The sequence below is a fragment of the Cavia porcellus genome, unplaced genomic scaffold (genome assembly GCF_034190915.1).
Source record: "Cavia porcellus strain 051 isolate PalLab524CR breed Dunkin Hartley unplaced genomic scaffold, mCavPor4.1 scaffold_1, whole genome shotgun sequence".
Lineage (NCBI taxonomy): Eukaryota > Metazoa > Chordata > Mammalia > Rodentia > Caviidae > Cavia > Cavia porcellus.
Window position 1 is genome coordinate 19138873 of NW_026947484.1, and position 288358 is coordinate 19427230.

Here is a 288358-nt window from a genome sequence, read left to right on the forward strand (position 1 = left end):
AATGTACAGCACTATCAGGATGCAGTGCCAAGCTGTTTTTGCTGTATGGGTCTCTTCTCTCCTGAGGTGCCAGCCTTCACCACAGTTTCTGCTGAGAGAATACAGCCCGAGCTGAGTGGCCAGTGAGGGGCCTTGCTGAGCAGTGACCTGTGAGCCAAGGAAAAGAGGAAGAAATCAATCTTGCTGAGGGTACAGAAAACTCTAGAGTTTTCTAGAAGTGGGCTTTTCTGTAAATGGAATATGTAAGAAGCAGTAGAGTTAAGAGTAATATGGAGATTTGTGGACAACTAGAAGACCAGATGGGCCATTTGCAAGGCTGCAGAGCATATAGAAGAAGAAGATCTGGGAGGAAGAAAGAGTTCAGCCTGGAGTGGAAGTTTAAGATGCCAAGTGATGGTGTTGATTGCCAGTTAGGTACATAATGTTGTCCACACTATGAACAGTGGGGCAGCCTGGACTAAAGATAGCACTCAGGGAATGAAAGGCACATGAGTGTTGGGTCCTGGGCAGCCTGAAGCATGGTCAGCAGATGCTCACTGGTTGGCTGCAAAGAATAGGAATAAAGTGTATACTTGCTCCAAAGGTATGGTTGCAATTATGTCAGACAGAAGGGCCATCCACAAAGAGATGTTCAAAATGGGCCCATTGAAGTAGAGACCATGCTGAAGGAGAGCCAAGAAGAAAAGGGCACTTAGGACTCATAAGTGATCTCAGCCCTCCTTGACTGACAAACGTAAGTGAACCTTACCTCCAACTTTCTTTTTGGTTCAATTCAGGACCCTCACATGAAGCTCTATCCCACTCAGCCCCTTGCTTTTAAATTCCAAAACTTGGCTTCACTTTGTTGCGCAGTCTGGGCTTAAAATTTAGCCTCCTCCATTAGCCTCCCAGGGTGCTGGGAATTTAGCCATGAGCCATCATGCGCAGGTACCTTGAACTATTTCTTATAAACACGTTAAAGGACATATGAATTTAAATTTAATCAATCAGAAATAGCCAAAAAAATTTGTAATAACCAGGAAATTTTCAGTGGGGTAGATCAAATAAGGCCACAAATAATTTCTTCATATTATTTTCACATGTAAGATGCATGTAAGCCTCTTTCTTATACTTCTCTAATGAAACCATCAGATCACTTGTAATTAAGAGCTGCCAGATTCATGTATCTCTTAGCTTAAATTTAATTTTTGTTATGCCTCAGTTTACCTCTTTAACAGTCCTTATACTCAAGTTGCCATACAAGAAAGGAGGATGGATGAATCATTACTCAGAGTGGCTCAATGTATGAGACATGGTCCACATACCCTGCCTCCTACGACTATGGTGGACAGACACACAAACTGCCAAGCAATCCTGTTTACTGAGAGCAGCTGCTTCTGTGAGGTTTCTTCCAGAATGCATGTGGAACATTTTAGTTGTAACATAGCTTGGAGGAAATTTACATAAACAAATTATGTTCTAAATTTATTTCACCTTTATACTATATTTTGAAAAATTGGTACCAAAATACAAAATTTTAAAATATACTTTTGGTAACTAATAGGCATGATGGTATACAAATCAAGGAGGAAGAATGTGGGCAAGTAAAGATGAGGTGTAGGGACAGAACCTTTCACAACACCAGACACTTACAGGTCTGCAAAAAAGTGGGGAGGACCCAGAAAGGAGACCAAGGAGGAACCACCACCAAACAGGAGAAAAATAGTGTGTGTTATCCAGAAGCCTAAGGAAGATGGGATCCTAAGGATGGGAGAGCAATCAGCTGTGTAAAATGATACAGAGTAGTTAAATAAAATGACTGAAAATCTGTGTGGAATTATAGGGGCAAAATCTGATGGAAATTCAAGTGGTGATAGAAGAAGATCATTAACACAGCCTCTCAAATGTGACAGCCTCTAGAGACACAGAGAGTACCGATTTCTGAGCTGTCCTGCTGATTTAGGCAGTCTATCAATAACGTTCTGTCTACTGCCTGCTGTCTGATCTTTGGTATCAGTGTATCCTAATAGTGGAAAGAACATGATTGTTAGAGTCTGAGAGCAGTGCTATTAACTAACGGACATTGTTGGCAAGATAGTTAGTCTTTGCTGACTTTGCATTTCTAAAATGAGATAACAATTGCTGTACACTAGCAAAAAGAGCTTTGTTATGTTTTTGTTATGCCTAAGTTATATGACCAAAGTACCTGTAAGGCCGCCATACTGTTCTGTCTGTGCTTTTTCTTTTGGGTGACCTAATTGATACATTAATCAATGCTCCCCTCTGTAAAGAATTGTAAATCCCTGGGAACCTGACCTAATTGATATGTTAACCATTGCTTCCCTCTACAAATAACAGATTTTATCTAAAATTGAGTGCTAAAATAAGTTGACAAAGGATTGTTAATTCTTGCTAGAGTTCTCTGTCCTCTGCTAAGGGAAACAAAGGTCTTCCTCATTCCTTAGCAGATTTCCTGATCCATGCCCATAACCCCTTACTTTGTAAACTGTGCTTTCTACAAAAGGCCTGGAAAGTTTTGAAGGAGACACACAGCTTTTGCAAACTCCAACTGCACTGTATCACTGGGCCCAGGATAAAATAAATCAGCGCTGCTTTTTTAAAAAAAAAAAATGTCTTGCCCCATTTTTGGACTCGAGGTTGGAGGGCTCTGGGGGGCTTGTTTGTGGATTACAAGAACAATAATATTACCTTTTATTGTTGACATAGGGAACAGAGATTATATAGGGTAGCTACTATGGTTAACCCAAATTCCTTGTCTTGGACCTGAATTGTAAACATCTGCTCAGTCATTGTTTTCTCTACCGCTGAATCCTTGTGTCTCATATTAGACTCCTCGAGGGAATTGTATTGGTCAGCTTCCTATTGCTGGGACAAAATACTTAATGTCTACAATTTAAAGAAGGACAGGCTTATTGTGGTTTAGGGTTTTAGAGGTTTAGTCCATGCTTAGCTAGCTCCAAGATCAAGACATGACAGTGGAAGAGCATTATAGAGGAAAGCTGCTTAACTCATGGCTGGGAAGCAAAGTGGGTTGGAAAGAAATCCTAGAAGAAAGTGCCAGGGACCAGATATTGTCCTCAAGGTCACATCCCTTCCTCCAACCAGGCTCTATCTCCTAAAAGACCAGTCAGTTATGAACTCATTAATGGATTGATCCATTGATGAGGTCATGCCCTTAAAACCCAATTATCTGTCCAAGAATGTCTTCATCCAATCTAGTTTATAATATTAACTGACACTGAAATATATTATAGCTTTGCTATTCTAATGAGAATGATAGTAATAATAGGTACACACTGATAGATCTGTGAAAGGAGGAAGAGGAGGAGGAAGGACTGGCTGGTGGTGGCTGAAAAGATAAGAAATACAAAATATAAGTAACCTTTATTTTGGGAATGTGGGGAGAGACACCCCCGACCCCCCAGGGCGTGGCATCTCCACCCCCGGGCTGGTGATCTCTCTCTTTCTAACACGTGGAGTAAGGCACATAAGTAGCCTCGGCCTGGGGTGGAACCCAAGGGGCATTAGGGATGCACAGGCCCATTGGTCTTAGTTTGGCGCCAGAGGTAATTTCTAAGCGGGGGGGGGGGGGGGGGGGGGGGGGGGGGATAGGAGCTCCCTGGCTTTACCGGCTACAGTATCCGGCCTGGGCCAGCAACCCTTTCACACACACACACACACACACACACACTCAGAGATTATATATATGTATCCCATGCCCCATGTTTCATGCCAGAGAAAGCCAGGCCACTGGTTGTCATGGACTTCTCTCCACGTCCTTGGAATAAAGGCTATTTTTACTTTATATTCTCTCTTTTATGGTGCCAAAAAACTCTTTCACCATTATTGTGTCTTTAAAAAAATATCTACCTTTAACATTTGGATAAATCAAGGTATGCTATCATAATGGGCCATGGAGTGTTTTGTTTGTGTGTTTTTTGATCATTATTCTGCTTTGGCCACATTTCACATTCTTCCTACTTGAGTGCAATTACTCTGCCATTCACTTGCATCAGATACTGCACATTCTACACTGCAGAGATGACTCTTCAAACTCCACTTCCCAGAATACATTGATTGCTGCCTTGTTTCCTGATAAGTGTGTACCGTGGGGTGCAGTGGTAGAAGATTACAGAACAGGAATTACCCTTTCCCAAGTGATTCTACTTCCTACTGGATATGGTTTTCATCTTTTGTCTTCTATCCTTGGAAGCAGTCTCTGCTGGATTTCTTGGACCAGGATTTTCACCCCAAAATGCATACTTCACTAGTTTAAATTAAAAAACATGGAGAGGCTTTCCTCTGATAACCTCATATCTACTTAAACGCAGAGACTCCTGGAAAACAAAACCTTTAGTCCCTTCTGTTTTCATGAATTAACTCATATCTAAGGAAAAGAAACTCAAGTATGTCACATACCTGGGCAAACTTTTGTCACATATTTTTATTTTATTCTATTTTTTTTTTTTTTTGAGACAGGGTCTCACTATATAGTTCAGGTTGGCCTTGAACTCATGGTAATTCTCCTACCTCAGCCTCTTGAGTCTGGGATTACAGCATGCATCAACATGCCCAACTCATTGTCTTCTATTTGAGACCATTTAATATCTCAAAGAGAATTCCTGTCTTTTCTGTAGACTCAACAGATTTTGTCCCAGACCATCATATGTTCCTCTATGCCCACTGAATTTCCTTAAAAATCATTTACCCTTCCCCTAAAAATTGTCTACATTTCCCATTCTCTCCCTTGAAGAAAAGGGATATACTGCTGAATCATATTTGGCTAGTGGGAGTTTAACTTTATAATTGCTTCCATGTGCAAAATAAATATGTGTCTTTTCTTCTATTTAACCTACCTATTGTCAGTTCATTCCAGTGAATTCCCAGAGAGTACAGGGAACCCCTTCACCTATGTAAATCATAATCATTTTTACTTTATGACTCTGTATGTACCATCCAAGATCATTTTTCCTTTTCACCTCATCTACATTTAGTAAAATCTCATTTATCTATATAGACTTAGCATTCTGGAGATTTTCTCTAAAAGAACATTTGGTATGTTGCCATTTTCATTCATTTCCTTTTGTTCTTAGTTATCTGTTGTAAACTGTGCTAAAACTTAATTGGTGCCAGAGTTTTATCCAGGATGCCCCCCAAGATTGAGGGTCCTCAGTCCCTTCTTTCTGCCTCATTCTTTTACAACCTAGCAGGAGAGGAACCGTTTTTGCTCTGCTGCAAGCCTCCTGCCATGAATCCAAAAGCAATGAGCCCCAACCTCCAAAGTGTGAGCCAAAATAAACTTTTCTTTTTTAAAACTAATTATCTTGCTTATTTTGTTACAGCAGTGGGACAAAGTGAATTTACCACAAGTTAATTTTTGAGCTCCATATAGTACATTAGTGGGAAAAATCACCTGAGATCCTTCATTTTTAATTTGAAAATTATGTTCTCATTGTATTACTGAAAATCTCTCAATATAAACATTTTAATTTCAATTGTTGTCCTTCAAGTATCTTTAAATTGGTTCTCCCAATAAATAGAATGTTCTGCAAAAATAAATTCCACATAGTGATTCCACTTATTGATTTTAATACTTTACATCCAGTGTAATGCAAAGGCCAATCAAAATAACATTTTGTCCCTTTTCACATTTGCTTCAAACAGAAATCTATTGGCTTGTTTTGTGACAGGTGCTGACTTTCTCTTTTGTTCCTTTTTCTCTAGTGTGAACCATTCACACTGTGTGAAAAGGCTAAGACCAACCATTTGGATTCTTTGTCTCAAAGGACTGAGCTGAGAAACCTAAACTGTACAGCCATGGCATTGAGATTCTGAAGCTAAGTGCTAACGTGCTTTGGTTTGTGTTTCAGAGAGAGGAGTATAGGTGAGTTCTGTTTAGGGCTGGGACAGAGGGGCTGGGCTTGCTGGGAGACAGATTACAAAAACCAGAGAAAGAGGTAAATTGAAAAAAGACTTTCTAAGTGAACATAGGTAAGTGTTTGTGGGAATAGGAACAACCCAGGACCAAGGAGACAAATCTGGGTGCCACAGGGGCCTGCTGGAGGAGGAGGTGCGTGAACCAAATCACAATTTGGAATTCAGACAAGGATCCCCTTGTGACTTAATAAAAGTTCTTTAAAAAATTATATTGTTTAGTAGGAAAGGAATAGAGTAGGACCACTGACGAATAGTAGAAAAACATGGGGGAAAATCACTCTTAGTTTCACCGTTACCATTTTGATGTCCCCTACCCTCACCCTTGGGCTTTTCCCTGGTATTTTAAAAAATGTAGTGTTAAACTGTTTTTCTTTTTTCTTTCTTTCCTTCTTTTTTTTTGATACCGGGGATCGATCTCGTGCTTGCCAAGCAGGCTAAATCCCTGACTCTAAACTGTTTGTAAATACAAATTTTAATTTAAGGCACGTTAACACGTTTCTTCATCTAAAGCTTCCGAGAGCAAGGCTTCTTAAAGATGTGAGCGGTAAAAAGTAGAATGTTCAATAGTGGCTGGGTCAGTGGTTTTACACTTGACCAAATGCAAACAAAAAATATTTTTCATGGAAATTTAAGTGTTTAAATTGAAGGTGCAACAAGTTTTTTGTTTTACTCTGGTGAGAAAATAACAAGAGAGCCGGTACCAGGGTGAAGAAGCCTGCCCCTGTGAAAATAACTTTCCAGCGACAAGAATCAGTATTTGCGCGGGCACAGTAAAACTCAGGGGCAGTCTCCCCGCCCCCTGGGCTCTGGCTCCGCCCCCTGGGCTCTGGCCCCGCCCCCAGCCGCCCCGCCCCGGACCAATCAGTTTCACTAGGGTTGGGGAACTGTGTTCTCGCGACACCGGTCCAACCGTTTTTCTTCCGTCCTCCATTGCTTTCTCCTAGCTATGGCGTCTGGGTTGGTGAGATTGCTCCAGCTGGGGCCTCGCTGCTTTCTGGCTTCGGCCGCCCCCACGCTTGTTCCGCCCGTTCGGGGAGTGAAAAAGGGATTCCGCGCCGCCTTCCGCTACCAGAAGGAGCTGGAGCGGAGACGCCTGCTTCGCTGCCCGCCGCCGCCCGTGCGCCGGTAGGAGCCCCGGCTGGAAGGGGGAGCGGCCAGGGGCGGTCGGGACGCTGGGCCTGGCGGGAGCCCGCCCTAGAGGCGTGGACGCGTGGCCTGAGGCGACGTCTGCCGCGGCGACGGTACCCGGGCTGCCTGTGACGTGTCAGAACTTCCCTTAGAGCTGAGAAAATTGTGAGAAATAGAGTCAGCTTTAGGGTATGGTTGTGGTCTGTTGTGTAATGACTGAAGATTGTTCGGGTGCGCATACGAGGGAAGAAATCACTCCACAGCGTTGTGAGCGAGGGAGGGAGACACTAGTGCACCGTCCGGAGTAAAAAAGTTTAGATTTTCTTTCCCTCGTTAATTTTTCTGCAGTCGAAAAAGAAACCTTTTTTAAGTTTTGTAACTCCCAAGTTTTTTATAATTCCCAAGTGTGAATATACCTTACATATATTCTTGTATCCTGTTTTTCCTCTTTAAAATTGTTCTTGACATAAGGCTTAGACAAAGATATAGATGCCCTTTAATTTTTTTATAGTACCATATACTGGGATTCGAGCTCCCTATTACCGCTGTACAATGAAGTAGTGAACATACTTGAGGTTTTCATTTTTAGAAACTTACAGTATAAAATTTTGATAACTAATAATGCCTTCCAAAGAAGAACATCCAATTAATGTATCTGCAAAACACTCTTAACACAGATCATGTTCTTTCTGTTGTAGGCAGAACACCATCTTGTTTTAATTCGCTTTTTCTTTTTTGCTTATTAGAAGGCTAGATGTTTTAAGCTTTTAAAGCTGGAACTTTATGGATTATAGTTTTATATATTGACTTTCAACTAGCTGTTTATGCTTTACTGCTTTTTAAGAGGGTTTTATTTTGGGTGTATCTTTAGGAAAAAATCTGCTTTTGTTCATTCTTGGAAATTATGATGGATTTTGGTAGTTAGGGGTTTCAAAACCAGGGGTTAATTATGCTAGGCAACTGCTTTACTGTGGGGCTTTATTTCCAGCCCATAATTGTGAACTTCTAATTTACTCATAACATTGATATACTGGATGTTCAATTGCTGATTTAAATGAATATTTCTAAAGTTTAAATTAGTAAAGTAGAATTTATACATAATGTACTGTTTATTATACTAATTTGTGAAATCATATGTTTTATACCAAGAAAGCGTAATTCAAGGGTTAAAGCAGAGATAATCTAAAAGAATAGGTTGATTTCTGAACAACTATTTTGTGGCAATTTTGTCAAATTGAGTCAAAGGGAAAGCTTATTCTACAATATATGTAGAATATAGCAAAGGACTGACAACGTGCATCTGAGTTTTTGAGGCTTTATATTTAGAATATTAGAACCTAGTAAAAAAGAAGCATATATATATTTTTTGAGACAGGGTCTTGTTATATAGTTGAGACTAACGTAAGCTCACTGTGTACCCCTGGCTGGGGAATTCACGCCTGTCCTCCTGCTTTAGCCTCCTGAACGTGTACACCACTGTCCTTAACTCAAGAAGTATGATCTTGTTTCATATGATTCATAAAATTATAGAACACTGAAAAATGTTTACATTATGGTAGCCGCCTCTTTACAATCTCTGTCTTTATGTTTTACAGTTCAGAGAAGCCCAACTGGGATTACCACGCTGAGATACAAGCTTTTGGACACCGGTTACAGGAAACCTTTTCCTTAGATCTCCTCAAAACTGCATTTGTTAACAACTGTTATATTAAAAGTGAAGAGGCAAAACGTCAGAAGCTTGGTATAGAGAAAGAAGCTGTTCTTCTGAATCTTAAAGACAATCAGGAACTATCTGAACAAGGAATTTCTTTTTCACAAATGTGCCTCACACAACTTCTTCAAGATGAGTACCCCGACTTGCCCACTGAGGGCGTCAGAAATCTAGTTAACTTTCTCACTGGGGAGGAAGTCGTGTGTCATGTGGCTAGAAATTTGGCTGTGGAGCAGTTGACACTGAGTGCCGAATTTCCAGTCCCTCCGCCTGTGTTGCAGCGGACATTTTTTGCAGTAATTGGAGCCTTGCTACAGAGCAGTGGACCTGAAAGAACTGCACTTTTCATCAGGGTGGGTAGAATATGATTAATGGCACATGCTTGGACATGCTTGACATGAATAGAGGGAGAAATTCCTTTTTCTAATTGCTTTGTTGGAAATGAATTTTTCTCCCAGTAAAAAATGACAAGAACCAAAACCTTTTTTTATAGTAGGACTGGAATTATTTTGGTTGTCTTTTATTGATGGCATCTTCAAAAGTAAATAATAAATTCTGGCTTGTAGTTCCAAAGGATAGCAAGTCATAGGTCATGTCATCTTCAGCTTTTTACATCTTCATGTCTAAAAATAATGCATGCCTGGAAGATAGTCCTGTGAATGAATAAGGTAGAGGACACTGCATAGGTTCATGCTTAAGTACCCTTAAGTGCTCTTTCAAGTGATAAAGTCTTAGATTTCTGAGTCCCTATGATGCACATTAGCTATCTGCTAGCCAGAAACTTACCTATTTAAAATTCTTAAATAATTAGTACCACTTGACTCTTACAGTCCTATCGAGTTTATTAACTGAGAAAAATTTTAAACTATGCAATGATCAGGTGTTCACTGTTGATTAGTAAGAGTCCGCACTATCACCTTAAGTGTTTGCTCTTTTTTTTTTTTTTTTAACTTTTTATCGGTACCAGGGATCGAACTCACGACCGCCTGCTTGCAAGGCAGGTGCTTATGCCACTGAGCTAAATCCCCAGCCCCTAATTACCTTAAGTGTTAACAGTCTTGATTTAGACGTTGGATGCCAGGTCTTTTAAACCAGCATCATTGATAATTTTGTTAGAAAATTACACTTTATCAACACTTCAGACTTTTCATAGGTAAGCTCTTTCTTCATCCTTCCCCAGCTAGGTCCTATAATGGGGTGATATTTTTATTAATGGAGCTGATATAGAGTTACAGTGCCTGGAAGACTGTAATGAAATTGACTTATTTTGTGAACTGAAGGATCTTTTCAAATTTCTTCTATCTCCATTCATCCATTGTGTATATATGTATAACTGATGTTTGTTCATGTGAATCAATTTCATTATATAAATTGCTGTGAAAATTAGAAGTATTATCAAATCAGTTTTAAAAGATAACATTCAGAAATTATGTAAGTGGCTTTTTTTTTCGGGGGGGGGGGTACCTGTGATTGAACTCATGACCTCACATTTGGTAGGCAGGCACTTATGCCATTGAGCTAAATCCCCAGCCCTACACCACTTTCAAAAAATTAACAGTATTGTTGTCCAGAGGCTCTGCATGTTTTTTGTTTTTTGTTTTTTTTCGGTACCGGGGATTGAACTCATGACTGCACTCTTGCAAGGCAGGCGCTTAGGCTGCTGAGCCAAATCCCCAACCGGCTCTGTATGTATTTACATGAGTTTCTGCCATGTATTACTGTTGATTCATTAATTCAACTCTTAAATTTTTTTCTTACTGATAGGAATATGATTATTATAAGGTAGTAGTTTACCTCTTGTATAATTCTGTTAGATCATACTGCCTAAAATCGTTTTCACAGGTCCAGTTTAACTATGATTTTTGTAATGAAATTGATATGGAAAAAACTATGCGAGCTGTGGGTATTGCTCAGTAGTAAAGGACTGGCCTAGGATGCAGAATACTAAATCAAGATTTGTCTAAATCAGGACTAACACTTAAGGTGATTGTGTGAACTCTTACTAATGAACAGTGAACATCTGTTCGTTGCATACGGTTTAAAACTTTTCTCAGTAAATAAACTCTGATAGGACTATCAGAGTCAAGTGGTACTAATTATTTAAGAATGTTGAATAGGTAAGTTTCTGGCCAGCACACAGAGGTGCGAGGTGACGGGGTGGCTATAGGAACAAAAAAATGTAAGCTGAGGATCATCATGCAAAATGCTTGATTTTAGAAGTGTTTTGGAGTTTTGATATTTTCAAATTTGGAATCTTTGCAAAGCTTTGCAAATTGAGGTTGCCTACTAAAATTTGAAATCTAAATTACTCTAGGGTCACAACCTTTTTGAGTATCGTAACAGTGCTCAAAATGTTGCATGTTTTGAATTGTTTTAGATTTTTTTTTTTTCCAAATTCTTGATCTTAAAAAATTGTTTTAGAGTTTTAGGTATTACATAGTATCTTTCATTTCCCATTAAATTTTCTGTTAAATATGTACTTTGAATTCAAGTCCTTAAATTCTTTGTGCTAGTTCAAATGTATTAAATACTATTTTATATGCAGGACTTCTTAATTACTCAACTGACTGGCAAAGAGCTTTTTGAGATGTGGGAGATAATAAATCCCATGGGACTGCTGGTAGAGGAACTGAAGAAGAGAAACATTTCACCTCCTGAACCTAGACTTACCAGGCAGTCTGGAAGCACCACAGCTTTGCCTTTGTATTTTGTTGGCTTATACTGGTAAGTAGAATTTAACCTTAAATTCACAACTTTGATTGGAAGCCTTAAAACTAGATTCTAGACGTTTCATAGTTCTTTTTTTTTTTTTTTTTCCTGAGGCAGAGTTCAGATGCTGCCTCCCCTGGGCTCCAGATCCTCTAGCCTCAGGGTTCTGAGTAGCTGGGGTATCAGGTTTGTTCTACCACGTCCAGATATTTTTTTTTTCCACATTTTTAAACATGACCTCTGATAGCATGAAGAGACTTCTAAAATCTTATCCCTATGATTGTGTGTTTATCACTTCTATTCCTTTTTGGTTATTTCTATGAAAGATAAGTGAGGTATGTTTTGCTTTTAGTAGTTTTTTTTAACTTTTTTTTTTTTTTTGCTTTTGGTAATTTTCATTAGACAACTATTTATTCTAGAATTTCATGGGATACATGTTAACCTAAAATTTTCTGTATATAAATAAAAGTTTTGACTCATGTATTATAGATTTAACTTTAGTCTATTCTAGTAAGCAACTTTAACTGCGTCTAGAAGTAAAAAAGGGATGGTCTTAGTTGTCCATCAAAATGTATAGATCAACCTGTGTTGAAAGCTTTTTCTTTTGTTAGTAAGAAACTGACCTGCCTCAAATTGATTTCAGGTGTTAAGATGAAAATGGGCTGGATGTGTAGTTCAGTGGTGGGGCACTTGCCTCGCAAGCACAGGGTCCTAGGTTTCACTCCCCTTAACACAAAATAAATAAATAAGCTAGGTATTGAATATTATCAATATTCACTTGAAAAATGAATATTGAATTGAATATCTAATATAACTAGATTAAGATTCAGGTAAATATTTTTGTACTCTGCATCACAGAAAACCTTATCCAGTATACACATTGGAAGACATGATAGGAAGTAGATGGTGTTGTAAAACTTTTATCTTCAATTTTAATTGAAGTGCAAGGCAAAAATGGTGATATGGTCTTTTTATCAAATTGGTAAACCTTAAACATATCCTTTGTCAGTACTTCATACACTGCCAATAGAAGGAAAAATGTATATTACTGTAAGAGATTTTGCCAGAATGCTACGAATCTTTAAAATTTTTTTTTTTTTGGTACCGGGGATCTAACTAACAACCACTTGCAAGACAGGTGCTTAATGCCCTGAGCTAAATCCCCAGCCCAGGAATCTTTAAAATTTTTATGCCCTTTAATTTGATACTTCTTTTTGATTGTCTTAAGATTACAGATAAAAATTTGCATACAATTTTTTTTTTCTGTTGCTGGAGATTGAACTCAGGTCTCGTGCATGCTAGACAAGCAAGCACTCTACCACTGTATCTCCCCAAAGTCTCATGGAGTCATAGGAGGGGCTTTTCAAAAGTGGCTGGATCTAGAGTGTGGCGCTAAATTGATTTATGGTGCAATGCTAGATTCAGAGTCCTAGGATTAAGCGTGTGAATGTTGTGTAGTCCGGATAAGATATAAAGGGCAGAAAGACGCTGTTAAAAACCCTTGTTACTTTAGTTGTGTTGTGGGCATCATGAACTGTTGCCTGTCTGCCAAGCCACCCTGCCTTGGAGCCTGCCGATTGTGGACTGAAACCTCTACAAACTGAGCCAGATAAACCTTTCACCCTTTAACTTTTATTTCTGCAGCAAGAGAAGAGTAGGACAACCACTTAGCTACATCCCCCAAGAGAGAGGCTCATTAAATTTTCAGGTTGTCCTCAAAGTTTATGATTCTTTCACCTCAGCCTCCTGAGTAGCTGGGATTACAAGCATGCACTTTCATGCCAGATGCCTTAGTTACTTTTCAGTCGTTTCTGAAACAAAACACCTACGAAAATTAGGGAAGGAAAGGTTTATTTCTTACAGTTCTGGGGGTTTCAGTCCATACTCAGTTGGCTCCAAGGCAGCATGGCTTGGTGGAGCAGCACCTCATGGCTGCTGCAGACAGTAAAAGCAAAACAGCAAGACACACCTTCTGCTCGACACTACATCATATGCTGGCTCTCACCCCTAGGAGGGTGTAGCACTCGCACCACCAGCCGGAGTGCTAGACAGTGAACCAGTCACAAATGCTAGATTTGCTCTAGTCCATAATTGCATGAGGCTTGCGGGCCCCTGACATAAACCATGGCACTAGGCTTGTTTATTTTTTTTTAACCTCTTTATACACCATATCTGGAAGTTTTTTTGATATGGTGGTTAGTAACTAGTTATGGAATTAATAAAATTACAAGCAGGTAAGGTGGTGCATGCCTAAATCCCAACATTTGGGAGGCTGAAGCAGGAGGATCGTTATGAGTTCAAAGCCAGCCTAGAATTATATAGCAAGTTCTTGTCTCAAAAAAAACATAAAGAAGAAAAAACAAACAAAAGGTATATGCACATGAGGAAATATAGTTCATTTACTACTAGTGACATTTTAAACAGATTTTTAATGACATTAAGAGTTTTGGGGGGAATAATCTTTCAACTAAAAAATTAGAATAATTTTTCTGTATAAAAACAGTGATTAACTTTGGGTAATAGTCTTTTTCTAGATTTTTAGGTGATAACTTTGAAAGATAACTGATTATAGAATAGCAACATCATTAGACTAAAAGCATGATGATTGATAACTTTTCTGGGATTGAAATTGAATTAGATGGTTTTCTCTGTTGCTCACTTTGCAAATGTGTGTATATAATATTATGAAATTTACTTCATATGATTAACCTGTTTCATTTTAACTTGCTCTCATAGCAAATGTTTCTTAGCAAATGTCTTCTGTGCTGAAGTATGATTTTTACTATTCCCTTCATGGTTTTTTTTTTTTCCTTCAATTTGGTTTTGGTCTTAACTTTCAAGTCACTTTTTATTGACTCCAGGCATTGCAGAGAAATGCTGCTTTTGTTCAGATGAAATTGTAGATCAGGAAGTTTTTAGGAATTAGTTAAATATAATTGAGAAGAAGCAAATTTAATGTTCATATCCATTGCTTCCTTGTAGGAACAGCACTTTTTAAAAGAAGATATTGGTCATAAGTAGTAATAATAGAAATATCAGGAAAACCAAGGAATTGGTTTTAGTTTTATCTATTTTCAGTAGAACTTGAATAGCTAATATATAGTGTTCACTGTACTTTCTCACTATTTCTTGGGAATAATTTAGAATACTTTATAAATACAGAAATATTTTTAAAAGCTGAGTTTTGAGGATCTGAAGTTCCTAATTAAAACACACTATGGTGCCCATATCTGTAATCCCAGCATTTGGGAGGTTGACACTAGAGAATTGTCATGAGTGTGAGACCAGCCTGGGCTACAAAGTAAGTTCCGAGTCAGCCTGAACTACATGATGAGACCTTATCTCAATAATATAAAACAAAACAGAAATCTGTGTTTCTTTAAATTGTTTCCTTATAAACTGTTTTGTTCTGTTTTGTTATGTTTAATCTACCCTCTTTAAGATAAAAAACAAGTGTGTAGGACTGATAACCATATTACTAAGTTCTTGTTGGATCGTTGAGTAGAACTGTTTGCAGTATCATTGTTTGAATATCACTTTGTATAATTTTGTAACTCGAGCAACTACTTCTAAGATGACAGTATGTAATTTATTGACTGGTGATTTACTGTTTATTTTTCTGAAATTCTGTATTTCTATGCTTTTTATCTATTTTTTTTCTTTAAATAAAAAAAAAAAAACTCAGAGCTTTAATTTTTAGTTTATATGCTGCCAAAACAGTCAGCCATAATTTTTTCATCAGAACCTTTATTATAAATTCAAAGAAATGCAAATAATTATAACTCGCAACCTTGTATTTGCCAGGCAGGTGCTTATCCTGCTGAGCTAAATCCCTGGCTTCAGGGACATTTTTTGATAGTTTTAGGCTTTTACAAAAAAAATCAATATTCCAGTTGTCTCATCAACAATTTAAAAATGTACCTGTAGTTATATGCATTTGCTTCAGCATTTTTGACTTGAAAAATACTTATGTATTGTTTATATTTCTCTTTATATTGTGTACTGTTTTCTAGAGTACCAGTACCCTGTCATTTAAGACCAGTGTTGTTTTTTCTTAGTGATAAAAAGTTGATTGCAGAAGGACCTGGAGAAACAGTGTTTGTTGCAGAGGAAGAGGCTGCTCGAGTGGCCCTTAGAAAGCTGTATGGGTTCACTGAGAACAGAAGGCCTTGGGACTATTCCAAGCCCAAGGAGGATTGGAGAGCAAAAACCATCAGCACTGCCAGCTGACCCAGCCAGACATGTGGCACCTGACCTGTGTGAGCAAAAGCAGAGGGACAAACGCCAGAGGTGTTCCCAGTTAAACAGTTTCAAAATGTAAATAAATGTCTTGTTCTTCATATTGTATTTCTAAAAATAAAGTTGTATTATGTCATAGGTTTTTGGTTTGATTCTTTTTTTTTTTCTTTTCTGTGTTTTTCTTCTTTTCTCTTTTTTTCCGTTTTTCCCTCTCCTTTCTCTTGTTTCCCTCCCCATTTGAACATTTTCTTCCTGTTTGACATTTCTTTTTACACATTTTGGTCCCAATTTATACTTTCAGATTCTTAACCAGAGAAATGATACAGTATTTGCACATGTATATCTGATTTATTTCACTTAAGAGTATATACTCAAGGTACATCTCTTTTCTAGAAATGTCTTGAGCATATCCTTTTTTATGGCCATTGTATAAAAAAATCTGTTTCTGTTCACCAGTTGATGGACGCTTGGGTCGTTTCCAAAATGTGGCTAATACACACTGTGCTGCTGTAAACATATGTGCACATATATTTCTGTGGTATGTTTTTCATTCTTTTGGGAAGATACCCAGAAGGGGAATACCTGGGTTGAATGGAACCTCCAGTCCTAGTTTTTTGAGGAACCGCCATACTTACTTCTACAAAAATTGCACCATTCTACACTCCCACCAGCAGAGAAGATGTGTTCCTTTTTTCCCCACATCCCTGCCAACATTTGTTACTGGTTGATTTCTTGATAATAGCCATTCTTTCTGGGGTGAGATAGAAACTCTTTGTTTTTTTAAATTTGCATCTCTTGAATAACTAGTGATGCTGAACATTTTTTCATATATTTGCCATTCATACTTCATCTGAGAATGTATTTATCTCATGCTATTTTTGGATTGGGTCTTTAAATTTGGGGAGTTTAATTTTGTTGTATGTTCTTGATGGTAATCCTTTGTCGAGAAACAGTTGGCAGTGTTTCCTACAGTGTGTGTTGTGTCTTTACTCCGTTAGTGGTTTCTCTTGCTGTGCAAAAGCTTTTTAACAAGATGAGATCCTTGTTATCAGTTCTTTGTGATCATTCCTGTGCAGTTGAGGTTTTATTCATTAAGTTTTTGCCTATATTAGTGTTTTCAGGAGTTTTACCTATTCTGGCTTCCTGCAGACTTAATGTTTCTGTTTTAATACTTAGATTTTTGATCCATTTTGACTTCAGTGCATGGTGAAAGATATGGGTCCAATTCTGATCTTCAGCATGTGCAAAGCCTAGCACCATTTATTAAAGAGGCTATTTTTCTTCCATTGAATGTGTTTTGACACCTTTGTCAAAGATAAAGTAGCTGAGTATGTCTGGAGTTGTTCCTGCATCTTCTAATCTGTTCCATTGATCTTCAGTCTGTTATTTTGCCAGTACCATGCTGTTTTTATCGTAGTAGTTTTGTAGTATAATTTTAAGTCTGGGATTATGATACACTCTACCTTGCCTTTTTTTTGTGTGTGCAGAGTTGCTTTTGCTAGGTTTCTTCTGGTTGCAAATGAATTTTAGGAGTGTTTTCTTTAATTCTATGTGATACGCTGTTGGGATTTTCATCAAAATTGTGTTAAATCTGTGTAACAGTTTTTGAAGTATGGCCATTTTTACTGTATTGATTCTCTACCCAAGAACAAGGGCTATCTTTCCATTTTCTGCTATCTTCTTCAGTCTCCTTTTTCAGAGTACTATAGTTTTCAATGTAGAGGACTTTTACTTCATTAGATTGATTCCTAGGATTTCATTTTTTGCTATTGTGAAGATGTTTTCTAAGTTCCTTTCACAGTGAATTTGTTTTTTATGTATTGGAAGGCTATGGATTTTTGAGTTTATATCCAGCTATGCTATTGAATTTAGTTATTAAAAATAGAGGTCTTTCAGTGGAGTTTTTGGAGTCTTCTATGTGGAGTATCATGTTGTCCATGAATAATGATATTTTAACTTCTTCCTTTGCTATCCATACTCCTTTTATGTATTTATTTTTCTTTTGTCTAGTTGCTCTGCTAAAGTTTCCAGAAGTATGTTGAATAAGAGTGGTGACAGTGGACTTACTTTTTCCTGATTTTAGAGTGAAAGCTTTCAGTTTTTGTTGACTTAGTATGATGTTGGTTATTGTTTTACCACAGATGACTTATCAGGTTGAGATTGTTATGTATTAAAAACTGGTGGTCCACAGTGATATATGTGCACCCGTGTTTATAGCAGCACAACTTGTAATAGTCAGATCTTGGAAACAACGTAAGTGTCCATTAACTGAGGAATGGATTAAAAAAGTTGTATTTTTATACAATGGAGTACTACTCACCTATAAAGAATGATCACATTGAGATATTTATAAATAAATGGATGCAGCTTGAGACTATACTCACAAGCAAAATGAATCAAACTCACATGTATAAATACTGAATAGTTTCCCTAGTGTAAGAAATGGTAAGAATACATAAAAGTAAGTGATAATCATGATTCCCCAATATATTGCTTTGAAGCCTTATAATGTTTTCATTCATTAGTTGGAATGGTTTTATTCTGGGTTGTTTGATTTTATTGTCTGTGATGGTATGAACAGCTATTTTGAAGAAAACAAGACATTAAATAGCGAGTGCTGATTTAGTATCTTGTTTTGAAGTCCTACCAAGCTTTTGTTCTTCTGTCTCCATTGGTTTTATCATGTTGTATCTTAATGGATTTTATTATATGTGATAGTATAAACAATTTTTTATGGACAAGGAGATACATAGTAACCATTGTTTGTTTTCTGTTAGTTGGTTTTGAATACCCTGTAATACTTTCATTCTCTTGAATGTTTTTATACTGTCTTGTTATGTTTGATACTATAGTGTATGAAGGTATACTCAAATATTTCAAGGAAAGAGACACTATGGTAGTTGCTGTTATGTCAGATTGTCTTGTGGTAAAACACTATGTTGCTTAAATTGTTCTGTTCTGAACAATGTCCTCTTTTAATCTTTTTTATTTGTTTTGTTTTGTTTTAGTACCAGGGATCAAACTCTCAACCACGTGCTTGCCAGGCAGGCACTTATGCCACTGAGCTAAATCCCCGGCCCCTCTTTTAATCTTAAAAAAAAAAAAAACAACTGGTGGTCAACTTAACGCCAGCTGAATTAAATCAGCAGGGCTCTGAGCATAGATGTTCCACCTGAGAAAAGTTGCCAGCATAAATAGAGATGTGGAGAAGAAGAAAGGTGTTAAGGTGTTAAGGCGTTGAGGCATTGTGGGTTCTACGTGATGCTGTTTGAGACCTTGGTTCTCCTGGAGAAGTTCTGGTCCTTACATTGAGCATTGCTTCCTGGCTCTAGAGGGGACGATGTGTGCTGCTTAATCTCCATAATGAACTCATGCTGGCTTCCTTGCAAGTACTCAACTGTGCTTATTTTCAGAGAAGCTTGGGGCCTCTGTGTCACTGAGGATGGCTGTGGTGCTTTTCAGGACAGCCCTAGTATTTGTTTTGAGTGTGACTTCTCGGCTCCAGTAAACCCTCAATTTACCAGCACAGTTCCTTCACTCTGCTGACATAGACTTCCTAACTTCCTTTGGGTAAGACCTTTGGGTCTTCCCAGCTCAGATCTGTAAAACAGACTGTCGTGAGTCCTTCTTGTGGGCTCTAGACCTCCAGTTGAACTCATGGGAGGCATTGTCATGAGCTCTGGGTCTTCATCTGGACTTGTGGGAGATGGCTGTGGGATTCAGGCCCTTGGCTAAATATTCTATGTCTTTAGTGTTGTGGATAGATTTTCTGCATTTTGTGTTAACTGGTTGACCACCATAAAATAATATAAACTCCATGTCCCTATTTTAATTGTTCTCACAGGCCCTGACTATAACAGAGATAAAGGCCATATGTTTCAATTTTCTTTTTTTTTTTTTAGCACCAGGGATTGAACTCATGACCTCGTGCTTGCCAGGCAGGCGCTTATGCCACTGAGCTAAATCCCTAGCCTTCAATTTTCAGAAAGGTTTTTATGAATGGGTGTTAGACTTTGTCCAAAGCTTTTTCTGCATCTGTTGAGGTGACCGCATGGTTTCGGTCCTTGACTTTATTACTATACTGTATTACATGTATTGTGTATGTTGACACATCTGTGCATCCCTGAGATGAATCCTACTTGGTCATAGTGTATATTCTTCTTGGTAACTTGCTGCATTCTGGTTTTTTTTTTTTTTTTTTTTGTATCTTATTGAGGATTTTTGCATCTGTGCTCATTTAGGGAGATTAGCCTGTAGTTTTCTTAGTTGGGTCCTCTGGTTTTGGTATCAGGGTAATGGTTGCTTCCAGGAGTGAATTTGGGAGTATTGCTTCTGTTTCCATTTCATTAGAGTTTGAGAAATAGTGCTTTAGGTCATCTCTAAATTTCCTGTAGTATTCAGCAGTGAATCCATCAGCACTTGGGCTTTTCTTTGTTGGTAGGTTTTTAATTACATCCTTGATTTCACTGATTGATATTGGTTTGTTTAGAACTTTTTATATCTTGATTTAACTTTGGTAATTCATATGTATCTAGGAATCTATTTCTGCATTTTCAGTCTTACTAGAATACAAATTCTCAAATGTAGGTATAGATGGTCTTTTGGATTTTTGTAGGGTCTGTGGTGATTTTACCCTTTTCATTCCTAATTGCATGGATTTGAGTCTTTTTTTCATAAGGTTTGCTAAGTATTTGTGGATTTTATTTAACCTTTCAAAGAACCAACTCTTTGATTCATTGATTCTTTGGATTCTTAGTCTCTATTGCATTAATTTCTGCTCTAATGTTTATAATTTCCTCCCTCATATGAGCTTTGGTCTTGGCCTCCTCTTTTTTCTAGAAGTTTGAGGCTTAACATTGTTATTTCAGCTTGCTCTGTTTCCCTGTTACGGATATTCACTGCTATGAATTTCCCTTGAAGGACTGCTTTCATTGTATTCCATAAGTTCCAGTGTGTTTTATGTCATTGTCTAATTGTAGAAACTGTCGAATTTCATCTGTGACCCTTGGTTGTTCAGGGGGATGTTGTTTAATTTCCATGTGTTTATGAAATGCTTGTGGTTTCTTTTGGCATTGATTTCCAGTTTCATTGAACTATGGTAAGGTAATATGCATGTGATAATTTCAGTTCTGTGCATTTACTTAAGTATATGCTATGAGCTAGTATATAGTCTGTTTTCAGAATGTCCTGTATGTAGCTGAGAAGAGTGTATATTCTGATGTGGGGGTGGAATACTCTGTAGCTATCTAATAAGTCCATTTGTTCAAAAGTTTGGTTCATTTTTAATATTTCATTGTTGAGTTTTTGTCTAGTTGATGTGTCTATTTGTAATAGTGGGGTATGTAACAATTGTGTTAGTGCTTATTTGATTTTTCATGTCTGTTACTATTTGTTTTATGTAGTTGGGTGCACCATTGTTTGGTGTATATATATTTATGATTATCATCTATTTTTATTGGATTTTTTCCCCTTTATAGGGATGTAGTGACCTTCTTTGTCTCTCTTAATCAGTCTTGGCTTGAAATCCACCATTTCTTCAAGTAGAAAAGCTACCTGTGCTTTTTCCTGCGTTCCTATTGCATTGAGTATTGTTTTCTATCCTTTGACTTTCAGTCTGAATTGTTTTTAAGTTAAAGTGTGTTTCTTGTATGCAATATATTGTTGGATCTTGCTTCTTGATGCATTCTGCCAGTCCATCTTTTGATTGGTGAATTGAAACTGTTAATATTGATGAGTATAACTGATTTACATTGAATTATCTTTGTCAAGTTATTTTCCTATTGTTGCCTCCCATTTCTCCCCCCTCTAAGTTGTTTGCCTTGCCTGGTGGATTCCTTCTGTTGGGGTTCATGAAGTTATAGTCCTTGTTAACACTTTTTAGAATGTCCTTCAGAACATTTTGGAGTGCTGCTTTGATGGTCATAAATTTTCTCAGGTATTCTTTGTCATGGAAGTATCTTATTTATCAGTTTTGAAAAATAGTTTTTTTGGGCACATAAATCTGGTTGGAGGTTTTTTTTCTTTAGAGTTTAAAATACTTCAACTCTTAAGTTTTCCTTGACTTGAGGGTTTGTGCTGACAAGTCAGCTGTGATTCTGATGCGCTTTCTTTAATAGGTTATTTATTTTGTCTAATAGTTTTTTTTATTTTAAAGAGGGTAAAATTAAACACAACAAAACAGTACATAAGAAAAAATAAAAATAAAAAAACAGTACATAAGAAACTAATGTAAGAGACATAAATTTCAAAGCAAGATAATCAGAGATCTTCACTATCATATGATAGTCTCTTGTTTTCTTCTGAATAGTTGCCCATATATAATTCACACAAAACAACATAGTATAGAACTGATCTGAACAGGATGAGGAAGGCATTTTGGGTCTTCAAGACCAGATAATAGGGACATCAACAATGGCTGTCATAGTGTCTCTCATTCTCTTCAAAATAGCTGTCCATATCTTCATGTATGTTGGAATTAAACAAAACAAAACAGGGTAAAATCACTCTAAACGAAACAATAGTATTGCTGGATTTCACATCATAATGCTGTGGAATCAGCACTGGATACCGTAGTGTCTCTTTTTCTTTCTTTCTTTGTTTTTTTTTTTTTTTTTTTTGTATTTTTCTTTTTTATCGGTACCGGGGATCGAACTCACGACTGTCTGCTTGCAAGGCAGGCCCTTATGCCGCTGAGCTAAATCCCCAGCCCCAGTGTCTCTTTTTTTTCAAAGCAGTTTATTTCATCATGCGTTATATAGTCAGTTCTATACATACACGAATCTCTACCTGTATTTCTATCCTTTCTGTATTAGAGGGAAAAACAAAGCATAGCAAGACAAAATGAGTTCCTATAAAAACATGAAACAAAAAAGTCATATACAACCACAGTACAAGGTGATATGATTACTGTGTTGTCTCTTATCTTGAATAGAATTGTCCATATCATCAGGCATAGTATAATTGTAGCAGTATATAACAATAAAAACGAAACATTGTAGACAGTATAAAACTTCAAAAGCAGGTAATAATCAAACCAGAGTGGGTATCCTAGTGAATCTTGTTGTCTTCAGAGTATTTGCCTATATTCTCAGACATACTATCAATCAACAGAATTGAATAAAATCTGTCAATACAAACAGCAATCTAACAAACCAGATTCAACTAAGATCAGTCATGATAAAATAGTGTAAGTTATACAGGGCTTCAGATTAAGTTAATTAATAATATGTCCTGCCATTTTTTGGATAGCTGTCTGTGCCCTCAACTCTAGTACAAGTAGACAAACTGAAACAGAATATAGTCCATCTAAACAGAGTGGTGTGAGCAATGTGGGTTTTAAATCCTGATACACTATTAACAGTATCTTCTGCCTTCTTTTTAAAGACTACTCCTCTCCCCTTTTACTCCCACAGGGTGATGCACATTTTGGGGCCCACCAACTCCCTCAGTTTTTAGATTGTGGGGGGCAACCTGCTATTTACCTGAGTGGTTCTGAACCTTCTCACTTCTGGACTTGATCTCGATTTGTATTCCTTTACCTACAAAAGCCTCAAGGTTTTCCTTCGTTATAGCTGAGTAGTTCTGTACTGTACATAAGTATCCTGAACCCTCTCTGCAGGTGCTGATCAAGGTGCCCCTGTTTCTCTCTGGTTCCCTGTCACATAGAGTATTGTTTTCTCATACTTGATTTTTGGTCCATAAACTATTTTTTAGGTTAATTATGTTTCCTATACAGAGCATCTTGGTGGGACCCTACCTCCTGATCTACTCTGCCTGGGTTTTTCTTTTTCTTTTTTTTTTTGTGTATCAAGGCCTTCTATATTAGAGATTATAGCCACCTTCTCTGCCTCATTTTTGCTATGCTATTTTTTCTGCCATTGGTTGTTAACTTTTTTTTCCTTCATTCTACTGTGCCCCATTCATTGAGGCCTCTTCCACTGTTCCTGAAACCCTGATATTTTTTTCTCTCTCTCTAGAATGTCCTTCAGTATTCTCTGTAGGGTTGGATTGCTGGTCACAAATTCCCCCAGTTCCTGTTCGTCATGGAAGCATCTTGTTTCTCCATTAATTTCTAGAGACAGTTTTGCAGAGTACATCAATCTGGGCTGGAGGTTATTTTCTTTCAGGGCTTGGAATACGTCGCTCCAAGCTCTTGATTTGATGGTCTGTGTGGAGAATCTGCCATGATTTTGATCGGTTTTCCTTTATAGGTGATTTGTTTCTTTTCTCTGACAGCTTTTAATATTCTGTTCTTATATTGAATTTCTAGGATCTTGATTATTATATGTTTGGGTGTAGCTCTGTTTTGGTTGTAGGTGACTAGAGTTCTGTTTGCCTCATATATCTGAATATCATTTTCTTATCCTATGCTTGGGAAGTTTTCATTAATTATTTCTGTGAATAGCCTTTGTATTTCCTTTGTTTTTACTCTTATTCATGTTTTTTATTCTTATGATCCTTTTTTAAGTTATGATCCTTTTGTCATCTTCTAGCCTTTGTAATGTTACTGCCTGTTTCCTTGTTATTTTTAGAGATCTTTCCTTTTTTTGATCACACATTGCAAATCTGTCTTCAAGGTTTGATAGTCTATCCTTAGTTTCTTTTTTTTTTTTTATCCTTAGTTTCTTTCAAGCAGTTTTGCCAGCTTTCAATGGAGTTTTCACTTTCTTGGTAATTTCTTTGAATATGCTTCAGGTATTCTAGGTTTTATTTATATTCTTCATCAAATATTTCTCTCCCTTTTTTGTATTCCTCCATTCTTCCATCTCTGTCTTCTTGAGAGGTGCTTAGCATTTCTTTTATTAATCTACTTATATGTTGCTTTACTTGAATTAATATTTCAGTTTTGATTGTTTACAAGGTCCTGAAGGTACCTCTTTATGTCTGCTGATGCTGTGTCTGATATTACATGTTTGCTGCCCTCAATCTCTTTTGTATTTACCTCTCCTGGATCAATATTCTCAGGGTTGGGGGCTGGGGGCTTGTTCTTATTTCTTTCTCTTGCTGTGTTTTTGGTTTCATCCATACAGATGTATAGTAGAGGCCCCAGCCTCTTTCCTTGTTGGTTATGATTCTTCTGAAGCATGCTGGCTAGGGATTTCTGCCCTCTCCAGTTTGCTGTTGGTCACTGAGGTGCAAGCAAGGGCAATGTGTGCTGGCCCCTCTCCTCTGGGCCAGTCAACCTGCTGGGGCTTTATTGCATTAGTGTGTGCTGGGCATATGGAATTGGTTTGGGATGACTTATTGGGTCCTGGCTAGGGGTATGACCCAGGCCACGCAAATGCTACCAGTCTGCTCTGGGAAGAGAGTAACTGACTGAAGTCATTGCTGTTCCTAGTTCAGGCCCATCCTGCCCCATTCCAACATGTCATCCAGCTGGTCGCCCCTTTCCTGTGGGAGAGTCTTGTTCCCAGCACTCACTGTGGGTCAATGCAGGTCCCTCACTGCCTCCTTTCTCCCTTGGGCTTGCCAGCCTCCCACTTCAGTGTGACCATGACCCCAGTGAGTCGCTGCGGTGCTAGTTCAGACAGCTCTGCTGAGTTGCGGCAGTGTGAGATCGGGTGGCTCCAGTGAGTCAAGGTGGTGCAAGTTTGGGCTGCTCTGGCGAGAGTGCCATGGCCACTAATCTTAGCTGCTCCAATGGTAGCCCTGGGACTGCGTGTTTGACCAGCTCTTTTCCCTTTAGTTTTTCCTGGGTTGAAAGGATCCAACTCCCTCTGTCCTGACCTCTGTAAGATGTTTTATTCTGGCATCTGAGTTGTCTCTCTCAGGGAGGCTCTGTATCCTGTTGCTTATCAATCTGACATCTTTTTCTCTAATAGCTTTTAAGACTCTTCTTGTGCTGAATTTCTGGAATCTTGCCTATGCTATGCTTGGCTGTAGAATTTTTTGATTATGGCTAATTGGAGTTCTGTATGCCTCACTTATTTGTATGTCAAATTCTTTTTCCTTGCCAGGGAAGCTTTCTGCCATGACATGTATAAACAGTTTTTATTCTTTTTTGAACAGCATTTCTTTATTTTTACTTTTATTTATTGGTATTAGGGGTCAAACTCATGACTGTGCACTTGCCAGGCAGGTGCTTGTGCCATTGAGCTAAATCCCCAACCCCAAACAGCATTTCTGTTATTCCTTGCGTTTTTATTGAATCTAGTTAACCTTGTGTTATTCTTTGCATCATTTAGCAGCTGCTGGATTGATGTCTCATGGACCCTTGTTTTCTTTAAGAAATCTTTATTTTACTGAGCACTAACCACAGCCTGTCTTCTGTGACTGAGATTCTGTTTACATTGGCTTATTCTGCTGTGGATACCAATGGAATTTTTATTCTCTTGGATATTTGCTTGAATCTGCCTTAAGGATTCCATTTCTTTCCAAGGTTGGGCATGTATAGTTTCCATCATTTTCTTAAGTTCCTCTTTTTAAAAAAAATCTGTATCTGCTGTAGAGTCACTAAGTATGGTTTTCATTATGGTCATCATCTCTGCAGTTTTCTGAGAGATAATTTCTGATTTGACTTTTTTGTAGAGCCTCATTCATTTGCTTTGTTGTTATCCCTTCAGAGAGGCCAGGCAGGGGGGCTTTTTGACTATCTCACCTCATTGCCCCCTAGGTTTGCCTTTGGTGAACTGGATGTCTGGGGTTGCATTTTGTTTAAGTGTCTTAGCATTTTCTTCTCATTCTCTCTCTGACTGAGTTGATACTTATAAATTCCCTAGGGTGAGTTGCTTTATTGCTAGTATTTAAAACCCTTAGGAAATGATTACTCAGAGGTGTCTTCCAGGTGTTGTAGCTGGTTTTTGAGTCTATTGTAAGGCTGTACCTCTGAATTTGTTGGGATGAGAAGTTGCTACCTGCTTGGCCCAGAGCCTGGTTCTTTAGCACTGGCCCACAGTAGTTTGTATGACCCTTAATCAGTCTCAGTTTTGGCATACCAGTTGGTTAGAATAATTATATCTCTTTGGCTAAAGTGTACAATCAGCAGTCGCGTCAGTACATAGCCCAGTATCATCAAACATAGCCCAGGAAATGACAACCTTAGGTAACCATTAATTGCCACCTTTAATTGTATGAACTAGATTTGTGGTTATATAACAAAATCTAAAACCAAAAAATTACATGCAGTAGATAAATCCTCAAGATGCCAATTTTACCCTTGGGGGAAAATTTAAAAAGAGTTAGAAATAAATAGAAGAATTGATTAGAAGCAAGGCTGGAGGACAAAAGGGATCTCTGGGGAGAACTCTAGGGAACTGGTGCAGTAGACAGGAGAGAAGGAAGAAATAAAAGAACCGAACAATAACCATGAAGCTAGAAACCACATCCACAGTCATATAAAAACAAGGTAGATCAATGAAGAAGAAAAACAAAATGAGAGACAGAAAAAAGTCCACGTCCAGGTTTGTCTCTGCTGTCACTGGTAGACTATGTGGAGACAGAGTCCATATCTGTGTTGATTTATCCCGGCAAGCCAGCAGTAGCTCTCTGGAGGGGTAGTGGATAATCTCAGTGAGATTACCTCTGCACCTTTATTTCTGAAGTTTAGGCTGCACTCTGGCTGTGAGACTGAGACCAGACACAGCCTGTGGCCACCAGTGTAACTTCTTCAGGTTAAACTCGGTTTTGAGCTGCTGGATGGACCTAGCAGTTATTCTGTGTTATGAGCTACTGGCCCCTCTGCAAGAAGGCCCCTGGTGAATCTCTCTGTGGGAGCACCAAGCCCTCAGCACTTACCCCGCCAGTGCAGTCCCTCACACCCACTGTTCACTGCTGCATTTCTCTGTGGAGGTGTCCACAGGCTTGAACTGCTTCTCCCATACAGTGAGTCCCAACTCAGGGTAAAGGCTCCGCCAGCTGCCTCTTTCTTTGTTGAAGTTCCTCTCTTTGTGGTCCCATGGGCGTCAGTTCTCACTTTAGGTTCTTGCTGGGCCTAGGAGACCCACTCCTCTCCTACTTTCCTCATGTCGCTGTATTTCAGTGTCTGGACAGCAGCTCTTAGAGGCTCTTTCCCTGGTGCTTACCACTCTGCCATCTTCATTTTGAATCTTTTTGTTTTGTAAAAAAAACCTTTTTAAACAGTTTTCTAAGAATTTTTTCTCCCTAATTAAGTCATTTTTATAGCTAAGGAGGCTGTATTCTCCTCTAGGTGTGAGGTGTCACAATTCAAGACAGCATAGCATATGTCTTATGGGAACTTTGCTGTAATACCAATGAAAAAGTTTTCCTTCTTTTCAGAGTCCCATTGCAGGGTAACTTGGTGTACCCGGAGTGATAGGAAGTTATAACTTTCATTCTCTATTATCTTAAAGGTGGTAATACTATAAATTGCTAAGTATACAAAGTACAGATCATAACTGACAGCTGCTTTACAGTAGGTCTCTAGAGTCAAGGCTTAAAGTTTTTTTGTACATATGCTTCTTAATTCCATTTCCAACATAAATGGCAGAAAAGTAGATTTTATGCTTTTAAGAAATTACCTCTTCTAAGAAAATGAAACTCAAAAGCAGCTTAAAATATTTGCTAATATAAAAAAAATTGCTAATGGAAAAATAATGTATTCATAAATTCAATTTAATACTCCATAATCATAATAACAGCTATTTTGTACTATGCACTGTTATAAGTATCAGAACACATTTAAGTCAGTAGTAGGCAATATTACTGTCTTTTAGTTCTTTAATCCTTTAGACTCAGCTCAGTAATCCTCCAGCTGCAAATTCTTTTTGATTTATTTCATTTTACATTTCTGGCGACAGTAAGTTTTTAGTTTAAGCTACTGGTAGTCATTCCCAGAGGTTAACAAGAAAAATGAGATTGGAATTGAGAATAAAAAAGAGAAAAAAATGTTAAGGCCAACTGTATTTTGTCATGAATTTTTAAACAAATCTTCCTCTGTCTTCCTGTTCCCCACCCCTTCAGTCTAAACGGGAAGCGGGCCACAGAGCTGGAAGCAGACGTGGGAAGAGGAGCTCCCGGGCGGGAGCCGTATCAGTCAGTATCCTGCATGAAAGAGACAGGCACAGGCAGATACGATGAGCTTATCAAAGGACTTGGAAGGGACCCGAAAAGGTAGCCAGTGCTGTCCAGGTTGCACAGGAGGGAGATGAACGGGCTGAGGCAGAAGCTGCCTGGCAGATGTGTGGGCTTTGGTAGAAGCAGCCAGCTCACAGCGACGGGGGAGTAAAACCCTGACCTCATCCTGCTGTTTCCTCAGCTCTTCCAGGGGCTCACGGCCAAAACTCATTTCAAGCCACAGAGCAAGCAGGGGAACTTAGATAGGCAGCCCCTAAAAGCTAGGAGCGGGACGGCCGGAAGGGAAGAGCAGAAGTGCATCTCAAGTAGCAGACCAGAGAAAGCCAACCTTTTAGTCAGCCTGCTGACCAGTGTGACAAGTTCCGTGCGAGCTGGCAGGAAGAGCTGGTCCCTGGTTCAGTCTTGTGTCATCCTTGTCCCCGTGAGTTCCCACGCCTAGGATGAAGTCATCAGTTTAACATTCTTTTTGAAGCTAGAAACTAACAACTCAGGTTCAAGCTGTGCCTGAGCCTCTCTGTTCCCAGACAGCTGGGGGTGTGGTGGAGTGGGGGACACGACAGCTGATCAAGCGTCCTGCCCACAGCCCTGTCATCCTCAACCCACCTAAACCACAAACTCTCCGAGGCTGCTTGGAAAGAGGAATTCAGGTCTGATGCAAGGGGACTGACAGCTGTGGCCAGTAAGGAGGGTTGTTAGTAGGGGAAAATGAGAGATGGATCTAATGGTAAGACTAAGTTCCTTCATTTTCTGAGCATTGATTACATCTCCAATAGTTGAACCTGCTAGTGAAAACACCACTCGTGTCTGTCATTGCAAGTAAGTGTAATAATCATTGGCACTGCAGGAAGATTACAGAATGAAAGTTTCTGGGAAGCAAAGGACAGTACTGCCCAACCATATGAATCCACTCTATGTGAAATGTCATATTCTACCTAGATAGGGTAGCATTTTTTTTTTTTTTTTTTTTTTGTCTTTGAGACAGGGTCTCTCTATGCAGTTCAGGCTGGCCTTGAGTTTACTTTGTAGCCCAGGCTGGTCTTGAACTCTCAATGATCCTCCTGCCTCAGCCTCCTGAGTGCTGGGATTACAGGCATGAGCCACCACGCCCGGCTGATAGCATTTTTTTTTTGCCTTAAAAAAAAAAGTCTAGAGAATTCAGTTGTAAACTCAACTATCCTCCTTTCTATGCCTCTCCTACCCCAAGCAGTGTGTGAAATGCAGCCCTCTGCTGTGGGCAGTTGTAGCCCTTAGCCTAGAAAATCAAAGGGGACCTCTGCTTACCTGAGGTTTTCAGCCTCTTCAATCTGGCTGCCTCTCGGTTTGCATATGATATAAAACACGCTTAATACTTGTAGCTACTTGCAACTAAACAAGCCCATATTTCTTATAAGACTGTGATTTTAAATCATAAATTTCTAAGTAAAATCTTTATTGAACTTATATTGGTTTTTTTCTTGTTTTTGAGATGTGGTCTCTATGTGTAGTTCAGGCTGGCCTTGAAACCAAAGAAATCCTCCTGCCTTGGCCTCCTGAATGCTGTAATTATAGTTGTGTACCACTATACTTTTTACTTTTTAAACTTTACTTTTTAAAAATATGCCCTAATATGTAATGGCCTGAAATGTAGAAAATTAACATACTTTGTAGTTCCATATAAAATAGCTAGAAACTTAAAAAATCAATTTCTGGTAAATCTTACTGAGTAACATTGAGTAAGCCTGAGATATGGCTGAGTGGAACCTGTTAATAAATGGGGTGTATCACCAAGCACCATTCACTGATCATCTGTTTTAAACTTAAATTTGTGTTCAAAGCATCTTTTTTTTTTTTTTTTGTCTTTTTCTTTTTTATGGGTACCGGGGATCGAACTCATGACTGCCTGCTTGCAAGGCGGGCGCTTATGCTGCTGAGCTAAACCCCCAACCCCCTAAGCATCTTTTAAGATTATATCACATGCATTACGGTTAACTCTGCCAAACTACAGTTTAGCCAGATGAAGCATAAAACACTTCAAAAATGTGAATGTAAACCACATTTTCAAAGTAAAGCTGATGATGGCACATGCCTCTAATCTCAGCACTTGGGAAGCTGAGGCAGGAGAATTGCTGCAAGTTCAAGGCCAGCCTGAACTACATACTGAGAACTTGTCTCAAAAAACTGAACCAAATCAAACAAAAAGCAGTTTTAACACATCTAAGTTTTAACCCCAATATATTTGGTCCAAGAATACAGCCTATGTCAAAAACAACCTTTTAAATGTTTGTAAAGAGTTATAATAATTTCTTGCACTGTTCCAATTATACAAATAAAAATATTTGCAAATACAACTATTATAGTTTACAAAAACTCACTGAAGTAGATTACAAATCTTTAGAGAATCTTTGGTAGTGAGTGAATTTATGTTTGTAATGATCTAGGAATTTTATTTGTAATTTGGTATCTAGAACCTTATCTTGGAACACTTATAAGCATGGTAACAGAGACCACAGTGTTTGAAATTTCCCAATTTGGGTTTCAATGTTTACTGTAGAATTTTTCCTCTCAAATATGACTGATGAACTGAACAGTAACACTCACTGACTATTTGGACCAAGGTTAGTCCTGCTATAGAGACAAGACTATCAGTTGGTTTTTGAGATAAAGGTTGAACTTGGATTAGCCCCAGAGGGAGCCAGTAATCATTTTTTCTGAAATTCTGACTTTTTCTCCACCTTTTCCAATTCCTCAGTTTCCTAAACCCATATAATAAGTGTAGCAAAAGTTCTGGTAGCCAAACTTTTAAACTTCTACAGACTCAATTACACAATTCACAGTGTCTCTTATTGTATGCATTATAAAATGAAAAAAAGATTTTATTCTGAAAGGATTTAACGTGTGTGACCATGAGAAAATGATCTTAAAATTACAATTCTCAATAAGAATTAAACAAGAGGCCATTTTTGTGTTCAGCCTTATATTCATTTTGGCCACAAGATGGTGTTCTAGTCTCATGGCACAATTCAGGCATCGTGAGAAAGGCTATTTTCTTTTTCTTTTTTAAAAAATTTTATTTAAAGAAAGACAAAACAAAGCAGAAAATGGGTAGAAATAATACATACTTTCAAAGAAAAAAATAAACAGTAATAAATCACTAGTTGATGTTTACATATTGTCTTATTACAAATAATTGTTCAAGATACAAAAGTGGAAATATAAATGGGAATTCAGAGAGACTGCAAATAGTTCTGTTCAATGATCTAATAAAAACTTAGTAATATGGTTATCAATCCTATACACTAAAACATACATGCATTTATGTATCTTCATTTATGTTGAGATTAAACAAACCAAAGCAGACTAAAATCACTCTGAACAAAGAATAATAGTATTGCTAGATTTCACATCATGACACTCCATGATCAGTACTAGGTACTGTACTGCCTTTTTTTCCTTCAAAGTATTTGTTCATTTCATCATGTGTCATCAGATCAGTTCTCGTAAACTATTTATAGGTTTTATGCAAGCATGAGTCTTAACATGTATTTCTATCCTTTCTATATTAGAGGGAGAAATAGAACAAAGCAGGACAGAACAAAACATATTCCTATAGACACATAAAACTAAAAAGACATATAAAACTGCTGTACAAGGAGTTCTACCATGGTTACTGTGTTGTCTCTTGTTATTTTCAATAGAATTGGCTATATCATCAGATATAGTATAATTGAATACCATACATAGTGTGGAACTACAAAAACAGCAATCAAACAGTATCATAGTGAATCACTGTCATTTTCAGTATGGTTGTCTATACTGTCAGACTTGATACTATCAATCTTAACAGTTTTGAATAAAATCTGTCAGTAACAAATAGCAATCAAACAAATCAGATTAACTAAGATCAGTCATGATATAACAGTATAAGTTATATAGAGTTCCAGATTAAATTAATAGGAAATTAAAGATGATTACTGTGCTATATCCTGATATTTTTGGGATAGCTGTCAGTACCCTCAGATCTAGTGCTCGTAACTGGGATGGAATAAGTTCTATCTAAGCAGAGTGGTGCGAGTAATATGGGTTTTAATTCCTGATACACTATTAGCAATATCTTCTGTTTTCTTTTTTAAGAATATTCCTCCCCTTTCACTCCCCCAGGGTGTACTGTGCATTTTTGGGTCTCCCCAACACCCTTGGTTTTATATTGGGGAGTCAACCTGTTATTTACCTAGGTATTTCTGAACCTTCTCACTCCTGGACTTGATCTCTCGTTGTATTTCTTTACCTCTTAAAGCCTATCTTTCCAACCTATCTATAAATACCGTCCAGTTGCCCCTATTTATCTCTGGTTCCCTGTCACACAGAGCAAATTTTCTCATATTTGATTTTTGGTCCATATACCCTTCTTCAGGTTAATTATATTTCATATAAAGAGCATCTCAGTGGACCCTACCTCTTGATCCACTCTGCCTGCGATTCTGCTTAGTATATCTAGGCCATCTATATTAGAAATTATATCCAACTTCTCTGCCTCATTTCTGTTGCACTCTTTTTCCATCATTAGTTGTCTGTTTGTCTTCTTCATTTCACTTTCTGCTCCATTCTTTGAGGCCTCTCTGCCAGTGTTCCTGAAATCCTGGTACTTTTCTCTGTCTTTAGAATGTCGTGTAGTATTCTCTGTACAATTGGATTGGTGGTTGCAAATTCCCCAGTTCTTCTTTATCTTGGAAGCATCTTGTTTCTCCATTAATTTCTAAAGACAGTTTTTCAGGGTACATCAATCTGGGCTGGAGGTTGTTTTCTTTCAGGGCTTGGAATATTTCACTCCAGGCTCTTCTTGACTTGATGGTTTGTGTCGAGAAGTCTGCCATTATTCTGATAGGCCAGGTGACCTGTTTCTTGTCTCTAACAGCTTTCAATATTCTGTTCTTATATTAAATTTCTGAGATCTTGATTATTATATGCCTGGGTGTAGCTCTGTTTTGGTTGTAGGTGGTTGGAGTTCTGTATGCTTCATACATCTGAGTATCTTTTCCTTTTTCTATGTTTGGGAAGTTTTCCTTAATTATTTCTGTGAATAACCTTTGTAGTTCCTTTGTTTGTACCCCAGCTTCTTCATTCACATCCTTTATTCTTAAGTTATAGATCCTCTTGTTGCCCTCTAGCCTTTGTATTATTACTGCTTGTTTCCTTGTTATTTCTAAGAAACTGTTCCTTTCATGATCCCACATTGTGAACCTGTCCTCCAGTTTGGATAATCTATCCTTAGTTTCTTTCAAGCAGTTTTGCCAGCTTCCAATGGCAAATAGAATATTGTCTAATTTTAATTTCCTGGTAATCTCTTTGAACCTGCTTCATGTATTCTATGTTTTCTTTATATTCTTCATCAAATGATTCTCCCCTGTTTTGTGTTCCTCCATTCTTCTGTTTTTTTCCTAAGAGGTGCTTAGCATTTCTTTTATTATTCTATTTATATCTTGCTTTACTTGGTTAAATACTTCACTTTTGAACTTGTCTATGAGGTCCCTAAGATATCACTTTATGTCCACTGGTGCTGTGTCTGATACTGCATGTTTGCCATCCTCAGTCTCCTTTGCATTTACCTATGCTGGATCAATGCTCTCAGGGTTGGGGGTTGGGGACCCTTTCTTGTTGCTTCCTCTTCTCATATTTTTTGTTCCTTTCATACAAGTATATATAGGAAGCCCAAGTTTCTTTCTTTGTTAGTTATAGTTCATCTGAAGTGCACTGACTAGGTGCTCCTGCCCACTGCAGTATACTATGGAGGTACAGACTGGGGCAGCCTATGCCATCCCCTCCAGGTCAGTCAACCTGCTGAGGGATTTACTGCATTAGGGTGCACTGCCAGGCATAGGGACTTGGTTTGGGATAAGCTATTGAGTCTCAGCCAGGGGCATGACCCAGGCCAAGCACACCAATCCCGCTTGATAAAAGAGCAACTGACTGAAGTCATCACTGCTCCCTTGTTCTCACCAGTCTGCCCAGTCCCAGAATGTCATCTGTTGGAGCCCTTTTTTCTGAGGATTGGTTTTATTCTATCATTCACTGCAGGTTGATGCAGGTTCCCCACCAGCTCAACTCTCCATTTGGCTCACTGACCCCCGACCTCAGTGTGAGTGTGTCTCCAGTGAGTCGAAGTGGTGGGCTTTCAGCAGCTCAGTAAGTCTTGGCTGTGTGAGTTCAAGTGCTACAGTGGGAGCACCGAGCCTTTAGCTGTTCCAATAGTAGCACCAAGACTGTATGTTTAATTGGTTTCTCTCAGCTTAGTTCATTCCTGGGTTGGGAGGATCCCTCTCCCTCTGTTTGGGACTCCCCAGACTGTATCATTTTTGGAATCTAAGTTGACTATCTCAGGGAGCCTCTGTAGCCTGCTGTTATCTATCTGCCATCTTTACCAGAACCTGTCAGAAAGGCTATTTTTTATTTACACAAAAAACTGGGTAGGGCACAAAATGACAGAGACATTTGACTTTTCCAGGCCTGTGCAGCATTTCCAGGAGTATGTCTGTAGAGGCAGTCCACCTTCCCTTCCCTCAGGATGCAGTCAGAACCTTGATGTAACAACAGTTCACTCTGATGCCAAGATGTGGGTGTTTGAGCCCCTTTTGTTCACTGAAGAGGTACAATGGCAGGGTGCTGAAAGTCAAAATTGGGAAGGCCATTTTCCCCCAGCCCTTTTACTACCATTCCTTACTCTTTTCCTTTTATGAAGACAAGGAATGCACCACACAGGCAGGGGCTCCTAGGGCCCACCGCGACACTGACCAAAGCTCAACCTTCCCTCTACTAATGCCTGCACAGGACATCTGCACTGCTGCACTCAGTTCCTGCCCTCTGCTCATCCCTCGATCCTGTGTCATTTGTCAGGATCCACAGCCATGGTCCTCTGGACCTAAATAATTTAGCTCTTGACTTTGGTTGGGCATCAGACCACCTGAAACCCATGGTCCTTGTCTTAGTTACTTTATGCTCGTTGCTGAGACAAAATACCTGAAGACCAAATTTGGGAAAGGAAAGGTTTATTTCTTACAGTTTTTGGAGGTTTCAGTCCACACTCACTTGGCTCCCAGGCTGGTGGGCATGGCTGGACTGCCTTTCATGGCGGCTGCAAACAGCAAAACAGGAACTGGCAAAGAGCAAGACACACCTTCTTCCTGCCATTACATCACATCCTGGCTCCACCCCTTTGTGGGGGAGAACTGCCACCATCAATCCAAGCACTATACAATGAACCATCACAAATGAACAATGCAAACTCATGAGGCCTGGGGGACACAGACATAAACCATGACATTCTACCCCTGGCCTCCAGGACTCATGTACATCCTTTATACAAAAGACATTTAGCCCACCTCCAAGAGTTGCCAAAGTCCTAACAGTTTCAGCATTGCTGAATAGTCCAAGTCTCAAGTCTTCTCCAAGATCTATGGCAAACTCTTAACTGTAATCCCCTGTACAAACGAAACAAGGTTAAACATTTCTGAAATGCAAAGGCACAAGATAAACATTACCATTCCAAAAGTTACAAACAGGGGAATATAAAGCATTGGAAACAAAGCAAATCCAACATCCAGCAGGACAAACATTAAGTCCTAGAGTTCCATGCTCAGCATCTGAAGCAATCTGGTTGCAAGCTCCAAAAAGCTTACATGATTCCACCTCCATGGCACTTCTGGTGATTTCAACTCCTGCAGCTTTTCTCTTAAATCTTCTCTGCTCACTTTTTGCAGCTTCCCTTGGATCATCCACGTTCCTGGCTTTTCCAAACTTCTGGGGTCTCCACTGCACCTTTGGCTTCACACTTACATCTTCACAAATTGCCCTCCCAGGGGCACACTGCTTGGCCTCCCAGGCCCTTTGCAATCGAGGTGGAAGCCGTCTTACCCTCAAAATTTGTGCATTTTCCTTGCACCTAAAATCAGCACCTTGTGAATGCTGCCAAGGTTTGCTGCTAGCTGAAGCAGTAGCCAGGCTTTTCTCTTTTGGCTGTAGGGGTCAGTTGCCCAGATCACAGGGCTCTGTTTGCCTGATTGTGAGAAAAAGCTTCTCTACATTGCCGCCATTCTGGAACCTCATGTGGCCTCTGTTGCCATTCTGGAACATGGTGCTCTGCAGCCTTCCCCTCTGAACAAATTCTTTCACCTTTGCTGTGAGGCTGCAAAGGGTGGGGACTGGCTTCCTGGGATGCCCTGGGCCCATCTTCCTTATCTCTCTGTTTCTCTTCAGGAATCAAAATCTCAACTCTGTCTTTACAATCCACAGCCTTCCTGGAATTTTCCTTCTGGCCAAACTCACAGTATTAGAAATTATCCTGCTGGGCTCTTTGCTCTTCGAAACATAAAGCTGGCTGAAAGTCCCCACCAATAGCCATGCCACAGCCTCAATGTTTGATTGCTTTTTAATTTCTTTTTCAAGATTAATCAGTCCATTGCCCTTTGTCTCAGTCTCAGGCAAAGTCTCTGGGCAGGAGCAAAATGCAGACAAACTTTCTGCCAAGCCATAACACACATCACATGGAGTCCAACACCCAATGCAGTCCTTCCCAGAAACCTCCCAAGCCTGGTCTTTACCATCTGGCTTTCTATCAGCCTTCTGGTCTCCTGAGCTCTGACCAGAATCTCCTCTACAGAACAGCCTAAGCTACTCCAGCTCTATACATCCAGGGGACATGTCCAAACCTTTCCAAACTCCACCCACAAGCCATTTTCAAAGCCTCTTGAAAAACATGGTCAGGTATAGTCACAGCAAACGACCCCACTCTGGGTACCAAATTTCTGTCTCAGTTACTTTATGCTCGTCGCTGAGACAAAATACCTGATGCCCAAGTTGAGAAAGGAAAGGTTTATTTTTTACAGTTTTTGGAGGTTTCAGTCCATACTCTCTTGGCTCCCAGGCAGGCGGGCATGGCTTGACCACCTTTCATGGCAGCTGCAAACAGCAAAACAGGAACTGACAAAGAGCAAGACACACCTTCTTCCTGCCATATCACATTCTGGCTCCACCCCTTTGTGGGTGGAGCACTGACACCATCAATCCAAGCACTATACAATGAACCATCACAAATACACAATGCAAACTCATGAGGCCTGGGGGACACAGACATAAACCATGACAGTTCTCTAGAATACTGACTATGGTTGCTTAATTCAGTCCCATTTTGCAAACTAAACAATTTTTTTGGCAGAAAATTCATGTAATGAAAAATCACAACCCAGGTGTGACAGTGTACACTGCAATCCCAGCACCTGGCTGAGATGAGAGGATCATGAGTTTGAGGCCAGTCTGGGTGCCATAGCAAGATCAGGACCAGCCCCAGCTACCTAGTAAAATCTTGTCTCAAAAGCAAACAATCACAAATGCTCTGGAGAAAGAAATGTTTATGTTGGTATTGTCTGTGCTTTCACTAATGCTCACTTATGTTCACTTATCTGACTACCTGACAGTGTTCACTGAAGACTAATGGTTTAAGATGAAAAAAATGTTTTACAAGAAAATTTTTCTGGTGGGGCTCAGTGCCTCAAGCACTTGCCTGGTAAGTGCAAGGTTGAGAGTTCAACCCTCAGTACAAAACAAAAACAACCTCCCCCCCAAAACAAACTAGCCACAAGAAGAAATTTTTTCTGGGGGGAGAGCAGTTGAGCAAAATGAAACACATTAACTTTTTCCCCTCTTATTGAGGAAGAATTCTGTTGTTTAGCTATTCACAGAATATTTCCCAGAGCTAGTGTACATTAAAGGTGTAAAATGTAATACGATAAAATTGCAAAATGCACTAACGAGCTTACTCTGATCATCTTGCTCCAGAAAAGTTTGGTCATATGTCACTGACAGCTAGAGAAGGGTGTTTTCCAAGTCAAGGGAGAGTTTTCCAGACCAGTGATGCTACCTCTACATAAGTTACTGATGTTATCATCTTCACATTGAAACAGCATATCAGTAGGGGCCAGAGGACATTTCTCAGGTAGACCCATAGTGACTGAGATAAATCTAGGGGAAAGGCAGCTGGCCATTGTGGGGAATCACTCAGACTGCTTCAAAGCTCAGGGGTGTCTAAGGGACAGTGGGTATAGTTATACAACCATGGCTCAGCACAGGTAAACATGCAAGCGCTGGTTATGGCACTATGTAAGAATGTACATATGAGATAACAACCTGTATAAAAGTCATACGGTAGTACCAAAAAAAGAGACAATGAAACAATAAAGATGTGGGCGACTCTTGTGCTCTGCTCTGCTCTACTCCTTGCTGCCTGCTGTTATTGCTGATGATTCGTACAGACGTGTTAAAATTGGGACCTCATATGAAAAAACCTTTTTTTGTCTTTTTCGTTTTTATCGGTACCAGGGATCGAACTCACGACTGCTTGCTTGCAAGGCAGGCACTTACGCCACTGAACTAAATCCCCAACCACTGAAAAACCTCTTTTGAGCTTCTGGAGCGAGCCAATAGTCCTCATCAGATTAATGACATTAGTGATGTTCATGAGACTCTGGACTGTCAGTCCCTAGGACTCAGTTCTCAACTTTGGAATAGTTTCCTTGTCTAGGAAGGTCAGGTCCAAAGGCCTGTGGTGCTTCTTTTATCTTACATGGCTGGGATTATAAATTTCAGATGGAAGAATTTAAGAGAGCTAGGAGATTAAAAATCTCATTTTCATTTTTTCCCTAATATTTTGCAAAATCTAAGTACATTGTTGAATGATGAAAAACAAGTTTTCATTTAGTACTTTCGGAGTTACTTCTATTTTTCTTTACGATTTGAGAAAGGGGATACGGCTTGGGAATCTCCAAAGGAATGGGACTGTGTAGTAGTCAGTGATGGTTTTCATCACAGTGGAGTCTGCACAGGCCAGGCACACAGTGTTTCAGCATCCACAGGAGTCCACACACACAGCTGCCAACACCCGGTGTGCCCAGGCCCACCTCTCCCAGCTGTCACCAATGGTCAGGCTAAGGAGGGGAGATTCACTACTCTATTGGCTCAGACCCCTGACTGTGAAGCTCATGTGTCACTCAGTTCTTCATTTACAGAAAAACTAAAAGTGACTGGTACAGAAGAACACTCCCTTGAATCTTTCTGCCAAGTTCTCATGATTGGGAATTTTTCCAGGTCACCTGTCATTATCCCTCTTTTAGAACAAAGACTCAAATGGCTATTGAGATAGAATCTGCAGCATATTTGGGTCAGTGCTGTTGTCTTTTCCCATGTGTTCCAGCCAGAACTGAAAGGACCCCCTCTCATTAAGTGTCAAAAGAGCAACTTCACTGGTGGTTGGCTCCATTTTTCTATAGGCCTACCATTTTGTTACTTTAGGAAAATTGCACCCTGTCTCCTACTCAAACTCAGTGTGGCATCTAATCTATACGATAAATTGTTTGCTCAAACACATCTGCAGAGCAAAATTGATCCATTATGGGCCTGTAATTTTTGTGGCAGTCTCCATCTTAAATTTATTTCAGTTTCCCTCAAGGAAAGAAATTTTCAGAAATTTAATATTTTCAAAGAAAAGATCTGCAAAAGTATATCAAAAGGTAAAAGTTGAATTGAAAGGAACTTTCCTGCTTCAGATCAGAGATTGTAAATAGGTTCCAAAGATCAGTGAGGATCAGAATCTGAGCAGTGACTGAAGAGGTCTGAGTAAAGAATTAGTTGGAATGATGAAGCAGAAACAGGAAGAAGATATATAGTGGGTAACCTTGATATTATGGTTTTTCTAAGTTCTATTTTTCGGAAGACAGTGTGTCACTATGTAGTTTAGGCTGGCTATGAACTTACTGTGCTGCTCATGCTGGTCTCAAGCTTGCAGTGATCCTCCTACCTCAGCCTCCTGAGTGATGCAATTACACTCATACGCCACCATACTGAGCTAAATTCTGTATATTGTTTAACATAGAAACCTTATTAATAATTAGAGGTACTCAGAAACAGGACAAAGTACATATAAATTTAATGTGCCAGCATATTGTTGGGGAGCACCCTATGTCACAATCTAGAGTTGCTCTGGCTGTATAAGAAAGGCAAACTTTGTCTTCTCTTGAATGAGCACTGCAGGAGCCAGGCAGGCATCATTCTACTTGCGGTCATTTGTCCATCTTCTCCAGAACTCACAGCCATTTAATCTTCCTTCCATATCTTATAAACACATTTGCAGTAATGGGATACAGTGGAGTGCCATGCCTGTTTCTCTGGTTCCCAGGATGAATGTACTTAGGGAAAGATGTACGTATGCCTGGATCTCCAAGCATTTGGAACAGGTAGGCACCTGTGACGGTTAATTTTAGGTGTTCACCTCACTGGAGCAAGGGTTGGATACTGAGATAGCGGGTAAAGCATTATTTGAGTATGCCTGTGGGTGCTTCCATTGTAATCAGCAGACCGAGTAAGGAAGATCTGCCCGTGCTCATTGTGAGCAGTCTGCCAGCGGAGGGGCAGAACAGAAACTCCAAAGGGGCTTTCACTATCTTCTGGAGCTGGGACGCTCTTCTTCTGGCGGAGGACACCAAAGCCGCGGGTTCTCCAACCTGTGAGCACAACTCCCTGATTCTCGGCCTTCAGACAGCTGTGCCACCAGCTCTCCAGTCTCCAGCTTGCAGATGGGCATTCAAGGGACTTCTTAGTTCCCAGGTTCATGAGAGCCAATTCCCAGAATAATCCTATCTCACATGTCTTTAACTGTCCTTCTGGTTCTGGTGATGGTTACGTTTGATTGGATAGAGAAATACTTAGGAAGTTAGTGAAGCACATTCTGGGTAGGTATGTCTGTAAGGGTGGTTCCAGAGATGATTGGCAGGTGAGACAGCCAATTAAGGGAGAGGCCCACCCAGAATGTGGGCCGCACTACCCTAATAGGCTGGGGCCGGATGCAATAAAAATGGGAAGAAACCTGAGAACCTTTGTTTTCTGCAGAGATAGATGAGAGCAGCTTTCCTTGTCCTTCCAACATGTTCTGCTTCACCACAGGCCCGGAAACAATAGACAGGTGACCATGGTCCAAAACCATGAGTCAAAACAAACCTTTCCTCCTTTTTCTCAGGTATTTTCACAGAAATAAAAGTCTGTAAGTTTTCTGTGAAGAACTCCGAACACTTGAATAAATAATGAATGGAACTTCTAGTTCTCACTGCTACTTTTAAAAAAGTCAAAATAATATTACTGAATGGGAGCAGAATACTTGAAAACCCAGCAAGACAGGCTCTACAAGACACCAGCAGCGATTTGCATGTTAGCTGGAATATATGTGGTTAGAGGAGAGCCATTTAAAATAGGGGTTTTTTTTTTGGCATTTATTCCTTATAAAGGAAGAGAGTTTTCTCTTTTTCTCACATTTGTCAATAGTTGTGAACAACATTCAGCCCACCTTACAAATAAGAATTAAAAATGGCAAATAGATGCAGTGTTGAATGTGTTTTAATGTATACATGAAGAGTGATAACTTCATTGGATTAAAAGAAAATATATTTTAACTTTGGATAAGAATGTTTTTCAACATTCTTATTTACACAGAGATTTTTAGGAAATTATTGGGAAAAAAACCTCCTAAAATCCAGGCAACTGGTGACATAATTGTGATGTTTGAATTCAGTTTGGAAAATTATCCCAAGGAACAATGCCAAGTGAAATTGTTTCACAAATCAAACACACCAGCCTATCAGCCTGTCACTCATGCCTCAGATTATCAGTATCTCAGTCTCCAGCAGGTTTTTTTTCCCACATTGCACAAAATCCTTCTTTGCTGAAAATACTCAGCTCTGTCTTAAGTGAACAGCAGTCGATAGATCTGGGATTACTGTAACAGTTAATCCTTTGATGTTATCTATAAACTGAGATGTGAGAAGCCAAGGAAAAGTGTCTTTGTGTCAGGTTTAGAGGAAGGAGAGAAAAAAGCGCAGTAGCTTTGAATGCGTTGCTGTTCGCCTACGTGCAAAGGGTTATTAGAAGAGGCTGAAGTATTCTGTAAAAGGCTGTTTCCTTTGTTTTATTTTCAAACAATTAAGAAATGGCTTTTTTCTGAACTACTCATAACACTTTATTTTTACTTTGTACAAAATACAAAAATGCAAATCCAAAGAGTACAGACCAGTAGTGACAGGCACACTGCACAACAGCAAACCTTGCCTAGCAAGACATTAGTTTTTAAAACTTTATTTTAGTGAGTACATGCGTTATATAAAATAACAACGGCAACAACAACAAAATCACACAAAGAGGCTGGACATTTTTGCTATTTTCACCCCCAAAATAATGCTTGCTGTCAAGACTTTGGATGAAGATGGGGGAAAGGAATTAAAAAGGCAAGTCATTTTTTTTACATAAAAGAGTAAAAGCTAAAATGTCCTTATTTATTGTCACACTGATTAAATTTCTTCTGAAAAAGCCACAAATATAAACAAAACAAAACAAAAATCCAGAACTGGACAGACAGCAAATATTCAAGAGGGATGTTAACCTATGTAACCGTTCAGTAGTTGAAAGAATCTTTTAAGACATTCTGAAGCCTTTTTAGTCATTTCTCAGTCCAGTGTCCACCCATCCTGTCCTTCTCTCCCAGAACAGAAAAGCTTGCATCATTAAGTCTGTTGCTAAGAATTAAGTTTTGAAAATGAAAGCAACATATAAAAATATTTAACAGAACTATGAAAGACGTAAGAAAAAGTTTTTTCTTCATAGCAAGAAGTCTTTGCATGGTTTCTTTTGTCTGCTATTCAGGGTTTGTTTATCTGCCCCATGAATAAGACAGCACCTGGAGAATGAAAAGGAAATAATGAATAATACTTAAAAATATGGTGAAAAAAATACTACTTTTAAGGGAAGACAAGAATCCATATTTAACTGATTTCTCGGTTGTGCTGTTGGATAAAACTTTCTACGAGGAGGAAAGTGGCCTTTCTTTTCTGTGTAATATGGTGGCCAGTAGTCATGTAGGGTGACTGAGTGCTCAAAATGTGAATACCTTATTTCAGCTAATTTAAAGTTAGTCCTTGAAGCATATTAATTAAGACATTAAAGATGTAATGAGATAAAAGGGTAAAGACCTACCTCCTAGTGTTGATTAAAGTAACAATAAACACTAAAACTGTTAGTGCCTACTCTGCACCACTATGAAGCCTACCTTTCCACAAAGATAATCTCCTATTTCATAACTGTACTAAAAGAACATAATTATCTTTATTCTACAGATGATGACATAGGCCAGAGTCAAGCTGAATTGTGTTGAGTAAACAATTCTCAGATCACACTGACAGAGTGAACATATAGAAGTTGAAGATATGTAGCTTCTTGGAAAAGTTTTAATTCATGTATTTGTAAAATACAGAACAACCGATAGATGTACACCTTCTGAATTTGAACATGCAGTGAACAACTGAAGAGGAGAATCACTTACCTGTAGGATTATGTCGGATAAGAAACAGAAAAGGCCTGTCCACTATAAACCAGGGAGGTGATGACCTTGCAATTAAAATTGCAGCTAGAGGAACACAAGGGAAATGTGTTATACACCCAGCATGGGGCCAGCAATGAGGACACACTTCATTCCTGTTCCACAATTGTCTCAATGGCCAACAGTGTACTAAAAACCTACCATGGGCCAGGTCCTCTACATTTACTACATCATTTAGCCAATAAAGCAACATCTCTAATAAACATACTTCTTACAGTTTTTATGAAGATTAAATGACACAAATGCAAATTCACTGCTACTTTAGCTGTTTCTTATTCATACCATGTGCTGTGCAGATGAAGGCCCTGGTAACCCTTTCTGTTTTGTTTTTCCGAGATAGGGAGCTACTGTGTAGCCCAAGCTGGCCTTGAACCTGTGATCATCCTTCCTCAGCCTCTTAAGTGCTGGGATTACAAGCAAGCACCACTGTGTCTGGTTTCCCCTGGTCCTTTTGATCTTTTATTTGTTGGTACATGTTTGTAGGATACAATGACTCCAGTCACTGTGAGAGGTGGTGTACGTACATGACACATCTTAATCACTTACTCATTACCCTTTCCCCCTCCCGCCATCTCTTGGACTCCTCCTATAGCCCGGGTCCTTTCCAGTCTTTCCAAGTCTGCAGACCAAGGCTGAGCTCAATTCTCAGTTGTTTTGTCCGTGCCTTTTCCTGTGGCATATCATGCAGATTTCCATCGCACCAGAAACTAGGCCACTCATGTGAGCCCACTGCATTGCACTGCTGCTCCGTAGCTCAGGTACAAATACTGACTCAGAAAGCAAATTCCCTTAGGCTCGTAGGGCTCTGACCCTCTTCCTCTGCCATGCTAACCAATGGTGGCTCCCATTTACTAAGCCTATGACAAGACCCTGAGGGAGTACAAGTATAAAACATGCCTGTGGAAGTCTCTCAGCCCTCTTCCTCACACCTAGGGCTCTGGCTTGATGTTAAATGAGGAATGCCTGTAGTTGCTCTGGGGCAAACCACCAAGGGTTATTAAAAATTCACAAAGAGTGAATAGCTAGCAGGTGGTATGAACTGTGTTTCTGCTCCTTGCCAAATTCATGCTTAACTTCCAATTCCCTAATATGAATGTATCTGAAGGATATTAAGAACAAATGAGGTCCTAAGAGTGAGATCCTAATCCAACAAAGATAATGTTCTTTCCAGAAGATGGAGAGACCCAGAGAGAGGAGGCCATGGGAACGTACAGCGAGAAGGCACCATCTGCAGGTCACAAGAGAAAGACCTTGGGAGAAGCCCAACCTGCCAGGCACATTGAGCTCTGGCCTCCAGAGCTTGAAAAAAAATAAATTCCTGTCGTTTAAGCTCTCATCCATGGCATCTATGGTAGCTTGCACCCATTAATATGGCAGGACTCCAGGCGCCATCCAGGGCTCCATACATTACTACTCTGCTGTTGCAGCCTTGAAATTCTTAGTACATTTTAAACGGGCTCTATATTTTTATTTTGTATGTGGCTCCCCAAGTTGTACAGCAGGTCCTGATGATTACTGTAGTTGGCAAAATTGGTCAATAACTTTGGCAAAGTTTAGATGTCACTTACAATCACTCAGGAAGGACTTGAAAATTCTAAGTTTCTCATTTTAAGTCTTCCTTTAATGCTATTTTAAAGAAATGGAGAATTCTTTTAATATAAGAGAGGAAATAAAGTGTCTACTACAAGTTAAAATAGGGTTTTTAATGACCAGAAGTATCCGACTCAGTGGTATCTAAGTTCTTCACTTTATGAACTGACAGATTTTGGCCAGGCCTTTTCACCCAGTTTCATGTGGATAATTATGGGGCAACTTGAGATTATTCTGCCTCTTCCTGCACTATATAAGCCACTGAGAAGAAAGCAGATGTAGCCGTTCTAATTTTCAAAGAAGCAGCAAAGTAGTCCTGCCACAGAGCGACAGATGCTCACTAATTCTTCCCTTTGTCCCAAAGAGATCTTATTGGCTCATTTCCTGTAAGTGCCTGCGTTATTTTATGTTTCAATTCAAACGTAGGTCTTTTCTGCAAATAAGAAGCCCAAATGTGCCTCATCCTCCTGAGAACAGGGCCTCAGCCAGGCTGAGTGAGTGTACAGGACCAAATGTTGTTTGTATGAATGAAGCTCTCTGAAACACAGCCACGGCCATTCACTTGAATTATCTATGGCTGCATGCAGGCTGTAATCAGAGACTTGAGAAGCTGTGATGGAAACATTATGACTGCAAAGCTGAAATGCAGACTGTGTGGCTCATTTCAGAAGCTTGCAGACTCTGTCCTGCAGGAGTTTCTCTCACTTATAGAAACAGAGTGGAAGTCAGAGCCCGGCTGGACACAGGGCCTCGTGGCTGTTTCCTAAGCCGCCATACACACCGCAGAGAGTCTGTTTCCCTGCCCTGTGACCCTTGCCACTTACTTGTTGCTGCAGAAGCTTTCGTTCCATCTTCGCTGACTTCGATTTTTGCTTTTTGAAAGATCTGAGAAACATGAAGGTTTTCTGACCCTGTTTGCAGAAAACAAAATGAGTTAATTTGTTTGAGGTATAGGCTGTCCATCTGGCTGGATGAGTAACCTTAAAGCCATGGCAAATCCTAGATCTTAAAAAGTGTCAGGAGGAGGGACCTCTGATGGTGCTGGAGATGAGGCTGTAGGCAGTTGTCACCTGCAGTGAATTCAATCTCTGATCCCTTCTAAGTAAACTGTCATACTCCCTACCAGGAAGGAGGCCTATACACCAAACATTGTAGTGCGTATAATTCAACTGTGAGCATTCAGAATTTTATTACAAAAATAAAATAGTGGATTTTTTGGTGTTTTTGAGATACGACCCACTATGTAGTTCAGGCTGGTCTTGAACTCATAGTGATCCTCCTGCCTTAGCCTCCTGAGTGATTGCTGGGGTTATAGGCATGCGCCACCACACCCAGGTAAAGAATATAAAGCTTAAAAGGAGTTTCAAGCTTTAAAAGAGGCCAAGTTTGCCAGAAGTAAGACATCAATATTATTCTGCAATTATAGAATATCAGGTCCAGAAAAGATTTCAAATAACATTTATACATGAGGAAATTGAGGCTGACTTAGAAAATCTGCCTCCAAGTGCCAGGGCTAGTCAGTGGCAGCATAGGTGCTGACTTTTCACAACTGCAGCCTCACACAGCACAGGACAGCCAGCAGCAGTAGAAGGGTGCTGAGTGAGAAGAGTTACACTCTTGGACAGGGCAGGACACAAGTGCAACAGTGCCTCAGGGACCATCCAGGGCCCTTCCTACCCTTTTCTGTGAAGCCTGAGCACCTAGCAATAGCCCCAGGGTCACTATTCAGCAGAAGGACACTTGAGGTTAACCTGAGCCTGTTGGGACAGAGGACTGGGTGCCAAGGACAAAGGGATCTTTGTGTTAGTTGGTTTTCAGCTCTCTGCATCACTGCCTGATTCTAACATGACGAGCCGTGACTGAGATGCACAGTTGTAGGGCATCTCACATTTGCAAGGTTCAAGAGAACACTGCAGGAGAACCTTGCACATTTGCAAGGTTCAAGAGAACACTGTAGGAGAGCCTGGTCCACCCTGTCCACAGCTCCCAGCTCCTGGCATTTAGGCTGCTGTGGTGAATGATTGGAGGAGTGGGGTGCAGATTCCAGCAGTGCTTCCCAATCTATGCTAGGCCAAAGGATCATGTTGAAATGAAGAACTGAGTCAGGGTCTGCGTCAGACTCAAGATCATGCCTCTGGGGAAGGGGACGCTTACAGTTTTGAGTACAGATGTCCCCCCAAGCCTCATGCAGTCACAGGGTTTTTTTGAAGGTAGCTGAATCTAGATAGAGTGTGTGGCTGATTCACAGAGCAATGCTACCATTAAGGGTGTGAGGATTATGGGTGGGTGACTGCTGGACCAGTCCACTGATCGGACTGGCACCACCTTAATTCCAGTAGGTTGGATACAATCTAAGGGACAGAAAGAACATTGTCTCCTTCTCTCTCTCTTGCCTTTGCTGTTGTCACTGTCGTGAACTGCTGCCTCTTTACCATGTGCCACCCTGCCTCCGAGCCAGTCAATTATAGACTGAAACCTCAAAAAACCTCCTTTAACTTTGACTGCGAGGTACTTTGTCTCAGCAATGAGAAAAGTAACAAATACAGTAACAGACTGATTTCTTACTGGTAAAGGGGACAGACACAAACTGGGGAGTACAGTTCATGTTAAAGCCATGGCTTTTCTTTGGAAACAGGTTGCTGGGTTCTAATTCAAAAGACAAAGAACTGACCGTTCAAACATAAAGTCTAGAAAAGGTGACCCAGAATGGCAAACAAAGGCTTCAGGATGCCAAGGGTGTCACCACTGCTTTGGCAAAGAAGAATTCTCATCAGACTTGTTTGAACTTTTGTTACTCCTGATTAATGGGCATTAACCCCAAAATACGTATCTGGCTACAACACATATTTATGTATAATGTTGCTTGGGGAAGCATTGGAGAGCTCAAAAACCTTAGTTTTGCTTCAAACTTAAAGAAAAAGTTTGCATTTGAAAAGTAAAGAGTGACTAATATCTAACGAAGAGCCGAACTTTTAGGTTAAAGAGGTGGTACAAGAAATACTTCTTTAACCGAGCAGTCTCCGAGCCTTAGCCTGAAAGCTGCACGTGAGTAGCAGGCGTGAGTGTAGAGACGTACGCTGATGTAAGTGAAGAAGGCCAGCAGCAACTTTGTGACACGTCAAGTTAAAAGTTGGACAGTGTGAGGGCAACACATTTCTAGTTCTCTTTCTTTTTCCTGGTACTGGGATTGGACTGAGGGTCTTGCACGTGTGAGGCAGGCGCTCCACCCCTGAACTACATCCCTACCCCTTTTCTGCTGTATTTTCAGACAGGGTCTTGGTAAGTTGCCCAGGCTGGCTTCCAACTTGCACTTCTCCTCACTTGGTCTCCTGAGTGGCTGGGAGTAGAGGCATGCAGCTCTACCATGTTTGGCTTCATTCTCCTCTTTTCTCTATAAACAAATCAGACCCTGTTTGTAACCTTTTCTTGAAGTATAAATTGTACATTGGACATACTTGTGATTTTTGCAAAATTGGCCTTTGATGGATCAAACATCTCCGTAATGCCGAGAACTTTAAGCGGCTCCTTCAGATCTGTTTGTGCCACAGCTGTGAACCTGCAAAAGCAGAAAAATGGAGGAGGAGCAGAGGGTGTCACAAAGCTATAAATGATAAAGCATGATAGAATAGAATCTTTTTAAGTACGATGCGAATGGTCTCAACTGTATCTTAATTAACTTTTAACCCTAAATTTAAACACCAGGTAAGTAGAGAGCAACTCCTCTCTCATTCAGCCGGCAAGGGAACATAACAGTACACACTGACAATCATCCACATGTGTGCAACAGGCTGCCTTCAACACCTCAGAAGATCTAGAAGATCTTCCTGTTACATCAATGCAAAGGTTCAGGGGAACATAGTTGCTGGTACCGTGGAATATCTATAGGTCCCCCATAGCCAACTGAAGAGCCACCTTTGTGTTTGCTGTAAAGACCACCATTCTTACTGGAATTGCAGCTGGTACAAAGAGAGGAGCTACCTTTCCGATGGCATATGTTGGGATTCTGAGAACATTTTTACTGTTAAAACAAGAACGAGCATTAGGCATAGGTGACCGGCTATTACATTTGGGTATAAAATTAGTTGCTTGTACATGTGTGGCCAATCTGGCCTTGAGACTATATATATATTAGTTATTAAGCCTGTCTGCAGATTGGATTTCACCCTGTGGCACAGCAGCAGGAGAAAGTGAGAAGATTCTCATCCCAGGAGGCCAATCATAATTTACCTGTTCTTTGTTCACTGAGGCCTCTACCATCACCATCACATCCATTTATATGAAGTACTGTTGACTTGAAGGCTTGTTTTGTTTAATAAAAACAACAAAAAATCTTTAATGCTCCAGACAGTATGGAATGGTAATGTCAGAAAGTTCATAGAAAGGGGATAGTATTTATTGCCTTCTCCACAAGTCTGGGCAAAACATTCTCCAACCTGTTAGAAATCAGCATTCACACAGAAGCTGGGATCATTTTTGTTATGGCTTCACTCATAACAGCTCCAATTCCATGCATATTTTACTTTTGGGTATAACAGAAAAACTGCTTAAACACAAGCAGAAGACCTGTGCCTGGGTGGTTCCAAAGCATCTACCTATCACCTAGCTTGGTCTCTGGCAACTTCTAACTGAAACTTAAATAATGAAAATGAAGCCCCTTATCAAAACACCTGGAGCTCCCTGATATAGGATGACGGCATACGTGTGCTCTTCAGGTTTTTGAGCAGAGTGAGATATGTTTTCATTTTTATGGGTACCAGGGATCGAACTCATGACTGCCTGCTTGAAGGCAGGCGCTTATGCCGCTGAGCTAAATCCCCAGCTCCGCAGAGTGAGATATGTTAAAAGCCATCACGGAAAGCTTGTGCTCATGGAGCGACGTGGATACCAGAGTTACCTTCTCTCCAACCTTCTTATCATTATTCTACCACACAAGAAACAGAGGAAATGCACAAAAACATTCAGAAAAGATCAGCTTTGTACTCCCACCATGTGTTTTCTGCAAATTAAAAGAAGCAGCTTCACGAGATGTGACATTTTACTTCGTGTTGCTAAGTATCCTGCATAACATCTACTGACAAACAACCCATGTTTCCTTCCCGGAAGGGTCACTTACTTGGGCAGGACCACCTGCACCCTCTTGGGCACCATGGTGTTCATCCAGCTGTCGATGGTCTTGGTGCTGATGTGGGGGATGAGCGCCGACAGTGGGGTAGAGCTCTCCGTCGGCAGGGCGATCAGCATGCTGATGCTTTCGCCATGGTAGGGCAGCTCGATGAAGTTGTACCACAGGTCACTGGGCGTGCTCGTGGACCCTAGGGAAATCACAGACAGGGTCAGCATACCCTGGGTGACTTCAGATGGAGCATGCGGGGCGGGGGGGGGGGGAGCTGCAGAGGGACACCAACAATTCAGCTGGGGGACCTTTCTATTCCCCCAACAGCTTCCTCACAAGGATAAAGATAAGGACAATGATGTCTTCCTCCCATGGCACAGAATGCTGTTCTTCCAGTCTAGACAGAATGCCTTTGGGCATCACGAAATTCACTTCAATTCTGTGGAACAGAATGCACCTAGATCATTAGACACTCACAATACAGTGCTTTGCAAGAAGCTGACCTTTATATAAATAAAAGAATGAATTCAAGCTGCCTTGCCATCATTTTTTCATTTAGCTCGTTAAAACACAAACTACGCTGCGCATTTTAAGTTCTACAATGTGGGGTTATTGAATATACATGTATAAATACTAAAATAATTACCATAGTGAAATAAATTAACATACCCATCAGCTTACAGTTACACTTTCTTTGGGTATTCTGTGACAAGAGCAGCTAAAATCTGTTTGTATAGCAGTAATCCTAAATACAGTAAAGTTTTGCTGCAATAATCCTTATTTTGGGTAAGCCTCTGTGTGTTCTGGAAGAGAAGGGAGGGCATGAGTAGCTCCCCTCGTTTTAGGGCGTACTCCAACCATGTGAACAGAATTCCAAGCACCCAGAAGGTAGGTGTGACCGGCCCTGTGTTCCAGGAAGGCCACGATTGGAGAAATTCGGTAACCAGCCGAAGGACCATGCATGGCTAAGAAGGGCAGAGCTGGAGAGGATTTCTCTTACTCCATCACTCTGACTCCTTGTTCGCGCACTCCAGGAAGCTGCATTAGAAGATTTTGTATTTTTACGTAAACTGGTGGATGATTTAAACCTTCATTTCTCAAAATGCCAGAGCACACGCTGACTGCAAGATGCTCCATACCCAGAGCAGGAAGTCTAGGAGGCAGGGATGCAAGAGGCTCTTGCAGATACTATCATCTATGCCAGGACCATAAAGACTGTGACGTACTCTGAAGCTGAGAAAATCATTTAATTCTTTTCATCTCCATGTTTCCCATGCTAAGCTGATCTTATGCTATGTAAAGGATTCAAAACACTTAGCAATGCCATCTGAAATCCCTGTGTTGGAAATGTAATCCCTAAATTCATCTGTTGGTGTTTGAGGGAGGCCTCTTGATGGCATTCATGGCTTTATAAGAGGAAGAAACCATTTGCAGACTGTGGAAGGAGAGAACCAGGCCTCACCCTGACTGAAAACCAGTGCCATGCGTGGGCAGCTGCTGGAGGGGGACAGCCAGACCTAAGCCTCTCTCCGTGAGTCAGTGCCATTTGCAGACTGTGGGGGGAGAGATCCAGGCCTCAACGGAAAGTGATCCCCACTTGGAAACTGTATCATTTCCATTGTTTTGTTGGGTTGGGTTTTATTCTTTTTTGTTTTGCTTGATTATGTCAAATCTGATGGCAGGAGCAGCTGTTTCAAAGATAGCAAGACATACTATACTATGGTAGCCATTTTGGATTTGTATTGGCTTGTTTTGAAGTCCTTTACTGCATTCATTACTTTGTTTTTATTGTTTCCACTTTATTCTGTTCTTGATTTTTTTACTATGTCTGAAGGGATCTGCAGCTATTTTGAAGACAACAAAAGGCATTGCGGTAACTATTGTTGATTACATAAGGTTTTGAAGTCCTGATTTCTTATTTGGATTGGTTTTGTTCTCCTTGGTTTTATCGTCTTTAAAATAAAAATACATAAACAAATAAATAAATAAATAATAGAGGAAGAGAGACCCCAGCAAGACTGCGTGCTCTGTCTGTCCATGTGTTGCCCTCTATCACATTTTTGTTTTGTTGAGACAGGCTAACACAATTCTGCAATCCTCCTGCCTCAGCCTCCTAAGTGTGGCGATTAAAGATGTGTGTGCCACTGTGCCCAGCCTCCACCACATTTTGATACAGCAAATCTGTCCTTCACCAGCTGCAAAGCAGATGTAACTTCCAGAACAATGAGCCAAATTAACTTCTATTTTTTTTTTGGTATTGGGGATCAAACTCATGACCTCATGCTTGTAAGGCAGGCACTTATGCCCCTGAGCTAAATGCTTGGCCCTTAACTTCTATTTTTTATAAATTATTTGGTCTTGGGGATTTTGTTTGAGCAACAGAAAACAAATGCAGAGAACAACTAAGCAGCACAACTCAGTACAGCTCGATTGGGGTGAGAGAAGCAGTCATGAACGGTGCCACCTACCGCTCAGCTTGCACTGAGGGACCTGGAAAAACCAACACCCCCACCTGAAACCTGGGGAGAGCCTGCCCCAAAGCCTGCCTATGAAGCCTTTCAATTAAGCATGGAATGAAAAGAGCTACAAAAATTAACCAGATATTTGGAAAACCAGCATGTCTAATTTACAGTGGATTCTAAAACGTCTTTAAGATGAGCTCTGTTGCTTTAGTAGAGTTACTAACCTTTGTCTCCTTGTCTGCAAAGGAGACATCAAGGCGTTAATAGTATGAACCTCACAGCATTGCTGTGCTGATTCAATGAGGGAAAATGCAGATGATGCTTAGCAGGGCCTGGCAGTGCTGGCAGCTGGTGAAGGACTGCCCTCTTTTCTTTTCTAACTATCCAGGACAGAGAAAGAGAAAGGGCAAAGCAAATTTCTTTCCTGAGTTTCTCTGGACTTCTCTTTTCACTGCTGATCACTGCATTTGAGGTGGGAAAGTTCCACAAGCCAGTTCCCCATGGGAGACACTGGAGGGAGACAGGAAGACAGAAGGACCGACAGAACTTCCTTTGTCTTTGTTATATAACAAATGCTTTTAGCCATAAAATATAAACTACTGGAGCTGGTAGGCTTTCCAATACTGCATGCTGACACTAGTTTCTCCTGTAGAATATGCCTGCAACTGATGCAGTTACTGGGTCCCTCCTGGTCCCAGGTGCTGCTCTGGCCTGCAGGACCAGCAGGACCTGTGTTGGCTCTTGTCTCAGGGCTACCCAAGAACCCAAGTTGGGATCCTTCATCTTTACTTCTAGGTAGTGCAACAAAAACGGTCCATGTGGAAGCTGAAAAATCAATGTGAAAGTGAGGGGAAAAAAATCACTTCCTAATGAACCTTTTAATCCTTGAAAAAAAAATACCATTAAGTCCCTGTGCTGGCAGAACTAATTTTTAGAAACTGTAAAATGTGGGAAGCAGTTAATAAATTATTGCTCCAGGGCATAGAATAAGGACCTAGAGGCGTTAGTTTTAGAAATGTTTATTCCTCTGTTAGGAAGGAAAGCCTGGAGGTTCTGAATAATGAAAACCTATGTGATGAGCGGTGCCACCCTCACACTAGTTAACCCATCTGAATATTAATACTAATACCTACAAACCAGTCTCAGCTGTCACCCACATCTGCTTGCTAAATGAACTTCCCTCATTTTATTTCTGCAAAGCAGCTGATGACTACTGTCGGCAGGATACGCCTGTCCACACCCACGCTTAGCTTTATTTGGTATCTTGAGGAGCCATGAGACAAGTTAACACTCTCTTTCTGTCCCTGGTCACCATAGTAGTGCATCCACAGCATCCTATACAGAGGACAAATGCTGATGTTAAGATCACAAGATCTAGAGTTCTAAGACCTGGATTCAGTCAGATCTGTCCAGCTCTGTTACTCTGGCAAGCTCAGTTAGCTCCAGGTCCCTGCTCAAGGGCTCAATCCTTTCAGGTAAACCACACTTGCTGCTCTGGAGCAGGAAAGGGTTCTAAGGAGGCTGAGATAGGGTACGGAGCCCTCCTGGCGCCACAGCCCTTTCCAGCATGGGGAAAGTGGACTATTTGTTCTTTCACAAGGACAGTTTCTTCATGGTATAAAATGTGGGTCAGGTTCCTTCACTCTGAGCAGGAGCAGAGAAGTCTTTTGTCTTACATGGTGATTGACCAAACTTGCAATGAATAATAACTGGTAAAGACTCAAACGTTAAAACTGTGGAGAACAGTCAGGAATTTTCTTTTTTTTTTTTTTTTATCATTACTGGGGATCAAACTCACAATCACGCTCTTGCAAGGCAGGCACTTATGCCAATGAGCTAAATCCCCAGCCCCAGAATCAGGAATTTTCTAAAGCCAGGCGTGCTGGAGCAGGCCTGTAATCCCAGCACTTGGGAGGCTGGAGCAGGAGGATTCTTGCAAATTTAAGACCAGCCTGGCTACAAAGTGAGCTCAAGGCCAACCTGAACTGCACAGCAAGACCCTGTCTCAAAAAAAGATCACACACACATACACACACACACACACACACACACACACACACACACACGAATTTTCTGGAAGGAGAACTTTTGCGGTGATCTGGTTTCCTTGGAAAGCCCTCTAAATAATACTGATTCCCGCAGTCCTACAAGGGAGGATGTAAGTAAACTCACTAAAATGTGAAGGACTCTTCTGACGCTGTAATATCAAAGAGAATCTTTTTACTATTTAGTATTAGGAAAGCCGTACAGATGACACACTCTCTAACGAGCTCCTACTACAAAGTATATTTACAGACTTCCTGAGCTCTGAAGAAACTGGTCAAACTACACTTTGGTGGAAACTGAAATACGTATTTTTAAAAAAATAACAAACAGATTTACAATACATAGTTGCCTACTAGAGTCCAAGGCAGCCAGACAGAGATGACCACAGGGGGCGCTATCGAGATGGGCAAGGTCACAAACACCTTCAGTCCAGGGAACCAGAACTTAGAGGACAGCTAAGCAGAGAAGTGACACAGGTAGATAGACAGTTATGAGTTGGAAACTCCGGAGAAAAATAAAAGCTGCAAGTAGAAGCCTGGTTATTCTGTGTGGTCTTTTTCAGAAGAAAGTCTCTATTGCCTACATCTGTAACCGTACAAACAAATATGTAACAACTTTGACTCAGTGGTTCCCATTCCAGTAAATTATATTTTGAAGTCTGAAACAATTATCTAAAATGTTTATGTAAGAATATTCATCACAGTATTGTTTATTATAGGAAAAAGGTAAAGAGGCATCCATAATATATTAGGGCAAGTTTATACCATGGGATACAATGGAATTCTGGAATAGCATGCAGCTGATAAATGATCTAGTATATTCTCATGAACAAAGTGTTCCATGGTATACTAGGCAACAAATAAAACAAGTTATGGAATAGAAATTCCATGTAATCTTAAAGCAAAAAAAGCTTCATAGACATATTTTACAGATCCACAGAAATGTTGCGTATGACATACTTAGCGTGTTACAGGAGTTTTTAATCCTAGGATATAGGATTATAAGATAATTTTTTTTCTGCTTTAAACACTGTAGTGGTTGAATTTTTGTTTGTCTGTTTGTTTTTGTGGTACTGGGTATTGAACTTACAGCCAAGTAAGCACTCTACCACTGAGCTATATCCTCAGCCCTATAGTGTTTGATTCTGCAGTGAGCATCAAACATCTACTAAAAAAATTCTAAAGCCTTTATTTTTTTCAATAGGAAAGTTTCTGTGCTTGAACTGCTTATAGTTTATGGGGCATAATTCAGAAGGGTTTTCTTCACCTTTATGTTGCACACTCTCTCTCTAACATTACCGAGTGGATCTTTGCACAGATCTCAATACCCGGGAATCAGAAGTGGGCACATCAAAGGCGAGGTCAACAACAGTCACCGCAACAGACAGTGAGGCTTGGTGGAAAGCCCGGGAAATGCCGGCAGGTGGCACTGCAGCCCTGGGGGCCATGTGAGATCCTCCTACCCTGCACCTCGGGACAGAGGCCGCGTTCCCATCCTGCTACTCAGCAAACTTGAGGGCAGACATAGGAAGGAAGGGAGGTGGGCAACGCCACCCTGTTTCCCCTCTGCCTGCAAGGGACCGCACTGCAGTGAGGAGCTCCGAATAGATCCTGGACCCCGGTCACTGGAGCAAGTGAGGGAAGGATGCGGAGAAAGGGTTTCGGCTACAAAGCAGTGGACACCTCACTCGCCTCAGGACGGCGCAGGGCAGAAGCCGAGATCCCCGAGCAAGGAGGTGCTGGGAAGTCAACTACTCAGCACTCTCCTGCCTCAGCCTTGTTACGGGCTGGTTCCCTACCAGCCAACCCCGAGGAAGCCTCAGGGCAGGGGAGCCCACAGAGGCAGCCTCGTGGGGCTCAGACAGGGCAAGAGGGGGCGCTGAAGAGAGGGCTAGAACCAGGAAGGCAGGGGGAAGATACCTGGCACCCACTCCCTGCTTCTGCCCAGTTTGAATTTCGATGAATCAGAATATTTTTCTGTGTCTGTCTCTCTGTCTTCTGTCTGTCTCTCTCAGAGGTCAGCTCTAAATTGGACAGCTACCCTGCCATGTACCTCTCTGGAAAAGTCCTATAAGAAAAGTCTTAATCTTCTATAGGGATGTTGAGGGAATCTTTGCATTTTAATCTTGAACTGCTAGCTTAATGTTTTTTTTCAACAATAGAAGCAAATGCACAGTGAGGCAGAACTTCTTTATTTTGTGTAGACCGAGCTAAACTAAAACAGATGGGCCAGCATGCCTACCACTGTGGCTCGAGACTACAGTAATGATCTCCTCAGCCTTGCGTTCAGGACAGAGAAGTCTGGCATGAGTGGAAACAGGAAAAGACTTTCAGGCAAAGGGAGGTGCTTATCCTGCCCTCTTAGTCTGGGAAAACACCCTTCTGTGGGACTTTTAAGTTATCACTATTACTATTTGTAGTACTGGGGCCTTTACACTAAAGGGGGACATTTACACTAAAGGCCAACCCTTTTTTAAGATTTCTATTTTGACACAGGGTCTTGCTATGTTCCCCCGGCCAGGCTCAAACTTGGATCCTCCTGTCTCAGCCTCCCAGGATGCTGGTATCACAGACATGCACCCACATGCGCAGGTAAGCACGTACTATATTTGTAAGAACATCTGTCGACTGCAAGGTTTGGCAAATTTTTACCCAGAAACTTGGCTGACAATGCATAAGCATGAGGGAAGCTGACTACTGACCGCCCTTTGTGAGTCACTCCTCCATTTCAACAGCGGGATCTGGCCACATGTGCTCTTTTTTGGAGAGTACCAGGGACCCCCACCTGCACAAAGATGAAAATCCTAACTTACAGAGGTGGGGATTTTCTTTTTTCTGACTGTAAAGGTGATATGATTTCAATTAGGTACAAAATTTATCTGAGATTAAAAAAAAAGATCTGAAATCCTACCTTTGTGAACAGCTTCCAAGGTGTCTTTCTATATACAGAAACTATTTTGTGTAATACTAATAAGTGTCTGCTGTTGTATAACTCGTTCTCTGAAGCCAACCCTGTATTGTATAATCTTTCTATTTATGTAAATATACATCCAATTATCACCTAGATGTATATTTCCATTGTGTAGTCATCCTGCAGTTTCTATGGGGGTCTGGCTCCACTATCCCCAAGGATACCAAACCCACATATGCTCAAGTCCCTTACATAAAATGATGAAATATTTGCATATAACCTACACACATCCTCCATGTACGGTACCTTAAATTATTTCTAGATTATCAATCATATGATGAAAATGTTGTAAATGCAATTTCCTTTTTTTTTTTTTTTTTTTAAATCTTTTTATCAGTACCAGGGATCGAACTTACAACCACCTGCTTGCAAGGCAGGTGCTTATGCCACTGAACTAAATCCCTAGCCCCTGTAAATACAATTTAAAAAAATTATTTTCTTTCTTTCTTTTTTTTTGACATCGGGGATTGAACTTATAACTTCATGCTTACCAGACAGGTACTGTGCCGCTGAGCTGCATCCCTGGTCCCCCCAAAATATTTTCAATTTCAATTGGTTGAATCCGAAGATAGGGAAACTGCAAATGTGCAAGGTTGACTCTGTTTGTGAATCTGGCTTCTATTTATTTGCTAGTATATGACTATAAATTCCCTGGAGCAGACTGCTGAGACAAATACTGAAAAATCCTAGAGACCACAGGTACCTGCCACCAGCCAGGCTCAAGGGGCACCCTCTGTCCCACTCCAGGGTCACACTGGGTGCTAGCAATCTTTCTAATGTTTGCTAATCTAATAAGTGAGAAATTTAATTTCTACTTTTATGTTTAATTTGGCAATGTAAGATTGTCAATGGTACATGAATAATATTTTCATATTTAAATGGCCATTTATACCATGAATCATCTCTTTTAAGTTTTCAACCAAAAAGGCCTGCACACGTTATGTTTTAATACATAACCTCTATGTATAATATAAAGAACATCTCCTTATCACCCCACCCTTTCCCCTACATTTTTATTTATTTATTATCTTTTTTTGAGACAGGGTCTTGCTATGCAGTTCAGGCTAGCCTTGAACTCACTTTGTAGCCCAGGCTGGTCTTGAACTTGCAATAATCTTCCTGCCTCAGCCTCTGGACTGCTGGGATTACAGGCCTGTGCCACCACGCTCGGCTCTCCTTACATTTTGACAAGATAGATCTGCCCTTCAGTGAAGTAAGCATTCAAGGTCCTTTCTAGCCCCTAGCACATTCTAGAACAGGCATGGCCTGGCAGGAACTTACCACAGCGGAACACAGACAGCTGAGCCAGCATGGGCACCTGGTAGGATTTCCCGTCGGCTGCCACAAACGTCCGCTTTTTGGTGTTCTCAGGTTGAAACCGCGATTTCCACAAACCCTTAAAGTACACTGCGTTGACGAGAACCAGCCTGGTGAGCACACCATCGATAAGATCTGGGGACAGCAGATGGTCAATCATGCCTGCGAAGCCAAAGCACAAACAAGGGAAGACCTCAGGACTGGTGGCCAAGTTGGGGACAAATGGCAGTGGTCAGGGAGGACGAAAAAGTAATGGCTTTTTAAAGGAACTTGTTAAAATACCCTTTTGTACTTTCTAATATTTTTCTTACTTTAAAAATTTTCAAAAAAAGTGGAAAACAAGTTAAAAATCAGACACCGGAAAAGACAGCAGAGATCTCCTTCTCAGGGTTACCGAACCTAGAATCGAGTCATTTACAACAGATTCCCTGTCCACTCTTTGTCTTAGGGAAGTTTACTCATCCGAATAAGCTATACCTAAATAATGATTATTGTCCCTGTTTTTACTGGTAACTACCAAATGACTGCTGCTTCCACGAGATAAACAGCTTTTGCTTAGCTTTGTTTTTAACCACTGGGTTGATTTAACTCCAATCAAAAATAAAACACTTCAGCCTATGTGATGTGATCAGGGTAAGTAGTTAATTTCACATGGGATTTCAGAGACACTGAGGATTAGCTTGGAATCTTGGATTATCACATACCTCACAACTACCTAGAGAAGAACTGAAATTGAACACTGACATCTCCATTTACGGCTCAGACCTCAAGCTAGGTCCTAATATTATACAAGTAAGAGGAAAAGGAGTCTGTAAAAGAACTCCTAGCTTGAAGGAAAATGCTCTTCTTGAGGTGTTGGGGATGGCCCATCTTACTGGAGTCAGGAATGAAGAAGCAAACAAAACTACACTTCACGATGCTCACAGACTCTTTCTAAAGGGCAGTGTGTGATTTGGGTTCTTTTTGATCTTTGAAGATCTGGTCGTGTGTGTTTATATACAAATCTATTATAATTAGTTCATTGAGCTTTTTAGCATACACATCTCAATGCATATACACATTTACATATATATAAAGCTTTGCATAATATTAACATCATAATACTTCAAATGTTGAGATTAAAAGTTAACAGCTGTCAAAGAAGTCAGAATGTTTAGTTCAGCAGAAAGCTTTAAGACCTCCTAAATGATGTTCATGAGAGTCCTGGTGCACAATGGGTAAACTTTAAATTGGCCACAGAAAACAAACACAGGTGGCCGTTTTCCTGATCCAGTGTGGTCAGACAGTAGGATCTCGGCTTGGTACTTCCACAAGGGGGCACCAATGCCACCCTAAATCGGGGCCGGGAAGAAAACTGTCAATGGTGTTGGAAGGGCCACTGTTCACAGCAGTTCCAGGCTGGCCTCTGCAGACCACCACCCTGGGGGTGGCAGTGGGAACCTGAAGCCCCTCCAACAGTGAGTTCCTTATTGTTGGTTCCCAGTAGTTAATGCTGCTGCTTCTCTTCCTTGGGAACACAACTCTGTCCACTTCCTGTAGGACACAGTCCAAGGGTGCCCTTGCTATCTACCTGTTAACCTCTCAGTTTTTCCTCACCCTAGCTGAGAAATGACTCTTTCTTTGCTTTCTCCAGAGCCCAAGGCTAAGCACCACCAAGACATTATCCCGGCCAACTTCAAGGTCTTTGTCTCTCGCTCAACCAGATGGAACAGCACCAGGGCAAGGGCTCTGCCTGTTGTTTCCTCTAGGACTAAGTTAAGCATACAGTTAGTGCTCAGTGTCTAAGGAGACAATTTCAGCCCTGTGTGCAGAGATAGAGAACGCCTCCAGTGCTGTTTTCAGGACAGATGTGTAATAAAGGAGTAGGGTGAAACAGGAAAAGAAAAGAAAAGCTAAAGAAGAAAAGATAAAATATGCACAGTTTAGAGGCACAGAGGCACATGGGCTGCCTGCCATGAGGCACCGCCACAGTGTACATCCGTCACCCCTCTGCCTGTCCGTATTGAATACCTGCACGGCTACCACACACCAGGAACATCTGTAAATAAGAAAACAGACTGGGCAGGGCCCAGACTGAGCCATGCATGAGACAGAGGTGGAGGCTGTCATCAATGAAAGGTGCAAAGCTGCAGTTTCAGCCAGCAGCTCAGAGCGGGAATGCTCCAGGCTGTGAGGACAAATGCCAGTGGGACTGGTTTAGGCAGCAAGGTCGGTCGGTCGGGGTGGAGAGATGCAGTCCTTGAGGAATGCAGTACTTGAATTATGAAAACAACTCAGTTTTTTCTTTCTTTTTAGTACTAGGGATTGAATTGGGGGGTGCTCTTCCACTGAGCTACACCCCAAGTCCTTTTTAAGACAGTCTTGCTACGGCCAGGTGGGCCTCCAACTTAAAATCCTCCTGCCTCAGCATCCCCAGTGGCTGGGATCCCAGGAGTACACCACTTATCTGAGCAAACTGACCCTTTCTGAACACTTCTCAAGTTCTAGGCCTCCTGCTACATGATTCACATGTATTGTTCACATCCTTGTCACACTTCTCATCTTGTCACGGTGATTTAATAGGTACTATCGTTCTTATATCTCTATTTTACAGACGATGCCGAGATACAGGAAGGTTAAGTAACTTGCTCAAGGTAAACAGCTAATAAGTGGCAGAATTGGGCTTCAAACTCAGACCCTCTGCTGCCACTGGTGATGGTGTGGCAATGAGCTGGCACTGCCATGGGAAAACATTCCAGGTGGCTGGATGTATGTGTCAGGAGGCAGGGTGGCAGGTGAGGGGACCAGGAGGCACCCACGTGGCTGGCACATAGGGAACAGGAGAAGCCGGAAGGTCACGCCAATTGCTAGTGGGCTGCCAGGGCCTGCAGGATTGGCTTCTTCTCTACAGGGATAGAAAGATCATCCCCATGGGGCTAGCTCGGCAATCTAGAGATGCAGACTTTTGGGTGGGTTTTCGGTTGAGTGGGCCGCAGCTGGAGATGCTACATGCCCTGCCATGTTCAAAATGGTCCCACACAGTGAAGAACTGCTCTGGTTCTTGCATAATTTTCAAATTTCCCACCAGCTATTCATGTTAGTCGGAAGCTTGCTTATAATTATCTCAGTCCAGAACTCCATTCTTTTTTCAAGTTTAAATACAAACTACACCTGAGTATGTTTTTCCAGACAGACTTTTCCCACATGCCGGATTTTCTAGGAATGTGACTGACCCGAAAATTGCAGAAGCCCATAATTTAATTTGTTGAGAAATTTATCAAGTTTTGCACCACTGCAGAAAAATCTGCATCAGCGATGGTAACACAGCTCATGGATGTGATGTCACCAGTATAATATATCTGCCTTAGCTGCTTTTATAGTCATCAGTGCAGTTATTTTAAGAATATTTCATTTTGTATTCCTGTGTAGTTGCATTTTATTTTGTATTCCTGTGTCACTATATCCACAGGTTTAGCTATTGAACTGTTAGTACAGTATCTGTTTTCTCTTGTGTTACACTTTGGCACTAAGTTACTGTTACACTTTGGACTAAAATCTGTATCAGTGCACAGGGTACAGGCTCAGAGAATTTCATTTTAGGATAGCAGAGACTACTAAAATTATTTCTTTAAAGGGTAGGACCGAGTCTGACGGGTGGAAAAGCACAGTGGGGCGGTCACCACCAGGTGGTACACTAACATGGTCTACACCTGGTCCTCCACAGAAGTAGAGGAGCAGTGTGACGACATCACAGTCAGAGCCAGAGTCTGAAGCACAAACTTAGTCCTGAGTGCATCCACTGCCAAGCCTCTTCCCATCTCACAGCCTGCAGCAGACAGCCAGGAACACACACACTGCTGTCCCTGACTCGTGGTGTGGTTTCAGGAAGGAAACTAGGTTGGACAGCAATGGATTTACCATAGCACTGGACTGCTCCCCGTGCCCTGAGCATTCTTATTCTCCCGGGGCTTCTCACGCCTTCGGGTGTGTCTGTAGGGGTGGGGGCTGCAGCTGGACTGCAGGCTAACAGAGCCTTCTCTGAGATTCTGACTCAGCATTCTCAACACCCAGGTCACGCTGATGCATGGGCACCCGGAGTGCTGGAAAGGCCGGCCTTCCCCCAAGGTTGGCCTTTGGCTTCTTCCTGTCCAATCTCTCTGCTCTTGTTCTTATGCCTCTGTCTGTCCCTTCTATGGAAACAGCCTCCCGAATCTGTACTGCCAGCTTTGGCTCTCCTCTGTCGTTCTAGACCTCAGCCCCTCCTGAGCTTTCCACTGATACATCTGTTTTACAAATCAGCACGTTTAAACTGCCGACGTTAGACATCTCCTCCTTTTAATGAGAAGAAGCACCTAAGCAAGCCATCATTACGCAGCGTGGAAAGTGCTATGATAGTGAGACTTGCAAGAGGTAATCACAGGCCAAATATAATGAATGAGGGGGCTCCCTCAGCTCAGCGGAGGCAAAGTCAAGAGGCTGGAAGGTGAAGAGACGCACCCTTCGGAAGGATGAGAAAGATGTTCCAGGCAACAGAAACAGCAAGGGCAACAGCAGGAAGGGATGAACAAGAAAACCTGCGAAGCAGAGAAGAGCCTGTGGGCCAGAACTCTGGAGATGTGACTCGGCGGGGAAAGAGTGAGCTGCAGAGACTGTGTCTGCCTCACCCCCTAACTGCGGGGAGAAGACACCCCAACGGCACCAACAGTGGGCCAGCAAGGAGGCAGCGGACTAGAGTCCTAGGGGTCTGCGGAGAAAGACAAGGAAGGAGAGCTCGCGTCTCTCAGCCTCACTCACACGCTCATTCACTAAACCCAAACTAACCCGAGAGGACTCACCCCTGGTTTCGTTTTTAACCCACATATTGATGGAGTCGCAGGCGGAGACGGGGTCCTCGAAGTTCACGTTCCGCACTTCGCACTGGAACACGTCTTTGTTCCTGGTCGCAAAGGGCACTTCCATTTTGAAGCCATTCTTCACAAACACGGCATTTGCCACTGTCACGATGTCCTTATTCTTCTTGGAGACGATGGCCTTGTTGATCTTCTTCAGCACTTTACCAACTCCTAAAGGAGAAATTGGACATCAGCCAGGTTTGCGTACAGATTCAGAAAAGTTTTCTAAAAAAATCATTTGTCTTATAGCAAACAAGAGCAGTGTAAGCAAGAGACACGTGTAGCAGGAGGCTGAGATTTCTGCTTTCCTTGGACAGTGGCCTCTTTCTATAGGAGAGGTAGGTATGGCTAAAATAAACGATAAAAGCGCCTACAAATCACTTGTGCTTCTGGATCAAAACGGGCATATTCAGGGTTATCCCAACACCTTCCCAGAGTACACCACATGCCCTTGGTAGCCAGGTCAGCAGGGATGCTGGGATGTGCCTCAGTTCTGCAGCCATACGGAATAAATCAAAGGGAACTTCTATGTCATTCTTTTTCTTGTCTAATAATCTTAAGCCTATTTCCTTTCTTGCCAAGGATTTAACAATGTGATTAGTTTTCTTTTTCTGTTTGAGAAAAAAATGAATAAAAGAAGCATTAGAAAGACTATTAAAAATTGTCATGTGCCACCAACCAGAACAATGTGATTTTTACTTGATATCCAGCTCAAAAGAGTAAAGAAATTAATTTTATGGCAATGTAAGCTTTATTTTATACAAGCCATTCATACATGCTCCATTTAGTTTTGCTGCACGAGAAAGAGAAGAGTAAGTCATAAGAATGAAATGTGTTTCTACAGAGAGCTGAATTACAGATCTTTCCTAATCGCTAGGGTTTTTTCAAAATGACACTGTCCTCAAACATTCTGCCCGAGTCACCTTGGCGGTTGTCTGAAGAGCCTACTTGTCACTCTGAACATGTGTCTTCCTCAGATCCCTTCCATAAGGGCAGGCAAAGGTCTTCTCATGTGCCACAAAGGTTTCCATGCAAAGGGGCCTTTGGGAGACCTGCATGACCGTGGTCTCACCATCCTGTGGGGCAGTCCAATGGCTAAAACACTCTAAGGTCCAAGGCCAGTACTGGGCCCTCTTAGCAGGGCCTCCCCCAGAGGCCCCAGTGTGTCCCATAGAGAAAAGGTCAGGGCAGATCTTCCTCCACCTTTCCCAACTGAGTGGCTTCCCTCCGCAGCAGGAGCTGGGTGGGCTCAGAGGCTGATCCCCTGTGGCAGCCTGTGAGACCAGCATGTCATAGATCTGAATGTTACTTATGCACACTCAAGTCACACTCTGCATGTGACTACTAATATTCTGGAGGAAGAAAGGGTGCGTGGTGGCCAAAGGCCAATATCACCGCATCTTCAGAAATAATGACTTAACATAAACGCGGCTCAGCACGGAAACAATAAACAAAAACCTAATTGCTATTTCAGAACTGTTCTGGTGAACAAAGCCTGGACTGCACTAGGGAAGCCACAGATTTTAGCAGCGATTCGCTATGAAGTTTCAACTCACCAGGCGTTTCTGAACTTCCAAGCAATGGGTAGAACATGATATTTCAAGAATGTGGCTCTTCCTCGCTTTCACTGCACACTTGCACAGAAGTTTCACACTGTGCCAACAGCACAGCGCAGTTAGGGGCGCTGCTGGCCACACAGTCAAAGTGGGTAAGAGCAGCAGGAAGCACTGCACAACACAGTCCCCGTCTCTGGCGCATCCTACTCTGCCAGCCAAAATCATCCGCTCATGCAGATTCTTACAAGAGGGGCAGGAAAACAGGCAGATCTCCTTTTCCATGAAAGGACTGAACTCTAGGTGTGAAAGGTGACTTGTCTGAGGTCACCATGCACACGGGTGGCAGAGAAGGGTTCAGAAGCCAGGGCTGCAGCCTGTGTGTTACACCCGGAAGTGTGCTGGCAGGACGTGACTCTGGTAAGAATGCCAGGGCTCGAGGGAAACGAGACACATGCTCCTGAAGTTAAACTGGTGATTAAAGATGAGCTTTTAATTCAGTAAAACTAAACCTTTCTCACTAGGCCCTAACTTAATAAAATGTTTTTCGCTGCTTATTTTAGATTTTTAACAAGTTTCAAAACAACACACAGTGCTGGCCCACGTGTTTTTTCCCCATGGGTGTGGTCAATGCCTCGGGTCACTGGCATTGGGCCTGGCATAATCCACAGGACTCATTCTGATTTCTCTCGTGCTTTAGTACATGCCTGTGTGAGATGGTATCACTCATGCAGATTCATGTGACACCTTGCACTGTCCCCTCCTCACATTTCACAAGAACACAGGCATAGTAGCTGTGTAGACCACAGGGGTGGGTGAGACTGAGTTTTCCTTTTAGAGATGAGGACTGCAACACTGAGGGACCCTACAGCTGACACAAAGCCCAAAGCTACAGAAGAGAGGCCAGAGTCCACTTCCTCTGACTTCTTCCCTTCAGAGGAGACAGACCCTAAGCCCAACTGACCAGCACTGCTCCGCCTGGGTGCCCTCTTCTGAGACTATGATCACCGAGCAATGAGCCTCCCCAGGCGGGACTCAGGCAGGGGCCTCCAGCACAGACAGCGCACGCACCATTCACACCATATCGCATCACCGTCGTGAGCTGCTTCTTTGTCCGGCCGTCAGCTCCCAGCTGCAGCATCCCCAGGACAGACGCAATCCCGTGAGGGGACACAATGATGTTGTCATGAGGCCGAGATTTGACGATCTGATTGAAAACCTGGATCCCGGTGTCGGAGCCTAGTTCTTCGAGAGACAGTGGGTTGAACTGGGAGCACAAGGAAGGCAAAGTCACTGTGGTCAGGAGGAAGAAGGGAAAGTGCCAATTCATGGTTCCTTCTGGCAAGGATGGCCTGAAAGAGCACATAAAACATATCTGCATTATACTTCAATAAACACAACAGGAGGACTGCTCTGTCTTCAGCTAGGTAGGGTGTGCTGTTTCAGTGTAATGAAATGCCATTCCAAGGCATGCAGGACAGCACAGTGTAAATTAAATCAGTCCCCACAGGCACAGGCAAAGGGGAGAGGCAGCAAACCTCACTCTGTTGAGTCTTCATTATGTACCAGGAACTATATTAAAAGCAAGATTTAATCCTATCTACCTTCTGTTCACTTAAACTAATATTTCAAAGGGCTTCATCTGAAGCCCCTGTTTTAAGGGTTAGGCACCCAACAATGATCAGATGAGCAACACCCTGCCCTCATGGAGTTTCTACTCTAAATGAGAGACAGAAAATAAACCAGCAATCAATCAATCAATTTCAGGGTAGGATGAAGGCCTTAATAATAAAGTGAGAGGAGGGCCAGGTGTAGTCAATACTGGGGTGGGTGGCCAGCAGGATCTGAATGAGGAAGCCAGGACACTTGGATGCAGGAGGGGTATGGCAGGCACAGGGACAGGAGGACAAAGATCCCAAAGAGGAACAAATGTGTCATGCCAGGCGCCAGCGTGGCTACAAAATGTGGGTTTATTTAATCCTCAGGGCCACAATAAACCCTGGAGGGTGTGAAACAAAAGTGAAGCCTCTGGGTTGCCAGGACCATCTTACAACCACATGGATTTGGTTTTTTTACCATAAGCCTGTAACTTTTTAAATTAAAGAACTTTTAATTAAAATAAATTTTAGCGACAACTTCAAGGCTATCGTGGTGCAGAACAATTGGCAAATCCATAAACTGTGAGGCGGGCATAGCTTCCACTGTTTTCAATTACAGTGATTTGTTTCCAACAGGCTTCATTTCTTGATTACCACTTGCGGGGCTTCCTTCAGCTATGACAGCCAAAGAGGTAAAAACTCAAATGTTTCTTATGAAAAAACTACTTTCATTACATGCGAACGTAACAGTGGCAGCTGGTTAAAACAAAAGCGGGATTTGTGGTGTTGCTAATTTGGTTCCGCCCCCAGAGACAGGCACAAGGCTCCTGTGGGCCAAGTTGTGCCCCTTGTCACTGGCTTTTGATGTGTAGGAGGCTGAGTGCATCTGCAGAGTGAAGTGGAGAGAGGGATATTAAGAGGTAGGTGGCCTGGGTGAGGGAAAACGGTGTCCATGAGGGGAAAACAGGGCACCAGACAGCACGGAGTGAACTCGGTCCGTGTCTCCCCACTTGCTGTCTGCATCCCAGAGTTTCCCATGCTAGGTCACGGTGCCTGTTCAGTGAACGCATGGGGATTCGACCCAGAGGCGCCTGAGCATGCAGTTCAGTTTGTCTTATTTGTCCTTGCCTCAAAGCAGTGTTTACTGAGTGTGGCCCAGAAAATGCTGTGTTTCGTCCTCAGCCTCCCTGCTAGCTTTGAGCGTGCTCTGAGGAAAGTGCCAGCAGTGGCCCCAGCCAGCACTGGTGGCACAAACAGAATTCCCTGCCGGCTTCTGGGCGCGCAGTGAGCCGCTGAGACCGTCATTCAAGCGGGTGGTGCAATTTTCTTCTATATTGTGCAACAAGCACCTTTTTAAAAATTTAGAACATTCGGTGTTTCTCCGGAGCGTAACTGTAAAATAATTATGTAAACTCAGCCTGTCTAAATTCAAAACATGCAAGTGACCTACATACGCTCTCACTTGAGCTCTGACTACGGCCAGTGTGGCCTATTTTGACTTTGGCACCCCTCTAATACCACGACAATCCCTGGAGTGTCCTGGAGCCCAGTGGATGCTGGAGAACTTCCAAAGACTACCAGGAGAGCTTTACCAACTCATCTAAAAATTAGGAGTGTGTACCCTCTTCCTCCTTCTTTCTTTCCTAAAGGCAGTAAACATCCTCTTTAAAATTTAATACGCCACAACATGATCATAAATATAAAACAATCTGTACAATCTTTATTGCAAATGGTCAGATTCAGTGACTGGTGCCAACAGCATCAATCTTAATTATTGACGCTTGCAGTATAGTTGATTTTGGCATCTACCTTCAGCATACCATAACCTAGCCTGCCCAAAGAAATCCTGATGGAATATTTAAATAAATACTCATGAGGAATAAAAGACAACCAATTTGTTTTGGCTGCAGTGGTTTAAAGTTGATTAAAATATCATATATCTGTATCTCTATAACTTGATAATTACATATCAAGTGTGCTTATGTAGTTACCTATCTAAATATCTAAACCTAAATATCTACATGTTTATATCATTGTAAAATAATCAAGTGACAAAGTCCAGTGACAATGAGAAATATAACAGCTCCAATGTCTTGAAGTCAGCAAGAACTGTGTTCCAAAAAAACAACTATCTTATTTAGCAGAATTTTGTTTGCTTGTGAATCTTTCTTAAAAGAAGAGTTTCATTATGATGTAGGAGAACTGGTCATGGGTATTTTTCTTGATTTCTTGGACTGGAAAAGTTTCTGAGGGATGTCTATGTACAGTCCTATAATAGTGTGTTGGGACAGTCTCAGGACTGTGCAGAATTTGGAAACAGAACTATTTTTGATTGATGTCCTGGGCATAAATTCTTCTTGGCCTCAATTTCCTGAGCCAAATGCTGATTTGTCTAAACTCATCTGGCTGGCATACAGGTCTAAGAATAAGATTCTACTTCTCTCCAAAGTTCAGCAGCCAGGAAAGTAGGTGCTGACCCATAAATTACTTGAGGCTGTACAAGTCCCAGTAATGAAACGTACTTGTGTCCAAATTGTGTCAGTCTTTTACATGAAATAACTTTGGAAGTTCTTGGCCCTCGAAATGCTTCAGCTCTAATACAAGCTGATTTCCATAATGGGAAGAACACAGAGACCTCCTTTCATTTTCACTTCGAAGAAAATTTAATTTTCGAGTTTCATGTAAAAGACAGAATAAACGTGTTGTTCCAATGTATTGTTTAGTACTGATAAGGAAGACCATCAATCTTTTCCAGTGTTTGCATCTCTTGAATGCTGGTTTTACAACATTAGAAGCAGCCTGTAGTCTAGGTCATCAATGAGGGAGATCAATGATGACCAAGCTACTGCCACAGACATATCCTTCCAATGTTGGGTTTCTCTTTCTCCCTGCACTTCTAGGTACTCTTATTCCAAGTGTTTTCTTTCTTTGGCACTGGGAATGTTCTGAAGTAACTGGCTATTGCTCTCAGTGTTAAACATGAGTTAGTGCTGTAAATAACGGGTGGGTTCCAAATGTATCTCTGCATGGATAAATGCACCACTGCCAACAGTGGGGGTGACAGGAGCACATGACAGGCCCCGCTGCTTCTACTGTCCCTTCCACAGGGACAATGCTGGAAGCCTCTGCAGAGTCTCAATGCCACACTTTCAACAGCTGGCTGCCTTTCTCCACCTGATTGTTCCAAACACCACTGTGGCCTAAAAGCCCTCCCCAGCTGGGCCCAGAGGGCAGTGGTTTGGTATTTTCTGTTGACAAGCTTTGATCTTTCCTCTGCTTCTCTTCCATCTTCCACCTCGCAGACTACCAGTGCTCCCAGGTCCCGCAGGCGCGGGGAAGCTTTCCTGATCATCACAGATAGGTTATTCTCCTTTCTCTGAACTCCTACAGATGCCTACCTGCACCTCTGACCTGAGCTGTTTTCAGTATTTGTCTTCTTCCCTCCCCGCTAGATGGGAAGCTCACACAGGGCAGGGCCATGGGGCTTCACAGCTGTGCCCACAGGTCTCATTCAGAGCTGTCCTGCTGCTAGTTTGGTTTGGAACACAGAGTTCTAAAAAGAATTTAAGCAACTAAAAGTCATGAGATGTTGCAAACAAGCCTCGATCTAGAGTGACTCTAAGGAAAAATGAAAAAGGAGGACATTCTGTTACCCCTGGATCCTAGCTCCCACGGCATACTTCCTGAAGCACAGCAGCATCCTTAGGGGCTGGACATGTCCTTTGCAACTGCCCCTGCCCCTTCTGCTCCTGCTACCACCACTAGGCTGGCTGCCACCACTTGCCTCCCATGGCTTGCAAGCCCTGGTGACCAGATTTGAATCAGGGCTAAAAAACTGAACAAAGGAGACAGGACAGCCTCATAAACTGTGAAGGCTATTCTCTAACAAATCTAGCATGTGGTATGCCAACAGCCGAGAGAGAAAAGCGACTGCAACATTCACCTGGTTCCCACTCTCACCCAGGTTGTAACCTGTTTTGTGGGGCACCAGGTGCATCCAATAAAAAGGGAAACACTTCCTACTCTTCGAAAAATATTTGATGAGGTCTAGTCTAGAAAATATATGTATATATTTTAGAACTTTGTATCATGAAAGATTCAAACACATGAAAAAATATTTTAAAAAACCCTCCAGTACTCAACACCTAGATAGAACAATGATCAACTTAGTTTATTTTATATTATTATTATTGCCTTTTTGAGACAGGGTCTCACTATGCAGTTCAGGCTGGCCCTGAGCTCGATTTGTAGCCCAGGCTAGTCTTAAACTCACAAAGATTCCCCTGCCTCCACCTCCTGAGTGCTGGGATTACAGGCATGAGTCACCATGCCAGCTTGGTTTATTTTATTTCTTCTCAAAGATGATTTTGAAGCAAAGTGTAGACATGTTATGATTAGCATTCAAAAATATTCAACATTTATTCTAAATCTAAGGATTTAAAATACAGAGCCACAACATGAGCTTTAACAAGAATAATAAAGTGGATTGAGCTCCTTAAAATGTGTTGAAAATTATGAGTTCAAAATGACACAAAAATTTCAAATGAATAGGTCCTCACTATGCTAAATATCCACTGTTCAAATTGCCCTGATTTTGTCTTCTAATGTTTTTATTTGTCAGGATTGAAATGAGCTCCACACATGGCAATTGATTGATTTGCTTGGTTTATTTGTTTTTTTTTAATCTTCCCATAATTGCTTTATTTTTAAGTTTTTCCTTGGAAAGCTTTTACTGAACAAAAAGTAGCATCTCTCCACCTGGCTTTTGATAATTACACTCCTGTGATACTGCCTAAGCAGTTCCTGTCTCCTGCGCTTCCTGTAAACTGGACTTCAGCTCTAGAACAAGGGTCTGCAAAACATGGCCTGAGGGCCAGACCTGACCGCATTCCTTGTTCTATTATAGCTGACTTCATGCTCGTGTGGAGGACACGGCAGACAGCAGCTTAGCCTCCCCGTCACAGAAGACCTATGGCCTGCAAAGTCAAAAACATTTAGCGTCTGGCCCTTTACAGGAAAAGTTTGCTGACCCCTACTACTCTAAAGGTTAATGAGATTCAAGCCAACTCCTCTGCTGGCAAGAATATTTTTTGTGTATGTGTTGTACAAGGTGCTGGAATCACAAGACAGTGGCTGACAGTCTCTCTTGCTGGGATGTTAGCAACTATTCAGGATTACTACTTGAATGTGTTTTTATTAGGGGTTGCTAAATGGTAGGTTGGAATTCAAACATTTCTTCTTCACTCATCAGTTGGAATATTTCTGTAAAAAGTAATTTTCCATAACTGTTTGTTTATTCTGAGGTTCTATTTGCATAGGAAAGAATGAATGCTTGATTCATTCTCTAAGTCTCAATTAAAAATGAGTTGATTGTCTAATCTCTTAGCTGACCAGAGATTTTTAATGATATTTTGAACTCGTATTTTTCAACACATTTTATTGAAGCTCAAAACAAGTGTGTTTGGGCTGATTCTTGAATCTTTTTATATGATCTTAGAGTCTTGTTGGCACCCTTGTTTCCTGGTTTGACAAAATGGTCATTTTGTAAATTTCCCGTCTCAGGTAGAACCAGTCTGGTTCTTCAGGAAGTCTTGGTTCCTTTGACTGGGAAAGACTATTTAGAGACTACAATCTGAACACACTCATCCACTAAACTCTAAATAAACCACAGAAGTACTGGGATATGGAAGCACCAAAATCTATGTAATGTTTTGGACTACATCCAAATACAGAAATTTGAAATTTTAAAGATAGTCTGCTTACACATGACCTGGCTTGCTGCCTGGGTCAGAGAGGCCAGAGACAAAATGAGGATTCAGCCAGCAGTCCAGGTGGGCCTAGGAAAATCAAAGTGTACCACCCTCCTGTGAAATCAGTGAGTCTCTTGAACCCAGGCCACCCTAAAAGTGGGTTGACCACAATGCAGGCACTTGGAATCAACAACTGACATGCAGTATAACAAGAAGAATCCCCCAGCTTCTCTCAGCCCCTCTCCTCAATGAAAGCTGACATCTTCCCAGGCACTGGGAAGGTGCTGATATCCTTTTGTTCTGTTTCCAGGATTCTGGTTCTTTGAACCTAAGGCTCCTTATGAATCTGCCTCTGACTAGTCATTTTTGCTAGATGGTGCTACAGTGTGTAGGACAAAACTGTGTATCAAGATTGTATTCGAAGGTTAACTCTCAGTAGTTTTTGTTCGTTCATTTGTTTGTTTTGTTTTGGACAGGGCTTCCCAAGAAATAAATGCACAGACCACCAAGAGATGCAGAGAGTAAAAAGGGGCAGAAAGACAATTAAAAAAATTTTTATACATGTGCCAACTCCCTATGATGAATGTAATCATTAAATACTGCTAGCATATACTAATAGAAATAAAAATTAAAGAATGAAATATATTTATATTTAATTTAGGTTACCAAACTAAGACTTTTAGGTGGTTTTAAATAGGACTGTACTGCCCAGCAGTCAATTCAAACATTTCTCATCAGATTCTGCCAACTGACAAAGGTCTAACTCTTAGGGATGTTTGGCATGAGGTATTCTAGAAACCATTCAAGAGCTGACCTGTGACTCCTTAAGGCCAAATTTGCAAAAGGCAGCACCTTTTAATGCACAAGTAATTGGAGGTAAGCCTCAAACATGGCCCTGGGAGGCCAAGACTTTCATCTGTAAACCCTGTAAACATTACTGAAATATCTCCTCCAAGAGCTGCCTTATTTCCCAAATACTACTCACTACATTTGCTTAAGATAACCAAGTCAGCCGAACAAGGGAACTAAAGTGTTCTTTGATAGCCCTGGGAAATGTATCGAGCACTGCCAAAGTGAGTCAGCATCTTTACAACTCACCCAAGAACAAACAGGAAATGCCAGAGGGACAGCGGGTAGTTGGTTTTAAAATGTGTTCTTTCAGGTTACTGGAGGAAGACAGAAGAGTTCTCTGAAGTTCTTCTTAGAACCTTATCTGACTTCAAAGAGTATGCATATACTCAAATATGATATTTTGGCCCAAACCAAAAAGGATCTAAAAATGCATGGGAATGAAATCTTAACCAATAAAATATATGGTAATAATGTCTGTAATGTTCTTTTATTAGTAAAATACACTACTAATAGATCCAAGGGCCTTTTATTCACATACTGTTCATTCTGGAATCTCTTTAGGGGGCAGCTAGAACAAAGGAAAGCTGTCTACTATTTAAAATATAAGATTATGAGATACCTATTTATTTTATTTTCTTTTCTTGGTCTTTTTTCCTTTTTACCGGTACCCTGGATCGAACTCACGACTGCTTGCTTGCAAGGCAGGCGCTTACACCGCTGAGCTAAACCCCCAGCCCCCCACCTATCTTATTTTCATCTAAGTTTCACAAAAAAACTTATTCAAGGTTCAAACTCTAGTTCTACCATGTACTACTCCAGGAGATCTAAGGCAAGTCACTCTTTGCCAAACTTTGCTTTCTCCTCTAACAATGTGGAAGCCATTTCCCGAGGATTGTAATAGTAATTAAGCACAAACAGAAAGGTAGTAACTACCATTATATCTGGATCAGCAGGTGCTCAATAAATGCTGGTTCCCTTCCCCTGCCTTCCCCAATGCTCAAGGCTTCAAATAGTTTCATTTTATTTCAAAAGCTCTTTAGAAAGCTTCAGGGATCAGGCTAAGAATATCAGCCAAACACCATATTCCTATCTCCCTAAAGTCTGTATCTTTACAGTTCCCTGAGACTATTTAAGTTATGGAAACAGAAAAACACAATGCTGGTACAGTATACTGCAATGTCACTATAAGGAGCGGTTTATAATGCTAGGGGAAGACGTACGTATGTCTCAAAAAAGCCATTAATGATTCTAGGATATGTTGGGCAGTGTCCTGACTTGGGACACTGTTTTATTTATGGTACAAAGTCCTACAGACTTTATTACTGATAAATCTTTATTAAGATTTAATGCTTCATATGGGTGATTTCCTTATTAACTATCTTTTGAAACAAAACATTACAGTAATATTCACTAGTGGTTCTCAGTCTTTAAAAACAAGGAAATATCCTTTTTGCATATAAAAACTATTACAGATATTGTGACTATTTTTAGTATTTCTGGAAATATGTGACAATCACAAATTCATAAACATTTTAATAAAATGCAAATTTTTGCTGGGCATGGTAGTGCATTCCTATAGTCCCAGCACGCTAAAAGGCTGAGGCAGAAGGATCATGAGTTTGAGGTAAGACTCGCCAAATTTTTGATTAAGTAAGACCCTGTCTCAAATTTAAAAGTATTTTAAAAGGTTAGGGGCATAGGTTATTGCAAAGACCTTGGGTTCACTCTCTAGTACCAGGGGAAAAAGATTCAGGGATCAGGTTAAGAATATTAGTCAACCTATATGAAAGATGGACACACTTTAAAGTCCTACTGTGAGCTTGTAAGTAAATCTATTCATGCCATACTCAAAGCTGCAAATGTACATGACTTCTCTGATTCCTGTGATAACAATGATGTTTATTCATGGATCAACACTTATGCTCCTAGATTCACGGATGCAAAGCCAACACTTCTCTAGATTGTTGCTGGAAAAAAAGTGAGTAGCAAATGTTGGAAGTGTAAATCTATGAAATTCTGAAAGGCAACCTTTGATGTGCAGAATTAATGTTACAAATTTGATCGATCAACTGTAAGGTAAATAGAAAATAGAAAATTCTGGGTACCAAAATGTTCAGTTATCTCTAGTAGCAAAGCCACTGAAAAATATTCTTTGCAGTAAGTAAGTGCATTAGCATGTTTAACTGGAACCTCAGCTTACTATGAGGCGGGTGATCTTTTATTAGCTCTGTGTACTTAACCTCTAACTTGTGTGTTCTTCATTGCTGCTAATGGCTTGCACCTGTTACCTTCAGAAAATCACTGGTGCAAGTGGGGAACCGTTTTCCTCAGTGCACACTTACACAGCTGAGAGTTGGCAAACACCATACCCAGCCAGGAGACCAACAGCAGATAGCCAAGGACTCCTGCTCTCAGTGCGACTGGCCATCTGGAGCTCTCCACGAGCTCTCAGCAGTACCGTGCCTGACACCATCTCTTACTTAGCTTCTTCCTTTTCCAACTTGCACTTTTCTCACTTCCTTATTGCTTCTGACCGGAAGCACTTCCATAATGAATCACTTGCACTCTGGCTCAGGGCCTGCTTCTAGGTGACCACTGGCTGTGCATGTGACATTCAGCAACGCGGGACAGTTAATGCAGCCACGAACACAGGGTCACTCCTCTCTGAAGAGCCATCGTTGAAGAAAACTTAAAGATATGGTATATATGCTGGATCTACTTTATTCAAGAAAATGATGGCAAAATCAACTATGTACACATGATATATATGCACAGAAAACAGACTTAAAAGATGGATATCAAGATATTATCTATACAATTATTTCTGAAGGCAACAGTTTATTATTCTGTATAATGTTCTATATTTTAAAAATTTCCACAATGGAAATTAACACACTTAACCAAGGATCCTACTTTTGTTGATCAAAACATAAGCAGACGGAACTTGGGACTCTGGGTCAGGTGAAAAGGTACACGGAAGGGCAGCAGAGAAAGCCACAGAACAAAGAACAGAAACTGAGGATCGCTGGAAAGTGTCCTAGCAAGATGATATTTACTGGAAGAGTTGACAAATAGTATAGCGAATCCTTTTGAAATACACTAAGATGAATGTTACACCCCATACCAAACTACAGACCTCTGTGTGTGTGTGTGTGCGCGCGTGCGTGCGTGCTTCCTTAGTACATGTCTGTAGTCCATGCCATTTACAATCATCCTAAGGAATGGCTACATGTATATAATGTAGCTTCTTTTAATCCCCTTCCCTCTCGCCCTCCTCTAACCCTCTTTCCCCATTTCTTTCTGGCTGATATTATTAATATGAGCTTTTGTTTATGGTGTATGTTTATGTCCCTTGAGGTTATCAGGTCCTGCACATGGCATATCTTTGTTTTCCTGCCTCCTCCTGCCTTGACCTTGTGTTTTTAGTAAATGGTGGCTCTATTTCAATGAACTTAAGTTTGCTATGTATGTCTCCAAATGTACATATTTGCTATTTAACAGCAGAGAATATGGTTTATTAATTTTTTATATTCATTGTATTTACACTATACTTAACATACAGTAAGGACTCTATATTTATAAATTGTAACTCAAGAAAATTATTCATCTTGTTTTAGATAGCAGCGACAATTGTTATTGCTTTTTGCTTTCCTCCAATTCTGATTTACTTAGGACTCATTAAAGATATTCTTCAGTACTCAAGAAAAACAGCCATCACTTAATGAATGCCTACTGCCAAGGTCTGAGTACTTGTGTGCTCTCCCAAAATTCATGACGTCCTACCCTTCAGGTGATATTAAAAGTTGGATCTTCGGGAGATGATCAGATGAGGGTGAAGCCTCACGAACTTATAGATGAGATGCTGGGAAATTAGACAGTCCCTTCCACCATGTGAAGAAATGTTCAGAAGGTACCCTTTCTGAGCCAGAAAGCAGGTTCTCATCAGACACTGACTCTGCCAGTGCCTTGATCGTGGATCCACAGGCTCTAGGACTGTGAAGAACAAATATGTTGCTTATAAGCTACTCAGTCTATTTTACCCTAGCAGCCTACATGGAATAAGACATCTAGTGTAAGCCAGATACTGTACCTGAAGCTTTATATTCAATGTCTAGTTAAACTCTCCACTCAAGAAGTCAGCACTGGTATTTTTGTGGAAGATGGAAACTGAGGTGCAGAAAAATTCAGTAACCTGGCCGGATTGTGCAGCTCAGACATGACGAAGGAATCTGTGGCTCTGCCACTGTGTCACACTGCTTGTGATGGAGCTCAAAGGCCAGCAAAGGAAAAGGTGGAGAAACACAGTCTTCGTCAACCTTTCCGTTCTGGGCTCCAGTCACCAAACACTTGGAGTAAACAAGTGACCACAGCGTTAGAAGGCATTGAATGGATCGTGTTTGTTGCTCTAATGCTGTGGTTTTCATCACGGGGTGGAAGTGACACTGCCCCACCCAGGGGGCATTGGGCAACGTCTGGAGACATTTTGGGTGATTAGACTTGGGTGGAAGGTGACATCTGGAGGCTCTGTGGAGGTCAGGGATGCTGTCACATGTAGAGTATAAACATCTTGCAGTATACAAGACAGATCCCACTGGTCACATGTCAGTATGTCACAGAGAAGAGCATGCATTCCCTCACACCCAGGTCACACAATCTAGTCATGCTTCCTCTCATTTAGAGCTAAGTTCTCAGTCTAAAGGCCTAGACTGTTGCTACCAATATACATGGTGGTTCTGCCTGGAATGTTCAACCAGTGGCTTCTGTATGTGGGAGAGGAAGGAATCCAACCAATTCCTTCCGTGACTCTGAGAGGCCTTGTGTGACCAGCAGTTAAAGCTGTGGCCTGCCAGATCACCTTACCAGGCTGGCCATTATGAGCTGAGAGGCAAGGAGGCAGGAGTCCTGCTCAGTGTGCTCTCCTTACAGGAAGCACTGGGACAGGTGTCAACACCAGGCTGAATCACTAGATATTTGTCACCCACTGCCTCCCTCCCTGGCCTCCTGATGCTGACCAGGGAGCCGAGGTTGCCAGGACCCTCATTCCTTCCCTCCAGCCTGTCTCCTGCTGGTTGCCTCAGTTTCCCCATCAGTTGCCTGTGTTTGCTAGAGTAGCTCTGTCTTCTTCAGTTTCAGAGAACAGAACTGCCATGCACAGAGAGCAAACCTTGAATGTTCACACATACCCTAAATTATCCTTCTGACCACTGTACTCATGCCCTGGGAAGTTTTCCAGCTGCCTGCTTAGCTTAGTGTAACTGAGCCTAACATCTACTTGCTGACTCAGTCAGCAAGTGAACTCCAAGTTAGGTCCTCCGGATTGCCCTGAGCCAAATCAGCCTAAAGAGGCCATCTGCGGGGTTATTTCAACGTCTAGCACCCTCTTTTTCTCAGAAGGAGAGGCAAGACAGTGGGAGACATCTCATCCCTGTGAGAGAACAGAGATGCCTTTTCTGCTTTGGCCTCCTTAACAGAGGATGTGGGCTGTAATCAGGCAGGAACTGGAAGGCTGGTGCATTCCTATTTCAGCCAGCTGGAGTGAAAAGCTAGGAAACCCGCATCCCAGTGTGTGGAGAGGGACTCAGTCTTAGAGGCTCACATTCAAAGTCAAACCCAACTGGTTGCTTAGCAGTTGGGTTGGCATTTCCAAGGCTGCCATGTAAAGAAGATATCTAAGTACAGAATACAGAAGTTATTTGTCCATTCGTTTGTCCCACAGAGGCCAGTGCAGTGTCCCAGCACTGTAAGGGGTATGAAGGAGGCAACGTGGGTGATGCGGCTTGGTGGTTACTCTCTTGGCTTTTTCTCCCCTGCTAATTAATGTGTAATAATTCCATATGTTAATGAGTTACACACAGTGTGCTATTTCAACACATGCATGTAATATGCACTGATCAACCTGAGGTGTTTAACATTTCCCCTCTCCAGAGTCTCATTCTAGAGCCTTGGTTCACCCTCTGGCTGAGTTCATCTCTCCCGTGCCATGTCTGATATTTTCTGGATTTTGCAACCAGGTAATCGTGGGGAGAAAAATGCTACGACAGCTACCAAGCAGAGCCCAAGGACGCTGCTAACCATCCTACTAGGCACTGCGCAGCCCCACAGCCAAGAACTGTATGCTTCAAAATATCAGTAATGCTGAGGATGAAAAAGCCTCATCTGGAGGGGAAACTGACATTAATCAAATCATCACATTAGTGAACTGATATTTGCACTCACTTTTACACATCACCACACTCTGAGAGCAAGCAGAAAAGGGAGGTGGGGCACACCCTGGTGGGGGCAGGGGGCAGCCAGCAGTTAGGGGAGGGCCCTGGGCAGGGAAGTGGTTAGGTAAGAGGGCTGGCAGGGGTACTCTGGGGATATTTTTCTTTTTATACCACATCATTGTTACGATTCATACCTAGATGTACCCTTCACGAACCAGGCTCAAGAGATCATAGGTGGCTTTTGGGTGGCAATGGGACTGAGGGCTGATTCATAACTCACAGCGAAGAGGTGGGATCTGTGTAAAGGTGGGTCACACTGTGCGTGTGAGCTGGGTGTATCTCCTTCCTGGCTCTTCCCTGGACACTCCACTTAGTGGCTGCAGGAAGGGAGCTGCTTTCCTCCGGGGCAGGCCCTTCCCCCATGCTGTTTTTGCCCTGGAGCTAGTTAACTATGACTTGAAATTTCAACAAACTGTGTGCCAAAATAAACCTGTTCTCTTTTAAATTGTGAGTATTGGGTATTTGTCTCATCCAGGAGAAGGGTGACTAAGACACCTACAGATCCTACAACCTTTGGAGGGAACAGCTGATCCTGTAGCTATAATCCCAACCACTCTCAGTGCAATATGTCCGAAGCTCAAACTGTAGAAAGTGGCAAGAACTGATCACACATTCCTGGCTCCACTGCCTTCTTTCCCAACCATCAATCACTGTGTTCCAAAATGCAGAAATCAAAATCCTACTTTTTAAAATTTAACATAAAAGCACGAGTGTCATAAAAAGAAAAACTGATTAAAAACTATGAAGTTGGATCCCACCAAAATTTAAAACTTGCACTGCAAAAAACCCCATAAAAATGATGAAAAGACTAGGAGAAAATATTTGTAAATCACATATCTGATAAAGAACCAGTAATGTTGCCAGGGATTTAGCTCAGTGGCATAAGCGCCTGCCTGGCAAGCATGAGGTCTTGAGTTCCATCCCTGGTACCTAAAAAAATAAACCAAAAGAACTAGTACTCTTACAGGCAGTTGAATTAGTTAGAAATATTATAGGCAGTCAGATGGGTGGGTCCTCAAAGCAGCCAGTGTAGAAGACCAGGTATTTTGTAACCTTGGAGGAGACAGACATCTCCTGCTATGGGCCAGACCTCAGACAAAATGGAAAACAAATACAGCCACGCCCCCACTGTAAGCATCAGGGACTGATATTCTAAGTAGGTATGCATCACCCTACCATTCCAACCGCTATAGGAAGAGCCACTGCTCTTTAAGCCTGTCCACTCTCTTGCTATATATATGGCTTGCTACATGACTCCCTTCCTCATTTGATCCCAAATTTAATCTATTTCACCTGAATAATTACACTCTATTCTTGATTGACCATAGTTCTATCCCACCTCATGCCCACTTGCCTTGAGAGTTCCCATTGTTTCTCATTTTGGACCCACCTCACCTTGTGGTTTTACTCTACAAAAGTCCCTAGAAAAGATAAGAGTCTTTGGCAACCCATTTGGGACCCCTTCTGTCTCTCTCAGACAGAAGCTTGCTTTCTCTCACTAAATATATTCTGCTCTTAACCTCTGTTGTTCCTCAAATTTATTCTTTGATTTTAGAGAGCACAAACTCATACAGTAGGCTGGGAGTTTCATTCCCCTATAACAGTATCTAGAAAATATAAGTAACTCTCGAGATCCAATTATTTAAAAACAACATGTAATCCAATTAGGAAATAAGCAAAAGACATGAGAAACATCCACTAAAGAGGACATACGAACCCGTGAAAGGTGCTAATATCAGTGGCCATTAAAGAAATGCAAGTTAAAACTGTAGTGAGACATTACCACTTGCCAATTAGGTGTGGCTAAAATAAAACCAGCAAAAATACCAACGGTTGGGGAGAACGCAGAGAAACTGAATTAACACAGAAATTGCTGGTGGGATCGCAAATTGGCTACTCTGGAAAAGTTTGGTAGTTTCTTACAAAATTAAACATGTACTTTAAACATGATCAGCAGCCCTGAACATTTACTGCAGAAAATGAAAACTCGTGTTCACACAAAAATCTACATGCCCATGTTCACCAATGCCCTATCTGTGACAGCCCCAAACCAGAAACAACCCCAGTGCGCTTCCAAACACGAATAAACAAACTGGGATACATTCACACCACAGACTCAAAGGAATGATCTATTGATAGGAGCAACAATTTGGAGTTGGGTGGATCTCAAGAGAATTATGCTGGGTAAAAAAGCCAATCCCAAAAGGTTATGTACCATGTGGTTTATTTCAAGAATGTTATGTAAATGTTGCATAATGATTTCAAAAGCAAAAGACAAAAACTAAAATTTTAGTTGGCAAACAAGTATCACTGTACCTTAAGACGAATATTTTTATCATTTGCTTTCTTTCTCAATGCCATATGCCCACTGAAACTACAGATTTTAAAAACGTATCAAATACTATGTTTTCCTGTAATTATACATTTTCATGGATGATTAGTTTGTGTTAGCATCAACTAAGTCTTTCAGCAATAAACGAGAACATCTAGAACACTGTATTTGGCTGCTACATGATCCTGAGAGAAACCACACGTGTTCACTACCGACTGGTTAATTAACTGCATGACAAAGGTTTCACTTTACTGGGCCTCAGTTCTTCCATCTGTAAAACAGTATAGTAATTGTCCCTACCTCAAAAGTTTTATGAGGATTAACAGAGATGATGAGTTCTTAGGTCAGTTTTCAAGGCCTCCATCAGAGCTGGCCTCCATCATTACCGTCCTTTCCGATAGTTGTCATGAAGGGCTGAGGTCCCCTCTTCGGCCTCCTCAGGTGCACACTAGAGCCCATTTTAACACTTATTTCAACTGCAAGACCCTAAACAATTATGATCCTCAAAAATAAAAAGGAATTTAAAGCTGGCTTTTTAATTTACTCCTGGTCTTTTTTCATCCCCACTCCCTTTTGCTGCAAGAAGGATTTGAGGGTCTTGCTTGTGACATTACCAGAGTTCCGCATCTCTTAGGGAAGGTGACCTGGGGCTGTCCTGTCTTCCCTGGGGCAGGGGTACAGCCCTACTGAGAGCCCTGGTGGTGAGGGGATGGTAACTAAAGGTCTCCAGTGGCCTTAGGAAATGGGCCCTGGGCTCTAGCTACTTTTCTTGTGCTTTTTCCAAGGCTGCCAAGCTCGTAAATAAGTGTTTTCCTACCAGCCTGAAATTGAAATAGGGTGAGATTAGACTGAAGTAATTTTTTGAAAAGTTTTAAGTGTGGTACAGACAGACAAGCCTTGTCTCAGTGGTCAAGAGATTCAAAGGTGGAAGTCTAGCTTTTAAGCCAACTTTCAGTAGTGCTTTGTTTGTTTAGATGGATGAAATAATCTGGAACACAAAATGCTTGATGATTGCCTGAACAGACCATTTAGAAAAAATGCTGAGCTACACTGGAAAACCTATTAGGGTGGTCACAGGAAAAAGAGGTGATCCAGGGGAAAGATCTTACATTTTTGCAAGCAGACCCTAAAACAGTGTTTCTGTTTTCAAAAACAGAGTAGAAGCATATATATTACCTTAGTAGTTTTCATAAGAACTCTGGGATGGGAGGAAAAAGCAAAAGTATTCTTTACCTGGAACGTTACTGTTCTCCAAGGTCCCACATTTCAGTAAGTGACATCACCAACCGTCCACCCAAGAATCTATTATAAAAGTCTGTGATGTATCCTTTTACTTAGTCCATTCAAACCATCAGCAAATGCCTTCATCCTGCCTCTTGGGTATACTTGGACAGTCTTATCCTTTTCCATCCTCTGTCTCCAGTCCAGCCCATCAACCTCTCTGGAAGAGCATGCCAGTCTTCTAACCCAACTCACAGGCCACACTAGGTTAGTGACATGTTGGCACAGAAAGCTGGTCACGATCCTGTGCACCTAGATCACAGTCAGACTCTCCAAGGGCTTGTCTATTCTCCTGCGAGGAAGCCTTCCCCTGCTAGGGCCAAGGCAGCACTGAGGTCCGGACTTGGCTTCTTTTTACAGATACACTGAGCCTGCCAGGCTTTTTCAGTGCAAGCATCCAGGCTTAAAATTGCCTGAATGGAATGTATCATTTTCCTTCTTTTTGCATCTGTGAGCCTGGTGGGGACATTGTCCTGTTCACCGAGGTACCTCAGCAACTAGCATGGTGGCATGGATGATTAGCTTATCACATAGAGCACTACAATATATTACAGATGCTATCCTGCACGCTTATAGTCTACAGCAAGTTTTCTTTTCTTTCTTTAAACAACCTCGGCATTGTTGGCCTGTTGGCCTGTTGGCTTGGATGACTTTACTTTAGGAGACTGTGTATTATGGACTGTTAGCCATATCTCTGCATTTATTCCTGAGTAAAGGTTGTAGCATCACCCACCAAGCTGTGACAACCACTGATAAATGTCCCTGGAAGACAGAGGAAGGACTGCCCCTGGTTGGGAACCACTGTCACGAGAAAGGTTAGAAATTGATGAATTAAAGTTAAGATTTTCATCTGCTCACAAAACGCCTAATTAACCTATACTTTGACTGACGAGAGTAATAATGAGTTTTAACACAGCATTAACCCATTTATAGGAACATATTTATGTTCAATAGGAACATTCATTTCAACTCTGTAGTAACGTTTATAAACAATCACGAAGAGATGGGTTGGTTCATCCTGAGAGACTCAACTTTTCTTTCTGCATCAGTATTTCAGGCGATAATAAGTGAAACGATATAAGGCGGGGGAGGGGTGTATGGAGCAGAGAGGAGTTGGATGAAGGCCTGGCTTCTGTACATGGGAGCTTTCTGGTGTGTTTGGCACATAAATAGAGCACTTTGGCTCCTAGCAGAAACTTTTCTACACTGGGGCAAAGCCCAGGAATAGAATGTGAGGGACCGAGTCTCGACAGACCTAACTCCCTGTCCAACTCTCTCTGACTAATATGCTCTGTTAAGCACACAGCCCCTCTTCAGGAATGCAAAAATGACTTCCTAGTTTCACCTGCCACATGGCAACAATATTTTCAATTATTGGCTAAACTATAACTACCCCACAAGTCATTTAAATAAATCTCACACGTATGAAATAGTCAATTGTGTTCTCAGAGCAATTCTCAGCTGTAAAAATAGAGCCATACTGAACACATTTTTTCCTGCGGTTAATTGAAAATACTGCACATATAATGCATGATTTAAAGCACCCAGAAGGAATTTCAATATGCATTCCCTATTTTAAATGTACAATCAAATGCTGTCTTAAAGTACTGCACACATTTACTGCTTCAATATTGCTTGCCTGTAGCTCCAGCCACTCCTAAATTTTAATACTGTGAATTGATGATTGGAGGTTTTTAATGCTCTAGGTGACTTTTTAGAACAATGGCTTTAATAGTACCATTTTCCTGAGAAAACAAATATTCCTAGACTTGATTGGTTTAGCCTTGTGTGGCCCAGGGAAAAATCTCTGAAATAGCAGTGAGATGCCTGCCAGGAGAAAGGCACCATAGATAAACTCATTCTTCACCACAGAGACAGAACGTGGTCTTGTAAGTGCCTGGAACTGCTTGGAGTTAAAAAGACCACCTCTGCCTCCTGAATGGCAGGGTCAAGATGATGGATCAAAGGGTGGTTGATAGCAGAGTTCATGTGAATGAAGGCATGCGGAAGTAACATGTTCAAGAAAAAAGTGGTCAGAACACAGTGATCCGGGAATAAAGGGCATTATAAAACTTATGATCACCTTCCATTTCTAGGGTTGCACAAAGGCTTCTCCTAGTGAACAGTTATTGAGGGCTTATGCCAGGAGGAAAGCAACAATGATAGCTATTTCAAAGATGAAAGGAAGGCAGAGACTACCCTTAAGAGCTTACAGATTGACAGTAGATAGAAGCCTTTAAAGACCACGAAATAGGTCAGAAGGTGAAGTAAGAGTAACAGTTTTAGACTGTTGCCTTTACATGCAGTAAAACAGACTTTGAGTGTTAGTGTCCCAAAACAGCAGATTAGTAAGAGAGGTGAGCACTTAAAGATGAGGTGAGCCATCCTTCCTCTACCAGAGACTGGAAACTAGTAAATAACTGTTTTAGTTACTTTCTCATTGCCTGGACAAAATACTTAACATACATCAGTCAAAGGGAAGGTTCACAGTTTGGAAAGGTTTTAGTTCATAATCAGCAGCTCCCAGGCAGGATGCTAAGGCAGACAGGAAGCAGTGACCAATAAAGACAGGGGAGATACACAGACCACGCCCACAGAGACTGCTCCTCCCACCAGACTTCAACGCCCAGCATCCCACCATCAGTGGCTGAGTCCAGTATCACACACTCATGATCTGCTCACCTCCCAAAAGCCCCGTCTATGACTTTGGGTAGACACCTAGATATAACTCAATAATAATCAAAGGGCAAAGACTGTAATCACTAGAACTTAAACTTAGAGAACACAATGTAAATAAAAGTACCAGCCACAATTTAGCTTTGTTCCTTAAAGATACAAATCTTTAACCTTGAACTTTTTGCTTTACTAAGAAACAGAATGAGAAATAATGAAAGAAGACAGAAACTAGCAATTTCAATAACCTGTCACCATGGACCATTTCCTTAGCTACAGTCAGTGCCAAAGACTTCAGAAGGCTTCTGGAGGCATCAGTGTGTTCAGCTGTGTCCTAGAAGAAATTCAAGTTTACCTCAACACAGCTGTGGAACACGACTTAGCCTAGGCTGTCTCACGTCTGCTTTGTGACTTGGTTTCCTCATCTATAAAATCAGTGATAACTCCCCTCCCCCTTTAGCTCAGACAGCTGCTGTGTGGATCAAGGAAGACACAGACACTGTGCTACAACGCTGCATAATCTGCCCAAGTTGCACAGTTGGAAAGAGGTGACAGAGCATGTGGATAGGTCTATAGTGAGTCTGGACAGCAAGTGCTTCTTGCAGCGAGCAACTCCTGCACCCTCCATCTAGTCCCTCTGGTCCCTTAGCATTCTCTCAGTAGGGTATAGGACTGGCAGTGCTGCCATTCCTGAGCTTTGGCCTCTCCTTTTACTGCCAGGATAAGTTTCTCTCTAAACCTGGGGCCAGCCCTCTACACTGAGCCAGCACCTCTCCTTTCAGTACAAATGCTTTATTTCTTTGGCTTCCAACTCCTATTTGCATGTGAGTAAGAGGCACTGCCGATAAGACAACCCCACCCTCCTTCTTTCCCACTGAGAAGAGCCTCATCACTGTCCCTGCAGGTCTGGGGCAGCCAGACCAAACAGACTTCATGACTAATCCGTGAAGTCACGTATGAGTTAGAAATAGCACTCTTTCCATTTCCACTGTCCAAGAAGCAATGCAATTGAGACTCTTCCCAGGCATCTCCAAGCTGCCATGCTTTCTGAGCTCCTAACCACTTTCCTAAGTACAGCATTTCCTTACCATCCCAGCTTCCTGTGACATAGTACTCTCTAAGGGTATGTGTGACCTGCCACCAAATAATGGACCCAAAGCCATAAGGAACTCTTCATGGTACTGCAGGACAATTGCTTTCAGAAGTAAAAACATGCTTGAGACAGCTAGGCTAACCCTGTGTTAAAGGATTAACAGACATACCAGAAAACTGGGAGTTAAAAAAAGGTGGACCAACCTTCAAAGCTATGAAATTAGCAGCACACACCTGGAGATGGGAGGACAGAAAGTCAGCTCAGCCTTCAAAGCCTATCTGGTCAGCAGAGATACTCAGAAGCCAGAGCCAAGAAAGACAAGATCGTTAAGATCAAACCCAGAGAGGTGGGGGAGTGATCTGCCCTATTCTAAAATCCAATTAGAAACTTTCCCTGATGATGGTGCATGTGCGCATGTGGTGTGTATGTATATAAAGCACACTCATAGAATAATCACTAAAGCATCCTTATGATTAGTTTTTCTTTATTAGCATAATAAAAATTCACACCTTAAGGCAGAGACTCAAGGTACTAATGAGATGTATCCCATGCAACTAAAGCTCCACCTCCACATGTGATGACCTTAAAGAGACCGGTTTCTGCAGTAGATGCCATGAAAGCCATACCCCTTCATCCTGGGAAGCCTGGAGTTCCTGTCTCCTACTGGTTTCCCCTTGGTGGGAAGCAGAAGAATCAAAGCCTTGTTTCTGTGCAAAGCTGCTCCTGAGTTTTCCAACAGAGAATGTAAGAATCCAAAGAGTAATAACATATTCATGACCTTTAGTTGATCACTGACTGTGCAACTCTTAAAAAGTGACCTCAGACCCAAGCGTGGTGGCTCATGCCTGTAATTCCAGCACTGAGGCAGGAGGATCATTGGGAGTTCGAGACCAGCCTGGGCTACAAAGTGAGCTCAAGGCCAGCCTGAACTGCATAGAGAGACCGTCTCAAAAAAAAAAAAAAAAAAAAAAAAAAAAGACCTTTAATAGTCTGTTCACTTGACATCAAGTTGCTAGCTCTGCAGCCAACCATTTCCTCAACTTCCCGACCTCAGAACTGGGGGCTCCCTCTCCTTGCCTCTGCAGCAGGTGGGAGAGACCAGAGTGCTGAACTTTTCCTAGGCCTGACCCATCAAGTGTCTCTGATGCCATCCTCCACAATTTTCTACTGCCAGAGCCACAAACCTGGCAATGGCCTGCTAAGCAGAGTGGAGCCAGATGTCAGAAGGCTGGCATGCACTGAATCACTGGGTTTTACAAAGACACACCCACTTCGGAGAATAACCTCCCACTGTGTTTGAGAAACAGTACATGTTTGGGATTATTTGTTACAGCAACCAGCATTACTCCAAAAAGTCTCACATTATGTCAATATTTGGCTATTGTGACATATACTCAATGTGTACTCAATGTCTTTGCTTCTTTTTAAAAACTGAAAACTTTTCCATCATGCAACCTCTATAATAAAGAGTAGTTAAGGACACGTCAGGCTAATGTGACTAATGGGCCTCCCCTGTCATTCTCCAGCAGTCACTGATGAGTTCTATCCATCTAGGCCTTCTGGTAAACCCTAAACAATGAACTTCTTGGGACCTCCAGACGATGAAAGGTTTTGTAAGATCCATGAGACAGCAATTCCCTTTTACTGAGGAACAATTTTGGGGACATTTTTCAATCTGTAGTCAGACACAGAGCCTTTAAGCTGGGTCAGATTTTCAGAAAAATGCCTACACTTCAGTGCCTTTTGATGGCCTGCAAGGCATTGTTCAGGTAACATTTCCACGCACAAGCCTGGCTCAGAAGATACCAGCCTCTGGGTAGCTTTGTGTATGCTGTGTCTTACAGTCACGTGTATCTAATCCAAGTAAAAGTCAAGCCAGTAACATTTCACACCTTACCGATGTTGCCCACTAAAACGTCCATCTTTCAGAGAATTCACTTCTCCTCCATGAAGGAGTTATCTGCTTCAAAGGAAAAAAACATGAGGACCGTGTTACCCATGAGGCCAATCACCAGCACAATGCTGACACTTTGCTTCATGCCTGCAGACTTCGAAACCTTTCATTGACAATCCTGACATTTAACATGTGAAGGGTTTGCACTGGCACCTCTGAGTCTCCTGGCCAGCCCCATAAAGTTAGGTACTGCTGCTCCACGTCCCAGAGGACCCTGAGGCCTGGAGACACTCCCACCGTGTCTACATAAGTGTCTTGGGCATGAGCTTCTCAGGCTGCTTGGAAGACGCAGAGAGCACATACCTGGCCCCCAGCCCCCATCCCCTAAGCCCCAGTGTAGGGCACAGAAGACTTCTCTGGTCCTCAAGGCCACAGCATGCTCTCCTGGAGACCCTTCACAGCCAACATGGAGGAAGAGGATTTCTAGGATGCCTCCTCCAGACACTCAATCCATGCTTACCACAGTTGACCTCCCAAATGCCTCCTGAGTCATTCATTCTGACAGCTCGTTACTGACCTACTACAAAACAAAGCAGCAGGATGGGCATGGTAGGATCATCTTGTCAGGTGGAGGAACATTTTACTACCATGCTGCACGAAGGGCAAACTAACTCTAAGAGAATGTCATTGTTGCTGTGAAATCCTCTACAGACAATGCACCAGGACATGCCCCCAACACATATTCAGTACGGTATATCACTGTTCTCAGCTATCTTGATTTGTTAAAGTATCATAGATGTGCCTTTCCTATTAAGTACAGAAGATCCTCAAAGGTTAATCTGGTTTGTAGATACTGCTGTGCTCCTCTAAGCACTCACGTGCTCAAAACCTTGCTCTGAAATTGAATGTCATGCAAGTGTATGAAATAGGGCTGCCTGCCACCTTCAACTCCTAGAGCTCCTGTGTGGGGCAGCTATCAAGAGCAAGGCTGTGGCATCACCAGTTCAGGAGACAAGGATTGGCTACATGGCTGGAAGGAAGCGTGTAACAGTTCCCAAGTGTGTGTGTGTAAGATTCAGGTTGATAATCAAGGGAGGGATAATCAAGTGACAGCATTCTAGTATCAAACCATACCCAGACTTGGCATACAGAGAGGTAACAGGTGACAGCGGTCACAGATATCAGTTCTCAATCTGCCACAGCCATCACCTTGCAAAGTGATTTTAGTTGATGAGTTGTCTATTTCCTTGCATTTGAAACAGGACACAAATGCGATTTTTCTCTCAGAGAGTAGAAGAACATCCTTATTTTCTCTATTTTCCAGCAGTGGAAATGGAGCACAGAGAGGAAAGTGGCCTAACGCAGCACAGTGACTAGGCGGGTTAAACCTAAGTTCACTGGATTCCCCACTTCATTCTCTGTCTCACATGTTCTCACCTTTATTCTGCAGGGACTTCTGCTTTGTTACTCAGTCAAGCTGTTTAGCCTCAGTCACTGAAAACAGCATTTTAGAATCAAAAACATCTGTTCAGGGGCACGCAGACCCAGAGTCTATAGCCTGTCACTGAGCCTCTGAACAGGTTGCTGTAAATTCTGAGTCTCAGTTTTCTCATTTATAAACTGGGTCTAACTTTGCCCTGAGGGGGCTTCTTAGAATTCCACCAGGTCATGCAAAAAAAAAACACCTAACAGCATTTGATACACTAATGAACCAGGTTTTCACTTTCTTTTCCCTTTGAAGCAGCTCTTTTGGCATCTCTGCTCCAGGTGCAAGAGAAGGAGCCCAGAAGGATCAGGGAGACTTGAGGGTTCCGACAGGTCAGACACATAACTAAAATGCAATGTAGAGAAGGCACAAAGGTGTAATTTTGCCACATACCTGCAAAAAAAATGCTCTTATCGTGCTTGAAGAAATTTTAGCCTGTGAGGTCGTGAGTTCGATCCCCCGTACAAAAAAAAAAAAAAAAGAAATTTTAGCCTGATAAGCGACATATATGCAAGAGAATACTATGTTTTCATACATTCAACTATGCTAAATTAATTCATATTAGTATAATCAGTACTATGATATTCATAATTTACCACCTCGCCGCACAAGAATAAGTTTATTATGAATACTTTGGCCAATCCTCCAAATTGCTATTTTAATCAACATATCATTAGAAATTAACATAGGTTTGGCAGATGATATGAGCCCTTTAGTAAATTAATTTCAAAGAGAAAAGCCACATATTTAGAATGAAAACTTTCTTTAAAATTAGACCATCACACAAAATCTCCCTGTTCTCTCTTGGCCCACTGACAGAGCCACAATTCAGGTGGGACATCTACTCTGAGCCCTGCCAAATGGATATTTGGCTGTAGAAGCCTAAAAAGAAATCCTATCAATGGTGGCAGAAAATACATGTGGGAATGTTTGCTAAGGTTTCTCCAACATTCTCAGAAGTTCTGTGAAGGGAATGACACCGTAATTAAATGACCAGGCATCTTAAGTACATTCAGCACATGTTTAAAATGGTTATTTTTGGATATCTGGACATCATCTGTCACAGCAGAATGACTTGTTCACAGACTGATAAACAAGGATGAAAAGAGAAGTCTCTGGATGCTACATTTGCAAAGGCCTATGTTTTACACCAAAGAGATGATTTTTCCTACTCCACAGACATTTATTCATTCTTCACAACTAACTAAACCAAGGGAAAGCACACCCCGCCTGCCTGGGCTCTTGCAATGTATCCCTCTGAAGATCTCCTGAGAACAGGGCTGCTCTTCTCCCACAGGCAAGTGTGGCAGTCAGAGAGAACGTCTTTCATGCATCGGCCAGGCGAGGACACAGAGAGCCCACAGCCTGCAGGAAGGACAGATGGCCATAGGTCTGGAAACAAAGTGTGCAAACACATCGCAAGCCACTCATTCACCAGGTCAAAGACACAAAGGAAACATGAATGCCAGAGACGTCAAATGTGCACCTGTCCTCCTGTCACAAATAGAACCTGGCACCATGGCCACCCGCATCTCAGAAGTCACCTCCATTTCTTCCACTGGGCTCAGCACCTAAAATAGACTCTCTACTTCATCCTCACAACACTGGAAGGGTGACTAACTCTATGCCCAACTCACAGATGAAGAAACTGGAGTTTGGAGAAGTTTAAAAACTAGGCTATCGTCTCATGACTGTAAGTGATCAAATATGGATAAAACCATAGCCTACTGGCCCCATGGGGAAGGCGGAGGAGGAGGTGGAAAAGAGAATTTCTGCTATTATTCAGAAATGACAAATTGCAACGTGAAGGCAATTATATACTGTAGGAAAAGAAAAGTTAAATCTCAGAGTTCAATTAGGTAACTTTTGTAAACTGTGCCACACTTGGTCTTTGGCTCTGTTGAGTTTTAGCCGGCCCAGCCTAAGTTGTTCCTTTGGACTCTGTAAATGCACTCTACCTTCTCAATCCAAAGGTCAGTACTAATTTTAGACTCCAGTCTCAGGGAAAAAAATAGAGTCTAAGGAATGAACCAGAGGGCCAAAAGACATAAAAACACTACTTCAGACAACATCAAGACACTGGCTTCTTTCCACCTCCTGGTTCGGCTGTGTGCGAGGGATATCGTGCGCACAGTGAGAAGACATCTTCTGGAAGGAGGAGTGTGGTTTGGCAGGAATTTCCTTCTGAGAAGGTATTAATATTGCTGGAACATAAATCTCTGAAACCCCTGGTTTCAGATCACAGTTCATACATTTACCAGTCTGGGGCTGAGCTCTGGCATCCACACACACACAGGGTCTATGGTTATGGACAAGTCAGGTTTTCTACACTCTTCTCTCCCCGCTGTGTAACACGGGATGTTAGCTAGCATCTATCCCAGAGGCAGGCTTGGGGTTCGAGACCACACAGAGCCTCCGTCAACTGAATGCTAATGGCAGTTAGGTAACTTGCCTGGCCTGCATATCCCCTTGAACAGGCTCCTCTCCTGATCACAGGGTTGAGCATGTGACGTGGCCTCAGCCAGTCAGAGCCCCCCATTTTCCTAACCATAGCCATTGGTGTGAGCAAAGGCAAAGGACCAGAACTGAGCCAATCAGAGTTCTTCTCCAGGATTTCTCCCCACCCCCAATAAAACTGCCAAGGAAGCCTCAGGAGGCCACAGGGAAGTAAGCCTAGAGATACCTGTAGTCATATCTCTGAGGGAAAAAAGACAATTAGCACAAAGAAGCAAAGTCAAACGACAAGGAGGGAGAGCAGAGAGCCACAGTCTCTGGTTCCAGTCAGCTTCAGAGCCAGAGCCACCCCTACTAGGCCTGGAGGCTGCAATACAAAGCAATCATCTCCTCTTGGATTGTCATTTTGCATGAGTTATTCTGATTTAGGTTCCTGTACTTGAAAGAAACGATAAAACAGCAGTTAACACTCAGATAGTCTAAACAGGTAGCGAATCCTTAACAAAAATACAGTAACTTCTTCTTACAGGGAGCAAATGTACAGTAAAAATACAAGAACTTCTTAAGTAGCTTCTTTGTTTTAATCGTGAAGAAAAAGATGAATTTTAGTAGAAGCAAACACTGCCATTATTCAGTCCTCTCCTGAAAGAAAGAAACATCTATTTTCATGTGCAGTCACCTTATTCATTTTGGAGTGGGATTTGTACTTGGCGTTAAGCCCTCTCACGTACCCATGTTCCCCTTTAAGATTTGGACCATAAAAACTTAGGATAAAAACAAGTGGTTATTTTTCCTATGACTATATTTGTTGGCATTATATGGAGGGGCAAATGTGGAAGGTGAGGAGAGAGGCACTGATGACATTTTTGGTATGTTCTCAGGAGAAATTCCCCAGGTGGCCAAAGTTGTCACTGCAGGGTGTGGACGGGGGAATCAAAACAAAGTTCAATTTGTTGAGATCTGTATGCAATACAAGAAATCCTTTCAGTTTTTTGATAGGGTTTTGTTTTTCACTCTAAAATCTTCTGTACATTATCTTTCTCCTACGAATTAACCGATAAAAATAGAAGGGCGCAGTGGATTCCAATTCTCAAATTATCTTCTGAAGCAAAGAGCAAAGTCTGAGGTCAAACATAAACCAAAGCCTGAAAGATCCTGATCTGATCTCAAATGAGCATGTCTGTTCCAAACTCTGGAGGAATTCGAGGATGAAATGGGGGACGTGTCTGTTACAATCTGCTAAGGACACTGCAAACAGGATTGCTTAGGTCTCAGTTCTTGTGGCTGTGCACAAAAGCAATCCCAGGAGGGGCCTGACTTCTCTGGACTGAACCTGCATCTGGACCTGCTGCTTACAGGGGAATAAAGGGAAGACTGACCGAGCCCAGGTAAACTCTGCATGTTGGTGGAAGGCAGCCTTTCTCTAAAGAGTAATAAAACCACACTCATCTTTCAAGGTTCTACCTAAAAATGTGCTTTAGTGCATTTGACTTTACTCAGTATCTGAGAGCATTTGTAAAAAACCCAATGTTTGATTTACAGATCATGTGTACAATCTCTTCATAAAGAAAGAGGATTTAGAAAGAAAAGTCCAGAACATTTATGGAGAATTGGTTTATAAAAAAGATTCAAGCGCAGGAGGCTCAATTTTTAAAAACAATTTTGTAAGCATCGCCAAGTGGGAATACAAACTAAATTTTCATGTTGGCCTTCAATGATATTTCTGCGTACTAATGCAGAATAATTTCATAGGCTTAACAAAGAGAGAGACAGACAGAGAGAGAGAGAGAGAGAGAGAGAGAGAGAGAGAGAGAGAGAACTTCATGGTACCTCAGCACAAAATAATACGTTTGAAAAAAATTCATCTAGACTTGATATTGTATTTATGAGAAAGCTGAAGCAGAAAGAAAACGCAAAAATGTTACAGATTTTTAAAAAAAGTTATAAGCTACCTTTAATAAGGTATTCACTTGAGATTGTTCTTCTCAATGATACCCACTACACAGTAAAGAAAAGAGTTCCAGATAGTCCACATAGAAAGTTGGGGGCATAGTCCAAACCCTCTCCCACCACAGAGCTTTTCTTACCAAGCTTACCAGCCCCAAGACTTCCAAGGCCAAAAGTGGTCACTCAGTGGTCATCAATCACTATTTTGCATGAAGGTTAATGGAAATAAAACAAAATGGGTTTTTCTACCTTGTACAAACCATGAAAAGCCCAGCCAGCAGACCTCGAGAAAGACAGAACCAAGCCAAAGAGGGTTCAGATGAGGATAATCTAAGAGGACACAGGCACAGAAAGCACTCCTATACTGCTGGTTTCTCAGTAATGTTCTGTTTCAAAAGATGGCTGATCGGAAAGTTAAAAGGCATGAACACAAATAATAAATTCAGAAGTGGCAGTTTAGGGGGAAGAAGTCCCCTTTAAGCCTAAAAAATAAGCATTTGTTCTATAAGGCACACGGTAGACATATGAAAAAATGTAAGGATGGCTGGTGTGGTTCAGACATCTGTGAACTGCCTTTGCTTGGTGCAAACAACACTTATGCACAGGTACAGCTTCACGGGGCTTGGAGGCTAGCAGGTAAAGCACGCGTGACAACACAGCAGCTGCTACCACAGAGCTATGCGCGGGGCAGGGGGTCCGTGGATGTGCACGGCACAGGCAGCCAGAGACAGGTGGGGTTAGTGACTGCCAGGAAGCACACTTTGGAACAGGTGATGTGAGACCTGAGTCTGGAAAAGCAGGCAACTGACCGTAGGTGGAATAAAAAACACAACAGGAGTACACGGACACACAAGAGTCTACAGGAAGCCCAGTGTGATGAAAATCATTTGAGGAAGGGAACAAGGTGGGGAGGGGGGAAGGGGTGAACAAAGCTGAGACTCTGTCAGGTCATCACAAATGCCCAGCAGCCTGGCGAGTCGCTGGGGCCCTGTGGAAAGGTCCCCAGCTTCATGGTGTTAAGAACTCGAGTTCTGAACTGAGACAGTTAGTTCAAAGGCAACTAAGTGATCTCAGCAGCACACTGGATAACTCTGGGCTCATGATGTTCCAATGGCTGAAGGGCTCTGGTGCAACTGGTGTCTCCACATTTAGTCTCCCCACTGTTGTCTGGGATAGGGGATTCACCCAGTTCCATCTCCTGGTAGTGGGAATTAGGAATAAACAAGGTCTGCAGAGGCCGTACTGTAAGTTCTAAAGCATTCTCAGAAACTCATATAAGACACTGTTTAAAGACAAGAGACCTCACTTTTGCAACCTGAGATACCTACTGTGACATGACACAGCTCCTTGGGGTTTATTCTTCACACTGAATTTTTATCAGAAGGGACAGAGCAGATTTAGCTTCCAGAGGGCTGGAGGAAAGTTACGCCAGCAGAAATGGAGAAAGGATACAAAACTCAGGGCAGGAAACTGCAGTAAGCCCCTGGGATTCTCAGCTGTCAGTGGCTGTCTCAGCCTAGGGTCACTGGCTTGGAACCAATGGGAGCTGGAAAGGTATTTTAGATGGTCCGCTGGGAACCAGAAAGCAACCAACCTCCAGCTCAGACAGCACTAGAAACACAGCAGCAGCACTCTCACGGGTGTTACCACCTGGGAATGTGAGCCTCATCTTCCAGGTCTTCTGACTTTTAAGACAAGCTATAAATTCAAGAGATACTTCCCGACATCTAAACACTAACTCAATTTTTGCATACTTTGTTCAGGCCAATGACACATATGCCAGCTGGAAGTGGCACTATTTTGCCACTTCCACACTGAAGCAAGGCAGGGCTGGGGAGATCAGAGCAGAGATTAATAGGCTCTCATAGCACAGAGAAGCAACAGGACTTTGTGACTTGCGGGGATACACAAGTCCAGCACCACTGTGTGGTTCTTGCTTGAACACTTCAGGGAATGGTGGGGGCACCATCAACAAACAAACAAAAACCATGAATGAGCAAAGAAAAAAAAAAAAAACAGGGACATTTTTGGCTAATGATGAAGTGGTTATGTGATGGTAAAAATGAAAACCAATTTTGGGTTTTTTTGTTTGGATAAGTCTACCGGAGTGCAGATAACTCGCTGGAACGCAGGAGAATGTTTTGCTGGATGCAAGCTGGGACTCACTTTAGCCTGGTGAGAGCCGAAGACTCTACAGAGAACAGAAAACGGGTGGAGGGAGCCCTGCAGGTAACAGAGATGCCAGAGAACAGAAAGAAAACTAGATGGCACAGAGGGGAGAAAAGCATCAGACAGGCATAAAAGCGCCTCACCAATGCCACAGAGAGCTCTCTGAGTACACAGGAAGCTGCCTGTTCAGAAAATTGTGGGGTCTTTTACTTTGCGGAGACTCTAGCCAGCCTGCAGGGGCTAAGAAGAAACGGGAGTTTGGGCAGAAGCCTGCAGAGACATGGTGTCAATAAGGGTCAAAATAAGGACACAGGAACCAGTCCAGGGCATTTTAAAATACCACTAAAAAGAGAAACTCCCAGATAGAGAGACTCAAGACAGAAGTACAATTCCTGAGCAAAAAGGGGTATTGAGATGCAAGACACTGAAGACATAAGCCACTGCCTTGAGAAGGACTCCTTTCTCATGTTCTTCAAGTTTGCAGTCCAACTTTATTTTTCTTCCATCATTCTACCCTATTCATTTTATAAAATCATGTTTTAGACAGTATTTATGCTTGCTTTCTCTCTTCTCCCACAAGAATACCCACTCCAAGACAACAAGAACATGCTATATTTACTATATACAGTGGCCTGGCAAAATACACAGAATCAGAAGCCAGGATCTACTGGATGACAGGGAAAATACGGAAAAGGTTGTAGGGAAGAGATAGGGCAGAACATGCAGCAAGTCTAGTGACCTCCATGTGCTCAGCAGAGTGGGCCAGCAGGCTACCTGCTGAGCCTTTCGGAAGGAAGACACTGAAAATCTCTCCCCTGAAGGAGGTGACATGGGAGCTTCAGTCCACCATTCAAAGGAAGGAGCCTATAGTCTGGAGACCCTAAGACACTGGAGTTTCTGACCTCAGCAAATGGGCATCTTCGGATGAGGACAGGACCCACATGTGGTTAGAGGCCTGAGCAAGGAGAGGGTGGAGGCCATTGGATTTGAGATAGTCAAGAGCATGAGACACTGAAGCATCACCCGCGTGGACTTGGGATAAAAGACTTTCTTCTTCCTCTTTGAAACAATATCCCCATACTGTGTGACAAGGACAGGGTGGAAGGTGTCACTATCCTGGGGGTGTGGCTCAGGACCCAGCTAGATTATCACCTCTCTAACTAGTGTTTTAACAACCTCATAACAACCATTAACTAAAAATTAATGTCTTTTGGAGACCAAAGAATGTTTGCCCTTTCTCTAAAATTGCAGTAATATGTGATGTTCCCAAGAGGTAGAGATTTTCTGCTTAGGTTCTTTTTTTTTAAGAATAAAAGATGGATGATATCTTCATGACCTTCAGTAACTGCCCTGCACTATACACTATTTTCAAACATTATTTTAATAAAGATTCAAAACTTGGGGATTGAAAAAACCTTCCTTTAAAGGTTAGCACCTACAGTTGAATGGCTGAAGATATTTCTTTTTTGCTTACTTTTTGCAAACACCTTAGACTGACTGCTTTAGATTCGGAGATAGCATTGAAAGTACTTCCAATTTTTAAGTGTGCTTGAGATGTACAAATTTGCAAATGCTGACATTTCTTCCAGCTATCCATGGTCAACTTCCCCTAACGGATCTCCAAAGGACAAAATTATCAGAAAAATTGTTCCCAGAACACAGAAGTAAACTGCTTCCTGGCTTGAAAGAGGAAGAGAGACCTTCACACACCTTATTATGTTGATGCTAAATGTAAGAACGCTCTCTCCAAAGTAGTTCCAGCAAGATACAGCCGCATTTGAGATTTCTCCAGAGACACACACCAAAGACTATGTTCGGTCATTAAAACACTAAAATCTCCCCCAGCATCTTCTGTAGCACCTGAAGGTGGAGTGCTGGCTTATGTAATAGACGCTTTCTCTCCCCGCTCAGCTTGTGGTGAGCAAATCAAACACTGTACCTAATTTCTCCCAGAATTTCGGAGTACTTTCTCCTTACCTGTAGTCACTAACCACAGCCACCGATGAAACTAGCACAGACCAGCTCGAGGTGGGCAAGCCGGCTGAAGAGGAAAACGTAAAGCTCTTCCCCAGCCCCCGGTTTGGTTCCTTCCACCCCGCCCAGGCAGAGGTAACAAGTCCAGAGTCGCTCTGCCGCTCGGCTCCCGGCGCGCACAGGCTGAGCCGGGGTAGGGGACGCCCGCGAGCGCGGATCTCCAGGTTCGCAGTCTCCGGCCGAGCGGGGGCTTCCAATGCCGCGCGGCCGCGCCTGGTCCGGCCGGGGTCCCCCAGGGCCTCCCCGCTCCGGACGTGGAGCGGGCTGGCCCCGGCTGCTGCAGCCTGCGGCGCGGGGAAAGTTCCTCCCCTGGCCGTCGGCGCCGGCCCGCTCGCCCCGCAGCCCCGGCCGGGTGCAAGCCGGAGCCCCGCGCGCCCCGGACCGCGCCGCCCGCACTCACCGCGCTCGCTCGCTCGCTCGGGTCCCCAGGTGGCTCCGCGGAGCGCGGCGCGGCCGGGCTGGTCTCTGCGGCCCCGGCAGCGACGGGAGGACGGCGGCGGCCGAGGAGCAGAGGCGGCCGCGGCGCCTGCAGACGACGCGCGACCCGTGCAGCCAGCAGCGCCAGCCGGGGCCGAGCGAGGGCTTTATCGTTGCCGCGCGCCGCCCCCGCCGCTTCCTGCGCCCGCGCCCCGCCCCGCCTTCCCGCCGCCGCCGCCTTTGTGTGCCCGCCGCGCCGCGCCGCGCCGCCGGCCGCGAGCCCGCCCCCTGGGGTCCCCGTCGTGGGGCCGCGCCTGCAAAGCGCGGGGCGCTCCGGGCCACCCCGAGGTGCGGCGCCGGCGGGGGCCGAGCTGCACGTGGGTCGCCCGCGAGCTGGGTGGGGAGTGGCGGGGGTCTGGGCTGCCTCCTGGAAGAGACGGGGCGCCCCGGAAAGAGAGCGTTCAGGCGATGAGGGTTGTGGTGCCAGGAGGAGGCGTTTTGCCAGGGACCCTGAACTCTACCTACTCTGCCTGAGGACTGAGCAGCAGCGGGGGCAGGGGATGGGGTCGCCTTAAGCAAATGGCAGACTAGTGCAGAACACTGGGTTCCTTCCTTGAGGGTGACAGGATGGGGACACACAGAGTCCTGGGAATCAAGCCCTTTTCCACCTACAGGGGCTGCACGGCCTGCGCAAGAGACCCTTGTAGACCCAGGGTGACAACAGATGACTGTCCCACTCTGGGCTCTGTCTTTAGTTCCCCCTTTGTCCCAAGTTAGGTGTGAGGGGACCCAACTTTAATATGAGACAATTTATGTCGGCTTTAACGCAAAACGCCCCATAACAAGCCTAGAGGCCCAGATGTGAGGAAGAAATGTGGTACTTGTCCATAGACACGGCCCTGGATTAAGGTGGCTTCTAATGATCAAAGCAACTGGGAAGTCTAGTCTGCGGTCACCTCTGGCAGTGGGTGACATTCTAGATAGTGGATGCTTGCCTATTTGGCAGAGGGGTTGCTTTTTAAAATGTACTATCCCCACCAGCCTGAGGGTATTCACAGCCCCCCTTAAGGAAACAAACCTTGAGGGGTTTGGTCCCTCAATAAAGAAACATAATTCCCCCCACCCCCAAGAAAAATTTCAGTCATGCCTGATGTTCATATTCAGCTTCTGGGCACTGTACGAATCATTTTTCCTTGCTGTTTTCTCTGGCTAGAAAGCTTTTCTCCCAAAATGGGCTCCTGCTTTGGGCCACAAGTCAGCCTATCTCTTCAGGAAAGCCTTCTTGACCAGTTGAGCTAAGGTTACTGTCTTGCTTTCTCATCACGATCTGATTTTGTAAAACATATATATATATATATATATATATATATATATTTTTTTTTTTTTTTTCCTCATTTGCTTCCTGCTCCTTCATTAAACTCTGTTCCCAGACAGCCGGGAAGAGCAGCCAGCCAGTTCAACACGGTTCCCACTCACCGTGCCCAGAGCCAGGCTACACATATAGCAGTTGCCCACGTTACTGACAAGGGATGAACAAATGTCAGATGTGGCGGTCAGATGGGATGATGCCAGAGCTGTGACTTGGTCCATCAGAAGGGGTGAGCTGGGGCTGTGGAAAATACAGATGAGGTGGGGAAAGGGAAGAAGGAGATTTCGGAAGCCCCAAGGTCAGACTGAGCTCTCTTCGCATGTTGGAGAAGCTAGTAGTAGCCTCTTCCAGATGGGAGGGCACAGCTTAAGAAACAGTTGGAGAGACAAACTCGCCTTGGGAGAGATCAGTGAAGCCAGCGTAGGAGAGTTTGCCAGATTGTCTGCACCTAGTTCTGTCTCAGTCTTGTTTCGAAGTTGGAATTTTGAAGCAAGCTGATGGTGCAGTTGTAGGAAATACTATACAGAGATCTCTTGACCAGTTTGCTGTCTTCCTTAATGGTGACATTTTGCAGAAACTTGCCCAGTATCACATTTGGATATTAGTGTTGATATATTGATTCATATCCCAAACATTTTCTTTGCAATCTACCACGTTAGTGAAATTACTCTGAAGTTAAAACAGCTTTTGAGAGAAATGCACAGATATTATTTTAAGAAATTTCAGTCTCTTGTAATGAACCCAGTGTTTTTTAGGGAAAAAAATAACATTATTGTTCCAATTAGAGTATAAATAGGGGTCAGACTCATCAATAGCCATTTTGGAAAGCTCTAGGACCTACCTCTTTTGTTTACATTTTCATGACTGTCACTTCCTTATTCCCCCCAGTACTGTCCAAGGAACATTTTGAAAGATATTGTACATGACCTGTCAGTTCTGAAATATGGGTGCAGTGTTAATGAGTGTGCTTAAGTAAGCCCGGCCCCTACGGATGCTTTCTCTCACCTTGGACATTGGATGGGACTGCGTATGAGCATCTCCCAAAGGAAAAGATTGAAGACAAAGCGCCAGTCTCCTGGTGAGATCTGCTGGGAATACCAACTACTCTCGTTACTGAGCGTGCATGGCTGGTGTCAGCTGGCTTCCTGATGCCAACAGAAGACGGAGAAATAAGCCAGGGTATACCTTCTATGACCTTCAAGACACTGGGCACTTAGACCCCCGTCATTAGAGGGCTGTGCTGAAGAAGACATGCTCCTACTTCAGTTGGTGGGAGCAGCACCTTCTCTTCCAGGGTTTGACACTCTTTGAATGTGATCTGCTTCCAGCTGACATTTCCCAACTTGGGTTTTGTTTGAGAAACCGAAATCACTTAACACTGCTACTAGCTCGTTGTTTCTGACCTCACTTTCACAGTGGAATTTCATTTTGTCCTTCAGTCCTGTGGCTTGCCTTAATCTGCAGATATAGCTTTACAATGTTTATTCCTTAAAAAAGATCCCAAAAAACAGTGACCTGGAGTTTAGCCAGCTGTAGCCAGACTCTGAGTTTGGCTTTGTGTCCGTAAGCCACAGTTGGGAGAAATGCAAGAAATGGCCAAATGGAATAAAACAAATGATCTATTTAGTCTTGTTTCCCCTCTTGGAAGGAGTCCAGTGTTGAGTGCCTTGGAATAAATGTAAATCCCCCCACCCCACCTCCACCACTCCCCGTGCACCCAAACAGTGTGACCTTGTATTTAAGTGAAAACTGTCCTTAGCTCCCAATGGGGCATGGATGTTTTGTCTGTAAAACTGATGGATTTTATGATAATAAGCTAGCGATAGCAGGTGTTTCCTATCTAACCTATATTATAAAAGAAATTGCTCAAGACAACTTATTACACAACATTTTACATGCTATTTCGTGAGACTGTTTCAACCAAGGGAAAGGAGACTGGTTATAACAGTTCACTTATACAATTACTTTCTGGGACTGTTGCACGATGGTTTTGTCATTGTGATCATTATTTTAGCTTATAAAAGACATTTGACTTTTTATTTCCCTTTCAAGTTGGCTTTTAAATAAATCCAATTTCCTCTTTCTGTAACTTCTGAAACTGATTAACCCAGAGCATCAATTTACTCTTTCCCTATTGTCTGCTTTTCACCAACAGCCTCAGAGACAATGTATTACTAAGTGATGCTTATGTTTGACCAAGGAGGCTAGAATGACCGGCTCCGAGAATCGCTGTGGTTCTGACCCCTTCAAACAGCAGCCCAACCACCATCTTTCTTTTGCCACAATAAGGATGCTGAGTCCCTTTTCTCTCTCTTCTCACCCCATCATTTCTTCTTGCCCTGCCCTTCTTCCTCCATCCTGTCTTTTATCTCAGGAGTTACCAGTAACTTCCGTTGACAACCCAAATAATGGTCCTCATGCTTTATTGCTGTTGGTCTTTTGGCAGCGTTAAATTATTGTGACTTGTCCGTTTTTAAGACTCCTCTGCCTAGACCCTTCACTTGCCTTTTTCTTTTCTTCATTGCATCTTCCTCCTCTCCAAGAGCTGTGCAGTCGATTGCCTTCAGCTCTCGCCTCTCTTCTCCACTCTCTTCCAGTGGAATGAACATGAATGTATTTGTGCCAGCCAACGTCTACCCTCCCTGTCTTTTTCTAGTGGGCCCACTTTTCCTGTTTAGTACATCATCTTGTCGGAAGGAGAATCAGAATAACCCCAACCCCTCTAGCTAAGGGGTGGGCATGGGACCAAGCTAACTGGATTCCTTCCCAGTGCTTTGAATCCTGAAGGACCAGAAAAGAGTGATCACAGCTAGCTCATCCCAGATCGTTGAGATGATGAGTTCTTCCCATCTGGATTTCAGCGTTGCTCTTGGCCCTGCGTTTCTGAGCACAGATCCACGGTGAACTGAGTTTCTGTGAGCCTCTTCTACTTAGCCACATTCAGTTTCTGTTGCTCACAATCACAGACTCCTAAGTGACACACACAAGATGCATGTGACTTTGCTTAACTTTGGTTGAATTCTAAAACTGTATCCATGGATGGCCTTGACCACTGTTCCATTTATCCCATCGAATACCTGGAAGATAGCTTCACTTAGCATCACACCACCACCTTCCACCTTGTAAGTCTAAAACCAAATTGATTATCTTCACCTTCCAAACCAGTTCTTCCTTCTGTGCTTTCTAAGTATTTTACAAGAGTGACTGCTCTCTCAGTCACCAGAAAGGAAGAAATGGATTCTCACTACTCATGTGTGAAATTAAATAGTGACAATTAGGTAGTTAATCCATGAAAAGGCTTTAGTGGAGTGTCTGACACATAGTAAGTGCTCAATAAAAATCACTGGAATGAAAACACTTCCTAGTTTTAGCCTGGTTTACTTTTTGTAGCACTCTATTGTTGTTTTCTCTGCTATGTGCTTAAAGATTTCACCAACCAGAATTTTACCACTTATATACATATTGTATTTCTCTACCAGTGTGACTTACCTCTTTTCATTCCGTATCCAGTCAGTCCCTGGGAGCTGTTACCATATTCTTAAGCAGTCCTTCTTATTCGTCTTGTCTCTACTTTTTCCACTGAGCTCAGACCCTTGTCACCTATGCTGTCACCTATGTCACACTGAAGTAGCACTTCCCTCTTCTCCCATCCAGATTCTACCTGCGACTGTCAGCTCAGCCTAAGTTCTGCTTCAGCCATGCAATTCTCTGGCCTTGAATAACTCCATGTTTGTTCCCCTAGTCACAATTCCTCAGCCAAGGCCATCTTCTAAAGAGGTCATAACACAGGTTCTGGAGTTAACTACCTGTGTTCAAATCCCAGTCTCATCACTATGTAAGTATTTTTAAAGTCATTTAATTTCTGAGCCTCAGTTTCCTTCTCTAGAAAACAAAAGATAACTATGAAATAGCCAACTTCTAGGGTTATGTGAGGATTAAGTAATCAATCCATGGCAAAGAAGTATACAGTAAAAACCACTGTAATGAAAGCTGTCCAAACCTAACATCAAACTTCCTTTCAGGCATCATCTTCCCATTATCTCTGGTATGTGCATAAGGCTTTACCAATCTGAATTAATCACAATATCCACAGTATCTTTTCTATCACTGTACCATTGTTCAAACTGTTCTCTCTGCCTTGAACACCTCTTTTTCTCTCCACCTGTATCAGTTACTGAGTGTGGTATCAGCCCAAATCTTAATAGTGTAAATATCAACTGTTTTATTTGTCCACAATTCCATGGGTTGGCAGGATAGGGTTCAGGGCAGCATTCATGTCTGATGCACCTGGAGCTATCTAACATCACGATGGCCTTGCTCACACGTCGACACTTGGGGGTGGCTGGACCTCTGTCTTTGTGCCAGTTTTTTCATCTTTATAGGCCTTCTCCACCTTGTGATACTTCATACTCAAATCCTTCTCTTCTACATGTTTGTTATTGTTGTTTTTGCTTTGTTTTTGGTACAGAGGATCGAACTCACGACCTTGTGCTTGCCAGCAAGGTGCCTACACCACAGAGCTAAATCCCTGGCGGTGTTTTTGTTTTTTTAAGTGGTACCCAGACTTTACATGCTGGCTCCAGGTTTCAGGGTGGTGAAAGCCAGAGCTGTAAGTTCTCTTAAGGACTTGTTTTGGAATTGGTACAGTATCATTTCTTCTGTCACTATTTGAAAGCAAGTTGTGGGGCTATCTGGGACTCAGGAGTAGAAGACCTTACCTCTTGCTGAGGATGTATTACATAGCTTGGGCTGCCATAGCAAGACACTAGCAACTGAGGGTCTTAAAGAACAGACATTTGTATTTTACAATCTGGAGGCGGGGAATCCAAGATCAAGGTTCCAGCAGGGACGACTTCTCTTGATGTTTCTTTTCCTGGCTTTCAAATGGCCACTTTCTCATGTTCTCACGTGGCCTTGCCTTTTTGAGAGAGGGATAGGGAGGGATGAGGAGGGGACATCAGGGGAGGAGAGGGCAGAGGAGAAATCGTGAGTATCATCTCTGTTGTCTGTTTCTCCTCTTGGAAGGGCAGCAATGCAGTTTGATTAGAGCCTCACCTTTAGACCTCGTGGACCTCAGTTATCTCTGTAAAGGCCCTGTCTTCAAATACAGCTATATTAGGGTATCAGGGCTTCAACATATAAATTTAGGGATGGGAGACTATTCCAGTTTATATCTATTTGTTCCTGAAAGCCTCATGCCACTCACAGATGGGGCTTTGGGGAGGTGATTGGATCACGGGGTGTGATACTCATCAGTGAATCAGTCCACTGGTAATTTTACAGCTAAATGTGATGTTGGGAGTGAAGCCTGGTCTACGGAGGTAGGACACTGGGGCCTGACTTGGAAGAGTCCATCTCCCGCCCTTGATCTCTCTCTGTTTCATGTCTGCCATGCCATGAGCTGCTTATCCTCTGCCAGGCCCCCTGGCCACGCTGCCCTGCCTTGAATCCAGCCAGCTATGGACTGAGGCTTCTAGAAGTGGAGCCAAAATGAACCTTTCTTTCTTTAAATTGTGGCTGTCAGGTAGTATGTCCCAGCAACAAAGAAAGTAACCAAGATACAGTTCAGTTCATAAAAGGAGTGGCAAAACCACATTTCACAGTGTACACAGGATGGGAACCAGCCCTTTTCTGCCACTAAAATCATTTCGATCCTTCACAGTTTTTCTCAGCCAATGTCAGTTTCTTCTCGCTCAACATTCCTGGAGCTCTGAGTGTAGGTTCCTTATTCATACAGTTGTATCCTGCCTTGGAGCCAAGCATTTGCTTTACGCTCTAATGGCAAGGAAATGAACCTTGTATATCTTTGTATTTTCACACAGTGTCCTGCAAGGAGAAAGCCATAATGAGTGTTTACTGAATGAATGCAACATGCAATTCATTTTACTATTCTCAGAGGTTACAGCCACTTGAAGACCAACCTATGTTTGATGAGGGGGTATTTTGTGTGCTTTTGTTCCTTAAATGTCCTAAGACCTCCATTTCTTCCAACTTTTAGAGCACTATACGAGGTAAAAGACTCAGAAGCCTGGACCCTGGGAACCAGAAGACCCAGCTTCCTGTCCCATTTCTCCTACTTCTTCATTGTGATCTTCAGGAAGTCAATTTTTTCTCCCCTCTGGGGCTCAGTTTTCTTATGTATAAAAGAAGAGTAAAGAATATGGTTTATAAAAAACATAGTAACTTAGGTGAGGTACATTGTAAACTCCCAAGAACTTCACAAATATCCTTACTATTCTTAATTCTGAAACAGAAGAGTTGCTTGATTTTGGTTCAGCTTGAATCTTTGCTGTTTTTGCCGTATACTGATTGCTGTGGTCTGAATGTTTTTGTACCCTTAAAAATTTACATGTTGCAATCTGGTCACCAGTGGATGGTGCTGGGAGGTGGAACCTTTAGGAAGTGATTTGGGTACGCCAGAAGTGGAATGAGGACCCTTATAAAAGAGCTGCAAGAGGGACCACTATTCCTTCTGCCGTGAGAAGATGACAGTCTATGAATAATCAGAAACTGGCTCTTACTGGATCTGCCAGTATCTTGATCTTGGACTTCCTAGCCTCCAGAACTGTGAGAAAGAAGTTTTGGTTGTTCACAATCTCCCTGGTCTAACATATTCTGTTTTAGCATCCAGACCAGCCCTCTAGTGCAGCTCCCACAGCCTCTGACATATTGTGGAATCAACACATGGTATTTAATATACTTTTCCCAATATCTATCAACAGATATGAGAGAAACACAAAGCAAAAACCACTGTCTTGACATTTCCAGTTGTATCCAGAACGAATGGATTTGTTCTCTTAGGTTCCTAACTTCAAGCCAGGTAGAAAAACTTCCTGAAAATGATGTTGGTTTGTCTCCAAATACTTAGACTCCTGTGTTATCTCATCTCAAACCAAAGAGCAAAGACTACCTAACTCCTAACATAGTTTCTGAGTTAAGAAAAATCATCATCATCATAGTGAGTTAATTTTTCAAATTCACAGACTGTTTAACCAGCTCTAGCTGGTTACAGGGTAAGAGCTGATATCACTGCACCTTGTGTTACTGCTGAATAGTTGATCTCACTCTTCCAGGCAACTAGAGTCTCTATTTGTGACCAAGGACCCTGTTTCTCATCTTCCTCATCTGCTTCCATTGTCACCTCTACTTGCACACCATTGTGAATTGAATGAGGAGGAGTACGCCACCACGTTTATGAAGCTCTGGAGAAAGACTAGTGCTTATTAAAGAATAGAAGCCAATTAAGTTGACCAGACATAGCTATGATAACCCTTGAGGTGATTATTCCATTAAGGGCCATGTAGAGGATATTTTTTCACCTCTCCATGGTGTGCTTTCTAGACATCTACCCTTAAACGTCTAGAGATAAGCAATGACACAGAAGGATCTGTAAGTATGAACTATCGACCAAAGCGATTAACACTTACATCCAGTGCTGCTATCATCTCACGTTGAACATATCTTCATAGACTCCTGGCATAAGAAAGGCACTCTGCAGACTGCCCAGCCCAGTGGATCTTAGGGTATCATCCAAAGATGGTCTTCAAGACACACTTTGAGACTCTTGGTAAAAATTCATCTCTAGATCTACTTACTTGGAAATCTTTGACTGTGAAATGTTTAATAAGCCTGTTAGGTATCATTTGGGGGATATCCAGTGTAAATACTGAAATGGTATTTGCTGCTGAAAATGAAGTCTGTATACCAGCAGAATGAGCAACACTGGAGCTTGTTTGTAGCAACAAATCTCAGGTCCTACTAGATCCACTTCATAAAGACCTACTTTTTAGTAAGTTGCCCTGTTGAGTCATAGAAATATTACAGTATAAAAAGACCAATCTAACTTGTTTACTGAATATACAAAATAGTCGGAGTCCAAGAACTAACTGACTTGGCTCAGATCCCAAAGGTAAACCAGAAGGTTGCATGGATAACAAAGTAAGACACTATGTTTAGAGCCAGAAAGGCTGGTGCTCAAGTCCAAGCTCTATTCTCTGCCAGCTTGAAATCTTAAGTAGTTCCTTGAAAATCTCTGACCATCGAATTAAAGGAGTAATCATACTGCCTGCTAGGCTTCTTGGGGAGTTAAATAAAAAAAACAATGTAAAACACCCAGAAAACTCTCAATCAACAGCTATTATGACCAGTATGCTAACTTCAATAACTTCAAATTCCTGACACTGTGTGGGGATTGAACTCATGACCTCACACTTACCAGGGAAGTGCTAGAATCAGTGAACTAAATCCCTGGCCCCTAATGTGTTGACTCTTTACAATCCTATGTTGCATGCAGGAAATGGGAGACAGGGTATAGATAAATCTGATCTTTTTGAGGCAATTTTATCTAATTTAGATTTCATGGTTTGAAAGAATGAGGACAAGGGAGGGGGCCTCTAGAGGACAGTAAACAGAACGTGGTTCAGCTGTGAGATTGCAGATTCCTGCTTTCCAGAGTCTCCCTTGCTTGGCTTTCTGGGGTGACCTGTAGAAGCAGCCAGATGCTGGGGGAGCAGCTGAGCGGGAGAGGCTTCTGCCCAGGCCTCCTCAGCCTTTGATGCTGATTCTTTTCCTCACTCTTGGGGCTTTGCTTCCTCTGGCCGCCACTGTTCTGCAGCTTTTCACTGCCTTCCCAGCAGCCTCCTGGAGAGCTCCTCTAGTGCTGGGCCTGCCTCCCACACACCACAAGTTCCCTGGCCTCTGCCTCATTCTAGAACCTGGCCCATTAAGGTGATGGTCAGTTTTTTCTTTTCAATTTTAAAGAGGATAAAATAGAATAAAACCAATCAAAACAAACCAGTGTAAGAGATATAGCACTTTAAAACATTACAAAGTCAACAATAGTTATCATAATGCCTCTTGATGTCTTCAAAATAACTGCAGATAACTTTGAACACAGTACAAATCGAACAGAACAGAACAGAATATAAATAATAAAAACAAAACTATGAATGTAATAAAGGACTTCAAAACAAGCCAATAGTAAATCCAAAGTTTCTACCATAATATACCTTGCTATCTTTGAAACAGCTGTTTCTGCCATCAGATTTGACATAATCAAATAAAACAAAAGAGAATAAAACCCAACCCAGCAAAATAATGGAAATGATGTAGGGCCTCAAAACAAGACCACAGGGAATCAACAATTGCTGCACCCCTCAGAAGGATATCCCCCTGGATGCCACGCTGTGTACCACTATCCTCTGAACCTAAGATCAGACCACTGGCACTAGACCTGCAATGATAGTGAAACACCAAAGCACTACAGGCATCCAATTGAATTTCACCTCCATAGCTATCATCACAGCCTGTGTTTCTCCAGATAAGCTGGTCGCTTATTGTGGGGTGGGGTGGGGTGGGGGAATTGGAAATGATTGGTACTTCTTTTTTGCCAGCCTGCACACCAGAAGGGGCTGGGGCCTAGCTGTCCGAGTCCAGTGATGGTGCACACATGGTGTTGGTTCCCAGACTGAGCTTGCAACCTGGTGTGGCCTTCTCTCTACCCCAGGTCCGTGAGGGGCTGACAGATCAGTTTTAACATTGGCTTCATTTCTGTTCAAATAATATTTGTATTTTAGTGCCATCTTCTCTTGTTTTAAGTCCTGAAGAGTGAGTCACCTGTCATTCTGTGGTGTAGATGGTTTTGAATGGCGTGACAACGGTATCCTTTCAGCATTCCTCAAACTCTGCAACAGATGACAGACAGCCCATGTCATCTTCCACTGAACAATCACTAAGTGCCCTCTCTCCTCCCCATCATTTGCTTTCTACCTCCATCTATCTCACTTTGCGAATCATTTGACATCACCAGCTTTAGAACAAAAACTTCAGAGTCAGACTTTCTAAGTTCAAACCCAAGCTCTGCCATTCACTCCCTCTGTAGTGCAGTCAAGCTGCTTCCCCGCCCTGTGCCTCAGTTAACTTACCTGTAAAATGTGGTTGAGAATAGAGCTTTTTGACCAGGATTTTGTGAAGTGTGCATGTATAAATTTATGTTCAATGTGTGAAAGGGCTCCTGGCAGAGAATAAGCAATGTGTGAGTCCCTGTCTTAGTCACTTTCTCATTGCTGGACACCATACCTGACACAACTTAGAGGAAGAGAACTTTATGTAGGCTCATAGTGACTGTCCACTGTTGGCTTGCTCCAAGGAAGGAAGGCATGGTGGAAGGAACCGGCAGAGAAAAGCTTCTCACGTCTTGGCTGCCAGGAAGCAGATAAAGTGGGGACAGAGTTGCTGAGAGGGAAGTACACCCCTCCAGGTTGCACTCACAGTGACCCACTTCTGACCAGACCCCACCTCTCCAGAGTAAGTGAGCATTAATGCCTCCACAATTCAGCCACCTTCCCCCCCAGGAAGCCCTGGGGGCTATTTTAGATTTAAACCACAACAGGTGTTGGTACTTTGAAGTAGGCCCCAAGTTGGGTGCTGTGAGTTTGGAGATGGACAACCCAACTCCTGTATTTGGTGATCTGAATAAAGGGAATAAAGAGATTAAAGGGAAGATCTAGGCAAGATGGTACCATGAAGCTGGGGTGGTACACAAAATATGTGCCTGAAGTCTTAAAATTCCTGGAGGGTGGGGCAGATTTGGCTTTAAGCTTGCAGGCAACCAGAGGTTAAGATAAGTTGTTTAGGAGAAATATGACTATTCTCGGCACTAAGTCTAAAAATTATCCCTTGTGGATCTTCAGGGAAGTGACAGTATGTTATATGGCAACATGCAGTAGATCAATTTTATGTTATCATATCGTGATAACATAATGGTTTTGTCAACTCACCTTTCCTGTGAGTTGATGGCGGGGTACCAAAGCACAAGGAGAAATTATATTGGAGGGGTAGAGGCAGGGTGGCCACACCACTGGTTTCAGGGACTTAGGCAACTCAGCTCTTCAATCTTGTTGACTAATCGATTGGTAGCTTTTAGAGCAGTGTCTCTCAATCCTTGTTTTTACTTCAGTTGCCCTTAGAAATAAACATTCTATTTTGAAATAATTTCAGGTTAACAGAAAAATTGCAAGGATGATTTAGAGAATACATTCAACATTTGTCACGATTTGGACATTAACTATGGAACTTTAAAAAAATGTTTTTTTTTTTTTTCTTTTGGTATGGGGATCAAACTCATGACCTTACATCTGCTAGGCAAGTGCTTATGCCACTGAGCTAAATCCCCAGCCCTAACTCTGGAAAGTTATCCCTAACTACAGACTTTCTGTGGATTTCACTATTTTCCCTCCTAATGTCCTCTTTCAAGTTCCTGGGTCCCTTCAAGGATGCCCCTGCATTTTGTCCTCCTGCCCTTGGCTCTGTGTATGTCAATGATGCTGAGGACCCAGCATCATTTGTAGAACACCTCTCAGTATGAATTTATCCGATGTTTGCTTGTGATTCAGTTGGAACTTGGGGAATTGGTGCAAAGGCTGACGAGGTGAGTCTCTCACCTCTTCTTAATCACATCACTTCGGGGCTACCTGACGTCACTATTACCCGACACTGGTGGTCCCCTGATCCTTTGGTTAAGGCAGTGTTTGCCACGTTTCCTGTTGGAGTGCCTGTTTCCTCCTTACTGGCCTCAGTTCTTCAGATGCATGTCACTAAGCCCAGCTCACACTTGTGGAAGCTAAGTTCCACTTTCTGGAGGTGGGAGTATGTACTTTTACGAAATGGAGTTTTTCTGAAGGAAAGGTTTGCCTCTTCTCTACTTAACTCAATGATGTATTTATATCAATACAGATTTATGTGCGTCCATTTTATATTTTGGGTTATAACACAGTACCATACCATTCATTCTGTTCTCCAAAATATTCAGCTTCACCACTGGGAGCTGTTCTCATGTTGCTTTAACATGTCCCATCTTCTGTCTTTTGCTGACTATATTGCTTTTTGGAACTAGAAGAGTTTCCAAACTCATATTGTATTTTCTATAGTCTATTCCCAAAGATGATTCCTTTAATTGAAGGAAAGTATTTAGAAATCAAGATCTGGACCATGTGGGTACATGTTTCTGCTGAGGCTTGGAACAGTTTTTGAATGTTAACTTATTGGTACACATGTTACTGGTATAAAATGAACCACTTGGTCGCTTTTTATCCTTGTCTCTGTTGTTCTGAAAATGTAACCTGATTTGCTGATGAGAAAAAGTTTTCATGTGATCCAGCATACACATCTTGGTGATATTTTATGCCTCCTGCCTCCTATTCATGGGAAAACATATTGTTTATGACACCCCCAAAATACAATCAACTCAATATGGCATTCCAGTGTCTATTAACATATAAAAATGTGTCGGGGTCGCTCCCGGCCGGCAGGAAAGACACACGACAAAGTCTGGCGGTGTGCAACCTTGCCTTTATTTGTCTCCGCGTGGGCCCCGCGAGGCCTCCACTCTGCCACCAGCCCTTTCTCGCCGGTGGACTTTCTCTATCTCTCTCTGTGCTTCCTGTCTCGTGGCGGGAGAGGCATTCACTTTTATAGGGTGACAGTGGCCAATCAGTTCAAAGCGCGCGATGCGGGCTGATTGGCTAACATCAGTTGTTGCTAGGCAGACTATCTTACAGAGCGGGTTGTTTAAGTCGCCAGCGCAATCAGGGGGCAGGAAGCAGGCGCCAACTTGACTCACTCGATGGGAGGGGCAATCTAGCTCAGGCTCCGCTCCCACCCACAGGCCCTACATCCGCCAAGTAAGGCGACCGGTGTCGGCGGCTCCCAACATCTCCCCCTATTTTATTTACTTTGAATGAATGTATGCATCGCAGCCCGCCCTGGATCGAGTGCAGAGGCTTATGCCCTGTGTTGAGGCCCACCGTAGGCCCTTGGCTTGGACCCTGGTCGGCCGCCCCCGGGTCTGCCAAGGCCTTGAGACCCTCATCCTTTTTCCAGGGCCAGGAGTGAACTGGACGGAACCTGGATGCACATAGGCATGCACTCATGCCCCTCCGTGCGATCCCCTCGGAGAGACATCTAGATCTGGGCAGATTCTAGTAATCCAGCGGTTTTCGTGCGCCATGGGGTAGGGCCTGGCTTAGGTCGAGTCATGCTGGGGAGGCACGCTCTTACCCGTCATTGACTCACCTACCCTGCTGTGTGGTGTCATTAGGGAAGGAATGCGGAAGACCCGCCACACCTAGACCCAGTCGTAGGCCAGTCGAGCGAGCCATGCGTAGGCCTGGGGGTCATTGTGCCCATCACGGGCTGCTGCCAGGGCCGCATGGGCAACCAGGTGTACTTGACGCCGGGCCGCCGCAAGGCGCCCATTAATAAATGATGTAACCCATCGGAGCAAGAATGGTCCTACAAGTAAGAACAGAAGCAAGGAGCACAGGGGACCTAACAATGGTAAAACATAGGGGAGCAAGCCATTCCAGGCTCCCCAAAAAGGGATTGTCCTGCAGTTTTTTTAGGGCTCATCTTGTTGTTGGGTCTGCGGTTGGCCTCTGGTGGAACAGGCCTGATCTTTAGTCGAGGGACTTGTCGTGTCAACCTCTCTGGGACCCCCAGTGGTTTTCGTCCCGGTTCCTGCGGAAAAACACAAACCGCGCCTCAGTTCCAGCTAACCACCGGATCCGGGCCCATCCATTGTCATGCCATAGATAACCGCGCCTTTGGAGGCAGGCCTTGGCTTACTCCCCCTTTTTATTTTTTATTTTTTTAATTTTTGGTCTTTTTCGTTTTTTTTTTTTTTTTTTTTTTTTTTTTTTTAGCAGTGTCGATGTCGCTCCCGGCCGGCAGGAAGGACACACGACAAAGTCTGGCAGTGGACAACCTTTTCTTTTATTTTCTCTCCGTACAGCCTGCCCTGGGATCGCTCCCAGCCGAAGCCTCCTCTGGTCCGCTCCCCGCGGCTCCTTCCGGGCTTCGCTCCGAAGCCTCTACCGGTCCGCTCTCCGCGGCTCTTTCCGGGCTTCTTCTTCTCCCCCAGGGGTGGCACCAGTATATATACGGATACAGTGTCCAATCATGTTAAAGTAAGCAAGGCAAGCTGATTGGCTAACATCATCAGTTGCCAGGCAGACTATATTGTTGAGCGGGTTGCTTACGCGGTAAGCAGGAAACTAACGTGCTCGATGGGAGGGGTAATCTACCTCAGGCTTTACTCTTTACTACAGGCCTCACGTCCGCCAAGTGAGGCGACCGGGCTCGGGGCTGCGGCTCCCAACATCTCCCCCTTTTTTATTTTTTATGAATGTGCGCATCGTAGCCCTTCCTGGACTGGGTGCAGAGGCTTATGCCCTATGCGTAGGCCCACCGTAGGTCCTTGGCTTAGACCCTGGTCGGCCGTCCCATGGTCTGCCAAGGCCCTGAGGCCCTCGTCCTTTTTCTAGGGCCAGGCACAAACTGGACGGAACCTGGATGCACACAAGCTTGCACTCATTTCCTCTCCGTAAAGAAATCCCCTCGGAGAGAAATTTAGACCTGGGCAGCATCTAACAGTCCAGCGGCTTACGTGCAGGATGGGGTAGGGCCTGTCTTAGGTTGAGTCGCACCGGGGAAGTACGCTCTTACCCGTCATTGACTCTCCTACCCAGCTATGTCATAATTTTTTTAGAGGAGGAGTGTGGGAAGCTCACCACCCCTAGACTCGGTCGTAGGCTAGGCGAGCGAGCCATGCATATGCCTGAGGATCTTTTTGTCCATTTTGGGCTACCGCTATTTCTATTCATCTTGTTGGTTGGTCTGTGATGGATCTCCGGTAGGGCAGGTCTGATCTTCAGTCAAGGGCTTTGTCGCCCGTGTCAGTCTCTCCGGTACCCACAGTGGTTCTCGTCCCGATTCCTGTGGGAAAACACAAACCGCGCCTCGGTTCCAGCTGACCACTGGATCCGGGCCCATCCATTGTCCTGTCAGGACATCTTTCCACTTCACCCACCCTTTATGGTTGGGGGAAGGGTTGCAGTGCTCCACGGCTGGGGAGCAATTATCATTATTTAAATTTAAAAAATTGTGTGTGAATAGTGCCATGGATAATCGTGCCTTTGGGGCCAGGCCTTGGCCTACTCCCCCTTTTTGTTTTTGTAAAATTTCTTTGAGGCTTCTATGAGCCCTCTCAATGATTCCTTGACCTTGGGGATTGTATGGGATACCATGTTTTAATTGAACCTCCATCATTTTGCAGAACTCATTGAAGGCTTTGCCTATATAGGCTGGTCCATTATCAGTTTTTAATATTTTTGGTTTGCCCCATGCGGCCCAAGCCGCCAGGCAATGATTGATCACATTAGACACTTTTTCACCTGTTTCTGCTGTTGCGAGTATGACGTGAGAACAGGTGTCTGTGGAAACATGAACATATTTAAGAGTCCCAAACTCCTGTATATGTGTGATGTCCATCTGCCAAACATCACCAGGGATCAAACCTCGAGGGTTTACTCCCATCGGTATGGCAGGTTTGTATGTGGCACAGGAGTCACATAGTCGCACGATATCTCGTGCATCTGCTCTGGAAACATGGAAATGGTTTGCTAGTGTCCTGGCATTGACATGAAACTTATCATGGAAGGCACGGGCTCACTCGATTGGTGTTAGTAAGGTAAAAATCCATAACGGGCGAGTGGCAGTATCAGCAGCCGCATTCCCCTGTGCCATGGGCCCCGGCAGGGATGTATGTGCTCTCATGTGGGTGGTGAAGACCTTATGGTGTCTGTTCTGAAGCAATGTCTGGATAGACAGGAACAGCCCAGCCACTGTGGAAGTGGATCTAATTAAACCGGCAGTCTCAAGCACTTGCATAGCATTGACCACATACCTAGAATCGGAGACAATGTTAATGGCTCCTGAGAACCGTTCAAGAATCATTTTAACGATCTGCAGTTCCACCACCTGAGGCTGATCAGGTTCAAATTGTATGGTAACCGGGGGCTTGCCTAGGATCACATAGGCGCCTATCCCCGTCTTGGAGCCATCTGTATATATTGTAGTTGCTGGGACTAATGGCTCAGAGGCAGTAACCTTTGGAAAAATTATAGGGTGCTGAGTGACAAATGACAAGATAGGGTCTTTAGGGTATTGATTGTTTATATCCCCATGGAAAACACATCTCAGAATGGCCCATGTATCTATGCAGGCAGCCAGGGTCTTGATCTGGCTGGCGGTATAGGGTACTCGGATGGCTTGTGGTCCTGAGCCAAAATGTTGGACAGCTCTATCATGCGCTTCAAGGGCCAATGAAGCGACTGCCTCCGGGTAATGCTCTATGACTTTTGCAGGTGAGACCTTAGGGTGTATCCACAGTAATGGTCCTTTCTGCCAAATCACCGCTGTGGGCTGTAGACTAGTCTGTAGCAAACAGACATCAAAGGGTCGCCCTGGTTCAATTCTGTGTAAGGTAGCCCCACCTAAGGCTTTTTCCACTCTCTGTAAGGCAGCTCTTGCCTCAGGAGTGAGCCTCCTGTGGGAGGCTATATCTGGGTCTCCCTTCAGAAGGTCGAACAGGGGTTTGAGATCTGAATTTGGTATATGTAAATATGGCCTAATCCAATTAATGTCTCCCAATAGCTTTTGCATGTCATTTAGGGTCCTAACGCCATCCGTCCTAATGGTGACCTTCTGTGGAGAGACTAGCATAGGGGAGATTTTCGCGCCTAAGTAGGTCACCATTTCTCCTCCCTGAATCTTGTCGGGGGCAACATGCAGATTAGCTTGTCTCAGGGCCTCGACCAACTGGCCGAGCATATTATTTAGCATGTCTGGGTCCCTGCCGCTGAGCAAAAGGTCGTCCATGTAATGCACACATCTTATCTTGGGAAAGGATTTCCGTAGGGGGGCCAGTAGGGAATCAAGGTAAATCTGACACATAGTGGGACTGTTGGCCATACCTTGGGGCAGCGTTATCCACTCGTATCTGAGATCAGGGCTTTCTTGGTTAATGGTGGGTAAAGTAAAGGCGAACCTATGAGTGTCCTCTGGATGCAGGGGGATTGAGAAGAAACAATCTCTAAGATCTATAACATAAACTGGCCAGGACTGAGGGATGGCTGAGAGAGCTGGCAGCCCCCTCTGGACCGCCCCCAGGGACTGCATCTGCGCGTTGACCGCCCTTAGATCATGGAGCAGCCTCCACTTGCCAGACTTTTTCTTAATTATAAAAATGGGGGTGTTCCATGGGGAGGTTGACGGCTTAATGTGTCCTAATCTAAGTTGTGTACTGACTATTTCTGACAAGGCTAATAGCTTCTCCTTAGGCAGGGGCCACTGAGGTACCCAAACCGGATCATTTGACCTCCAGGTGATTTTGATCGAAGTGGGTAGGAGAGCTTCTTCAGCGGCCCCTAAGAAAAACCCAGCCCTTGCCTACCTTTTTTGTTCTCTACTGGTATTGGGGATGTCCGACCCTGTAGGGCATTGCCCAAGCCTTTGCCGGGGGTATATCCCTGGTTCCTGAGTATATCCTTAGCCTGGGGGGAGCAGTTTGACGTAAGCGTGATATCCATCTGAGTGAGGATGTCCCTTTCCCATAGAGACACTGGCAACTGCAACACAAATGGTTGGAAATGGCCCTGATGACCCTCCTCATCGCACCAGAGCAGGGTTGAAGCACTAACCTGAGGAGCTGACACCATCCCCAGGCCCTGCAGCGTGTTATCTGCAGTGTTGGTGGGCCAGTTGGAGGGCCAATCCTTTCTAGAGATAATGGAACGGTCAGCTCCTGTGTCTAGGAGCCCTGTTATATTCTTGCCATTGACCTTAAGTGAGAGCATGGGCCTTTTATCAAGTATTATATGGAGTCCCTCGAAGACTTCCCCTGAGGAACCGAAACCTTGACTTTCTCTAATTTTCTGCTTTGAGGGGAATCTCTTGTGGAGACTGTGGAGCAGCAAGAGCTGCGCTATCTTGTCTCCTTTATTGATTACCATAGTACCCACAAGAGATTGAACCATAATTTTAATGTGTCCTGTGTAGTCTGAGTCTATGACCCCCGGGACTACTATGAGACCCCGAAGGGCCGTGGAGGATCTCCCGATCACCAGACCCACGGAATTTTCGGGTAACGGTCCCTTAAAGGTGGTTTCAACCACTTGAACACCCATGTCAGGCACTAATATAAGTCTGGAGGCGACACTGAGGTCCACACCTGCTGACCCAGGGGTGGCCCTTGTTGAAGGCTGCCATCCTGAGCTGTCCTGTCTCTGGGGCGGGGGCCCGCCTGTGAAGGGGGCCCCCTCTGGCCGTTTTTTGGCCCTCTAGCATCTCGTCCACAAATACGGTTGCCCTGAGCATCAAAGACCGACCTACACTCCTCAGCTTTGTGTGATCCCTTCTTGCATCACCCACAAACATATGGTTCTTCATTCCTAGGGCGAGGCCTAGCATCTGCATTGTTTGGGCAATGACGTTTAATGTGTCCTGGCTCCCCGCAGGCAAAACACCCTTTAGCCTTACATTCCCCTTCTAACCCGCGAGGTCCCCTCTGCTGTACAGCCGCGGCCAGGAGAGCAGCCACTCCCGAGTTGGAGAGCGGCCCCCCTATCTCTCTACATATCCTAATCCAGGCGTTGAGGTCCTTGTTTTTATGAGGAGCTATCGCTGCCTTGCACTCCTTTGTACATTGCTCAAAAATCAGCTGCCTTACCAGCGGTCGAGCCACTCCCGGATCAGAAAATATCTTATCGGCAGCATCTTGCATTCGGGCCACAAAGTCAACAAATGGCTCTGTGGTACCCTGAATTATTTTTGAAAGACACAAGGAGGCTGTTTCGGCACCACTTACCTGCTTCCAGGCGCGGAGCCCTATGGCGTTGATTTGTTCATAGACAGCGCCGGGGAACTGAGTCTGATCATCAGCGTGCCGACCTTCTCCCATAAGCATTTCCTTGTTCCACCCCCGGTTTCCCCGACTGGCGTTTCTCTCAGCCTGCTCTGCAGAGAACTCTGCGTACCAGGCTCGCCAATCCAGGTAACTACCCGAGGGCAGACACGCCTTTGCCAGCTGAATCCAGTCTGCGGGGGTGAGGGGCCCAGAAGACAGGTTCTCCAGCATGGCAATGGTGTAAGGCGCAGTCGGCCCAAAGGTTGTAACTGTATTTTTAAGTTTTCTAATCTGCTTTATCTCAAAAGGCTCCCATGCATTACGTCCCTGGCCCATAGCTACTTGTACAGGAAATATCCCGTAGGGGCCACTATCTATCCCAGGTGGCGGATGTACCTCATGAGACAAACGTCCCCCCTGCCAAAGCCGCCTGTAAAAATACCGACCCGCCGGCGGCGGAGCATAAGACGGCGGCCGTGATTGGGCGGAAAATGGGGGCCCGTGCATCACTTCCTGTTCTGGCGAAAGGGGAGGGAGCTCCCACGCGGCCGCCTCGTGGCGAGGGATCGCTTCCGGGAACAGCCCCCAAGGTGGGGCGGAAGGCTTCGCCTCCCTCTCGCGCCAGGGAGCGCTCAGGAGCTCTCTACTCCTCCGCAGACCAAGTTGAGCGGAGCGCAATTCACGGCGCAACGCTGGGAAAGAACCCTGCGACTCCTTATCGAGCGACTTAGGCTCCTGACAGCTGGTCTCTTTGGCCTCCTTGCCATTCAACTTTCCCTCGTCCTCGGAGTCAGACGACTCCGAGGCTAGAGCCCCGTCCTTCTCCTTAGCATCTTTGTTCCCCTTGACGGGCCCCTCTCGGGAGCTCCCCGACTGGGCCTGCTCAAATACCCTGCGTACTTTTGTAAGCTCTTGAGAGCTTTCTCCACAACCACCCTCGCTCTTAGTGTTGCTACCTAGCATGTTTCCCATCTTTTAATATGTTACTCACCGCGTGAGGCCCAAGGAATCCGCCACTTACGCGTGAGCCTGAGGGGAGTCTAAAAGCCCTGTAGGTGCGCGCCACCCAGAGCCCAGGCTTATCCCCAACTCACCTGTCTCGCAGCTCTGTACTGGAGCGTTGTCCGCTGTCACGTCTCGGGGTGATCAGTCCCCGTGCGGGCCTCCAAATGTCGATGTCGCTCCCGGCCGGCAGGAAGGACACACGACAAAGTCTGGCAGTGGACAACCTTTTCTTTTATTTTCCTTCTCCGTACAGCCTGCCCTGGGATCGCTCCCAGCCGAAGCCTCCTCTGGTCCGCTCCCCGCGGCTCCTTCCGGGCTTCGCTCCGAAGCCTCTACCGGTCCGCTCTCCGCGGCTCTTTCCGGGCTTCTTCTTCTCCCCCAGGGGTGGCACCAGTATATATACGGATACAGTGTCCAATCATGTTAAAGTAAGCAAGGCAAGCTGATTGGCTAACATCATCAGTTGCCAGGCAGACTATATTGTTGAGTGGGTTGCTTACGCGGTAAGCAGGAAACTAACGTGCTCGATGGGAGGGGTAATCTACCTCAGGCTTTACTCTTTACTACAGGCCTCACGTCCGCCAAGTGAGGCGACCGGGCTCGGGGCTGCGGCTCCCAACAAAAATGAATGTTCATAGAGTACATTAGGTACTCAAATAAAAATCTAGCAGTGTACCTGTGGTGGGTTTATGGTACCCTGAAACACTGTTTGCCAGCCAGTCTGTAGCAGATGTGGTCGTTCATCTGTAAATATCATTTATTTTTTTGTTAGGTGAATCTGGATTTTGTTCAGGCGTCTATTCTTCCATCTCTTACCACCTGTTTTAAGAGAAACTCCTATCATAGTTTTATTCTTTTTCCAGTGTTTGGTTTAGAGGTGGAAATGTGATGTACTTCTGGCCAGTGATTTGCAGGGGAGTCAGCTGGCAAGAAGATTTCCAGGAAGTTGTCTTGGTGACAGAAAAAGATTCAAAGAAAAAAAAAAAAAAGAAATCATTTCTTCCATTTGACACCTGAACAGCAACAGCTATCTTGAGAGACTCAGAGAAACTAAGGCAACATCCTGAGGATGGAAGAGGAGTATAGATGCAGAACTCAGGCTTTGAAGGAGTCTCTGAGCTGCTGAGTTAACCAGCCCAGGAGACTCCCTCCGTAAGGCCCCTTGTTGGGTAGGAGAATAAATCTTTCTTCTTGCCTGGGAAACATCCACTGCTGCCTTTTAGTTGCAGCCTAAAGCTTCATCACACATCCATTCATTTTAAAATGAATACTGAGAAAAGGCTGCAAAGGAGAGACATGGACCAAATAATCACATGCGCATGTAAGGGCAAATTCTGGTCATTAAGAAGAAGGGAAAATATTGGGGCCTTCGTGGGACTAACAGACACAAATTAGCCGGGAAGGGGTGTTATCAAGGTAAGACTTAGGGGACAAGGTGTGAACTCAGGTCCCAGAGCAAGTGGAAGGGGAGGAAGCGCTTTAGGAAGGGATATGGGATGTGCACAGCTCCTGGAGGGAGCAGAAGGAGGCTGTGGGAATAGGAGGGAGGAGGTGAAGGGAGGGAGTGAGCTTCAAACATTGAAGAGGCTGGCACTGTGCTGATGGTATTAGACCTTGGAGATCATAGAAAAGAGCTTCTTGTCTTCCAAGAAAGGAATACATAAAGGGCTCTACTCTGGGTCTACGTGGCTTATCCAAGTTCCTTCCAGGCATTTCAGGGCTCAGTCTTGCCATAGCATTGCTTCTCAAAGCAAAAGACTATCAAAATATGCAATTTAGAATAGCTCGTACTACGTGTGCCTCTCAGAGGGGGATCTTTGGCAGAGCATGTTAGAGTTCAACCAGCACCTACGCTTGTGCTTCTCTGCATTTCAAGCCTTCCTTGCTATTCGGCTGAGCTGTGGAACTGGGTTTTAGCGGCAGTGATATAAGCTATTTCTGAGTCTGGTCCTTAAAACATTCTGCATGATCTGTTGACTCTCAGTGACGTTGGAGGTCATCTTTCTCGGTGACATAGCTAAAAGATAAAAGAGGTCTGTTCACTGCAGTGGACTTTGTATAGCAATTAAAATCCTCTTTCTCCTTTTAAATTTTAATTTCCAATTAAGAATTGAAGCCATGGAGGGCTAGGCATGGTGGTAGTAATGCCAGGAATACCAGCACTTAGAGACTGAGGCAGGAGGATGGCTGTGAGTTTGAGCTACAAAGAGAGTTCAAAGCCAGCCTGAACTGCATAGTGAAACTCTGTCTCAAAAAGACAGAAAACAAAACAAAACAACAACAATAACAATAACAAAAAGCCCAGGGAGGAAGGGAGGGAGGGAAGGGGAGTGAAAAAGGAAGTAAAAAGATTAGAATGTGTTCTGTGCGTGCACCAGCTCCCCATATAAATGTAATCATTTTGCACTGCAAAAATGTACTAATAAAAAGCACAGAAGAGAATCCAAAGCAAACATTTTATTCTGATAATAATTAATTGCAACATTATTTTCCCAGCCATGAGATTCAATGGGACTAACTGATAATAAATGAATTTAGGTCAAGGTAAGAAATAAGCAGCACCCCCCTACACACGCATTCACCAGCCAACAAATAAGCCATGATTTTCCTTTCTATTCATCTACTACTGCCTGAAACTGGAAAGAAAAAAAAAACCATGGAAATAAAGTGCAGATAGCAGGTGCTATTTGAAACAGCTTGCTCACACTTTACAGAAGTGCAACTTTCAATTAAATTACGCTGCAAACTTACACTGCTCATGCTTCCCACACTACATAATGGCAGTGCTGTGGCAGGAGTTCCAAATTCCTGGAGAAACATCAACCAGATGAGCTCTTCAAATAGGGAGCTATCTTAGTCAAATCTTAGATTCCTTCTTCTGAGCAGATGTAATCAAAATTATGTTTTTGGTGAACTTAAACTTGTATATGTAAATATTTGCAGGCCCTTACATCTGGGAGATGAACCTTAAAGAGGAAGCCAGATGTGGATTTGAACTCACTATGTAGCTCAGGCTGGCCTCAAACTCATGATCCTCCTGCTCCAATCTCCTCATGGCTGGGGTTATAAGTGTCTGGCACCATACCTATCCTTTATATCTTTTTTTTTTGAGAATTAAATGATACACTTTAAAAGAGAATATAAACAAATCATCAAACTACTTTTCCATCATAGCCCCTGTTATATATAGATTCTATTTTTAAAACTGTCTTATATGTAAGTTTATTATTTAAATTATTTCATTTTTAAATCTGTGTCTTTTTGAGACAGGGTCTCACTATGCAGTTCAGGCTGGTCTTGGGCTCACTTTGTAGCCCAGTCTGGTCTCGAACTTTGCAGTGATCCTCTTGCCTCAGCCTCTTGAGCGCTGGGATTACAGGAGTGCACCACCACGCCTGGCATTTAATTTATTATTTTAAATAAATTTATATGATGGTGTGTGGTAATGAAATGCATGTATATGGTAAGCGATGATTAAATCAGGAAAGTTAATATTTCCATGTCCTTAAATGATTTTTGGAAATGTTTTGATTAACACACGATTACACATGTTGACATGGTACAGTTTGAATACTGTGCACCCCATGCACTGATCAAATCTGGGTGATTAACCTTCTCTTCTCATCACTGCTCTGAGCTCCTTGCCTCTAGTTCTTGGCAGGCTTTGTGGTAAGTTATGGTGAACTGCAGCCTCTCCCTTCCTCCTGCTCTGGGTTCCTGCTCACCAGTCTTGTCCTCTCTCCCCTCCCTCCCATCTTCCCAGCTTGTGGTGCTCACTATTTTATACCTCGATTGACTTTTTTTTTTTTGGTACTGGGGGTCGAACTCATGACCTTGTACTTGCCAGGCAGGTGCTTGTGCCACTGAGCTAAATTCCCAGACCTGACTTGTTTTTTAAACAACCACATATGAGGCAGACCATATGAATAAAATTCCCTTTCAAAACTCCCAAGTTTTGGGGGCTTATTTATTCATGCAGTGTAATGTGACTGAATTAGCTGTCTGAGTTGTGATAGCAAATTATCACAAACTGGGTTGCAACAGAAATTTGTTTTCTCTGCTCCGGAACTAAAGTCAAAACAGATCAAAGATCTAAATACTAATACAGAAACAGTAAATATACTGCAAGAAGAGACAGGTAGAAATCTTAAAGACATAGGTGTAGGCAGAGACTTCATGAACAAAACCCAGACCTCACGGGAAATACAACGAAGAATCAACAAATGAAAAGCTTTTGCAAAACAAAATATATAGCCAATCAAGTGAAAAGACAATTTACAGTGTGGGAGAAAATTATAGCCAGTTATCCCTCAGACAAAGGACTTGTATCTAGAACATATAAAAAATTGAAAAACTCAGGCACCCAAAATTCAGGGGCCCAATCCAAAAATGGCATCTGAGATGAATACACACTGCTCATATAAAGAAATACAAGTGGCAAGTAAATATATGAAAAGATGTTCAACATCATTCAAGAGATGTAAATTAATACATTAGTTAGATACTATCTCACTCTAGAAAGAATGGCTATCATCAGGAAAATAACCAATAATAAATGCTTGCAGGGTTGTGGGGATAAAGGGACTCTTTTCCACTGTTGGTAGGAGTGTAGACTGGTCCAATCACTGTGAAAATCAGTGTGGAGATTCTTTTAAAAAAAACTAAGATTAGAAGTTCCATTTGACCCAGCTATTCCCCTTCTGGGTTTCTTTCCAGTAGAATTAAAAGGATCATGCCAATATATGTGCACCCATGTTTATAGCAGCACAACTTGTAATGGATAATTCTTGGAAACAACCCAGATGCCCGTCAACTGAGTAACTGATAAAAAGTGTGTTTTTTTTTAATACAACGGAATACTACTCAGCCATACAAAGATAAACTTGAGACTTTTATAGGTAAATGTATGCAACTGTAGACCATACTTGTACGTGAAATAAACCAGACCTACATGTATAAATGTCATATTGTCTCATTGTGAGATTCTGAAAGAGTAAACAAGATCCAAGCTGAACAATAGGTACTGTGAATAGGGAAGAAACTCTTCAAAAGAGAAGAAAAACTGTGATGGGAAAAAGGTGAAAGGCAGGAATGGAAAAGGAAAAAATATATATAAACACAAGGCAGTTAAGGTAGTTATACAGCTGAAGTCTCTTAGTTCACTGAGGGGCAAGTTTTGTGTTACTAATTTTATGGACAGTGTTTTATGCCTACATCTTGTACTCTAAACAACTGTTGTGACTACAACAATATACAGATTATTGTTACTCTCCAGTAGTCTTATATTGTTATTGCTTACTTTTTTGTTTAAAATAAAAAACTAAAATAAAAAAAGACTTTTCTCTTCTCATATTTTGGCATTTGGAAATCAGAAATGGGTGTGAGGCTGGCCAGGCTCCTGCAGGAATGAATTCCTCCTCACCGCTACCCACTGTGTGGTGGTTGCAGGAATTCTGGGCGGGACTTGGCTGGTGCAAGGCACACTTTAGTGAGTGTTTTCCCAAGGGTTTCTCAGGGTGTCTCTGTGCCTTCTTACAAGGATGTCCCTTAGGGTCTACTCTACTCCAGCAGGACCTTGTCCTAAGTGTCCACAAAAACCTTGATTTTGAGTCAGGTCAGTCTGAGGCTCCAGGTGGGCATGCATTTTGAGGAAATACTATTCAACCCATTACAATGATCAACAAAGAATACAGTTACTAATGCACAGCTTGAGATCCTCTATCTCTCTCCTCCCTGGCTAGAGCACTTCTGGGGCTCTCACCGCATCATTTCTGCTCCTGTTTCTCTCCCCTTTGCCTGATTTTCAGCCTGCACCATCATGGTATGGTCACGATTTCACCTTCTCCTCCCAGCTCTCTGTGCACTATCTCTCCATGCATGGCTTGGGATTCAGGATCCCAGCAATCACAGACGGTAGGCCGGCAAAGCAGAATGTCCTCAGGGGGCTGGGCTGAAAGGTGGAAATTATGCAGCAGCAGCCAAGTATTTTAGTGGGGAAGTGAAAATGGAAGGCCAGAGCTCTCAAGTTGAGAGGCTATTGCAATCTAATTTGCATTTTAATTTGCCTTCTGGCTCACTGGCATGAGTCTGACTGTAGGGCCGGCCAGGGCATAGGTCAGGAAGGGAAAGCTCTGGTAGCACAACTGAAAACTACTCAGGGTGATAGTAACAGAGTGCCAGAGACACATTCCAGGGGTGACACTGATAGGACTTAGCGGGGCAGGCAGGGAGAGAGTCTGACTAAGCCTATGAGCCCCTGTGTTCAGGAAAATGCACACTCAAAAATTCTTACATGGGTTCGAAGGATCCTGACTGCAGACTTCAAGAACCAATCCTCAGTCCCAATGTTCACAGTCCTGGTTCTAGAGCAATCATTGCAAACCTCTGCAAAAACCACTCTCGATTCCAGCTTCTGACAGCTACTGGGTGGCATTTGGGCTTAGGTTATTCTTTGCAGGTGCTGCCTGAGTGGCTCAGCACCGCCCAATGTGACAAAAGCTGTACATTCTAACAGTTAGATGCCCAAAAGGATCAGTAAACCCTCTGCCTGGAGGTGGTCCAAGGGGGCAAACAGGAAGGCTTGCAGACCAGTATTTATCAAAAACAGTGAGCAGAGAAGACATGCTTGAAAAGTGGGAGCATTTAATAGATATTCAGGGAAACCTCAGGCAGGTGCAAGGGCAGGCAGGTCCCCACAGATGCTGAGAAGCAGGAGGGCATGCTAGAGGAGCGCGTGTGTCAGTCTTCGTGATCTGCGTTTGGGAGTATGCAGAGACAGGCAGGCCTCTGTACCTTGGTCACTGGGCTGCAGGTCAGTGCTGCTATCCTGCGTGAGCACTCTCTTCAGCCCATCTGGCACCACAGCGGGTCAGTCAGTGAACTGTCCTGCTTTTTGTCCTATGTGCTGATGACATATTCAAGCTTGGTCTTCAGATGTTTGGAAACTCCAAAACTCACAGATGGGTAAAGAGAGAAAATGAGCCAAATTCAGCTGGACTGGAGCCTCGGGGCAGATACAATTGGGGTGACCCTTTGGGGGAGCCTGCCTAAGGAAAGTAGCCAGATGTCTCAATTACAAGAGGGACAGGGCTTAATCTGATCTGGCAGCAAGAGCCAAGGGGCCCAGCGTGGTGACTGAGGTCTCTGATAGTCTTTCTAGCCAGCATCAATGGACAGCAGTGTTTCTGATCGAGGGAGAGTGCTCTTTGAATGAAACTGACAGTGCCTATTGGGCTGAGGGACAGAATTCAATTCAGTAGGGGGAGAAAGGGGCAGGGAAGGGTGGGGCATGCTTTTGGGGTTTGGGTCATCAGGAATCTGGATGGATTTACTGACTGGGCACAGGCAGTGGGATTGTGGCTCATGTCGGGAGTAGGCAGCAGGGCCCAGGGACCCTGGTGACTTTCTACTTCAGCTCAGGACAAGACGCAGAGCATGGACCTTGGCTTTGGTGGCTATTGCTCTGTGGCCGGGCCTCCCTTGCATTGGCTGCTCAGTTGTGCCTGAATGGCCCAGCAGGTAACATCCAGTCTCCTGCATTTACAGTGGGTTCCTGCTAAGACCTGGGACCAGGCCCATGTTCCTGCAGGCTTGACCGTATTCTGTACATCCTCTCCGGGGCCCTGGAGCCATACTACCCAGCCTGACTTCTGCTCTAGTGCTTTAAGTATAATTTTGAATAAACTTCTTTTTGTTTTGAGCCCTAGTTTCTCCATCTGTATCTAAGAAAACATAACTGTAAATCAAGGGTGGATAAGAGAGGTAAGATCATGAATGGAAAGCACTCGTCCTGATACTATTGTTACATTTTCTTATTAGCTGATTTGGTTGGGAGCTAGTCACGTAGCCAAAGCTGTCTCCTCGTCTTGCTCTCCCTGTTTTGTTTTTGTTTGTTTGTTTGATACTGGGGATCAAACTCATCACCTCATGCTTGCCAGGTAGGTTCTTATGCCACTGAGCTAAATCCCCAGCCTCTCCTTCCATTTTCTTGTTTGCTTCTTTTCAGTATTGGGAACTGCCCATGCTAGGCAGTTGCTTACCCCTGAGTGACATCCCTACCCATTTTTATTTTTTAACATTGGGTCAGATTCTTGCTAAATGTCCTGGGCTGAGCCCAAGCATGAAAACTTACTATCTCAGCCTCCCAACTAGTTGGGATTAGAGGTATGCAACACTGTGCCCAGGGCCTGCTTTCCTTTTTATTATTATTTCTGCTTACTTCCCACCAATGGGAAATAACAGTCTAACATTTCCGGGCTGAGATGCTGTAATGTATTCTAGGAATACCTGGCATCGGCATTTGCGCAGAAGAAATTTGGATGCATATCTTTAAAGTAGAGATGGGGATCAACTCTCAAATCAGCTGGGTGTGACTCTCTTTTATCATATCTGCACTGAGTGGAGAACAATAGATCCTTGCTTCTTCTGGGCTCACATTGAAATTAACACTTCCTGTCAGAAAACATTTTAAAGACTTAGTACACAGGATCGATGGGAGAGGTTGTTTAATCATTCTGCTTGATGGATGGTAAAATTAGGAACAGGACTAAGAACTATAGACATATGAGGATAGATTTATAGGAAGAGTAATGATATGGTATTCATCACTAATAACAGAACAAAATTAAATTAAATAATATGTGAGAAGAAAGAGTCACTTTAGGTACAGAAGTGAATACAAAATTGTCCAACTAAACCAACTTAGAAGATACAAAAACTGGGATTTAGGTACACCTGAATTTTCATGTAAGATATAGTATACAGTACCCATTCTAGGCCTGACTAGCTTATACAGCTTCCTAGGAAAATGATAATTGCTATGATATTTTTCCATATTATTGTCTATTCTTTGATTATGAGACCTGTTCTCTATCTTTCTAGTAAATTCCTTTTTGCTTAATTTAGTTACTTTTGACCTGTGTGTTAAAAACAAAAAATGCCCAAAGACATTTGGTTATGCTACCCCTTATGATGTTATCAAAGACTGCAAAATTGTTTCTTTTTAAAAAATTATCTTTTCTTGACTTAAGGCATTAAAAATGTTGATTATTGGTATGAAGACAGTCATAACAATTTGGAGGAGTTACCAGATGGTGACATGACATATAATTTCCTATTCCAATTATCTTGAGGTGTGTTTGTTTGCTAAATCTTGAAAATAGGCTTATTGTCATTATTCTATTATAGAACTACTTCTGTAAAACTGAGCTATATTGTGTTTTATGAGTGTGATGAAAGTAGTTTTCTGGGCAATGACTCAGGTATATACCTTAACTTCAAAATAATTTATGGGCAAAGTATCTGAAGTCAAACAAATATTCTCAGAAGGGAAATATTTCCTAAGTGGATGCAGCCAGTATGTAGATTTTATTACTGCTGTGTCAGAAACCAATGACTTACACACTGCTGTTGCTTACACATAAACCTTTCACAGATTATGATAAATGCTGCCTTGATATAGTAGGTACCACTCTCAACAAAACCCTTTATCAGGGGACTCTACTCAGTAGCCACATAGGTGGTAGAAAAATCTTTGACTTTTAAGGAAGATTGCAGATTAAATTATTGTGGCTAAGTAGGAGTCCAAAAGATTTCTGAATTTGTAATAGGAAACCTGTGAATCTTTTACACTTTGACTAGATAGTTTGTTAGATCGGAACAAAAGAAGGAGATAATGATACAGTAAGTCCTGGTATTCCTGTTAAGAGATGCTCTCTGAAATATCAACCTGTGCCAAAAGGAAACAAATTTATTCATGAGTAAGCACTTCCTATTCCCTCTCTGATTTTTGTCCTCTACTACTAATGGTTCAGTTAGCTACTGCTGTGCAACAGATCACTCCAAAAACAGCATCTTAACACAACAACATTATTTAGCTCATTGACCTGTGGATTGCCTGAGTGCTTCTGCTGCTCTTGGCTAGGTGTGTTCATGCATCTGTGGTAACTGAAGCTTAACAGGTAGCTCGTATTGCTATCGTTAAGTACAATCTCACATGTTTGGGTTGGTTGTCTATAGTTTAGTCCATAATGTTTTTGGCTGAGACAGCTAGACTCTTCTCATTTTTCAGTAATAAGTCTGAGTTTGTCCACATAACCATGTCAAGATTTTGAAGAAAAAAAGACAGGGAGAGGAAGAGGAAGAGGATGTAGTCAGTGACTTTTGAGATCTGAGTGCAGCATGGGGCACAGTTACTTCCAGCTTCTCTGGAGGAGCTGTGAGGTCACATTGATATAGAGAAGTAGAAAAAATTGGGGCCATATTCCATTAATGTAAAATTAATTTCCCACACTTATAAATGTTGCAGTCCTGCTCATCTTTTTTTGGGTGTGTGCATGTGTGTAACATCACGTGAGAAGAGCAGGTGGATGCCAGACTGGAGAGGAGACTACTGGAAAAGGTCAGAAAAGTAGAAAGTAGAGTGTAGATAAAGGGGATTTGTGTCTGGATGTCCCTTATTGGGGAAGACACAAATTCACAATAACTAATTCTGCATACTTCTCTAAAGGAATAAATGGGAGGCTTGGGATTACGGATCACCCTTTTTTTTTTTTAATTTAAAGAGAAAAAAAAGAAAGGAAATAAAATTTTTAAAAAAGCAGTAAAAGGGTACAAATAATACAGAATTTCAAGGAAAAAATACAGTAAGATATCACTAGTTAATAGGTTACATATTGTCATCTTTGAAATAGTTGTCCAAATTATAAAATTAAAGCATGTAAAGTGAACATTCATACAATGAGATTGCACACAGTGCCGATCAATGATCCAACAAAAGTTCAGTAATATGGATTTCCATCCTACACATTCAAACATACATGTAGTTATATCCCTGAGACCACCTTCCTTTCCTCTCTTTTTAATAACAATTACACTTTTTGGGTTTTTTTTACTCCCACAATTATTATTTTTTTGGAGAGAATAAAACCTAACATGGCTAAACAAAACAGAGTCGGTTAGAACAAAAGGATGGGCATAGTACATGATGTAAAAATAGAATATCAAGGGATCTAAAATGGTTACCACTGTGCCTCTTGCTATTTTTTAAAAAAGTTGCCTATATTGTCAGGTATAATAGAATTGATCAAAACAGTACAGGACAAGACCAATAAAACCTACACTGGAGACCTTACAGGATTTCAAAAGAAGATAACGGTCAAACCATAATGGGCATCTTAATGAATCTTATTGCCTTCAAAGTGGTTGCCTATACCCTCAAACTTGATACTATCAAACAAAATAGAATATAGTAAAATCTGACAGAACAAGATGGGGAGAGCAGTACTGGGGATCATATCAGGTTAATAGGAAAACAAAAAGTTACTATAATATATCCGCTATTTTTAAATTTAGTTTTCCCTTAATTGAAAAAAAATGTAAGAAAAAAATAGATTAATTTTAAAAAAAGGGTGGGATTGAGGTAAAAGAGGACATTGTTTTAGAACAACACAGATCAGAACCGAACAATTTAAGCATCATTGTGTTTCACCCCCAGATAATCTAACATAATAGTAGTCACCATAGTGCCTCCTTCCTTGAATTATTTGAGTATAACCTCATATACTACAACATCAAGCATATCAAGTCAGTCTGAAGCTATTCAAGAGAATGAAGAAATTACAGGGTATTTAGAACCAGTTAACAGAAAACGAACAATGGTTTCTATATTATCTCTTTGCCTATAAAAGATTTTGTTTATACTATCACATATAGTAAAATATAGTAAGATACCACATGTTAAAACCAGTGGAAACAGGCGTACAATAGCTTGATGTGACTTCAAAACAAGATGCTATTAAATCAGCACTAGCTTTTATGGTGTGTTGTTTTCTTCAGAATAGCTATTCATACTATCACCGATACTAAAATGGAACAACCCAGGTTAAAACCATTGCAATTAATGAGTGATAACATTATATGGATTAAAACCAGTATGATTAGGAATCATGATTACCATATACTTTTATGTATTCTTATCATTTCTTACACTAGGGAAACTATTCCATATTTATACATGTGAGTTTGATTTATTTCACTTATGAGTATGGTCTCTAGCTGTGCCCATTTATTTATAAATATCTCAATGTGATCATTCTTTATAGCTGAGTAGTACTCCATTGTATAAAAATACCACAACTTTTTTATCCATTCCTCAGTTGATGGACACTTAGGTTGTTTCCAAGATCTGGCTATTACAAATTGTGCTGCTATAAACATGGGTGCACATATATCACTGTGGTATGATGCTTTCAGTTCTTCTGGGAATATGCCTAGAAGTGGAATAACTGGGTCAAATGGGGCTTCCAGTTCCAGCTTTTTGAGAAATCTCCAGACTGACCTCCACAATGGTTGTACTAGTCTACACTCCCACTTAACAGTGTAGGAGAGTTCCTTTTTCCCCACAGCCTCTCCAGCATTTGTTGTTGGTTTTCTTGATCTTGGCCATTCTTTCTTTCTTTCTTTTTTTTTATTGGTACCGGGGATTGAACTCATGGCTGCCTGCTCGCAAGGCAGGCGCTTATGCCACTGAGCTAAATCCCCAGCCCCCCCCCCCATCTTGGCCATTCTTTCAGGAGTGAGATGAAATCTCAGTGTGGTTTTAATTTGCATTTCTCTAATGCCAGTGATGGTGAACATTTTTTCATGTATTTATTTGCTGTTTGAATTTTTTCATCTGAAAATTGTTTATTCATCTCAGATGCCCATTTTTGGATTGGGTCTTTGAATTTTGGGGGTCTGATTTTTTTAAATTCTTTATATATTTTAGACAGAAGTCCTTTGTCTGAGGGGCAGTTCACTAATATTTTTTCCCAGTTTGTGGGTTTTCTTTTCACTATGTTGGAGATTTCTTTTGATGTGCAGAAACTTTTTAATAAGAGGTGATCCCAGTTATTGACTCTGGGAAGTATTTCCCGTGCGGTTTCAGTCCTTTTCATGAATTCTTTTTTTTTTTTTTTTTTTTTTTTTTTGCCTCTTTCCTTTTTATCGTTACCAGGGATTGAACCCATGACTGCCTGCTTGCAAGGCAGGCGCTTATGCTGCTGAGCTAAATCCCAGCCCCCTGTTCATGAATTCTTTACCTACTCCTATGTCTTCAAAGTTTTTACCCAATTTGTCTTCCAATAGATTTAGTGTTTCTGTTTTAATATTAAGATCTTTGATCCATTTAGATTTTATTTTAGTACATGGTGATAGGCATGGGTCTAGTTTTAGTTTTCGGTGGTATTACTCTTTTGAGACATCCTATTAACTCTTGGGATGGGCCATCCTCACCCATCCACTAAGACTAAATTAAGACTACTAAAATGAAAAAGAACACTCCAGAGTAAGATCCTTCTTTGCATAAGATCATCTCCACCCTCTTGAGTCATCCCAGGATTACCCACTGCCTGCAGTGTCATCAACCTCTGAATCTTCTGCTGACCTGACTCTTCCACCAGCTCCTCCCATTATTAAACACTCCCATTGCATTGCATATCCCCATAAATAGTGGCTGGTTTGCAGTATCTGGGTTTTTGCCTTTCCTAAGGCACTGACCTCCCAGGCCTTCATCATGTATTACTAAATTTGTCTGTTTCTTATTTTACCCTTCACCGTACCCATCATTCAGGCAGTTGGGAATTTTGACCAGGTCGCCAGTATCCCCCAAAGGCCTCAAGCAGTCGGGGGGGGGGGGGCAGGTGGGATTTTCATACACAGCCAAATCTAGAGTTTGTGATTGATTCATGGTCCAATGCTGAGATTAAGGGTGCTACACCTGCCCTAGGGCAGGTAGCCTGTATACAATACAAGGGGCAGAAAGAGATTTGTCTCTCCCCTCTTTTTGCCCTTGTCCTTTAGCTGCCTTCCACTAGCAGTTTTTCAGAGACTGAATCTACAGTGTGTGATTGATTCCTAGTGCCCATGCTGGGATTAAGGGTGCTGAGAATAATAGTGAGTGATTGCTGGATCAGTCCACTGGTTGGATTGGTATTATCCTAATCCAGGCAGATTGAATACACTATAAGGGACAGAAACAGGCTCGTTTTTCTCCTCCTTTCTTGCTGTTTTTGCTATCTTCCTCTGCTCTGAATGGTTGCCCCTCTGCCACGTGCACCTTCTGTGGACCCAGCTGATAATGGACTGAAACCCTTACAAACTGTGAACTAAATAATCCTTTCCTCTTTTAACTTTAGGTGTTGAGTATTTTGTCTCAGCAATGAGAAAAGTAACCAAGGCGGGAGAGAATTATATATGCCGTCCATAAAAAAGAAAAATTCCTTCAGTGGAACAATATGGATTATCCTCTCAATTACTAATGTTAATTTTTGCCTTTTCCAGACTGTCATGTAGGTTGAATGCCAGAAAAAAAAAATTGGGGAATTTAGCAAATAAGAATATAAAACACAATAAAATTCCTGGAGGAACCCATTTCCAAAACCAATTTCCTCTCGTCCTTATTCCCTTTCTATACTGAAGTTGCATGGAAGCCTTTTGAGAAATGCAGACCAAAAAATGAAATTTCCTTAAAGATACTTTTTAAGCTATTGAGCCATGCATTTTTCAACACAACTTGTGAGATGGAGCTATGTGGGGGGTCTTACTTGGCTTCAACATTTGAATTTTTAAAGGAAGTCAGTTTTTAAAAATAAAACAACTCCCCCAAACTAGAGGAAAAGTAAAACACAGATTTGCAAGAGGTCAATCAATCTTATTTACATATTTAATACTACCTGGGTACCAGCACTCCCAGCACATCAAAATTGTGAGCAAATGTTGTACTGTTTGAAGACTTTGTTTTTCAAATATCCATGGAAATGTAAAGAAATAATATATTGACTAGATTTGAGATGCACGTTGCGGCCAGTCTGTTTGGGCATTTGACAGAGTGCTCCTCTGGGTCTGCACATTTGTTCACTCACTTCTCTCCCGATGGTGTCAGTGTCAGGAATCCTGAGTATCTGTGGAATGGAGGGAGGTGGCTGACAGCCACAGCTCAGGGCATGAAAACCCAGTCTGTATTCAGATCCCGAGCTTACTCTCCACCAACTGTGTGAACTCAAGCACATTTCCTACCTGACCCAACTTATTCTAATCTTTTTTTTTTTTTTGGTACCTGAGATAGAACTTACAACCTCACGCTTGCCAGCCATTAATTTTTTTTAACCAATGGGAATAATTCTTTTGTACAAGCCTGTAACAAGCATTTGAGATAATAATAATAAGTGTCTAGCAAATATTTTTAACTCTTCAAAAGAGGCATTAGGGTTATTCTTTATCGAGCTAGTGTCAAAATATTGCAGAATTCTCAACTTTGTTCACATGAGACCAGTCTCAGGAAGGCACCGAACTGTCAGGGACCTCCCATTTTCTTGCTGTTTAGAGGAGAGAACTAGTGGTATCATAATCAGCATAGATGTGACACTACCTGTACCACTGGGGCCATTGAGAAATGAATCAATTGTGAGATATGTTGTTTATTTTCCACATCTGTATTCCAAATTTTAAGTCACTTGTTATTTAGTTACGGAGGAAAGGCAACAGAAATAATTAAAATGCAGCAAGTACATATTCAAATGTTAAACATGGAATTTTAAGACCAGGAGATTTAAAGCAAAGTCAGTCAAAGCTGAAGTGGCTCTTGAAGGCTGGATTGGTTTTCAGCATGGTTGAAAGATGCCTGGAGGTAAATATAGATAAGGAAAGAAAGTAACAAGAGAGACAAAAGGAAGAAAGCTATTCAGAGATGGAAGAGGTAGCTGACAGAGGGCTTTGAAAGCCATCTTGAGGTCCTTATTGGGGCAGAAACCAAGGATTTCAGCAACAGTTGCTGAATAAGTGAGCAGTAACGTGGAAACTGGAGCTAGGAACGGTGCTGGTTAGCAGAGTGAGGCACATGGTGACAGAAGCCGACCACTGTGGTGTGATGGTAGAAAGTTACAAAGTTACAATGCTCTGGCTGTAGGTTATGAACCCCTCTTTGATGAGACTGACCCGGTATAATTCTGGCTCAACCACCTGCCTGGGGAAGATTCAGGAGGCAAAAGTTGTCCTGTTGGGTATTGGGAGCTTAGACTGTATTTCTTATGTCAACTTCTCAGAAATCAGGGTATTGCCTATTAGATGCTTCTAGGCAAGGCCTCATCCTTCTTGTATTTAAGAAATAGAAACGAAAACAGTATGCCTCTTCTGGAAGCTTGTACAATAGTTATAGTTTCCTTTATACCTGAACTCGGTAGTAAAAGGGAGGACAGTTTTCTCCTTATATTTGGGCAAGGGCCACATAGAAAAGTGGAATGTGGAATGGAATACCACGGGTCATCCCCTCAATAACTAATGTCCATTTTGCCCTTCCCAGTCTGTCAATTACAGGTAAACTGGCCCCCCACAGCATTGCCAGCAAAACTCAATGTCAAACAAGTCTTCTTACTCAAATGGAAGTGGGCTTGTCATGCTGTACTTTTCTGTACAGCATCACAGCATTCTAAATGGGGAGAACTTCAATGTTTTCTGTGACTTCTAAATAAGGGACACCATGGCTCCAAGCTGCCACTCAACATGGAACAGAGGGAGAAAATGACTGAGAAGTTTAAGCATCAGGCAAATTCTCTTTCTGTTTGAGATGTTTTCTTATGGAAAATATCTTTGTCTATAGAGGACACATGCCAAATCTCTAGTGGACACTTGAAACTGCAGAGAGTGCCAAACCCCTATAGATGCACATACATACCTATGCAAAAGCTGAATTTGTAAATTAGGCACAGAAAGAGTTAAGAACAATAGCACAATTAACATAGAAAGAAGTTTAACCATGTACTGTAATGACAGTATGTGATTGTGTATGTGATTGTGGTCTCACTTTCTCCTGAAAAAGTCAAGACAAATAACATTTGTGGATCATGGTGCCCAGGGGATAAGTGGCATTATGAAAAGTAAGACCATGCAAAGCAAAAGCACGGACAGTGGTTTCTCTGTCTTACTCTTGAAGGACAGTAATACTAACATTTCAATCACAGAAATGTAACAACAAGTTCTTGATTATATATCAACAGTGTAAAGCAGATTGTGAGCCATTCAAATTTATTTATTCAGCAAGTAGTTGTTAAAGGCTACCTTGTGCCAGGCTTTTTCCTAGACATGGAGAAAAACACTTCAGGAAATGACATGCATCCCTGCTCATATGAAGTTAACGTGAGAGAGGGGAAGATGGATCACGCCTATAAACAGTACTGTCAGATTGTCAAGGTGTGAGGCAGAAGAAGTGTGCTTGATGTGTTCCAGGTGCAACAAGAAGTCCAATCTGTGAGCAAGAGGAAGGCCAGAGGAGTGAGGCCTGGGTGAGGACCTGAAGCCGGGCCACAGAGAGCCTCGTGATCCATCTCAGTGAATTTGGATTTTCCTTGAGTCTTCTGGGAAGCCAGTGTGAGGCTTTGAAAAGTGTAAAGGTTCACTTATTTGGGGGAAGGCTGGGATGAAAATGTGCACCTAGGAATGTGCCAGAATGAAACCCGTTACTCTGAGTAACCACAGAACACTAATAAAAGTGTGAAAAAAAATAAAGGTGAGGGATGGAGCTAAAAACACTCTTGCAACACTCCTCATGCCAAAAATTAACTTATTCAACTGTTCAATGAATTCCATTCAGCATTTATTCTGCTGAAACAAATTAATGAATACCTATTTGGTTTACTGAGTATGCCAGTGTCTTGATTATTTTCCTACTTGTTGAGATACCTGACACCTAAAGTTAAAAGCGGAAATGTAGCTGGTGTGCAGTCCCAGAATGTGGGAGGAGCAAGCAGTAGGGTCTCTGGAGCTCAAGGCCAGCCTAGGCCACGCAGTGAGTCCAAGGTCAGCCTGTACTATATATCAAGATCCCTTCTCAAACAACAACAATAACAATAAATCAAAAAAAAAAAAAAAAAAAAGCAAAACAAACAAACAAATGAACAAACCAAAAAACAGAGGAAGAAATGTTTTGTTTTAGTTCACAGGTTGTGTAAGTCCAAGGCAGAGTGACATGGCAGAGAGACATCAGAGAGGAGAAAGAATTCATGGCAGGCAGAAGGCAACAAAGCAGCAGCAGTGAAGAAGTGGTAAGCATGACAGCAGTCCTTTCTGTGTCTTAAATTCCATCTATTTTATGTGCTCACATAGCATGTGATGTTATGTGGGTGGATCGCACTCACATTCAGGGTGGGCCTGTTACCCACACTTGGAACTATGCCAGACTCAGCATCACACACTGCATCCAGCCACGCAGAAGAGCCCCACCTGTGACTGCACGAGGCTTTGGCAGGACATCTAGACACAAGCTCTAGCAGTTGGCTTTATGTTTTGGTAACAAAAAATAACTAAGAGAATCAGCTGAAATCAACGTAAAGGAGGAAAGATATAGTTTGGTTCACGGTTTAGGAGGTTTCATTCTGTGGTTGTTTCTGGGGCTGTAGTGAGAAGTGCACTGTCTCAGAGAGGGCAAGGCAGAGCAGAGCTGCTCATCTCATGACAGCCAGGAGAGACAGAGAGAGAGGGAGCAGGGGGAGGACGAGAAGAAGTGAAGTCGGAGAAGAAAAATTAGAAGAAAAGGAAGAGGAAGGAGAAGAAGATGCAGAGAAGAAGGGAAAAGAGGAGGAGGAGAAGAAAGGGAAAAGGGAGGAAGAAAGAGAATGGTAGGGGCTGGGTCCCCAAGGCCACGCCTCCACGCAGCGCTCCCTTTAACCAAGCCCCATTTCCTTTTCCATCACCTCCCAACAATGCCACTGGATTACGATCCCATCCATGGATTAATTCAGTGATGAAGTCAGAGCCCTCATGATTCACCGTCTTTCCAAAGGGCCCTGCCTCTGCACATAGCCGGACTGAGGAACAAACCTTCAGTACCTGAACACCGCAGCACTGAGCTAGGACCGTGCTGGTCCCGCTCTTGCTTTCCAGATGCACACCCACCATCTGGAGCAAAGTGTGAAGTAACTATATAACTATTTGGGCCAGCACTAGTTGTTCAGTACAGAGGTGAGTGGCTAACGTGCGCTAGACAGTACACAGTGAGCTTTGGAAGAGGTTGTAGAACTTGCTCCAGGAAAGACAGGTGGGAAGGATTATCTTTTCCTTCTACTTCAAACATACAGATGTCATCCTTTAAAACATGAATGGAGATCTGAGGCACTGCAGCCTTTGCATGCAGTGTCCCCTCGGGACAGTGCCTACCCAGCATATCATGTCTACTAGTGTATCCAGGGCCAAATGGATTGAAGAATGAGAAGGAATGCCCCATGGAAGGGTCATCACTCTTTGAACAGAGTAGAAGTGTGCTTTCGCTGCCTCTGGGCCACTTTGTTCCTCTTCATCAGTTTCAAACTCCACTACTTCTCTTACAAGGACACTTGTCATTGGGTTAGGCAGTGAGCTAATCAGAGTCCCTTAATTATACCTGCAAGCTTCTTTTCTCCAAATAAGTTCACATTCACAGGTTCCAGGATTTGAAAACATACAAATCTTTGGGGGAATATTGTGAAACAGAAAACAGTTAAAGAATCAAGAGAAAAGTTTGTGAATAAAAGCAAAATGAGAAGACTCCTGGGATTGAACAATACGTGCAAAGGTGCCGCAGACTGCGCCTCCGTCTCTGTCCATATTCCCATTCTCATACTCATCAATGACTTCCTCCTGTTTGTGCCACTTAATTTCTGGCCAAGGGCTTTACTGGTGACTGGATCGCATTTTGTCCAAGACTAGAGAAGGAACACTGAAAATCTCAAGGCTTTGATACTGTGGAAAAAAGATGTCAACCACTAATGGGTAAGAATTGGGTTCTATCAAGCCTTTTAGTGGTTCTAGTGGGACTAAGCCATGATTGTCCATAGCAGTAAGTGTCTCATTAACTACCCAGAATCAACTTCTTCCTTTCTTCACCTCATGTTTCTTTCCTCCTGCAGGTACTTTGTGTAATCACCTCCCCGATAAACAACCTGCACTCAAATTCTTGGCTCAGAATGTGCCTTAGGGAGACCCAGCAGAAGATTCACTTGAATATATTGTTGGCATTTATTGAGTATTGTGCTAAGAACTTTATCAAATCTAATTTATTAATTAACAGTAGCCATTTGAGCCTCATATTATTATCCTCTTTTCACAGGCACTGAAACAGAAGCTCAGGGAATGGAAACATTTTGCTTAAGAATTCACAGATTAGTATTACACAGAAAACTGAGATTTTCATGAACTCTGTAGGACTCCAAAATCCATGCCCTTAAACTCTCTGTTTTAGCTTCTTCTCCCAGTAAGTCTCTTGTCTTAAGCTCTCCAGAAAATAGGCTCAGAGACAGAATGTTGTGTAGCAAGTAATTGTGGAGAATTGCCAGTATCAGTGTGCATGTGGGAGTGATGAAAGCGGAGTTGGCTAGAAAGAGAAATTGGATTGTGATGTACTTGGGAAAGTCTCATCCAATTCATAGGGAGCTCAGTGGTTGGAATAACCCTTTATAGGAGTCCAGTCTTGAGGAAAAACACCCTATTCATTATACTTTTCTAGTGCTAAACACTCATGGCGTAGATGTGCCTTTTTTTTTTTTTTTTTTGTCTTTTTTGTTTTTATCGGTACCAGGGATCGAACTCACGACTCCCTGCTTGCAAGGCAGGCGCTTATGCGGCTGAGCTAAATCCACAGGCCCCAGATGTGCCCTGTTAATGAGGAGAAAGCATGACCTTGTGTGAGGTGGCCCTACTCGATACAGGGAGATTGTTGGAGGGTAACTCAGCTGAGTCTTCAGCTAGAACATTCTCAGAAATTAGGTAAAAAGTCTTGAGAGAGAGTATCTGAGTGCCTCACCAAAACACACACTGTGGTTCACCCCTTGCACTGGTTGCGTGTGATTTTTTCTTGTGAGACAACTCTCAGAATTCTGGTACATCTCCTTCCCTGAGAAAACTTCTAAGAAAGAGGTTAGTGGGATGAATTTCAAACTTCATCACTGTAGCTGGCCTGAAGCCAGCAACTCACTCCCACTTCCAGATTTATTTCGCCCTCAGCTATCACTTTTGCTGGTTTAGATGTTTGACTTAATGATATCATCCAGACCTTCAACCCAAAGGGTTCTGAACCCTTATCAACATGCCCTTTTCCTGCTGTGGCTGCTGCATTTATCCATTTACTATCAAAACAGGGCAAGGGAGGACCAAGAGATACGGAGTTAGGTGACCTGCATGCCAAGCATATTATTCCTTCTCCCCACTGTGCAAACAGCAGCTTTGACTTCTCTCAATGATTAGAGTGCTCAAGTGCTTCTGCCAGGATGGAGATAAAGTGATTTGTTTGTCTTTTGGCAAAAGAAGCCTTAAGTGACTGGGTACAGCCTGGTAGCCAAAAGTTTACTGGCTTGCTTTGCCCCTTGGTGCAAGTGTTTTTATTCTGGGATCCAGGATCTTTAAGTTAATAGAAACTTAATGATCTAGGATCTTTAAGTTAATAGAAAACAGAGTTAAGGGGACCAAAAGTGCATCCCTGGGCATGACAGTGGGAGCTATGCTTGCTTCCAGATGTTTGGTCTACACTTTGGGGGCCCAATATCATATAATGGCAACTGACTTAGAATGTCAAATCTTGGGAGGGAGAACCTTTGCAGAGTACCACTGCCAAGCTGGCACCTTACTTGCATCTTCAAAAATCCAGCTTCAAAACCCAGCTTCAAAAATTCATCTCTGTCAGGCCAACAAATTCTAGATGGTGTGGTTAAGTAGTGGGACCAGTAGATCCTGTGATCATGTGACACTGTCACACTTTTTTTTTTTTTTTTGCTATCAAGCAGGTTGTTTGGTCCAAAATGTAGGACCCATGTCTGTGAATCTGATACTCTTTGGTGCTGCCAACTGAGGCTCTGCAGGAAAGAAAGGCAAAACCATACACTCCAAAGTATAGCTATATGTCTGTCAAAATCAATCATGGTCCTTGTCATGGTAGAACAAGTTCTATGTAGTCACTATGACACTCTGTAGTTAGCCTAGTCAAGGGATGATGTTATATGAGGACAATTACAACAAAGATTTCAACTGGTGTTACATGGGACTTGGCAACTAGAATGGTCCTTCAGGGTACTCTTGATTTAAGGAAGACCTGGACCTTTATATGTACCCCCCAACAATCTGGTCATTGGATGTTATTGCCCCCCCATAAGACATAAAACTGAGAGAGATAGTGATGACTTCTATCAGCTGACACAGGTTCCCAGAAGGCAGCTCAGCTAAGAGCTTTCAGCTCCCAAACATTCTAGCAGCTGGGAAAAGATCTTGGAGCATAGCATTTCCTAGGGCCCGTTTATCTTCAACGAGTATGATTCTACTTGCTATTTTTTCTCTTCCCTGGAGAAATGGATCAGCCCCAAATGTCCCCGCCCCCTACAGTCAGCAAATTACTGGTGGTTTTAGTAGGAACTATTTTGATGGTCATGAAGGAAGGAGGAATTCAGACAATTAAGAAGTTAACTCTGCAATAAGGAAATATAGATCTCTCTGGCAAAATACTTTCTGGAGAAGAAGAGGAATGATGTAGAATTTAAAGGGAGAATGAGATAAGACAATCTTTCTTCCCTAGTGAGTGCATTTCCAAAATAGGTGGCTGGGGTTATGAGGGAAATTCGGAAGAATTTTCTCTGTGTGAAGCTAATTAGTCCCCAGAGGAACTGCATCTACGGCTCCAGCTTCATTAGTACCATCCCCGCTGAACCAACTGGCCAGAAAGCAACCCAGCTTTGAGAAGCGTTAATGGCAAAATCTTAGGTTATCTGAGTGGCCAGGTTATAGTGTTTACTGAATCAGATAAGAAGGTGCTTCATGTCCATGCTCTATACAAAATGTTATGTCCTAGTGTGTGAAATCTGACATAAGACAGTGTGAATGGAGGGGTTGGCTGAAACTTGGAGAAAGTATTCCTATCTATGCCTAAAAGTCAATAAAAATTAATAGCACTGGCCTATTATAATGGGACATATTTGAAGAAGGCAAGTGGACTCAGATATAGTCAGGATGCTTCATATCTTTAAATCAGCAGGCTCAGTGTAATTTTAAAGGATCATTTTCATTTATACATCTGTTTTGTGTGTAAAACATGGGGAACTGAGCTCATTATGTTATAAACATAATGGGTGAGGGCAGGTGGAATTCTCATTAACTCAGGAACTATTTAAACAATTTCCTAAGTCCTATCTTTTATTATTATTAATTTTTTCCTCTGCTGGGAAGATCCATCCTCAATTAAATCAGGAAAGAGTCAAGATGCCTGAAGCAGAGCTAGCCACAGAAACCGACTTGCCTATAGCCTCTTTTTCTCTAGATAGATGGAAGATAGATGGGGCAGGGGGGGAGAAATTGTGAATGAGGGCCTTGTTCTAAGTAATGTATGAGGCTCTGTGGATACAGGAAGCATTGCATGGGCTGAGTGAGAAGGTGAACAGGTAAACGAAAGTCAGGCAGCAAGTTTATCCTTAAACACCCTAAGAACATCCCTTCCCAGAAGACCACAAGACTGGCCTCAGCCTCAACACACTGAAGGCGCTTTTGTATGCTGGAAGCTTCTGCTCCTCAGTCCTCTCCAAACTCATCCCATGACTCTCTTCTTCACCCTTTGGATCTTTGAGCCAAATGCTGCATCTGAACTGGACACTTCCTGTGATTGTCTCTCAATTCCTTGACTAATACTTGTAGGTATGTATTCTAATTCGTAGTTATTTATCTGGTCATTTGTTTCGCTCACTTGAATTCACCTTCCACAAGGGCAGGGACAAAGTCCTCACTGTTTTATAGTCAAATCGTAGTGCCTATTTCCTTGCTATTTATTCATTAAATTTATGTGACTTGAATAAATGAAGATTTGACTTTAAAGAGATCATAAGGCAAAGGCAACTCTTCATTTTAAAGCTGTGAAGTAAAATTTGATCCTTCATCTGCCATTCATTAGCTCTGTGACTGAGGAAGGTTTTTAAACTCTCTGGATCTCATCTGTAAAATGGGAAGTTTAGAAGAGGTTCATTATAAAGCCAGAGTTATGTGGCTACAACTGACCTTGCACATTCTGGAGTTTTGTGCGTGTGTTAGTCCACACCGTAGCTTTATACTGCAGGCTCCTCATTCTAATTGATTTATATACTTTATTTTTCATAGAGCAACTTGTTTTGATCCCAGGCATATCTATGGCCAAACCGAACAAGCCCTTATTGGAAAAATATGTTCATGTAATTAAATTCCCACCATTTCTAAAACCACTTTACAGAGAAAGTATGTTCTGTCAGTGTAGAAATCCCCAAAACAAATTAAATTAAGCATTAAGGTTTATTCAAAATAGTTATGAATGATTCAGGAAATTCAAAGCTGTTGTGGTCTGTTAAAAATATTTCTAATGCTTAAAGAAATGACAGTATTTTCCGAGGTATCAACTTGTTCTTTCCTGCTAAGAACAAAGATATTCGAAAGTTGAGAAATTCCCTTGACAGGCTTTCTGGTGAGGAAGAAAGCATCAAATTACCATTACATATATTTTCTAAGCTGAGGTAGGAAAGGAAACCGCAGAACAGTGGTCACCATGGCTTATGAGAATGCATGACCCAGACCCAAGCTGAGCTGTTGGTGAAAGGCTTAGATCTCTTTGTGCAGGTCAGTGCCATTTTCCTAGCTACCACAAGTAGCAGGAAATCCTTTCTGATTCTCTGGAAACCTGTGGTGTCAGCAAGTCTTTCCTGGTATTAAGATGTTGGCTGTTCATTTCATTACCCTTCAATTTCTAGTGATGACACCCAGAAAGAAACAAACAAGAAATGAGCTAACTTATTTAAGGCCCTGAATCTGTTTTTGTTAGTAGCATTAGTTATGTTTTCCTAAATAAGTTGGAATTAAACATTTAGTTGACATAACAAAAGGGAGGGGAAAAGGGATATAAGGGCAAGTAACAGGAGGAATATGAGCAAAATATATTATAAACACTGAAACCTCAAACAATGTGAAACTAGCATTGAGGGCTGGCCATGGGGGGTGAAAATGACCAAAGTAAATTGTGTGCATGTAAGAATCTGTCAAGATGAAACTCATTAATCTTCAAAAACAATAAAAAGAGTAATAAAGAAAGAATAAAGATGATAGCATAAAATTAAAATCAATATACACCTAGTTTCCAAAAACTGTCTACATTTTTTTTTTTTTTTTTGAGACAAAGTCTCTCTATGCAGTTCAGGCTGGCCTTGAGCTCACTTTGTAGCAGAGGCTGGTTTCGAACTCGCAACAATCCTCCTGCCTCAGCCTCCTGAGTGCTGGGATTATAGGCGTGAGCCATCACACCCGGTATACACTGTCTACATTTTTCATATACAAAAATTGGAAACCAATTTTTTGTTAAATAACCAGCAAACTAACTCTCGCAGTACTGAACTGCTGCTAAGGTGAAGTGGTAGGGACAGATTGGAAATAAATGTTGGGAAGGAACATTATGTACCTTTGCCCATTTTTCCAAACTTAAAGGCTATCCCATGTAGCCCGGTCTTCCTTAATCTCATGAATGAACTCATGGATAAAAATTTGAAACTCTGATTTGTATTAAAATTCAGAAAGCTCCAATAGCATACTGTTCTTGGTCATATACAGCACAGCATAGTAGTTTATCTGCTCTTCTTGAGTGTAATCTTTGCCAGGGTGGAGAGTGCAGGACACCCACTGCATGCACAGAGGATGGGTGCGTGAGGCAGCGCTCTGGCCCCTCTCCTCCCTCCAGCTTAGCATGTTCCCAGTTTCAGCCAAAAGAACTCTCTGTGTCTGGTAGGTTACACTGCCTGATTTTCGCGGCCTGGCTGAGGGTCAAGAAGTTCTAGGTTACTCCTTTCTTGTTGTGTATTTAATTCACTTATTTTTTGCTCTTTATAGAGTGCCAGGCATTATGCCTGTTGCTGGACAGGCCTTAGCAAATAAAACAGAGCCCTATGCAGCTCCCAAGGGGTTTATATCTAGGACGAATAGTAAGAAGCAAGTGCACAGGTAGTCACCGGGGGTTAGCTCTGAAAGGAAAGCAGATGGGGCTCTGTGCTGCAGAATAACTGAGGAGCGCTCTCTTGCAGACAGCACAAGGGAGCTTGTCTATAAAAGGCAGAGAACAGAAAACAGTGGGTCACCAGGTATCCACAGGACATGAAGGTTCAAGGCAGAGAGCCCTGTAGGTGTGAAAACCATGACACAGATTGTGAGAAAGTTACCATCTTGTATGTTCCCTTCTTGGGTGTCTGTATCAGTCTCTTTTCTTTAGAAAACTGTCCATATTGTTAGGATAATGGCCTTGTTTGCCCTGACTCTGGAATGAGCTCAGAATTCAAGACTGGTTAGTTGGAATAGCCAGACTATGGTGATTGGTTCAGTCAAGGTACATGATTCAAGCAAGGCTCATCGGAGTGCTTCCATGAGATTTAGTGTATACAAGCTGGAAAGTTTCTTTTTATTCTTCTGTGATTAGGAACTGTAAGGATGAAATGAGCTCAGGCCTATAAGTACTTGTAAATATTTTGCTCCTTGATAGCTAGAAAGCTTTGGACTAAAAACCAGCAGAAAGAGGGAAGGAGAAGGAAAAAAGGAGAGAGAGAGAGAGAGAGAGAGAGAGAGAGAGAGAGAGAGAGAGAGAGATCACAAACTGAGTTCCAGCTCTCTGTATACAGGAATGGGTACACATCTCATGCTTTCCAGTTAACATATTCCTTTTTTTTTCTGAAGTATTTCTTTAAATGGGTTCAGCTCTTGCAACCAATAGATCTGGATTAATTCAACTTCTGAAGCATTTGGGTTCTTTCATTTCCATCAAAACTTGGTAGAAAAATTAAATATACATTCAACAGGTGGTGGTCTTTCCATCTACCACCATACACTACCGGTTTCTAAGGAAGGACAATCAGGTAGTTTTCCTGGCATTGCTCCAATATATAGTAGAAGACTTGCAATTCTCAAGTATGGGTTATCACTCAGAAGAAAAGCTGAAGCACATGTTTGGATTACAGATAAGTACGAAAAGTGCTAACAATGAGTTGCTTGGTAGGAAGTTTTCATTGTATTATCACATCACCACCCAATTGGATAGTACTTTGTTCTCATTCATAACAGCAGCAATAACAATGACAAAAACTATTTTTCTTAGCATGAAAACCAAACAACAATGTCTGATTTTCTATTTCTTGGATTCCAAAAGAAGAGCCCTACTTTGGGAAGGTCAGTGGTTTGCATTTTTGACTTGTACAGACTGCTCCCGCTTCTTCCGGAAACAGTCAAAAGACAAACCACTGTTGAAAATATTGGATTGTTAGCGAGCCACCGAAACTAATCCTGAAGATGAGTCATTAGAATTAAACCCTAGGAGGTGAAGCCTCAGAAGAGGAGGAGATGGGCCTGTGACCTCCTTTTTTGTTCTTATTCACAGCAGTGAAAGAAAACCCCACCGCAGGAATAAATTGCAAACTTCAGGAATCCTAACTTCAGAACTACTCCGTGGAGGTTAGGGAACTGAATAATAAAGTCCTTTAGGTACTCTTAGTCTCTTAGATACCACTGTATAAGGGTTCTGTGATAATTCCATAAAAAATCTTAGCTCAGTGACGCAGCTACCATCAGATCTGAGCACTTAAAGATTTGTAATGTCATTTGTAGGAAAATACAATGTGTCTCTGGACGAATCATGACGGATTCACTTTGGGATCCTAGCTGTATTTTTGTAAAATTGGCCAGGAAACGCCTTGAATTACTTTATAAAGTAGTATCTTTTATTCTCCTTTCTTTTTTAGTAATTTAAGTAATAATAACCAAATAAAATATTATAAAGCTCTAGGACAAATAAGACGTTATTTGAGTTGGGAGAAAATTTCACCTGTTCCTTTTATCAGATAAAGCAAGAATGACTCATAGCTTTGAGATGTGCTTAAGGTCTCATGAAGCTCTCTAACTTGATTGGGGTAACCTAGTCCCTGGGATAAGGCTGAAATATTCAGTATTTGTCATAAATTCTGTCTACCAGCTGCATCAGCTTTTCTTAAAGTATGTGTCTTGGAATACTAGTAAACAGATGTTTTGTGCAAGAAGAATTTGCTAGACAAATGAATTTGGGAAATGTTACGTGCTATGCAGCTCTTAGGCATACTAAAGACCCAGCATCCTACGGAAAACAAAAACAAACAAACAAACAAACAAACAAACAAAAAACCAAATAAAAACTATTTACCTAAATTTGTCTGAATTTGTCAGTTCAGCAGGAAAACCTTACTCTGTGGCACACTTGCCTACGAAGGAGCCTCGGAAGATTCTGAAGGAGCTCTGAAGAGTTTCAGGGCAACATTTTGACCAACAATCAAAGTGCACCAGAGCAACTCATGGGAAGTCACTTTTCATTAGACCTTGCAAATTTTAGTAGGGTTTGACATGGTGAAGTTGGACCTGTAGAATTCATTAGCCAAATCCAAGTGGGAAAGGCATGGATGTCTGATAGCTCAGTGTTTGATTTGCCACATACACAAACTCCTGAGTAGAGTTATCACTTTTTTCTGTGTTTTATTAGGTCAGTTTAGCTTTAATTTAAAATACTAAACTAAAAAATTTTACTGAGGGAAAATTCCAGGAACATTATTACTGGTATTTTTTTATAGCACAATACCAAATTGCTTCCATTTAGGAAATACCAAAATCCCATAGCTCAGTGAAACTTGGTGTGTGACTCTCAGAGTCAAACCATCTGACAATGAATTCTCTGAGTAAGCTTGAAATATGAACCCATGAGTCAGGCTGACAAAGTCCTTTCTACCTAGGAGTGCCAAGCAGACAAGGAGTTATTAGTAATTAGCCAGTATTAGTGAACATTTTCTAGTGAAATTGTTAAGGTTCTTCAGAGATCACCAATTCAAATGACTTTAGGGCCCATGCATAAATGGATAAAAATACGACAGAGTAGCAGGGACCATTTTGAACCCCAACTTCTCTAAAAACTGCAATAAAAAAAACCCTTCCATTGTATTATTCATACAAATTTATCTGTGGATTGAATAAGTTCCATGGACTGACAGTGTTGAGCCCTTTCCTTGGTCTTGGAAGTAGAAGCAAGAGTTAAGTAGCAGTATCTAGAATGATTCTAAGAAATAGTGATATTCTACTCTCTAGGAGGATCAGAGAACAGAATAATAATAGACTTATCAGCATGATTTATGATTCATCGTGACAACCTATTTTACAAATGATGTGCAGATTTGCCAATTTGATGAAAGTAGTAGAAAAAGAAATCTATTTATCATCCAAACAAGGGTGATCATATACATGAAGGATTTTGTTTCCATTATTGTTGTTGTCCCAGAAGATGCCATTGCAGGTTAAGAGAAACATGCAGTGCTTCTGGGGCATCACTTGGAGCAGAGAAAGTAAAGAAGATTTTTTCTATTTCACTGTGTAAGTCCTATTAGACAGTTTGCCATGGCTCGCTTAGATCTGTAAAATTTTTTTGCCAAACCGAAGTGCTGCAATTTAAAACAAAAGAACAACAAAAAAAGGTTACTAAAAACTTACTGGAAGGTTGAAATATAGTAATCATATGGAAAATTAGAGGGAAATGGAATTATTTCATTTGCAAGAATAGCTAGAAAGCTGCTACAGAAAACAGACTGTAAGAAGAGACAAGGTTGTTTGTTATTGAAAGGTAATTTCCTTTCGGAAATGGTGTTAAATTAGGATAAATTCCCATCATCAGTAATGGTGAATGCGCATGTCTTCTAAACATAGAGCCATGATTCATGCATTCTCATTCAAGGTCATTCCTAAACTCATTCAAGGTCATCTAAGAATTTCAGAGCACAGGGAAAATAATTTGTGGGTTCCCTGCGGACCTCAAGACCACTTTCACAATGCACAAACCACAGCTATTGCATACCTATATTACCCTAAGAAGATGTGTTTCTTGAAGAAATAATATCACTAGTACTGACTGAGCCTTTGCTGTAATGAGCAAGGCATTTAGCTGGGTACTTTGTGTATTAATTCTTAGGCAGTTGTTATTTTACAGACAATAGGATTGAACCTCCAAGAAGATGAGTAGCTCGTCCAAGGTGATATGACAGCAGTAAGTGATCTAAAGTGTACATACTTTTTTAGAATATGGATATAAATCTATGGAAATGGAATGTCCGAGAAACAAATGGGTCCAGGGAAGGGATGACTGGAATGTATAGGAATTACTGGGTTGTGTTTGGGAAGATATGAACTGAGAAGAACATTGTGGAACAAAATAGGGCTTTGGAGAGAAGACAGAAAGTTTCAGATGACAAAGAGCTTAACACCATCCAGCCAATTTATGATTTAAAACCAAACAATGACTAACTGAGCTTTGGGTTACAAATGTGCACTAGATAAATAACATCCTCCAAAAGATGTACCTCCACCCTAACCCCTGGAACCTCAGAATGTGACCTTCTTTGGGATAAGGACTTTCACAGTTGTAACCAAGGCATGAGATCATCTGAGATCTGAGTGGGCCCCTAAATCCAATGAAGGTGTCATTATAAGGGACAGAAAAGAAAACAAAGCCACAGGGAAGGCACATGAAGATGAAGGCAGATAATGGAGTGATGAGTTCATAATCCAAGGAACACCAAGGATTGCCAAGGAGATGTCCTGTAGTGCCTGTAGAAGGAACTAACTGTGCTGACTCCAGAACTGTGAGAGAACCAGTTTCTGTGGTTTTAAGCCATCAAATTCATGGTAATATGTTACAGGAGCTCTAGTCAATTAATATTGAGTATCTGTCAAATTTATTTTGGTGGATATACTTCCCATAGCTCTCAGGTTTCTCTCAGGGGTCCACAATGTGTTTAGAGAGAAACAATTTGATAAAGGGAAATTGAACTGGATATTCTAGTTTGGGCACTAAAATTACATCCCTTAATGTGGCCTCTGAGGTGGTAGGTTTTATGTTCTTGCTGGGAAGTATTTAAATGTGTCCTTAAAAAAGCAGATCATTAATTTGAATTCATCATTTCCTTGTCTTGATTCTCTTTTAACACATGCTGTGACTTGACCTTAAGCAATTGATTCAATGTCAGTTTTTTGGGCAGTGAACCAAGACCCTGACACCAGCTGCTTTCTCTAGTCACTGGACAGAGAGGCTAAGTAGTCTAAATTTAAGAAGTGTGAGATGGATTTAGCCTGAAGAACAGGTTTCAGTGGTACTTCACAGGTCTTCTCTGCCAGAGTTGTTGCTGACTTGTCTTTTGGAGTTACAGAATTTGTGGTGTTCCCATGACAGTTAAGTTTAATTGTGTCAACTTGACTGGCTCAGGAGCCACCCCGTCCAGGGGATAAGTAAAGCACACTTCTGGGTATGTCTGCACGGGTCAGGGGATGTGATTTTGGGGTTTTTATCTGTCCCTTTTCTTGTTAGCATTGTTTCCCTTTTATGTTTCACTCCTGCATGAACTGAATATCTTTGCTCTGCTCTGCCCTCTCACCATGATGCTACTACCTATGAACCAGCCAACATGGACTGAATCCCCTGAAACCATGAGCCAAATTAAGCAGCTTCTCCTTTAGGTTGTAGGTGTCAGATATTGTGTCTCTGGAACAGGAAAGTTGACTAATGCAAGCCCCATAATGGGTTAATGATCCGGCATTAGAACACTCTGGCACAGCATCATGATGCAATGTCTCTGTGGACCCCATCAGCAAGCCTGCTATGGAAACCAACCCCCAGGGTCCTTAAAGGATGCTGTAAGGTATACCTTTAGTGTTGCCACAGATTCAATACACACATCTTGGGTCTGTAATGAGAACTGAGCCACATTTTTCCAGCAGGTGCAAGTACCTGGCCTGAACCGAACTAAGGGTTCATGAGGGCAAGAGGCATTTGCGTGCAATTCATCAAGATGAGTGGACATGAAAATGAAATGTGAACACCATATTAGAGGTCTTGGGCCATATACTGTCCAAAATCATCATTTGATTTCATGTTCCACTCTGTTCTCATGGGATTTAAATGAGGTATTAGCCTACAGCATTCCTCTTTTTAAAAGCATCTGCTGTTTTTGCCAGGGAACAGGAAAGATGTTATACTTTCAACTGGTGAAGCAAAAACACTGTTTTCCCTTTATTAATGAATGCTCTAAAATATTCCTATTTTCTCATTCATTCAAGTCTTTCAGAAACTGTTTATGGGTTGTGTCTTTCAGGTATTAGAGAGCAGTGATTAAATAACTTCTCCTCTGGAGTGGGTAGTATGCTGAACAGAAACTGTTAAAACACGAATGACTAAATGTGCACCCTCATAGACAGGCATAAGGGCTATGGAGAGAAACCACATAGGGTAGTGGGCAGAAGATGTTGGTTGGTGTACAAGTCAGCTTAAGCTGCTCTAACAAAGACCACAGAAAGCATGACTTAAAAAACAATGGAAATGTAATTTTTCTCACAGTTCTGGAAGCTGGATGTCCAGTCAGAATGCTGTCTGATTTGGTTCCAAGTTAGCACTTTCTTTTTAGTTTACAGATGACTGCTTTCTTGCTGTGTCCTCAAAATACATTCACAGTGAGGGGTTGGACTTTGACATATGCATTTTGGAGAAACACAATTTATTCCACTGTAGTGGGATGAAGCAGGTTGCTATTTTGGGAAGGATGGACAAGACAGCTTCTTTGATATTTGATCTGAGCGGTAAAAGAATTGAAGGGAGGAACTCTGTGGGAAAATGGAGAAATCTTTCAGGCAAGCATAAGAGCAAAGGCAAAATTGTTGAGATAAGGATGCACTTGGGGAATCTGCAAATCAACCAGACCAGTGGGTCTGGAACACAAGGAGTCAGGGACAGACAAGTGGCTGGACTCAGGAGAGGGTCTGGGGTTGAGAAAGTTACCTGATCTTCTGTAGATCATTGTAAGGTCTTGAGAGGAAGCTTGACATGCAAGACTTCATCTAAACTTAAGAGAATTCCCTGGCTTCTGTGCAAGGAGCAAGGGCAGAAGTGGAGGCTTGTCGTGATGTTCTTCTTCCTCCCTGTGCTAGTGAGTAGCAAAGGCTCAACAGCTCTTTCCCAGCCTGGACATATACATCTCTTCTCACATGAAGAGGTACAGCTGTTTGTTTTCCTATTAATCCAGACCATTCTTTTTTGTTTTTAATTTTATTTTGAATGTAGTAAAAATACAATAGAACAAGACAGAACAAAGCCAATTGAGACAATGCAGTGAAATTAATACAGAACTTCACAGCAGGATAGTGGGATAGTAGTAATCGGTATATCTTGTTATCTTCACAATAGTTTTACAGTCAATTAGGTATTGCAAAATCAAACCAAAACCAGAATATTATAAAATGAACTGAAAGAGAGTATTGAATAGAGCAAAACAAACATAATAACACAAAACAAAATAGGGAAAACAACCTTTGCCTTCAAACAGAAAATAGGAAGAAATCCCCCATGTTTGCTATATTTCATATGGTCATCCCCCCAAGAGATGCTGAGACATCTATCTCCAGTTGCTATGGGGAGGGGTTTTGATTCTTAGCCCAAATGCTGGTAGGCTCATGGGAGCTGCTGGTTCTCCTCCTGGCTCGTGCCAGGGGCGTTTACCAAGAAGGTGCGTGAAAAAGCTGCCTAAGTTCTACCATGGCCGGATCTCAGGAAATCAAGACTATTCTTATGATGAATCTAACCCATAATATTGACTTATGGCTTCCGTAACTAACTGTGGAGATGAGCACTGTCCTTCCAAGGGCACCTCGCAACCCTTGATCATCTATTGAGGCTTTGGCCTTATCATGGTTTATGTCTGTGGCCCCCCAGGCCTCATAAGTTTGCATTGTGCATTTGTGATTGGTTCATTGTCTAGTGCTTGGATTGATGGTGTCAGTGCTCCACCCACATAGGGGTGGAGCCAGGATGTAATGTAATGGCAGGAAGGCGTGTCTTGCTCTTTTGCTGGTTTCTGCCTTGCTGTTTGCAGCCACTATGAACTGTGGCCCAGCCATGCCCACCTGCCTTGGAGCAAACTAAGTATGGACTGAAACCTCCAAAAACTGTAAGAAATAAACCTTTCCTTTCTCAACTTTGGGCTTCAGGTATTTTGTCTCAGTGACGAGTAAAAAGTAACTAAGACAGGCCTCCAGTCTGGAAATGCAGCTCCCAGAAGAGGAGCAGGTTTGTGCACAGTCCAGACCCTTGGCACAGCAGAGGAGTGAAAGCAGCTGAAGCAAGGAATCTGGCTTCTTAAAACTCCTGTTTCTTCTTCTCCTCCTTTTCTTTTTTTGAAAATGAATATCTCACTTTTTAAAAAGAAATATAAATGACATTTAATAATCCTAGCTGAGAATCATGAACTTTCTATTTTATCATCTCACTCCTAGATACATGTTCCTAGAAGTTGCAATGACATAGTCAAAGCTGACTTTGCTTTGTCACTGATAGTATGCAAAATGAGGACATTTTTCTTTGTCTGGTTCATCCAATTGTGTAAAGCATCCTTGATTATGTTTGTTCAGAGTTGTAGACTGCAGCCTCTGGGAAAACCAAGGACCTCCATAAAAATTTTAATTAGTTATTTCATTTTAAAGAATGTCCAGACATGAACAGGGAATTATTAACCCAGTGTTGTATTGCTACTAAAAAACATCACATGAAAGTAGAAAATAATGGTTTTTGCGTTAAGGATGTCTAAGAGTCCCAGACTTAATTATGTGTTCATGTCAAACTGTCTCTTGCTCATTCTGAGGACTTCAGTGGCTGTCTCTTCTCCAGTCTTTAAGACAAGATTGATAAATCTGAACTCTCATTGATAAATGAGTGGTACCTTTTAGGTGGAAGATTGAGGATGGGTGGGGCTAATCTTTCCCATCTCCAGGCAAAATGCATACTCTAGGGAGCACTGGCTTTCTCTCTGTTTCTCAGAGAAGTCAGCCATCCTTCTACCCTCAGTCTTTGCATACACGGTTCCCTTTGCTTGTCTTAGGTTTCTAAAGGGCTTGTTGATTCTTGTCATTCTGGTGGGTGCTCAGATACTACTTCCAAGAGGCTGCCCTGGACCCTCAGATCTGACGTGGTTCCCCATCCCTGTGTATTTCGAAGTCCTATTTTATTTTCTTCATGATGCTTATGACTGTCTGAAATTATTGCATTATATATTTCAGGTCACCTGAGATCTTTTATAGTACACTATAAAAGGACAAATAGACTGTCACATACCCCTAGATACTCAAATAGCCATAAAAAAATCAGAGCCACACTACTCCCTTGGACCTAGCTAAATGGCTGCAGGTTGGCAGCTGCCCTCAGAACATAGAGGGAGGAGGTGGGGCTTCTTGGAAGAAAACAAAGAAGGGCTAAGAGAGATAAGGAGTCAGCTTTGTATATTGTTGGTGATTGCTTCCTCCATTCCTGCCATCACCCTGCTCTATCAAATGACCTTGTGTTTCCAAAGGAAGTTTTCCTAGAGTTCTGAGACTTTCTCTGAGAGGAAGCTATCTTTTGTTTGCTGAAGAGATAATTGATCAAACTGCAGAACAGACAGGTTTGCACTGTATTTCTTGGAAAGTGAAGTGGAGGATTAGGGTAAGAGCTTCCTGTGTCCCAGAGAGTCTGGGATCTCAGCTAACCCCAAGAATATTGTTTCCTGTTCAGTCAGAATAGTCTGAAAGTGAGAAGCTTAATGCCATAGATGAGGCTACAGGGGATGAGGATGACTTAGGGTGCCTGGGAGGAGTTTTTCCTTTGGCCTTTAGAGAATCTTGGTATTGCTTTTGCACAGGATAAGGAGCATAAAAGGGCAGGAGAGGTGCTGCACAGATCAAATGGAAAAGGAGGCATACCCAGATGGAGGGAGGTTAGAGAAGATTCATTGTCCCAAAACCCTAGCCCATGTTCCAGGTCTGGGGCCCACCATTGTCACCACTGATAGATGCTTTTCTAATGCAGATTTATAAAACCAGCTCAGATTAGAAAATGTGACAGTGACAGAAAGTTTCATCGTACTACCATCATCCAGAAGCTTGAGTTGCCTAATATAGAGTATTTGGAGACTTCCTGGAATGACTTCATGACCATTTCTTTTGAAGGAATTTTAGACATGACATGTGTCCAAGATTTTAACACATGTGTTTTTTAAGTGTGAAGAAATTATTTTAAACCGAATCATGATGCAAGAAAGAAGAGCATAAAGCGCATGAGGTAGAAGAGGATATCTCTAAAACAATAGTCTCCCAGGAACCCTCCAATGAAGATGCATTTCAAGAGGTCATGCACGTAAAGTTGAATGAATAAGAGGTAACCAAGAATCAGAGCAATAGGATATAAATGGTAATGACTGAGTTTAATGACTACTTGTGAAGCAAAGGTACCAAATTTATTGTCAGAGCCAGAAACATAAGCAATGTGACCTAGAACAGTGTTTGATCAAAGTAGTGGAACACAAACAGGTAAAAGAGGAACCAAAATTTCTCTCTTTTCATCTCCTTGCCATCTCCTTCCATTTCTAGAGTCAGTGGATGTCATACTGGGGCTAATGTAGAAAAAATTTTATTGAAAGAAAGTTTGATGTGGATTAGTGAGGATATCTATCATGTTCCTGGATCAATGTTAGTAGATATTTAATTCTTGCAAAGCTTTATAGAATCTATATTCTAATTAAAATACCCATAGATGTATGTTCCACAAAGCATGTATTTAAGAATGATTATGGGAGAATTCTTTAATGTTAAATACTGGAAATAATCTTGCACAAAGTATAAGTAAATTGCTGTAGAATAGTATATAGCAAACATCCCAACTGCATGTTTCAACATAGATGAATTTCTCAAATGTAATGTTGTATAAAATAAACCAGACATTAAATTGTATACATTGTGTAACACACTTTACATACGTTCAAAACTAGGCAGTGTGGACTTACAGTTTTAGGATGGTAGTTACTCTTGGGGAGTAATTATGGAAGGGCTCTTAGAGACCCTTGATTTAGCTTTCAGTTAAAGAAATTAATTTCTTAAAAGTTCAAATGTACATTTGTAATTTGTATGTGAATATTCTGTATGTATCCTATACTTCATTAAGATGTTTATACTATTTATAGGAAATGAGACATTTATTTTATTTTATTCAGAAGGTCAAATCTTCTGAAGCTTTTTTGGAAGGAGATAAAGTAAGTGCATGTATTATTCAGGGTATCTATCAATCAATCAATCTGTCTGGAAAGAAGATATTTATTATGAGGAATAGAGAATTGCTTATTGATTATGGAAGATGACAAGTCCCAAGATCTGCAGGTGGCAAACTGGAGAGATAGAAAAGCTGGTGGTGAAGATTCAGTCCAAGTTCAAAGTCATGAGAGCCAGGAAAGCCAGAACACTTGAGACTCAAGAAGAGGCAGTGTTTCTATTTAGTTTTGAAGCCAAGAAAAACCTGATTTCTAAGCTTGAAAGAGGTTGGACAGAAGCAGTTCCCTGCCACTGAGCTTTTTTTTTTTGTTATCCTATTCTGATCTTCAAACTGACTGGAGAAGGACCAGACACACTAGGTAGGCAATCTGCTTCATTCAGACATTAGTTTTATTGATAAATAGTCTCATAGGCATAAACAGAACAAATATTGGTGTATTTTATGACCCAGACAAGTTAACATATAAAAATAACTGGTATGAGCCTACCCTTTGTCAGCTTGGCACCCTTATTCATCTTCTTAAATCATACTTAATATCCAAATAATGACAACAGGACAATAATTCTGCCTAAAGTGATATAACTACCCTGCATATATTGCACATACACATATAAAACAATAAGGGGGAAATCCATGTGCCAGTTTGAATCTTTTCTGTAATGGTCACATACTCATATTACCCAAGCTAGATTCCTCTGTTTATAGCAAGCACCTTAGAAGCACCAGGTATTTACCTAGTGGAGTCACCTTAAACCTTCATTCCTGAAGGATCAGGGCCATTACTACTTGGACTGAATTGTTGTAGTTTGTTATTAACCTTAAAGACAAGGGGTGGTAATACTAACAAAACTTCCTAAGGAATTTCCTGCATTTCAAACATACTCTATTGTACTTCCACTGTGGAGGATTAGACGAGTAGAGTTTTTCCCTGGAAAGTTAACATTAGTGATTTCAACCAGTGTAGTTCCCTTCTTTGCCTACTTAAGTCAGAGGCATGGACAACTGGGCAGCAGTTTTTGCTTCCAGTTTAGTTGACGCATTGTATTGTCTCCTCCTAGAAATATTTTTTTCTCTGAAACCGAAACTTCTGGGTCAGCAGAACATAATGCAATGGTTTGAACTAGAATAGGAAACAGAAACAGGAAGCAGAAAGTTTGCTAGTGGAGGACTGGGGCAACAGTTGTGCTTCTCCAACTTGGATCTGTGCATGCCGAAAACTGGACAAATGGTCTGAGACTCTGAGCACATGCAGTCTTCTAGAGAATTTTGTCCCACGTCTGCATGGTATTCCCACCTAGTTTATACTGTTACTGAGTCTTTCACTATTCCATTCATACAGCTTCTTTAGGATGGTAGATAACCTGGAAAGACCAGCAAATTTAATGGACAGAAGCCCATTTTTATGTTGCATTTTTTGTGAAACAAGTTCTTTCCACAGAAGCAATAGTATGTGGGATATCATGACAGTAGATACGGGACTCTGTAAATTCACAGATACTGCTTTTGGCAGAAGCATTTTTTGCAATGAAGTAAACCCTTTCTCAGAGAAAAAGTCAGAATAATCAGTATCTCCAATGAGTCCACTGCACCAACCTGCCAGATAGCTGGCCAATCACCCTGAGGATTGGTGCCATATTGGACAATCATTGTTGGTCTCCGTTGCTGAGAGCTCAGGTTCTTAGCAGTGGCTAAGTCAGTTTCTGCAAGCGGAAGTCTATATTGTTGAAAGGTTCTTGCCCTAGTATAAATTACTATACCGTTATGGCGGTGGTCTAACATGGTGGAAGACCAAAGTGGAAACACCTACCACTTCCTGCTTCTTCCTCAGCCTTAGTTGCAGCTCCCCTTCCTGTTTACTTGGGAAGAAAATTCCAATCAGCTCCTCGAGCTTCATCAATGCGTGCCCTAAATGCCACCCCTGGTCAGAGTATATATATATATATATATATATATATATATATATATATCCCATGCCCCATGTTCCAGCTAGAGAAAACCAGGCCGCCAGTGGTCATGGACTTTTCTCCATGTCCTTGGAATAAAGGCTATTTTTACTTTATATTCTCTCTTTCATTGTGCTGAAAACTCTTTCAGTTGTTAATCATGAATAACTTCTATACCTGCACTGTGGCCACTTTGTTTATGTATCTACCTGGTAATAATGAAGTCATCTTGGGAAAGAAGCTGACTGGTATCCACACAATGGAATATCAGAGCTATCTAACTGCTAAAATTCTCTGCTGAGGCTACCCTTCCCTTTTATAAATCATTCAGAGATTTTTCTGCACATCTCTTCCAAAAGTGTTCTAATTATATTCCAACTTGTTGATCATCCAGACAAATCAATGACCACAATCCATGAATTAGTATATAATCATGTATCTGTCTATTTTTTTCTTCTAAGCAATGTGAACAACTCAGCTGCTACAGTGCTCCAAGTTCTGCCCACTGGGAGGATTTTCTTTCACTACTGCCCTTTAGAGATAACCCAGAAAGGAACTGTTCTTTGTGTGTCTTGTTGTTAAGGATGAAGGAAAAGGTATTTGCCCTATTATCAGCTGAATAACAGATACCAACTGATACGTTAATTTTCTCAGGCAATGAAACTGCTTCTGGTATAGGAGCTAGAATTAGAGTCATCATCTGGCTAAGAATTCATTGTCATTCTCCAAGATTTAGTTTTTTAATAGAAGAGTTGAATGGGGATGTACTGGGAACCACCATTCCTAGATCCTTCAGGCTCTTGATGGAGGCACTGTCTGGTACCACTCTTGCATGCAGTTCTGCTTTCAGTTTATCATTTTCATAGGAAGACACTTTTAAGGGTTTCGACTTGACCTTGATCAGGGGTTCTACAACATTCTGAGTGTGTCTGTCAGAATTATGTACTCTGAAGCTGGAAATAACCACTGAACAGACTTGAGGATCTATTAGGTCTATTGTGAAATGGAGCTGAGGTAAAACTCCAAGAACCACCTTACATCTCTAAGAACCTACTCTGACTGGTGAGCTACCGTGACATTTTGGGTGTCTTGTACTCAGTGTCATCTCAGTCACAAAAATTCTATTTATTTCCTTTCTCCCAATGCACCATTACATTGGAAAAGGCAGTATGTCCTTTCAGAGGAGGAGCATGAAATTACAGTAAGAGTATAAATTTTTGGCAGTGTATCAGGGTCTTTTCTCAAGTCTCAGCCTTCTCTTCATCAGGGAATTCTAAATTTGTCAAGTGGACCTGGTCTAGCAGTTTGTTGAGGGGCCACACTCTCAGATTTTTCTTGTTGCCCATATTAGTCTAATATTACATGGGGTTTTGAAGTGTAATATTACACGGCTTTTGAATCCCATAAGTTCCTTTCTCTACATAAACCAAGGCAGACCCAACACTTCTAGCTTGTTTCAGCCAATCAACCAACTCAACCATTGGAGCCCTTTGTAACTACCTAAAATGCAAAGTTAAACATAGAGGATCTTCTTAGTGAGCCCATATTAATCAATTTTGCTTGACCCAACTTTAGGTACCTTCTATTACCCTTAAAATCTCTTCCTAGACTGTTCCGGACCCCCCAGGCTTCTGGGTGCAGTGAAGTGGAGCAGTGGGTTAGAGGCCACTACAGCTGCCTCCCCATCCCCCCCGGCTACACTTGGAAGTCTGCTGAGCTCCTGACGGATGGGCGGGCCTACACTAACCCCCGAGCCCAGCCGCACCCAGCCATCTCCTGCAGAGGAGGAGCTGGGCGGATCCGGAGTCCCTGCAGAAGCCCGTTCCTTTGTCTGAAGGACTGAATACTTCTGCAAGCAGAGAGGCATCGCAGCTTCCTGAGGCACCTCAGCCTGTGGTGAGTGCCCAGCACAGTCTGCCCAAATCTCAGACTGTTCCGGACCCCCCAGGCTTCTGGGTGCAGAGAAGTGGAACAGTGGGTTAGAGGCCACTACAGCCCCCCCCCCCCCCCCCCCCCCCGGCTACACTTGGAAGTCTGCTGAGCTCCTGATGGATGGGCGGGCCTACACTAACCCTGGAGCCCAGCCGCACCTAGCCATCTCCTGCAGAGGAGGAGCTGGGTGGATCCGGAGTCCCTGCAGAAGCCCGTTCCTTTGTCTGAAGGACTGAATACTTCTGCAAGCAGAGAGGCATCGCAGCTTCCTGAGGCACCTCAGCCTGTGGTGAGTGCCCAGCACAGTCTGCCCAAATCTCAGACGGTTCCGGACCCCCCAGGCTTCTGGGTGCAGAGAAGTGGAACAGTGGGTTAGAGGCCACTACAGCTGCCTCCCCCCCCCCCCCCCCCCGGCTACACTTGGAAGTCTGCTGAGCTCCTGACGGATGGGCGGGCCTACACTAACCCTGGAGCCCAGCCGCACCTAGCCATCTCCTGCAGAGGAGGAGCTGGGCGGATCTGGAGTGCCTGCAGAAGTCCCTTCCTTTGCCTAGAGGTCTGTGGATATCTCTGCAAGCAGGGAGGGATCACAGGCTCCTGAGGCACTGTGGCCTGTGGAGAGCACCCTAACCCGGCTGCAATTGAAGAGCTGTGGATCTTCCAAGGGGCAGGTGGGCGCACAGTGTCCCTGAGGCCCAGCTTGTCTGAAACTGTGGAGTTCTGAGCAGGCAGAGGAGGGACACTGGTTCTGCAGGCCCAATGGCTTGGGGTAGTGCGGTGTCAGAGGCTCAGTAGCTCCAAGCATAGAAGGGGATTTTCAACAGATCCTGAGGAAGCTTTCAAATAACACTTGAAACACAGAAATATACAAAATGACAAAACGAAAGACCAAATTACAACCTCAAACCTCCAGCCCATCTCAGGAAACCCTAGGAGCAATGTATATAGAAGAAAATATATCCCATCCACCTCATATATCGGACATAATAGCTACTGAAGTTGACAAACAACTCCAGGAAGCTTTAAAGAAATTCAAACTCGAAATAATCTCCCAGATAAAAGAAGAAATGATAAAAGAAATGAAAGAGATTCTAAATATATCTAAAGAAAACACAGATAAAAAATTGGAGGAACTAAACAAAAAGATAGAATCCCTAGACGAGCAATATAAGAAACAAACAGAATACATAATGCAGATGCACAGAGATATACAGGAAATAAAAAACTCCACTGAAAGTTGTAAAAACCGCCTTAATGAAAGTGAAGATAGAATTTCAGACCTTGAAGACATGATCGCAGCTAGTGAACAGGAAAGGAAAGATCTTTTGAAAATAACAAGGAATCAGGAAACAACAATTCAACAACTGCAAGACGATGCAAAGAAGAATAACATAAGAATGATAGGGATTAATGAAAGAGAGGGAGACAACATAAAGGATGTCAAGCGGATATTTAGAGAAGTAATAGCTGAAAATTTCCCAAGCATGAGATCAGAAACTGACATCAAGATCAGTGAAGCATATAGAACTCCAAACACTCATAACCAAAATAAAACTACACCCAGACATATAATAATCACCATCCCAGAAATCCAACACAAGAATAGATTACTAAAAGCTGTCAGAGAGAAAAGACAGATCACTTATAAAGGAAAACCTATCAGAATCACAGCAGACTTCTCAGCACAAACGATAAAGTCAAGAAGAGCATGGAGTGAAATATTCCAGATCCTAAAGCAAAATGATTTCCAACCAAGACTGATATATCCTGCAAAACTATCATTCAAAATAGATGGTGCAATACGATACTTCCATGATAAAGAACAGCTGAAGAACTTCATGAACACCAAACCGACCCTGCAAAAAATATTGAAAGACAGTTTAGATACACAAAGGAAAAAACCACTAAGCAAAGCAAATAATTAAACAGAACAGAAAGATAAAGATGCAACAGCAGAGAGATAACATTCCTACAATTAACCAGCATTTAACAGTAATAACCATTAATGTAAATGGTCTCAATGCACCAATCAAAAGAAACAGACTAGCAGAATGGATCAAGAAACAAAATCCAACCATATGCTGTTTACAGGAAACCCATCTAACCCAGGATACTCACAGACTGAAAGTCAAAGGATGGAAAACAATTCTTCATGCAGCAGGAATCCAGAAAAAGGCAGGAGTAGCCATTCTGTTTGCAGACAACTTGAACTTTAAACCAACAATGACCATAAAGGACAAAGAAGGTCACTACATACTTGTAAGGGGAAAACTCCAAGAGGAAGAGATAACTATCTTAAATACATATGCACCAAACTCCAGAGCACCAAGTTATATAAAACAATTATTAACAGAAATGAAAACTCAAATTATCAGTAACACAATTGTAACAGGAGACCTTAATACGCCATTGACACCAAGGGACAGATCAACCAGACAGAAAATGAGCAAAGAAATAACAGAACTGAATCATACCTGTGAACAAATGGGTTTGATAGACATATACAGGATGTTCCACCCAACAACATCAGAATACACATTCTTCTCAGCAGTACATGGATCATTTTCTAAAATAGACCATATATTAGCTCACAGAACATATTTAAACAAGTGCAAAAGAGCTGAAATCATCCCTTGCATGTTATCGGATCATAGCGCTCTGAAATTAGAAATTAATGATAAAAGATACTGCAAAAATCCCACAAACACATGGAAACTGAATAACACACTCTTGAGTAATCAGTGGGTCACAGAGGAAATTAAAGAAGAAATCAAACAATACCTAAAAGAAAATGAAAATACAGATACAACTTACCGGAACCTGTGGGATGCAATGAAAGCCGTCCTGAGAGGAAAATTTATTGCACTGAGTTCCCACATCAGGAAAACAGAACGAATACAAATAAATAACTTGATGCTACACCTCAAACAGCTAGAAAAAGAAGAGCAAGTCAAGCCCAAAGCCAAAAGAAGAGAGGAAATTATAAAAATCAGAGCAGAAATCAATGCAATAGAGACTAAGAAAACAATCCAAAGGATCAACAAATCAAAGAGTTGGTTCTTTGAAAGAATAAATAAAATTGATAAGCCCCTAGCCAACCTTATTAAAAAAAGGGAAGAAAAAGCTCAAATTCATGCAATAAGAAATGAAAAAGGAGAAATCACTACAGACCCAATAGAAATACAGAAGATCATCAACACCTACTTCGAAAACCTCTACTCTCAAAAGTTTGATAACACAGAAGAAATAGACAGATTCTTAGAAGCATATGAAGTGCCAAAGCTAGATCAAGAGGATGTAAAACTGTTGAATAACCCAATCTCTGTTACTGAAATTGAAAATGTAATTAAGTCCTTACCCACCAAGAAGAGCCCAGGCCCAGATGGATTCACTGCAGAATTCTACAAGAAATACAAAGAAGACCTAATGCCGACACTCCTCAAACTGTTCAATGAAATTGAAAGGGAAGCAATCCTTCCTAAGTCGTTCCTGGAAGCAAATATTACTCTAGTACCAAAACCTGAGAAAGACCCAACTAAAAAAGAGAACTATAGACCGATCTCCCTAATGAACACAGATGCAAAAATCCTCAATAAAATATTGGCAAATAGGATCCAGCAAATCATCAAGAAGATTATACACCATGACCAAGTGGGATTCATCCCAGGAATGCAAGGATGGTTCAACATACGCAAATCAATAAATGTAATCCACCATATCAATAAAGCCAAAAATAAGAATCACATGATCATTTCTATAGATGCAGAAAAAGCCTTTGATAAGGTCCAACATTTATTCATGATAAAAACTCTACAGAAAATTGGAATAGATGGTCTTTACCTCAATATAATAAAGGCCATTTATGACAAACCAACAGCCAGCATCATTCTAAATGGCCAAAAATTGAAAGCCTTTACTTTAAAATCAGGCACAAGACAAGGATGTCCTTTATCACCACTCCTATTTAATATAGTACTGGAAGTACTAGCCAGAGCAATTAGGCAAGAAAGAGAAATAAAAGGGGTAAAGATAGGAAAAGAAGAAGTTAAGTTATCATTGTTTGCAGATGACATGATACTCTGCATAGAAGACCCCCTAAACTCCATTGAAATACTCTTAGATACAATAAATAAATTCAGTAATGTGGCTGGATACAAAATCAATACTCAGAAATCAATAGCATTCCTATACACGAACAACAAAATTACAGAGAGGGAAATAAGAGAAACTGGACTATTCACATTAGCAAGCAAAAAAATGAAATATTTAGGAATTACTCTTACGAAAGAAGTGAAAGACTTATACAGTGAAAACTATAATACACTGAAAAAGGAAATTGAAGATGATCTCAGAAAATGGAAAGACATCCCTTGCTCATGGATAGGAAGAACAAACATTGTGAAGATGGCCATTCTCCCAAAACTCTTATACAGATTCAATGCAATCCCAATAGAAATACCATCAACATACCTTATAGATCTAGAGAAATCACTCCTAAATTTCATCTGGAACCAGAAGAGACCTAGAATCGCAAAGGCAATTCTAAGCAGCAAAGGCAAAGCAGGAGGCATCACAATCCCTGACTTGAAATTATACTACAAAGCAACAGTAGTAAAATCAACATGGTATTGGAATCAAAACAGAGGCGAAGATCAATGGAATAGATTAGAAGATACAACCACAACTACAAACACACTCAACCACCTTATCTTTGATAAAGGAGCCAAGCAGGTTCACTGGAAGAACGACAGTCTCTTTAATAAATGGTGCTGGAAAAACTGGCTCTCCATTTGCCGAAAACTAAAGCTAGACCCATGTCTGTCACCATGTACTAAATTAAAATCTAAATGGGTCAAAGATCTGAATATTAAAACAGAAACACTAAATCTATTGGAAGACAAAGTGGGTAGAAACCTTGGAGACATAGGAGTAGGTAGAGAATTCATGAGCAGGACTCAAACCGCACGGGAAACACTTCCCAGAATCAATAACTGGGACCACATCTTATTAAAAAGTTTCTGCATGTCAAAAGAAATCTCCAGCATAGTGAAAAGAAAACCCACAAACTGGGAAAAGATTTTAGTGAACTCTCTCTCAGACAAGGGACTCTTGTCTAAAACATATAAAGAATTAAAAAAACTCAGACCTCCAAAATTCAAAGATCCAATCCAAAAATGGGCATCTGAGATGAATACGCAATTCTCAGATGAAGAAATGCAAATGGCAAATAAATATATGAAAACATGCTCATCATCATTGGTCATCAGAGAAATGCAAATTAAAACCACACTGAGATTCCATCTCACTCCTGAAAGAATGGCCAGGATCAAGAAAACCAACAACAACAAATGCTGGAGAGGATGTGGGGAAAAAGGAACTCTCTTGCACTGTTGGTGGGAGTGTAGACTGGTACAGCCTTTGTGGAGGTCTGTCTGGAGGTTTCTCAAAAAGTTGGGATTGGAAATCCCATTTATTCCAGCTATTCCACTTCTAGGCATATTCCCAGAAGAACTGAAAGCATCATACCACAGTGATTTATGTGCACCTATGTTTATAGCAGCACAATTTGTAATCGCCAGATCTTGGAAACAACCCAAGTGTCCATCAACTGAGGAATGGATAAAAAAGTTGTGGTATTTCTATACAATGGAATATTATTCAGCTATAAAGAAGGATCACATTGAGATATTTATCAATAAATGGGCGCAGCTTGAGACCATACTCATAAGTGAAATAAATCAATCTCGCATGTATGAATACCGAATAGTTTCCCTAATGTAAGTAATGATTCAAATATATGAAAATATGTGGCAATCATGATTCCCCATTATGTGGCCTTGAAGCCTTATAAAATTTTTACTTATTAATTAGAAAGGCTTTATTCCGGGCTTCTTGATATGGAAATATTTGAAGCTATAGTATACGAAGTTTTATCCAAATATCTCAAGGAAAAAGACAGACACTATGGTAACTATTATTCTTTAAAAAAATTATTTAGTTATTTCTTATGTTTATTTTAATTAAGGGAAAAATTTAAAAAATTAGGATATATAATAGTAACTCTTTTCGATTTCCTATTAACTTGTTTTGAATTCCTGTAATGCTCCCACGATCTTGTTTTGACTGATTAGACTCTGTTCCATTCTGTGGGATAGTATCAGGTCCGAGGGTATAGGCAACTACTTTGAAGGCAGTAAGATTCACTAAGATGCCCATTCTGGTTTGACTATTGTCTCCTTTGGAAGTCCTGTAATGTTTACAATGTCTAAGTTTTATTGGTCTTGTTCTCTACTGTTTTGTCCAACTTTATAATATCTAATGAGATAGACAAATCTTTTTAAGGAAACAAGAGACAACGTTGATAACTATTGTTAATAACTGTATACTCTGTTCTACATCATGTGCTAAGTCTATCCTTGGTTTTCACTGATAGCTTTGTTCTGCCATATTTGACTTTATTCTCCCCCCCCCAAAAAGTAATAAGAACTAAGGAGTAATAAAATCTAAAATGTGTAAATTTTGATGTAAAAAGAGAGGAAGGGGAAAAAAGAGCTCTAACGGATATAACAGCAAGTGTGTATAGGGATGTTGAATAGCTGACTATATTAATGTTTTTGGATCATTGAACACAGCTGTTTGTAGTCTCTCTGTTTGAATGTCTACTTTGTATTCTTTGATACTGTGATTTGAGCAACTATTTCCAAGATGATAATATGTAATCTAGTAACAGGTGATTTCTTACTGTTATGCTTTTTTTTGTAGTTCTGTATTATATGTAACCTTACACTGAAAAAAAAAATCTCTTCCTATACATGTTCCCTGGATTTCCTTTGTATAGATTAGAAAACTCAAATAGTTGCTGTTGAATGTAGCATACTTCCTCTTGGACCACAGTTTTTACCTTGTCTTTACGGACCTGTTGGGACTTGCAACTTAGAAACAAAGAGAGGTAGTGGAGAGGATCCTGAAGAGAATCAGCATTGCCTGTGAGACAGCTGCTTTGGGAAAGACTAGTATGATTTCCTTAGGCCGGGCAGGGTTGATTTCTTTGGGGCGGGGGAGAAGCCACTAGCACTGGCAAAGGAGACTCTCTCAAGTTTAGCGGTTCCTTGTGCCCACCTATATCAGTCTTTCCCACACATCCCCATTCCGGCTTTCAGGATTCCATTCCTTCTGTCACAATACCCTCATTTACCTGGTAGGTGCACAGTAAGGCTGGAAATTCAACTGTGTTGCAATTTACCCAGTCCTGAGACTCTGCATTTATAGATACTATGATCCTGTGACTACAAGAGGTAAGAGTCTTCTTCAGGGTACACAAAAGTGCTTGGATAATTTATGAGGCATTTGACCTACAAATTCAAATCTCTCAGTTCATCTTTTATCTCTTTTTTCACTGACATTAAGGGTGGCCAACCATTACTACAATGTATTCATTAATTTGTACAAAATTCTCTATTACATGCATTGTCCCAGATCCTTGGTTCTTATAAGGGGTTGATTAGGACTCTCTCTAATGGTGGCATTTTGCATATCTCTACAGCCAAATCACATCATGCACCATCACTGCTCTCTTAACTAATAAAAACAGAGTAGTTAGAGTCTTTGAATATAATCGGATTAGATACCGAACTCCAGAAACCTTGGAAGAAATTCAAAAAATTCATCCTTAAAATTTGATTTTTCAAGAACCATTCTTAGTACAACAATCTGTATAATGTTCTCCAGACAACCAGAACTAATAGGAATTTATATACCTATATATAAGGAATTGACAATTATGGAAGCCAAGAAGTCCTAAGATCTGAAGCTGGCAAGCTGGAGCTCTAGGAGAGCTGAAATGGTTTTAGTTTGAAGCCACAGACTTGAGACTGAAGATGTAATGGTTTACTTTGAGTCCAAAGGCAATAAAAAACAATGCCCTCACTCATAGGCAGGTAACGAGTGGTTACTTGCTTTTACTCAATCTCTTTGTCCTATACATCAACCATCATTGATGCAAAGGGCAGATTTGAACATGGCTCCAGAATTGCTGGCCCTGGTGGCTAGTACACACCTTCATCTTCCCCTTGGCATGGATAGAACCCAAGAATATGAGGGGAATCATGGGAGCATGTTTATAGATATGTTTACTGTTAAGCTGACTTTGAGTTAATGAAAAGAAAGATTATCTTGGGTAGATTGAACTAATCAGAGGATGTTTAAAGGAAGACAAGTAGTGAAAGCACTGTGTTCCTATTGGTCTAGTGATCAGCATGTGATAAGCTGCTGTAGGGACACAACGGTGAATGCTAATGGCCTCAGAACTGAAAGAGGTCCTGCCTGTCAGCTAACAAGGAAGTGGGCAAAGTGCACCACAAGGAAATGAGCTCTGTAAAAGCTCCACTCTCCCCTTGAACCCTTTTAGTCCTAACCCACAGAAATTGTTTATTTACTGTGTTAATTTTACTGTGTTATTTTTAGCCATTAAATTTATGGTGAGTTAAGAAACTTATGGTAAGTATAGAAAATACAGTAATAACTGTTTACAAATTTTTGAAAAGATTAAAAGGAAACAGATGGTGTTAGAAAAATTCACTCTAAAATCATAAGACAAGTGTCTTTTTTGCATCAAAACATAATGCAAAAAAGCCTCCAGAAAAGCATGTGTATTCCTATAACCTATGAATATGTGAATATGTACACATTTCATCTAATATGAAGAAATGGTTTTCAACATTGTTGAGAAAATTTGTTAAAATATCTGGGTGTAAAATTTAATTTATAATCTCACCTTACAACTATAATAAAGGTCAAAGGAAATCTAAAAATATTTATTAAAACCTGGAGATGGAAAGATTTACAAATGTGAAAAACATGGCAATATATACTATGAGCCTTACTAAAGTTAAGTTTTCTAGGTCTAGAAATTCTGTTTCTAGGAAATGGTCTCAGAAAAATCAGGATGAGACATGGTTTTTACTTTATCATCATTTAGAGTTCCAAAAATATCTAACAACAGAGAAATGCTTAAATTATGACATAGTAATATAACAGAGTTACATAGTCTTTGTAAAGAAGAATCTAAGTACATTATGAAAAATATTTTAAATGAAAACATTTACTGCAAATAAAAGGCTTTTACTAATGGTTGTTAGTATTTTGTTGAATATCTTTTTAGACTTTCCTTAACTAAAAAGCAATAATGCCTTATGTCATGCTTTATAACTTTTATTTTTACTTGATGTCTAAATTTTATATTTTCATGAAAATGAATGAGATCCTAAAATGTGAATTCTCTTTGTTTATGTGTTTTCTTTAATCATTCCCATATTATCTGTTTTATTCATGTTTTATTTTGCTCTAACAATCAATGTTGTGACAATCACTCTGATAATTAGTACATATCTTTAAAAGTTCTTCTTGGAAATTGTTTTTCTTAGTGGTGCTGATAATCAAATCCAAGATCTCACTCATGCTGGGTAATACTTTACCATTAGCTATACGTTCAGTCCCTAGGGATATTTTAAAATTATAAAACATACAAATGTCACCATTTAAAATTGATATGAAATAATAAACATGAGAGAGTAAGGAATGACTTCTGAATGACAGAAAATTTAATAAGAAAATTACTTGAGTTTTTAATTTCCACATTTATGAAAATAACATTTTCAAAGAAATGAATTTCTGTAGTTAGAAAATCAAATTACTCAGAAAAGTCTTTCAGAAAAACAACTCTTTTAAAATGAGTGAGGTTTATTTATTGCCTAATTTAGGATGAAAGAACAGCAATCCATCTTTGTTTTGGAAATCATAATGTTATAATGTGAAGATCATTTTGGGGGAGATTCCACCTCCATAATAAAGACTTTAGTTTTCTTGAATCTTCCATCCAATTCTTTTTTACTTTTTAATTTTTTGATTAGTGTATGTTTGCAGTACATAGTGACTGCATTCCTGGTGGGGAGTTGGTCCGTGTAGACAGCACATCTTATTTCTTTTATCATACTCCTCTCTTACCCTTCTCTCCATTCCCTTTGTAAAAGATTTTCTCCCTATTTCCTACTATCTTTCGCTTTTCTCCTTATACTTTGGGTGTCTCATGTAAAAGAAAGCCATGATTATTTAAGCTTGAGTGTCTGATTTATTTCCCTTAATATGGTCTCCATTTGCATCCATTTTCCTATAAATGACGGTCGCTTATCCTTCTTTTTGGCAGAGTAGTACTTCATTATATATAAACACCACATTTTAAAGTCCATTCATCTGTTCGTGGACATATAGGCTGATTCCAAGATTTAGCTATTAGGAATTGTGTTGCTATAAACATGGGCATGCTCTTGCTGCAAAAGTGAATGACTGTCTACTGGGTAACTGCTCCTGGAGCTAAGACTGGTTTAATTATCCTCACTATAGACTTCAATTGCTCCCCTATTCCATGATTTAGCTCTAAAATGCAGCCTGACCCTCTGTTATACTGGAACTCCTAAACTCAAGCTTCCCTGATGTTCTTCAAGGCAAGTCATCTCCCTTCACATATGCTCACCTATCTCAACGCAATGCTGACCCCAAATTCACCTGGTTTATCCACAACTCCTTCATTTGCTTTTCATTTTGTAAGTAATCTACTGAAATTTTTTTTAATTTTAAAGATAATAAAATCCAACAAAACAAAACAGGACAAAGCCAATCAAAACAATGCAGCAAAACAGATACAGAACTTCAAAGCAGGATACCAGGAAAACAACAGCTACCATAGTATATCTTATTATCTTCACAATAGTTGTCCATTCCATCAAGTATAGCAAAATCAAATCAAAACAGAATATCAAATAAAGCAAAACTATTAATAAGAGCAAAGCAAAACAGTGAGAACAATATTAGCCTTCAAAGACAAGGTAGAAGGAAATCTCTCGTATTTGCTATACTGTCATCCTCCCAAAAGATACTCAGACCACCTGCCTCTGGCCTGCAAAATCAACCAAACAACACAAGCATTTAGCAGTGTTTTTTGCCTTAATTGCTACCAACTCAGCCTGTTCTCCGAACCAGCCGGTTGCCCATGGTGGTGGTGGTGAGGATACGGAATCTGAGTCTCAGCCCGCATGCTGGTAGGCTCACAGGAAGCCCTGTCTGACTTTTCTCTCCCTGGAACCTGTGCAGCTTGCGTGGCTTACCAGAAAGGCTGGCTAGATGATTTTTGGTGCTGAAATTTAAATGCACTGGTGACCTACTTTTCTCTTCTGTGTTGTGAGTTCATACTTATTATTATTCCCTTGTTAAAAAAAAAGTGATGGAGGCATAAAAGGAAGAGGGGAAACATGAATATGTCTAATATGTTGTCTTAAACTCGAAGTTACCTACTTATTTTAAATGTGCTTAACCATTGATTCTAGTCTGTGCAACTTGTGTACTTAGCAAGTTGATGTCACTGAACTTTTCTCCATCTATAATTTGGGTGCAATAAAACATGCTCTGTCTACTGAGACAAGATCAAAGGAAATTACCATATTCATTTAAAAGGGCTTTACAAATCATAAAAGCTATGCACAAGTAAGATTTATTTTCCCTCAGCCTTCTCCCCTTTGATATGTTGGTTTATCTCGCCCTGCAACTCAAAGGAGGTTACTCAAAGAATATAGATTCATTGTTTTCTAAGTCCATTTTATACAAAAAAAAAAACATAGATTTTTTAATGGCCAAGCAATTTTATTCAAAATGAAGCTACTTTTGAGTTATCACAGTGGTCCACAATATCATGAGTCTTAAGCAAAGTATTATAATAGGCAGGAGCCAGCCAGCATGTTTTTCCCCAATAAGAAAACCTATTAGCTGATAAAAAGAGAAAAATGTACTTGTGAAGCTGCTAATCAATATGCTAATTGAAAAATTAGTTCTTTGTTGTCAGATTCATCATCTTCTGAAGAAGGAAATGTGGGATTGCTTAAGCAGCCTGCCTTCTGCCATTCTTCTGAGACCTGTCTCTGATACCTTTCTTTAAGGCAAATTTTGAATGATCAATATAACTGAGTTTTTATTCTCTGCCATTTGCTGCTGTGACTCAGTGCGGCTCACTTTTTGGTGATTAATAACTGGCTAAGGCAACTTGCCTGTGGGCTTGCACAGGATTTCCTGTCCAGTCATCAAGCCATTAATCTGGAAATATCAGCAATGGGGCATTAATCATTAATGCTAAGACTCAGTGCTGTTACCAGGCAAGGGATGAGAAGGCGTGCAGAACGTGTCCACTGCTAGAAAACAGAGTCCAGCACCTATTTCTAGGCTCCCAAATTATGCTACTTAAAAATCATTTATCAACCATAGCCTGCTTTAAAAATAAAAGCAAATCAACAACCATTATTTGGCATGTGTGTCGGTTGTAAAGAAGGGGAAACAGGATTTTAGAGAGCTCATAATGGTTATAGATCACACACCTGAGGGCTAGTGGTTATATCTGTAACCTAATGTCCTTCCTCTCCAGAAGATCATGAGTTTTGTTTTTTAATGCTTTTTGATGGATTTTTAAAAACTACTAACAATTACCATAAGATTTTCCTAATTATACATTCAATTGTTTGTATTAATAGAATAGAAAAATCAAATACAAAGAAATTATGGAGATTCACATTCAGACTTATGTATTTACTCCAATAAAGTTGTAGACATCTCCTAGCATACTAATGTGCCTTAAAATTATTCGATTATAGAATTATTTAAGGTGTTCATTAGTTAGAGGCTTAGCTATCTTCTCATTCTTGAGAGACAATATCTGACACTCGCAATTTAAATGAAGAAAGATTTTATCTTGGCTCTCAGTGTGCAGAGGTTTCAGTCCATAGACAGCTGGCTCCCAGGCAGGTCAGCATGGCAGAGGGACGTGGCATGAGAGGAGTGCTCATGGACGGCAGACAGGAAGCAGAGAGAGCAATCAAGGAAGGAGGGAGGGAGATCCCTCCATGCCACGTCTCCAGCGACCAATCTCCTCTGATCAGGCTGCACCTCCCCATGTCACAGTACGTGGCCCAGTAGAGCTATAGACTCATCAGTGTATTAATCTGCCCATGAGTATCAGGCTCCCATGATCCAATCACTTCCCAATATCCTCATTCATGGCCTAAGAAGCCATAACAGCCACCCAAAACTCAGTTGCTTAATGCATTCATCTATTGTCACTTACAGAGCTGTGGGCTGATTCTGATTCCCGTGACTGAGTAGTTCTGCGTTCAGCTTGATTTGGCTGATCTTGGCTGGCTCACATGTGTGTTTTGCACTCAGCTCTCAGGCAGTTCTGGATGGTTTCACTCATATGTTTGAAAGCTGGCTGGCTAAAAACTAGGGTGGTAGGGGACCATATGTGTTGATAATCTAGCTTGCATTACACAGTGGCAGCAAACTAGGGGAGAAGTGGCAACAGACAGCCCTCTTGAAGTACAGGTTCAGAAATGGGCTAGTGTTACCTCTGTAATACAGTGTTGGTCAGAACAAGAGTAGGTTGGGCTTAAGGGTAAGAAAATAGACTTCACATGCTGACAAGAAGCACAGCAATCACACATTTGTAAATCCTGTGGATATAGGAAAACAGAAAATCATCTCTCTTTTCAAAAAATGCACTTCAAGGCATATATTTAGGAATACAGATTCCTAGGTTCTGACCTTAGCAAAATGGCAGCCATCTTCAACCAAAGAGAGTGTACTTCTGAGGAACCAAATCTTCACTTTGGTCCTGTCAGCCACCAGAATGGTGAAGAGTCCACGTTTATTATTGAACCTACCCAGTTTGTTGCATTCAGTTACAACAGCCCAAGCAGATTGAGCCACCCAAACCAAAAACTCATAAAAATTAGAAAATGCCTTAGGTTTTGCCCTTTTATCTTCTGGTTCCTCAGAAGCACACTCTCTTTGGTTGAAGATGGCTGCCATTTTGCTGTGTCTTCATGTGCAGAGAGGAAGTTCCAGGTCTCCTCCTCTACCTAAAAGGGCACCAATCCTGTCATGAAGACTACTTTCATGATCTGCAGAACTTCCAAAGGTCTCGCCTTCTAATACCATCACCTTGTGGGTTAAAGCTTCGACACATGCATTCGAGGTAGGGGTGGGAGTCAAACATTCAGCCTGTAACATACCTTGTATTTCTGAAGATACCAATTGCACCTCTGCTGAAAAATGATTCGTTTAAATCATAAAGTCCTGGAAAATAAGCAGGAAATACTTTCCAAGGAGAGGAGGGACCTGAGAGTGTCTGGGGAAGAACATGGGAACTTGGGTGTTCACTGTTCCCAGAAAGGCCTTTTGTGGACCTCAGGAGGAGACAGCAGTCCTCTAGTTGTGGGGGGCTTTTGGGCCAGGGCCCATGGGCATCTGAGGGTGTGACTGGCTAGGGCTCAGGGAAAATTCCAGAGCCCAGAGGCAGCACCTTGGGGACACCACGATGTCTTGAGCCTGGGCTTTATTGCACAAACGGTAACAAAACCCACAGAAAACAACAGAAACATCACCCCTAAAGTGGGAATATTCAGAAATGAAATAAATAGCATGTAAGTAGTTTATTTTATTAAAAACAAAAAGGAATAATATTAGCCTTTAGGTCTTATTAGTAAAGGAGCCAGCAGAAGAAAAGATATGGCACAGGAAGCAAGAAGGATTCCACGATCCTCGGGGAACTGCTGCTTGGGGGAAATCCAAATTTGGATCACGCCAAGGCCATGTAAGATGATCTGGGAGTCACTGCTCTGAAGTGGCTGCCAGGGACCCAAGGAGAGAAGCAAGGCTCTGACACAAACCTGAGACTTTGGACTTAATGTGTTCTTTCGGCCAGAGCACAGGTCATGTCCACGAGGCCAGACAGAGAGGTTTAGCAGTCCCTAGGCTTCCTGACAGCCACATTATCCATCTTTTCTCACAGCCTTTGCTGTCACCTCCTCATGGAAGAAGCAGTGGCTCATGTTCACCAAATGGCTGCCAATATCTGCAGTCTAGATTTTCTTTTTATTTGTATATAAATATATACATATATCTCCTTTTATACTTATACACATATATATCATTATATGCTTATACAGTGTATCAATAATATAAAATTTGTTATCTATAGTATAATACATGTAGTGAAAAAAGCTTATAAGGCTGGAATGGAACCATCTCATCACCAGAAAATTGGAATGCTCTACACAGGGGGTCTTAGACTAACCTTAAAGGCCAAGTAGATTAGAAGGCAGGCGTTAGCTTCTGACAACAACTGTCATTGGTTTCCTTTGGATCTCTGCACTTACTTGTTATGTTTGCTCAGTTTGCTTTTTATAATTTATAATTTATGGAGACTGATAGGAAATTGTTTGTTAAGTAATTTGAGGGTTAAAAGAATTCATACACGAAAAGCAATCAATACTTATCGGCTATTACTCTTTGCTTAAAAATATTTTTGAAAATGGTCAGAGCAGCTTGTGGCTAATTTAAGTACTTTCAGAGACAGGCAGGTCAGGTCCGTGCATGAAGTCAGGTACAGGTCAACTCCGCAAGACTGACAAGGTTCCTGTGAGTTGGAGGGCGCTGGAACATAGCCCCTTCTTGTCTGTATTGCCAGGTCTTCTATATCAAAATAAGTTGAATATCAAGATTTTTAAATGAAACTTTTCATTTTTTGAAAAGCTGAAAGTGTCTTGCAAATTTTAAACAACTCTGCGCAGGCCCAAGAGCATGTCTCTGCCCTAAAGCAGAAGTAGCTTGATGAGCACTGAGTGGTGCCAGAGTAGCAGGAGACGTGTTTGGAATGTGTGGGTGGAGAAGCCCGGACAGGCCCCACTGCCAGGGAAGGGTATGAGTGTTGTTCAGCATAAAAACCAAGCCTGGAGATTTAGCTCTGCAGCTCAAGCGCTTGCCAGGTAAGTGTGAGGTCGGGAGTTCGATCCATGATACCAAAATTACAAAACAAAGCCCAATGCAAATGTCTCTTCCATGTTTTCTGGAGAAGCAGTTGTGCTGATTGCTTAGCTGGTCATCAGGTACATAGCCCTTCACTGTCACCACACACCGAAATTGAACCCTGAAGGACTGCAGTTGTTTTCTCTCCTTTTTAAACTTGATTTTCACCAGGCTTCCTTATCCATGACTCCCTTCTTCTAGCTGGAACTTGGCTCAGCACATTCCTGCCTGCTATTGCTCTGCCCACAGTCTTATTTGGGAACCTGAGTTGGATTTGAAGAGAAAAATGGACGTACGCGTGGCCCCACAGAACCTCCCTACCAAGGAATGAACAGGTAGATAGAAATCAGATGTTGCAGAACTGATTCCAGTCCACCTTTATGTGCAGCCAATACTTCCATAAAACTCTTACTGGAGTCCTGACCTTGCATTCAGGTAAATTTCCCAAAGCATGGCCTTTGTCCCAGCACTTACATCTGACACTGAGTTAATTTTTGAGATTTTGCAGATGGGCAGGATGGTGCAGAAAAATTATCTAAGTAAGACCTATTGTATGTTAAATGTATATAATAAAAAGATCTACATTGGAGAATTCAGTATATTGTTTCCTGGCCAGGGCCAGCTTTTGTTAGCTACATGAATCTATTCAAGTTATTACTATAGCTTACAGTGAAATGAATCAATATTAAAACCACAGAGGTTCCCCACAGCTAGTCAAAGACTTATCTAATTACCTCAAACTTACTCTCTCCAATTTCTTGATTTGTTCTTGAAACTACTTGTATTTGCTTGTTCTAAAAAAACATTATGTGGTCTCCTTCTGGGACATATATCTTGAAAGGTTCAGTCTGTTGTGTCTTTCTGCTCTCTGCCAGGGACTCTTCCACTCCCACCACAGAAGCCTGCCCTGGGCCTCTGGACTTCACTGAAACAGGAAGTAGCCATAAGGAAAATCAACAAAGAAGTAACTTGATGCGAGGCTGCTGGACTGTGGAGGTCCAGAGGGAAGAACGCCATCCTGGTCCAATCAGATCATCCTTCTGTGGATAGTGAACGAGCAATTCACCAGCAAAGAGCCTGAGGATGCTTGTTCTCAGGGATAAGACGGTTAAACCGCTGGGAAGGTAGTAGGTACTCAGTCTATTGGAGTGAAGTAAGCCATAATTTTTTAGGGGAGAGTGTTTCATCTGTGCATCATTCATCCATTAAAATTGCTTGAATGGCAATGAATAGCTGTCAATAACCTGTGCACTGTCGAGGACACATCTGACTTCACCTTAAAAAAGAATTTAAGTTTACTTTTGCAGTACAATATAAAGTCAAATTTCTAATTAGGAATTAAATAACAGATAGTGAATTTTGATTCCTTAGCCTCCCCAGAATCTTCTTCTTTTGATCTTTTCAAATATCAGAGAATTTTTCTTTTAGCTCCAAACTTCTTTGAGATTTCCCTCATTATTATGCTTAAAACTATAACCTACCATTCTCCTCACCAACCTCTCACCCCCTTTACCTGGTCCTACATTTATTTCATCACACTTAGCACTTTCTGACATAGTGTATTGTTATTTCTTTTCTGTAGTCTCTCTTTCTGTGTCTCTCTCCCTCTCCTCTCTTTCTTTTTCTCTCTCAACCCCCAAAAATGTCAATTCCAAAAGCACAGAAGTTCTTGTCTGTTCAGTTTATCACTGAAATAGTTCCTGTGCATAAGATAGTGCCTGGAACATAGGAGGAGCCCAATAAAGATTTGAAATCTGACAACTCATGACTGAAACTGTCTCCAAAATCTCTTCCTGCCTTCTCAACTCCAATATTCTGGATAGATTCTATAGTTTTGGTGGGTTCTCATGTTGAGCCACTCATACTTTGCTCATAGGGCCTCTGGGGAAGGAGAGACTGCTGTTTTCCCCTGTTCCGGGCTACAGGAAGTAGCTCCAGGTCGATGTGCTGTGAGTTTCAATGCAAGGTTTTTTCTTTGCTCTCAGCTGGTCAGAGGCCCCGTGCACCACTACCTGGGAAAACTTCCTGGCTCTTCTTGGCCTATTCAGTGACGAACATGGGAAACCCAGAGTGAAATAGACTTACTTAGAATAAGTCTAAATAAATAAAATTAACTTTGAGAAGTGACTTTCTAATCTCTAATCATTTTAGCATTCTTTTAAGATAAGTCATATGTTGCCCATGTACAGCTGGGGAAAGTGAAGCCTGGGGAGCGACTTGTTCCAAAATTTTCTCACCCTCACACAGTTGGTCAGTGGAAGGGATAAACAAGTGGCATTAGGAGAATCTGGAAATATATTCCTTCCAGTCACAAAATCTGGAAATATATTCCTTCCAGTGATGACTGGAAAATACCAGTCACAAAATTGCACTGTGGCTCTCAGCTGTTCCTGGGACTTTCACTTTTTTCTTTCAAACCTCATTTAGCTGAAGTACTGGGGGCTGAGTTCACCTCAGGGACACTTGAGAGCCTAAGTCAAGGAGAAGTATACATTCTAGCTTCTGAGAGGCACTGGATCTGTCTGGAAAGTGAAGTATGAATTTCCAGGTTCGAGAAGTTCGAGAGATCAGATATTTGGACAAATGCATGGGGCAGTTGCCTGCAGCTTTGCTAGCAGTGATGGCCTGGAGTAAAAGTCAGCAGACAGAAGCTCCTTCATGCTTTTCCTTGATGGAAGACAATCCTCTCTCCTACAAGGAGCCGTTATGGATCTGTCCCTGACATTACTTTAGAGGCTTAAAGGAAAATGAAAGTTAATTAGGAAGTTCCCCACACAGTGAGTTAGAAAAATGAAAGAGAAAATGACTTAATGAGATCAGGGCAACAATAACACCATTTTTATCACTAGAGATATAAACAAATGGTTCCCAAGTTTCTCTTGAAGGAGACTCTTCACTCACAGTGCTCCCAGCTTGACTCCTAGGACTGAGACCCATTCTCTGTGGAAACTCCTCCCTCATCCCTCAGGGGTCTAACAGCAACAAATAACTCTCAGGCTTGAAGCAAACTCTCCTTGGGATGGAAAAACAAACTTCCATTTATACAGAGTCCAAAGGTTCAGGGTTCCTCTCACCGTTTTTAGGGTAGGATATTGCTTTTAATAATTATGCCTGGCTTCTAACCAAACTAAAGAATTCACTACGGACTTATCTATGGCCAGAACTATCTTCCCATGATTCCAAGTCTCTTCTTTCATCTCCACTTCCTCTCCTTTTTCCCAGTGTTTCCTTTATTTTTAATTTGGCCTTAGCCTTTTGGCCCTTACTTCTAAGGACTGGTTTATCTCTTACTGACATCCAACTGACTGTCCTTTGGTAACAGGTGGTCCTTTAGGGTGATCCACTGAAACAGGTTCCTTCCTCTAAGGCAGTGGGAAGAGAGGGTGCAACATCAGTTCTGTTGGGCAGATTCAGCACCATTCAGAAGTTCTAGGACTGGTAACATGCAAGGATGAGGCACTTCTCAGAACACCAGTGCTTGTGCTATTCACTGACTAAATCCTCCAATACAAATCTTTGATCTTCTGACAAACATGCTTTGTAACTCCTTTTGTCAGGGAAGGATTCTCATCCTATTTAGAATTCTTCCTCCTTTCTTCATTTCTGTTCATGTTTTAGATTTCAGCCCAGTTATCACTTTCTCAAAAACGCTTCTCCAAAGATTGGATTACGATATATTGACAAATTCCAATACAGAGGGTCTCAAAATATGCATGATTCTTAATTCAGTATGGAGAGAGGCTGGTTTCTATATTAGCTGTTTGCACAAACTGCTTAGTATTGCAATTTACTTTATTAAAAATGATATAGTAAATAAAGGAAAAGATGTGTTATGTACATGTCCACACAAGAAATATAAACATATTGTACTACAAACATGTACTCAAAAGAATGGAAGATCAAGAGGTGGATGGGAGAGAGGGAAGAGAAAGGAGATGAAAAAAGGAATTAAGGTGATTATGTACAAGTTCCAATTTGCCAAAGGAAGGTAAATATTGTGTACTGTAATCATATACTAATAAACGGATACAGCAAGATAAAATAAACTATAATGCTGTGCAGTTATAGAATTCTGTTTTCTTTAATAGTAATTAACATAGTAAATGCTTCTTAAATACATAACATTTAGTTATTGGATGTCTTCACTAGGTGATAAATTGCATGCTTGTTTTGCTTATCTTTACATGCTCATTACAGGAGCTCAGTAAATAATTGCATAATAAATTTTGAGTAATGCTATAGTTTGTTTCCCCCACATATTGTATGTTAGAAACTTAATTCCCAATACAAAAGTGGTAAAAGGTGCAATTTTGAGAGATGACTGGGCCACAAAGGTGCTGCTCTCACTGGTGCATGATGCAAATTATAAAAGAGCTTGAGGTATGAGTTTGACATCTTGCCTGCTTTTCAGCTCTTTTATCATTCTTCCTGCTGCCATGGATATTGCAGCATGAAGTCCTGTAAAAGATGTGGATCCTGTATTTCCTGAGCTCTAGAACTGTAAGAAATAAATTTCTTTTCTTTATAAATTACCCACTCTTTGGAATTCTAGTATAGCAACACAAAATGGTGAGGACAACTAACAGCGTGATTCAGTAGATGTTTACATATTTAGTGTGATAGTAACATAGACCTTGACACTCACTTAATGCAAATTAAGTTGTATCCGGGCAGAATAAAGGAAAATCTTCTGGAAGTGACACTTGATCTGAGCTCTAGATTGTGATCCCCCCCCACCCCGACAACACACAGGTGTGGGAGACTGTGGTGACATTTCAAGTCGGACAATGTGGCAATGCAGATCTTGGCAGTGGGAGAGAATACCATTTATCTGTTTGATGAAGACAAAGAACTCAGCATGTTTGAGAAATAGGGTGAAAAACTCTGAGATCAGACAGGTAGATAGAGGGTATATTATGAAGGCCTTTGAGGCAATCTTAGTGACTTTTCTCATTGCTAAGACAAAGTACATAACATTCAGAGTTATAGGGGGAAAGGTTTATATAGCTCACAGTTTGTGGAGGTTTCAGTCCATGATCAGTGGGCTCCAAGGCAGGGTGGTGTGGCAGAGGGACAACAGTTTGTGCTGGTGGAAGACAGCAAAAGCAACAAGAGAGAAAGAGAGAAAGCAGGGTCTCTCCCTCCCTTACACTGTAAGCAGGCACTCACACTTCCAATACTAGCACCAGACAATGAATCAGTCACAAACTTTAGATTTGGCTGCCTCCAAAAAGCTTGCCCTCTCCCATGATGGCATGAAGCTTTGAGATGTCCAGATTCAAACCTGCCCCTGCCTCTCAGAGACTCACACTCATCCCTTCATGTAAAAGGAATTTAGTCTATCTCTAAAAATTGCCAAAGATCTAACAGTTTCAGCACTGCTGAAAAATCCAAGTCACAAGTCTCCTATGAGAAGTAAGGCAAACTCTTAGCTGTGAGGCCCTGCACAAATAAAAATAAACACTTTCAACATTCAATGGCACAAGATAAATATTTCCATTCTACAAGTTATAAACGGGGGATATAAAGGATTGAGACCAAAGCAAACTCCAGCGGGGGCAAACATTAAGTCCTGTAATTCCCCATCAGCATATTCAACAAACTGAGGCACACTGTGAGCTGAAAAAGTGCTTTGTAGCTCCCATGGCTTCTCTCTTTGGCTGTCGTTGTTAACCTCCCTTCAGGTTTCCTTAAATGATCCATGTTCCTGGCTTTTCCAAACTCCTGGGGTCTGCACTACTCCTTTTCTCCACACTCACAGATTCACATGATGCATTCTCAGAGGCATATTGCCTGGCCTCCCAGGCCTTCTAAAAATGGCATGCGAGTCTTTCTAACCCCACAACTCTTGCATCCTGCATCTGCCTAAAATCAGCACAATGTGGATGATGCCAAGGTCTGCTGCCAGCTGACATAGTAGCCAGGCTTTTGTCTCTCTTGGCTGTAAAGTTCAAGTGCCTGGAGCACTCTGAATCCAATTATGAGGAACAAATTTTTTATGTTGCTGCCATTCTGTAATATGGTTGGTTCTCAGTGGCTTTCTTCTCAAAGCAAAGTCTTTCATTTCTGCAATTCAGAGGCTGCAAATGGTGCAGTCTTGCTGCTTCTTGTGATGCACTCAGCCTTTTTTATTCTCCCATTCTTTCTCAGCAATTAAGATATTGTCTGCTCTATCTTTGCAGTCCACCATTTTATTGGATTGGAGCTTCATTTCAGGTCAAATGCACAATGGTTTTTAAATCATTTTTCTGGAGTTTTTTGCTCTTGATTCTCAACATAAATCTGGCTAAAATTTTCCAACAATAGCCAGGCTACCACTCAACATTTGACTGCCTTGAAATTTTTTTCTGCAGCTTTATTAGTCTGCTGTCTTTAATCTCAGCCTCAGGCAAAGTCTCTAGACATGAGTAAAATGCAAACACCTTTTGCTGAATCATAACATACCTCATCTGGAGTGCAATAGCCAATGATGCCTTTCTGCCCAGCAGAAACCTCCTGAGCTTGGTCTTTGCCAGTAGGATTTCTATAAGCCTTCTAGTCTTCTGAGTTCTGATCAGAATCTCCCAAACAGAGCAGCCTCAGGTGTTCCCGGTCTACTTATTCAGTCAGTGTCTCTGAATTTTTCCAAACTCTTCCTACAAGCCATTCTCAAAGGCCCTTGAGCTGCATGGTCAGGTAAAATAGTAATAACCCCATTTCTGGTACCAAATTCTGTCTTAGTTACTTTTCATGTTTCTGAGACAAGATATCTGACACACAAAGCTATGGGGGAAATGTTTATTTGACTCACAGTTTGTGGAGGTTTTAGTCCATAATCAGCTGGCTCCAGGGTGGGGTGGCATGACAGAGGGACAAAAGTTCACTGTGAGGGGAGACTACAAAAGCAACAAGAGTAAAAGAGGAGAAATAAGCTTCTCTTTCTCCCTTATATTGTATGCAGGCTACCCACCCTCCTGCAATGTGGCACTCACACCACTAATCCCAATGCTAAACAATGAACCAGTCAAAAACTCTAGATTCAGCCACCTCTGAAAAGCCCACCATCCCATGACTGCATGAGGTTTAGAGAGGACATCCAGACTCAAACCATAACAGAGGCAATGGAGAAATTCTGAGATATTTTACATAGGGTAGAAGTATGTGTAAATGTGCCCCATGATATGTTGGTAGGTCTTTATTTGCATCCCAAGTTACTGAAGGAAGTTCTATGTGATAATCAAGTTTCTTTTACTGTAACAAAATAACTGAAATAATCAAGTTATATTTTGGCTCAGTTTTGGAGGGTTCAGTTCATGATTGCCTCGGTTTTGTGTTTTGGGCTGTGGCAGTGCAGGGCATTATTGTTCCTTGTGGTTGGGAATCAAAGAGAGGAAAAAGAGAATCTCACAATCTCTTTAAGGGTATATCCCTAATGATTTAAAGAACTTCCAATAGGCCCACCTTTGAAATAGCACCTCCCACTAGACAATCCTGCTGACCAACCTTGTAACACATAGGTCTTTGGGAATCATTTGGGAGCCAAACTATAGCAGTCAGAAAATTTTAGATACTTGTTGGACCTAGAAACAAGTTAGCAGGACAAGTGGAAGTCCCAGAAAAGATAGAACTTCTGCCTTTAGCAGTCTGCAAAGATAAGGAATAATTCTGGCACATATTTATTTTCAGGTTTCAGAAATTAAACTTTCACTTTCTAGAAAACACTCTCAATTTCTAGAAAAAAAATTTCCAAGAGTGTCCTGAGTTTTTGAATGGCATACTGGATGGTGCATTAGAAAATTAGCCATTAGTGTATTAGAAAGTTAGCCATTTGTATTCTTTTTCTCTTTAGAGTGACACTTAATGACTATGGTGCATTTCAACAGAACTGGCCACTTTTTAAATTTTTACCATGATGCTCACTGTTTTAAGAAATTGCACACAAAAGGAATTATATGCAACTGATGCATGACAGAAAGGAAATACATTGTATTTAACTATGGAACTAATTTATTCATTGATTATCTTGATCAATTAGGATCCCCTTGATGTTTCTCCTTCTGGGTTCTTGCTTGCCTCTCATGCTTTTGAAGCTGTTCTTCCCCTTCCATGTGCTAGCTGTTAATTTAACACCGCCAAGCTGCCTGTTTTCTCACTGCTTAGGATTATCTTAAATCTCTCCTCTTCTGAGCAGCAACTACTGCCCAAGAACCCTAACTCTGTCTTGGCTCATCAGTCTCCCCAGTTTCTCCTTAGTTCCCAGGCCAATGATTCCAACCATGAAAATTCTTGCTGTAAACTCAAAAATAATCCTTAATGTTCTCAGACACCTTGGCAGCCTCATTTGGAGCGCCTCTCAGGAGCAAAGCTAAGGAATGCACTCCTGTTGCCTTAGTAGCATGTCAGCTCTTTACCTGGGACTCCCCACACCAGCTCACAACACATGGCCAGTATGAGGGGAGATTGTGTGACAAATGACCTTTCAGTTTTTTTCAAATCAATTTCTCTCCAAATTGTATCCATTATCCATGTGAGCTTTATTCCTCATCAATCATAACAACTTTGCCTCAGGAATAAAATGTATTTAAAATAATAAGACCTGGGTTCAACTCTCAACTATAATATAAGCTATCTAGACACAAGGGGAACTTCTTTTCTGGATTTTTCTTATTGTTATGGATTAAAAACTGATGGACAATTTAACACCAGCTGGATTACACAAGCATGGTGCTGAGTGTAGATGTCCTGCCTGAGGAAAGTTGCCAGCATAAGTAAAGACGTGGAAAAGGAGAAGCTGTGTGTTGATGCACTGAGGCATTGTGGATTCTCCTACATGTTGCTATTTGAACCATTAGGTTCTCCTGGAGAAACTCTGGTCCTCACATCGAGCATTGTTTCCTGGCTCCAAAGAGGAAGATATGTGCCACTTGGTCTCCAGGATGAACTCGTCATGCTGGCTTCCTGGCATGTACCCGACTGTGCTTGTCATCAGAGGAGCTCAGGGTCTCTGTGTCGCTGAGAATGGCTGTGGTGCTTTTCAGGACAGCCCTGGTCTTTGTTGTGAGTGTGACTTCCTGGCTCCAGTGTAGAACCCTCACCCTACCAGCATAGCTCATTCACCCTGCTGGCATAGACTTTCTGGCTTCTACCGCTGACCTTTGGGCCTTCCCAAAGGTCCATAAAAGAGACTGGTGTGAATCCTTCTGGTGAACTCTAGACCTCCAGCTGGACTCGTAGGAGGCATTGTCATGAGCTCTGGGTCTTCATCTGGACTCAGGTGGAACACTGCTGTGGAATTCAGGCCCTTGGCTAAATATTCTGTATCTTTAGTGCTGCAGATAGATTTCCTGCATTTTCTTGTGTTAACTCTGGGTGACCATCATAAAACAATATTATAAACTACATGTCCTGATTTCAATTGTTCTCCTCATAATCCCTGACTACAACAGTCCTCATCCATAAGAATGGTTTTCTGATACCAACCAGCCGTGTTGACTATGAAAATCAAATTATATTTTTTACATGCCTTACAAACTATAGAATGCTAGGATAATATAAAGGGTATTATTAATTGTGGTAGTTAAACCTCAAATCAGCTGATCTTCTTCCATAGGACAGTTCTTTCTATGCCCAGTCATTTATGACTTGCTTAGCTTGGATAGAATACTTTTAGGCCTCTTATGCATGTCTCTGTTTATTCCAAAGAGTCTTTTAAATTCATATATTCTCCCTCTAGTATTTCATCTAGATATTCTGATGAATTTGCATATGTATATCTTTAAGCCAGTAAAAGGAAAGTGATAGCTATGTTATATTGTGTGAAATACTTTTGTAAAAACTATAAAATTATGTATAATGTGATAAATTCATAAACATTATGACTTTGTAGGAGGAGATATGCTCTGGTACTCTGTGCAATAGTCAAAAGGCCCTCCTTGTCCTCCTACTTGTTCTGTGATCTGGGCCAGTGTTTCCAAAGGTGTATTGTTGGAAATGGTGTTTGAAATCAAAGTGTAGGAAACCCTGGGTTAAGCGAGGTTAAATAAGCTCCTTTACCATAAGGTTAATATGCCCAGGAAATATTTATGCGTGGGTTTTTAAACTTATTAGATCAAGAAGACTTCCACATGAAGCTGGTGACTGATATTTTATGGGATGCATCTTAGAAAAGCTTGCCTGTAGCAAAATATGGGAAATGGGATAATAATAGTTGGTCCTAAGGTGTTTAGGGGATTAATGAAGCTATGTGTAAAATTTTGGGCAAGGTCCACTGGGTACGGAAGACTTAGGTGGCTCCCTGAGTGATGTGTAGCAGGGATGCTCAGGGAATGTCGTGGCACTGTCAAGTGGAGTGTGCAGTTCAGAGTGAACTGTAAGTAGGATTTTCCCTGCCTCTCCACAGAGGCAGTCACCAGCTCTTCTTATGACCCAGTAACCTAGCAACACTTCCTTCTTGCTCCCTCTGATCATATTGAGTTCCTGAATCCAACCAAGGAAGCTTGAAAGACAAAACCAGCAGGGAATTCAAGAAAGAACACAGATGAAACTTACATGGTGGCCTCAGCCACACTAGTTAAGTTGAACACCAAAATTCCTTTTAGTGAAACAGAGAAATAAAAATCAACAGAAAATCCACTATCTAATCTTTATAGTTTCTTACATATGAGGATAGTTTTTTAAAGTAGAATTTATTTTCATTAGGGCTATGGGCTCAATCGTTCTTGATCTTCATCAATGACTTTTACCTTTTCTGTAAATCCTGAGCTAAAGGACCTCTAATGCCTGCTCATAAGTGGGTATCTGGTGCGAGTGAATTTGGCTTGATCAACTCAAGTAAAATTCTGGTACCCACAGGGACAAGAACAAGTTAGCAGAGCCCCTGACATCAGTCACAGGAGTTAGATTCTTGATGGTGTATAGTAGATGCTCAATGCATTTTCTCATTGGCTCCACATTCACTGATTCCATGATGTGCCCGGAAGATCTGCTGCCCGGCAGGGCATGTGATACGTGCTGATAACTCAAGGGGCACCTAATGGACAAGAATACAATGTCCAGGAGCCTATACTCCAATGAGAGAAACATTTGTATTTTGGACCTGGAAAGAAAGGTAGAAGGGAAATTTTTATCCTAGCCAGCTAGCATATAATTGTATTCTCTTCAAGTCATAGCAGTCATACAGTGCTGACCATTGTAGGATTTTCAGGTAGCCCTATGCCAGTGGATAGCAATCTTGTGTTGGGTTACCAAGGAAGGAATCTGGAAAGGTGAGTTCTTCTAGAACCCTCTGCTCTCTCTCTCTCAGGTAGTTGGTAGTTTTGTCCATTTGTGGCCTGGGTACTGTAAAAGGTCACATTTAAGTTTCGGTCTCTGGATCAGGGATCTTTTTTGCTCTAGAAGGCGAGGCCCTCGTTTCTTGACTCTGGGTGGAAGCTTGGGCCAGGTCTATCAGTGATTGGTTGGCACCTGGGAAGTGGGCCAGTGGGACTACAAGTCAGAGTCCCATTGAAGGATGCTCCTCTTATGTACTTCCCACCCACAGATGTTAAGTACAAGAGGACGTTTGAACTGAGATGGCTCTAAAAAATCCATAGACGGCCGCTGTGTGAATGAATAGCTCAATTTCCCATTCTGTGCTAAGGCCCGTCCTTTGTTGGCAAGTTATCCTGATTGCACTAGAAACGGATTCAAATTTTTCATCAGCTATAATTCTGGTTTGGAAAAGGGCTCTTGAAAATGGATGAAAAGTAATGCTGCCAACAATCATCTAAAGGTTGAATACTACAGAAAAACTGTTTTCATTTTCCTGTATGGGAGGACAAGGAAATGCAAGAGGAAAAAAAAAGCGGAATAAAATGAATGGCTGTAATAAAAAGTACCGAGACAAATGGTGGACTTTCTCCATATACTTGACCTTCTTAAGATTCAATGACAAGCACAGAGACATTCAGTGAGATTGTGAAATAAGAAGCCTTAACTATGGACCAAAATAAGAGATGGTCCACAGGGATGCATCATAGACTTTTTTGCTTATCCTATTCTAATACTATTTTTAGGAAAATATAAAATATCCTTTTCTGTGAAAATGGCTTTGAAGTCTTTTTGTCTAGTTTTGATGACTTTTCTAAGGTTTTTTCATTCACAAGGTCAGCACTGGGAATTCTGGTGATTCAGTCTGCTGCCGGAGAGTTCATAACTTAGAATGGAAAGCGAAACATGACTTTAAAGCAAGGCAGAATGTAAAACAGGAAAGAAGGATTATATTGTAAGAGAGAGAAATCAATTTTGGTTTCACACTTCTGTTCTTCACCTATGCAGTGCTTAAGAACAAATTAGACCTGCAAGTTAAGCTTTCAACTTGGTTCACGAGTGCTTCCACTTAGGTGGAATATTTACCCTCTTTAAGCCTCAGCTTCCCTTATGTAAAGTAAGGATAACAATGATGATGATGGCATCTCCTTCTAATGTTGAAAACTGAATACAACAGTAACTATTAGGTGCCTAGCAGAAAGGGTGACACACAGTAAATGCTAAATAAAATGAATTATGGCTCCTATACATATTGTTCTTCCTCTTTCCTTTCTGAGTTGTTGGCATCTCTGTTCTGGTTATGAAGTTCAGACCTCAGGAATTTCCTCTCTTCCCTCTCTTTTGCTCTCTACAGTCAGCCACCAAGTTGCGTTGTGTGTGGGTTGTACTTCACTGTATCCTCTAGTGCATTTCCCCTTTGCTACTGGAAATTTGACTCTCGTTAACATTAGCTATAATACTTACTTATCTAAAGTAACAGTTAAATGAGGTGGGTATTAATTTTTTTATGTTCTCTCATAGAAAGAAAAGTATGTTAGTTCCGGCTGTTATACCGCAGTACCATGCCTTGGTCAGATTGTACGTAGGTTATGACAGTGGTCCTATAAGAAGATAATAGAACTGAAAATGTTTATCACCTGGTATTTTTACTGTGTCTTTTCTCTGTTTAAATACATTTTGATAGACAAATATTTGCCATTATGTTACAGTTGCCTACAATACCAAGCACAGTAACATGGTCTTTAGGTTTGTAGCCTAGGAGCATTAGACTATACCACAGAGCTTGTGTGTGTAGCTGGCTGTACCCCATAGCCTTGTACAAATGCGCTCTGTGAAGTTTGTACAGTGACTTCTCCTCAAAACACACATCCCAGGATTTATACCTGCTAGTAAGCAATGCATGAGTGGTATACACTGGATGTCCTATAAATAATAGAAATGTGTCCCTCATACCTCCAGAGACTGGGAGTCTGAGATCAGGCAGTGAGGATGGCCAGGGCTCTTATCCAAAACACAGCACAGTGAATTCTTTTTGTACCCTCATGAAGCAGATAGTTGAGAAAGGAGCTAGCTCTTTGGCTGCTTATAAGGGCACTAATCTCATCCACAAGGGCTGCACCCTCATGACCTAATTACTTTCAAAAGTCTTCACCTCCAAATAATATCACATCGAGGGTTAGGATTTTATCACTACTGCCCTCGTGCTCCAGTGAAAGTGGGCAGTATCCTTGGTCATCTGGTAAGCTGTTCTCTCGCTTCTGGATTGACTTGTCCAAAATCCTTTCTGAGAATTAGGCAGATCTGTGTCTGTCCCAGGAGACACAGACAGAATAGAACACATTGTTTGAAAGTGCAGGCACCTCAGCTTGCTTTTCTGAGCTCAAATTCTGGTCCACCACTTGCTGGCTGCCTGAGCTTACAAAACAACCTGTCCTCAGTTTTGTCAATGTTAAACTAGTGATAGTGATATTAATACTACCCAGAAGGTTATTATAAAAATTCAAAAAGTAAATGTATAAACTTCCAAGAAAAATTCTTGGTAAATAGTAAGCATTTGATGTGAGTCTGTGTTAGAATAAAACAAAAATCAGTATTTTATGTTTCTTGCCTGCTTGTTGGCATAGTATACAAACTTGGACAGAAGTAGACACTTAAAATAGATTGTTTGCTATAATAGCATCAACAGCCTTCTGAATAAACTAAGAATATTATACAACTGACAATGAGGGAATCTTAGACTATCAATAGAAAAAATTATAGTTGTAATCAGTAAAGTCATTTAAAATAATATTGTGTCACTTTCCAGGCTAGCTTAGTGCCTGATCTTTCAGATAATGATTTTTTAAAACAGTAAATAAGCATGGTATTAATTAGTCAGAGATTATGAGGCTTAATTTTTTTCAGCTCTGGTTTAGAGGAAGTGAAATCTATCCTCATGCTTTGTGTTGGAGCTGCTAAGCAAGCAATTCCACCTGGAATAGGGGAATGATGACAGTAAGGAGAGATTTTCTAGGAGATCCCAGGTCGATCTGACCATATCTCATGCTCTTCTGGAACAACTGATTCTCTCTTCCATCCCTAAGTAGCCAAGTAATTTCCCAACAAGTTGGGTCAGCTGGCCTTTTATCCAAGAGCAGTCACAGATGAACTGCAGCAGCCCTTGCAACCTTGTATGGACACAGAATCTAGATCCACCCCAGACTAAATAAGAACCAGCACTTCTAAATTTCTATTGCATTAGTGCATGGTTGCAGTACTTGAAGTTTACATCTATCTCAGGGAATAGGTACATGTACACAACTCATTCTGATTCTTTTTTATTCCCTTTTCCATACCCTCTCACCTTCCTCTCTCCTTCTCTGGATTCCCTTTTCTGTTTCCATTATTATTGCTATTATTATTAGTTCATGCTTATGATATATAACATTTACATGCAATGTGGGCATTTGGCGCATGTGAACGACACATTTTAAATATTTTTACATTCTCTTCTCCTCCTCTCCCCTCCCCTCCCATCCCTTCCCCTCCTCTCTCTTCCTTTCCTCTCCTCTCCTCTCCTCTCTCCTCTCCTCTCCTCTCTCCTCTCCTCTCCCCTCCCCTCCCCTCCTGTCCCCTCCCCTCCTCTCCCTTGCTCTCCTCTCCTCTCCCCTCCTCTGGCCTCCTCTCCTCTCCTCTACCCTCCACTCCCCTCCCCTCCTCTCTCTTCCTTTCCTCTCCTCTCCTCTCCTCTCCTCTCCTCTCCTCTCCTCTCCCCTCTCCTCTCCTCTCCTCTCCTCTCCTCTCCTCTCCCCTCCCCTCCCCTCCCCTCCTGTCCCCTCCCCTCCTCTCCCTTGCTCTCCTCTCCTCTTCCCTCCCCTCCCCTCCTCTCCTCTCCTCTACCCTCCACTCCCCTCCCCTCCTCTCTCTTCCTTTCCTCTCCTCTCCTTTCCCCTCCCCTCCCCTCCCTTCCCCTCCCCTCCCCTCCCCTCCTCTCCTCTCCTCTCCTCTCCTCTCCTCTCCTCTCCTCTCCCTTTATTGTCAGTCTCTTGGACCCCTTCCCATTTGCAAAACATCCATCTACTGTTTCCTTCTACTAATGCTTTATTTTGCTCTTTTAAAATTTTTATTTTATTTTTTAAAATTTTATTTAAAGAAAGACTAAGCAAAACAGAAAATAGGTAAAAATAATACATATATTCAGATAAAATGTAAACAGTAAGAAATCACTAGTTGATGTTTACATATTGTCCTATTACAAATAATTGTTCAAGGTACAAAAATGGAACATGTATAATGGGAATTCAAACAGTGAAACTGCAAACAGTTCTGTTCAACTGTCCAACAAAAACTTAGTAACATCGTTGTCAATTCTATGCACTTAAACATACATGCAGTTATCCATATCTTCATTTATGTTTAGATTAAACAAACTAAAGCAGGTTAAAATCACTCTGAACAAAGAATAATAGTATTGCTGGATTTCATATCATGATACTCCGTGATCATCACTGGGTACTGTAGTGTCTTTTTTTTAAAATTTAATTTAAAGAAAGACTAAAAAAACCAGAAAATGAGTAGAAATAATACATAATTTCAAAGAAAAAATAAGCAGTAAGAAATCACTACTTGATGATTACAGATTGTCTTCTTACAAATAGTTATTCAAGATACTAAAGTGGAGCTTATAAAGTGGGGATTCAAACAGTGACATTGCAATCAGTTCTGTTCAACTATCCAACAAAAACTTAGAAATATAGTTATCAATCCTATACACTTAAACATACATGCAGTTAGCCATATCTTCAATTATGTTGAGATTGAATAAACCCAAGCAGGCTAATATCACTCTGAACAAAGAATAATACTATTGCTGGGTTTCACATTATGACACTCCAGGATCAGCACTGGGTACTTTAGTGTCTCTTTTTCTTCAAAGTATCTGTTCATTTCATCATGTGTCATAAGATCAGTTCTCATAAACTGTTTATAGATTATACACATGCATGAGTCTTAACATGTATTTCTATCCTTTCTGTATTAGAGGGAGAAACAAAACAAAGCAAGGCAAAACAAAACATATTCCTATAAACACATGAAACAAAATAAACAAAAGACCATTGTACAAATCGTTCTACCATAGTTCCTGTGTTGTCTCTTGTTATCTCCAATAGAACTGGATATATCATCAGACATGGTATAATTGAATATATCAATACATAACAGTATTAATACATACATGAGTCTTAACATGTATTTCTATCCTTTCTATATTAGAGGGAGAAACAAAACAAAGCAAGACAAAACAAACATATTCCTATAAACACTTGAAACAAAAAAAAAAACATATAAGACCATTGTACAAAGGGTTCTACCTTGGTTCCTGTGTTGTCTCTTGTTATCTCCAATAGAATTGGCTATATCATCAGACATGGTATAATTGAATATGTCAGTACATAACAGTATTAATAAAAACACAACTTTGTATATAGTATAGAACTTCAAAAACTGGCAGTTATCAAACCAGAACGTGTACCGTAGAGTCTTGTCATCTTCAGTGTAGTTGCCTATGCTCTCAGTCTTGTTACTATCAATCATATCAGTTTTGAATAAAATCTTCTCTGCCTCATTTCTGTTATACTCTTGTTTGCCATCAGTTGTCTGTTTGTCTTCTTCATTCTGTTTTCTGCTCCATTCGTTGAGGTCTCTCTGCCACTATTCCTGGAATCCTAATACTTTTCTCTCTCTCTAGAATGCCCTGCAGTATTCTCTTTAGAGCTGGATTGGTGGTTTGAATTTCCCAAGTTCCTCTTTATCTTGGAAGCATCTTGTTTCTCCACTAATTTATAGAGACAGTTTATCAGAGTATATCAATCTGGGCTGCAGGTTATTTTCCTTCAGGGTTTGGAATATTTCACTCCAGCCTCTTCTTGACGTGATGGTTTGTGTTGAGAAGTCTGCTGTTATTCTGATGGGCCTTCCTTTATAGGTTATCTGTTTCTTGAGCTTTAAATAATCTCTTATATTGAATTTCTGGGATCTTGATTATTATATGCCTAGGTGTAGCTCTGTTTTGGTTGTAGGTGGCTGGAGTTCCTTATGCCTCATCTATCAGAATATCATTTCCTTTTCTTATGTTTGGCAAGTTTTCTTTAATTATTTCTATGAAAAGCCTTTGTAGTTCCTTTGTACTCCAGCTTCTTCATTCACATTCTTTATTCTCAAGTTGTAGATCCTCTTGTCATCTTCTAGCCTTTGTATTGTTACTGCTTGTTGCCTTGCTATTTTTAAAAAGTTTTTCCTTTCATAATCCCACATTGAAAAACTGTCTTCCAGTTTGGATAATCTATCGTTATTTTCTTTCAAGCTGATTTCATGTAATCCTTTAGATGATGTGTTGCATTTTGTCAATATCTCATTAAAGATTTCACTTGTTAAGGAGATTGACCTGTATTTTTTATAGTTGAGTCTTTAGTTTTGGGATCAGAATGATAATAGTTTCCAGAGATGAGTTTGGAAGCACTCCTTGCCTTTCAATTTTATTGGGGAGTTTGAAGAATATTTGTGATATAACACTTTAAAATATACTGCAGAAAACTGCAATGAGTCCATCAGGTCCTAGACTTTTTTTTTCAGTTGCAGGTTTTCTTTTATTACTGCTTCAATTTTATTGAATTGTTTACATTTTATGTTGTCTTGGTTTAGTTTTGCTAATTTGTTCTGCATCTAGGAATCTATTCATTTCTTCAAGATTTTCCAATTTGTTGGAATACAGAGTTCCTTGTAGTCTCTTTTGGATTTTGATGGTATTCATTATGATTTCACCTTTTTTGTTTTCAATCACATTGACGTGAACCTTTTCTTGTGTACTTTTGGTAAATTTGGTTAAGGGTCTATATATTTTGTTTTTTCTTTTAAAGAACCAGCTCTTTGATTAGTTGATTGTATTGTTATTTTAGCCTCAATTTCACTAATTTGCACTCCATTTTTTGTACTTTTTTTCTTAATTTCTGTATTTCTATTTGGGCTTTGCTTGTTACTTTTTTTTAGTTTTACAAGGTTTCTTATTAGGTTATTTGAATATGCTTTATTTTTCTAATGTGAACATGATTGTAATGAACTTCCTTCCTAGCACTGCTTTTATTGTGTCTTATATATGCTAATGTATTGCAGTAGTATTGTTTGCTTTTAGAAATTGGTTAATTTCTTTTTTGATTTCTTCAGTGAACTAGAGTTATCAGGAGTGTTTTATTAATTTTCTGGGTGTTTCTTAAGTTTTCTGTAATGTCTTCTGTGATTGCTTTTTGGTTTCATTGCACAGTAGTCTGATAGTAAACATAGGATGGTTTGGATTCTTTTATATTTATTTAAGCCAGCTTGTGGAACAGTATGTGATCTGTTTTAGAGAAAGTTCTGTGTGATGTGTACTCTGTTCTAGTAGACTAGCATGCTCTGCAGTTGCCTATTAAACCCAGGGTGTGGCTCAGCTCTGATATATCTTTGTTGACTTTTTTTTTCAATTGACCTATCTGCTTGTGAAAGTGGAATATTGGGGTCAGTTATGATTGTGTTAATATTTATTTGAACTTTTATGCTCAGCAGTAATTTTTTATGAAGTTAGGTGCTCTAGCATTTGATGAAAATATATGTTTACAAATGTTATCTCTTTTTGTTAGCTTATTCACTTAACTAGTATATGGTGATCTTCTTTGTCTCTTTATATGAGTTTTAGCTTGAAGTTTACACTGTTTTAAAATTGCTACTCCTAGAAGAGAAAAGTAAGCGCCTCCTGAGAATTGACCATGCTGGGACTAGGAGGACCCAACAAGAAGCCAATCAGCCAGCCTTTCTGGCAAGCCCTGTGGCTTCCAGGAAGAGAAAAGTCAGTGTATCCCGTGAGCCTATCAGCCTGCAGGCTGAGAATTAACTTGTACCACATGTGACCCACTGGTTCGGAGGACAGTTGATAGTAACTAAGGTACATAAAGCAAGTAAATTCTTGTGTTGTTTGGTTGATTATGCAGGCCTGGGGTCACTGGTCTGAGCATCTCTTGGGAGGGTGACAGTTATACAGTATGGAAATATGGGGGATTTCTTTCTATCTTGTCTTTGAAATCCAATATTGTTCTCACTGTTTTGGTTTGTTCTGATTGTCTTGCTTTATTCAATTCTGTTTTGACTGGTTGTAGAGTGTTCTGTTTTTGGTTCAATTTTGCTAAACCAGATGGAATGGACAACCATTGTGAAGATAACAAGATATACTATGGTAGCTTTGTGGTTTTCCTAGTATCATACTTTGAAGTTCTGTACCAATTTTGTTGCATTGTTTTGATTGGGTTTGTTCTGTTTTCTTCTGTTGAATTTTACTATCTTTAAAATAAAAATAAAATAAAGTTGCTATTTCTGCTTGTTTTTGAAGTCCTGGCATATGAAATATTTTCTATTCTTTGATTTTTTAGTCTGTGATTATATTTTTTTGGTTTAAATGAGTATTTTGAATGCAATAGACTGTTGGATTTTTTGAATCCAGTCTTCCATTTTTTGTCTTTTAATTAAAGACATGAGGCCATTAATACTGAGTTATACTGAGAGGTATTCTTTCTCTGGTGTTCTTTCTCTGTGATGATTTCTCTTTCTTTCTCTCTCAATCTCAATTTCTGTCTCTCTTCCTTCCCTCTTATCTATTTGCTTTTCTTGATGTGTTCATTCCTTCAGGGTTTTTTGTTGGCTTCCTTGTTCCTGTCTAGAATATTCTCGAGCATTTTCTGAAGTGATGTTTCAATATTCATAAATCACTTGAATTTCAATTTTGCATAGAATGTTTTAATTTCTGTTATTTTGGAAGAAGGTTTTGCTGGAATCTTAATCTGGGTTGGAAATTGTTTGCTTTTAGGGCTTGAAGCACTTAATCCTAATTTCCTCTAACCTTTAAAGTTTCTGTTGAGAAATCTGCTGTAATTCTAATAGATTTACCTTTATATATGATTTGATTTTTGGATTTTCTCTGACAACTTTTAAAATTCTGGGGTTTTAAAAAATTATAATGTGTTATGGAACTTTTTTTCATCTTGTTGATAAGCCTTGCTTATGTTTATATTGAATTATTTATTCATACTTGATAAATTTTTTATTATGATTTCTGTAAACTTATTTTTCCATGTATGCTATCTTTTAGTTTCATTTGCAATCTAATCAACATTAGGTTGGTCTTCTTAGTGTTATCTAATCACCATTGGATGATTTTTCTTTTTATTTTTAAGGCTTTTCTGAATAATTCACACAATTTACCATTTATTCCTAGATTCCAAAAACCTTGACTTCACATTGGTCATTTCTGCAATTTATGAGTTCTATACAATTTTTATACCTGGGATTTCTGTCTGAAACTTTTCTATGGATTCTATATCTTTGGCAAAGTTATCATTCATGTTTGAACAATTTTGGTAGCTCTTCTAATTTTTTGCTTATTTCCCACAAAAGCACATTGGTCATTTTATGTGATAATTCCATAAACTTCTGAGTCATATGCTCTTTGGACATTTTAAGTTTTTTAAAAATCATCTTTAGTCAATTCATAAAGCTCCTGTACCTGGCGTTTGCTTTCCTTTCCATCATGCTCTGTGGATCTGCCTTAGGAGAGTTAGGAGATTTTGGAGTCTTTTATAAATGTACCTCTCCCACCATTTTTCTTCTTCTTTTGTGTTCAGGGTTGAGGTTAAGTAGGTGAGGATTGCTTATAATTGTTAGGAAGATCTTTTTAGGAAGACACTGCCTTCCACTGATGTATTTGCAGCTTTATTTATCCAGAGGTAAAATTTACCTATTTAGCCATTTAATTTAAGTGATTTGGACTCTGTCTCTGGGTTTTGAGGAAGCAATTACTTCTGGTCGTAACAGCAGCAAGAGTTCCAACCATACATTGCTTATATGTGACAGACCTTTCACTTACAATTTCACCCTTTATCAATAACCCTTGCAGCCTGTATTCAACTGTTCTTAGCAGTTATTCTGCAATGCAGAAGGAGAAGTGCATGGAAGAGATGGTAGGATGGTGAAAGAGGAGTATAAATCAGTGGGGGAGAGGTAGACGAGGAATAATAATAGGTGAAAACATGGAGTCAGATTCTGCTGAAGGTCTTTAAGTTAGATTAAAGAGCATGAGGGGGTAAAGAAGATAATTATGGGGGCAGCAATGGGATATAGGAGAACAGAAGTGTATTTAGGGATCCAGGAAAACTACAAGGTTGTCGTGTACCTGTAAAGTAGAAAAGAGGCAAGGAAAGACAGGCGCTAGGTAAGATAAGGAAGAGCAAAAGGAATATCACGGTGAGGGAGGATGGATGATTAACACATGAGAAGAGAAGGAGTGACTGAGAAACAGCAATATGGCAAACTAAAAATGAGAGGAGGAATTTTAAAAGTGGCAGAAAGGAGTAAAAAAATAAGAAAATAGTATTGCTAAATCAAAGCAGCTAAATCAAAGCAGAAACAACTCAAAACCAAAAAAGAAACCTCAAAAATAAAAGAAATATTTGGCAGGAACTCAGATCAAATACTCAAACAAGGGAGTGCACATGTGTTCACATGTGAGTGCTGGGACGAGAACCTGAGTGTTGATACAATTCCCTCCTAGCCTCGAATGTGGTCTGACTGCAGGCAGCTGCACCATAGTCATCTCTTCTTTCCTTACATTCAAAATCCAAAACAACCAGATTCAAATTCTCCCTTCCTTCTCACAGACAGACCCCGTTCCCTCACCCCATCCATGACAGTGAAGTCTGTGGGAAGGTTCACTCCAAGGTGGGTGTCCACACAGTGGAATACACTTGTACTCCAGTGGAGGTCCAGACCCTCAGGTGATTAGTGTGCACATCCAAATTTGTAAGACAATGGTCTAGAACTTGCAGGGATAAGAAGGGCAGAAGTAATATTTCAGTTACATATTCTCAGCATTGGAGTCATGGGAGAAGACTGGAGCTCTAATTCATAAAATGAATCATAAGGAGGGACGTTCACAAGAAGGGGAAAGAAGACAAAACAAGATGGGAGATACTAGACCTTTTTTGAGGATAAAGCTATCATTTAAAAGCAACTCACTGTGAAGAATTTCCTTTTTGTTCAAAACATGTAGTTTATTACAAATCACATCATTGGCCAGATTGGAAAGGACACCCCACATCTCCCTTTAGATTTATTTCCAGAAGTTGTATGACTAGGAACTAGAATCAGGCTGCCATACTAACCTGGTGAACGTGGTCACGAACATGTGACGTCCAGCTGCAAAGCCTGCAGAATGAGTGGGGTAGCTTGGATGGGGCTCTTATACATAAAATATTGTCCATTCAAGGATTCCAAGTCATTGTAGTAAAGACTTATTTGAGTCTCTCAGGACTAGACATTACAAGGTTTAAGCAATGTTATGCCCTTTTATAAAATACATAAAGTTTAGCTAACAGGGAGAGTAATGATAAAACTTTCTTCTAATGCAATGATGTTAGACTGCTTGGAGACTAAAGGCTTGGTTTTGCTTAAGGTTGCAGGTATGTAGCAGATAAAATACAGGGCACTCAGCTAAATTTGATTTTCAGCTAGATCATGAATAATTTTTCAGTATATAAGTATGTCCCATCTGATATCTAGGATCTGTAGTTTATCTGGTAATCTTAGTTTCACTCTCAGAAGGTGAGAGATTTACCTAGCATCTTCAGTGAGATCCTGAGAAAAGTGTATCACTTCCATACCTTCCCTGAGGATTCTCATCTCAGGCAAGAGGTTTGTATAACTTAGGTTTTTGAACCACCTTAGAAATCTTTAACCTTGTTTTTCACAAGGATTAAATGACTAGCCTCGGGCAAAGGGTTGTTTATTTTAGGATCTACTTTCCCTACTGCGAATCATCTTGAATAATATAACCTCTCCTCAAGGTACTAAATTTGATGTAAAAACTATTCTTATAAGCACTCCAAAAGTAATAAGAGGGAAGATGAAAAGAAAAACCAAATATGAGAAATAATACAACTAGATATTGACTATGGAGATAGATAACCTTATTTACCTCAAACGTGATTCATGGTTGTTATAGTGATTGAGCAGGTAGACTTCTGATGAATTAAACCTATGAAATACGATTGGGATTTGTTAATGATTGTTGACTGTTTAACACTATTATATTCATTAAGTTAATCCAAATGTATCATTGACAGTGTACAAAAGTAATACAGATATTTATAATTAAAAAATGCAGCTGAACCATAAAATCTAAGCTGTGCAAAATTAAGTACTGCCCACCTGTGAAGTACATAAAAGAGAAAAAATTGTAGCTAAAAGTCACTCCCAAAATCCCAGGAAGTAATTTGCTGAAATAGTTCTTAAATATACAAATCATTTCAATAGAAGGAAAATAATAGGAATTGTATATTAAAATTCCAACACAGCTGAGTAAGTGATGACAAAACATTCAAAATTAAGTAACATCTGGAGAAGAACAAAGATGCAAAAACAAAAATATAGTCAGGATTTTAAAAATGAAAAGAAAACTGTTTTACTGGATCAGATGAAAACTCTGTAAATTAAGGAATCTTATTTTCTTGTATCACTTGTCCGTTATATGTGTAAATGAAGGGAAAATATAACAATCTTTTCCACTTTAAAACAAGCAAATCATTGTTAAAATTCTATAGTAGGAGAGGAAGGACTCTGTTTTTCTCTAAGTATCTTTCTAATATTTGCAGCTGAACTTTGTGAATACCGGAAACAGTATCAGCCCACTCATCTTCATAAATATTTGTACGTTTTTGTGTGTGATCATTGTACTCCCATCAAGGTTTATTTGTGTACTCTAATGACACTAACTTGGGGTACTATGGATGCCAGTGAACTTAATGACTAGAACCAAAGCCAAAGCCAAAGCTCATCATTCAGTAGAGCCACTCTAGGAACCACTGGCTATGTAGAAGCCACTCCACAAGTGATCTCCAACTCCACTGCATACTCCTCACATGGTTTCTGGACGTGCTCAGTATAGAATCCCCCCAGACTGGCAGTGAGGTGCTGCTGCTAGCTCTTAATCTCGTGGCTACACAAGAATGATAGCAACTGTGGGGTAAAAGACAGGGTCAATGAAGATGCTCTATAGTTCAGATAAAAATAATAACATTCAACACAGTGAGTCACATCGGAACCTAGAAACCACAATGTTTTTGAGATTTTATTTCTCTGAATTTGAATATTTTAAAATCCTAACAAACTTTTCTAAGGGAAGCTAAGCCATGGCAATGCATTTTCATTTTAAGAATCTACTCCTGAGGTTTTAAGGGTTAAATTCAAGGAGTTACTGCTTGGCTTCTTAATTGCCTTGAAAGATGGCTCTGCTGTGGAAGTAAATTTAGGCTGAGTGTATGAGAAAGACCCAGGGTCAAGGCTCTTAATAATTGCTTTGTAGGAGACACTCGTAGGTGAACTGGGGAAAACATCAAAACCTGTACAATTTCACATAGAAATAAAAGAAAATAAGTCTAGTTCTTGACTCTACTGATGGTAAACAATTCTCAAATGCACACCCCACTGAAAAACAACTTTGAAAACTTTCATCAAAACTCTTATGCTCAGCATACCGCTAAAGTAGAACATATTATCCTTTGAAAGACACTTGTTGGCAAGAGTCACTTAAAAACTGGGGTTTAGACAAAATGAGCAAAATAAAAACAGATAATAGGAAGTAGAGATATCTTTTTCAAGTGGGAAAGGAAGCAAGAGATGCAGTGGAGAGGGAAGAAGGAAAAGGGGATATGGCAAGGGGAACTGAGAGAAAGAAATGAGATAGAGCTCTTACAAATAGGAAGGCGACCAGGGGTCAGGGGGAGCAGAGAGGGCTGGGAAGGGTAGGGACAGAGAAAAAAGGATGAAGAGGTGCTATGTATATGTACCAAACCCTCATGATAAATGTAATGACTATGTACTCAAAACATGTATGAAAAAAATTAGGGGTGTGGGGGTGTTAGAACACTCGGAATACTTTCTATTTAGACAACTTTGATTCCTGATCATCACCAATTAAAAATAAACAAGATGAAACTTCAAAACCTATCTACAAGTGCTATTAAAATGTGATAGTGAATGTAGCACTTCATAAGACAATGTTTTGGTTTTCTCTCCATTTATTTGCTCTGGCAGTGATACCAACTCTTATTCAAAATTATAATGCTGGTGGAAAACAATCTATTATCTACTAAATAATGCAATAGGGCACAAAAGAAAACAAGAGTGGATTTGAGCATGGCTGTATCTAGCTTCTCCAACTGAGCTGTAGAAAGGAAAACAATCCAGCTGAGTCCAAAAATATTTTGATAAAAGTACCTTGCTATCAACATTGCTATGTTGGATATGGGTGCATGAGGGGCCACTTGCATATTTTGATGGTAGAAAAATATGGAGAGCAAGTGGGCTATGAGGGAAAAGACCCCATTCAATCAACCAGCATTATGTAAAATAATTTCAAATCAAAGAGAAACAAACATATTTACACATAGGCATGTCGCTTTGAAGGTCTTGCAAGACAGAACATGGTTTTTAAAAAGTAATTTAGCAAATGAAAATTACATGAAGTGCCAGATGAGCTTGTATAGTGTAGATTTCTCTTTAATTCATTCCCTTCAGCATAGCACAAAACCAAGCAAAGCTCCCAGGATTCCCAGTGAGGTTCATTAGACCTGATTTCTTTTCAAAAGTTATCAGACTTGAGTTAGGCCTTTCACCATTAACTTTACACAGTCCATATGACTTCTTTGAAATTACAAAATACATTCTTTCTCCACATTAAAGAAACTTTTAATGAGGTCCCTCCTGTTCCAGGCACTCTGCATGGCTAAGTACTAGTGGGTGTTTCTTTGTTTGGGACAGAAATCACAGTGTAGAGAAATCCTCCCTTGAATTTTAATAATTTTCTTCTTTTAATCACCAGCTTTCTTCTTTTATTATCAGCTGTGTGTTGGCTAAATGTGTTGTCAGAAATTTTACACCTCAGACAAACATTCTCTCCATCACTACCCCAGCCACCTCAAGCATGCATAGCATTGCAACCTGATGCAAATTTAGGACATAAAGGAAGCCTTTTGTGTGTATGTGTATGTGTGTGTGTCTGTGTGTGTGTGTGTGTGTGTGTGTGTGTGTGTGTACACAGTCCACAGTCCACAGTACACACACACAGCCTGATAAGCACTGGTAGCAGCCCTGCTGGCCAGCAAGAAAGCTGCCTCTGCCCTCCACACTTCTCACCTGGAAGCAACCAAATGCGACACAGGCTAAGATAATAATAACTGAAGTAAGGAAGCAACTTGACATTCGTGTAGTTTGACTCAGTGTGCAAACCTGGGGCCAGTAGTCTGAGCAACTATTTAGAGGACAACAATGTATAATACAGTAACAATTGTGGATTTTCTACTGTCCTATCACTGTTTTATTTTATTGTTCTGTTTTATTACCTTAAAAATTAAAAAAATTAGTTATAAGCAACAGACAGGAAAGCCCAAACCTCTGCACAGGGCACATTCTGTGGGAAAATTTGCCTTGCATGCAACTGCTTGACAGTTTTTTGTATCTGAACCAAGCTTGCTTTTATTGGTGTGTGTAGCTGGGAGGACTTCCCATTGGGAATGAATCACATCCTGCTTTGGTAACATGATAGGATGCTTGAAAGACCACACAACCCATTGTTGAATTTGGCCAGAAATTCATTCTTCTTCATTGGCATTTGTTCTTTCATTTGGTCTTTGGGAGGTTAGTAGCATCTGCGTAAGAGTTTAAAGATGAATGTTTGTGGTCAGAAGGGAGTTGACATCTCCATAAAGGGTGGGATATGATTCAAGAGGGCCAGAGCGAGCCAGAGGAGAGGAAAGGAGCACGGACACGAGCAGAATGACTTGGAGTGAAGAGTACAGAAGAAGTAACTGAGGTGCAAGTGAGAGGGGTCCTCCTTCAGCAGGAGAGAGTTCTGAATCAAAATAGAGTCAGAACTTAACTATATCTTTAGACTTAAAAATAATCATCAGATTCACTCAAGACTGTTCTGGGCTGATGCATTTACTTCCCAAATCAGCACTGAAGTAACTATATTGGAGCAAGCGATGGCAGCTTCTGCATTTTATCCAGATAGAGAGCAGCAGGGATCTGATGGGACCAGCATGGTCAAATTGAATCCCAGAGTGCTTCTGGGAGGTAAGTGGAGATGATGCCCAGCAAAACAGCCTCATGTCTCCAGGGTCAGTGTCCCAAGCAGGCTGGAGAAGGGGCTTGTGGTTCCAGCTCTCGGAACTATAGCCGTAGAAGACCTGTTGATGACACCCTGGGTGTACAGAGCAAGCTAAGGGACCCTAAGTCCAGGCATTCACTCCCAGAAACTCCAATCATATAGTAAAATGAATCATACAGTTCTGAAGTTTACCAAGGTATCATTTTAAAAAACCCCAATAAATGGAATGTAAAACCCAGAACCACACCAGCAGAAGTATCCAAAATGAGAGAGGCAGCATAGGGCAGCAGCTGAAGAGTTTGGGCTTTGGAGCCAACGTGATTGGGGACGGATGCCCAGATTTCCACACCCTAACTGTGACCCTTGCACCCCTCACTGGTCCTCCTGCCCTGCCTCCCCCCCCCCCGCCCGTCTCTTCCTTGGTAAAATGGAGATGGTAATAGCGACTCATGGGGTAGGGTTAAAAAGGGTTCATCTGTGAAAAGAACTTAGCATTGATCCTGAGGTTGAGTTATGATCTAGTGGGCAAATATTTTGTTGTTGCTGCATGGAAAAACAGCTTTCAAATATGGGAATATTATGATTTATCTCATAAAAAGGATGAAATAATTGGCTAGATATTTGAGAATAAGTATTTGATCCCTTCTTTGTTCTCTCTCCTAAAATAAAGCCCACTCACATTAAGAAGCAAAAGTGTAGAACACGTAAGTTAGTATTTAAATAATATTGGGATAGGGCGAGAGATTTAGCTCAGTGGACTAAGCGCCTGCCTGGCAAGCGTGAGTTCATGAGTTCAATCCCTGGTACCAAAACAAGAAAAAAAAAAAAGAATATTGGGATAGAGAGATTTTTATTGTTTTGAGAGAGGGTCTTGTTTTGTAATTCAGGCTGGCCCCAGACAGGTGGTAACCCTCCTGTCTCAGCATCCCCGGTGCTGGCATTATAGGCATGTATACCACACCCGGCAGTGAGAGAGTCTTTTTAAGGATAATATCAGAGGGAGAAACTTGGAAGGGAAAGGAAAATAGATGAACTGGTTTGTATAAAAAAATGGAAAACTTCCAGGCTTCAAACAAAATGAAGAGAGTAAAACAAAAATGAATTTACTCAAGGCAAATTTAGAAAGTAAATGACAATTTAAGAACATATTACAATATTTACACGAGACCAAAGATAATATACTCAAAGTATAAAGAGAACAGTAAATGTTTTAGAAATAAATAATAAAATTTTATATCTCAATAAACAAAAACATAACACCTCTGCCAGAAAAATAGGAATATGACAGTAGAAGAGGTAATTCATAAGAAAATTTATAAGTAGACAGAAATATAAAAGATTAATCTGTTGAGCAAACAAAGGAATACAATTTTGAAATGAGTTAATTTTTTTACTTTCCACTTGGCACTGGTTTTTTAATGATTCTTGCCAGCGTTGGGGAGGGTGTAGGAAAACAGGTTATTTCTCATGCTGTTACCAAAAGTGTAAGTTGGCTCATCCGCTCCGTGGGACAAATTTGTGGCACATATCTAACGTGAATAACTTTTGACTTAATTTTTATACTTTTAAGATTCAATTTTAAAGTGTTCTTGGATACTAAAAGAAAATTTAAGTATAGTAATTCATTGCAGCATCAAAAACCGTATCACTAATAGCATCAAAAATAGGATTACTTTAATATCAGTTACGATGATAAATCTTTGTATAAGAACTCTAGCTGTAGTAGACTGAGGGCATGGATATTGCGCTCTGAAATATACTTCCCGCTTAAGGAGATTTTGCTAAATACAAGTACAGCTGTCCCTCCTTCTCTGCAGATAATACCTTTCACAGTCCCTGGCAGGTGACTGAAATGACAGCACAACACCTCATGTATATCACATTTTTCTATATAAATTATGTCCATCTTTCCTGTAAAGGAAATGCTGTAAGGTATTCATTGCCATATCCAGATTGCAAGCATCACTACTTGCCTTCAGGGCTATTACTAAGGCTTATCTTATTATCGATATTAATTATTATTAGTTATTACTTTGCTGACATTTGAACCTACAATTTAGTACATAAAAACCACATACTTTATCCATGAGCCACATCTACAGTCCACCATCATGAAGGATTATTTGAACCCATATACTGGGATACTGTGACAACTGATGTCATAAGCAAGACACCTAGGCAGGTAGTATACATATAAAGTACGACTTTGATGGACAAAGGGGTGGGTCACATTTCAAGAACAGGGTCAGGTGGCACAAGATTCTGTCATGCTACTCAAACAATGCACAATTTAATACTTATGATTCATTTATTTCTAAGATTTTCCCATTGGATATTTTTAGACCATGGTCAACGATAGGTAATAGTGTGGACAGCAAAACTATGGACAACAGGGCACTATGATATAGAGGAAAATAATATATAATGACATAAAGAGATGATCCAGCTACATAAAGGGAAGAGAGTGTGTGTACAAAACAAATTAATAAATAATATGTACAGTTTGGTCCCATTATTAGGAAAGTATAAATGTATGCTTAGACACAGTATTAATCTTATCTCCCTCAGTAAAATTGAATTATTTTTATTTGCTTCTTTTCACCTAGCCAAATTTAATTTTCCCCTAAGAAGGATGTGGTACTTTGTAAAGAGAAAAGAAAATAGTTACGATCATTTAAGAATATAATTGTATTCTCTTGCACTAGTTAACTTGACTTCTATTTTATATTTTCCTCATGAATTAATATGCACTTACTCTTTTACTCTTTAAAAATTAGATGTGGGAAGTGAGATGTTTTAAAGAACCATACTCATTAATTTCTGAACCAGAAAAAAGTTTGATGTCTATAAGCATGAATGTTGATTTTCAAGACAGTCATTCTCCAAATAAATAAATGAATAAATAAATAAAATTACAGTGTTAGATTAGATAGTGTCATTCTGAGTGATTTTTTTAAAAAATTCCCTTAATGTTGGTGGTTGTTTTGGTAACAGAAAAGACAGCATCCCATTATAGTTAAGTAGAAACATCCACAGTCCTGGATTTTTCTCCCGAACTATGAGATCTGAGCAGAAACACCAACCTCCGCCCTGTCCTGCCCCCAGCTCTGGTCTTTGGCCCCTTGCTGCTGCCTGGGGAGTCCAGTCTCTTCTTGCCTGTGGCCCTGAGATTCTGCACTTGCTCAGGGCCTCTGAGGCCTTGGTTCTTTCCTGTAGAGTGCATTGCAGCTCACACTTTAAAAACCAATCTGCTTTCCTCCTCCCACCTCGACTCTTACCCAGAGGTGCTTCTCAGAGGCAATTTGCTCTTATTCCACTCTCAATGGTAGTGAATAGACTTTTTTATTTTGCTTTCTGTCAAAATAGTTTTCTAAAAATCTTTTCTTAGATTTTTACAGCCTTGACAAGTATAAACAACCCATCCAAATTATGCCCCTTTACATGCCTCTCTTCAGCCCTCTGAAGACAGATTCCATCGATCTTGAAAGCCTTACTTATAGTCCTTAAAACTATTAAGGATATTCAAAATCTCAAGGTCCCCAATGGATACATTTACTTCTTAGGTTAGCCTTGTCTCAGGCTGCCCTTGCCACACCCACTGTTCAGTGGACAAGAAGGTTTGCTTGTTTTCCCACTTGTTAGGCCTTCTCACTAGCCTCAGAACTTGGAGAATAGGTCCCTCCCTCTGGCTTCCCCTGACCTAGTGTCCGCCATGCCCCCATCTTTCCCTCCTCTTGTCCTATCAAGCATAACTTCCTGTATCCCATCCTCCCTAGGCATTGACTTGTGGATCATGATTTCTGAAGCAGAAGGTTTTGTGTATATCAAATCACATAAAGATTTTCATAAGTCAAATGTGGTCTCTGCATTTGTGCTCCCATCCCCAGATTCATATGTTGAAAGACTAACCCACGGCAGTGATGTTATCAGGTGTGAAGGCCTTTGGGGAGAGGTGTAGATGGGTGGAGCCTTCATCAATAGGATTAGTGCTCTTATAAAAGAGATTCTAGATGGCTGCCTTGTCTCTTCCACATGTGAGGGCAGGACTAGGAGGCATCAGCTATGAACCAGAGGTTGGCCCTCACCAAACATTAAATCTGACTGTGCTTAGAACTTGGGCTTCACAGTCTCTACTCCTGTGAGAAATAAATTTCAATTCATAAGCCTTCCAGTTTATGATCCAGTCATGTGCTGCTTGATGATGGGAATATACTCTAAAAGCATGTTATTAGGCCATTTTATCATTGTGTGGACACCACAGAGTATAGTTACACAAATTTAAAATAGCTGTGACATCACTAGGTAGTATCTCTTATGGAGCCACCATCATACCTCCAGTCCATTATTGATCAAAACATCATTGTGTGGTCCATGACTGTATTTTGCTATAGCCTGAATACATTAACACATCTATTCATGAAGATTCTAATTCACAGGAAAAGAAAATGCCAGACACAAAGCAGCCAATGATTCTCATACTTCTGTGCACATCAAAATAACTTGGGGAGTTTTAGAAAATACACCTGTCCACGCAGCACCTACATCTCTTTGTAGGTTTGATAAATGTGGGCAGGATCAGCACCTCTCTTGTTCAGCATCTGCAATGCAACAGCAGGGTGATATTGCATGGAGTACCACTCTGTGGAATGAGCAGGTCCACAGGGGCTGCCATTTACATAGTTCATTGATTGTATAGCATGATGGTCTTGAAAAATAGGTAACTAATAAACATTAAGTAACATTAAGTAAGGGTTGGGGAAGAAAACCTCAATGAAGTGGACTAGTATTTCTCAGAACTGAAAAAAGCTTTGGAGATTGAAAACAGGCTAAAGTTAGAGAAACCCTTTGAGGTAAACTGATCGGTATCCCTTGAAGGTGCTCAGGTCCTAATTCCTAGAACCTGGGGCTGTATTACCTAACATAGCAAAATAATTGCAGATGATATTACAAACCTTAGTACAGGAAGATGATCCCTACATTATGGGGGTGGAACAAATGCAATCATGTAAGTCTGTGTACATTACAGAGGGGCAAGAGGATCAGTGTTGGAGAAAGAGAAGGACGACAAAAGTAGCGATCATCGGGATTCGATTGCTGGAAGGGAACCATGGACTAAAGGGTGCAGATGGCTTCTAGAAGCTGGAAATGATAGCAAACAGATTCACAATGGGAGCTTCCAGGAGAAATGACATCCTATCAACACCTCAATTTCGGTCCAGTGAGATGCATTACAGACTTTTGAACCACATAACTTTAAGATAATTACTTTGTGTCATGTGAGCCATGAAGTTGTGTAGTTTGTTACAGCAGTGACAGGAAGCTAATACAGTCCTCCAGGAATAATTCATGGGAGCTAATTTCTGAAAAAGGGAAGCATTATTTTATTATTACCAACAATTACACATTTAGCAATTAAAAACAAATTGAGTCATTATCCCACCATTCAGTAGGTTAGGCACTCAGTAGGTCTTACTATTGTAGATTCTTTGCTTTGGGGTATATAAAGCTGAAATCAAGTTCCTGGCCAGAGTGAGCTTTTATGTTGAGGCTCCGGGAAGGAATCACTTTCAAGTTCACTCAAACTGAATGGAGCCATGCTTGATTCCTTTGGGTGGTAGAATGAGCCAGAGGCTAAGTTGCCCACAATCCTTGCTTAGGACTGCCTTCATCTGCAAACCAGCAAAGGTGGATCCAATCCTTGCTGAGTTTCCTATTTCTGGCATCCTTCTCTGTGACCTGCTGGAAAAAGCTCTGCTTTTAAGTGGTTCATGTGCCTTAACAATACCTGTTGGAACATGGATGTTTATTACTCTCCATCACAGGCTTTACCTATGCTCAAAGGGAAAGAAAGGAGTAATACAAAAACAAGGGCCCTTGGATTCATTCATAAATTTGTCTGCCATTTGGAGCTTTAAAGATAGTCTCAGTCTGTGTGAAAAGAGCTGTCCTCTTAGCCCAGATGGAAGGCCACCTCTGAGAGCGAGCTGAGGGCCCCAAGCCTCCCTTGTCCAGATAGAGCCTGATTCTTCATTCTTTGTGATGAGCAGATGAAGGGACTCTTTGGGTTATGGTTTAGGGGAAGGGAATGAAAGGGTGAAGAAAAAAAGAAAGATAAAAATGATTCACTGATATTAGTTATTAGGAGTTTCCCTTTTGTATATTCTTAATTTTTAGATGATGCGATTTCCTTAATATTTACCGAGTCTTGCAGAAATGTCTGCAACATACAATTGGGGTTTAAGTAAAATCCTCCCTACCCCCTTGCTTTTCTGCCCTCTTCCATTTCCTTATGCTCAGACGAAAAGGATATAGGTTTTGGCCTGTACCAAATACAATCAGAATTCCACTGTGAGATCAGATTTCTACTCAGAGCAAAGTGTTACAAAGAAAACAGGAAGGACATGTGAAGTCTTTCCTAAGTGAGTCTTTTATTTTATTTAAACTGTGAATTCTTATTAAACCAGTCTGATTCATTTTCAGGGTTTTCTTTTTTTAAATTGTTGAACTTTAAAAATTCCATCCATTTTCATTTGACTCAGAAGTCCTCCGAGAGCCCTCTATTTTCCAGTAATTCTCCCTTAAGTAATTCTTATTCTATTTCTAATCTGTAAGGTTTGCAGTAGACAGAGATCACAGAACACTCTTCACCTCTCATTTTACCCTGCAGCTCCGCCACCCACCCCCAGCCTTTGCAAGAATTCAGTCCTATTTTTGTCATATCTGCTTCTTGCCAAAGAACGATTCTCTGGTCCCATCACTGAGGCTCTTGGGAGGATCTGCTGCATAGTTCTCTGAGCTCCACAGCTACTTCTGCATTCTTCCCTTCCTGCTATTTTCTGCCACATCTTGAATCTCACAAGTTTCATGAAGTTATTCAACTTGGAATACCTTGTTTCTGAAATATTTTTCATTCTCCAGGCTGGAGGGTTTTGATTCCATCTTAAAATCAAATTGATAGATAATTGAATCTTGAATATGCTCTGCCTCCCTCTCACCTTCTCTCATCTTTTCAGCTATGACTTTGGGTGGCTTGTGGCATCAATAGCATTTGCACAATACAAGGACTGTCCATGAAAAATTTATGTCTGTATACATGAAAAACTGTTATGTATTTAATTCCCATGTAGGAACATGTAATGAAAACTCCGTAGTGTTCCCGGAGATTTTTCATGCCCCATTTGAGGTAGGAAGAAGATCGTGTTCTTTGGTTCTCCCTCATGCCCTTTGTCCTAAGAGAACAAAGGAAACCTATTTGTCATTTCATTATGAATTGCCACTGGACCCAATTTCTCCACAATGAAGCATTCTGGAAAAGTGTAAAGGCTTACTGTTTTCCACGCTAGATCTAAGCACTCCCAGATAGAAAGGCAGAGCATGGAGAGGACAGATCGCAAAATCTGGTCAAGTAGTTGGGCTCCAGCCAGCGGCAAGCAGAAAGGAAGTAGGGGTGCACAATGTCAAGATGCATCTCCCTCTGTTCCCTTGCATTTTTATTCTTGGCCTCTGTCCATCCTTAAAACCTGCCAAGTCCCTTTCACTTTTCCTCTGACTTTTGTGGTTGTTACCAATGCTCTGCACCACAACGCTCGTTTCCTCCTCAGCATTTGGTTGGGACCCTGACATCACCTCTCTGCAGCACCTTCTTGCCTTTGCTGGGGACAGCATTCTTCTGGTCCTCTCCTCCTAGCAGTTTGCTTCCTACTCATAATGGCACATAATGGGACAAAACGTGTGTGCTCATCGCCTTCCTTCTGTGAGAACACCAGGGGTACAGGCTCTAGGTGCTTATATCCCCAGCTCCTGCAACAGTGCCTGGGTCATGGCAGGAACTCACTGAGTACTTGTTAACGGGTTACTCATGGCCCATCCAGCAGTTAACACACATGAGCTAGTGTCTTAGAGTCTCCTCAGGTCTTTGTTGGTTTTTCTAGAAGAGCAGTATGGAAGAAGGCAGGAAGCTTGTTCTGTTAGTTATTTAATGCAGGATGGAAAATTACTTCCCAACATAATAGTTTACAGCAACACATTTATCTCCGTTTTTGTGGCCAGGATTTCAGAATGGGCTTAGCTAAATTGTTCTTGCTCTGTCTCTCCTAAGTTTGCAGTCAGGTTGTTGGCCAGAGCTGCAGCCTCCTAGTAGAGTTGGAGGATTTGGTTCTAAGAGGGCTTGTTTACCTGCCCCTCAGCAAGAGGGTTTAGTTCTTCCATAAACCTTCCCTCAGGGCAGGATCCTAACAACACTGCAACTGGCTTCTTCCTGTGCCTGTGACAGATAGGCAGATAGCACAAATTCTCTGATGACTTAGCCTTGAATGTGGCATAGCGTTACATCTGCCATATTCTATAGCCACGCAGACTAACCCTGTATAATATATGAGGTGATTACATAAAAGTGTGGATTGTCTACCTCACCTCTCCCCATTCCGACATTACCCAGATATTTTTTTTCCTTTTTGCTTGCAGAACTGACTTACTGTTACCAGTTAAGTTGCAGGAAGCCAGGGCAAGAGAAGACTGGGAATTTAAACATAGACAGTGGGGATGAGCAGTGGAATGAACCAGTCTGCAGGATGTGGAGGAAACTCCAGCTGGGCAGGCAAAACAAAGCAACCAGAGAAAGAAATTATAGATGGCAGAGCTGTGGAAAATTGCCGACAAGGATGGAGGAGGCTGTGTAACGCACAACAGTACACCAAAATAGGTGGATGGAGTGCAGAAATGGGGCCTCAAAATACCCTCCAAAATGTAAGGCGGAAAGACAGTAAAACACAGTATCCAAATCCAGACGTGGGGTATCAAAACAGGAGAGAATTTTTATCAAGATGTTTTATTATTGCTTCTTTATTATTCCTTTGGTCTCAGCTCTTCTGTTACCCTCAAAAACAATTTCAACTGCTCATTTCCATTTCCTGAGTCCTTGGCTCTTACTTTAGTGAGAAAGCTGAAGTCAGTGTACTTTCGTTACTTTCCATGGCTAAGTTAAGCATTAAAAATCTTCTGATACTAAGCAAAAGCAGTGAAACCTTCCCTCACATGCTAAAAGTGCTAGGAAGAGCTCAGTGTCACCTCTGCCTCAGGTCTCCATACTCCACGCAGAAGTTCAAACCCAGCCAGATGCAGCAGTGGATGCCTGTAATCCCAGCCCTAGGGAGGCTGAGGCAGGAACAGGGCATGTTCAAGTCCAGCTTGTACTAGGAGACCCTGTCTTAAAAATTCGGAGGAAGAAGAGGAAGAGGAGGAGGAGGTGGAGGAGGAGCAGGAGTCAGTTCACCCAAATCCAGCATTTCTTTTTCTGTATATCCTATGTGAAACTAGGTTCATTTCTCACCATTCCGATACTAATCGCATCTTTATTTTAGCCTCTAAAAACAGTGTCCGGTCATAGGAGCGCTCCAGGACATCAACAGATACACTCTGGTCTCACCCACTTTTAGGAGTACTCTAGGCCTGGCATTCCTGGCTTCCTCCACCCTATTTTTCTTCCTATAACTGCTCTTTCAAAATCCTTTAAATGCTGCCTTTGAAGCACAGTTCTGTTCACACCGTCAGTCCCCTCTGAATGCTCCAACCAGCTCACTTGATTTTAAATTCCCCTTAAACTGAGCATGACCTGTAATTCCTGCCCATCAGGAGGCCGAGGCAGGAGGACTGAAAGTTTGAGGCCAGCCTGGGCAATGTAACAAGAGTTTAAAGAAAAGGCCATTAAAAAGGGGACATAGCTCATACTATAAAAAGGGGACATGGCAGAGTTGCCTATCATGCAGCTGTCCCTGGATTCAATCCCTGGTACAATATCACAGAAAATAAAATTCAATTTAAAAAATAGAATGTGCCTTACACATCTGCAGTGGCCGCTTCTCAAACCAGAACTAGTGCTGGGGCCTCAGACCTTGTATCCAGTTGTTTATCTGACTTCGCCAGCGCCTCCCCAAACATCCTCATTGTCCTTAATGTAACACCCACCTTCGTGCTAAAGCCACTTACGTGGATTTGCCATCTCATCGAGTGACAGTACCATGCACTCGGGCCACATGCTAGACGGCCAGGTGCCATGATGGTGCCAGCCTTCCCTCTTCCTGCCTCTGGCACAAAGCAAACCCCTGCTGGTTTGACTTTGATATACAGTGGTCCTTTCTCTCCATCTCCATTACCCTTCCTTGGTTCAGGCTATCGCTATTTCTGTCTCGATTAACAGTGTTCTGCCTGTTTTTCAATTTCTTTTCTTTGTTTTCTAAGCCTGTATTTTTTTTTTTTTTGGTGCCAGAAATCAAATTCATGACCTTATATTTGCCAGGAAGGTGCTGTGCCGTTGAGCTATATCCACAGCCAAGTCTGTCTGTCTGTCTGTCTTTCTTTCTTTCTTTCTTTCTTTCTTTCTCTTTCTTTCTTTCTTTCTTTCTCTTTGTTTTTTCTTCTTTCTTTCTTTCTCTCTCTTTCTTTGTTTTTTTTTCTTTCTTTCTCTTTCTTTGTTTTTCTTTCTTTCTTTCTTTCTTTCTTTCTTTCTTTCTTTCTTTCTTTCTTTCTTTCTTTGTGGTATTGGCATCAAACTCACAACCTTGTGCAAGCCATGCAGGTGCTAGTGCTGCTGAGCTAAATCCCCAGCCCATTTAGGTCTTTATTTCTCTTAAAAACTGTTTTCTTAGTAAATACTTGTCATACATAACCATTGCATTCATCATGAGGACGTCATACATACACGCGACACACCTTAATTCCTTTCCCTTCCGCTTCCTCTCTGCTACCTTACAACTTTTGGTCCCCTTCCCATTTGAAAACTATCCATATAAATGTTTTCTAGTATCTGTCATTTATTTTACTTTTTAAAATATTTATTATTTGAATTTCTCATGTAAGACAAACCATACAATATTTAAGCTTCTATGTCTGCTTTCTTCCACTTAACATCATTACCTCGCTATGCATTCATTTTCCTACAAATAACTCAAATATACCCTTTTTATGGCAGAGTAGTGTTCTATTGTACATGAATACCATATTTCCTGCCTTAATTAGTTCATGCTTGCAATGTATAGTAACTACATTCATTGTGGGGAGTTCACACATGTACATGACACATCTTAATCCTTTTTCATCCCTTTCCTTTCCCTCCCCTTCTTATCTCTTCCCTCCATCCCTGTCTTTATTTTTTTAATATTAGTTTTTGGTTCACAGCAAAATTGGGAGAAGGTACAAATTCCTCATAAACTCTCTCCTCCAACATGTGGACATCCTCTTTATCCTCACAGCACCCCCTTGAGAAAGGCACACTTGCAATAACTGCTAACATCATCGTCATCATCATCATCGTCATCATTCAAAGTCTACAGGGTACCCTGGGATTCGTTGTTGGTGTTCATCCTGTGGATACGAAGGAGTGTCTAATGGCAAGTATCCGTCATGCAGTATGCACCACATGGAGCTTCACTATCCTGAAAGTCCCCAGGGCTCTATTTATCTTCCCTCCCCTGGAAGCCACTGAGCTTTCTATTGTCTCAGTTGGACCTTTTCCAGAATGTCAGATAGTCATACTTGGACTCCCCATTTTGTTATTTTCTGTTTTTGTTTTGCTTTGCTTTTGTTGTTTTCTTTCTTTCTTTCTTTCTTTCTTGTTTGCTTGCTTGCTTGCTTGCTTGCTTGCTTGCTTGCTTTCCTCTGCTTTGACTGCACTGTAGGTAAAATCCCCTTGTGGGTGCCACTGTTTTCAGTGTCACCTTGTATATAAAATGACATTGCTGACCCTTCTTCATTGGGGACATGTTTCCACTTTGTCTCACTGATCCTTAAAGATCATCTCAGGCTTACTCTTCCTAGACAACTTCCCTGATCATCCCCATCCGCGTTGACCACTCGGGCGCCCTCCCCAAACCCCTCCGAACCACGCATGCACTCGGACATTGCCTTTGCCCTTGACTCCCCAGGGTCTCTGAGCTCCTTAAGGGCAACACAGGACCTTGTGTCACTGTGCCTTGTCACCTTTCTACTTCCTTGGCACATCAAAGCCCTGCTTAACACTTTTGTTGACTAATGGGACTAACGGCCTGAGAGGATTTCCCCACTCACTGCAGCAGCAGAATGGACACTGTCCTTTGCCATGTCCCAGGGAAGTCACCAAAAGCAAGTGTTTTCAGGGGCTCCCTCTCAGGTCAGCCCCTGGGTTTGCACAGGACATCTTCACCCTGTAGGTGCTCATCATAACAGTTTTAAGGAGGAAGCGGCTCCCAGCAGTGTTTTCTGGGAGCTGCATCGTGAGGAAGAGCCATACATGGAAAGCAGGAGGGCTGAGGACAGCCTACTGTAGTCTGGAAGGGAAGATATTTCACACAGCCTTTTGTGGTAAAACAAAAGTGTGGCCAAGTGACTGAGTTCCGTTCAGCTGGACTTTAGTGGAAACAGCGTTAAAGTTTATGTAAAGTACCCTTAAGTGCAGCATCTTCCCTTTTCATTTTTTCTGCTGGAAAGAATGCAGATATGTTGACTGGAACTGGAGCAGCCATCTTGGGCAATGAGTCAACTATGAATTTAGGATACTCTGGGAAAAAGGAAAAAAAAAAAAAAAAAACAACCCAGAAGAATCAGCGTAAATGAACCACATTGCTCCATAGTGGCCTTAGGCCACATATTTTAGACTTTGATGAAAGAGAAATTTCTCTTTTGTTTAAGGTATATATTACTGATAATCCCTTTAATCAGATCAACAATTAGCAACAGTCAGCATCAAAGAATAGATTTTTCAAGAAGGTAATGGCAGGCAGGAGACAGGTTTGATTAGGACTTTGGGATTCAGAGTCCTTTGATGCTTAGTGTCTGCAGAACAGGGATAACAGGACTGTGAGGAGGGATGAGGAAAAATTCGGTGTGTTTCCCAGCTTGGCTTTGGGCTCCTGGAGGGATGATGTGCACTGAAAAACCACCTTGGTGCTGCCTTTGACGTGACTTTGGTTCATAGGTTGCCCGAGCCTTGATGTCAGGACTTGTCTGGAAGGCATAAGCCATGGCCAACTCTAGGATAGCCTGGGCCCATGACTGATGGCAGTCACCAAGTGAATGCTACTGATGAAACTGGGTGATTCTCATGGTCACAAATGGCCATGTGGTCTGACCCTACTCAGTCTGACACCATGTGTTTAGCATGAGCCAACCGGAAGTCTTTCCACTCAGCTTCCCCAACCATCTCTAAAAGCTAACGGGGAGACAAAAGAAAAGGTGGAAAAGTGACAATTTCTTGCTGAAAAAAACAAAGAAAGAGCCAGGCCTCTCCTCCCACTTGGCTTCTCCTTCAATTTCTTCCCTCTTCCTCTTCCATCTTATTTCTTTGGTCATTTGTAGGGATTTTTAGTAGTTTCCAATCTGAGTGCTTAGGGGAATTTTTAAAGCATAGATTCTATGTTCCAGGTTTGGGAGATTTCTAATTTTGGTAGTTTTGGTGATTGTATCTGCACCTCAAGCTGAAGAGAAAACAGGATTGGGGTAGGAAATGCCTTCAGAACTTTCCTTCAGAGTGTAGGCAAATCCTTGTGACACAAAATGAAACAAAACACTGTGTAAAACCAGTGAACCAGGTGGAGAGAAACATTGCCCACTATTTAGTGACCCTGAATTTCTAATTATCTTAGCAGACGGAGAAACCCACAAGAAACCATGCATTTCTTAAAATGCTCCCGGGTTTGATTTTCTTTGGATAGCAGGGAAGTGATTCTGCTGACTTAGACAAACACAAAAGCAGGTGAAGTTCAGCATAGTCTTCCTTTGTCCCTGTTTCCTCTAACAGGTGCTTAGAACTCCTACTCAGTTCCACAGATACTCAAAGCTGCCTCCTGTGCCCTTGCCCAACCTTGTGCTTTAAGGAAATAAATCTTCCTTTCCTTTCCACCTTCACTGCCCCAGCCTCCTCTCAAATCCAAATACCTCTGAGCCAAGAGAGCAGTCACTTGCAAAGCAAGCTGATTAGTGGATGTGCTTGGAGGTCCTGGCAGCCCCAGAATTCCCTGGAGAGTGCTCCACTTCCTTAGCTTTCCTCAGTCTGTTCCCTTATAGGATTTATTGTCAGTCTAAGTGAGGACCCAGAAGCTACAGAACTCAATACTTCCCTTGAGAGGAATCAAGGATTGATGAAATAACTAAGAAACAGGAAGGCTGGTATTTTTGAAGTTTGGCTAGTAGTGACCTAAGATGAACGTGTAGACTAGAAGGAAAAGACAGTTTTTCAGTGTAACCCTGAAAAAAGTCCATCATGTATTTTTTGAATAAAGAAATCACAGATTATGCTCTATTCAAGCAAAATGACTGTTACCTGGTATTGCACAGGTGTGCGATGACACTGCCCTCTGATGACTTCCATTCAGAGGGAATGGAGCAATTCTTACTGTCGTGAGATTGGTCATTCACTGGCAAACTCCGTTTGCTTTATGGATAGATACAATGATTTGGGAATAGTAGAATCTTTGATTTAGGATCAAAAATTGTTAGACTCTGAAAGGAATTTTTAGAGTCTATTTTTCTGTGGCCAATAGCAGAATTTGTTTACCATCTCCAAGTACCACTGACAGCTCATAATATAAAGAGATATACTGATTTGCATGTGTGAGGATCAGAGAGAGAAAGAATTTAAACTTGGAACAATGAGGGTGGAGGATCCTGGGTGTTCTCCAGAGCCTTCTTCTTGTGCTCTTGGGTAATCAGTAAAATTGAATTTATTTTTCATGGTCAAGAACCCTATTAGTATTCCCAAGAAGAGTTACTCAGAGCTCCATTTATGGAAAATGTCATCAGATCTCAAGGGACCGGTTGTTTCCAATAACTATTCTTTGTTGATGATATAACACATGAGATGAAAACCAGACTTGCAGGATGATGGGTTATACTGGTGACATGGTGACCAAGACAAAATGCTCAGAATACCCGCCCTGCTGTTGGAAAGAAATTACAGAACCCACAAGCTAACACCCATGGTTGGGTATGACCTCTTTGTGAGTAACAGACAATTGTAAGACGCCCTTTCAGTTTTTGCTCCACTGGTCTGTCCAATCCCCCTCAATCCCTAACCTTTTTTTTACTTTGCTTTTGTGACTTAGACCACATGTGACAGTTTGAAGTCTCTCTGGCAACTCACTCTCGCTGTGACTCACTTTGACTGCCAACATATACTTGCTGTGAAGATTACTCATTAAATGGTTGGTCCTGCCATGCAGGTTTTTACTTTTAATCTAAACATTCCAATAAATCACAAAGTATTATCTTCCCCAATACCCACACTGAGATCAAGCCTATGTATTTTATAATAAAACTGTTATTTTAGGAGAATACTGAACATGAGCCCAAAACATCAATCTTACAAAGTTGAAGTTTAACCTCTTGGCTATATGTTTAACCTCTTGTTCTGTTCTTGGAACATCTTGGTGCTGACCAAGCCTAAGTTTTGAAAAGAGGCTCCAGGAGGTTATCACCAGGTCAGGCTACAGGCTGCAGGGTGACAGGCATTGTGGTGCCCTGGATGCACGCATGGCAACGCTGTTGTGAAAACAAGTTGGAGCAAGAGACTGCTTTCTTCATGTGTCACTTTTTATCAGATGGCTTAGTAGTTAACCTTTTCCCCTTTGTCTCAAGACCTAGCCTCCTCAGATCATGTATGCCTGTAGCTCTCCTTCTTCTACTATAATGAGTAGGTGTGAAGAGGAGCCCTGAAGCCCTTCTGGATTCCTCTAACATGGCAACTCCCACTCTCTCTCTAGTTCTCGCAGCCTCTCCACCACTCTCTGCTGGAGGCCACTTGGACAAATCTCCCCATCGGTCATCACTGAGCAGTTAGGAACAGCTCAGGTCCTCCTTTGTCTTTATGACTCTCTCCCACATGGGTAATGTGCATCTTATCTCTCCTTCCTCAAAGCAAAACCTTCCTCTGGAACTCAAGGTTGATCATCAGGACAATTCCCTCACTCTTTACCGTATCTCAATCCTGGATTCACTCCAGGGGCACTGCCTTCCCTGCATTTCTCTCAAATAGAGGCTGGAATGTTCTATTTCCCACAAACTTCATGGGATAACTCAAGGGCCCAAGGGTCGGGAATGCCCTTTGCTCCTTACTGCTGCTCTCTGAAACTGTCCTTCGGCCCTTTCCTCCCTTTTCCCCACAGTTGTGAAGCTGCTTCCATCAGACTAATCCAGCCGCTAGTGCTTCATATTGCCATCCCCCAGAAACCTCTGGGTCACTCGCTTCTGACCCTAAAACATTCAGCCCCTAGCTCAGCGTCATCTTCTCTTAGTGCCACAGTCATTACAACCCTTGAGAATCCATTCTCCATTTAGATGGCCTTTCTACCTCCCCACCTCTGAGGGTTGATCTCCTTTCCTCAATGACCATGCGCTTATCCTCCGAGGCATTCTTGGACCTCATCTGCATATGTCACAGCCTTTACCTTACCAGAGTCACTTGCTGTGGTCTCTCAACCATGTTAAGTAACTTCTTGTAGGACACATTCTCCCTGGTTTCAAGCTTATGCCCTCTAGCGTCTCCGCTTCAGTGGTTCTTCACTTCTATTGGGACTGCATAGTCCTATTACTGCTAGAACAAACCAGTGGCCTAAAACAGCATCAATATGTTATTTTACACTTCCAGAGGACAGAAGTCTAAAACTAGTTTCACTATGCCAAAGTCAAGCCAGGAGCAGAACTGCTTCCTCCCAGAGGCTCTGAAGGAAAATCCATTTTTAACTTACAGTGATCATTTGAATCCCATGGTTTGTAGCTCCTGCTTTCAATTTCAAAGTGCGTTACTTTGTCATCATCTGTTTTCTCTTCTGCCTTTAACCCTCCTGGATCCCTTATAAAGAGGATTAGGATTGTATCAGGTCTTCCCCAATAATCCAGGATAATCCCCTAACAGTAAGAGGTTGAATAACATCTGCAAAGCCCTTTTTGTTATAGAAAGTAACATCCACAGGGATTATTGCAAGAACCTTTTGGGATTCACTGTCCAACCAATAATGACAACTAAAATGCAGTAGCCTTACCACGTTTTGCTCATTTGCTTACACAGACATTGCAACCAATCCCTCCTATACACACTGGACTCCCTTGTGCCCCACCCCACTCTTTCTGTTGTGTTTATCTGAAAATGCTCAGCTTGACTCAGTGCAATTTCTTTGACTTGTAAAGGCCTGCACCGGAAAATGTAGCTAGAGAAAACTGGTCTCTGCTGACAGCTTCATTTTAAGTTCTGTACTACTAACTCCATAGAGCCCAAGGAAGCCCATCATATTCCCTAATCTTTCCACTTACCCGGGATTATTCTCCTCTCATCCTTCTCATTCTGGGCTGATGTTCTTTTTCTTTTTACTCAAAGACAGAAGCTCTCGCTAGGCAGTAACAAACTGACCTTTCTCTGTGCACAGCAAGGCCACCTGGCCTTCCTTTCTCTAAGACTGAGTGAAAGTGACTTCCTTGATGCAGAAGACCAGCCCTGACCCTCTTCCTGCTCCTCAGTTGCATCCTCTCTCTCCAGGACAGAGCATGAGCAATTGCTTTCCCCTCTGACATGCTTCTGAAGCATTCTCATCAGTAAAAAACGTTATTAAAAACTCAAACAGTGCCCCTGCATCACCACATTTTTATTCCCATCTTAGCAAAACCCCTTGGAAGTTTGTTTACATTGGCTTTCTCCCTTCACTGCTAAGACGCATGGTGCAGATTTTAAAATGGCTTGTGTTCATTGCCAATTGCAGTGTGACAAATTAAGTTTAGTAGCTCTAAATGATCTCACAGTCTTTTTAGGTCAGAAATTCAGGCACAGCATGGCTAAATTCTCAACCAAGAGCATGTAGTTCCTTCTAAGCTTGAGATTCCTTTCCAAGTTCATTGGCGGTTGGAAGAATTCAGTTCCTGTGGTTATAGAACTGAGGTCCCCTTTTCTTCTGGCTCGTGGCTTGAGGACCTCTCTCAGCTCATTGCAGTTGACTTTAGCTCCTTCTATGTAGCATCAGCAGCAGTTCTTTCTCTCACACAGGTGTTTGCACGAGCTCCGCCCACCATCTCTGTCTCTATCTTATATTTTTCTTTGTTTACCTCTATTTGACAATAGCGTTTTGTGTGACTATATACTCCACCATCTCTAATGTCCCTAGATATTAATTTTTTTGAGGATAGTTATTTGTTTTATTCATTTGATATTTTGCTAGTAACTTTAGAAAGCAAGTATGCAATAAATATTGTCAATATAAGTAAATTGCATTCTTATCTCTGCCTTTTATAATCGATGTGCTAAATTAAAGCACAGTTTGTAAAAGCCAGACATTGTACTAGACATTGGTTTAAATTTTCACATGGTGGTAACAAAAATACTAGATAGAATCTGATAAGGCAAAGATTATTTATATCATGAGCCATTTAATGGTAATAATCTGCATTTACATTCTGTTATCAAAAATCTCCAATAAACCATAGAATAGGTATGTGAGTCATTTTTTTTATCACTGGGATAAAATACTCATCACTCACGCCTTAAAGGAGAACAGGTTTGTCTTGGCTCATGGCTTTTGAAAGATTCATTCCATGGTCAGCTGACTCCAAGACATGCTAGCGGGGCTGGGTGAAGGACAACTGTCCCACTCTTGGTAGCCAGGAAGCAGAGGCAGAAGGGAGGAGCCAAGGGCAAAGTCACACCCTTCCAGGTCATGCCCCTAATGACCATCCTTCCCAAAGCCCCTCCTCGTAACAGCAGATTCAATGACTAAATTCATCAGTGCATTTACTGACCAGTACAACACCCCATGGCTCAATCACCTTTCAAACACATGAGACTTTGGGGGACATTTTAGATCTAAACCATACCAGTATGGTTTTTCCTGACTTAGGACTACTTCTGTTACAGCCTTTGAACCAAGATTACTCATGGCACAAAATTATTTTCAATCTGGTACTTAATAACAGAAGTTACAGCAATTATCAAACTAGTTGTTCCACAGAGCAGCAGGTTCCCTGTGGAAAACACATTTCTACTTATCAAAAAATGACATTCTGCTGAGGACTGTGAACATCATGTCCCAAATATCAACTCTCCTCCTGAAGACAATTTGGAGGAAGCCTTTCTTTTCATGTTGACAACCTCAGGGTTTGAATTACTCATCAAAAGATTGATCACGATTTGGCAAATGTAAACGACTCAGAGCCTGCTATCGTGAATTCTAACCACTCATTCTATAATTTGAGACCTCTTAGATTCACATTTGTGCCTTGGCAGTAAATTTATGATCTACATAAACAAGAAGCTCATTTTCTTGCAATTTAAATATGGCCTTCATGCCAAAGATTATAGCATCAATTTTTGAAAGGCACTTCGGAACCAAATTAAATCTTTAAAATTCTTGATTCAAACTTGATGAAGTTGCCAAAAGAGTCTTGCCTTTTAAAAGTTCTGCAATAAATAATCTAAAATGTTACACACCTTCTGACTTATAAATCTTACTTCTAGAACTTCATCCTGAGAAAATAGTCCTGTCCATGAAATTTAATGACCTCAGTTTTAATATTAAGATCATGCACACTTGTGTAAACTTCTTTGTATCAGTTTTCACTTGTAAAACAGGAGTTAACATTATATACCTTTCAGATTTTTGTGAGTTCTAAGATATTAAAAATATAGTTCCTGTAAGCAGGGCTGGTCTGTAAGAAGTACATTGGAATAATAGCTGTGGAGGATCCCAGACCTCTAAAAGCATGCATTATGACATTAAAAATTTGGAATAAATTAAATATTCAGCAATAAGGGATTCTGAAATAAATTTTGGTAAATCCATACAATGAAACTTTTTGCAGTCATATAAAAAGTCATTGCAAAAGAGTTTATAGTGACCTAGAAAAATATTCATGGTGACGTGTTACCTGAAATTCTGCTTCTAAGAATGAAAATAGATATTCAGGCAAAAAACTTATACATAAACATTCATAACTGTGTCCAAACAACTCAGACACCCATCAGTTGCTGAATGGGTAAGTAAAATGTGGCATAGCTTCAGGTGAATGTCACTCAGCACTCAGTTACAAAAAAATAAGAAACTGATAGATGTTACAACATGGATGGACCCTGAAAATATGATGCTCTGTAAGTGACAGAACTTAGGCACAAAAATCACAAAATTATGACCCCTTTTGTATAAAACAGCTAGACTAGGTACATACACAGTGACAGGAAGGACATGAATGTTTTCTTTAAGCTCGATGAAGTGAAGAATGGGGAGGGACTGTGAGGAAAGAGTTGTAGTACTCAGGAGAGGTGACAGCTACACCACAGTGAATGTGTTTAATGCCACCAAACTGTAAATTTTGCATATAAGATATTACCTGAAAAACTTGCAAAAGTACATTAACAATAAAATATGTTCCAAGTCCATCTGAAAACATGTACAAAAATGGGAATTTACACACCAAAGTATTAATGATTGTGATTTTTGGGATATTAACAGTGTTTTTACAATTACCTGTGCTTTCATAGTTTTTACAGTAAATATATATTAAAAGTTATAATAAGAGAAGTTTGAGTGGTCAAGTAGACATAAATGTTGAATAAATATGAAACAGGAAAACAGACCTGAGACTAACTTGCACTGTGTGCTCACACACTAAAAGTATTGAGCATTAATTGATATTTGTATCTTGTGTGCTCACAGCTCCAAAATGTGCTTTGCAGCATAGTGGCTGCTACTTTGTACTCTAGAACTCATAAGGAAGCAAATCCCATACTTAACATTTAATTTGCAAATCAGTATAGGAAAGCACATATCCAGACAGTAAGTAGGAGTAATTGTACCTAAGTCATGGCATCATAGGATAACCTCATCACTCACCATTCCTATATGCAACTATGAATGCCCCATTTTTAAAAAATCTTATTTCTTCCCCCACAGGAAGGCATAATATTAGTCAGAGGAGCTCAAAGTAAGATATTTGATTAGTCTACTTTGCCTTTGTCTCAATAACCCCATGAGGAAAATCTCAGTATTCTTACTTTATACACAGTGAAATTTGAACTCAGAGTCAATCACATCCCTGGGTTCAGGGTGTTAGGAATGACAGTCCTGCAGAATTCAGCTATGATCCAGAAACCTCAAGCTCATGCTGTACTCGCAGCAGTTAACCCTTGCTGTGTCACTTTATGGATGAAAACACAGAAGTTTAGAGAAATAACCAGCCTGGAGTGAAGTCAGAGTGCATGATAAACTCAGGATTTAATATCAAATTTCTCAATCTGGATTTCTACAAATCTCAGTTGCTTCCAAAATCCATTCTCAATGTTATCAATGTCATAAACTCTGTGTCCTTCAAAAAGAGCACCAACACTGGCAGTGGTGGCACATGCCTAAAACCTCTACCCTCCTCCAATACTCTGGAAGGCCAAGCTGGAGGATCACAAGTTCAAGCCCAGTCTGAGGAGCTTAGCAACCTAACGAAACCCTGTGTCAAAATAAAAACTTAAAAAAGAGCTGGATAAATGGCTCAGTGCAAAGCCTCTGAGTTTAATCTTTTATACCAAAGAGAGGGGTAAAAAGGCACCAAAAAGACCACAGTACAATGTACCTTGAAAGAATTAGTAGGAAGATTATGGGTACTTTAGAACAAATAGATTTCATATGCTGAGAGAATAAAGGTTCAACTAAAAATAGCATTCTGCCATCAAGTTGTAAAATGCTCTAAGTTCAAACAGATGCAGACACTTTATCTTAGACGGTTGTGATGATGGGAATAACACTGCAGTGTGATGAACATTCCAATTTGAGGTGCAGTGCAAAATGAATGAGACCTCTTAAAGATGGAATGAGACAAAACTTGATATGAAGCTTGCAGGCAGAGCCACCTGCCAGCCGGGTGCACCACGCTGGGGCTTTGTTTGGTTGACACAATCTCTTTGTGAGCAGATTTTGATATTCCAGCCACATCCCAGCTGCCTCTATAGATACTCTGGAGGTGAAGCATCTTCAGTCCATGTTCGCTGCCTCCTTTGAAGGAGTGGGTTCAGTGCAGAGGTTTTCAGCCCACAGAAAAAGTAGAAGTCATTCTCTTTCCTTCGTGATGACTTTAGCACTGTCAATTATTCACCTGGATATATCTCCCCGGGGTCTATTTTATTCTCCCTCATACTTTTGAATACTTTCCAACCAGCCAACCCTTGGAGTTTCGTTGCCCCATTGCAAGCCTTGCATATATTATTATAAGCACGTCTCTTTCCTAACATGCTGGCCCCATGGCTCCTTCCTTAAATACCTGCTCTGCTCTTCTTCAGTAAATCCCATTGCATTCAAGCACAGCGACCTGAACCCCTGATTCCCCTGTGTCACATTCTCTGATGCCTGAGCTTCCTATTCTTAGCTGCCTGTGTATTTCCAGCCCTTCTCCTCTGTCTCCTGTCATCTGCCACAGACCCCAGTCTTTCCCTCTGTTGTGTCCACTTGCTTTGTGATGTTTGCCTGCGTGCTCACGAGTGGTGCCGCAGTCATCCTGGGACCTCATGTGGCTTCCAATACTTTTCTCAGTCCTGCCCAAGCAAAGGCTGGGAGTGAGGGGATCACTTAGAGGGGGTTCACTGGGATGATGGGGAGGGAGTGAGGGGTTCACTGGGATGATGAAGCCTGAGCTGATGTGGGAAAAGGAAAACTGCCCATTCATTCAATCATTCAGTCACACCTCCCTGCATTTTCTGAGGAATCATGCACATCAGATCCCGTGCTGGGGAATCCGTGTGCGTCTGGTTCTGTGTTTTTATACATGTGTATCCAGGGGTCACAGCAACAGGGGTTATCAAACATCCCCTTTAGTATATCCATTTTATTTTCTCTCTCTTTTTTCTTTTTTGAGAGAGGGTCTCTCTATATAATTCAGGTTGGCCTTGGGCTCACTTTGTAGCCCAGATTGGTCTTGAATTTGCAATGATCCTCCTGCCTCAGCCTCCTGAATGCTGGAATTATAGGAGTGCACCACCACACCCAGCTGTATTACATTTTCATGGCACCCCCCTAGACCCAAAGGAATAATCAAGGAGCTCTGTTTTGTTTCTTCGTTTGAATTTAAACAACTTAATAAGTACATGTTTTTTTTAGTAAGTACATATTATGAATGAGCAAACAACCATTAGAAAAATGGGTACACATTATTGGGGGAGAGAAAAGTATTTTTCCTTCATTTCTAAATAGCCACAATTACGAATGGGATATATATTCCTGTCAGGCATTGCAGAGATTTGCAAAATTTAGACTCAACCCAAGCCTTCAGCTTTTTTTTTTTCTTTTGTCTTTTTGAGACAGAGTCTCTCTATGCAGTTCAGGCTGGCCTTGAGCTCACTTTGTTGCCCAGACTGATCTCGAATTCGCAATAATCCTGCTGCCTCAGCCTCCTGAGTGCTGTGATTACAGATGTGAGCCACCATGCCCGGCTCCCTCAGGTTTTGATTGGATGCTCTGACTCTGCAGGGGGCCATAGTAAACCCAATTTGTAAATCTTTTATGTATCATATGTATATAGCATATATTACATATAAATATATGTATAGCATTACATTATATTAAATCTGTTCCTTTGGGGAACCCTAGCTGACACAGTACTCAGGTAACTATCATCATCAGACAAGAAATAGAACCACCTCAGAGCTTCTCTTGGGCTCTCTGAGTGAGTTCCGAAGCCCTGGTTCCTCATTCCACTGCATTGCTTTAATCACTGTGTTGATCTCTGTAGAGAAGTTTCCCTGATTCGTGAGCTTCATATAATGAATCTGTACAGCTTGTGCACCTTTGTGTCTCACCTTATTCTCAGTAGACTGACTGCAAGGTTCACCTATATTGTTCTATGTATCAGGAATGTGTCCTTAATTCTTTCTGAATTTAATTGTGCTTCACTGTATGAATATGTTACGTGTCTTTCAGGTTTCTCAAATGGGAAAAAGAATCCTTTTAATTTTCTTCATAGATGCATGCTTCCTGAAGCAATATATTATTTAGATACTTTGTAGACTTTAGAAAACTGTATGCTATTTTATAAGAATTAAATGTTACAGCTTTCTTTCTTCAATATCATGTTTCTGAGTTTTCTATGTTCAAGACAACTACTGCTTATTAAATTTGGTGCTGAGTATTCTTCCATTTATGAGAAAGTCACAATTTTTTATTCATTTTCCTATTGATAAACAAATTCTTTTGTGTCCTAAGTATGCCAAGGCTTTTCTTTCATCAGACACTTTTAACTTTGCAAAGAAATAAGAATAATTCACCATAATTTTTCCTCCAAGATATTAATTACAAAGGAAAAATAGTGACTTTGTGTCTCAGTCACTTTATCTCTGAGCCACAATGCCTGACACCCACAAACTAAAGGAGAGATTTATTTTGGCTCACAGTTTTTAGACGATGCAATCTCTAGCTTGCTGGTTTCAAGGTGGGAAGGGCATGATGGATGGATCTGGTGGAGGAAAGACACTTACCTCATGGTCATCAGGAAGCAGATAGTGAAGAGAGGCACCAGGGAGGCTGATAGCCTTCCATATGTTGCCCTCAGTGACCTGTTATTTCCCCCCAGAACCTGGATCCTAAGGTACATTCAGCTCTGAACTCTTTGGGGAATGATATGGCTTGTGTCTGGATGTCTCTCAAAGCCTCATGTGGTCATGGAGGTGTGGTCATTTTGGAGGTGGCTGAATCTAGAGTTTGTGATTGATTCATGGTCCAGTGCTGGGATTAGGGTGTGATTGCTACATCCACTCTGGGGCAGGTATCCTGCATATATTATAGAAGGAGATTTGTCTCCTTTTTTCCTCTTGTTGCTTTGCTGTCTTCTACCACCATGAACTGTTGCCTCTCTGGTATTCCTCCCTGCCTTAGAGCCAGGTGACTATGGACTGAAACCTCCACAAACTATGAGTTAGGTAAACCTTTCTTCCCTTAACTTTGAGTGTCAGGTATTTTGTCTTAGCAAGAGAAAAGTAACTAACACAGGGAATTAATTCACTGATGGACACAGCACCTCCATTTTCCCATCACCTTACAAAACCCAAATTCTGAACACACAGCCTTTAGGGAGACATTCTAGATCTAGCCCATAAAACTTTGTAATGAATAAGCCGAGAAACAGACTACAACTGCTAGAGATTAACATTCCCGGTAATAAAAAAGATTGGCATTGTGTATCCCTTAACATGAGAAAAATGCTATTTCTGTGGTATATTTACCAGAAATGGCTAACTTTAATTATGAGACAACACCCAACAAATTGAAATTGAGCAAGGTCCTTTGAAATATTTGGGCAGCACTTTTCACCAGAGACAAAAGAGAACTCAGTCCACAGAGTAATGAATCTTGAAGTAGAGAAATGATGTCAGTGGAGAACTGTGAACATTTGAATAAAATTTGCATATTCATTAACTGTTTTCTACTAACGTTGATCTCTTGGCTTCTAATATGTCTATGCCATATGTTAACATTACAGGAAGTTAAATGGGGATATATGGGAATTCTCTTGCTATTTTTGTAACTTTTGGCTAAATCTAAAATTATTTCAAGATACAAAGTTAAAAATAAGCAAAAGCAAATCAGTGCCATTACTATAACTCAGAATTCCCTTTTGGTTTTTAATTTGATTGTTATTTATTTTTCATTCCCATAAATGTGTTTGGCTATTTTTTAAAAGGCATCTATTGACTTCTTGGATTGACTTTATCTGTTATTATGGTTTTATTTATTATTTATTTTTAATTGACACAAAATAATTGTGCATTGTCATAGTTATTAAACCATGTGTTTTCCTTTAAATAATTTTCTAAAACAAAAAAACCCTGTGATCTCACTGGAGGTTATTTTAGGGTAAGTCTATAAACTTAAGGCAATTTTGGTGTCATTGTTATATAGTGTATTCAGAGTGAATGGTATTGTTTCAGAGAGGAGCTCTGGTTTAAGGGCTAATGGTAACAGTTTCCAATAAATGACACTGACTTTCCAATAGACAAAACCAAATCTAAGAAATCTCACCTAAGACTTCTCTTTCTCTTTCTCTTTTCTTTTGACACGGTCTCACTCTGATATAGTTCAAGGTGATCTTGAATACACTATGTATCCTAGATTGGCCTCCAACTCACAGCGACCTTTCTGCCCCATCCTTCTAGGAGCACAGCTGTGCACTACCGTGCCTGGCTCATGACCTTTCTACAAAAGCAGAAATGCACACTGCCAAGTGAGGAACTTGCCATCTGTGATGAGTTCCAGTGTGGACCCCAAGAAAGCCTGATCCTGTAGCCCTGAGATAATAGCTGGAGAACAACTGAAAGATCTTTCAGCTACAAAAGAAAGGTAGGTGTTGGCAAATAAAATGAACTCTGAAACTGAGAGATATATGCCTTTAAAATTCTATTGGTATTTTATCTAAAGAACAATCTTGCCTTTAGGCTTTACAAAATTATCAAACTCATCTCCCAAGGCTTATTGAAAGAAAATGGAGAAGAGCTATTCCCTGTCTCCTAAGTCACAGGCCCTCACTGGCCTAAGGGCATTTCTGTGATTAGGCTCATTCATTCCTGATAAAGGGACTGGGTAACTGTTGTCACTGTCTACCTTGTTTTATTGATGAAGTGGATGATTAACTCAAAGGTCCACAGCCAGTGTTCACATTACCAAGTATGACACTAGGTCTCAGCCCTCCAGAACTTGTGTTCTTGGCACACACTTGTGCTCCAGGATCACTGGCTGCCACAGTCTGTATGTGGTTGATGGGTGGAAGCATTGGAGGCTCAGTAAGACCATGTTCGGGAATTTGGCCTCCGGAATCCTTGTTTCAGGGTTACCATGGAATCTTGACTTGTGTTAAAAAAAATTTTGTTTGCAACTCACTGCAGGACTGAAAAGGGATATAAATTCCAGTTATTAAGTCCCAAGTTCTAGACATTTGGTTGGGATCTTTCACAGATATTCCATTACTTAATCACAATATTACCACGTGGGATTCAGAAAAAAATCCCCAGTGGGTGAGAAAACATGCTCAGAGAGGTATTCAAGGCCAATGATTTTGAGATGGGATCTAACCCAGGCTTTCAGCTTCTCAGGCCCCGGCCCTTTCCAAGTCTATCTGGGTCGAGGCCATTAAAGTAACAATCTTACATCACTTATTTAACCCTTTAACAAATGTTGAAACATTTACAAAGCTGAATAACTGGGACTCTTTAGCCTGCTAGAGAGCATACTCTAATTATTTTAAAACTCTGTATTTACATAGTGAGCTCACAAGGATCTGGTTAGGTCCAGGTTCAGCAAACGAATAGAGGGGCACCAAGACCTATTGTACACTCCTATGAGTTTGTGGATGCTTTCTGAAAAGATTCTGATTTCCTACTTCCTGCTAAGATTGCATAGAAATATGCAGAAGTTTAGTATTTACTTTAAAATTACTATAACTACAACCAACAATAACTTTACAGACAAACTCTGAAGTTTGAAAAACCTGGAAAGTGCTTCCTGTTAAATCCTGACTGAACAGGGAAGAAGGGAAGAAGCCGTGTTGTACAGCTTACCCTTATCTTTTGCCACAGGTAATTGGACAACAGTGGATGTGTGACTCAGGCCGGCTAATGGGAGCTTCTTCCTCAGGAATTTATAGTCAATTTTAGAGAGACTGATTCTCCCTGGTGCTGAACCTACAATGAATAGACTCTGGAGCTTGGGCAGGGAGCAGACAGGCCCAGAAGCCACTCTGTAGCAGAATAAAGCAGATGTGCTTTGTCTATCTGTCAAGTTCAGTCAGGAAGCAGAAAACAAACTAGCTAATTTAACAGATTTTCTAATGGGAGTTGGTTAAAAGTGTTGTGGGGCTGTAGAGACCAAAGAGAACACTGAGATTATACAGAGGTACTAACTTCAGGGAGGAGCAGACATTCCTAGGCCTAGGGAAACACAGGAAGAAGTTAGGAAGAGGGTGATGCAGAGCTGAGCCCCAGACCTGTGGAGAGTAGGTACTGTACAGTTGGAGTTGGTGCCTCTCGAACTCACAGAAAATCTCCTGAGGCTGAGCGCCAGGGAGAAGTGTGAGCCGGCTGAGGCTGCACTGCTGAAGGGTCACCATGAGGTGGGTTGTGGATATGCAATTCGAAGCTCTGAACGTAACCCTGGGAAACCTGGAACACAGGTACACTGGGCCTAGCTGCTGTGGCTGTGGCTGCTGAGGAGACATGTGTTGCTAGGTGATGTGGGCAGTAACAGCAAGCCATCCGGGGTCCTTTCTTCCTCTTTCAGGCTTTTAGACTCTTCCTAGCATTCATTCCCTTTAGAAGGGAGGTCACAGAACCAGTCAGAAAGACAGAAATGTGATTTGTAAAGACCCAGCTCCTGCATCACAAAGAATTGATAAAGCTGAGTGTGGGACTCAGAGATAAAAGCTTAATAGCCAGGACACTGACAGGAATGGCCTTGAGAATCCAGTGCCCATCAGGCCTCTGTCCTGTGATTTCTCCACAGCAGAATTATTGACATTTGGAGTCAGATAATTCTTTGGCGTGGGGTTGCCTGTCACCTTTTAGGAGGTTAAGCAGCATCCCTGGTCCCTAATGACTGGATGCCAACAGCAACTCCCAAGCTGACTGTCACAGATATCTCTACACATTGCAGAATATTCCTTGGGGGACAAAATCTTCTCCAGTTGAGAACCACTGAGCTAAGTGCTTGCTTTGTGCTGTGCTTGTCTCTATTATTTTAATAATCCCCCTTTTCCCACTTAAACTATTTCAATTTAACTCCTATTACCTGCAACCCAGGGAGTCTTACACGTTGTCCTATCATTTGTTGAGATCTTTAATATGTCTCAGGTCCTGTGCTAAGCATTTACAGGCATCATCTACTTTAATGCTCTCAACAATCCTGTGAGGCAGGAACATGTATTTTGTCCTCACTCGACAGAAAAGGAAACTCAGGTTCTGTGAGGCAAGTTACTGCCAGGCATTTAGTAAAGCAGGTGCTTTACCTCGTGAAGCCGCACTGTCATATATTCCCACTCATCAGTGTCACAGGCCTCCGTCACCTTGTCCTGAATCCTTTATAGTACATTGAGCCACAAGATATTGCCATGTTTGTACATCAAGAAAGTCAGATGTCAGTGGCCCCATTTAATGTAAGTAAATGTGTCCCATCCTTTGTTAGGAAGGCCACCATCCAATAATCATGCCCGTTGTTCATGGTGGTGTCTTGTGCTCTTCTTCATGAGCTCTTCCTGGACTGCTTCAATTTATGAAGATATATTGATTTGCTAGAGCTTCCATAAAAATGTATTCCTGACGATGTAACTCAAACAAGAGAAATGTGCTTTTTCAAATGTTTGGAGGTCAGGAGCCTCAGAGCAAGGTGCCAGCAAGGTTGCTTTCTGCAATCTCTCTCTTTGGCTTGTAGCTAACTGATTCTCCTTGTATTGCCACATGTCTTCCAATTTTGCACCTCTGTGTCTTAATCTCCCATCTAATAAGGATATCGATTATATCAAGCTTTGATTTGACCTAACCACCTCCTTAAAGTTCCCATCTCTAGATATAACCACATATTTGAGGTTGGGGGGTTAAGGACTTCAGCCTGTGAATTTGGGGGTGAACACAGTTCTGCCTATAACAGTAAATTTCACCCTCCCAGAAGCAACAAGTGCTTGCTGTTTGTGAGATTCACTTGACCCTCAATCATATTTGTTTAATTTGACTCTCGAACTGTTTTGTTTTACATAAATGTGTATAAATCTTGTCCCTTCAGGAAGTCCCTATGTTACTAAGAGCACTTTCTCCCTCAGACCTGGCTCTGTGATAGGCACCCATCAATAGCATTTTTATATAGTTATCATTAATAAAATACCAAAATAAAATAGGAACATTAATTCTAAAAATTCTGAAATTTCTTCCATCTTTAAGTTTCCACAACTCGCTGCTCTTTAAAACCACTTTTTATGCAGTTAAAACACTCTGAGCTCTCTTGGAAACCTTTATTATTACCTTAATTTTCTTCGTGATGAGCCAGCACCAGTGCTATCAAGAACCGAGTTTTAAAAACACTCAAAACTGATTTGCCCTGTGGGAGCCCCTTAAGATTTTCAGCTCTAACTGCTGATCAAGTAAACACAGGCTCCAAGGCTAAGAGAAAGAAAAATATTAAGACCAAAAAAGCATATGTAAAAGTCTGTGAGCTTCAACCCACAGGCTAGCTAAAAATAGAACTCCATTACGACCTCTTCCTCCGCCAAGCCAGAGAGGCCAGAGAGGGGCTGATGGGTATCACGGCTTGCAAATGAAGCACTAGTTTATGGAATAAATGTAAATATATTCATTCTAGGGAGTTCTTTTCAGATCCACACTGGTTTTTGGCTCTGGTCCACAGTGTTTATGACATAGAAAAATTTAGAGCTCTGACTATGGCAGTCATTGTTTCTTCTAGAACATGCAGAAATGTCTAATTTATAACATTTTTATTTGACTGGAGAATATGGTGAACAGGCTCCAAATCATTTCCCTGAAGAATGACTACTGTGCATGATTTATCAATCATAGCTTTGCATCTGTTCATTTGCCTTCCCTCAGCAAATATTTATTGTATGCCTACTTTACGGTGGTGGTTTAACTTTACCACTCTGCACTGTAGTCAGTCTGTGTTGCGGTTTGGGTCAGTAAGATCTAGGGAGACAGTAGAAATGTCAGTTAAAAGTGGAGCCTGGGGGTCACCAGGCTTCTACACTTGCTGGCTCTAATAGACATGAAAAACCCAATATGCAATAACACAATTGTAATGGGGAATTTAGTACCCTATTAGCAAGAAGAGATAGATCAACTAGACAAAAAGTCAGCAAAGAAATAACAGAACTTGTGAACAAATGAACTTACTGGATATTTACAGGGTGTTCTACCCAACCACGTCACAATACACATTCTTTTCAGTTGCACATGGGACATTCTCTAAAATGAACCATATATTAGCCCATAGAACATGCTTAAGTAAATGCAAAGGGGTTGAAATTATCTCATGCATATTATCTGACCATAGTACATTGAAATTGGAAATTAATGGGAAAAGAAACTGCAAAACCTACATAAACACATAGAAATTAAATAACACCCCCCTGAACAACCAGTGAGTCATAGATGAAGTTAAAAAAGAAATTAAACAATCTCTATAAGTCAATGAAAAAGCAGATACAACATACCAGAACCTGGGAGATGCAGCAAAACCAGTCCTAACGCTGCACCTCAGGCTTCTAGAGAAAGAAGAGCAAGTCAACACCAAAGCTTAGAGAAGGGAGGAAATTATAAACATCAGAGCAGAAATTAATGCAACTAAGACTAAGAAAAACAATACAAAGAATTAAGAAATTGAAGAGGTGTTTCTTTGAAAGAATAAGCAAAATCTATAAATCCCCAGTCAACCTTATCAAGAAAAGGAAAGACTCAAATCCATGCAATGAGGAATAAAAAGGGTGAAATTACTATACATCGTATTGAAATACAGAAGATCATCAACTTCTACTTTGGAAATCTTTACTCACATAGGCTGTAAAACATAAAACAAATGGGCAAAGTTCTAGAAATGAATGAATTACCAAAACTGAATCAACAAGGTATAAAAATTTTGAATAACCCAATAACAGTTACTAAAATTGAAAATGTAATTAAAAGCTTATCAACAAAGAAAATCTCAGGTCTTCATGGATTCATGGCTGAATTCTACAAGAAATTTAGAGAAGATTTAATGCCAGTACTCTTCAAACTCTAATGGAATTCAAAGGGAAACAATTTTCCCTAACTCATTCCTCAAGGCAAGCATTATTCTGAAACCAAAATCAGAGAAAGGCCCAACCAAAAAGAACTGTAGATCAGTCTCCCTAATGAACCTGGATGCAAAAATTCTCAGTGAAATACTAGTAAACAGACCTCACAAATCATCAAGAAGATGATATACCATGACAAAGTGGGATTCATCTCAGGAATTCAGGATGGTTCAACATACACAAATCAATAAATGTAATATACCACATCAACAGAACCAAAGACAAAAGCCACATAATTATCTCAATAGCCTCAAAAAAAAAAAAAAAAGGAAATACTTAGGACTCAATCTAACAAGGATGTAAAACTATATACTGAAAACTATAATTTAAAAAGTAGATTGAAGAGGATATCAGAAAATGGAAAGATATTCCTTGCACAGGATGAACCAACATTGTGAAAATGGCCATAATTTCAAGCTATTATACAGATTCAATGCAATCCTCAACAAAATACCTTTAGTGTATTTTTCAAATCTAAAGAAAATATTCCTAAAATTCATTTGGAAGCAGAAGAAAACTAGACTAGCAAAGTCAATCCTGAGCAAAAAATGTATCAAAGGCAAGGCAGAATGCATCAAATTCCTGACTTGATATTATACTACAAAGCTACTGCAATAAAGTCAGCATCTTACTGGCAAGAAAACAATTACAGACACAACTACAAAGACACTCAGCCACCTTATCTTTGACAAAGGGCAAAACGTATTCACTGGAGAAAAGATAGCCTGTTTAACAAATTGTGCTGGAAAAATTGACTTTCCACATGCCAAAGACTAAAACTAGACTCATGTCTATCATCATGCACTATATTAAAGGCAAAATAGATCAAAGATCTAAATATTAAAATAGAAAATACCAACTCTAACAAAAGACAAGGTAGAAATCTTGAAGACATAGGGGTAGGCAAAGAGTTTATGAACAAAATGCACAGGAAGTACTTCAAAGAATCAACAACTGGAATCCCATCTTATTAAAAAGTTTTTACACTTCAAAGGAAATCATCGACAAAGTGAAAAGGAAACTCATAGAATAGAATTTTAGCCAATGTCCCTCAGACAAAGGACATAAAGAACATTAAAAGAACTGAAAAATATCAGGCTCTTCAAATTCAAAGACCTAAATCCAAAAATGGGCATTTGAGATGGACACACACTTCTCAGATGAAGAAATACAAATGGCAATAAATACCTAAAGAAATGTTCACCATCACTGGTCATTGAAGAAATGCAAATTAAAACAATGTTAAGATTCCATCTCCAGAAACAATGGCTGCCATCAAGAAATCAACCAATAACAAACATTGGTGGGGCTGAGGGGAAAAAGGAACACTTCTCCATGTTGGTGGGAGTGTAGATTGGTACAACCACTGTGGAAATCAGTGTGGAGATTCCTCAAAAAACTAAGATTGGATATCCCATTTAATCCAGCTATTCCCTTTCTGGATATCTTCCAAGAAGAACTGAAAATGTCATGCTACAGTGATATGTGCATGTTGGGAGCCGCAGCCCCGAGCCCGGTCGCCTTACTTGGCGGACGTGCGGCCTGTAGTAAAGAGCAAAGCCTGAGGTAGATTACCCCTCCCATCGAGTACGCCAGTTTCCTGCTTACCGCGTAAGCAACCCGCTCAACAATATAGTCTGCCTGGCAACTGATGATGTTAGCCAATCAGCTTGCCTTGCTTACTTTAACATGATTGGACACTGTACCCGTATATATACTGGTGCCACCCCTGGGAGGAAGTAGAAGCCAGGTAGAAGCCCGGAAGTAGAAGCCCAGAAGGAGCCGCGGAGAGCGGACCGATAGAGGCTTCGGGGCAGACTGAAGCACAAGAGGAGCCGCGGAGAGCGGACCAAAGGAGGCTTCAGCTGGGAGAACCCAGGGCAGGCTGTACGGAGAAGAAGAATAAAAAGAAAAGGTTGTCCACTCCCAGACTTTGTCGTGTGTCCTTCCGCCGGCCAGAAGCGACCGCGACATTTGGTGGCCCGCCCGGGGACTGATCACCCCCGAGACGTAGTGGACAACGCTCCAGTACAGAGCTGCGAGACAGGTGAGTTGGGGATAAGCCTGGGCTCTGGGTGGCGCGCACCTACAGGGCTTTTAGACTCCCCTCAGGCTCACGCGTAAGTGGCAGATTCCTTGGGCCTCACGCGGTGAGTAACATATTAAAAAATGGGAAACATGCTAGGTAGCGGCACTAAGAGCGAGGGTGGTTGTGGAGAAAGCTCTCAAGAGCTTACAAAAGTACGCAGGGTATCTGAGCAGGCCCAGTCAGGGAGCTCCCGAGAGGTGTCCGTCAAGGGGAACAAGGATGCTAAGGAGAAGGACGGGGCTCTAGCCTCGGAGTTGTCTGACTCCGAGGACGAGGGAAAGTTGAATGGCAGGGAGGCCAAAGAGACTAGCTGTCAGGAGCCTAAGTCGCTCCATAAGGAGTCGGGTCTGCGGAAGAGTAGAGAGCTCCTGAGTGCGCTCCGGCGCGAGAGGGAGGCAAAGCCTTCCGCCCCACCTCGGGGGCCGTTCCCGGAGGCGATTCCTCGCCACGAGGCGGCCGCCTGGGAGCCCCCCCCCCTTTCGCCAGAACAGGAAGTGATGCACGGGCCCCCATTCTCCGCCCAATCACGGCCGCCGTTTTATGCTCCGCCGCCGGCGGATCGGTATTTTCACAGGTGGCTTTGGCAGGGGAGACGCTTGTTTCATGAGGTACATCCACCACCTGGGATGGATAGTGACCCCTATGGGATATTTCCTGTACAAGTGGCTATAGGCCAGGGACGCAATGTACGGGAGCCTTTTGAGATAAAGCAGATTAGAGAACTTAAAAATGCAGTTACAACCTTTGGGCCGACTGCGCCTTACACCATTGCCATGCTGGAGAATCTGTCTTCTGGGCCCCTCACCCCCGCGGACTGGATTCAGCTAGCAAAGGCGTGTCTGCCCTCGGGTATTTACCTGGATTGGCGAGCCTGGTATGCAGAGTCCTCTGCAGAGCAGGCTGAGAGAAACGCCAATCGGGGAGACCGGGGGTGGAACAAGAGAATGCTTGTGGGAGAGGGTCGGCGCGCTGATGGTCAGACTCGGTTCCCCGGCGCTCTCTGGCGGGGAGGAGATAGAGAGCCATCCGCTCCGCCCTGGAGCTCTTTTCTAAAAGCGGCTCCCCGCCGAGAGGCCGCCACAGGAAACCCTCCCTTCCCTCAGCCGGCACAGGAAGTGACGCCCCGTTTCACTCTGTCGCGACCGCAGTCTTATGACGTCGCGCCGCTGGGCAGACGGTATTTTCATGGGCGGCTACTCTGCCGAGCAGGCTGAGAAAAACGCCGGTCGAGGAAAAAGGGGCTGGGGATTTAGCTCAGCGGCTTAAGCGCCTGCCTTGCAAGTGTGCAGTTGTTAGTTCGATCCCTGGTACCAATAAAAAAAAAAAAAAAAAAAAAAAAAAAAAAAAAAACGAAAAAGATAAAAATAAAAAATAAAAAATAAAAAACAAAAAGGGGGAGTAAACCCTCGAGGTTTGATCCCTGGTGATGTTTGGCAGATGGACATCACACATATACAGGAGTTTGGGACTCTTAAATATGTTCATGTTTCCACAGACACCTGTTCTCGCGTCATATTTGCAACAGCAGAAACAGGTGAAAAAGTGTCTAATGTGATCAATCATTGCCTGGCAGCTTGGGCCGCATGGGGCAAACCAAAAATATTAAAAACTGATAATGGACCAGCCTATATAGGCAAAGCTTTCAATGAGTTCTGCAAAATGATGGAGGTTCAATTAAAACATGGTATCCCATACAATCCCCAAGGTCAAGGAATCATTGAGAGGGCTCATAGAAGCCTCAAAGAAATTTTACAAAAACAAAAAGGGGGAGTAGGCCAAGGCCTGGCCCCAAAGGCACGATTATCCATGGCACTATTCACACACAATTTTTTAAATTTAAATAATGATAATTGCTCCCCAGCTGTGGAGCACTGCAACCCTTCCCCCAACCATAAAGGGTGGGTGAAGTGGAAAGATGTCCTGACAGGACAATGGATGGGCCCGGATCCAGTGGTCAGCTGGAACCGAGGCGCGGTTTGTGTTTTCCCACAGGAATCGGGACGAAAACCACTGTGGATACCGGAGAGACTGACACGGGCAACAAAGCCCTCGACTGAAGATCAGACCTGCCCTACCGGAGATCCATCACAGACCAACCAACAAGATGAATAGAAATAGCGGTAGCCCGAAATGGACAAAAAGATCCTCAGGCATATGCATGGCTTGCTCGATTGGCCCACGACCGAGTCTAGATATGGCGGGCATCCTTCATTCTCCTCCATAAGGTGACAATACACAGCAGGGTAGATGAGTCAATGACGGGTAAGAGCGTGCCTCCCCAGCACGACTCGACCTAAGCCAGGCCCTACCCCATCCTGCACGTAAGCCGCTGGACTGTTAGATGCTGCCCAGGTCTAAATTTCTCTCCAAGGGGATTTCTTTACGGAGAGGAAATGAGTGCAAGCTTGTGTGCATCCAGGTTCCGTCCAGTTTGTGCCTGGCCCTAGAAAAAGGACGAGGGCCTCAGGGCCTTGGCAGACCATGGGACGGCCGACCAGGGTCTAAGCCAAGGACCTACGGTGGGCCTACGCATAGGGCATAAGCCTCTGCACCCAGTCCAGGAAGGGCTACGATGCGCACATTCATAAAAAATAAAATAGGGGGAGATGTTGGGAGCCGCAGCCCCGAGCCCGGTCGCCTTACTTGGCGGACGTGCGGCCTGTAGTAAAGAGCAAAGCCTGAGGTAGATTACCCCTCCCATCGAGTACGCCAGTTTCCTGCTTACCGCGTAAGCAACCCGCTCAACAATATAGTCTGCCTGGCAACTGATGATGTTAGCCAATCAGCTTGCCTTGCTTACTTTAACATGATTGGACACTGTACCCGTATATATACTGGTGCCACCCCTGGGAGGAAGTAGAAGCCAGGTAGAAGCCCGGAAGTAGAAGCCCAGAAGGAGCCGCGGAGAGCGGACCGATAGAGGCTTCGGGGCAGACTGAAGCACAAGAGGAGCCGCGGAGAGCGGACCAAAGGAGGCTTCAGCTGGGAGAACCCAGGGCAGGCTGTACGGAGAAGAAGAATAAAAAGAAAAGGTTGTCCACTCCCAGACTTTGTCGTGTGTCCTTCCGCCGGCCAGAAGCGACCGCGACATGTGCACACATGTTTATAGCGGCACAATTTGTAACAGCTAAATCTTGGAAACAACTCACATGCCTGTCAGCCAAGGAATGGATAAAAAAGATGTGGCATTTTTATATAAATAGAGTATTACTCAGCTATAAAAAGGGTAATCTTGAGGTTTTTGTAGGTAAATTGATGCAATTTAAGACACACTCATAAGTGAAATAAATCAAACTCATGTGTGTAAAGATCATATTGTCTCCCTAGTGTAAAAAAAGACTGAAACAGTAATAAGTTCCAAAATGTACCATAGATATTGTGAAAATGAAAGAGAAACAGTGCTCAAAGTGAAAGCTCAACAGGAATAGGGGAAAGGAAAAAAGAAAGATGAAAAAATATTATATGTATCTCTATCTCTATCTCTATCTCTATACCTATATCTATATATACAAGATAGATAACTACACTACTTGATAAGTTCATCAAAAAGAACAGTTTGTGTTTTTATTGTTTGATCACTTTTTTATGCCTAAATCTTATAACCTGAGCTACTTTTAAGGTAACAATATGCAATATGTCAACTAGTGTCATTTTCCTTTTTTTGAAATTCTGTGTCCTTTTAATCATTTTTTGTTTTGCATTCAAAATAAAAAAGGAAGAAATAAAAACAAAAGATCCCATGGCTCAGGAGAAGGAATAAGGGCACTTGTAGCAGTTATCATTACTAAATGTCCTTAAGAATAGAGACTACTACTTTTCATCTATCGTGTGTGGTCCAGAGACTGACACAGAATGTGTGTTCAGAATTATACTCTATTAATGAGTCACTGAAATAGATGCTAGGATTATATAGATAAAAATGCATTTTCCTTGTTCTTTAGGACCTGAGTCTTATGGAGGGATGAACCAACCTGTATACATACAGACCTGGAGTCTGTATGTATACATGCATACACACACACACACACACACACACACACACACACACACACACACGGGCACAGACCACACAAGTGACTCCAATGTGGTTAAGGACCAGCAGAGGTGCAATGAAAGCTCAGAGGTAGGAGACCACAGATTTTATCTCAAAGCATTAGAGATAATGTTGGTGCTGTCCTATGGCAGGGCATTTCCAGTAGAAGGAAGAGTGTATGCAGACAAGAAAGAGCTGGAACACCAGGGCAGGCATGAGGCATGACTGGGGTTCAGGCAGTTCCAAACCCAGCTTATATTTTGCTCACTGTGACTATGGAGACTTGTAAAGGTTGCAAATTCCCCAGAAGGCAATATGCCCAGAGGGTTCTTCAGAGCAAATTCTCAACTGGTTAGGGTTGAAAGCCTTCTTGAAATGCACTGATGTTTCAAGCAGTCTGCTAAGGCATGAGACTTTCTCCACAAATGTCTTTCAAAGCATGAAAGAGAAAGAGCCAGGACCCTGAATAGCTGGATGTAGCGTGTGGCTCTATAGTTTGTGTGGCTCTGAGATTTTTACCAAGTGACTTTCTCCCCCAGCCTTTGGAAAGAGTAACAAGTCATCTACAACCTGCAGACACACAGCGAAGTACAAGAGTTGCCTGAAATTTCATTTGGTGGCTCACAGTGGCTCTGAACAGCCATTGGAAGAGGCGCAGAGGGATGGAACTGTGTTGTTTTCTGGAGAAATTGCCTTGCTGTTAATTCAAATAGAATGATCCCATAGGCCCTAAGGCAGAAATCACAGAATGAATTAGAAGGGCTGAAGGAAGCCAGAGGGATCCATGAATTAATATTTATTAGACACTGACTTTGTACCAGGCATTGCTAGGGAGGGAAATACAGATCTGCCAGCCACAGTGACTGCTCATAAGAAAATCACAGCTGTCCTGTGAGGCGAGCACATGGGAATAAGAAACATGAGATGTATTTGTGCAGAAGACTTTGCAAAAGGAACATTCTAGTTTGCTGGCCTCGGAGAGGCACTGAGGGGGAGCCATGCAGAGGCTGGCACGAGCCAGGGTTGGAAGCTTCTTGTAGATGAGAAATGAAGAGAGAAGCGGAGAAGATGGTTTACAATCGGCTGCTAAATTATATCTTAGTGGGAATTTAGCTCCCAGGTAGGACAGTAATCTGATAAAATACTAGTGATTCATCACAGTAAACATATTTCTGTGTATTATTGCTTTTCCTTTCTTTACCACCCCTACCCCCATACATGCTGTTGTGTAAAATTGTTTTCTGGTGTTCAGTAGCATCTTGCCATCAAGTAGCACTGTTGGGTTTAAAAAAAGAATGTGATCCCTGCCTTCTGCCCAGAACTCTGGAAATCTGAATTCAGGTCTTGGTTCTGGTTGGGAGACAGTAGTGGAGCACAACAGAAATTCCAACAGCTATTGTGAGAAGTTGTTCAGGAAGGCCGAATGTGAGTGATTTAGGATCACAACTGGGCAAAGAGCGTTGTGGAGAATTTCTCTCAAGTGAGTGTGCAGTCCTCACCAAGCCCTGCCATAAATTATTTTTCCCTCCTTTTCTCCTTCTGGGTGGCTAGATATGCTGTCAGGTATTCTAGATTCAAATTCTATCTCTGCTCCTGTTCAATTTTGTGACTTTAGGCAAGCTGTCCTGAGGTCTTTTTCTGTCTAAAGGGAACAGTAATCAAGTCTGTACCTTAGCCTTGCAAAACTAAGGAAATAAGAATCAAAAACACATCTAAAAGCACCCAGAAAGTGCTAAAAGATACAGTAAATACTAGTCATTATCATTTGTCCGGTCAGCACACTCCCTTTCCCCTGTCCCCTTTCTACACACAGACTCTGTTTTCCTAGAGGGGCTGGGTGAGAAGAGGTGGGACCACTGTGAATTACTGTGCATCAGCCCCTGACCTGTGCTCAGTCCATGACTCAAGGCTGGATATGTGATACACATGATACCTCATCCTCCCTTGGATTCTCCTGCTGCAGTTGTGTTTTCCCTTCAGATCTTGGACTGTTATAACCTTGGGGTGGACAATGGCCACATCTCTGTCACCCAGGGAAGACCTAACTGATTGCAGAGGGTGAAGCTTTGCAGAACACACAGAATAAATGCTATGCGTGGGTGCAGTGCTGATATCTCCCTCATGTCTTCAGTTCTGTGCATTTGAGGTCCTATCCCTATTGTTCTGCAATAAACTTGCTTTCTAGAGTAAGCCCCCAAGTCCTGCCTGAGCCAAGGGGAGAGAGAAGGGACCCCAGGGAGACTGGAGATGCTGCTAAACATCCTGGCTTTGTTTGTAAGAAAGTTGAAAGGTCAATCCAAGTGAAGGAGGAGCAGAGCAAGGAGGAGTTTAGGTTGATATCTAATATTCCATTATGCTTTTTAGGGCGACAGAACACATTTTTAATTCTAGAACTGGACTTTCTATCCTGGAAATCTTTATTGCCACGTGGCCTTTTGATTCCTTGTTCTGAGAATTCAGGTTGGTTAATTTCATAATGCATTTCTGCTAAGAAATTTTGTAGAGAGCAATTGTTTCATGTTCCTATACAGTTCCAGTTAAATACTGATTCAACTCATGCTGTATGTCAAATACATTATGCAAAAGTAAAGCACAATATTAACAGAATAATTATTAAAAAACTTAAACTCTAGCTATATATTACAGATATGTTTTTAGGAATTACTAAGGATGTGATTAAATTGATGTTTATTGTTTACTTAGCTGCATATACTTTTTTAAAAAAAACTAAAAAAATGCATCTGTAAAAGAAGTAAGACTTGTTTTTAAGACTTTAACTTCTATTCTTTGCAGGCCTCCTTAAGTCCAGAACCTTCTGACCACATTAAAGACAAATGACCTCAGTCCACAGGAGGCCTAATTAACAATACCAAGTTATTAGTAAGGGAAAATCCCTAAGGACACATACTCAGAAGGGTGTGATATAACATCAGAATGACACCAACCACAGGCTTCAGGGAGGGGAGTACAGGAGCTAGATTAATCATCCTTTAAGCACATGGTCCACAGAATGAGGCAAGATGAAACAGACAAGATTGTGGCAGTTTGAAGTCTGAAGAGGGTATGGGAGACTATTTCCAAAATGTAACTTTCAAGATAAAAATGAGCTGTCATTGTGATATAACTGAAACCACAATGAAGAAGAAGAAGGAAGAGGAGGAGGAGGAAAGGAGGCGGAAGAGAAAGAAGAGAAGGAGGAGGAGGACTTATGTGTTGGCATTCTTTCTTAAAGATGCTGTTATAGATTAAAAACTGGTGGTTAACTTTATGCCAACAGGAAATAAATCACCATGGTTCTGAGCATAGATGTTCCACCTGAGGAAAGTTGCCAGGAAATAGAGTCGTGGAAAAGAAGGGAGGAGTTAAGGCATTCAGGCATTGTGGATTCTCCTATGTGTTACTGTCTGAGCTGCTGGTTCTCCTGGAGGAGCTCTGGCTTGATGTAAAGACCAGAGCTCCTCCAGGAGAACCAACGGCTCAAACAGCAATACGTAGGGGAACCCATAATGCCTTCGCTTCCTGGCTCTGGAGGGGAAGACGTGCGCCACTTTATCTCCAGAATGAACTCGTCATGCTGCTTCCTGGCATGTACTCGACTGCTTATCGTCGGAGGAGCTCAGGGCCTCTGTGTTGCTGAGGATGGCTGTGGTGCTTTTCAGGACAGCCCTGGGCTTTGTTGTGAGTGTGACTTCTCGACTCCAGCAAAGAACCCTCAACCTATCAGCACAGCTCCTTCAGCCTGCTGGCATAGACTTTCTAGCTTCCACCACTGATCTTTGGGCCTTCCCAGCACAGATCTGTAAAAGAAACTGGCATGAGTCTTGCTTGTGGGCCCTAGACCTCCAGTTGGACTCATGGGAGGCATTGTCATGAGCTTTGGGTCTTCATCTGGACTCATGTGGGACATTGCTGTGGAATTTAGGCACTTGGTTGAGTACTCTATGTCTTTGGTGTTATGGATAGATTTCCCGCACTTTCTTGTGTTAACTCTGGGTGACCATCATAAAATAATATTATAAACTCCATGTCCTGTTTTTAATTGTTCTTCTCACAACCCCTGACTATAACAGATGGGGACAGTTGCATTTCTTTGAGACTAAACTAAACAACTCTTAGACTACAATGATTTCATCCAGGCAAGGACGTAGCCATGTGAGATGGTTTAATCTTTTAATGACTAATTTTCCAGTTCTACAAGTAAAAATAAAGACAAATTATTGAGCAGATAGGCAGATCTGAATAAAGTCAAACCAAGCCTTTTTTCCCCCTCCTGCTTCTTTTTGAGAGGAAAGCAAGCGTCCCTCATTACTGTGACAAGTATTCCCTCCTGAATGTTGAAACAAAGAGAAGGGAAGTGGAACAGAAGAAAGAATTCTTGAGCAGCCCACAGACTCCCTAGAGCAATGAATTAGCCTTGGGTGGCCCTAATTTCATCTTTGAGGTCTTAGTATATCAGACTGTCCCATAGACTCCTCAGGGCTCTATCCGGGTTGCTGGGAATGAAACGTTTCTGGAGCATGAAACTTTTGCTAATAGAAGGTATCCATGACAATGTCTCAAGTTCCTTCTTTGACTTTTGCCAGGAATAGCCAAGTACTGTCTTATCTCTTAATTCATTTACATTTTATTTAAGAAAATTCTAATCACATTCTAGAAATCCAACATGATGCTGGACCCTCCATACAAATCACTGAATTACACCTAAGTCACAGGATAGAGTCTGTATCTTGGGTGCTATCAGGGAAAGCAGAGAGATCCTTCAGAGAAGAATGTGTGGGAATGGTGTATGGCAGTGGTAGGAGACAAAAGGCAACTTGGTGTGGGGTTTGGGAGCTGGAGTGGAAAAGTTTTGAGAGAGGAAAGGAGATCTTGGAGGGAACTGCTCTGATAGGACACAAAATTTGAGATGATTTTAAGGAAAGCTTGCTATGTGTATTGAGTGGAGCTTCCTTGGTGTCCCTTTCGCTGTGTTAGTACCAAGAGTGACCGTGGATGATGGATTGTACAGGGCACACTTTGGTTTCTTCCTTTCATGATCTATTGCAGGGAGTAAGTGAATTACAACAGTCCTCATTAGTCATGTCCCGAAATACAGTTGCATAATGTTGGGATGGTCACCAAGAAAAGGATGAATCCTACAACCCATGAAGACTTTATGTAAAACATGTGATTCAGGCCAACGAGACCAGAAGAAACTCAAACTTGCCTAGTTTTACTCCAAGTCATCTTTGTGAGTGCATTATCAATGTCTTGCCAGAAAACAAGTGTAACTTCTGGCTAAGAGGTGGCTTTGAAATGACAGACCCTGCTTTATGGTTCAAAGAAAAGAATCATGTCTTGGACAGAAGTGTGAGAAGGTAAAGAAAATTTGCACAGAAAAGAAAGAAAGCCAACACAGATGAGAGATTAAAGGAAATTACAATGAAAGGCTAAATCTATACTTGTAATAATTGTTACCAGTGCAAGGGCTGTGGCTCTGAATTGTTTATTTCTTTTTTGTGGTGCCAAGGATAGACTGCTGATTTTGTTTAAGTTCATTTCCTTGAAAGTTATGACTATCTCTGTTGAGGCTTAAAGTGTGTTTTGACCTTATCTTTTATTCAGGCCATACATTTTTAATCTCTAAGCATATCAAACAGTGGGGAAAATGAAAGACAAATACTGTTTTGATCTCCTCATTTTTAAACTTAACAAAATTATCTTATTACAGTGAAACCAGCACAGGATTATAATGAGAGTTTAAGTGTGAGATTTTAATAATTTCATACTCACAGTAGATGGGATTCCAATGACATTAATAATACAAAACACATTGCATAAATTACATTTCAGTCCACGGGATACATAAACAAGCATGCTGTGTTAAACAATTCAGGCTGGTATGACAAAATACCCCAGACTGGGTGGTTTTTAAACAACAAAAAAGTATTCTTATATTTGTGAAGGCCAGACGTCTAAGATCAAGATGCTGTCCTATTGGATGCCTGGTAATGGTCATTTCCTTCTCTTTCTGACACCCTATGTGGTTCAAAGGGTAAAGCAGCTCTCTGGGGGCCCCTTTCAGAGGGGCTGTATCCCCTGACCTAATCATCTCCCTGCTTCTCCTTATGATTCAGTTTCAACACATGAAATTGGGGAACACAGCAGTCAGTCTGTGGGTCATACCTTGTACTGCAAAGGTCCAAGGTCCCTCAGTGGTTTAGGAGAGATGAACAGGCCATCAAGTCCTAAGTAAGAGCTGTTCTCCATCCCCAGTGAGCAAGCAGACTTCAGCCTTTGGAGTCAAGTTGCATGAAACGAAGGAGGTTTTCATGAAAACACAATGAACCACCTGGGTTTACAGAGTGAGCCAGATTGTTAATTTCATTGATAACACAGTACCTGCCACTGCATTCAGGTCTCAAAAGCAGGTGTGCAGATAGCATGTAAATTGCTGAGATGCTCATTTCTGGACAGCATCCCCAGGGATTCTACTTCAGCAAATCTTCAACAGGAGATACAAAATAAAACAACTCCCATATTTCATCTCACTTCAGAACAAATGGCTACCATTAAGAAATCAATCAATAACAAACGCTGGAGCTGTTGTGGAGAAAAAGGATCGCTTCTCCACTGTTGGTGGGAGTGCACACTCATGCAAACACTGTAGAAAACAGTATAAAGATTCCTCAGAAAACTAAAACCAGGGGTTCCATTTGACCCAGTTATTCCCCTTATTGATATCTCCCTGAAACAATTAAAAACATCATACCATGGTGATATATGCATACCTATTTTATAACAGCACAGTTTGTAATAGCTAAATCTTGGAAACAACCCAAATTGGGTTTTGTCATGGTGTATGTTGGTGGCTCCCAGGCCTCATGCATTTGCATTGTGCGTTTGTGACTGGTTCATTGTCTAGTGCTTGGATTGGGGGTGTGAATGCTACACTGGCCTAGGGGTGGAGCCAAGATATAATGTAATGGCAGGAAGAAGGCTTGTCTTGCTCTTTGCTGGTTCCTGCTTGCTGTTTGCAGCCGCCATGAACTGTGGCCCAGCCATGCCTGCCTGCCTTGGAGCCAACTGAGTGTGGACTGAAACCTCCAAAAACTGTAAGAAATAAATCTTTCCCTTCCCAACTTGGGCTTCAGGTATTTTGTCTCAGCAACAAGTACAAAGTAACTAAGACAGGCTTTTTTACATAAACTTTTTTTATTTAAAAAAAAGATTAAGATAAAAGAGGACATAACAACACAGGTCATAACAGAACAATTTAAACAACATAGTGTTTCACCACAAGACAACCCCATGTAACAGTAGCTACCATAGTGTCTCTTTCCTTAAAATATTTGAGTATACCTTCATATACTATAGTATCAAACATAAGAAGACAGTGTAAAACCATTCAAGAGAATGAAAGTATTACAGGGTATTCAGAACCAAGTAACAGAAAACAAACAATGATTACTATATTATCTCCCTGTCTATAAAAATTTTGTTTATACTATCACATATAATAAAATCCAATAAGATACAGCATGATAAAACTGATGGGGACAAAAAAAACAAAAGCTTGGTGGGACTTCAAAACAAGATGATATTAAATCATAACTAGCTATTATAATGTCTTGTTTTCTTCAAAATAGCTGTTCATACCATCAGAGACAACAAAATCAAATAACCCAGAATAAAACCATTCCAACCAATTAATGAAAACATTATAAGGCTTCAAAGCAATATAATGGGGAGTCAAGATTACTGCATACTTTTATGTATTCTTACCATTTCTTACACTAGGGAAACTATTCGGTATTTATACATGTGAGTTTGGTTTATTTCCCGTATGAGTATGGTCTGAAGCTGCGTCCATTTATTTATAAGTATCTCAATGTGATCATTCTTTATATCTGAGGAGTAATCCATTGTATAAAAATACCACATCTTTTTTGTCCATTCCTCAGTTTATGGACATTTAGGTTGTTTCCTAGATCTGGCAATTACAAATTGTGCTGCTATAAACATGGGTGCACATATATCACTGTGGTATGATGTTTTCAGGTCTTCTGGGAATATGCCTAGAAGTGGAATAGCTGAAACAAATGGGACTTCCAATCCCAGTTTTCTGAGAAATCTCCAGACTGACCTTCACAATGGTTGCACCAGTCTACACTCTTACCAACAGTGCAGGAGAGTTCCTTTTTCCCCACAGCCTCTCCAGCATTTGTAGTTGGTGGTTTTCTTGATCCTGGCCATTCTTTCAGGAGTGAGATGGAATCTCAGTGTGGTTTTAATTTGCATTTCTCTAATGAGTAATGATGATGAACATTTTTTCATATATTTATTTGCCATTTGTATTTCCTTATCTGAGAATTGTGTATTCATCTCAGATGCCCATTTTTGGACTGAATACTTGAATTTTGGGGATTTGATTTTTTAAATACTTTATATGTTTTAGACAGAAGTCCTTTGCTCACTAAGATTGTTTCCCAGTTTGTAGGTTTTCTTTTCACTATGCTGGAGATTTCTTTTGATGTGCAGAAACTTTTAATAAGGCGTGATTCCAGTTATTGATTCTGGGAAGTATTTCCCATGAGGTTTGATTCCTGTTCATGAATTTTTTACCTACCCCTTTGTCTTCAAGTTTTTTACCCAGCAAACTGGATTTTTAAAAAAATGTACAGTGAAATATTAGCTGTAAAGAAAGATAAACGTAAGACATTTCTAGGTAAATGGATGCGCCTTGAGACCATACCCTTAAGTGAAATAAATTGGACTACATGTGTAAACATTACATTATCTGGTAGGAGAAACAAAGTCTACATAAATATCAAAATGTGTAATACACATTGTAAAATAGGAAGAAAATGTTCATACGGAAAGGGGAACTTAGGGGAGAGAGAAGGAAAAAAGAGAAAAGAAGGTGAAAAATAGAAACAAAGATTTTTGTAAATAAAGAGAGGAAGAGGTGTTGAAGGGAGGGGAGGGGAATGATGAAATTTGTATGTAGGCACAAATTCCATATGATGAACGTGATCATTATGTATTTCTAAAATTACCAATAAACTTAACTAATTAAAAAGAAAGAATCCAGCTCCTCCGTTACAAGGTGAGGCTGGGTTGTGAGATTGCAGGAGAGACATTTGATTCTTTTCTAAGGGCCATACAATGGTGCTAATGTTCAGAAAATGGATGTGAAATGGGTGATCTTGTGAAGACATCCATTTCCCATTCCAACGTAATGATTCACCTTCCACATACTTGTCCCCAAGAGGACAGTGTGGGAGGAAGAGGCAGGAGCGGATTCACACATAGCACTCCTCTCTCAACATTGTGTCGGCACCCTGAAGTATCTCTGGGGGCTCCAGAGTATACCTGATAGTGTGATTTTCCAAAATATGTTTCTCCCCACTTCTCTTTCTAGTGCTAAGTGGGTTCCAAAAGGCCTCCTCTCTGTAATACTCCTCCTAAAAATCTCTGCTCCTTGATGATCTGCCCAACCCACTCCTCAGTCATTTTCCTGTCTGCCCTGAGAACAGAGTGCAACCTTGCTTCAAAGCATCAAATTGCCTGCCTCTAATGTGTCATTTTCCCTCATTTTAGAGCTGGATTCCATGCTTCACTACCTCCTCAGGTCGTCGCTTGCATACAACATACCAGTGCTGCTGTCTTTCAGAATTATGCTGAACAGCATCCCCTCAACATCAAAGGGGTGCTCACAACTTCCCTGTGACACTCAACATTTGCTGAGCAGGAGCTTAATATTCAATTTGGGCTCATTAAGCTGAATGAAGGGAACAAAGTCAGTGGTGAGGTGGCATTGAGCTTCTAAGGGAAGACCATTCATTATTTAAAAACTCTCTGCCATCGAAAAGGACTGTGGGATTTTAGAGCTTCTTATGAAATAGAAGGCATTAAATCCCCATGGCAGTCTGGTCCAGCACTGTGGTTCTTATAATCACTTTCTATGAAAATGAGTTGAAGAAACTCATCTTTACTATGAAAATAAGTTTCTGAAGCTGCCGAGTTTCTACTGCTACTTTGGAGATGGCAGAGTGTTGGTGACCTGACCCAAGGAGCCCTAGAAGCCAGTGACCAAATCAAATCTAAAGTCCTTGAATTCCTAGGACCTGCACACAGATTCATGTCACCTTCTCACTTTTAAAAAAATCACACACCCCAGTATTGTGTGTGTGTGTGTGGGGGTCTCTGAACTATAAAACTAGGTTCATTATAATTCAGTGTTTAAAACACTGCTCATGTCACCTCCGAGAAAAGCTCAGCAGAGTTACAAATGGAAAGAGGTTTTTAGCACAGCAAGTTATTGGTAGCCTATCTCCAAATCAATAGGATATGACAAATAAGCAACCAGCCTCAAATCTAGACAGATAAAAGGATAAAAGGAGAGTGAGAGGGAAAAAGAGAGGAGAGAGAAAGAGAGAGACAGAGAGAGAGAGATTAAGAGAAGACTGGTTTCAAAATATTGCTATTCATCTAGAAATTGGACAGAAATGGAGAAAAAAAATCCAAGCTCAGTAAGGCATTTAAGAACTCTGCTACTGGATTTATTAACAATCAGGTCTTCCTAATCTTGGATTTATTTTGACATTAAAAAACTCAGGGTTTTAAAAGAGCTGCATAGGTGTATTTCACACACAATCTCCATCTTTTTGGTTCAAGACTCCTGAGTTAAAATTCTGGCCCTGCCATGAGGGCTGTGCAAACTGAGCAAGTTCTTGCACTTTAGCTCCCTTTTGCAGAGCCCATGGGGCAGTGAGGAAAGACTGCTTCACAGAAAAAGGGCTGTGAATGTGGTTCCCACTGAGGGGATTTTACACTGAGGCTTGAAGGAGAGGATTTGCCCAAGGTGATGGGGGAGCTGAGGAAGGATTAGAGGAATATGAGGGGAAACCAGGCCGTGAGTGACACCAGTACTGAGACATGGCCTCAGGAACGGAACCCCTGAGCCTGACTTCTGGGTCCAGTTAAGGAAAAAAGCTTTTATTTTTTTCCTGGAAACCATGTTCAGGAGGGTAGCAAAACTTTCATAGCAAAATGAGCTCAAAGTCCTGCTTGAAGGAGACATATAAATAGAGAAAAGTCCATAAGTTATTAGGAACAACATTAATTTAAATTGAGCCAAATTTTTTTTAAAGTTTACTGTTTGAGGATTTTTTTGTTGTCATCGTTGTTGGTCTGTTTTGTAGCTTCATGGAGAAAGATACAAAATGCAATCCAGATGCTCTTCTTCCCAGCATGAGGGTATGAACCTGACCTTTCCCTGTACCCAAGAGCAGAGAAGACAGTGGCCTTGATTAACTGCAGATCAAGAAGCCTTCAAAATTAGTTGCATAAAGGGTAAAAGAATAAGTTAGGATCCTCAGGGTTACATGCTTTCCCAGGATCAGCTGCTTTTGGATTTATTATCAAAGGTTTTGTGCAGAGAATGGCTTTAGCTATGATAGGGTTCTGTGTGTCTGTCTCTGCAATGGTGATATCCAGAGTACAGAAGAGACCTGCCATTGGCATGTGCAAGAGACACTTTTATCACTCACTGTCTTATAGCAAAGGGTTCACCTACAGATTATACCAAGGTGAACAAGAGACGTGGTTCCACCCATGTGGCCTCCTCTCTGAGATAAGGAAGAAAGCTCAAAGACACTCTGCCTTTTACAAGGAGCTCTGCCTGCCATGCAGTGGGCCACATGGTGTGGACTAAGCTGGTAGCTGCAGAAATGGAGAGAAGTGAATGGGTTGGTGAATGTTTAGTAGTCAAATAAACAGGACTTGGTGGCTGCTTGTATATGGGTGGGTGGAGGAGCTACAGTGTGAACTTTGTGGCAGCATCTGGGTGGTGCCCAGATCTCAGAGTAGCCATCAAGTTGATGGGGAATGCCACTTCTTGAAATGAGAGCTGCTGTGGAGGGAGCACGTTTCTGAGAAGACAGGATCAGTTTGGAAAATGAGGGGCAGGGTGTACCCATGAGGGAGGCCATAGGATTTAGAGAAGGCAGTTCCATATAGGAATTAGAACTTGCTAGAGAGATCAGAATTTGACATAAATGAGAGAGATGCAGGCATGGAAGTGGATGCGTAAGGACACCGCAAAGCGTGGAACAAGTCAAGAAGGAATATTGAGGAGTGGTCAGGAAAGCAGCATAAAGAGCAGAAGATTGGGACGACATTTCTGTCAAGAAGATACAATATTTAAGAATTTACATTCCACAGGGGTAGCAAATATACCACCTGCACCCAGAAAACTACCATAAACACAGAGGACTCATTTGCTGAGCAAATGAAGAGAATGTCAACAGCTCAAAGTGAGGAAAGGTCGATTTTTCATTGGGATCATTCACTCTGAACTGACATGGAGAACGGTTAGGTTACATGGTGATTACTATAGTCAGTGTTTACAGGGGGAATCGATTTAAAACAGGACACATAGTCATAGAATTATTTTATAACATTTACCCAAAGAGTTAAATTCATACTAAAGACCTAACGAATCCAGCTGAGGGCTGGGATCCCATGGCAATGTCCTGTATGAGTCCAGTTGAAGACTTAGAACTCATAGTAATGTCCTCCACTAGTCCAACTGGAAGCCTAGAGCCCGTGACAATGTCTCGTGCAAGTCTGTATTAAGGATCTGCACTGCGAAGGCCCTAAGCTCAGTGGTGGAAGCCAGAAAGTCTGTGCCAGTGAGCTAAAGGCTCTGTGCTTGCAGGCTGAGGGATCTGCACTGGAGCCAAGAAGTGATGTTCATTGTAAGGACCAGCGCTGCCCCAAAGAGAACTGCAGCCATCCTCAGCAGTAGTGAGGTCCCGAGCTACTCTAAAGATGAGAACAACTGAGTTCATATCAGGAAACCCAATGTGACAAGTTTTTCCAGGAAGAATCAACAGCACACCATTTTCCCCTTTAGTTTTCTTTTTATGCCATTGGTAACAATCCTCAGGTAGGCTTCCACACCCAGCACGATGCTGATTCAGTTCAGTTGGGTGTTATATGCTGACCATTAGTAATTTACCACAGCAATTATATCAACCAGGCTCTGAGCAGATATGAAAAGAATGGGAGGTGAGCATGGCGAAGACCAGAGTGTGTGGCCATCACTGGTTAAGAATGCACTGGAATGAGAATCAGGCTTGCATCTTCTTTGAAGCTTGTCTCTTCCTTTGCTTTTGTAGCTGGGAAACTTTTGAGCCTGCTTGAATGATGTAAGATGAGGTCACCAGAGAAAGAGGAACGAAGAGAGAATGGAGAGACCATGGCAGTGGTTCTGAGAAGAGTAGGGATAGGGGTGAAAGAAGAGTGGGGGCGTCTCACAGAGCGGTGAGCAGGCCCCTCACAGATTGACGAGGAGGAAGTGGTGTGGATGATGATGCTTCTTGGTCATGTTTGGGGAAAGATCATCCACTAAGACTGTCCTTAACTTCGCAAGTTAAGAAAGGACAATGCAATAAGAAACTGTTTTTGGAAAGCAGCAAGTGAGAAGTGGGAAATCATGAGATTGGTGCATGGTATTGAAGGCACAGTGATCATCAGTTCATTGGAATACTCGTGTGTTAAGCTAGGTTGACCTTCTCCGGGAGTTACGTTTTCTGGCACCAGTACAGAGAATAAAGATAAGAGATGGGGTTTCAGGTACACACCTGTAATCTTACCACTTGGGAGGCTGAGGCAGGAGAATCACAAGTTTGAGGCCAGCCTGAGCTATATAGTGAGCTGAAGGTCAATCTGAGCTACACAGCAAGAACCTGTCTAAAAAAATGGGTTTCACTGGATGACAGAAGATGTTGCTGAGTAGCAGAAGCTTAATGCTGACCCCCTTTGTGGATATTTATGCAAGTTCTTTGGGGACTTTGTTACTAGACCCCTCTAACTGCCACTCTTTCAGGTCAGGCTTAACTGGGGGTTGGTGTTTGTGGTTCACTCCATACTAAGTCCCAGGGAGTCTATCAGACCAGTGACTCTGGTCCTTCTCTTTATTTCCAGGGCTCATATTTAACCCACAAGACACTTACTGGTAATTGAGTTTGCTCTAACACGCTGATGCTATCACAATGCCATTGAACAGGGGTGTTCTTCTTTCCTAAAAGCAGCTACTTTCCCAATTACCAGAAATATGCTTCAAGTTCTCAGAGCAGCATTCTAGACATGCCCCCACCAAACTCAAAGTGAATAGGGTAATGCTCTGCCTTGTTGTCTACAGTGGGGAACAACTAGTTGCTCCTTCCAAAAATCCTCTCTGGCAACCTTCTCTTTTCCCTTCAGTTCTTCTTTGGAGGACCCAGGGGACCTTGAGAACCTGCAGCCAGTGAGGGGTCCTACAGAGTCTGTCTCACAGTCTTTCAGCCTCTCTTATGACTAGATGCCTCCCTGGAAGAGATCAGTGCTCTCTGTGCAGTGATGGATCTTGAAATCTAATAAGAATAAAGAGAGCAGTGAAGGTTGGCAGAGAGAACTAGATGGAGAAAGAGAGGAGTGGTGGCCAAAGATTTAGCAGTTGCACTAAGCTCAAAGAATGGCCCTAGGGGGAGAATCAAATAGGCAATGGGAAATGAGAAGAGATTGCAGTTTGGGCCCAGCGTCAGTGTCTGGGGTACCTGCTGCTAACGGGATCTGGATTTGACCTTGAGATCCAGTGGCTGGGATAGGGTTGTGGATGAGGACAAGTGCATTGGGTGGCTCCTCTAAGAGGATGTTGGAGGAAAATCAAACAGTAGAGACCCTCAAAAGGGAAGAGCAGTGACAGGGCGATTGATGGATGATGCAATAGGAAAAGGGAAGAGTGCCTAAGACAGACGATTTTCATCTCAAAGGAATGAGGGATTGAACTCGAAGAGCTGGGTAAGCAAACAGTGAAAGTGTCCTTTGCAGGTATGGACAATTTCCATCTTCCCTGCCTGGACTTGTGACACCTGCAGCTGGAAATGATCATTGGTTTGAGGCAGTGGCATTGGAAGCTGGGTCCTCAGAGAACAGCTGGGTTTCACTTACAGGCCAGGAGTGAGAGGAATGCTTGGGGAAGGGTTTGGAGTCAGAGGTTGGCTCCTCTGCATGTTGGCCCAGGCAGGGGTGTCTGGGATGGAGAAGAGGAGCCAGAAAGGAATGAAAGATAGGAAAGGCACAGGAAGAACCAGAGTTCTACAAGGTTCTTCATGGCCAGAAGTTGTTGCCCATCATCAAAGTGAGGGGCTCGGTTTACTCATTGTCAGGTAAACTAGTTGCTCCACTGGGTCATGTGGGAGACAATGTCAACCACAGTTTGTTAACCACAGATACATGCTGTAACAGCTAACTTGAAGACGGTTTACAGGGGGCCACATGGTCATCCTCCTGCCTTGTATTCAGCACTAAACTTGCCAGTCATCAGATTCTGCCTGTCTCAGGGCTTTTGCATAAACTGTCTGACTGGGATCTACACCCTTCACTTATTAGCCACTATTTGGCTTTTCTAAAGTCTTAGCTCAACTTTCTTTTCCTCCAAGTTCACTCACCTGACCTTCTCGTCTGGGTCAAATCCTCTGTTTCTAAGTAAGCATCCAGTACGTAACACTTATTAGAGTTACTGCTATCTGTTTATGGCGTTGATCAGCATTTCCTCCCTCCCCCTGGGCTTTTTGGACAAACTGCCTTCCTTTGTGCACAGCATTGTCTGGCATTTAGTCTGGTTCTGGTGAACACTCGCCTAAGGGATGAGCAGAGTGGTCTTCACGGGTGTTGAGGACTGGCGCCTGGTAGGCTGAGGCCCTGTACAGGCTCAGTTGCTAAGTGGCATCATTTCAGGCTCCCAGCACGGGGAGTGGGCCGGCCGGCAGGGCTGGGAGCTGGGCGCCACAAACTCCAGTGTCTCTTGAACCACATTTTTTATAAAAGGGTCTGTCTGAGACTATTTTAGTAGTTGACTTTTGTGGTTTGGCTGTGGTTCAGTAGTTTGCCTTGAAAGACAGGCGCCCTGGACTGCGTCCCTAAGAAGAAGCCATCTCATCCCCCTTGGATAAGAGCACATTGTCCATGTACAAGGGGCCTCAGAGCTCTGCTTCTTGGGGGAAAGCCCGGGAGAAGCCACAGCTGCAGATTCTGCTTCTAGGGGAGTCAAAGGTCAAAAGGTCAAGGGTCTCTTGCAGACAGATGCCCCAGTCAATGAAATCCAGCCATAGAATGCCCCTCATCCCACTCCACTTCTTAGGCCCTAAACCCAACTTCCTGTCTAGGCTGTTGGGAGGCTTTTTCAGGGGTTTGGCTATAGCATGAATCATGGCATAAATGGGTGTGAGCTGTGAAGGGAACCTAAAGAAGGGCTTTCCTAGCTTGTGACCAGCAGACTCTGTGCTACTTTCCCTCTGTGCTCTTCCATTTCCAAAGGACCGATTGTCTTGGAGAAAGAGAAAACTGGGAGTAGTGTGTTCCTCTATGCAGAATATAAGTTCACTTGGAGTGAGCTTGTCATTTCCAGGCTTCTGTATTAACTGTGTGCACACAGATGATACCAGCAAATGCCACACATACACCTTCCTTTACTGAGACACCTTCAGCTCTTCAATCCAAACAACTTGGTTCAAAGATGGAACAAAATGATGATGAGGAAGGAGTTTACCCATTAGTAGAAAGGCGAGCTATTGCTGGTGTGAATTATCACCTGGCCAGCAGGACCTCTATCAAGGGAACAGCACCACTGAGGAGCAAATGTGGCATAAATGCAGACAGATGTTGCCTCCAGGAAAGGTTGCTTTCTCTGTAAGAGCGAGGATTCTGGCTTGAGCAGCTCCTCTGGCCACCGAAAAGCCATCATCACAGATCCTGACATGAATGCTGGCCTTCAGTTGGCTGTCTGGGACATGGTCTGTAGAAGGGCTGTAGGTCAAATGAATTAATTATGAGAGACTGGGGAGATGATGTAAAAATACAATGAGCTACCTTTTTGCAGTACTCTCCATTTACTCAAAGAGATGTTTCATTCGTTTCTTGTTCAATAGTAACTCACTGATACCAGGCAGTGGGGTTACAAGTCAGGCAGGCCTTCCCACTCCACATCTGCTCTTTCTGAACATTTCATAGACATTTAAGGGTTATTCACATTTTTAATGACTTTGAGGATAAAATTAACAACTGTTCTAATGTATCCTGAGATCAGTTGGGATTAATGAGAAAAAAGTGTAATGATGAGAAAAAAGATGAAATCCTGGAGGACCGCCTTACTTTTCAGACCTCAGTTTTCTTGTCTGTAAAGTACGGCAGTTGCTTATGTGTTACATATAATCTGTTATGTTTTGTAGCCATAAATGAAATCAAGGTTTTCTAAAAGGTCTGATTGGTCATTGTTCCCATGTTCACTGTCTGTGATTAATTCTAAAACTCAGTGTCTTAAAAACTACCATTTTACTGCCTCTCATAGGTTAGTCCATCAGGAACTCCAGTGAAAGCTTGATGGGACACATCTCGTAGTCCATGAGGTAGGTGAGCTCACTCTGTGTATTTCAGTGGCAGATGGGCTGGCTGGGAATTACCAATGTAGAGATTCCATGTCTCATGCCCTGGTTGGGCTGCCTCATGGCTGAACAGTCCCCTGGAGGTAGGGTTGAGTGGTTGCCTTTCCGGCGTGGGTGTCTCAGAGTTGCTAGACTTCTTATGTGAACACTCACTCAGAGCTTCTGGAGTGTCCAAGATACCCAGGCGAGAGCTACAAGGCTTCTTTCAAACAAGCCCCAGAATATCCCTTGTGCCATGTTATGTCGATCAGTTTACTAAACCAACCCAGGTTCCAGGCAAGCGGAGAAATGGCCTCTGCCTCTTGGTGGAGGAATTGTGTGAGCACATAGAGGCCAACTGCCACTTGTCATGATGTGAGACCTGACAAGGAAAAAGACTGAATTCCTCTGTCATCTTTGTTTTTCTGCTTCTGTTTCTTTCAGTTGAATCAGGAAGATCAAGTAAAATAGCTCAACATTATGAGTGATTCTTGAGCATGGATGGCATCTAATGTGAAAATCCAGCTTTAAATTGAATGAGTAAAACATGGGAAAAATAAGAAAATGCCCAAAGCATAGACCACTTCAACTCTTTTAGGTGTGATATGTATCAGCTCCAGCCCCCTCAGTCCATTTTGGAAGCCCTGGTAGGAGGAATTTCTCTGTGTTGGACACTGTGGTTACACCTCTCATGGTGTTCACTGGGTGCCAGATTGTGTGCCTTTTTTCTATTGGGCAGATTCCAAGAAACTTAACATTTGATTCCTCCATGTTTCTCCCACCCCACATGCAGAGGTTCTCAGTCACTCTTTGTTGAATGCACATAATCTTCCTCTAATGGAGTTTTAGAAGAAGCTGGAAGTATCGTAAAGAGTAACTTGATACTAACTCCTGGTAGTAAAAGAGGGTGATCTCATTATCCATAATAGCTAATGTTCAACAGCTCATCGATGCTGTCTAGTGGGCAATAAACTTGAAAACATCCTTTGGGGGTCTTGGTTTCTGGACTGTGTCTTGGTAACCTATAAAGCTCACTCTTGGCTGGGAGAGGTGGATGAAACTGTACTATACTGGGTAAGTTTCCACGAGGAATTGGTCTCTTAACTGTGGTCTGACTGTCTCAGCACACACATCACTGCTGGTCCAAACTCTCTCTTTGCGAGAGAGTTTTGGGATAGTGTGTTTATTTGGCACAACACAGATGACAGAAGAGCAGTTAGTAGCTGAAGAAGATTAACGATTACCCTTAGGACAATTTTATTTAGTATGAAAATAGAGGAAAATTGGTTGAAAAGGAGGCTTTCTTCTTTACATTCTATTTCTTTATTTACATTGTATTGGGGAATTAATTTAAAGGTCAGTTTTTAAAAAGCACCTGGGCATGGTGGTGCACTCCTCTAATTCTAGTACTCGGGAGTCTGAGACAGGAAGATTGTTGCAAGTTCAAGACCAGTAGGGGCTACAAAATGAGCCCAAGGCCAGCCTGAACTGAACAGCAAGATCCTGTCTCAAAAAGACAAAAAGAAAAAAAATCATTAAAAATGGATACGAATTGCAGACCCTGAAAAGATGAGGACTCCTTCTTGCCTTTACCAAAAACGTAAGGTTTGTATTCTAAGTCAGACGTCATGGGACTGAGTCCTGGATCTCCCTGTCTACTAACTGTATACAACCAGGAATCAAAAAATACGATGAATGTTTAAATCTTAAAAATTTATTACACTAATGGACACATTGCTATTTATCCCCTCAAAGTCCTCCCCTGTGCATTAAGCACACTTCTCCTACCATTCTTGCTATTTCCTGAGGCAGGTCTGGATGTACTCTTTCCTGAATGTCTTCAGTTGCACTGTCATGGCTGCCTAGATATCCCAAAACAAAATGTTTACCTTTCGTTTTCATTATGACTTTGAGGAAGAGGAGTCACAGGAGGCCATGTCCATTGAATAAAATCACAGGAGACCATGTCCATTGAATAAAGTGATTGAATGAGGCACACAATAATGGTTTTTTTAAAATCTTTTTTTTTAATCGGTACTAGGAATTGAACTCAGGACTGCGTGCTTGCAAGGTAGGCGCTTATGCCTCTGAGCTAAATCCCCAACCCCACACAATAATGTTTTTATGAGCCTACTTTTCCTTTGGATGGCATCTAACAACAATATCCACTGCATCTTTTTAATCACACCTTGTAAAACTCTTGAAAGAGGCTTTCCAGAACTGCTTCAGAAAGTGGTAAGAATGATGAGATAAGTGTGTTCAAAGCAAAGGGGAGTACCAGGGTGTTTGTTTTTTATTGGGGGAGTTGTTTGTTTTTGTCATGGTAGCTTAGCAGTATAATTTCAAATTGGGAATTATGATGGCCCCTTCCTCAAGTTGGTTGTTTGGAATTGTTTTTACTGTTGTAGGTCTCTTCTGGTTCTGTATGAATTTTAGGATTTTTTTTTTTAGTTCTGTGACTTATGCTATTGGTATTTTTTTTAAATTTTATTTAAGGAGAAAAAGAAAAAAAACAGAAAAAGGGTACAAGTTATACAGAATTTCAGAAAGAATAAACAGTAGGGAATCACTAGTTAATAGACTACATATTGTTATCTTAGAAATAATTGTTCAAGATACAAAATTAAAGCATATAAAGTGGACTTTCAAACAGTGAGACTGTAAACAGTTTTGTTCAATGATCCAAGCTATTGGTATTTTGATTGGGATTGCATTAAATCTGTGTAACACTTTGGGAAGTATAGCCATTTTCATTATATTGTTTCTTCCTATCCAAGAACAGGTGATATCTTTTCATTTTCTCATATCCTCTTTGATCTCCTCTTTTAGAAATACTGTAGTTTCCATTGCATAGGTCTTCCACTTCTTTTGTTAGATTGATCCTTAAGCCTTTCATTTTTTATGCTATTGTGCAATGCATTGTTTGTTTAATTTCTCTCTCAGTGAGTTTGTTGTTCATGTTCAGGAATGTTACTGATATTTGAGCGTCTTTGTGTCCTATCCCACTGCTGAATTCGGTTATTAATTCTAGGAGTCTTTGGTAGAGTTGATGGGATCTTCTACATAGAATATTATGTCACCATCAATTAATAATAATTTCATTTGTTTCTTTCCTATTCATATTCCTTTTATTTCTATCTCTTGTATAATAGCCTGGCTGATATTTCCAGAACTATATTGAACAGGAGTGGTGATAGTAGGCAGCCTTGTCTTGTTTTTGATTTTAGAATGATAGCTTTCATTTTTTCCTTTTTAAAAAAAATTATTAAAGAAAAATAAAACGAAACAGAAAATGAGTAGAAATAGTACATACTTTCAGAGGAAAAAATAAACAGTAATAAATCCCTAGTTGATGTTTACATATTGTCTTCTTACAAATAATTGTTCAAGATACAAAAGTGTAGCATGTAAAGTGGGGATTCAAACAGAGAGACTGCAAATAGCTCTGTTCAACTATGTAATAAAAGCTTAGTAATATGGTTATCAATTCTATACACTCAAACATACATGCAATTATCCATATTTTCATTTTGAGATTAAACAAACCAAAGCAGACTAAAATCATTCTGAACAAAGGATAATCATATTGCTGGATTTCACATCATGACACTTCAGAATCAGCTTTGGGTACTGTAGTGCCTTTTTTCCTTCAAAGTACCTGTTCATTTCATCATGTGTCATAAGATCAGTTCTCATAAACTGTTTATAGGTTTTACGCAAGAATGAGTCTTAACATGTATTTCTATCCTTTCTATATAGCGTTCACTTTTTTTTGACCATTTAGTATGATGTTGGCTGTTTGTTTGTCATAGAAGGCTTTTTCAGATTGAGATAAAGATGTACCATTTCGATTTTGGGTGCAGATTTTATTATGAATGACTGTGTCAGATGCTTTGTCAAATTATTATTTCTGCATCTATGAAGATAATCATAGAAGCCTTGTCTTTGGTTCTGTTAATGAAGTCTATTACATTTGTTGTTCTGTGTATGATGAACCATCCCTGCATCCCTGGGGTGACTCTTACTTGTTCATTGCGTATACTCTTCTTGATGATTCGTTGCATTCTGTTTGTCAGTATTTTACTGAAGATGTTTGCATCTATGTTCATTAGGGAGATTGGCCTGTAGTTCTCTTTTTTTGGTTGGGTCCTTCTCTGGTTTTGGTATCACTATATCAGTTGCTTTCAAGAATGACTTTGGGAGTATTACTTCCCATTCAATTTCATTAAAAAGCTTGAGAAGTAGGGGCAATAGATCTTCTCTAAATTACTTGTAGAATTCCATAGTGAATTCATCAGGATCTGAGCTTTTCTTTGTTGGTAGGGTTTTTAAAATTACATTTTTTATTTTATTGACTGATGTTGGCCTATTTGGAACGTTTATATCTTCTTCTTTCAGCTTTGATAATTCATATATATCTGGGAACCTGTCCATGTTTAAGGGTATAGGCTCTCACAGTAGGAAGTAATGATGTTCTGCATATCTGCAGGATCCATTCTGATTTCACCCTTTTATTTACAAATTGTATGGATTTTGATCTTTTCTTTCCTTTCTTTTTTTAAAAATTATTATTATTATTATTATTATTATTTTTTTTTGGTTAAGGCTGGCTGGGATTTTGCTTACTTAATCTCTCAAAGAACAACCTGAGGGTTATTGGAACAGAATAAAAGATGCAAAAGCCAAGCACACTAAACTACTTTATCTTTGACAAAGGAGCCAAACACCTTCAGTGGAAGAAATATAGCCTCTTTAATAAATGATGCTAGGAAAACTGGCTTCCCACAGTTTTTCCACAGCCAAAAACTCACCACGCACTAAACCAAAACCAAAATGGATCAAAGATATATATATTAAAACAGAAATACTAAACCTGCTAGAATATTGAATATATAGCACTCTTGAAGACACAGGTGTGTGTTAAGACTTTCTGAACAAAACCCCGATTGCACAGGAAATATCAAAGAATCAACAGCTAGGGTCACATCAAATTGTAAACACCAAAAGAAACCACCAACACAGTGACAAGAGAACCCACAGAATGGGAAAAATTTTTACCAGCTGTTCCTCAGATAAAAGACTAATATCTAGAATATATTTTTAAAAACTCAAAAAAATCAGAATCCTAGACTTAAAGACCCAATTCAAAATTGTGCATCTGAAATGAAAAGACATTACTCAGATGAAGAAGTACAAACAATAAATAAATACATGAAAAGGTGTCCAACATAACTGGTCATTTCACCCAGAAAGAATAGCTATCATTAAAAAAAACCAACTAATGACAAATGCTGAGAAGGCTATGGAGAAAAAGAAACCCTTCTCCACTGCTGGTGTGTGTAAATTGGTACAACCAATATGGACGCCAGTATTGGGATTCTAAAAAACTAAAACTAAAAGGAAGGAAGGGAAAAGGCAGAAAAAGGCAAGATAACTATACTATTAGTGTCTCTTAATTCACTGCAAAGGAAGGTTTACGCTAATAATCATTAGAGAACTTTTTATGCCCATATCTTGTACTCTGAGTAACTACTTTAAAAATGTCATCATTGTAGAACTAGATTATTAATTGTAAAAGTGAGCTTGTTTAAACAGCAAATTTGACCCCCTCTCCTTCCTCCCTCTCTTTCCCTTTTTCTTTGTGCCATGGGATGATGTAGCACAAAGGTTTTGCCAAATGTTGGTGTGCAGTCATGAACTTCCTAAACTCCACAGCTGTGAGAAACAAATTTCTTTTTTTGTATATTAATCAGTTCATGGTATTGTGTTACAGCAAGAGAACATAGCTCAAGACATACGAGCATGAAATTATCATGACACCTGGTACTGAAGAGGTAATGCGTAATAATATCATGGAAAAGCCATTGTATTAGTACAAAAGAAATGCCAAAATTTCAGTGACTTCTCAAAAATTCAGTAGCTTCTCATCAGTATGTAGCTTCTCAATGAATTAATATCAAACATACTAAGGTATTACTAGATAGGAGACTGAGAATTTTTATGATGATAAAAGTCTGTATATCTGGCATTTGGGAAGCCAGATTCATCTCATACTTCCTTATTCAAAATCTTGTGTAACAATGCAATTAATCTATGTATAGGAAAAAATTATGTATATGTATGTTATATATATTATATAGAAGTTATATATATATAGGAGGTAATAAATAAATTACACTGAGTTACAGACATAATAACTAGGGGCAGTGAATTTAGAGGAGACGCTGGAAAACTCATGAGATTAAACAGAAGAGACTGAAGAAAGTTTAAATTCTTGGAAGCCTAAAAATGATAAGCTAAGATGTAACAAGTGCAGAGTTAGAGTCCCAGCCAATGGACTAGTAGTTAGCTCACCTTGGAGATAAGCACATGTTACAGCCAGTGTCCCAGAATGGCCACTTCCTCACTCTCAAGTTGCATGCATGATGTTCTCTGCAAAAATGCTCCAGTGACTTCCCAACCTACAAAACCCTGAAACCTATGTAATCTGACGCCCAGTGACCTCCAAGTCCAATTACTTCCTGCATTTCCCCCTGCTCCAGCCACGCTGCTCTCATCTTCTCCCTCCCCCTCCTGTTTCTGGGGCTTGTTTTTATTTCTTGGAGATAGTGTCTTGACGTGCAGTCCAGGCTGTCCTTGAACTTGTTTCCTTTCTGCCTCTGGCTGCTGAGCGCTGGGGAGACAGCTGGATAGCACCTTAGCCAGTGTTCTTCATGTTGCTCCTTGAATGATTCTCACACATCTCTGGATCATGGATGCTTTTTATTGTCTGGAACACTTTTCTAGCATTTCCTTTATTCCCTTGCTTTGTTCAGGACTTTTCTCAAAAAGAGATCACACCCCAGTATATCTTGCTTTATCTTTTTTAAAATATTACATTATGTATTTATTTGTTCAATTTCTCTTCTGGTATTTTTGTTTTTCCTCCACCAGAATGTACAATCTACAATGACAGGCACATTTTTCTGTGGTTTTCCCTGCAGTATCCATAGAGCTTAAAACACTGCTTGGCAGAGTAAATGCTTGATCAATATTTGTGGAAAGAATAAATGAATGAGTGAGTTAATAAAAGACCCACATGCAAACAAAGAGAGTAATAAAAAGAGGCACAATAAATGCTCTACTTATTCTGCCTCAGGAGAAGGAGGGCCTGGGGAGCTGCCCAAGAGTGATGTCACAGTAAAGGGCTGGATTTGGGCTAGGGATTGTAAAGGCTGATTTAAACCAGCAAGGTAATAACCATTTTGTATACTAGGAATTTGTTACGTCCTTTCCTTGAATAGTTATAGTCAGTGGTAATAACCTTAGAGTGTTGGCAAATTCACAGTGACTCACTCATTTTCTGTGTTGTTATTTCTGCATCAAAGTACACCTCAGGTGTTCCCAAGCTGGGTCTCTCAGTCTGGTGCCTTCAGGACTTGGGTTGGGCACTAAAAACTGAGGCAACTTGATACCTAGGTACTCAGTCTGCTCTCTGCTGTTACCAGGGAGGACTGATTCTACTCAGGAAGTTAGGACAGGGAGGAAGAGGGGGAAGAATCTACTAATTGAACAAAAGGATTAACTCAATACTGGAGAAAATATCCTGACCAAATCCATGTTATTCTAAGAATTTGTGATAAGTTTTTACTGCTCCAAATGCTTTACTCTCTCCCAGTCAAAAACTACTATACATCTGTCCCCTTTGCCATGTGACTTAACTGTAGGAAGGGGGTATGCAAATTATCACCTCAATAACCTGGAGGCTGTTCCTTGCTTTGGCCAATGAAATGTTGTCCGTGTAACACAAAGAGAGCTTTCAATGTGCTTGTGTGGTGTAACTTGGCCTCTTGTCACATTTGCTGTGAGATGAGTTGATTTTAGGAAGCCACTTGTCCCAGAATGGCAGATTTGCATTGCTAACCAGAGCCCAACCTGCAGCAGACACAGAATCACCTTAGCTGATCTGTACACTTGCGGGTGAAAATAATTAATGTAATGTTATAGGGAATCATGGAAATTTGGGGGATTGTTTGTTATGCCATAAAACTTTAAAATGTCCAAAAAGGAGTTTTTGGACATTTATAGCAATATTGACAATGATAATTGTGTCCTATTTAACAAACAAAGTTGATATAGCTTAGTTAAATTACACATACACACCTTTTTTTTTTTTTTTTTTTTTTTTGGTCTTTTTGAGACAGGTGCTAACTCTGAAGTTCAGGTTGGCTTTGAGCTCACTTTGTAGCCCAAGCTTGTCTCGAACTCACAACATTCCTCCTGCTCAGTCTTCTGAGTGCTAGGATTACAGATGTGCGCCCCCATGCCTGGCTCTATACATCCCTTTTGAATAGATCATACATTAAACTATGAGAATCAGATTTTTCATTTTTTAATGGCTAGAGTTTAAGTTCTTCTTTTTGAATTATTCCAGAAAGTTTGTCTATTTTAGAAGTTATGCCTGATGGACCATCAGCACAAAAGTTCTATTTCTTTTGTATTCTCTGTTATGTCCCTTTGCATAGTGCAGGTACTCAATAAACTGAACCGATTATTAGCAGCATTGTCTAACAAGGTAGTCATTAACTATATGTGCCTTTTTAAGTTTAACTTAGAACAAAATAAAAATTTATCACAAGTTATCAGTGAACATATATGGCTAGTAGCCACCATACTGGACAACAGTTATAGATCATTACCATCATCACATATAATTCTAGTGGACATCACATCACATATAATTCAGTGGCTACCTAGAGGTTTTAGAGACTGGGCATTTCATTAATTTTTGAAGTTTGGAGAGGAAAATTCTCTGTGGGTGGGATGATAGGATGAAGATAGGAGAAAAAAATAGGAAAAATGAGCTCCCTCCTTCTTTTTCACCTTTGGTTTAGACAAATAATCTTTACAAAATATCATTTAATACAATAACCTTTCTCATCTCACTATTTCTTTGAGAAACATTCTAAGACACATAGTCCTCCAGTTGTATTGACCAGTAGGTGCAGATGAGCGTGTAGTAGTTATAGAGGGCCTTTCAATGAGGCAACTGCATTTTAGTTCATCTCCCAAATGCTGGGGAACATATCAATAAGATTTATAAATACATGACCTCCAACCCCACCAAAATAAGATTCCAAAAGAACAGCAGAAAAACTCAGTGAGAAAACGTGCTCAGTGCTGCAGCTGGCTTTCTAGACCCCAGTACAGTTTCAGCAACAGCAGACTTTCTATTGGTCTCCATGAAATTCACCAAACCATATGAGAAATGACTCAGCAAGTAGAAGAAAATACAGCATGAGTCCTGATCAGCAATCTACCTTAGGCCAAATACTAAAAAACAAAGGAAAACTCATTATGTGAGCCAGTTACAGGTGTATTAGTTCCATTTCAGAGACTTCCAACAGGTTTTCATTTATTTCCACATTTAACATCAGTATCAACCTATATGTAGGAAACACTGCAGTCATTTTTTATAGTACTTGGTAAAGAAAATTCTCCAGAGGAACTTCTCATAGGACTTTACTGATCCATTCTTCTTACATGAAAGTTTTGTATATAAAGTTATACAATCTGCTCTCAAAATAGAATGAAAAGTTTCTACTTGTCTTTGATCAGTTGGTCACCCTCAGTCACCCATGCCAATTAGTGGATTTGTTAGTACTTAGACCTCCTTCACTAACAACGGTCCCTGGACTCAGTCTCAGATGTCCAACACAACACCTAGCACTCCTCAGCTAACCCCATTCATTCTTCCAAATGTTTTGTCATCCAACCTTGAGGGCCAGATTTTTCTAGACCTCTTGGAACTCCCAGTGACTCATTGCAACCACTAATCTAAATCCCCTCTCCCTCCAGAATTTTGTCACTTTTACCTTCTCTTCTCAGACTATTGTGTAGTCTGTCATTACAACCATTATCTTACCATCACCATTAGGTTCCAAGAAAAATCATAAACTGGGTTTCGCCCACTAGTAGCTTTCTATCTTGCAAAGTGAAAAGCTAAGCTAGCCAAGCTCCCCTGTGCATCCAACACTATCCAGCATTTACACCACAGCATTTACACTACTTAATAATTCCATATCCCCTCAGTTCACTCCCCAAACTCATTCCCTTTAAACTCTGCCCCATTCTTTAAGGCACCAAACTCTTTTGCATGATGCTATGAACTCAATTTTGGTCCCTCCACCCCCAAAAACTGTAATTTGAAACTGTCACCCACAATGTGACTATATGGGGATGGAGACGATAGAAGATAATTTATCTTACATGAGGTCATAAGAGAGGTGTCACAGTCAGAGATCACCGTAGGAAAATGGGAAAACCAACTCCTAGGCCCTTAACCTGTTGCTTATTAAAAACATGATTTATGTTTTCTTCTGAAGCAGTCAGGCACTTGAAAGTAATTTTTGCTAAAACTGTGACACTTCACTTGGGCATACAGATGCCCAGTAGGCAGCTGAAAGCAAAACAAACCTTGATCTTCATTTTGTAAAACTCCTAATCAAATTCAACTTTGCATATGGGCACACTAGTCACTTAAGAAGTATCTGTCTAAAAGTTGGCAAAAAAAGCTAAATTAGTCCTAAATTTGCATGGCGTACCTCATTCTCCTTCAAGACTGAGGGTACCAAAATAAGAGTAACTAAAGTAATTTTCAGGATTTACAGGGAGACCCAATTATCAGCTTTATAACATCCAGCTCCCAGACCCATCCTCCATCCATGCCCAGGCTCTCTCAACCTGTAATTACCTGAGTTCCAGGAAAAGCAGCCTCAAAGACCACCCTGTGATGCAATCAGCCTCCCAAGTAAGAACAATCATCTTATGCAAGCCAAATTGCCTCAAACCAGGACTGAGATAATGTCCCATGTCCATTGTTGGTGGGTTGATGTCACCAACCTCTTGGGACATGTGCCCACTTCAGTTCCTCAAACTAAAGCCCTTCTGCTACTTTTTCTTATTTTCCATTGATCTTTGTCAGAGCTGTGCCTTGTTCCCTTCATTTTCTCTTCCTTTCCAATTAAAGCTATTCCCTGTGAACTATAATGGAAACAATGACTCACCCATGTTACTGGGGATAGTGTTCTCATAAGAATAGGAAGACGCACAGAACACTGTCTCTTTGCTGTTTGAGAATGAAGCAAGAAGGCAGCTGGCCATCCTCAACCTAGGAAGAAACTCACCAGATGTCAGGCAAGCTGAGAGCTTGTTCATGGTCTTCCAGTCTCCAGAACTGTGAGAAAATAAATCTCCCTGGCTGAAGTCATCTGATCTGTGGTATTTTGTTACAGCAGACTAAAATCGATGGAAACCTTCATTTTCCCACCAATAAATTTGCAAACCTATCTCCACCCAGATCATTGATCCTTCTCTTTTCTCCTAGTGTAAGGAAAGATCAGTCTCACAACTGCTGTTATGGCTTCTTGAAGACTTTTCTTACTCATTATATCCAACTTTGTTTTTATAAGTCAATATTTACCTTTCTATAGAATTATTCTCAACATCCTGAAAAATTGTTCTAATATTTCCCATCCATATAAATAAAAGCTTGCATTTATATCTTCTTCATCCTACCCTTCCAGTTCTCTAGTTCCATGTTCAGCTTCACCTCCAGGAAGAGTTCTGTATATATTGTTTCCATGTTTTCACTTTCCATTCACTCTTCTGCTACTATAATTTATACTAATCACCACATATATTTGATGTTGCAATTATCTTAATGTTATGGCTTGTGTCTAGGTGTCCTTCCAAAGCGTCATGCAGTCATAGGTGAGGCTTTTCCAGAGGCATCAGAATATACAGTGTGTGATTGACTCATACTAGGATTAAGCGTGATAGGATTAAGGATATTAAATCAGTCCACTGATTGGTTTGGCACTGCTTTAATCCCAGTAACCTGGATACAACATAAGGAACAGAAAGAGGCTTGTCTTCTTCCTTGTTTCTTTGTGATCTTCTGCCCACCATGAACTATTTCTCTTCTGTGATGCTACCCTACTTTGGGGCCAGCTAATTATAGACCTCTCTGAACTATAAGCTAAATAAACTTTTCCTCCTTTAACTTTGAGTGTCAAGTATTTTGTCTCAGTAACAAGAGAAAAGTAACTAGACACTAATGATTATCAAAGTATTCTCGCTTAAAAAATATCAGCTTATAAATCCACTCACTGGGCAGGGCCAGAAAGCTAACTAGGTAGCTGGAGGCTGGAGACTGAGTCATATGAGGGGCTTCTTCATTCCCATGCCTGCCAGTAGATACTGGAAGACTCAAAATACATGGAAATTAAATAGCTGGGGCATTTATGCATCTCTCCAGAGTACTATGTGGTCCCTTCATGTGAACTCTCTGGCATGAAGTTTTAGAGTGGTTAGATTTTTTTACATGTTGACCTTGAGGTTAGGGTTAGGGTTAGGGTTAGGGTTACATCCAAGGAGCATGCTTTTAAAGAGGAATGTCAGTAGATATGTGCATATACAATTGTCCCAAAATCAAGAGGAGCAAAACTACCATTGCTTATGCTCAATAATTCTGTGGCCAAGAATTCCAATAGAAGAAGAGAGATTATCCCCTCCCTACCATGTACAAGGCCCCCTTCTGGGAAAGTCAAGCCTGAGGATTGGCAGAGATGTTGCCCATTGTAAGCTAATGCCTCAGTCAAAACACTTATGAGGTGACCTCTTCATATGCCCTGGGATTTCTTATGATGTGGGCACTGGATTCAAGAGCATTAAAGGGAAAGACAAACAGACAAGCTGGCAGACAGACAGAGACAGAGACCACTAAAACCAACTCAGCCATTTCATGATTTAATTTTTGCAAGCTGAATATAAAGCCTTCATTACAGAGCTTCATCTGTCATAGGGCTTAAGTATCAAATACATTCCAGTTCAACAGCTTTAATACAACCTTCGACATCTTCATTTGGATATCTGATAGGCTTTAAAAACTTATTCAGTCTGTGAGTCTGGGCATAATGGTGCATGCCTGTAATCCCAGCACTTTGGGAGACGGAGGTTGGAGGATCTCCATGCGTTCAAGGCCAGCCTGAACTGCATAGTGAGACCCTGTCTCAACTTACCCCCAAAATTACCAAGTCCAAAAAGGTAACCCAAGATTTTCCTATCAATTTCTAGCCTTAGACATTTATCTAAAAATGAATGTCATTTTAAAAAAGTATCCAAGACTATATTGGAGTGAAAGTGCTCTGTCTCTGAACACTACCTTGCAGTGATTTTCTGGTGGCAAGCACCCAGAGAAACTGGTTCCTATTTTATTTGTATTGAAGAAATTGTTATACTATTAAAAGACATTACCTTATCTAGGGAAGTATGATGGATATGGAAAGTATTACACATTTTTCTCCATCAAACTGACAGTATTCCTCAAGATGCACACATCCTATTAATAAGGTACATTTCTGTGATTCCATAATTTATTAAAGAGTGCTCATTGAATATCTATCATGTACATGAATATGGAATCATTCTGGTTGCTAGAGAAACAGAGGTAAGCAAAGCAGAGCAGAATAAGGAAGGACGGACAATACAAATTACACAAAATGTGTCAGGAGGTGACAAGAGCTGTGTTGACAGATGAAGCCCTGTATGGCAACGGCAAGTGAGTGAGCAGCCCAGGACCTTGTGATATCTTCTCCTTGTTGCTAGGGCACTCTCTCCCTTTAAGATGAATAAAAACTAAATGATGGGAAGGAATGGTGTGACGGGTATCTCAGGACAACTGTTCTGGTCAGAGGAAGCAGCAAGTTCAAGGGCCCTGAGGCTGAAGTCTGCTTGGGATATTCAAAAAGCCACCAGGAGACCAGTTCATGTGAGCAAGGACACTGGGAAAAGAGGAGGCTGGAGAGGTTAAAAAAAGGACACCAAAGTTTTATTGATGCAGACTGTGTGGCGGGGCTGGGTACATTTTGGTGGACCAAGCAGTCTTGTTTCCTAACCTTTGCTCCAAATTACAAGGGGAATTTCATCAGAAACAAAGAAATCTCTGGGCAGTGGTGAATGTGTGATGCAAGTTCCCTTATGAGCCTCTCTATCTATTTAGCAAATGCAATGTGTCTTGTATCATGTCTGCATCAGTCATCCAGTGAAAGACAGCTGTTCTAGTAGTCACTCGGTGTGCACTCTCTGATCCAGCACTTGTCTGTGTGATCTGCATGAATCACCTGACTTCCCTGGACATCTCTTATTATGTGCTATTGTGTTGAAGAGAAAATTCATAGGGAATGTTTAGGACAGTATTTGGCATGTGCTAAGAGGTCTGTAGCTATTGTTTATTATTATCAAGGAGTTTCTAAGCTCCTTTCTTCCCTGAAACAGCATGGAGGTGAGACACAGTCTGTGGACACACATAACATTAGTTACAGGTATTTCTAACCCCTTCTCCCATCTCTGTTTCCCTCCAGAACCCCTTGTTTTGTTTATCCATCACAGTGTCTAGCATATGATCTACTAAATGTTTATTTCTCTATTGTTGTCTCTTCCAACTAAAATGCAAGCTGTACTGGGCTCCTTAGGTCTTATTCAGTTCCTAGTCCATCACGGGTGTCTAAGAGAGTACCCGGGAAGAGTAGGCATGCAACAAACCTTTGTTGAATAAATAAATGAAGAAGAAACCTAAAGAGGGCTGTAGCCCCTCCAGGGGGAGAACCACCAGTGTTTCCTGAGATCCACACCATGCTGGAACTTAGGACATTGGGAAACCAAGCAACCAGCTCACCTACCTGGTAAGCAGCTGTGGTGTGGCAGGCTGCGGCCTGCCCCCAGGAGGAGAACCTCCAGTGTCTCCTGAGGTCTGCACCATGTTAAAACTTAGGGCACTGGGGAACCAAGCAACCAACCTGCCTCCCTGCTAAGCAATCATGAACCTACCAGTGCAAGGCCTGAGAGTCAAACATCCCATTTCCCCTGCCCCATTAGCAAATGGGAACCAGAGATCTGAGTATCTCTTGGGAGGTGACCATATACAATATAGCAAATAAGGGGGATTTCCTTCTACCATCTCTTTGAAGGCACATATTTTTACTACTGTTTTGCTTTATTCTGATTAATGGTACTGCTCTATTCAATATTCTGTTTTGATAAGTTTTATAATCTTCTTTATTTCATTTTATTTTGCTACACATGATTGAAAGAACAACTATTGTGAAGATAACAAGATATACTGTGATACCTATTACTGCTATTTTGGTAACCTGCTGTGAAGTTCTGTACCAGTTTCACTACCCTGTCTCGATTGGCTTTGTTCTGTCTTGTTCTGCTTAAATAAATAAAAAAAGAATTAAAAAAAAAAAGAAACATCAAGAGGTTCACCTAGCAAAGGGTAAGAAGAGGCATTAGGTATTAAGAAGAGGCATTAGGTATTAAAATAAACCTTCTCATATAGAGCTCATTTCTTCATATCATTTTGAACATTCAGAAACTGACCATTTTGGAGCCAATACAGAGAGCTCTGGACGTTTAGCCAACTTCTTTTATTGGAACAAGCAGCCAGACCTACTTTGACTACAACATACAGAAGTCCTTTGGGACTTGCCAGCCACCCTGTGGCTGAGACCAGGTAGCTGGGTTCCATAAATTTCTTCCATTAGTAACTGCCAAGCAGCCTTTCCTCTGCTGACTCGGCTTCCTTCTGCAGTTCCATATTTCTATGTGTAATGTCTCCTATGGGCCTTTTCAGATATCTCAATTCCTGAAATTATTTTGATTGTGTATGTTAGGCCTTTTGCGACTCTCTTACACTCAAGGGATTGGACACAAAAAGATGTAGGAGGCATAAGATTTCCTTTGACAACATTTGGTCTAATCAGTATGAACTTCACAAAGGTCTTTCTCATTTCCCCAGAGCTAAGAGGGACTTATGGAAACTTGCACAAAATAGCAATTGTATTTTCTTTGTCTCCCTGCAAGTTCTTAGGGAAGCATGGCCTGTGGTTATGTTTTGCATTGGGTTGCTGGCCTGACTCAAATCTCCACCTACACTTCCTTGGGGTAGAGATTTGAAGTGGCAAGTAGCAAAGAGTAAAGCCTAAAAAAAAAAGCATTATGATAAAATTTTTCACCTTGGAGACCTAAGGTTTTTGGTTATTCTGAATAAGACACCCAAATGGTCACTTTTGTTGTTGTCCTTGAATGATCACATGGCAAACAGTGAGAGTTATAAATGCAAATTAACAATGTTTTCAAAATACCTATAAGAAAGAAATTTTATCTTTGATTTATTTACCTCTCCCAAGTATTCCCCACACACCCTGTCTGAGTATTAAAACTCGGCCTAGTGAAACCCTGATCTCCACCCAGTAAAAGGAGAGACTTTGTATGTGGGGTATCATGGGAAAGGAGCTTTGAGGGAGCTCTGACTAGCACAGGGTTGGAGAGGAAGAGGGTGCTCTGCTTTCTTCTTCCTGGCAGGAAGGGTTTGGGGAATGATGTCAGCCTTCCTGAACAGAGAGCTAATTTAAATAATGACAGATTTAAATAATAGTGGATTCTTTGACTCCCACTATATCAAGATTATCAGAAACCATGAGAGCAAGGTTTGTATTCACGAGATGGCTGGAGGCAGTGGCGTGAGAGTAGGGGTTGAGGTTGCTCCTATTGAAAGAGATGCCACTCATCCTGGGACAGGAAATGTGGCTTCCTTTGGGTACTGAAAAGGAGAGGAAATTCCTCTGTTCAGTGGCCCAGGGCAGAAGGTTAGGGGAGGGAGGCTAACTGTCCTAAAATGAGGCCGTGATCAGAGAAATGTCTGGCAACTTGGAGATGTGACCTCTGCGACAAGGGAGGTAAAAATATACATTATTCGAAAGAGCTACAAAAGTAAACCACCTGTAATCCCAGCACTTGAGAGGTGAGGCAGGAGGATTGCTGCGAGTTCAAGGCCAGTCTGGGCTACAAAGTGAGTCCAAGGCTAGGCTAAACTGCACAGTGAGACTTTGTCCCAAAAAAACAAAAACCAAAAACAAAAAAACTACAATGCTGACCTTGGTCCAGGGGCAAGGGACTGGCAAGCAAGTGACAAAGAGAATTCTTCCACTACGCCACACAGTGTGGTTCTGGAAAGTCAGGAAGGAAGCAGTGGCAAGGTGTGTGCCATCACTGAGTCTCTTCTACTTCCACTGAAAGTAAATCACTTCCTTAATAGTTTCCCAAAGTAGCTACAGATGAAGAATGCCCAAAATTATTCACTTACGTTAGGTTGGCAGACAGGAAATAATAAAAAGAAATTTAATTAACCATTGAAGTGTGTGTATGTGTTTGTGTGTGTGTGTGTGTGTGTGTGTGTGTGTGTGTGAGAGAGAGAGAGAGAGAGAGAGATAGAGAGAGAGACAGAGAAAGAGAGAGACAAAGAGAGAGAGGTGGTCAAAAGAGCCACAAGACAGCTGGCACAATGGGTTGTCTGACACTCTGGAAAGGTAAGATCACCTTCTGAGAATCCCAGGTATTTACGAGCCTTTTCCTGAACAAAAAGGTGCAACACAAATGAGAGAAATTGCTTTAGTCCTCATAACAAATGCTTCCTCCAAGCTGAAATTGGGGCTGGTGCCCTGCAGCTGATATTAGATCTTTTATGTTGTTCTAAATTAACTTCAGAGCAATTCAGCTCATGCCACAAGTCCTATTATGTGCGCTCACTTGCACTAAATCTGTGCTTATGGGAACATAAAATACATGTTGTTCCTATTGTCAGATTTTATTATTGATGATGATTGCTAATCATCAACTGCCTTTTTAATCACTGTCAGTCATGCTTTTCTATTGCAGTCAGATTTAAAAGAGCAAATGATGGTTTTAAAACAAGACCTTCCTTCTGCTCTACTGTATTTAGGGCTAATTAACAGTAAATAACTATTTTCCACAAGGAAGGCTGCATCTAAGCACATTTTTGACAAATGCAGCCTTCCCTTCCGAGGAACACAGTCCTGTCTGCTGCCAGTAAATATTTCCATTACAACCATAAGAAATTCCATATTTCCCCACATTGAGAATGTCATGCTGCTTTGATACAAGTAGAAAAAAAATAAATACCAGTCATGGCTAGGAAAGAAAACACAAGAAGCATTTAATTAAGAAAAAATATATCATCTCTGTTTCTTTCAGTGTCCCAGTTCCATTCAGTTGTCATCCTCAGCTGTGTGAAGCAAATGAATGCAATCACAGAGCCTTAGTTCCCACTCAAGCCTGACATTTCCCCTAAACCTTCCTACCTCCCTCCACTCCCACACCCCCTGCGATGCAACACAATTCGTTCATTATATTTTGAAGGTTACAGTCAATTGCTCCAAGACAAGAATGCAAAATGGATGGGATCAGACTTCCTGCATTATGAAGGTTCATCTTGATTTCGGTTCCATAGGCTCTCGGGCAGTGCATTACCCAAAGGACTCTCTGTTAAATTTTGCTTGAACTGGGCTTTCAGTTTCCTCTTTCATTTAACGAGGACAGTTACTTTGCAAATTATACATTTTAATTTTTCTTATATTTTCATGTCCCACCGGAATCTTACAACTAATTTTATGTATTTTGTATAACTGACAAAAGTTAAAATGAAATGTCTTCTCACCTTAGAGAAGAAAAATGAAGTTCACTAAAAAATACATAAACTTAGAAAAATTGGAATAGATAAGGAAAGAAAATAAACCTTAAGCTATCCATATGGAAATATATTTCTTATGTTTACCCCAATTCACGAAAATGTGAGAAAACTGTTACAAAATATAGAGGTGGAACAAAATTAACATATTGAAGGAGCAAGCAAGGTTTTTTAAAATGCAAACACACTTAAGAAATTTTTATATGCTATCAACAAAGAGGGGGTGAATACCCTGTACCTTCAAACTTCCCTACTAATTTCTTTAGCTAAGTTTCTTAATTCCAGTTTTTGTTGATTTTCTAAGGATGCAGGAGGTGTTAATACTTTTGAAAATTATTTTAAATTAATTCACCTAAAAATTGTAAGAAGATCCAAGTTACTAATTTCAAGTTGGCACCAATGTGTATACTAAGTTTTGCTATATATTGATTTATAGTGTCTGAGTTCACTTTTCCTTATCAAAGCTCCTTGTCAAATGCCTACCCAATGTCAGGTAGACTTCCAAGAGCCGAGGATGCAGAAAAAAAACCAGTGAATTCAGACTCTTAACATTCAGAGCTGACATTCTAATAAATAAGGTATCTAATTATCGTAAGGATTTTGGCTGTTTTTGTTAGAAAGCACCGACCCTTCTGTTGTGCTCCCAAATGCCCAAGGTACAACTACCTGAAGCTTGGCAGCTCTGTTTTTCATTATGTGTCTATCACCTTTACTCCCTTAAACCTTTGGGGCAAGCCAGACATGGTGGTGCACACCTGCAGTCCCAACGTTAGGGGGCCTGAGGCAGAAGGATTGCAACAAGTTCAAAGCCAGCCTAGACTACAGAGTGAGACCCTGTCAAAAAATCAAAACCAGCCAACAACAACAAAAAAATTGACTCACATTTCCTGCCCAATGCTGCATGTAGACACATTCTCTGAGTCATTTCCTCCTATAGTCACTTTAGATTTCAGGGACGACAGATCTGATGGATTAATATCTTGTCATATGAGTTAAGACTACTACCTAAACAATAGCAACTTTCTTATTAAGGAAAAAGCCCACCAGACCCATCCTGAGATACCAATCACCCAATTATGGCTTGATTACAGTCACTGGCTCCGCAAGCCCTCAACTCTTGCTATGTAAGCTCAAGAACATTGTTAGCTTTTTCCCCAGTGTGGCCAGCCTGAGCCACACAGTCCTCAATGCTATTTTCTTCAAGTTGCCTTTTGGGTTTCATGGTCAATTGGGACCTACATCAGTGGGAACCCCATAATCCAGCATCTGCCTAGGAGTCTGATTGCAAAATAGCACAGAGATATATCATATGTCAGGAGTTATGAGAAAGGACATTTTTAGAAAGGGTGAGCTGTTTTAGGCAGAATCACCAAGGAAAGACTTTTCAGGGAATTGATTTTTTAATACATGCACAAGACAGTGGTACAAGATGAGATTAGGGGGATGAACCATGTCAAGGACTTGGAACTTTAATTTGAGCGAGAATTGAAGACTTGACTTCAAAAAATAGCATGATATGAGTATTTGTCTGGTTACAAGCAGAATTGTCTCTTGGGTACGATTGCCAGGTAAAATTTAAGATGTTCAGTTAAATTTTAATTTAAAATAAATAAATAGCATTAGTATAAGTATATCCCAAGTATTGCATGGGAGCATATTTACACTAAAAACAACACATCATGAAGCTAGCACCCTGAGATGAAATGCCATTAGACCTTTCCTTGTCCCCTGAGAGTAATTCTCACATGGTTTACTTTCCTTGTTCCCTTTTCCCATCCCCATCCAGGTCAATTTTTCAGACTTTCTACTTGACGATCACCAGTAGTAGAGTGGGGCTGTCAGCTCTTGTATCACACTCCTGTCCCAGTTATCCTTCTGATAAGCCTTTCCCTACTTCCTCTTTTCTCACTTCTACCTAGCATTTTGGCCATTCCTGACCCTAAAGCAATGCTACTGAAACTCTGTGAACACATACACACACACATACCTTCATGGTTACATTTCTCTTGTTGCTGGAACAAAATACCTGATACCCAAAATTAAAGAAGTAAAGGTTTTATTTAGCTCACAGTGTGTGGAGGTTTCAGTCCATAATCGGCTAGCTCCAAGGTAGTGTAGCATGGCACTGGGCAACAGTTCAAGGTGACAGAAGACAGAAAAGCAACAAAGGCAAAATGGGAGAGAGCAGGACTCTTTTCCTTCCTTACAGTGTAAGCAGCCGATACCCTTCAGATGGGGTGTAGCACTCACACTATCCCCCTGACCTCCTCTTGCACAGGCTGAGGATGTCTACAAAGTAGGACCTTGGTCCCCAGCTGAATCACTTAGTTAAACTTCTGACATCAAATTGACACAATGGACAATATCCTAGAGAGGTAACTATATGTCCTTTACATCCCAGAATGAAGAGCTGCTGAATTACTTAGTTAAGCTTCCAGACTTCTCAAGTTGACACAGTGTACACACACACACACACACACACACACACACACACACACACACACATGTTAGGGTTGGGGAGAGAGAAATAACTTGTCATTGTTTCATAAGCAATGAAGACTAGTATGCTAAGGACTTCAGCACTTGATTATCATAAGTATGGGAACAAATGATCCACCACTCAATAATAGCTACCTGTGTGAATAAGTAAGATGATCACAAACAATTGGATTGCACTGGGTTTACTGGAGACTTAGAATTGAAGATAGAGAACCAAGAGACAGCTTTTAGTGAAAAATGAGAGATATTTTCCTGTTCTTTATCACTGAAGAAAACCAAGACACATAGAAGTGTGAAGAAATAAAGTTGATTTCCTAAGATAGATAGCTGTATCTATTCACTTGCACTGCTACAACAAACTGCCTGAGACTTCGCAGGGGAACAAAATTTCCCTCATATTTAGAGACTGAGTCCAAGATCAATGTGGTGGAAGAAATGGTTTCTCTGAGGCCTCTCTTCTCGCATTGAATGGTGCCCTGTGTCCTCACACGATCTTTCCTCTATGTGTGAATTCCTAATATGCCTTTATGTGCCCACATTTCCTCTTCTTATGAGGACACATAAGTCGTACTGGGTTAAGCCCTACACTGATGGCCTCATTTAACCTTAACTGCGTCTTTTAAATGCCCTATTTCCAAATATAGTTCCATTATTAGGTACTGGGGCTTGGCTCTTCAATATAGGATTTTGGAGGATACACTCATGAGGACACACTACTATGGATACAATGCAACTAAAGTCATCAACAACTGAGAGAATGGCAGAAAAACCAAATCTGGTCCCCTAAATAGTGCAATAATAGGCTTGTAGTGAGAAACAAATCAACAGAACACAGGTCAGATAGTTACCTGGATCTAGCATCCCTACTGTTTTGAGTGTGGGCATCAGTTTTTTCATTGAAAGAGTGGTTGTCCGTTTTTTGCTCATTGAGAATAAAAGACCATAAAAACTAGATAAGAATTACTAAGGCAAGTATAACTTATAATTAGGAACTTAAGACTAACTGTGCCCTAATCTGTAAAATTTGATAATCATCAACTGTAGACTATTTTTAAAAATCTTTAAAATGGTCTTTTGACATGGCAAGGGGCACGGTAAGTTTCGATGGTGGGAGAAGAGTACACAGATTTAAAAACCTGGAAATAACTGCCTACAATAGCTTTCATAAAATATTTCAAAATTTTTTAACCTGATGTCAGAGGAGAGTGAATACTGGAAAACATTAGTTATCTCAAACCAATCTAACAAAATGCTACACCAGTGATCTGAACAGCAAAAATTTACTTCCTAGTTTCTGGGGGCTTCAAGTTTGAGATCAAGATGCCAATATGGTAAGATTCAGGGGGGTGCTTCCTTCAGATCTGTTGAAGGCCCTCTTCTTGCTTTGTCCTCACATGGGGAAAAGAGGCAGAAAGGAAAGAAAAAGTAGGGAAAGGGATGAGGAAGAAGGGGAGAGAGAGAAAAGGAGAGAGAACAGTGCACTCTGGTGCCTTCTTATTAGGACACTGATCCCATGGGAGGGCCCTGTCCTCATGGCATCATTTCCTTCCAATGACCCCCACCTCCAAATGCCCACTCAATGGGGGTTTGAACTTCAATGTGTCATGTTTTGAGAAACATTCAGCCCACAGTGAGAAGGGATAAATGGATGATTGAGCTTAATCATGAAAATATATTTGAACTTTACATTGTTTTATAATATACTTTTTAAAATATTGCAATCAAAAGCTATTTTACTTCTGTCCCTCAAAACAGTTCACTTTTTAGCGTGAGGCATTATGCTTGCCATATAGCTTGCCTGAGCCCTGGTACCACTTAGTCATCTTTGGTTATTTGTGCTCCAGTTTGGAAATTTGGGCCTCAGAGTTTTAGCTGCCCTAAAATGAGAGGAACAGACTCTTCAGAGAAAAAGTATAACTCATATGCTCATTAAGCCTTAGCTATGAAACTTGACCCAGCCATTCTATAAGTAAATGAAGGTCTAGATCTCTTTGCAAACATGACAGAATTTTTCCTCTTTCATCCAATGGCAGACTCACTACAAACCTCCTGGAGCTCTTAACATGTTCTTATTAGTCAATATTTCAGTTGTCCATAGCTCTAAGCATGCTATGTAACAAGCAACCATGGATCTTTGGTGATATAAAATAATAGATATCAATGTTGACTCATGACTGATGAGTAGACTGGGTAATTCCACAGATCTTGGCTAGGCTTAGCTCAGCAGTTATTATCATCTTGGTTGGGGGTCACTCATACCAATTATTCAAGCAGCTGGCTGCCTTTTGGTTCATATATGACTGTCTTGGCTGTGATGATTAACAGGGCATTTAACTCTGCTTTACTTGATCTCCCTTTTTCCAGGACAAGCTAAGCCAGGCTTCTTCCCAAAGTGCAGGAAGACAGTAGAGACATGCAGGTCTCATGGGATAGGCTCAGAGGAGAAGTGTTATGGTGTAGGTCTCAAATGTCTCCTCCAAAAAGTCTTATGCATTCGGAGATGGGGCTTTCAGGAAGTAGTTGGATCATGAGGACTCATAACTCCATCAATGGGTTCATCCATTGATGAATTTGTAATTTTTAGTATTATTGAGAAGTAATAGAAATGTGGGAGGTAGAGTCTAATTGAAGGGACTGGGTCATGAAGGAATAACCTTAGGAACAATATCTTGTCCTTAGCCCATCCTTTCTGGCTTTTCTTGCTCTGCTTCCTGGCTGCCATGAGGCGTGCAGTTTTGCTCCATCAGGCCTTTCTGTCATGATGCTTCTGCCTTAAAAGCCATGGAATTGGCTGACTACACATTGAAAATTCTGAAGCTGTGACCCTACATAAACATTTATACCTTTGTTAATCTCAGGTATTTAGTTACAGCAATCGAAAACTTATTAGTACATGAGACCACACTCTAAAGACCAAAATAAATCATAAGAACAACCCAGACTGAAAGAACAGATACATGGACTCCTCTTTTGTTAGGAAAAGTGACAAAGTCACATTGGAAAAGTCACAGATTTAGGGAGGAATATAAAATTGAGGCTATTTTCTCAAGCTACCCCAAGTAGTCATTCTGAACCATTCTTTTTGATAAGCAAAATTTTATGTTTGCATTACCTTTTTCTGAACTACTTACTTATGGAGGCCAAGGAATCTTATTGGAACCTGAGATAGGACATTGGTTGGGAAGAAATTTAAGCAATCTTGGTACATGAATTTTTACTTAGTTTTTGGAAGGAAAATGGTCTAAGATCTTCCCTGATAATGACTTTTTTGAAGGCTGGTGGTTGACGAGATGGAATTGCCCTGTTAGATTAGGCCAAATCCTTCACCAAAGCACAATGGATTTATGAGAAATTCATTAGAGTTGTGACAGTTTGGCATCTTCTCAAGGAAAGGTTTCAATCATGTAGAGAAATAGAAGACTGTCAAAAGATGTGGAGGAGAAAAATTATATAAATCAACACTACGTAGTTGTGCAGAGGGAAAATAAATCGTATCTTTGAAATTAGTTAAAGAAAGTTCAGGAATTACAAGCCAGATGTATAGCTCATAAAATGTAGTTGTTTCATAGGATCGAATATTACAGTTCAAAAAATACACAAAGGAAGCTCAATTCTTTATTTTTAAAGTATGTATAATTACCCTACTTATATGTTTATTTCACTGTGTCTATAACTCAAAATGTTGACAGAAGGAGATAAAAGGATCCTTATAATTTCAAAAATATCCATAGGAAGTCAGTTTTAGAATCTAGAACATAGGGCCACAGTGAACTATGAAGACTGGACACAGCATTCTCTGTGTCAGATGCTGGGGTAGCCATATCATCTCATTTACTTTCCCCATAACATTGTAAAAGGATCATTAGTGGCTCTGATTTTACAAGCAAGGAAGCAGAGTCTCTGAGAGAGCAAATAATTTTTCCAAATTCACTCAGCTAGTGAGAGCACAAAGTAGGAATTGAATCCTAACCACCTTTTTTTTCTTTTCTTTCCTTTTTTTTCCCATGGCCACAACTATTTCATTATAATAAGCTACTTCCCTCTCAGAAAACCTCATCTTTATGACATGAAAAAAATTTTAAAGTTATTAAACTGATGTTTGCTTTTTGGGTTTTTTTCTCCTCAAAGAAAGAGAAAGGACTTATGTTCATGACACATGATTGACTCACCTTTTTGTCATGGTCTTGCCCTGGAATAACCTTAGTTAAGCAAAAGACAGAAAGATCAGTTCTCAGAAAAAGCCATCAAGAATGAACACAAATGCTGACGTGACTCCAAAATTTACAAATCTGAAGAAAAATTTTGGTTCAGACAAGAGCTCCAGAAGATGGCAGTGGTGATGCCCAGGGCAGGGTTGCTGTAGTCACGGTGGCCAGCAGTGGGTGAGGTCATTCTGAACAACAGCCCCATTCATTCATTCATCCCACACACTTCTCACATGGGCAGAGTAAACAGCTTTCAGATGCATTTCCTGTTAACTAAAAAAAAAAAATCCCATAGTGGAACTTGTCAACCAATATTTGAAAATTCCCTTTTTATGTTTCCTTTAAAAAATACTTTCTTTTGCAAATGTTTTTCCAGATATGATATCATTCTCATTATTCCTTGTCCAACTTTTATCACCAATCACTTCAAATCCAGACTGTTTACCCCACTTTTCAAGGTAGTCTCAAACAGTCATGACAGGAGTACTTAGACTCCACAGCCAGATCCTGCAGCTGGAGTCATATCTGTCTGACAAAATTTCCCACACAGCCTAGAGACAGAGCTAACTGGTTGGAGAAATCTGGAGGAGCATTTATAAAGTGGCTGAAAAACTGTGACAGGAAATGTGAAATAATGACAGACTAGTTCTTACTTCATTCTTAAGAAAAAACTGTTCAGAATTATTGCAGAAGTTAACGCCTCTAAAATTGTCTCTCATTTCCCTGAATAGAGTTTAGATTTCAGAGTTTCCCAATTTCCTGTCTTAGTTTGTCTCAATGATTCTCAGCCACAGGAAGGACCCCTGCCTTAGGTGCCCCACAAGGCAGAGTGGGCAGAGAAAAGGTTGGCTCCAGCTTTACAAAGATCTGCTCTTCTGTAAGATGCTTTCCTTTAAGATGAAAGAAAATAAGACAGAACTGTTGGCATCTGGTAGATAAATCATTTGAGGCAATGCTCACTTTTGGAAAAGGATAAAGGAGTAGACATCTAATATAGTAAAGTTAGAGATACTTCCAGAACTACTACAGAAATGAAATTTGCCATTAAGGAAAGTTTGCTTGAAAAAGACAAATCTACTATCACAAACATCTTTTTTTTTTTTTTTTTTTATCGGTACGAGGGATTGAACTCATGGTCATACACTTTCAAGGCAGACGCTTATGCCGCTGAGCTAAATCCCCAGCCCCTACAAACATCTTTTTAATCTCAGGAAATTTGGCAGCTCCGTTATAAAGAGCGAGAGGCAGAGGCCAATGTCTCTGGTCAAAGCAACTAGTTACTGACTGAAGTATTTGTCCTAGGTTTGAAAATCTCTTTGGGCAAAGGAAAATCTAGGGAACTTGAAAGTCCTCCATGGAAGTGCTGCTCAAACCCCAACAGTGTAAAGATAAAATGAGCAAGTTCCACAGTGCCCTGGAAAGGAATAGTCTGCTGGAGGCTTAGGGACCCTCTGTCCCTGGGAGTCAGTGTTCCCTGGATAACACAGGCACAATTGCAAATGACATTGATGCTTCTTGGCTTCAGGAGAAGGTGAGAAATTAAAAATCACAGCTAGTCCTGGGGCTGCTACTGATTATTGCATCAATCAGATTTCCACATCTCTTCCAGTTGGTATGGCTTCAACTGATGTCTTTCAATTGGTCATTAGGGCTGACATGGCTCACCAGGCTGGCCATTCGGAGCCTTTTTCTTTTCCAGACCAGCATTCCCTTTTGTTTAGCACTTTCCCTATAGATAGCAGCTGCTTTTACTAAACCTCTCAGACTATGAGACTACCAGTCCT

At 41.3% G+C, this 288358-nt stretch overlaps 2 protein-coding genes and 3 long non-coding RNA genes across 7 annotated transcripts; 4 read left to right on the forward strand and 1 right to left on the reverse strand.

The window, feature by feature from the left end:
• Positions 1-6839: 6839 nt before the first annotated feature.
• On the forward strand, positions 6840-15862 carry Mrpl44 (mitochondrial ribosomal protein L44). Its single transcript, XM_003464018.5, has 4 exons — positions 6840-7062; positions 8661-9129; positions 11322-11500; positions 15544-15862. Exons 1-4 carry the CDS (start codon positions 6884-6886, stop codon positions 15713-15715), a joined length of 999 nt encoding a protein of 332 aa, XP_003464066.1. The 5' UTR covers positions 6840-6883; the 3' UTR covers positions 15716-15862.
• Positions 15863-42757: 26895 nt separating this feature from the next.
• Positions 42758-100533, reverse strand: Serpine2 (serpin family E member 2). 3 transcript variants are annotated; one of them, XM_003464017.5, is made up of 9 exons: positions 100347-100533; positions 67189-67469; positions 64508-64735; positions 59658-59855; positions 50899-51097; positions 49241-49341; positions 46610-46696; positions 44139-44222; positions 42758-43496 (listed from the first exon to the last, which is right to left on the reverse strand). In XM_003464017.5, exons 2-9 carry the CDS (start codon positions 67445-67447, stop codon positions 43459-43461), a joined length of 1194 nt encoding a protein of 397 aa, XP_003464065.2. In that variant the 5' UTR covers positions 67448-67469; positions 100347-100533; the 3' UTR covers positions 42758-43458. The 3 variants fall into 3 exon arrangements, with proteins under 3 accessions (XP_003464065.2, XP_063102064.1, XP_063102059.1); XM_063245994.1 differs by lacking the exon at positions 100347-100533 and adding an exon at positions 99890-99908; XM_063245989.1 differs by lacking the exon at positions 100347-100533 and adding an exon at positions 91736-91755.
• Positions 99894-180061, forward strand: LOC106026288 (uncharacterized). The gene is made up of 3 exons (XR_001199903.3): positions 99894-100021; positions 178606-178739; positions 179280-180061. It is a non-coding gene; the product is annotated as an uncharacterized LOC106026288 (long non-coding RNA).
• LOC134470835 (uncharacterized) lies at positions 101746-103358 on the forward strand. Its single transcript, XR_010040000.1, has 2 exons — positions 101746-101961; positions 102621-103358. It is a non-coding gene; the product is annotated as an uncharacterized LOC134470835 (long non-coding RNA).
• A 58852-nt stretch (positions 180062-238913) lies between the features above and the next one.
• Positions 238914-242838, forward strand: LOC134475447 (uncharacterized). The gene is made up of 2 exons (XR_010046576.1): positions 238914-239756; positions 241791-242838. It is a non-coding gene; the product is annotated as an uncharacterized LOC134475447 (long non-coding RNA).
• The last annotated feature ends 45520 nt before the right edge of the window (positions 242839-288358 follow it).

What these genes read in the sequence shown, in the direction of transcription:
- Mrpl44 (XM_003464018.5), top strand. Translation starts at nt 6,884, where the DNA reads ATGGCGTCTGGGTTGGTGAGATTGCTCCAGCTGGGGCCTCGCTGCTTT. An exon ending in CCGCCGCCGCCCGTGCGCCG is followed by an intron (nt 7,063 to 8,660) that starts GTAGGAGCCCCG and finishes TATGTTTTACAG; the next exon opens with TTCAGAGAAGCCCAACTGGG. An exon ending in TATTTTGTTGGCTTATACTG is followed by an intron (nt 11,501 to 15,543) that starts GTAAGTAGAATT and finishes GTTTTTTCTTAG; the next exon opens with TGATAAAAAGTTGATTGCAG.
- Serpine2 (XM_003464017.5), bottom strand. Translation starts at nt 67,447, where the DNA reads ATGAATTGGCACTTTCCCTTCTTCCTCCTGACCACAGTGACTTTGCCT. An exon ending in GATGCGATATGGTGTGAATG is followed by an intron (nt 64,736 to 67,188) that starts GTGCGTGCGCTG and finishes TTTCTCCTTTAG; the next exon opens with GAGTTGGTAAAGTGCTGAAG. An exon ending in GGTTAAAAACGAAACCAGGG is followed by an intron (nt 59,856 to 64,507) that starts GTGAGTCCTCTC and finishes TTGGCTTCGCAG; the next exon opens with GCATGATTGACCATCTGCTG.